The sequence below is a fragment of the Sciurus vulgaris genome (genome assembly GCF_902686455.1).
Source record: "Sciurus vulgaris genome assembly, chromosome: 10".
Classification (NCBI taxonomy): domain Eukaryota; kingdom Metazoa; phylum Chordata; class Mammalia; order Rodentia; family Sciuridae; genus Sciurus; species Sciurus vulgaris.
This window is the reverse complement of record NC_136470.1, coordinates 139,855,993-140,091,384: the sequence shown is the minus strand read 5'-3', so window position 1 is coordinate 140,091,384 and position 235,392 is coordinate 139,855,993. Positions and strand designations below refer to the sequence as shown.

The 235,392-nt window shown below is 47.1% G+C and overlaps 2 protein-coding genes and 4 long non-coding RNA genes across 8 annotated transcripts; 2 read left to right on the top strand and 4 right to left on the bottom strand.

Annotated features, from left to right (window-relative positions):
- Positions 1-46,421: 46,421 nt before the first annotated feature.
- LOC306670919 lies at positions 46,422-47,424 on the bottom strand. The gene is made up of 3 exons (XR_013766536.1): positions 47,168-47,424; positions 46,661-47,081; positions 46,422-46,540 (listed from the first exon to the last, which is right to left on the bottom strand). It is a non-coding gene; the product is annotated as an uncharacterized lncRNA (long non-coding RNA).
- A 4,882-nt stretch (positions 47,425-52,306) lies between these two features.
- On the top strand, positions 52,307-161,547 carry ARHGEF26 (Rho guanine nucleotide exchange factor 26). 3 transcript variants are annotated; one of them, XM_079100510.1, is made up of 14 exons: positions 52,310-53,826; positions 55,048-55,087; positions 58,191-58,336; positions 73,425-73,481; positions 76,634-76,794; positions 116,558-116,710; positions 119,306-119,435; positions 122,184-122,258; positions 127,965-128,054; positions 135,183-135,337; positions 147,980-148,189; positions 157,650-157,717; positions 158,969-159,073; positions 159,646-161,547. In XM_079100510.1, exons 1-14 carry the CDS (start codon positions 52,816-52,818, stop codon positions 159,786-159,788), a joined length of 2,544 nt encoding a protein of 847 aa, XP_078956636.1. In that variant the 5' UTR covers positions 52,310-52,815; the 3' UTR covers positions 159,789-161,547. The 3 variants fall into 3 exon arrangements, with proteins under 3 accessions (XP_078956638.1, XP_078956637.1, XP_078956636.1); XM_079100511.1 differs by lacking the exon at positions 147,980-148,189 and having other exon boundaries at positions 52,308-53,826; XM_079100512.1 differs by lacking the exons at positions 147,980-148,189; positions 157,650-157,717; positions 158,969-159,073; positions 159,646-161,547 and adding an exon at positions 135,480-135,846 and having other exon boundaries at positions 52,307-53,826.
- On the bottom strand, positions 148,196-152,748 carry LOC306637741. Its single transcript, XR_013757246.1, has 3 exons — positions 150,745-152,748; positions 148,417-149,249; positions 148,196-148,375 (listed from the first exon to the last, which is right to left on the bottom strand). It is a non-coding gene; the product is annotated as an uncharacterized lncRNA (long non-coding RNA).
- Positions 161,548-167,716: 6,169 nt separating the features above from the next.
- Positions 167,717-172,410, bottom strand: LOC306637740. Its single transcript, XR_013757245.1, has 3 exons — positions 172,285-172,410; positions 171,428-171,580; positions 167,717-171,073 (listed from the first exon to the last, which is right to left on the bottom strand). It is a non-coding gene; the product is annotated as an uncharacterized lncRNA (long non-coding RNA).
- Positions 172,411-176,972: 4,562 nt separating this feature from the next.
- LOC306638295 lies at positions 176,973-179,453 on the top strand. The gene is made up of 3 exons (XR_013757463.1): positions 176,973-177,151; positions 178,407-178,511; positions 179,085-179,453. It is a non-coding gene; the product is annotated as an uncharacterized lncRNA (long non-coding RNA).
- A 4,386-nt stretch (positions 179,454-183,839) lies between these two features.
- On the bottom strand, positions 183,840-227,325 carry DHX36 (DEAH-box helicase 36). The gene is made up of 25 exons (XM_079155968.1): positions 227,038-227,325; positions 222,589-222,713; positions 221,642-221,876; positions 219,126-219,164; positions 216,535-216,705; positions 214,814-214,893; positions 214,124-214,198; positions 213,820-213,986; positions 212,393-212,474; positions 208,855-208,995; positions 208,477-208,579; positions 207,652-207,739; positions 206,935-206,990; positions 205,378-205,442; positions 204,300-204,443; positions 202,322-202,439; positions 201,603-201,701; positions 197,732-197,905; positions 197,505-197,591; positions 196,662-196,745; positions 194,713-194,812; positions 194,529-194,619; positions 191,730-191,850; positions 190,870-191,022; positions 183,840-190,514 (listed from the first exon to the last, which is right to left on the bottom strand). The coding sequence occupies exons 1-25, from the start codon at positions 227,254-227,256 to the stop codon at positions 190,329-190,331; spliced, it is 3,003 nt and encodes a 1,000-aa protein (XP_079012094.1). The 5' UTR covers positions 227,257-227,325; the 3' UTR covers positions 183,840-190,328.
- Positions 227,326-235,392: the final 8,067 nt, after the last annotated feature.

The window sequence follows — 235,392 nt, the reverse complement described above, 5'->3', positions numbered from 1 at the left end:
TGCAAGAAATTTTTATTATAAATGGAGGCAAAGTAAGGCTCAAGCAAAGAGCCCTCTCAAGACAGTGGGTTGTCCCCAGCAGAGCCAAATAAAGGAATCAATGCTGTCTCCGAATCTATTGCCAATTGGTGTTTGCCTTGAACGCTGGGGTCTACCTTCTGTGCTCCTCACCTGTCAGGTGCTCAACTCCTCCTTCACCTTGAGGTGTGGAGTTTTGGACCCTAGCTGGTCCTCTTGGTGACTGTCATGGTGGCCATCCTATTCAGGGGTGTTCTTGTTGAAGTGTCCCGTGGGGAGTGTGAGGACTGGATTTGGGGCAGGATCGTTCTGCAGCACCCGGCTTCTCAGGGAGTGCTGGGAGCCGGGGACAGTAGCAGAGGGGGAGTGAGCTCTGTGGCACATGCAAACAAACAGGAGCGAACAGCAGGATTGGAAAGGCGTTCGGTCTGGTAGGTCCAGTTTGCAAATGGGTCTGGGCAAAGATCCTTGGTTAAGAAACTGCCTGTGATCTTGTGTGCAAGGTCTGTGTTCGTGAATCTCAAAGTGTCAGCCCCACAAATTCCTTAATAACTACAGAAAGAAGAATACACTCCACAATGGGGAAATCTGGCAATCGCCACCTTAAGCAGGTAGGCAAACAGCATCACCCAGAGCGGGACATTTGACATCATTTGCCTCTTAAGATAATACAATAAAAATCTCTGAAAATCACCTACATATTATTCTTGCCAAAAAATCATCTTTCTTTTATAATGGGAAAAAAAATCACGTAGACAATGAACAACGCATGTCTTTTTTTACTTAAAGTTCCACTGGTCGGTCACACCAATAGGAAGTATTCTAGTGATTTTACATATTCTCCTCCTGAAAACACATTACCATCTGAAAATATTTGCCTTCTTGTAGCTCTCTTCCTCCAAATCGTTTTACTCATCATCATCTGCATATGCACTTTGGAAAATGACACATCCAGTTGGCACTGGGCTCCTCTCTTCTACTTTAACAAATAGCATATAACCAGATAATTGATTGACATTGAACACTCATTTCAAATTTAAATATTTATTTTAGAATGTGGGATGTTCATTGCAGTTTAATTTTTTTATGATTTATTTGTTTAAAGTTCCACTCATAGCCATGACTAACAAAGTTATTTTGTATCAATCTACCCCCAGATAACTGGAAAAATCAAATATTTATGCATAAAGCTCCTGGAGTTATGTCCTGAGGTAAGGCGGGTACATCTACAGCCATTATTAATAGAAGCAATGGTATTTATCAATCTGTCTTCGTGTCCCAAGGCACCCTGTAATTTCATCCAAACTCCAGGCCTTTCCCCGATGTCATGTGGTCTTGTTAGACATGTCAAAGAGTACATGGTGAGGGTCTGCTTAACTACAAAAGACCCAGACCGGGACCTTAGATGAACCCAAGGGACCTGAGAGAGGGTGAGGTGGTCGAGGCGTAGCCCCGGGGGATTTCAGCTGTCAGGAGGCAGACAGGGAGCAATCAAGAACAGAAATGCTAGACTTGATCTTCAGACTCTTGTCCCCCGTCTGTGTGAGTGTACGTGAGTCCTCAGCCTTTCACCATTATTATTCAAAAGAAGAATTACAAGATTTATGAAACAGTATAATACATAAAAAATGAAGTCATATAGAAGAATATGGAACAAATTGGTATAAACAGTATCAAACACTTAGGGTACTGAAGTACTTGGGATTAGATTCTGTCCGATTTTGAATCTTCAGTCTGGTTTTAAACTCTGTTTCTTCCTACCTTGTGAAAACTCTCCTGCACGTCTCATTTGGGCGAGTGCACCACCCACATGATCTTGACTCTAAAATGTTTGGATAAACTCCTAAGCTTTTGCACACAGGAAGCAAGTTTACAGACCCAAACAGGAATGACCCTGGTGTTACTGTTCCAGCCCAACGAGAGATCTTTTTCAATCCAACTCCAACCACAAATTATTTCCCCATTGCAAAGTCAGTGAAATAAAGCCTCTCACATTGCTACACACATGTAGAATACAGAACCACAGACAGTGCTGCAGAAGAAGCCCAAAACTGCAACCCAGCAAGGGGGAAGAGAAGCCACTTCCAAGGGAAGAACAGAATACACAGAGGCACTTAACAGGAAGCACTGACTGGGAGCCAGCTCTTGGAAGGACCGTCGACAGTGCTACCAGACTTAGAGTGAACTCAGAGCAACAGTAGTCTTCTTAAAAACCCCTTCCTTAATAGGCAGCTAAACCCAGACTATGTTTCCTGGCACAGACAAGCACAGGACAGGATTCCCACGGATCAGTGCAGACTACTCGAAGAACGAAAAGCAGATCAGAAAGAAGTCTTTAAGTTGGCTTGTTTTAAAGAACCAGCAGTAGCTTCAAAGGGAAGATGTGGATGTTAATTTCAGGATTGGTTTATTATTCCTGTTTTAGTAACTCCAGAATATGTAGTGCTCATTTCAAAATATGGGCATAGTCATTTCAATAAATTTCAGTTTTGCTGCTCAAGCTTCTCCAATTCAGAATCCTCTAGTCACTGGTGCAGGTAGTTATTAGTGCTAAATGAACCCACTTAAATGCACTTATCAAGAGACTGCAGCCCAGAGAGGTCAACGAGGCAGGCAAGCAGGGACACACACACACACACACGTGCACACACATGCACAGTCCTGCTGTCTGTCAGGCATAACTCCTGACCTCGTCTGCCTGGGTTGAGCAGGTGTGTGTGAGACACTGTCCCAAACGCACACCAGACATTAGACCTGTGGCAAATGAACCAATTCTAACATCCACCACTCGCTACCTGGAAGTTCTTTGCTTTGAAACGCCCCCTTGAGCCCCATGCACCTCTTCTCCTGTGTGCAAAATGCTGGCAAGTTGCCGATCACAGTAAGTTGAAGAGAATGTGCAAGATGCAGAAAAGGACAAAGCAGCAGTACTCACGTGTCCCACAGACATTCTGTATGAAGGGAGATGTTGAGTCCACTCTGCTCTCCCAGGATTGGACAGTGGCTGCCTTCTTCTGCCTGACACCCCAAAAATACCTCCCAAGACTCATCACCATTCTCCTTTCTTTTCTTTCTTTCTTTTCTTGTATTTCTCATACCCTTTAACTCTTCAACTACTTACTTCAATAGAGATGCCGTAAACTTTGAGAGAACAAAGCTGCTGCTGAGCCACAGCCTAACATGGAGGCCCGGGCAATATGCGCCTTTTCTGTCGCCTTGACTGAGCAGCTTCGAGCCAGAGGCACAGAAGCCTGAGTTCACAGAAAGGCTTGGAGACCAGGGGCAGCCTAAAGAAAAGATCCGCCCTTCTAAGTTTTCTCCCTAATTGCCTGACAGTGCTTCTCAACGATGGTTACATTTTCCTCTGTTCAACCAGTTAAAGTTGGAACGCTGTGGTCTGGGTCCTGGGCCCTCTTGACCTCTCACTCCACAGTCTCAAGAGAGCTCTTCCACACTATAGGTACAACTTTTGGATCATCAGTGATTCATAATCATGTATTCAGCTTAGACCATCCTCTGAACCTGACTTCTAAATACTCAAGTGCTGCCTGGACGTCTCCAGTTAAAATAAATGTCTCAGACTCAAAACGTCCACAGCTGCCTTGATGCCCTCCTTAAACGGCACCCTCTTGCGGTGTTTCCCCTACCTGTCAATAGCGAGCAGTCAGGAAGTCCTGCAGTCCTGGACTATCTCCTTCACATTGCATGTGCAATCCCTGGCAGTGCCCAAAGGACACACCTTGGAGAACCCGTCGGATCTTTCCGCTGCTGCTCCGGATCCTCCACTGCCAAGGCCCAGGAGCCTGTGTCTGCACCAGGATCACCACCCGCAGCCTCACTCTGACCCTGACTCTCACCTGTTTTCTGCTTGGTATCCACGCTGATCCTCACAAACACGCATGTCAGGGTGCTTCCCGGCTTGCCCTAAGCCTCGATCGTTTCCTTGTCCGGGATCAGGACCCAGCTGACACCACACCCAAGGCCTGCTCCAGGCCTCTCCTCTGGCTCCCTCTCATCTGGGGTCTCATTTCAGTGCCCTTACCGTTCCTGGACACGTTGACGTGTCTGCAGAGATGCTCTTGCGTGTCCCTCTGGTGCTCTCCTGACCCCACCGCTCCGACCTGCTTGGTTCCTCCTCTTTCTGCAGATCACAGGTCAGAGGAGCTGGAGAAAGCCCTCCTGTGCCCTCCGCTCCCCAGCGTGCTCTCCCAGAGGCCTGGGTAACTTTCCTCCACACAACGTTCCTCATTTCCCATTTTTAATTTATTGGGTTCAGTTAACGAATGGCTGTCCCTCCCTCCCTGAACCATGAGAACCACAGGCACAGGCCTGCGCGGACAGTGGCTCCCTGTGGCGTGCCCTGCTCCGGGTCTGGTGGCTGGCATGTCGTGACAACACATTTGCTAGGCGGCCTTGGGGACGGATGCCTGGAGCAGGGAAGAAATGTGTCAGCGGTGCAAGCAGGGAAAGCGCTGCCCCGCTGGGAGGTCTGGGCGAGGCTGGCAGTCGGAGGAAGCTGAAATGGAATGTAGAAACCGAATTCTTAATGGTTTCAAGATTCGCGGCAATTAGTCTGCTCCCATCCCTTGGGTGGGCCGCGCCTCCGGGCAGGCGGGGCCCTCCGCACTGCCAGCAGCCACAGGGAGACCCTGGCAGCCCACAGGCCTGCTCCGGAAAACCACCCCGGCTCACGTGAACGTGGGCGCTCGGCCTGGGCGGGAGGTGAACCCGGAGCTCGGGTCCTGCAGAGAGCCGTCCTCCAGCCTTCACCAAAGTTGGCCATCGCTGGAAAGACCTTCCAGACAGACGGTGCAGCCAGAGCCTGCAGAGAAGGAAGAGGGAGAAGAACCTGGTGGCACTGCTGTCCTCACAGGCCCAGCGCTCTGGCTTCAGGTACCTGCCCTGTGCGTTGTAATAATTCCCCACCCGGATGTCAGCACGCTTTTTTCTACTTCCAAACGTTTTGGAACGGTCATATAAACCCAGTCTATCATTCAAAAGTAAGCAGCAAAAATATTTTTAGAAAGAACACACAGTTTCATCTTTTAACCTAAAGTGAATAAAAATAATTAAGAAACTTGTTTTGGAAACAGTAGAATGACTCTTCTGTACCTGAATATATTGTGCCACCAGGGCTGAGAAACAAAATGTGCCCCGGCCACTGTCCTCCCTAGACCAAACTGCTCATCCGAGGGGCTTCTGAGGAGCTGTGGAGTTGGGGATTTTTAATACGCCAGGCCAACTGGGATTGGCAACCTCAGATCACTTACACTTTATCTGCAGGAAATATCACGTCTCAGACACCCCGGCAAGTAGGATTTTGTCTAAGGGCTGTCTTGCATAACTTTTAGAGCTTTTCTTCGTTTTTTAATACCCGTTGTGTGCCCACCTTGATGCATTCTTTCCCAGTTCTTTGAGAAACCTACTGGACGCAGGCAGCCTGCATACAAAGAGTGAGAGAGAGAGAGAGAGAGAGAGAGAGAGAGAGAGAGAGAGAGAGCAGGCCCAGGAAATGCCTTCCCCCCAAGGCATGGCTGTGCCAAGGCTCAGACTTGACTTTGCAGTTTTCCAAACTTTCCTGTTTCCAATGGCAACTGTGAAACACCACCAGCAGAGGGTTTCACACTGAAACTGCTCTTGCCAGTAGGTTGCATAATTAGATTGAATGTGCTTAATCTCTCTTAGAGCTAAAACATGAAAAGATTTCGTTTAATAAAAGGGGGAAAAAAGCAGTGGAAAGTATTTGAAACCAAAGCATTTGTGGATTTCCAACATCGATACATAATGTCCTTTCCTGATTTGGTTTCAGAGGCTGCACACTGGAACCGGCCACATCTAATGCTGAGGTTTGTAGAAGAATTTGTTGTGGTTGTTTCTTATGAGCAGAGCCAGAACAAAAAAGGATTGTGTCATAGCACGGCCCATTATAGGGTTAGGGAAAGAAAACAAAGCTACCCCAGTTGACCGACATTTTACGAGGATCTGCGATGTCAAAGGATCACATTTGGCCTGATGGGGAAGAAATGAAGCGGACCAAGCCTCTGTGAGTTTGCACCGAGAAAGTAGAATTTTACACCTAAAAATAATGACTAATGCAACGGTGACTACTCTGCATGTCTTATGGCGGCCAAACAAATTTCCTTTGTGCTGAAGGATCAGAGAAGACTTCTTGGGGGAAAATGTCAGCGGCACTGAGCCCTAAAACAAATGAAGAAATCCAGAGAGGCAAGAGGCATCCATGCCACCTGCTTCGGCCCTCATCTAAAAGTTATCTGAAACAATGATAAAATATCCATTTTGAAAAAGTAGCAGCTTTTCTGAGTGTTTTAACTTCTGTTTATTTATTTTTTATTTTCAAGTGAGTTTAAATACCAGCCTTGGTATTTAAAATCTCCTAACCTAAGATTCCCGCCTTCGTGACAGAGAGACTGGTTTTATTTTTTCTAAACTTCACAGCCACCGAGGTGTTCTTCTTACCTCGGGAAGGATTCACTCGGGATCAGAAGTACTGGAGTTCCCAACTCTGCTGGTCTCTCTCCACCCAAGCCCTCAAGTGCTCCCCTGTCACCTACCTCATGGCAGAGACGGTTTCTCCCACGAGCCCTTACTCTCTCAGACCTCTCCTCCCACACGCTGCCCTCTACACACACACACACACACACACACACACACACACACACACACACACACACACACACATCGCAGCCCTGGCAGGAGGGAGAAAGCTCTGTCCCGGAGATCTCCTCGTTGTCACAGTGCTACCCCCCGAAAGCCCAGAGAGGAATGTGTTCTGATCAAGAGGAGGTGTGTGTTGGCTCCGCATCGTCACGACAGGCTGGGACTTACAAGATGACCCCTAATGACAGACTCCAAAAAAGAACCTAGAGCCAATGGATCAGAATAGACAACATGACATATTTCCAATGAGCCTTTTTGTAAGGACTAATTTATTCTGTTATTTAACAAAGGACAGTGCCCATTGTGAGCTCCTGCATTTTTATTTTAAGGTCAGATTCTCAGGGAGTGAAATCCAAGCCTCAGAATGTTGACAGTTCTCCCGGAAAGTCCAGGGTTCCACCGAGGAAAGGCCCGGGGGCGTGCACCCCACCTGCCATCTGGCCCGTTTCCACCTTCTGCCAGCAGACCCCAGCAGGGGCCAAGGCACAGAAGCCTCTTTCTTTGAAGAAATGGCTACTTCTCGCTTTTGGATCTTAAATGTCCCTGAAGGGTTCATGTTTGGGGGGCTCATTTTATAGATAGAAAACTATAATAGGTGAATTACAAAATTCATTTAATCAGAAAATGTCAGCACCCACCTGAATCCCACTTCCCTGCCACCAGGCTTAGTGCTTGGTCTGTGTATCACTCCACACTTTAGAAGCAGTGGTTTCCATGAGGATGTAAGAAAACTTAAACACATCAATGTCAAGTCATGAAATTGAAGCAGCTATCAAAAGTCATCCAACAAAGAAAATCATGGGACCAGATGGATTCTCTACCGAGTCATACCAGACTTTCAAAGAACTAACATCAATCCTCTTCAATTTATTCCATGAAATAGAAAAGGAGGCAATATTGACAAAATTCATTCTACAAAGGTAGTGTCACGCTGATACCAAAACCAGACACATCAAGGAAAGGAAATTTCAAACCATGGTGAACATGGATGCAAAAATTCTTCATAAAATATTGGCAAGCCACATATAAAACACATTAAAAATGTAGTGTACCATGATCGAGTGGGGTTCATTCTAGGGATGCAAGGTTGATTCAGTATATGGAACTTAATAAACATGATTCACAACATAGACTTAAAGACAAGAATCACGTGATTGTCTCAAAGAGGTGGAAAAAGCACTTGACAAAGTACCGCACCCATTCATGTTTAAAACCCTAGGGAAACTAGGGCTTGTAGGAACATACCCCAACATTGTAAAGGCTGTACATGACAAACCCAAGGTCAACATCATTCTGAATGGAGAAACCTCAAAGCATTTCCTTTAAAACAGGAACAAGACAAGGATGTCCACTTTCACCACTCCTATTCAACATAATCCTTGAATATCTAGCCAGAGCAATCAGGCAAGAGAAAGAAGTTAAAGGGATACAAATAGGAAAAGAAGAGCTCAAGTTATATGTCCTATAGTTAGAAGATACAAAAAACTCCACCAGAAGACTTCTAGAGCTCATAAATGAATTCAGCAAAGTAGCAGGATACAAGATCTACACTCATGAATCAATCACATTCCTATACGCCAATGATGAATCTGCTGAAAAAGAAATTAGGGAACTGTACCATTCACATAACCTAAAAAAAACAAAAATAAAACACTTGGGAATCAACAGGGTGAAAGACCTGTACAATGGAAACTATAGAACATTAAAGAAAGCAATTGAAGACGACCTGAGAAGATAGGAAGTTCCCCCATGCTCTTTGATAGGCAGAATTAACATTGTCAAAATGGACATGTTACCAAAAGCACTATACATATTCAACACCATCCCCACCAAAATTCCAATGACATTCTTCACAGAACTCGAAAAGGCAATCCTGAATTCATTTGGAAAAGAAAGTGACCCAGGATAGCCAAAGCAATTCGTGAGAAAAGCAAAGCAGGAGCCATTACAACATTGAACTTCGACTTATACTACGGAGCAAAGTAACAAAAACAGCAAAGGTCTAGACCCAAACAAGCAAGAAGGCCAGCGGAGCAGATAGAAGACAGAGGCACCCACGTAAGTGTGGTTATCAGATAATAGACAAAGGTGCCAAAAACATATCTTGGAGAAAAGACAGCCTTGTAACAAATGGTGCTAGGAAAACTGGAAATCCACACATAGTAGAATGAAACTTAATCCCACATAAAAAACAACTCAAAGTGATCAAAGACGTTGGAATTAGACCAGAAACCATACATCTTCTAGAACAAAACACGGGCCCAACACTCCACCACATCAGCTCAGGAACTCACTTCCTTCCTAAAGTACAAGAAGTAAAATAAAAAATCAATAGATGGGATGGCATCAAGTTACAGAGCTTTTTCACACAAAGAAAACAAGTAAGAGTGTGAAGAGAGCTTACAGAATGGGAGAAGATCTTTGCCACCTGCTCCTCAGATAGGGTGTTAATAGCCAGGAAATACAAAGGACTCAAACTACACCCAAAAAACAAATAACCCAGTAAATACATGAACAAAGGAACTAAACAGACACTTCTCAAAAGAAGAAATGCAATTATCAACAAATGAAAAAATGTTCAACATCTTAAGCAATTACAGAAATGCAGATTAAAACTGAATTGAGGTTTCACCTCACTCTAGTCAGAATGCCAGTTATCAAGATTACAAGTGACTATAAATATTGGTGAAGTTGTGGGGGAAAAGGTACACTTGTATATTGCTGGTGGAACTACAAATTAGTGCAACCACTCTGGAAAGCAGTATAGAGATTCCTCAAAACTCAAGGAATGGAACCACCACATGACCCAGCTATCCCACTTCTCAGTATATATACAAAGGATTTAAAACCAGTATGCTGGTTTATGTGACATAGCCACATAAATATTTATAGCAGCTCAACTCACAATAGCCAAGCTACGGAACCAACCTAGGTGCCCTTCAAAAGATGAATGGATAAAGAAATGTGGTATATATACACAATGGAATAGTACTCAGCCATAAAGAAGAATGACATTATGGTATTTATCAGTAAATAAATGGATGGAACTGGAGACTTTCATACTAAGTGAAACAAGCCAGTCCCCAAAAGTCAAAGGTCAGATGTTTTCCTTGATACGTGAAAACTAATCCAAAATGAGAGAAGGGGGTGGGTAGAATAGAAGAAAGATCGGTGGAGTAGATGAAGGGGAGTGAAAGGAAGGGAGGCAGGCTGGGATAGGGAATGACAGTAAAGTGAATCTGACCTCACTTTCCTATGCGCATGACTATACCACAGTGGATCTCAGCATCATGCACATCCACAAGATACTAATTTTTTTAAAAAAGCTATAAGTAGGTAGGAGGGGTTAGCGTTAGGGCTAGGGTTAGGTTTAGGGTTAGGGATAAGGAGGGTGGTAAGAATGGAGGAAGGAAGGACTGTATAGAGGGAAAAGAGGGGTGGGAGGGGTGGGGGGAAGGGAAAAAATAACAGAATGAATCAAACAACATTGCCCTATGTAAATTTATGATTTTTAATTAAAAAATGGGGAAAAAAAGCTATAAGTAAATAGCAGAAGGATCAGTGAGTAGAGGGAAGGGAACAGAGGGAGGGAGGAGGGGAGAGAAAGGAGAAGTACTGGGGACCAAACTATTCTAAGCTTTTATAATTACATCAAAAATGAACCTAATGTCATATATAACTAAAAAAAAACAATAAAATTAAAGCATAGAAAATAAAAATAATTAAAGGTTACATGAAAGAACTGAGACTACATTGCAAGAACAGGAGATTCCAGGCTCTTCCAACTGCCTGTTGGAACTGAGAGTCACATAAACGTGGAATTGCCAGTAGCTCAGTATATTGGTCAAGATGACTTTGGTGGCAGGCAACTAAAATACTCAAAGTAGGTTGAACCACATGGAGAATGTATTGACCCTCCAAGTGAAAACATCAGAACGAGCTGTTTTTTGAGAAGACTGATCTGGTGGTGGGTAGGATGCATCGGGATGCAGTGTTACCCTATATACCGGGATGCGAGCTCTCTTCCCAGCAGGCTTTGCCCTTGAGGTTTCTAGAAGGTCTCTAGGCTACATGTTTCCATCAGAAAGGAGAAACCTGCTTCCCACCACTGCAACCCCGGAGCACAGTCTCACTTCTCCTGATAGCACGCACTCATCTGCACCCCTGGGCCACCCTGCAGATGATCTGAAGGCTACCGAGGGCCACACAGTCCACGTGCGGCTGGAAAATGTAAAGTATTCCTAGAAAATAGGATGGAAAGAATGGATGGAGGGAGGAACCAACAGATGAACACACTCTATTAGCTGTTCTAATGCACTGCATTTGAATGTAACTGAGGAGACCAGTCAGACAATTCTAATGAGAGATCTAAACTTATGGAGTCTATTAAACACACAAATATCCATCTCAAAACAGTAATGATAGAGTTTCAGGATATGTGTATTATTGTCGCAATATTATGTATTCTTCAAATTATTTGGGAAGCAATATTCAAATGATCAGTATAAACAACATCATATTTCACATTGTATGCTGGTACGCCCCAAGTTACTTAGTTACTTTGTTCTTTTATGTAGTAAGTGGTAAATAAAAACTGCCATCTTTTTTTTTCTTATACCAGAGACTGCACCAAGGGGCATTTAACCACTGAGCCACATACCTAGCTCTTTTTTATTTTAAGATAGGGTCTTGCTGAGTTGTTTAGGGCCTCACTTAATTGCTGAGGCTGGCTTTGAACTTTTAATCCTCCTGCCTCAGCCTCCTGAGCCTCTGGGATTACAGGCCTGCACTACCATACCTAGCAAAACTGTCATCTTGTTCACAGTCTTGCCTCAAAAGTGGAACCAACTTGGTCTGTTTAGTCCTGAGTGTTGAATAACAGCAAGCAAAATATGCCATCTTTTCTTAAAATTATAATTGCACATTGGTGCATTTGGTGTAGATGCTCAGTTATTCTTCCAAATTATAAATAGTCGTGTTTTGGGTTCTATTTTTTAGTGTGTTCATTCAGTATCAAGCATTTTGCTTCCACAGGGTTCAAGTGCATCTTCCACTAACCCCAAAGACAGCATCTGCCATTTCAGCTTACTCCTGAAGCCACAGCATTCATGAAATCAGATGAATTGGTAGAAATTATCTTGTGCATATATAATAAGTCATTTTTATTCAATTTTTCCATCTTATTTCTTAGTCTTAGATAATTATGACAAGAACTTTCTCAAGTCAATGGTGTGGATTTGAGAAAAGACCATATCTTTAGCCTTTCATAATTTTTGTGAAGATCTCAGCAGTGGAAACTGTGAAGAAGACCACCTTCCTGTCCCCTCCCATCCAACCTCTTTTTTCTCATGAATTTTTTAGGAGGTCTGGCATTGTCACATCGTGACCAGCAAAGTGCCCTTTGTGTTCTTGATGGCTGGTGGGTGAGTTGGTGACCAGCTGGACGGAAGAGCACGGGAGTGCTGTCCCTTAGCGCAGTGAGGGAAGGAGCCCAGGGATGATGCCCCTTCCCTGCGGGGTGGACACCCCAGACAGTCACAAGAGCAGCCCCCACTGGGACGCAGAGTGCGGGGCAGGACTTACCACAGCCAAGTGGGCTTGATTTGGGGGTGAGGATTGGGTGTCTGGAGAGGCCAGGTGACTGTCCCCCACGACTGTTCTGCAGGCCAGTCCCCTTCCCACCTACCCACGTGGTTCTAACCAGGCTGCTCACGAGATGGTGAGACTTCTGAATATTGACCATCCCACATACAGAATGCTGACAGTTGAACCCTGGAGCCCCTCAGCGTTCCGGGCATCTGGAATTCCCGTACACAGTGGGCGGGAGTGTCGACTGGTAAACCACTTGGGTAAAGGGTCTGATCTCATGAGTTATTTGGCAGGTTGAGTCAAGTGACGGACGACGTTCACGGTTTGCTTTTCAGTCATTGGCTCTGCAGGCGACATCCTTTCAGAATGGGCGCTTGGAGCTATCGGCTCTACTCCTGTGGGCACCCAGAGAAGCAGGTCTCGCCTCTCAGAACTCAGCCGCTGGAAAGTTCGCTCAGTCTCCTGATAATTTCTTGGTAGTTCTTCAATAACAAGACACATCTTCCAGGTCCCCTGTGAGACCTGGATCTTGCCACCCATTATTCTGGGTCTAGTACAATCCCTGACCAACATAATTCACTCAAAAGCCTGGCTAATTCTGTTAAATACTATGGTTTCTCATTAAAACCTTACAAAAATCAACTTTTTATGATTTCTCCAATGACTGAATCGTTATTTTTACAGGAAAACACATTCTGGATGGTGTACACAAAAACAATCATTTGAATCTTTTTAAAAAATTTTTGACTTTGTGTCATGAAAATAGCAAATAAAAAATCAAGCAGTAAATAAACAGTTTTATAAAAGCAAATTCAGAGAAATAGAGGGATTTTCTATTTAATAAAAAAAAATGTAAAAAGCCTTGTAAAGTAGTTAACAATGCTATTGACTTATTTGCTTTTTAAACTTGTTTCTAGTCACTGAAGCAAAAAATAAAGGACAGCCCTGGGAGGGTTTATTTGGAGATGTCATTTGAAGTACTGCTTAATAATCAAGATAATAGAGACATAGTAAAATAACTTCCTTCAATGTCCAGGCGAGCACGTGGAGCCGAGCACAGCTTCTCCGGAGGGACCCTGCTGCCACCGACCCTGTTGCTTTGATGCAGGAAATGAAAGCTATGTGTGAAGCCACCTGTGTGCGCTCCAGACTCAGAGTCTTTTAAGGAGATTTTGCTCCTCTGTAGACCACACAGGATTTGTCTTTTTTTTTTTTTAATTTCACAGCAGAGATGATGATTTTCTTCCCAGCTGTTCCTTCCCCTCGGTGTAAGAGACGTGTGGTTCCTCTTAGGATTGTCAGCCCCTTAGAAAGCAATGGTTGCTTTGTGGCATATATATGGGCACACACACGTGTGTACACATAGGCAAAGGTGTATGTTAACGCTTTTTGGTTGGGAGATTCTTCAGTTAACATATACAAAGAGAAGCCCTGGGTGTGGAGGAGTACGGCAGGAAACTGCTCTCCTAAGGAGTCCAGGTAGGTTGGGGCCTTCCTGGCAAGAGTAGCCAGATCAGCTCGGGTGGGATGTGTCTTGGAGCTCTGGCCGTCTAGGACTCTCCTCCTGGCCTCGGTCCTTTCTGCAGGCCTGGCTTCCTCTCTCCTGCAGTCGATGCTTCCTCCTTGCAGCAGACAGCTTTAGGTTAATATCATTCCGGTCAATGGAACTCAGAGAAAAGAGAATCTGCTTTTTCTCCCAGTATCCATGCTGACAATCCTGGGAAGTAAGACAGCAGCCCAAAGCTCTCTATCAGCAACTGACCAGGAAGGCATCCTTGGAGATGATTTCGTTCAGCCAACAAACGGGGACGTCCCGATTGAAGAAGTGGGTAGGAAGTGACAGCCAGTTTAAAACTACAGGTGTCCCAACATGTAGTGCGGCACGTGCTCTTGGTGCCCCCTGTTGGCCCACTTGGTGTCCACCTGTGGCCGTGGTGGGTGGTGCTGGCACACTAACTGCTTCTCACCTCAAGTTCTCGCCAGTCTGTTTCTCTGTTTGAAGGCTTTCTCTCACACGTGATCACGTACCCGCAAGGTCAGGCACAGCACGCCTGTGGGTGGGTTGACCTCCAGGGATAACATCAGTCCTCTCCCAGCAGAGGGTGAGACATGGTAGGTCCATGGGTCAACCCTGAGGCACATCCAGCATGGACACCGCCCCCGGGATTGACTCCAGTTGCCTTAGAAATTTGAATTGTTCTTGCTCAGTACTTTGGGATTCCCTATGAGGTCACCTTTTACCTCAAGCACCTCAAATAACAAGGCTTTGGTCTCATTCCTGAGACTTGAGGGCCCACCAGGGTCATCTTGTCGTTCACGACCAACATCAAATGTATCAGTTGCTTTCAGTCACAAGTGACAGGAAGAGAAACCCATGGCTGCAAGTAGAAAGGAACACGTTGGTCCAGCAACCAAGGAGTCCAGGCTGACGCCTTCATGGGCGCCACTCGCGTGAGGGTTACTGGGTCCTCATCTCTACTGATTTCCAGTTCTTCCCATCTCTTGCTATCAGCTTTTCGTTCAAAATGGTTCCCTTTATGGTGTCCACACCGGCTGTGATAGTGCCCAGCAGGGAGGAGAGCAGTTCCAGCGAAGGTCCCGACGCCCACTGGGCTTGGTCCAGCTTAGGTCATGGGCCACGTGCCACTTAGTGTTAGTCACTCATGGCTCACTGTAGAAGCTGGGGCAGATCCACCCCATGATCACCGTGTGGGAGGTTCCCAGAGGAGACTAGTGAGCCAAGAGGGAGTGGAGGCTGGGAGGGGACAGTGTCCACCACACCTGCCACCCTGCTCCGCCACTCTGCGCTTCCCACCGCCATTGCATTTCCTGTCTTTTACCATCGGAATCTGCCTTCCCACCATACTGCCTAGCAGTGGCTCTACCTTGTACCCCTGTGGGGAATCGGAGTCCTGGAGTCTATTGACCAAGTTCCCGGAAGCCAGTGTTCTGGGCGTCCGACCATCAAACATCACTTGAATTTCTTTATATATATATATATATATATATATTTACTTATTATTTTATGTGGCACTGAGGATGGAACCCAGTGCCTCACGTGTGCAAGGCAAGCGCTCTGCCACTGAGCTGCAGCCCCAGCCTCTCACTTGAATTTCTAATCCTTGGCCCCACGAATCTCCCAGAAGGCCCTCGGGAGGCCTGATGCTTCCTTTCACCAAGCTGCCTTTGGTACCCTACCTGGCCCATCACCCCAAGGCCAGCTCTGTGCCCAGGCCAGGCCTCCAGTCTGGCTGCAGCTCCACATTCTCCTCCATCCCAGCTCAGTTAGTCACGTACTGTTAGGCTAGACCCAGGATCTGTTAGACTCTTTAAAAGAATTTAAAAAAAAAACCTCAAAATCTTGCATTTAGAAAAAGAAAAATCTAGTAAAAAGATTAATAGAGCTATTTAAAAATAACCTACAGATGTTATTTTGAAAAGTGCTGGTTTCAAGTCTTTTCTAGAAAGAGCAGTAGAAATCATACAGCACTTTAGGGAAGGTGATTGTATTACTTACTAATGACAACAGAAGCAAAGTATCTTCAAATAAAGATGTGTAATGCCGATGAGACCAGAATACCACTGAAGAATCTTTCAGGTTCCTTCTACGTCGAAGACTGAGAATGGCTTTAAATCATCCACCCGTGGCTCCTCTGTCTGTTTAAGTCCATACTTCTGAAGCACTCGAGAACAGCTTGTACTTTTTTATCATCTCAAACATCTCATCTGCAGACCCATTTATAACATTAGGCTGCTTTAAAATCCTTTCACCCTTTTTAAGTGATTCGAAAACAAATTTTACCCCCTGGCCCATCTGGTTATTATAAATTATGATTAGCTCAAGCCAGAATAATTAACATTTTATGGTACCAGGAACGAGCCCCGGCTGCCAGGATTCTACGGATGGCTGAGGTATCTGGGCATATTCCTTGTTTCACAGACAGTTTCTCCAGGGAGGCAAGTATTCCCTTTGAAATCATCGCTCTCTTAAAACTTGTATTCAAAGAAAAAAGGAAGCAGGGAAAGCAGAACTAAGGGGCTGGGGTGTGTTAGCTCAGTGTTAGAGCACGTGCCTCGCATGCACTAGGCTCTGCGTTCCATCCTCGGCACAAAACATAAATTAAATAAATTAAAATACCATGCTCTGCAGACTGGCTCTTTCAGACAGGATGCTGGTCTATTTCAGGTTCTCCATGGTACTGCCTCGGTGATAGATAAAGTGGTAACAAACGATTCAGCATTCTTGAGCACACATTTATTCAGCTTTCTTCTTAATGGGATCTATCTGTGTCAAGAACAAAATACTACCTTTGTCACCACAAAGGAAAGGAAAATAGAATTTCAGAGCTCAAAAAAGATCTTGAAGACCTTCACAGGCCACCAGACATCTGAAAGATGTGCAAGGGTATTTCTAAAAGATGTAATCAACTCACAGCTAAAATATGCACTTAAAAGTTCTCTATTGTCTCCTGCAGATAAAATCTGTCTTTTGCAAAAGAAAAGGCAGTTGTATTTGATCATAAAGGCCAGCCACACTTCCCAGGACTGGAAAGCAAATAAGAGAATAAATACAATGTCAAGATACCACTTAAGATTAGCTAAACAGGCCATCCTGTAACCTCAAAATCATTTTTCCTGTCCAATGCTGTGGGTTTTTTATTTTCTTTAGGAAATAAAATAGTACATTATTTGGCAAACCATCTCTGATTCCCCAAACTTTCCTCCAGAGTGGAAATATTAATGCATTTCTTGTTTTACATACCGTGAAACTGAATCGGGTACAGATTTACCACCTGTTTCTTTACATTTCAACACGTTTTAACCACCCTCAATGAGTGTTAAACACGATAAAAACGCACGCCCGCCCGTCCTCGGTCTCTTGAGTCCTGAGCAGTGCCCTCAGGTGTGGAGGCAGGCTGTGTCCTTGCTGCATTCTGACGGTGGCTTGGCCACTGCTCTGTCATTGTGCTCACAGGCTGTTCTGTTCATGTGCCTCTCTCCCGCCTGGTCCTCAGAGGGTCGCTGTGCTGCCGCCTGAGCCAGGGAGGTTCCCTGACTCCCTCGCACAGAAAAGCCAGTAAGACGTGGCCCTGCAGCTGCCACCAAGCCTCGGGATCCAGCCCCAGAGCCGCTCGCCACCCTGGACGCTCACCAGTCAGCAAGCCTGGCTCGGAAGTGGTCTCACGCGGGTTGTCTTTGGCTCCCATAATATCTTAGAACAATTTGAAACCAACATTCAAAAATGTGGGTGATTTCATACAAAGCTTGGGATTTCATTTGCTGTTCAAAAATCGGAAGGTCTGGCGGTGGTTATGCTGATTTCTTGAGGGTGTTCACTAACCGCTGCTGGGCAAGCCTTGGCCCCTCTTTACCTCAGTCCCCACTGCTCCCTACTGTCTCCCTGACACTGAGACCGGCCATTTATATTTGCACTGATTTTCTTTGAGTATGTAAATATTTTTCTATACCCATGGTTTTGTTGTTAATTATTTGCTTTTATGTTTTACAGAAGAAGAAGAAAAGAAAGAACAAAAACAAAACCAACCCAGAGAGCTTCGCAGCTTTCTAAAGTAAGCACACCTGCTTTATCTGCCTATCCTGAGCTCGTTTCCCAGACTTCTGGTTAGCACGGTTGGCACGCTCCAGGGCCTGCGCCCCTCCAGCCCCTCCAGCCTGCCTCCCCACCTCCCCGCCTCCTCTCTCTCCCCCATTTGCCTGCACCCGGTGTGACCACAGTGCCACCACCTGAGCGGTGGCAGCAGGAAGCAGTAGCGGCTACACCAGCCCCACTGAGGTCCGCTGAAGGCCAATGGTGACTAGCCGTCCACACCGCCAGTCCACGCTCTCCGCCGTTTTAACACTCAGCCCCGTCAGCCGCGGGGTCAGCGCTGTTCCGAGCAGCCCTCCACAGAGCCCCTCTGCGCGCCTGGCTCCTCCTGCCCGCCCTCCTCTCCTCTCTTGACCCGGCCTTCCTGCTGGTGCCGATACCGGTACTCCGACCACCACGTGGTGCACGCAGAGGAGAAGTCGGCCCGCAGTCCAAGCTTCCACCACTAAGACGACTCGGGCTAATCCTCCCCCAGAAGTTAGGGAAGTCCTGGCACTGACATCAGGGGGCTGCCAGACCACGGCAGGGACCACGTACCTCCTGCTGTGCACCCTCCCATCTCCTGCCTCCAGAAGCGCGCTCCCTAGTCTCAGGGCGGCGGTCCTGGGCACGCACTGGCCCTGGCTCTGCTTCTGGGAAACAGACTAGAATGTTCTACACTCCACCTTCCCTTCTTTTGCTCTACCTCACGTGCATCGCCTTCAAAGGCCACCTCATCACATCACCCAATTTTTATTTGCAAGAGATGGAAAAACTGGGACTGGGGACGTAGCTCAGTGATGGAGGTTTGCCCAGCATGCACGAGGCCCTGGTTCCATCCTAAGCACCAGAGAGAAAGGGAGAAATGGAAAAGCAAACGGGAGCTGACTTAGCTGCGGGGACTGGAAGGCTCAGGAACTCCTGTGTCAGGGAGGCGAGGGAGGCCTGGGCGGGGCGAGCCAGGAGCAGGGCCCTCCCGCCTCTCGCTCGTTCTCCTTCCAGCCGCGCTGTCCTTGGTACAGCGGTTTCGTTTCTCTGCTCTGGTCCAGTGACTTCCAAGTACCTCGAGCATGGTGGCCCAGAGGTGCCAGCACACGGTTCCCGCACTGACTGTGCCACCTTTTTTCTTCCTGGTACTGGGGACTGAAGCCAGGGATGCTTTACCACTGAGCGACACCCCAGTCCATGTTTTTCGTTTTTATCTTGAGACAGACCTTGTGCAGGTGAGCCTCCTGCCTCAGTCCCTGGGATCACAGCCCAGTTACAGGGACCAATTTTGGCCCCTAGAATTCAGTTTGAGAATTCCTGAGAGGACTCCTACTGACCGGGCTTGGGATGGGTCAGCGAGGAGGGAAGGAAGCCCCGTCCCAGCTTGGGCCTCCGGGTTCACTCCAGGGAGCAGCGCTGTAGGCCGGGACTCTGCCTGAACAGCCTCAAGGCCGAGCCCTGCGTGGCTTCCCACATGAACTCTGCAGACCCTGGAAGGCATCGTGCCCTTAAGAGGGTGAGGCTGGGGCAGACCCCACCCTGTGCCCGCAGAGCGCTGGCTCTGACTCCCTCAGCACACACCCTTCCGGAATCATCCCGGGAGAGCCGGTACTAGAGTGCCCACCGTGGAAGAGGCGGTTCCTGAAGTGGCTAGCACACAGTGGGGACTCAGCAAAGGCCACCAGCCAAAGCAGAACCTCCCGGGGACACACGCGCAGAAGCAAACCCTGGCCCCACCCTGTGGGTTCTACCATTTGTTCACTGGATCCAACAGTCCCAGGGCGGAGAGTGACTCACTTCTCTCCCTGGCCACCTGAGCCCAGGCCTGTCACCCAGCACACTGGAGCAGGAGGGAAAATATAGTTAAAAGAGTAACTTCAAGTGTCACACAATCAAGTGTCAGGTTTTCATTTGTGCCTCAGCCCTGCTTTTTGAAATGACTTTGTCTTCCTGGGATTCAAGCAACAGTAAGCCTTCCCAACGCTTTCCTGAAGGAAAATGTCTCTCTCTTGTGTAACAAGTACTGTTGGAAATAATTGAAATAGTAAGAAAAAAAACCTCTGCCTGCCCTCCAGCAGTTGAATATTAACTGGTTGATGTAGTTATTTAATTTTCAGATCCATGTTCCCATATAGTTGTTTCCACATGTTCCCCATACGCCCAAATAATAAATGTCCTTAAAGTTGGCTCCTTCCCTGCTCCGTGTTTCCTTCAGATCACACCCATGATGCAAGTGGAAACTGTCCATGTGCATTCGATTACATGAGAATGGCTCGCGTATTTCCTTCTATGAATTACAGGGACTCTAAAATTTATAAACTACTTCCTTCTCCGCCCCCCTGGCCATCTTCTCACTTTGGCTACACATCGAGATTTAGCACAACCGGAGCACAGGAATCTTTAAAATGTGTAAATAAACAGCTTTAGCCCCCCTGATTTTCGAGATTTTATGTATGAGACTTCCTATTTCTCAAAAAAAGATGTGCTTATGTGAATGATTTTTAAAGCACACATTTTAAGTAAATAACTGCAAAGTAAGTCAAACTCAAAGAAACCTTTTGCCTCTTTAAGACTTAATTTTTTTTCTTTTTGGTGTTTGGATCTTTTTAATGTGTGGTGCAGGGCAGGGCCTGGCGCACGCTGGCCGAGCACTGCAACACGGAGCTGCTTCCCCAGCTGGAAACCCATGCTGTCTTTGACTCTGGTAAGGAGGTGACCACGATTTTGCCAATCCCGTGTACTTGGAGTGCTGTGTGAGATGTGCTGTGTGCCCCCTGCTCTAGGCACCTTAAACCAGAACGTGCAGCCTGCTCAGCTAGGAATGTCACACCAATCCCTTGCTCATTATCAGGACAGCACTTTATCATCAGGGAAACAATGCAGACTTCTGGAGCTGGGTATCGCTGGCCTCCCCTGGACCTCACTTAGCTGCAGAGGACTTGCCTAGAGACCCGCACTGTGGAGCTGGAAGAGGCCAAGAAGTCCTGGGCCAACGCCGAGATGTGTTGAGGGACTTCCCACGTGTGTGTATCGGTTAGTGAGCAGCCTGCATGACAGAGAACCTGAACTGCTCTAGGAGGACCTAGTGACCTGAGAGGCAGCCATCTTGGGTTTACTACTACCTCCACCCAAATTCTGAAACGACAGAGCATACCCTGAGGCCTTGGTCCAGCTCCCTCCTGTGTCATGAAGACCCTCACTACAGCAGGACTCCAGCTACTGTGCAGAGACCCGCACTCCTTCTTTGCCATCATCGGAATACGACCCTCTTCTTGTCTGCCCAGACACGTTGGTTGAACCAATTTGTTTTGGTGGCGGCCTCAGAACTTCCACGTAAGGGTACTCAGAGGAGCCATTCTGCTGGAAGGGGGCTTGCACTGAGCGGATCTTTGTGCAGCTTCATTTACATAACAAACCCATCGCTCTTGCATAGACTGACAGAAAATGTACTCAAGGCAGCTGTCGGAACAATGATGGAGACCTGGCCAAGCCACCCTTGACATGTCAATTGATGATTGGACTTTTCGTATTTGGCCTTAGGAGTTCATCCAATGTTGTTTTTCACTTCTCACAAATTTCTGCCTTTTCGACTGTAGTCACAGTAGTCTTAACCTTCTCCTGAAATAAGAAGCAACCACCCCAGCCAGGAGTGCTGCTCTACAAACACCCCACAAAAGCAACTGTAACAGAAGTGGAGGGAGGGCCAGTCCATGCAGAGCTGGCTCAAACTTTTTCCGCTTTAAGAATTGATTAGAAAAGCAGAATTTTAATATTACGACTTACACATATTTTGCCCACTGTGGAAGGAGAGAGAAAGACTAGAGATCTGGCCTGGGCCTCCGTACTTTCCTCCTGATTCCACCGACTTGTGGCCCATAGCGTCAGGTAAATACGGCAGGGATTCTGGTGAGTGGGTGGGTCGATTGTCCCCTCTGAGCAGCAACTGTCCACCCCAGAATAGCCAAACTGTCAGTTAGCTGGGGCGAATTATGAATTCCTTGAAGCTTATACTTAAATCTCATTCAGATTATTTTCCCTCTGTCTGCTATCCAGGTACCAGCATAAAACAGGTGCTTAATAAATGATTCCTAAGTGAGAAAATGAAACAGAGTTCTGAACTTAGTTTATCAACTCTTGTGAAAGCTGATCACAGAGGCAGGTCGTTTCTCTACCCCATGTCACCTCAGCTGGCCCTCGCTATCCTTTCCATGTCTGTCTGTCTCTTATTAATTACATAATTTTATTAATTATATGATTAAAAACTTTACGATCATGTTTTAGGAAAAATATGCCAGTTTCATATTTATGCTTTCTCGTGTAATGCAAGTGCTTGAAGACTGCGTACACTTTCCATATTTTGTGAAAACATATGTTTCAGATGTCCAGTGTTAATAAACTGGCAACTTACAATCGTCTTTAGCCCTGCTCCTAGCTGTACCGCCTGGAGGCAGCCTGGATGGCTGTCTGGATGGCTGTCAGGAGGTTTGCTCCCGCCGTCTGTGGACCTGAGCTGGGGAACGCAGCAGTGCCTTGTTGGATCAACCAGCCTCGCACCCACAGCTCGGGCAGAAGGCTGCTCCTCTGGCTCTGCCACCTGTCCACCCCGCCCCGAGCTGTCACTCGGCTTCGCTCCTCCTTGAATCCTTTCATCCTTCTCGCAGCTTTTCTCACCCCTTCCTTTAACGCTTCCTCACATTGGGGTTAGGCTGGGTGTCTCCTTCAGCTCTCCAGCTGTTGGCGCCAGGGTTGCGGCAGCCGAGCGTCCTCACCCCTCTACCCAGGAGAACAGCATCTTGACCACAGTACCCTGTCATCCTCCCACGCGACTACAATTAGTCTTTCTCCAAGATTCACTGGCCTTCCTGTTGCAAATGAAGTCTAATATTTAGGAGAGACAACTCCGAAGTCAGACTGTTGGGTTCAAGTCTTGTCTCCACCACTTAGTCACCATACGACCTTGAACAAATTAGCCTCCCAGGCCTTTTGACATGGGGGTAACAGTGATAGACAGATGATAGATAGACAGATAAAAGGCAGACTGTTTTCTCTGATAAGTGGATGACGATATACAATGAGGGGTGGTGGGGGAAAGAGAAGAATAAGGGAACTTTGGATGGTGTAGAGCAAAATGGGGTGGGACGGGGTGGGGGAACGGAGACAGTAGAAGGAAACAAACAGTATTACCCCATGTACACGTATGATTACATGAATGGTGTGAATCTACACTGTGCACAACCATAGAAATGAAAAGTTGTACCCCCTTTGTGTACAAAGAATCAAAATGCAGTCTGTAAAAATAAGAAAAAAAAAGACTGATTTTAAAAAAATAATGCCTGCAAAGCACTTGGAACAATAGTGTACATGCCGTTTGACGTGGAGGTAACAATGATAGCTAGATAGATAAAAGGGTTATAATAAAGATTAAATTAATAACACCTGCAAAGTACTTGGAATGATAATGTAAAAGATAAATTTTTTTGGTACTGGGGATTGACCAGGGGCACTATACCAATGGGATGCACACTCAGTCTTTTTTTTTTTTTTTTCATTTTGAGACAAGACCTTGCTAAATGTCCAGACTGGCCTTGAACTTGCAATCCTGCCTTGGGCTCCAGAGTTGCTGAGACTATAGGAATGCACCATCATGCCCAGCCAAAGCAAGCTCTTAATAAATCTGCCCATTACCGTTTCTATGCCCCCTCTGCTTTTTAATGAAGTATACATGTGAGAATTGCAAATTCACGACTTACAAATGAAAGAAACTCAAACACTGACTAAGCCAGGCTAGAGATACTCAGACTTCCAGCTCAAGACGAGCGTGGCAGGCAGCTTTCCACTGCTGGCCTGAGATCAAGGAGGAAGGGCGTGCTGCCCACAGATCCAGAGGTCTCAGTCATGCTCACAAGGCCCGTGACTGGCCTGTGGCTGGGCAGCACCTGGTTGGCGAGCACATGGAGGAAGCCATTCAGCCCATGGTGTCTAGAAGCAGAGGAGAGAAAAGGCCAGGACTCCAATGTCCCCTCCAGGGCCCGCCTCCCCCGACAGTGACCCAACTTCCCTCCTCAGGCCTAGCCCTTACAGGCTCCACCTCCTCCTAAAAGCACCACGGAGACTCCGACACAGGGGCCTTTGGGTGACATCAAGACCCAAACTGTAGCAACCCCAGCAACATAAGTGATGAGACTGAAGCAAACCTGCGGGACGGGGCAGGAGGGAGGACAATGGCAACCTGGCCGGAGATCACCCTCGCTGCTGCTCGGAGGCCAGCTCACACCAGTCGGGAGCCAGTCCTTCCAGATACTCCAGCCTTTCAAGAGAAGACAGAAATCCAGGCTCACGGGTAATGTATAAATACTGACAGTTGCTTAAAACTCTTATAAAATGCCTTTTCATTAAAAAAAATAATAACAAAGGCGGCTGCTACTTTAGAACCTGGAATCTAATCATGTCTCACGTGAAAACTGAGAAAATGGGATTAGAAGAAAAGTGCCACTCCCAGCGACGTGCTCACGTCCCCAGAGCCCGATCCGGAGACCTGCACGCCCTTCTCTGTGGGGTTTCCCCCTCTAGATTGTCTCGGGCATCACTAAAAGCTCTTGGTCTGTATTTTCTGCTCCATTTTCATATCCGCCAATGCAACATGGTCACCTTTACCTCATATCCTCCTCTCAGGAGTTTCTCCTACGCTAATCCATCTTGTCTCTCTGCAAAGATCAAGCTGACCTTCCGAACTTTTGAGCATACCCTTGTTGAAAATCCAAATTTCTTCATCACCTGCTGCATCAGGGCCAAGTATATCAGCCTGTCATTCATTCATCTAGCTTTGACCTGATTTCCTTCTGCTTTTCTCAGCTCCCTGTAGCCAGCCTGCACCCTGGTTGCTCCATGAACAAGCCATGTCACCATGAGTGAGTAGCCACATGACCTTTGTGTTCTCCAAGGTAAGACAGGAATAATGGGAGGGTAGACTAGCAGCTCACCTGATTGTGCAACAGAGATTCCATGACTTAACAAGTGTAGGAGCGAACACACTCTAAAACGCTTGTTATCGATGCATAAGCCAGTGCTGTCTCTCCTACTGGGCACTAAGTGTCCTTAGAATAGTCTGTATAATGTACTCTTCCCCCACAAATGTTTAGCCTGTTACATATTCATTATTTGTACGCCAGAAGAGTAAATGAATACTTGTGTAAATGAAGAACTTGCATAATCAAGTGAACATGCCCACAGAGTAGAAATGGACACAAAATGAAAAGTCGTGACCATAGTCAGTGTCATAGGCTCTGGGGACAGAGGCAGGCAAGCACTGCGGTGAGTTCGACTTCTAAAGGGAAATGGTGACTTTAAATGTTTGCATGAGTGATGAATTACCCATGAAGCAGCCGGAGCCAGGCTTGCTGCCTGAATTTCTGCCATGGGTGGGGGACTCCTACGTGTCAAGGGAGAATTTAAAAAATCACCCTTCTGCTTAGGACCTCAGTTAGCAGGGACCACGACAGTGAGAAAACACAGGTGTGGTTTCATGGCCAGGAGCTGAGCCAAGCCACTGGCTTCTGTGGTGTGCCGGTCTTCTCAGGAGCACTGAGAAAGAGCCCAAATCACCAGAAAACCCAGTTCTGCAGCCAGGAGCCAGGATCCAAGCAGAGAACTGAACAGCCCTCAAGGAGAAAAAAACTGGAAAACAAACACATAATAAAACTACCCGCTCAAACTGAGCCTGTGGTTCCAAATTCCAAAATACGTGAAGAAATTCAGTGCTAAGAAGCACCAACAGCAGGATCAATAAGCAGAGCATGAATTCAATAAGATGAACTGCACAGAACTGTCTGAAAACCTGTTCAGGATTTTCAAAGCAATAAAGGAATGACATCATTTTAAGTAAACAAGAAGCTCTGAAGTAAAAGCAAGATAAATGTAGCAAGACAGGGTGACGGGAAAAGAGCAATTAGAAATATTGCCAATAAAAACATAGTCACTAAAATAAAAGCGCAATAGATTGCTTATTCTGTATGATGGTTACAGTAAAATAGAGATTGGTGAATTAAAAACTAGTACTTAAAGCATCCACCCAGAATACAATAGTGGAGGGAAGAATTTGGTTTTTTTTCTAAATACAAAGAGTAGTTAAGAGAAAGAAAAATTAGATTGAGAGCGCCCAATGTAATGGAAATTCCAGAAAGAAAGATGAGAAAGATTCATAAGCAGAAATCCTTAAAGTACATTGCCCATAACGTTTCTGGGATTGCAGAAAAACAAGAGTCCTCAGTTGGAAAAGGCTGAGTATCAAAAGACTGTAGAAACACACATGTACACCAGCACATCCATGTGTGTCAAAGATAAAGACTTAAACATGTAGAGAAAAGACAGATTACCTACAAACAGAGAAGTAATTCGATTTATCACCAACAGAAGCTAAAAAGCATGCAGTGTTATCTCAAGCACTTAGAGAAAATCTGGAATTGCACACATAGCCAAACTATTTCTCTTGCATTTCCAAGCACAGAAGAGAATGCCTTTCAGACTCACCGAAGTTCAGAGCGCCACCTTCTAAGAGAGAGGGAGGGAGGGAAGCAGAGGAGAGGGAAGGCAGGGAGGGTGTCTCAGTCAGTTTTTCCCACTGCTGTGACTAAGAGGACCTGACCAGAACAATTGTAGAGGAGGAAGAGTTCGTTTGAGGGCTCACAGTTTCAGAGGTCTCAGTCCATAGACCACAGGCTCCATTCCTCAGGGCTCGAGGTGAGGCTGAGCATCATGGTGGGAGAGTGTGGGGGAAGGAAGCAGCTCACGTGGTGACCAGGAAGCAGAGAGAGGCTCCACTCCCCAGATCCAAAATATCGGTGTAGCCAGGTGCTAGCAATTGCTGGGTCTGGCGACGTACGTGGAAGTCATTAGGCTATTTTCTCTACTTTGGGGTATGGCTGAAATGTTTTCAGAATAAAAGTTGTTTGTGCATATAAAGAACCATCCTGGGTCTGTTGTGGAGAAAAGACTGGAAGGGACCAGGGCTGGCTGTCAGGGGCAGCTGCGGTGACCGGGGATGGACGGGTTTGGACGGGTTTGGAGTAGGGTGGAGGCAGCTGAGATGGAGAGAAGGCAGAAGAGCAAACGCTGTGGGAATAGTGGCGGAAGAGCCTCAGGTTCAAGTCTGATCGCCAGGCGCCTGGCTTGAGCTGCCTGGCTAGGAGCATGGGAGCAGGCGCTCTTCTGGGGATGATGGGGGAACCTGCCACGTGGAGCTGCCTGGCATGTGACATGACGCCCAAAGCTGGGCTGGGGTGGGCATGGACCCAGCGCAGCATGGAAGTGGCACGGATGTCACCGGAAACCCCAGGAGTGGGCGAGAGAGCTTGAGGTCAAGAGAACAAGGACCCAGGACAGGCCCCAAGGAACCGAAGCATCCGTGAGTCAAGCAGAGGGGACTTTTCTTGAAGGTGGCCAAGCCACAGGATGGTCACGCCCCCAGACCTTGTTTCTAAATGCCACTCCTTCATCAGTTAATGAGGTGCAGTTGGTTCAGTCAGGAGGTAGTGTGGATCCTTAAGCTGAAGCCCTTGGTGTTCTTGCAGGAAGAGACCCAGACATGAAAGATCGTGGCCCGTGACAGCAACGGCAGGGACCAGAGGCCGAGGGCCACCAAGGATGGCTGGCAACCAGCAGAAGCAGGGGTGGGGGTAGCGAGAAAGGGCCTCCCTCACCTCAGAGAGCACAGCTGGCTCACCTTGACTTCCAACATGTAGCCCAGAGCTGGGAGAGAGCTCCGCTGTCCAAAGCCACCAAGTTTGTGGCAGTTTGCTGGGGCAGCACTGGGGACCCGACACACCATTCACTCACCAGTTCGATCATTCAGCACACACAGGAATGTTTCCGTTGCTTCTCTCCTTCCTTTCCTGAGGTCTCAGTCCTAAAGCTCTGGGGCCATCACTATTCCCTATCAGCCCCAAGCACAGGAAGCCCCCAGTGGAGCCAGGAGGGTAACCCAGCATGGGGTTACCGGCTGCTCTCAAGGACAGCTCCAGATGGAAGGAGAGTCCCACTGGGTGAAGGAGCAAGCCACCCAGGGGACCCTGCACACGGTGTCAGGGCTGGAGTGAGAGGGGGACATGCATCAGGTGACCATATGCAGAGCGTCAGACCTGGAAGGGGGCAGGGCAGGTGTGGGCAGGCAACACTTAGGCACAAACACAATTGGCCTGGCATGTCTGCAAGTTCCACATCCATGGATTTGACCAAGAGAGGATCAAAACGACTTTAAAGAAAGAAACACTTGCATCCATACCAAGCATACACAGACTTTTTACTTTGTCAATATTCCCTGAATAATATAATGTTTCACCCATTTACACAGTGTTAGTAGCAGGTATCGTGATTAACCTGAGATCATTTAAATATACTGGGAAGTGTGCACGGGACGGGTGTGACGGCAACATCGTTCTGTATGAGGACCCTGGAATCTGGTTCTGTGTGTGTATGTGTGGGAGGGTCCTGAAACCAGTCTCCTGTGGCTGGTGAGGGACAACCAGACACACAGGAAAACAAGGGCCAAGGTTCCCAATCTCAAAAAAGAGAATTAAAAAAGGAAGAGAATAAACTGCAACGGACTGGAACTGGAAGAGGTATTAGCGTGACGTCAGCCTTTGGCTATAAATGAGAAATGAATATAGATATAAATGTGCACACAGACACACACACACACACACACACACACACACTCCTCAGCGCAGTTCCCTGGGAAGGCAACAGGAATACCTAGTGCCCGGGTCTTTGTTTCTAGACACTTTTCTCTACTGAAAGGAAACAGAGACTTCTTGTGAACATGGCCAATGGCAGAACTAGGTCAGGGAAAATATGAGATGATCAATTTTTTCAAAGTACTCACTATAGAAACGTGTCAAAAGACACAGATAATCAACTTCCAGGGGCTCTGCTGTGCAAAGTGGAGAAACTTTGGACATCACAATCAATAATGCCATTAATAGATGATAGCTCACTGAATAAAACACGGGTCAAATATGAATTCAAAGAGATGGAAGTAAATGAGCACTTTGAAAAGTGAGTGAGAACAGGGTACACACAGTCTGAAAGACTTAAAGATGCTGAAGGATAAAGTCTTAATTCCCAATAAAATATTTACAAAGTTAGAAAGTGGCGGAGTAACTTTACAGTGGAGGAACTTGGCAGTCACCATCTCAACTAAAGGGTGAAAACGAAAATCCTCAGCAGCAGGCACCTTGGAATCGTGTGTCACCTGATTGGCCGCGATGAGGAGAGCATGGCTCTGTGACAAGCGAGCAGCGAAGTGTAACCATGAGGAAACAGACTAACCTGAACTGAAGAACATTCTACAAAGTAACTAGCTGGTAATCTTCAAAAATATCAAGGTGGTAAAGGTAGAAAAAAGACTGAAAAATGATCCTGCGAGGAGACTACAGCGACATGCCACTCCATGCAGCACATGAACACGCAGTTTATCTTCTAGGACAAATGACATTATTGGTAGAATTGACAGGACTATTTCGGTTCTGTTGAGTCTGAGGTTTAGGTGATAGTGATGCAGCAGTCAGGAAATGCACATTAAAATACTCAGAGGACTCAGGACTTCATATCTGAAAATCTGCTCTTAAATGATCCAGAGAAAAACCAGTTCCTTGTGCTTGGGAACTTTTCCATGAGTTTGTGATTGTTTGAAAATTGTAAACTTCCTGTATACAAGGCACATTTGAGATACAGTGTAAAAACCTAGAAGATTTGAGACCTGCACACAAGGAATTCATAACCCAGTAAAGAAGGTGAGACATGCACACATCTGTACCTGGTAGAGCAACAGACCCCAGAGCCAGATTTGACTGAAAATAACAGAGGTTTTGCCATTCCCTATATCACAGAATCATCAAGAAAGGTTAATGTCCCTTAAAAATAGTTACTCTGCCTCGATCCAACTTTTTGCAACAACGAATCTATGAAGAATTCTTTATGCTTGAATCCCATTCTCTGGTAACTGGAGTGGAATTGAAGACGTCAGTTTTACCAGTGGCTCAACAAAGTACATTTATAGAGGAATTTATAAGTGGAGAATAATGGAGTTCCATAAACAAAAATAAAGAACTATTTGTTTTACACTCACTGTGCCTGTTTGCAGAGCAGCAAGAATCCACAGTAAGCTCACTCCTAGGATAGAAACCGGGGACGTGAGTGAGGCAGGTTTCCAGGACTCCTGATAAGGTAACAGAAGGAAGCCATCACTAGAGGGCACAGCCGGGTCGTCCTCAGACATGTCCAGGGACGGAAGTGTCTTCAATTTTATATCCAAAAGGAGTCCGTGCCATTGCCTCACCCTGGAAACGCAGGAGGTAAGTGCATACACTTCCCAGAAGGGGCTGTGCCTTCTGATGCAGATTTCTGCACCCGGTGGCTGGCTGTTTACATTCCTTCTGGCTCTCAGCTCATATTGATCACACTGTAGCATTTTAAAATGGGACAGCATGAGTACTTGCTCTAAAACTTCATTTCATTAGGGTTCTCTTTATGCATAACTGCTAGCTGCACTGTAGACATTGTTCTCTTGCTGGTTTCGTTCCATTGATATTCACTTTCAACTTTTTACTGCTAATTAAACTTAAGAAATTAAAATATATATATATATATCAGTTACTCAGAGGATCACTTCTGCGCTGTGCTTTCTGCCAAACGGTGGAATTCTGACATCTCAGAACTTGCTATGCTGCAGACTTTTCTGTTTTTACTCAGGTCCTTGTTCTGTCAGCCCTGCAGGGCTGAGCAGTGTGGCCCAGGCTCCTGTGTGCTCGGCAGCCTGTGGCGGGCACTGTGCAGAACGGGCTGCAGGCTGGCCACCATCCATGTTCTGCACCCCACGCCCACCGGGGCCTCTTCACCCCACACTCCTCCCCGCTGACCCCTTCCCTTCTCAAAAATAGCCCCACCAAAAGCTCTGAACAGCACAGGGCAGGGCAGGAAAAAAGTAACACACACACACACACACACACACACACACACACACGCACACACACAGGAGGACTTCTAACCCGGTCAGGAAGACAAGCACGAATCTGGGAAACGTTGCGATCACACAGGCTCTTTAACTGGCAACAGGAGCCTGTGTTCCAAATTTCTCCAGAACAACATCAACTCAAAATATTTTGCCTTATTATCTCTCCATATACTCAAATAGTGCTTGCCTTAACCCTTCGAGGGCCCTCAAGACCCGGATCCGGATGCGTTTTGCCACCTGTGGAGTGAATTTAGGCACTAGATTCCTCATCTGTAACACAGGGTAGATCATGCCTACCATGCCAAGTTTATATGGAAATTATATTTTCTGGAACAACACACAGAAAGGATTTAGCTATAATGGACCATTACATCATAATGTGTCGGATATATGTCGTTTTCTTTTTAGAGAATTTCATGGTTGGAACTACGAATCAGTTACTGTGCTAAGTGCTGGATAAAGATGAATCAGACGTCGCTTTAAATGGGCTTCTCATCTAACACAGACGCTAACGTTAGTATTATAAATGTGCAATACGCATCCATGTGATAAACATACATCAGTATGAATAACTGAAATGCACTTAGGGGAAGTTGCCCTTAAGATTCTAGCCACCAGAAAAGTAGGATCAAAGTTTAAAGACCCTTGACAGGCACAGGGTGCAGAGCTCAGTGACAAGGATGTGTTCGGAGTCGAGTTGCTGGGAGAGTCAGCCTTGGTGAACATCTTGGAAGGTACCCAGCCTCGGAGCCCAGCTCACTATGCACTTCGGCTGTGTGACAAGCCAACATCATGTCCCCTGGTCCTTTTGACCACATCCTCATGCAGCGCAGGCCTGCATGCACTGACTAATTACCGTCTCTCATCACAAGAGTCTGCAGTGGTGGTGCAAGTGAAGCATTATGGGACCTGGAAATGCATAATAAATCTTGACAACTGAGGCAAGATTAGGGATTTACCAGTCAGGAAAATAGGGGGGAAATTTTTCAGGCAAAGATCCTGATTGTGAGCTTTGGCTAAACAGAGCCAAGCTGGAATTCTGGCCCTGTCACTTTCTAGCTGTGTGGCCTCAGTGTCCCTGTGCTGAGACTCCGCCCCAGGCTGCCTGGGATCCGTTTTTAGTTAACTGAGATGATGCTCACCAGTCAGTGCAGTGTGGCTGCCTCCTCGGACCTTCTTCCCTCGTTTCAGCACGGAGGAGCCTGACTAGATCCCTCTGCGCTCACAGGACTGGTGAAGAGGATGAGGCTGCTGTAGGTCTGACTTCTGTCGTGGTGGCTCCATGTTTGTCTGTGGCTCAGGCCTGGACTTCGGCCCCTCTGACCACTCCTGGGTGTGGGCTTCTGGTCTTTGGCTCTGGACTACCCCACGGTGGGCCTTGTGGGTTTGCACACCCACCTCTCCCTGCCCGGTCCTCAGCACTACCTGGAGCAGCATGCATGCTGCCTCTGAATCCCGTGTGGTTTCGTTCACATGGCTCTGGAGACTCTGGCCATCTCAGCAATGTATCCTTTTGCCGGAGCCAGAGGTACAGTACCATGTGAGTTGAAAACTGCCAGGTCCAAGAATTGTGCTGGAACTTGGCAGGGAGACTCTTTCTGTTAGACTTGGAGTTGCCGTTGCCAGAGGCCACAGTTAAAGAGGCATCTGCTGAGAGAGAAGCCAGTGTGGTAAAATGTAACCAAAAGCTAGTAACGAAGAATAGCTTTCTGAGGACTTTTTTGAGCACCTGGATTCAACAATCCTTGATACTTACCACCAAATCTTTCAGTCTATGAGCCCTTAGATGCTCCTTTTCCCCTTAAGCCGGCTTTGGTTTTCTATTCCCTGCAACCAAGAGTCCTAAGACCTCTGAAGCTTGTCACCCTCTCCCATCTCAGGACTAGCGGCCTCCCTCAGACAAAATTCTAGCCTTGCCACCTTCGTGCCAGGGAGTCATCATGAAGTACAAAATAAACCAGGCTGCTTTTGTAGGTGCGCTATATCCATGATAATCGTGGCAATTTTCCCTATGCTTATAAGCTACTTCCACGCTCTGGAGCACATGGTAAGAACCAAGGAAGGTGAGTTCATCACGACCCTCCCGTTTTTTAGGGGCTCTTCCCTCATCTACCTCCTCTCATCACCATCTTACTGCTATTCCTAGCACTAACTCCCAGTGACTCAGTTCTACTCCTAGCACTAACTCCCAGTGACTTAGTCCTACTGCTAGTACCAACAATGGCAGGAACAAGAGCAGAAAGTCTTTGAGCGTCTGTGGAGCAGCAGGCACTGTAGCATTCATGGGCTGTTTAGTTGGCTGCAATCCTCATTTGTTAAAAAAGAGGCTGGACTGGAACCTAATACAGTAGATTAGAATAGGGTGGAATCAAAAGAATACCGTAATGTACCTAACAGCGTAAGGATTGGTTTGCAGATTTTTATTTTCCTGGCTATGGCTTGTCTGTATATGCTCGCGAGTACTGATACGTACTCTGGAGCATGGTTCTTAATGCAGGTTGTGTTGAAAGTGACTTTTCCAAAGCAGAGATTGACAGTAAATAACAAAGCCAAGCCTGAACCCAGACACATGACTGTCAACTATTAAGGTCATAAGACACTGACAGATAAGGAAGTTCAGAGAAGTAATATGGGGAAATAGTAATGCCTAGCCCAGAGTTGTAAGGATTAATCAGAGCGTGCAATCATCAGGTGAACAGCAGAGCCTAACATAAGGTAGTCAATATTAAATCACTTTGAGAATTGTTTTCCCATGTAACAATATACCACAGAGTTCTATCCCTTTAAAAGCAAGGGCATGGTCCACGGCTGCGATGTGACCTTTGTATCTGCATTACTTCTGTGCTCACCCAGTCTTATCCCGTGAGACACTTAAGTCATTTCCATCATTTCACTATTTGTAACAGCAATTAGCAGCTTGTGCCAAAATCTACGTATAAATATTCTGGTAGGCTACACTCTGAGATGGGAACAATTGAGTCGAAGGGCATATGCATTGCGATCTTTAAGGAGTTTAAACCAATTTGCACTTTTCCCAGCAATTGCTTTAAGTCTGGCATCTATAAACATTGACTGTTATTCATCAGGACTTTAGTAAAAACTAAAAATTCCATTTGTAGGGCAAGCCACGGTAAGACCAGCAAGCAGCAAAGCTACCACGCGAACGTCACAGGCCCTCCAGAGTACCCCCCAGCTTCTTACCCACTTCCTTCCACCCTTGACTCAGTCTCTAGGGAACCCCGATTCCTGCCATCCATGGACGCCCCCTGCAGACCTCAGCCAAGCCTATGTGTGGGAGAGCAGGAATTGAGCAGGATGCTCTCCCATTTCCCTAACATAATCCGAGTGGGGTGCAGCAGTACTGGTTGCTTGATTGCTTTAACAGACTCTGGTAGGCATCATCTGAAAGTGCTCAAATAATCTCATTGCCACTCTTTTAACAGCATCCCTCTCCTGTCTCACTACTTTCCTTCAGGAAACACCCGATAACTCTGTGGTCCTAAAGGGGTGCCCATTTGGTAATGCCTGTTCTCCACGACAGGAGAGAAAAAAATCCAGTCATGACTTAATGATAGCACCATTTATTTTTGGACACAAAAACTGACCCAAGGGGCAGACAGAGGACACAAAAAGGGTCAACAGAGTGTCTCTCTGAGTCCAGTCTATCAGTGTTGTGAGTAGTCACTTCTCCCCCTGTGGTTTCTAAACTATGATTATGAAAGTTTGGGGCTGCTGGTGGTCACTTTCCCCAGCTGGGTAGAAGGGGTCATTCCCTCTAGAAGAGGAAGAGACCAATACTGCAAGAGAAGAATGAGGAGCACCTCAGGAAATCTCAATTGAACACTGCGTCCAGCAATGCTTGAAGTTGGCACCAATAAACTTCTGGAAAAAAAATTTGTTTTTAGCTAGGGAAAATTTGGTTTCTCCCTCTAGTACTTAAGAGAGTCTTGATTTACGCAGTTGTACAAGAGGCAGTACTGAAAATACATATGTCGAGTTCAGAGGAGGGAGACGTAGAGCAATGGAGTAGACGATAGAGGGCAGGAAGCAGGATGGGCTAAAAAAGCATATGGATAATAGTGATGGCAGCAGAATGATCAACACAAAATCCCACCAAGAAAGTCATTTTCTTTCAAGGCAACATAACCAGTTTAAATAAGGAGTCCGAGTAAGGAGACCTGGCTCTCATCTGCACCACCTGGATGAAAGCATTCACCTTTTTGAGTCTCCGCGTCCCCATTCCAAGGTAAGGGTCCTGCTGGTTTCATCTGAGCATCTCTGACAGTTCTAGAGACCTAGTCAGTACGGTCTGATCTGTGTGTCTAGGAAATGATGCCGGTGTTTGGCTTGACCTGGGTCACTGTCTCTAGAAGTGGGTGAGGGGGAGAGGAATGGTCCCATCCTGGTTGCTGCACCTCACGAGGGGGAGCATCAGGGATGGAGGACATGATTACAGTCATCACACAGTGACTCAGAAGGCATTTGTGTTTGTCCCCACATAACCACTGTGATGGATGTTGACACCCTTGACTACTTCACAAAATCAATCTAGATTCTGAGTGAATTAACCTGGACTTACCGCCATCCCTTCCAAGCATCTGACCCCCTCCGGAATAATTCTTAGAGCAGAGGTCACAGACTGGCAGGTCACAGATGGGTTCTGTTAGGTCCACACATTGTTGGTGCACAATTTTTTTTTTTTTTTAATTTTGACTCATTTGCCAACATTTTAAAAATTGGGAGCCTCTTCATGAAAAATCTGGCTTCCTGGCTTCTCTTGAATCAGAAGCTCCTTCTGGCAGCGCTGGGTCCACATTCTCACATGGCAATAATAGACCAGAGCCGAGGAGCAACAGACAACACATGGGCTCCAGGCTTCTGCAGGCCTCCCGGGGCCACTTGCACACACGGGTTAGCTCTGGGCCCTGCACACTCAGAAGGCTGCCACCATTATCTGAGGACATGGTCATGAACCCACCTGCCCACCAGGCTCAATGTGGTAATGATTGAGCTTACCCAGGACTGACCCTGGACTCACCAGTGCATAAAGAAAAAAAGCTGTGAATTGTGGCTAAGAAGTAACTGCTTAGTCAAGAGCAGCTTCCCAGAAACTCCCATCTGCAGGCTAATCCAAATGCTCAACGAGCACATGAAACAAACTAAGAGTGTGGAAGATTCCTCCCACCCCTTCATTAGAGACTAAAAGGTTAAATAAAACAACTTTTAATTAGCAAGTTCTCATCTTGGACTCACTAGGTCTGACTAGAAAAAACTCTGTAGTCAAATAGGAAACAAAAGTACAAATAAAAGAGATGATTCTGACGGGGCATAAGAAGCATCCAGGAAGGAAGTTGACTCCAAGAAGCGGACTTCTGTTCCCAGTCCCCGTCAGGGTGAGAGGGGCCTTGTTTCTACTAAGTGGGCGCATCCTGAGGTCAGAAAAAAGTGGAACCGCTGTCAAGTTATCTTTGTCTGTTTTTAAAGTCAAGCTCATGGAGCCGTGATTTACAGAGGGTAAATCTCCCTCTTTCTCCATGTACTGTCTTTATGAACTGGAGACCCTCCACAGTCAAAGAAAACGTGACCACCCACACGGTGCCCTCCTTCCTCCCCCACATCGACCCCTGGAAACCGTCTATCTTGTTCCTATCACTAGAGTTCTGCCTTACGGCAGTGTATTTCCATCTCTGTTTGGCTTCTTTCACTAGGTAGAATGCTTTCAAGCTTCATGGATTTTTTTGCACATATAGTCTGTTCTATTTCTTTGTGTGAATGCATGCACTATAATTTTTTTAGCCATTTACAAGTTGATGGTAACTTTTTAATCATTTCCAGTTTGGGGCTACTCTGAATAAATTTTGCATAAACATCTACTATAGTTCCAGTCTGAAATGTTGTCCAAAGGCTCATGTCTTGGTCCCCAGCAGATGACAGAAACTTTAGGAGGTGGGGTCTAGTTGGAAGAGGTGGATCACAGGGGCAGGTTGGAGGAGTGGACATGACTTTGAAGGGCATATCTTGTCCCCAGCCCCCACACCCACTCCTTCTCTCTGATTCCTGATTGCCATGAGGGGAACAGCCCCTTCTGCTTCATGCTCCTACCACCATGATGTTCTGCCTCACCTAGAGCCCAAAGCAACAAAGCTGTCCAACTTTGGACTGAAAGCCCTGAAACTGTGAACCAAAATAAATCTTTTCTCCTTTAGGTTGTTTTTCTCAGGTGTTTTATCACAGTGATTGAAAGCTGATTAACACAAAGTTCACTTCCAGTTCCTTATAGGAATGAATTTTTCATTTCTCTTGATTACTTAGGAGTGATATTGTTGGATGATAGAATAACTGTGTGCTGAACTTAATAAGAACTGCCAAACTATTCTCCAGAAACAATACGAGAGTTTCAATCATTCATAGCCTTGTTAGCACTTGATGTTATCAGATTTTGCAAGTTTAGCCATTCCAGTGGATATACAGTAATATGTCATTGTGTTTTAATTTGCATTTCCCTATGACTAATGATGTAGACTGATTTTTCTTCTGTTTCTGTACTTTTTTTAAGTACCTATTCATAGTAGTTGTTCATTTTTATGAAGTATCTTTATATACTGAGTAATCTATATATTCTGAATAAAAGTCCTTTATCAGATATGTGTTTTGCAAATATCTGTGGTACATTCAGATGGTAGAAACCGTTTTGTAGAGATTCAAAAGCAGCATCACATTTTAAAACACAGGGGGAGTAATGAAAAATCTATTGGCATCTAATAGAAAACAGAAGCAGTCATTGAAAAGGTTGTTCAAGAAACTCTCCCAGCAGAAGGCCGTGAAGTTAGGAAAAATAGAGAATAAACTTGGATTTACAATTGAGTAGGTAGGAGAAAATATCACTGAACTCAGAAAATAAGTCATTCATCAAACTGAAAGGGCATCAAACTTAAAGAGAAGTGGAAATTAAATTAATTCAAAGGCTTAAGAAAAACAGGTGGAAAAAAAGCAGTTAACTCTACTAAGGGAGGTGGGGAAAGAAAACATCTCGATTTCAGATGTATTATCTGCCATTGAAAATGCAAAACTCACTTTTAAAAGGAGCAGTTTTTACTGCTATGGTTTGGAAACACTGACCCATTAATGAGTCATAAGAACTTAGTGGGTTATTACCAACATTTACCTTAAGTCTAAAAGAACAAAATAAAATGACAATATAAAAGTACCTAGGATGTATTAAGTGTGAGTAAATTTGGTGTGTGTGTGTGTGTGTGTGCACGCGTGTGTGTACACTACAGAGTAATGAATTGAAAGGCATTTCTCACTGTGAATTGTACTCGAAAATGCTCAAGAAATTATATATGAGTGATACGTTCTGTGGTTATGACAAAATGTATCACTCATATTATTTCTGATAAAAAGCACTCAGATGAGCATGAGAGTTGATTCAGTGTCAAAAGCACAGGATCAAATATCATCAAACAGAACATAGCGAGCACTGACATCAGCCGGGCTTCCAGGTTCAACAGCAGACAGGAAGTTACTCCAACCCGGGAGATCCGAGTGTGACCAGGTCCACTGAAAGCAGATCCAGTGCTGCATGTCACCTGCTGGGCGGGTAACAGGTCACACCAACACTTGGTGATTTAAAATGGCATTCATTATCACAGGTTTACCTGAGGCACGCCTGGTGGGTCCACCGGCTCTGAGCCTCCCTCGGCTGCCATGAAGGTGTCCTCGGGGACTTAGGTCTGCTTGAGGCTCCGGTGGGTATGATGCATTTCCAGCCCCTCAGGTGGACTCCGTTCATCGTGGGCTGCTAGACCCAGGGCCTTGATTCCCATGGTTCCTGTGGCACAGGAGGCAGCATCATGCACTTCTGGGACCGTCACCTTGGCCAGTCCTGGGCTCCAGAGACTTCTACTACGTTACTTAGAAACAATGTCTAGCTGGGTGCTGTGGCCCATTGCCAGTAATCCCAGCAGCTCCGGAGGCTGAGGCCGGAGGACCAAAAGTTCAAAGCCAGCCTCGGAAACTCAGCAAAGCCCTAAGCAGCTCAGAGAGACTCTGTCTCTAAATAAAATATGAAAAGGGCTGGGGATGTGGCTCAGTGGTTAGGCAGCCCTGGGTTCAATCCCCAGTACCAAAAATAAAGAAAAAAAAAAAGAAAAAAGAAAAAGAGAAAGAGCAGTTCTTAAGAGAAAACATTCAGAAACTAAAATAATTTTATTATAATTACAAATGATAATAACCTGAAACTATCAGGAGAAATAACTTAATCTGTAAGGGGAGAATATATATGTACACACACACACAAATACATATACACATGTATATGCCATATACATACATATTTCTATTGAATTTTTATTATAAAAAAGTTCAAGCATAAACAAAAAAGAAGAATGTTATTAATCCTCAGTATCCACCATCCAACTTTGGTAATTGTCAGCTTTTTTGCCAATCCTGTGTCATCTCTACCACATACTTTACTTCTCCTGGCTAACATATTTTAAAGACTATTCCACACAATATAAATTATATTTTGTTGATGCTAAAAAACAAAAGGCATTAAGAAGGACGTGTAAAATGTTTAGGTCATCATTAAATGTATGTTTATTAAATTTCTACTATGTGACCAGCATGTAGGCAAACCGCCTGGGATAAAAGTCGGGTTGTGGACTCCCATTGAGTGTGTAAGTACTGAAAAGCATAAAAAAAACTACATGTAATAAAGTTTGTGAGGAAGAATCGTGACAGACTGCAAAAAAACAGACATTAATCTGCCTCAGTCTTCTATAGAGCATATTAACAAGTAAAACATGTATTATGTAATTTAAAAGTTAATTAGTGCACGTGTGGAGTTTCCAGCCACACAGGCATTATGTATTTCTTTAAAAATCCCTGAAGCATTTTATGGAATGTAGTAAAGGAAATCTTAATGGAGTCCAAATAGTCCAAATGGTAAAAGCATACCCCAGCTGCAGTATTGTTACAGTAAACAATTATACAGCAACAAAGCACAGATAAAGAAGAAACGAAAGTCTCCTTATTAATTAAAAATAAAACATATGCAACTATTGAGTCATAGAAAGCAAAGCATTAACAGCAGTAAGAAAAGGCAGCAGCCTGTAAGCAGCACAACACATCTGAATTTGAGAAATGCACAGAACTGTTCTCAGAAAGACATGTAGCTTTGAACGTCTGTCATTCAGTAAGAATTTATGAAAACATGTGCGCCTATTATCCATGAATTTATTCATTTACTCTCAGCTCCAAATTCACTGTTCTTTTTTTTTTTTTTTGAAACTGGGGATTGAACCCAGGGGTACTTAACCACTGAACTATATCCCCATCTCCGGCCCGTTTTTATACTTTAGAGACAGGGACTTGCTGAGTTGCTGAGGGCCTTACTAATTTGCTGAGGCTGGTTTGGAACTTGTGATCCTCCTGCCTCAGCCTCCTGAGCTGCTGGGATTACAGGTATGTGTCACTACGCCTGGTGAAATTCACCTTTTTGGTTGCTCTGTAGAAATGGACCTGGGCCCTTTGCTTCTGTCTGCACTGGAGCTTCCTCCGTGGGGAGTGCTGGAGACACTGAACTTCCCAGCTCCCTGGCTCTGGCTCTGCCATGGTGGCTGGTCTCTCCAGCCCCAGCTCCCACAGCGTCTGCAGCTCCTGGGAGACGGAGCTTCTGCAGTCCAGGGCAGGGCGGCACCAGGGGGCTGCAGCCTGCCTCCTGCTTGCGTCTTCCCCAGCTGGAGGGGAGGGCAGCTCCCTCCCTGTGGTGCCTCCTGTGCTGCCGGGCCAGGAGCCTCCTGGAATCCCCTCTGGGCAGCTGTACCGCGGTGAGACACCTACTGTGCACAACTTCCCCTGGCATCCCGGAGGATTTCCAGTGAGTTCCACGGAGTCAAGCCACAGGAGAAATTCAAGAACTGTCCTCCAGAAAAGCTTGGTTCTTGTGGTTTTATTGAGTTTTTCAGCTTTCAAAAGTCAGGTGGGTCTTATGCTACTTAAACTTTCCCAGGACAGTGAAGACTTCTCTAGGTCTCACAGTGAAGTACAGACCGCACCATCCATCGCGGTGGAAAGACCAACAGTCAACATGAAGACCACAGCTGTTCTGTGACGGCCCTGTAAGAAGGACAGGAAGGCGATGTTTGTTGAGGTGCGTGTGCTAAGTGACAAACACCACCGAGAGACGCGCCCTCCCACTGCCAGAGTCCAGAAGAAAATTTAGGAGATTCTTTTAAATAATCAGAATAGGAGAGGCCTTTCAAATATGACATAAAACAAATACCAAGACATTTGCTGTAGACCTGTATAACAAGGAGCACGTAAAGATAATCAAAAGACAACAAATTGGAAAAATATTTGCAAAATGTGTCATGAGCAGGAGGCTATTTCCCCAATTACTTAAGGAACTCACACTGAATTGAAAAAGCATCAAACACCTAAAACAAAAACATGAGAAGGATATAAACAATTAATGCATGACAAAAATGTATGTATCGTACATATAAACATGCACACATCAGAGCTTCAGCCACAAAAAAATCTCTTTTTTGTTTATTCAAATTCTATTCTTGGGGCTGGGGATATAGCTCAGTTGGGAGAGTGCCTGCCTCTCAAGAACAAGGCCCTGGGTTCAATTCCCAGCAACACACACACACACACACACACAAAAAAAAAAAAAAAAAAAAGAAAGAAAGAAAAGAAAAGAAAAAAAATTCTATATTTATCATGTTCTCAGGAAAACTTCCATGGGGATGAGAACTCCTTCAACATCCCTGGCTTGATACTCAATATCCACATCCCCTCTGTTCATGTGCAAATGCTAAAGGCTTCTTGGAGTGAGTAACATCTGCACATGGGACTGTTAATATTACCCAAAGTGATCCTGCGTGTTCTCCAGGTCAGGACTCAGGGCTATGTGCCGCCAAATCACCTGAGTGCTTTATGAAATGCAGATTCGTGGGCCCTACCCTAGGGCCCTTCAGATTTACATATAAAATATAAACACTGAGGACTGGATGGTCTAGGCAGGCACTGACCTCAAGTGCTCTGCAAATGCTTCTGAGGCAATCCAGTGTGCACTTGACTTTGGGAATCTACGTTTGTGTAGTCAGTCTATAAGGTGCGTTCCACAAGCACTTTCTACTTCATGCTCACACCCAATCTGGGAGACAACTTGAGCTGGAAGTATCTCCACTTTAAAGATAAGGCCGGGCACAGTGGCACATGCCTGTAATTCCAGCAGCTTGGGAGGCTGAGGCAGGAGGATCACAAGTTCAAAGCCAGCCTCAGCAAAAGCGAGGTGCTAAGCAACTCAGTGAGACCCTGTCTGTGAATAAAATACAAAAAAAAAAAAAAAAAAAGAGCTGGGGAGGTGACTCAGTGTTTGAATGCCCCTGAGTTCACGCCCTGGAACCAAAAAAAAAAAAAAGAAAAGAAAAGAAAAGAAAAAGAGAGAGAGAGAGAGAGAGAGAGAGGGAGAGAAAGAGAAAGGCATAAACCAGGGGCAGTGGCACATGTCTGTAATCCCGGTGGCTTGAGAGTCCAATATTAGTGGCTTGGGAGTCTGAGGCAGGAGGATCAAGGCCAGACTCAGCAACTTTATGAGGCCTTGGGCAACTCAGCGAGTTCCTGTCTCAAAATATAAAAAGGGCTGGGGATGTGGCTCTGGGTTAAAGTGCTCCTGGGTTCCATCCCTTAGTCCCCCTAAAATAAGATCATAAAATTCAGGGTGATTGAGGAACTTGCTCAGAGAATCCCCTGATAATGATGGGACTCAGTGTTATGGTTTAGATAGGAGTTGTCCCCTGAAAGCTCATGTGTGAGACCATCAAGGAAGGTTCAGAGGTGAAATGATCAGATTATGAGATTGGTAACCTACCATTTGATGGATTAATCATTTGAATGGATTCAAATTACTCAGTGGGTGGTAGCTGCAGACAGGTAGGACATGGCTAGAGGATGGAGGTCACTGGGGAGTGTCTTTGGTTGGGGCTTATCTTCTCCCTGGCTCCTTGCACTCAAGCTCTCTCTGCTTCCTGGCCGCCTGAGCCGGGCAGCTTCCCTCTGCCGTGCCCTTCCATCACGATGCTCTGCCTCACCGTGGGCCCAGAGCGAGGGGTCAGCGGACCATGGACTGAACCTCTGAAACTGTGCACCAACACGAACTTTTCCTCCCTTAAGTTGTTCTTGTCAAGTCTTTTGGTCACAGCAGTGAAAAGCTGAGTGACATACTGACACCCCCAAGTTTTGCAAAAGTTCAGGTGTGCCTCAGGAACAGCTGAGCTGAACATGCTCGCTCAGCAGCAGCAGCAAGAACGGCGACAGCGACCTCAGGCCAGACGAGGAGGCAAGTGCATCACTCAGAGCCTCTGCCTGCGCAGTTTCCTTGGCCTGAGGGACGGCCGCTCCTGCAGCTGCTTTCTATCCAGGCACTGCAGAATCCACCCACAGCCTGGCCGGGGAGTCCAGGCATGAGGACCGTAGGAGCTGTTCTGGAAGGCCCAGCTTCATGTCTGCCCTCTGCTCCCTGAGCCAGCGATGTCCTGCCAGGGTCTAAATGCTTCCCCAACCTCCCTTCCTCCGTCATCCACACCAACCTCATCCCCAGATGGAGCTGACTGTTTCCCATGGGAACTAACCCGACACTGGGAAGTTTCTGAACTGCTGAAGGTCTGTCCACTGAAATGCCCATCCCCAGGGAAACCATGACGACACCCCAGGGTGGCTGTATGTTGGTGAGATTAGCCCACTTGCCGAAAATGCTGTGTGCTCCTTGCTGCGTGGAATCACACAAGGGGCGAGAGTACCTTTTAATCCATTCTTCTGCTGGGAGAGAATTGGGTAGTTTCCAATTTGGGCATGGTACAGATGTCACTGCTATTTTAAAAAATGTCTGTTGGATACCTGAGAGAAGTATCGCTGTGCATTCAGCTTTAAGCATGCAGTCTGGGTGGTTAAACCAGTTTACTCTCACCGGCAGCATGAGAGTTGCTGTAGCTCATCCCACTGATGTTTGATTGTGAAACCCGAGCGTTTTTGCCAATCTGTTGGCTGTGGGTTCTCATTTTCACTTCTCTCGTGACTGATGAGACGCAGCTCTGTGGATATGTTTCCTGGCCATTAGCTTTCCCTGTCACGTGCACTGCGTTCAGGAGTTGGGTCAGTTTTCCTACTTGATTGCAAGGAGCACTTCACTTCCTTTAGATACTAGTCCTCTGTCCGTCATGTGTCCCACGCATTTCCTCCCACCTGTCCTTGTCCTTTCCTTTTCTATGGAGTAATTTTATTATTATTATTATTATTGATTATTTTGGTACTGAGGATTGAACTCAGGGATGATCTACCACCAAACCACATCCCCAGCCCTTTTTTAATTTTGTATTTTGAGACCGGGTCTCACTAAGTTGCTGAGGGTCTCACTAAATTGACGAGGCTGATTTTGAACTTGCAACCCTCCTGCCTCAGCCTCCCGAGCTGCTGGGATTACAGGCATGTACCACTGTGCCAGACTAATTAAAAACATATTTATTATTTTTAAAAACATATTTATAATGAAACTTTAGCTCCTAAAGAAATAAATGATTTGTTCTTTCATTTTAAGACACTAAAGTGATTATTTGGATAGAGAGATGAGGCATTATTCATTTTCTACCATATTTTTATGTAACATTTGAATTTTTACAATAGTCTCCTATTCCTTCATTTGAAAAACATTTACTAAGCACCTAATATTGCTAAGAACTGCCTGAATGTCTAGAGATTCATTAAAGGACAAAAGAGATGGAGGCTTTGATCTTATTAGAGTTTAAAAGGGAGATCAATATCACTTTTATTATAAAATATTCCTTTTATTTTAAATCGTGTGTCAGAAGGGGGGGTGACCCTTATTTGGTTTCTAGCCAACTTACATTCTGAGTTTTTGGGTGACATTTCAAAACAACATTTCTCAGAACCCAGAGTAAGCATCTAGAAGGATAAGCAGAAGGTCTCTGTCAAGGTCGCTATTGATTTGTCACTGATTTCAGAAGCAAATTTTGTAGGAAATTCATCAAATTGTCAGACCAGCATCTCTAAGATACAGTTAATATGAAACTTTATGAAAATGTTTTTACTAAAAACATCTTATTGTGACGAGCTATCCTCAAAATCAAGTAGTCTAACCCCAAGTCAAATTCTGGGCTGAATTTTTCTATCTAGACGCAATCATATAAATGTCCTTTTGAGCCAGTCACAGGCCGTAGTAAGATGGCGTAGGAACCGGTGCCTGCCCAGGGTCTGCACAGCCACACCTCTCCCTCTGCGGTTCCGCCCACACCCCCGGGCCCTGCTGGTTAAGTCAGCAAGGTGGGCTGCCGACCTGGGCTGGGGCTGGGGTGCAGACTGAAGGCAAAGTCGGGGAGCTGGACTCTGGGACGCTGGACAGGAAGGGCCTGAAGCCTCGGGATCCCAGGCCACTCCCATGCTGGCCAGGCTGGCTGAGGACCGGGCAGGAGCTGCGTGGGGTGGCGGTGCCCTCCAGCGGGTTCCAGGCTGCACCCGGCCCACCTGGCTGAGGCTTCAGGGAGGACATCTATGGAGAGACCCCCTCCCTGTGCCCCTCAGAGGTAAAACGGCTGCCGTGCCACGCCCCTTCCACTTCCTGCTGCATCGCTGAGCATCTCTGTCCTCACCACGCACGGCCCCCTAAGGGGCATCACTGTCTGGCATGCTCAGCCCCTTCCTTTGTTTGCTTCCCCTCAGTTGTGCTTTCCTCGGGGCCAGCCTTGTGGGGATTTCTTGATTTCTTGTCCCCCTCTGGTAGCTCCTGCTGGCCCCTGCTGTGGTCTCAGGCCTCAGACGACTTCACAGGCCCAACAGCCAGTGTTCCGAGAACAGTGTGCTAGCTCCACAGGTTGGTGGCCTTGAGGGGAGCCAATCAATATATCTGACACATGTATCCACAGATACTCTGCCACTCTGCACCACAAAAATCTCTCCACAGTAGGGTTGCCAGATTGAATGAATGGAAATGCAGAATGCACAGCTGAATTTGGATTTCAGAGGAACAACAAATGATTTTTTTAGTGCAGTATATCCAATGCAATCATTCATCTGTATTTAATCTGCCAACTGTACTCCAAAATCAGCTGAAGAGTTAAACAGTCCTCCTAATTTGCATATCTTTGCACTAAAACAAAGTTCTGATCCTCCTTCAATGGTGGTGGCCCATGCCCAGCACATCATCCCGCCAACTTCAACAGGGGACATTTGGAGCAGCTGTGGGCCAGGGCAGGAAGATTTCAAAGTGGTTGCTAGGGGGCAGACCTCCACTCTGGAAAGCATTTCTCACATTCTATTCCACTGCTGGTGAGACTGGCTTGGTAGTGAGCTCAAATGTACGTGATTAAGAGAACTTTCCTCTGTTACCATTTCTTTCTCTTTCAATTTAGAAATCTATGGCAAAGGTATAAATAACAAGTCTAAAAAGCTTGATCTTTTGAGCCAAATGCCAGAATGTCTAGGTAAACACAGAGCCAAGTCATCATCGGGTTTAATTTATTTCAGGTATTTTTCCCCACTGGAGTGTTGAGATAGGCGAGACTGGATTTCTTCCAAATAAATCTGGGCAGGAGAAAACTTGAAAGCACCGGCTAGTCTTGAGTGTCCCCGCATGACTCCTGATACAATTCCACCTGGAAGATGAAGTGCATGCAACAGAAGTTTTTCACCTTGAAGTTCTTTGCAAATACCAAACTTCTCACACGAAGGGAACAGCGTGGCCTCTTAGAGACTGTTTCGACCAAATTATTTACCAAATTTTACGGAACAGGAGGTGTGATTCTAATGCTGTTAGGTTCGTCCACAGAAAGAGCCGGACCCAGGAAAGGACAGAAGAGGGGAGCAGACACTGGAAAATAACCACCAAAGAACGACAGCGATGGTACCACCCAGGAGCCAGTGTGCCCAGGACCAGAACCCTGCTTAGCACATGTTCCCGTGTGTGCCTGTCCTTACATGGCACTGAAAGCCAGCTCCCCAGGAACACATCTGGGTGTCACCGGAGGTTCAACAGGTCAAGTTCAAATCGTTCTCACTGTGGTCGCTGCGAGCAAGGGCTGGGAACAAGACCCCCACACGAAAACCCAGCGCTCCTGTGGGTTCGCTTGGGTACAGCCCCCAGGAGTCCTCTGGGCCACTTGAGGGAATCACTCATTCTGGTCTTTTTTCTTTACCCTGGAGTAGGAAATAATAGAAGTTTATGCTAATTATTTGCCATCCAAGACAAGGGAAAAGTTAACTAGAAAATGTTTTGCAGTTACCTACCGGTCTCTCCACTGCTCTGCCCGCTTCCCACCTCTGGGGTCTGCTTTCCTCCGCCCACTGGACCAGTATATCTGAATCATTATAATCTGCACCGGTGCTTCCCAAACTGTGCGGGAGAGAAACAGCTGCATGTTGTGGTTGAAGAAACCCTGGTCGCAGAGATTGAATGACTTGCCCTCATTCCCACAGCAGGAAAGCAGCAAGCATACCCTGAAACCAGCTTCCTGACCTCCGGTTGAGTGTGCCCGGTCTGGAAATGAAAACCACTTATTTCTTCCCTCTCCTCCAGCCACTGCCCCATTTCCCTCCTCCCTTTTATTGTCAAATGTCCCATGCTTGCAGCTGAGGCCTGGCCTGCTTTCCAACTGCTCTCTCCACAAGCCCTGCAAGTGGACTCCAAACCCACCAGGCGTTAGTCGCAAGGTCACCGGGCAAGCAGCCTTGTTGGCATTAGACGCCATCCGGGTTGGGCTTTCCTGGCACACCATGGCAAGGGTCCTCTGTGCTTTCTTCACCTGTGCATTTAAAACCAGGCCTGGCGCCACAAGGAGCTGAACGCATTTAGGCAGCGAACAGGAGCACAGTCTCCCCCTCCAGAAACTCTTCCTTCCTTGGGCTTTGGGGGTCTCTTCTTCCTGGACGCCCCTCTGGCTTCACCTGCTTTTCCTATTGATAGATACTTCATCAGTTTCTAAGTCACCCACTGCAGAAATGGTTTGATGAACGTGCTGCTCTGCACACGTGCATTGTTTCCATAGAACTAGATCTTACAATTACTAGGCTAGAGACTTGCTTGTTTTCAAGGTTTTGGTTAAGTATCATCATCTGGCTCTCCAGAAAGTTGTAGCAATTTACATTCTTACTGTGAATAATTCATAATTCTCTTCTGCTTGCACTTTTACCAATAATGGATATTGCCTTTAAAAGAAAAAAAAAAAATTGCCAGCCAGTCTACTGAATGAAAAACTATCACCTCATTACTTTCTTTCTTTCTTTTTTTTTTTTTTTTTTTTTTTGGTACCTTGGTGATTAATCCCAGGGTCACTTACCCACTGAGCCACGTCCCCAGTCCTTTTTATATTTTATTTTGAGACAGGGTCTTGCTAAGTTGCTGAGGCTGGCCTTGAACTTATGATCCTTGTGCCTCAGCCTCCCTAATTACTGGAATCAGAGGCAGGTACCACCACACCTGGCTCATCTCATTACTTTTTGATTTTGCTCCTATTGCTGAGGATGAGTTTATTTTGACGAGTGGGCAGTTGCATCTCCTCAAAAAACATTTTTCATACTTGGCACAGTTTTTCATTGTTATCTTTGCCTGATTGATTTAAACATAAGCATTTATGTTGAGGTAACTATTAATGTATTATCTGTTATTCTAATAGCTATATAAACTTTTCTCTAATCTCTCTTTAAGAAATATTCCTCAAATTTTATGGCTTTGTGTGCTTTTGCACCTTTTTTGCACAAGGGTTATATTTTTAAAATTGTCAGATCTGTCAATCTTCCTTTTTAAAATTCCTGATACAGGTACCATCAGATTCATTTTCTAAAGAATAGCAAATCTCTTACACGAGTATCAGGTGCTATCCAGGTAGAATCCAAACCCTTTAGTCTGTGTCCTACAACACAATGGAGCCTCACCATGTCTAGCCACAGCAACTGCCCGCAGCCCCTGGATGCCACCTCTGATCTGGCAAGCTGCTTCTTGTGTGTCTCAGTGACAGGGCTCTGGAGTGTCGTACCTGAGAAGCAAGTTAGGATTCTGACTCAAGCACTGGCCAACAGTGTGAGAGGAGTCCCAGGGTCTTGGGTTCTTCATATTTAAGAGGGACCAGGACTAGTGTGGGCGTCCTCTACTGCCGGAGTCCTGAGTGCCCCAGTCACCTCCTCATGGTTTTGCTCATGTTGGGATGCCCTTCTCTTCTTTCTCCTCCTGAAATACTTTGGCTCAGTTCTATCTCTGTCACAAAGGCTCCCACAGAACAGGCAGCTTATCCCTGCATCTTATTCAAGTTGAGTCTTACGTCATTATTTTAACGTTTCAGGAATGTTTAATGAGCCACGTTATAAGCTTTAGGGATGCCATTGCTTCACATTTAAATGTACTAAGTATTTGTGGAAGGTCTGAAAAAATGAATAAAAGATGCATGAGTCATAACAGCACCAGTAGTAAGACTAACAAATTACACTTACAGTTAGCCTGACTATTGTGCTGGAGACATACAGTTGGTTCAGTAAATCCCAGTAAATGTAAGCAATACACCATGTATCATGCCCTCATATATTCTAGTAGTTAAATATCACCATAGAATACACCAATATGTTCCTAATAATTCAATATACTTGATTTCTCTAATTTTAAGAAGCATTTAGTCCCTCCATTGAATATCTCTGAATCTTATGACCATATAAATAGCCATTGGCCAGGTGACAGTGACCATAAAGCTGGCATTGCATCTGTACTTGTGAACATGACAACTCTTTGCATTGTCACCCTATCTACTAAATTCTATGCCATTTAGTACTACACACGTCAAAGACAAGAAAGGCCAGTGAGGGCTGGGGAGATAGCTCAGTTTGTCTTGCAAGCACAATGCCCTGGGTTCGATCCCCAGCACCCCCCCCCCCCAAAAAAAAAAAAAAAAAAAGGCCAGTGAAAGCAGGAGAAATTGCCACGTGTCACATTAGGTGAAAGAAAGTTCAAAGCAACGAGAGGCTGAGATAACCAGTTAAAGTACTTGTAGGGCTTCATGGTTAAGGCATGGAACTAGTTGTTTTAGGAACTTCTTCCTGGTCACAAATAGAGAGACTTCATGGCATGTAGCAATACATGATTCAGTTGAACAAGAAAACTACATTTTATTCAGTCAGGATAGGGACAGCATCAGTTTTGCAGAAGAGTTATCAGTCACTAGAAGAAAACCCCAGAGACAAGACTGAAACATCCTTTTAAGAAATGCTGTACTATTGATGATACTGTGTCAACCTGCATATACACACTCCCCATGAATGCTCGGCATGGAAAGGGATTCTAAAGAGTTAGGCTTGATGTACAGAACTACCATCAGTTTATTTTGCTTATCTTTTCCTTTTTCTATAAATGCATGCTACAAAATATCTATGTCTACGAGCTTGTAAAACACTCTTTGGGTAAATATGAAGATTCTATGTGATATCACATGGAGGCATTGTTGAATTAGCAGGACTTTCCCTTCTTGGTGGAACATACAATCAAAGATGTCTGAGATTTGAGAACATATGACAAATTGAATGGAAGTTACGAGAGGCACTGGGTTGAGTTTCTGGACATCACCTAGTGAAGGAACAGAGCTTGAGTTCAGTTGCTGTTACCGTTTAGGCGGGCATTGTGATGCCGCTCAGGAAGAGGCAGGCAGAGCCTGTGATTTCTTCACAAACATCTGTTACAACATAATCTGAATAACATAATCTGAATAGCAGTCAGTTTCTCACATCACCATTTTAAGCTTTATAACCTACATGGAAGAATGCATTCTGTTCTACTGTCCTATATACCTAATTAAAATAAATTAAAAAAATTTTTAAAAGAATGCATTCTGCATTAAACACTCCATTTGTCATTAGTTAAGCACTTTTCAAAAATAAACTTACAGTATTTTTCCAACACAAAAGTAATACGATTTGGTTTAGAAAAATCCTCTATTTAAAAAGTTTCCCCATATGAATCTCTAACCATCTACGTTTCTTCCAATAAAAACATTTAGTGAATTTCTTTTAAACATATTTTCTCCTAAACGTTGTGTTGCCATTTCCCCTAGTTTACAAAACTATCTCAGATCAAAGTAATAAATGCTCATTGTACAGTTTTGGTAAGTATGGAGAAGTAGGGATGGCTTCCGGTCGCCTCTTAGGGTTCCAGGGCAAACAAGCGGCCTGTCCCTGCACAGCGCTCGCTCCATCAGGCTGAGAGAGAACCTGGACACAGGCCCACGAGTCTTGTTAACAGAGCTGATTATACAGATCCTGTGGTTCACAGTCGCTTGTCTTCTCGAGTGTGCCCCGCTGTCCTCACACAGCAGGCCTCTGGCCAGGACACCACCAGCTCTCTACTATTCCACAACCAAGCACTGCATTCATTCTTCTTATTCCTTTGTTTAGGTATTCAACAAACACTCATGAGGCATCTACCATGTGCCTGGAACATGCAGGGGGAAACAAAAGCAGCCCTTGCCCTCTTGTGGATTACAGTGTTAAGACAGGAGAAGCGTACACACAAAAGTTAACTGATAAATTTCTGTAAGGCTAGAAAAGGAAGAGAACAGGTGGCGGGGAAGACAGTGGGGCAGCAATCTAACTCATGGAGCAATGAATCACAAGAGAAAGCGGAAGTGTAGGTGCTGAGGCTGTGAAACTTGAAAAGAACGGCGAGGGAGAAAGCGAGAAGACCAGGCGGGAGGAGTAGGCTCACTCAGGGCCTCTTACCCCATGGCGGCGATTTCAAATTTTATTCTATGTATGATTATTTTATTCCATCTATGGATTTTGAATTTTGTACTACGTATAGACAGTTGGAAACCAATGCTTTTTTGTATTTTTTAAATTACTTTTAATTTTACTTGGTAACTTTCAAGGATCGAAGCATGCAAGGCCCAAAAATTAGTCAACGCAAACTCTTCTTCAGATTTCCTGCCTCCTAGTTCTCCTGCCCACAGGTGCCAGTGTGTTCCTCCAGACATATTCTGGGTGCGAACAAGGAAACCTGTCCACTTACAAGGCATTTAAAGCTGGGGAGCGAAAGAATCAGATTTGTGTTTTAAGTCCACCCGAATGTCAAGAGGGACAGGGCTCTCCGAGCTCCAGTGTGCACGCGGGGAGGCACGCATTGCACAAATCCTGTTAAGCAGTCAGTGCTGATTCCTCTGTGAGGACCCTCCCGGACCCGCGCAGGGCTTAGTACGCTGCACCAGGGCAGGGCTCCCGCTTGTCCTCGCTCGGTGCTCCCAGCCACGACCCGCCCTCCTCCTGCAGGCACAGCCCAGGCTGCACTGAGCTCAGGTGCGCGCCTAGGCCACCCAGAGGCGGAGCGCATGCCTCCGGCGCGGGCGGGAAGACCCGGGCGGAGTCGGCAAGGCCCGGAGTGGGCGGGGACAAGTCCGGGGGCGGGGCCTGTGCCGGGGGCGGCAGGGAAGCTCTCGCCCCGACCACTGCTGCGCTCGGTCCCTGACGCGGGCCACCCACCGGGCGGTGGTCGCCGCTTGGCCCCGGTCCCGCAAGTGCCCGAAAGCGAGCCCGGGCCGCCTGGGCGCTGGGGACCCACGACGGGAGCGGGCGGCCGGATGGCGGCGGAGGGGAGCATCCCGCGGCGAGTTTCCCGAGAAGGCTAAACTCGCCCCAAGTTGCTCGTGCCTCGGTTCGATTCCGGCGAGTTGGTGGAGGCGCGTTCCGTGCGGGTGGTCCTTGGGCGCGGAGGGACGCGCAGGCGACAGGATCCATCCGCCTGGGCGGGCGCCGCTTTCGTCCGGCGGGTGGGCGCCGCGCGCCGCGCCTCCGCAGGGGCCCCGCCGGCCGGGACTGGCGCGCCCGCAAGACCTGCCGGCTGCCGCGGGCACAGCTCCGACGCTCGGGTGCTCTTGGGCCAGCCCAGCGCGGGGCCGGCCCCGCCATGGACGGCGAGAGCGAGGTGGAGCTTTCCAGCCACCGCTTGACCCCTTTGTGGCGGAGGCGCTCGACCCCTCCGCCCCAGCTGCCGGGCCGCGGCAAGCCGAGGCCCCAGTCCTACCAGAGCCCCAGCGGGCTGCTGATCACCGACTTCCCGCTGGAGGACCGCGCGGCGCCCCCCGCCCCGGCCGGCGGGACGGCGCCGCGGAGCCCGCTGCGGCCGTGCACCCCGGGCAAGGCGCGGACGGTCTCCCCGGAGCTCAGAGCAGCCTCTCCTCGACTCCGCCGACCCGGGTCGCCCCAGGTCTCCAAAGCGGCGGCGGACGGCTCCCCGAACCCCGCAGCGAACGGCCAGGCTGCCTCGCCCGCGCCGCGCACGCCCAGCGCCCCCGGCCCCGAGCGGAGCCCCGCAGGCTGGAGCGCCCGCGTGGTGCCCTCGCCCACTTCCAATGGCCCCATCCTCCAGCACGACTCCCCTGGCTGCGGCTCGCAATGCGATCCGCCAACTAACGACCCCGAACGGGGGCCCTCGAGCCTCTCTCCTGCGCCCCAGAAAAGGTCTTCGGAACAAAAGCTCCCCCTCCAGAGGCTGCCCTCCCCGGAGAACGAGCTCCCCGAGAAACCCTCGGTGGTCTTGAGCACAAACAGCCCCGCCGCCCTCAAAGTGGGCAAGCAGCAGATCATCCCCAAGAGCCTGGCTTCGGAAATCAAACTCAGTAAAAGCAGCGGGCAGCACGTGGAGCCGCACAGGAGGCTGCTCAAGGTGCGCAGCATGGTGGAGGGCCTCGGCGCGCCCCTGGGCCACGCGGCCGAGGAGAGCGAGCTGGAGAACGACGTGGACAGCCCGGGCTCCCTGCGCAGAGGCCTGCGCTCCACGTCCTACCGCAGGGCCGTGGTCAGCGGCTTCGACTTTGACAGCCCTACCAGCTCAAAGAAGAAGAACAGAATGTCCCAGCCTGTTCTGAGAGCAGTGTTGGAAGACAGGGAGAAGTTTTCCAGCCTGGGAAGGATCAAGGTAAGGGCGGCCGCGTGTCCCCTGTCATTCATCATGCCAAAAGTGAAGGTGTCAGCGGGAGGAAACCAGAAGTGGTTGTTCCTTTTAGAGTCTGTTTCTGCTGTCTTACTTGGTCACATCTTTGCCTTGCCGTTGTGTTGCTGGCCGGCACATAATGCAGTTCCATGCAGTTCTGTGCGTAGAAGTAAAGCCCAGTCACTTTTTAAGTCTGGCAAAAATTGGGGGAAGGAGAAAAAAAAATTACTGCTAATTAAGTATTGACCAAAAATTTCTGAGCACTTTTAATGCCAAATGCTCTTGCCTGTGGCCTACCTGTCTGGCATCTTTAGAGGTGTCAGTGATCACAGCCCATAAAGGAAAATGCTGATTCTTTTCTGAGAGAGTTGATTATTTTTCTTTTACTTGTTTTTGGATGGTGACCACGTACTTGACATCATTTAGTTAAAATGTGAATTTCAAAGTCAATCACTAAAACCTTGATAGACTCAGTTTGTTACCTTTTTTGTTGCTCCTTGCTCTTTGATTGCATTTTATTCCTATTTTAAGTCCATTAATCCTTGAGTGCATTTAACACATTGGTTGCCCAAAATTTGAGGTTAGGGTGCGTGGGATTACTCTCTGAGGTAGGCCTGGGAGTTGCAGCTCCTAACTGTCTCATGTGATGTCAAGACAGGGAAACTGGAGAAGGGTATTTTGGAGTTTGTGCTGCCTTCCCCCAAATAAGACCATCTCAGCAATAGGGCAAAGATTCTTTTTGGCAGCCACATTTTTTCTTGATTAATCAGAGAACTGGACCCAGTCTATATAAATGTCACATACGTAATCACGAGCAAGCCTGTTTTGTTTTACAGCCCGTGGTCTTAAAGAAAAGACATTACATAGCATTCTGAGCTTTTTTGTCCAACTGTGCAAGTGTAGCAGGGTTCTGCTGAACAGTACGGTGAATCACCAGGAGTGAAATTAAGCTGAGCTACTGGTCCTTGGGGGATTCTCCCTCTGTTTTGACGGTGGCGCGGGTGACATTGTTCATTTCTTGCACTGTATAAGTGAACTATAGTGGTCATTTGAGTAAACTGCTCTAGGGATCTTCCACTGTGTACTTTTGGAAGTCTAATGATTGTAACAAGAAAGTACTTTTACTTAAAAAGCTGTAATTTCTATTTGGCTCATTCATACATAGTTTGCTTTTCCTTTTTTTTTTTCTTCTTTCTTTTCTCTTAGAAAAAAATGCTGAAAGGACAAGGAACATTTGATGGGGAAGGTAAGCATTTAATTTTCCAGACTTTATAGCTGTTTCAATGTGGAATATCAATTATAAGTTGAAATCCAACTGCAGAAACAAAAACGCTTGAGATGAGAAAGATGTCCAGCTTCTTCCCACATTATCCAGGGCAGAGCTCTGCACCAAGCTTTAATTTTTATCTAGTAATACGGACGGTGAGCAAAATGAATGACATTTTTAATAAATGGATGACTTTTTTCAGTTAATATCTTGGGATTTTTAAATCTTCTCTAATTTGACTTCAGTCCATCTCTCTCAAAAAACGGAAATTAAGATTAAGCTCTGCTTTTTAGTTAAAAATTCTGAGGTTGGCATTGACCTCTTAAGCCATATTTCCTTAAGGTTACGTTTCCTTTGGCTTAATATTCTTTTCCCCGTATTTCCACATTTTATTTTCATTCCTGACTTCCTGTTTCCTTACCAAAGTTCTAATTTGAGAACACCTAATTCTCCTGGCTGTCAAAAATGTATTCTTAAGAATTTGTAACCCATGTAGTATTTTTTTAAGGAATTCAAAAACAAAAGCAGCTTGAGCCAGGTGTTCAAACCCTAATCAGATTAGTGGGCTTGGTGTAAATAGGTGGGTCTGATGTCAGCCAACTGGCAGGGCTTGAGCCTAGCAGGTCCAGAGTGGCCCTGGCATGGCCCGGCGGTCCTGGTGATAATGAGACCACTTACCTTGAATGCCGAGGGTGCCGAGCATCTAAGGAACATTCCTCTTACATAACTTCTTTCTGTCTTTCTTTCTTTTTTTTGTGATACTGGGGATTGAACCCAGGTGTGCTCTGCCACTGAGCTACATACTTTTCCAGCCCTCTTTACTTTTTATTTTGAGGCAGGTCCTCATTAAGTTGCCCAGGCTGGCGTGGAACTTGCCACCCTCCTTCCTCAGCCTCCCCAGCACTGGAATCATAGACATGTGCTGCTGCCTCCACCAGCCTATATAATTTCTAGAAAGTTGGGTTTGACACCGTAGCATTTAAAAACAACTAATTTATAATAACTTATTCATCGTAGCAATCTTGGGGAACAGTTGCTATGTGGAGAAGAAACCCAGGTACCGTGTTTTAGTTAGTTGGATAAGTTCATTGCCCTGATTTCATAGTTGAGGAAATTGGAGGCTCAAAGCCTTATCAGCTCGTGCCCTGTGCCATAACTGGTAGCAGCCAGGGCCAGGGAGCAGGTTGGTACCTCTTCTTGACCACTGTGGATGTGAGGTGAGCAGGGCACCTGTCTAATACCTTCCCAGGGAGCCACTTCACAACCCCTGGAATTTGATTCTGTGACCTTTGCCTCAGAGAGCTCGGTTCTTTGGAGTTTTTTAAACTCAGAGGGCAGATCTTCATCATCACCGACTTTATCTTAGGTCCTTTCACAAAGAGCTGTTTCTGGGTATCCCGTGTATCCTCCCTTGTCACTTCTCGTGGGCACGTAAAGAACGCAGGATTCTTAACAGTTAATGGCTCGCCAGCCTACAGTCAGGAAGTGGCGTGGTCCAGCCAGAACCTGTGAAACTGGGTTCCCGTCCTGCTGCTCCTGCTCCTCGGTTGACTGACACTGAATGAGAAGCTTAGCCTCAGTGTCATCTGGTGTGAAGTGTAAGCAGACTGTTGCAGCCTGAGGAGGCACGAGGACTCCTGCCAGCCACTGCGTACTTACTTGAAGACGGGGAAACCAGTTTGCATACCAGTTTCTCATGTGCAGAACTGGGAGAAACCCGTCTTGCTTAGACTCCTTAAGACCTGTGGGCTAGCCACGGTGGGTAGGACCAGAGGCAGGGGTTTGATAGGAAAAGCCTTTCAAATTCCGGGTGCCCTGAGCCAGACTCGGTCTTCCCCACTGAACTGGGATCTCTTCTGGCATGCCCGTCTCCTGCTTTCTAACTGTGGGACCTGAAGACCTAGGAACATCCCTGATGCCCCCTCTCCGTGCCCCCACATCCAGTCAGTTCTCGGCACGCAGCCCAGGTCTCCGTCGGCCTTGACACCCCTTGGGCGTCCTGGTGAGTGTCTGGGGTAGTTGGTCTGCTCTGCAGTCTGAGCAGGGCTTCCCTTCCAGCGGGTTCCCATTGTGTTCCACACAGTGTCCTTTTGTGCTCAAATCCAGCTTTCTAATGCTGCTAGAAAGCCCTGCTTGATTTGGACTGTTTGGCTGGTCTCTCTAAATCCTCCTTGTGCTGTTTGACCCCTGGGCAAGCCCCTGACCTGTTTTATTGATCCTCCTTAGTGCTTCTGAGGTGACACAGTTCCTTTTGCTTCAGAGTCTGGCCTCCCTGCTGCTCAAGCATGCAGACCTACCAAGCGGACTCACCCCAGGGCCTTTGTCCTTGCTGTTCCTCTGGTGAGATGCCCTTTCCCAGGGGCATGTGGCTTGCTTTCTCACTCTTTTATGTCTTGGCTTAAATGGCACCTTAGTTAGGCCCCCTCAGTCACCCTATTTAAGATCTGCGTCTTTTCTTCCCAGCATTTCCTATCCCTGTCTGTGTTTTATTTTTCTCCATGACAACCACTTCTGAAGTCCTGTAACAGTTACTTGCTTATGTATTGCAGACCTCTCTCACTTCAGTGTCAGCCCCACGAAGATGGGGAATTTTTAAAAAACTCTTTTATTCGTTGTTGTATACCCAGTGTCCACCTGTTGCTGGCGCCCAGTAGGCCTGCTCTAAATGCCAGCTGAATGAATAAACATGAGTGAACTTGACTGTTCCTCTCACTAAATCAGCTCACGAGGGCAGAAGAGGTGTCTTGTTTTCCATTTTACTGCCAAACCCTGGCACATGGTGGACGTACAGTGACACTTGTGGAGTAGGTGGATAAACCGTGGTGGACGTTGGAGGGGGCATAGGTCATGCCTTTGACCTGACCAGAGTGAAATGACATCAAAGACTGTCTTCTGTGAGTTGTGGACAGGGTGTAGAAAGGGCTCCCGTTGGAATGTCGTGTACTTTTCTTCAGTGACAAAGCAGCTTCTTTTTCTGTTCTTAATTAACCCGGAGACCAAATTGAGTGAAATGACGGAGGTTTGTTTAGAATGAGTGACAGTGATGGGGCAGTGAGTGACACGTAGGCTCTTTTTGTTGTAGGAAGTGCCGTCCTGTATCAGAACTACAAAGAGAAGGCCCTTGACGTGGACTCTGATGAAGAGTCAGAGCCCCGAGAACAGAAGTCAGAGGAGAGGCTGGTGATTCACCCTAAGCCGCTGAGGTCCACCTGGAGCCAGCTGTCTGCGGTGAGTGTCCACCTGCTCTCCTGTCGGGGAGGGGAAGACCGAGTTGTGGAAGTTCCGCCTCGTGGGCCTTCTCTCTGCCTGCCAGGGGTCCTGGAACTCCAAGGAGAGAGACCTTGCAGGTTGGGAAATGTCTCTGGAAACTCTGCAGGTGCTAGTAAGAACGTGAACCTTGGTACTTCTGATCAGGAAAATTAGGCCTTTCAGAGCAAGGTGCCTCAAGATTGGTGTACTGTGGCTTCTGGAAACTTCCTACTCAGTATCTTTTCTTCCCTGTTTTTATATGGTTTTCACATAGTGATGACTCAGTGCGTCCTGAACTTTGTCATTATCATGGCTATCCACGAGCATTTGCACGTATGCTTGATATATGTGTGTGTGTTACGTATGTGTATGGATGCACATATGTGAATTATCTGCAAAATAGGGTGCTTATTACAGTTCTTCCTTGGACATCTCGTTGGAAATAGAGACATCTATATTTTCTTAAAGTTGATGAATGTTCCTTTTTTTGGGGATGGGGTACTGGGATGTACCCAGGAGCACTCAGCCACTGAGCCACATACCCAGGCTTTTCTTGTATCTTATTTAGAGACAGGCCTTGCTGAGTTGCTGAGGCTGGCTTTGAACTCACAGTCCTTCTGCCTCAGCCTCCAGAGCTGCTAGGATTACAGGTGTGCCCTGCCGCACCCAGCTGAATGTTTCATCTTGTGTGTGTCTGACACTTCTTTTTGGGTTGATGAGTAAGTTTTTTCCTCTTTGCAGCAAACATCTTTGTGCCTTTTTGCCATCACTTATTTTCCTCCTGACTTATAAAATGTTGCAGTGCCATGCTCGATGGGCCTGGGTAGAGCTTTCGTGGAGACCCAATGTGCTTGCAAGTTGAAGTGGGTCCCATGACTGGCTTCGGTGGTGGGAACGTGGCATCAGAAACAAGCCTCCTCACCCCAGAGTCCCCAGGCACTGTCCTGGCAGAGGCATGGCTGCCTGACCAGGCATCTCGTGGACCTCGGGAACCCACCCGCATGGGAAGAGGACTCCTGTCTTCTACAGCGGTACAGCCAGGACCGTGGCTCTGTGTGCATGCTACTGGTGAGGCCACCTCTGGTTCCGTCCACCTTCCCTCTTCCTCCCTGTGTCGGTAGCAGGATTCTGGAAACCAAGCCCTCTTTCCCTCCCGCCTCCCCGTTTTGTTCTAGGCAGAGTCCGTTCATTTCCGGTGCCTCCAGGGTGGCAGGTGTGGTGCTGCAGCGTGGGGTCTTGGAGCCGGGGGCTGCGGTGAGCGGGCCTCCCCTAAGTCCAGCACTCCTTCCTACCTCAGCCTAGGTACGCGCTGAGCCATGTCGCCTGGTCTTCTGACCCAGAAATCCGTACTTTGACGAGTGTCTGCATTCGAGTTTTAAAGAGATGTCGTGTGAACAGCAGAATATTCGTGAGCCGGGCTTGGCCCCGTGCTAATAGTCTGCGGCGCCCGTGGTGCTTTTCTGATTTGCTTGTGGTGAGGTGGTAACACCTCTCTACAGAAATGCTGTTTAGTGACTCAGGACACATAGGTGGATGAACTGGTGACAGGGTCCACAGAGGCCCGCTGGCTGTCCATGGCTGTCTGAGTTTGTTCATTGGCTGGTGTGGACCCTCTGGTGGACAGGGCTGCTTTCTTGCTTTTCCCTGGCAGCCCTGTGTGTGTTAGCACCGACCGGCCTGTGAGTGCTCAGCAGAAGTGCAGGCTGGGCCCTGCTCTCTGGGCCGGCTTAGCTGCGGCACTGATGAGGAGGCTGCGGCTGCGTGCCTGCTGGAGTCTGGCTCTCCATCAGATGAACGGAGGTGCCTGTTCTGCAGTCTGGCTTCACACGTGGGCTTGTGTTTTCACTTGGCAAAGGGCAATCATGCTAATGTGCCTCTTCAAACAAGGGTGGTATCAAGGAATATCTCAAGGTGAAGTGTAAAATGACAAAGAGACTTTCCCTTTGGTGTGCGTGTGCCTTGGAGTCGAGTGTCCCCCGGAGGTGCCTGCCCTGTGTTTGCTGTGTTGCTCGGCATTGCATTTAATCAGAGCCGCGCGATTGGACTTTGTCACTTAGCCTTGCTGAAGCGTCTACCTGCTTTTTCTTTGTACTTTTTATGTCTCCTTTTCACATAGATCTGACTTTAATTTGTTATAGAGTATTTGAAACATACAGAGAACTAGTAAGGGGAGGTGATAGTGGCTGTACCCACCACCCAGGTCGAACACATGCTGACATTTTAACCAGTTTGTTTCGGCCTTGGGGATTTTAGACAGATCCGCTCAGCAACCCTGACTTCTCTCTCCTTTCCTCTTCTTCACCTCCCCAGAGGAAATCACCACCCCAGAGGTCTCTTCTGTCCTTCCCATATGGTTTTGCCATCCACCAGAAAGATGCAACCAGCTCTCGATGTTAGGGAAGGAGATATTTTAGTGTCCAAATGCAGCTATTCAGTAGTACGTGTGCAAGTCGCAATCAGGGCCCTAAAGAGAGGCCACTCTGCAAATGATTAACCACCCCAACTGTTCCTCACTCTCAGTCAGCGCCTCTAGCTTCCTGTCTGAGCCTGATCCCTCCTTGGAGAGGAGCTGCAGCATTGAGAGCTGGCCTCAGAAGACTTCTGTGGATATTTTCTGCATCATCCTTCCATGCCTTTTAGTACATCAAATTGGTAGTGTTAAGGTTAATCATCTTATTTATTTATTTATTTTTTTATAGCGAGGATTGAACTCAGGGCCACTTAACTACTGAGCCACATCTCCAGCCCTTATATTTTATTTAGAGACAGGGTCTTGCTAAGTTGCTTAGGGCGTGGTTAAGTAGCTGAGGCTGGTTTTGAACTCATGATCTTCCTGCCTCAGCCTCCTGAGCCGCTGGGATTACAGGCGTGTGCCACCACGCCCAGCTAGGGTTGATTATATGTGTCACTTTAACACAGAACTCTACTTTGACTAAGGCCTTGGCCCCAGAAGAGAGAGTATAGGACAGGAAGTTTCCGCACATCTCGACTTCCCACTTGGACAGGAGTGGGTGACGGCATGTGTACATCAGCCATGGTTGATTATTTTCTAAAACTCCCTTGCCTTTGTGGCAAACACCTGCCTGCCTCTTGGGATGATGAGACTGGGCTCTCAGTCAACCGTGAGAAGCGTTCACTCTGCTGGGTTCTGCTGATATGCAGCCGCATGCAGTAGTTATCTGTTACGTAAGGTCCTGAAGCCTTCCTTCTGTAGTGTAACTTAGCTGTTTGTTTATATGCCTCCTGTGGTTTCACTGGACAGTGCCAGGTGTGCCCAGCCACACAGGTGACAGACGGTTCCCATTTACAGCATTGCCCCAGGTTTAACTGTACCGTCGAGGTCACCTAGGAGGAAGGGAGGAGCAGGCTGTGTACGAGAGGCGTCTCATGGGGCCTCTGCAGATTGCTGCAGTCGATGGGCGTGAGCTCGTGGAGACTGGAAGCTGGTGTCTCTGCCAGCAGGTTCTCCAGGAAGAGGGGGATGTTCTCTTGTAGTCAGGAGTGCAGCCTGGGCTCTGAAATCTCATGGGCTGGGGACTGGCTCTCTGCACCCACACGATTCTCAGAGCGTACAGATATGATCTTGAAAGCAGGACGTCTTCCCTGCAGGGAACACAGCCCAGGCTGTGCTGCGGCCTCGGGCAGCACGGACGTGTTTGGAATCCCTTACGTGGTCATGGCTCCTGGGTTGTGGTTGGGTGGTTGTGGAAGGGATTTGAGGTTCTGAACTTAAGAAGTCATTTTTTACCTCTGATGAGGATGACTTGGCGCTGTGCCCAGGCCCAAGGAACCTGCCGCACAGGTGGATTGCTCAGTGACTCACCTAGATTGGCACATGGGGACTAAGCCAACAGTTCTTGGACCTCTGGGAAAAGCTTGTGGGTTTAAAGAAAAATATCGATTGTGTTCGTCAGGGCTGGAACACTGGGTGCCTGTTCCAGTGGTGCCAGGTGTTCAGCCAGCGGAGCCTGGCTGACGAGGGAGCCTCAGGTTTCCAGAGCCCGTCCTCGGTGGGACCCGGAAGTGCCACCTCTTCGTGTGGGTAGTTTTTGCCTGGAGACTTTTTCTTTCTTTCTGGTTTTCTTGCACCCCGCCCCCCGCACTGGGCACAGGCTGAGAAATGCCTGTTGTGAAACCATGTTTGCCGTTTCCCGGTGACAGCGCCAGAGGCAGGCGCACTCTGCCGTGCCCTGACCCCGGTTATTTGCCATGGGGCGTGTCTGTGTGATTTCTGTCACCTTGAGAGGCCAGGTACCTCTGGAGAGGGTGTCCAGGCCCCGGCCGGGCTGCGGCAGGCGCACTTTCCACACCTAATATAGTCATGCGCTCCCGCCCCTGACGTGTGGCCTCGTGCGTCTTAAATCACCTCCAGTGGCTCTTCAGCCGACTTCAGACTTTGAACTCCTCTGTCAGGGGCTGGGGTTCCTGTTTTCACAGCGTCCAGAAGCGGTGGCTAGCCTGCATGGTGGTGTCGTGCAAGATCTGAAGCAGGCACCTGGGTCTCTTGAGTGCCGGGCTCGGCTCTCCAGGCACAGCGTTTATTTACCTTTGGGAGGAACTTGCAGAACGAGAAAGGAAGATTTCAAAAATGGAAATTTTATAAATACAATTGCATGCAGCTCACAATAAAACAGACACTTTGGAGTCTTGCAGTTCAATCCAGTGGGACTTATTTTAGAATTTATACTGTGCTTACTGTGAAAGACAACAGTTTTTGCTGAAAATCAGAGCTTAACAAATGTAACTAACTTCATTATCTTTCTCTTCGCAGAAATGCTTCATGCCCTTAGAGGTCATAGGAAACTTTCATTCTTTTTTCTAAATATTCACTCTTGTCTGAATATTTACTTGCTCATTGTCTCGTTGCTTAAAATAGGAACTGCAGTAAAAATTTTCATTTACAGTCTCACAACAGCAATCTCATAAAGCTATTTTTACTTAGGTGGTGACGAATGCCTTCTACTATATCTTTTGTGTTTAGAATATAGAAAATGTTCTCGTTTTCTGTGCCTGGCCCACTCTTGGACTGGCAGGTTAAGCCGTCGGCTGCAGGCACTCGCTGGTCCACACTTCCAGGCTGGAGGTGGGACTTCCGAGTGTCTGACTTCTCAACAGCAGTGAAGCTCCGGGCCTAGATCGCAGGCCCTGACCCGAGGTCCTGTCTGGCTAAGAGGCCAAGGAAGAGGATGGCCAGCCCCAGGCCAGGCTTGGGGCCCTGTGTGGTCTTACCTTTCAGCATAATTAGATTATGATATTCTCTTACCTCTTTGAGGATTAGCTTTCTCTTATGTAAGCAAGACAGAATGTGTCCTCCATGCAGAGCAGAATTCAAGTAATTCAGGTAAGACTGAAGTCTCCTGTCATCATACCTACAGTCCCACCCTACCTCTGTCCCCATGGAGAGTGCTGTGCTCCATTTGGCAACATTCTGCTCAAAATCCACACATGGGAACTTAAGAAAAAATATAAATTGCTGTATTTACTCAAGTAACATAAAGATCAAGTATAATGTGCAACTTGATCTTTTTCCAGTACTGGGGATCGAACCCAGAATGTTCTGCCCCTGAACCTATTCACAGCCATTTTAAAGTGTGTTTTTATTTTGAGGTAGGGGCACACTGAGTTGCCCAGCCTGGCCTTAGACTTGCAGTCCTCCTGCCTCAGCTTCCTGCTTTGCAGGGATCACGGCCACCATGCCTGGCTCAGCACTTGCTTTTTCTGGTCTCCAGATGAGCTACCCGGTTGTAATTGGTGCACTTCTCTGCAGGATGGGTGTATTTAGTCGTCTTGCTTTTGGGGGTGGTTATACAGTCCTTGAGAATCCAACAGTATGAACCACGCACCTTCTCTTTAGAGACAGTGCGCACAAACACACGGGTTCGTTTATAATTTTTATTTTTCAGCTTCAGTCACAGGATATTTTTTCTTGACTTTATCTCCAGGTCCCGGGATCCCTCTGTCGGAGCTCTGTGCATTGAGTGCAGTCTCTGATGGTCATACCACCTTTAAAAGGGCTTTTTTTTGGGGGGTGGGGATGGGGGCTGTAGCTCTGTGATGAGCACCTGCTTCCCATGCCTGAGGCCCAGGTTCAACCCCTAGTACCAAAAAGAAAAGTTTTTCTTTATCCGAATCACAACAGTGTTGAATTTTACGTTTCTCTGTCTGAAAAATGTGGAGAAGTCCAGACCAGAACAACTCCAGCTGGACTCACTAGTGAAGGGTGACAGGCGCAGGGATGTCAGCAACACGTTACAGATCTTCTGCGAGCAGTGTGCGTGCCAGGCCCCCGGAGGCAGAGGCCAGAGGTGGGCACTCCCGAGAGCGGGCGGAGACCAGCTCACGGGTACTTAATTTGGTGGGCGTGGCTGCTCCACCTGACTCCTCCACCCCAGCCTCAGATGGGTGGGCTTATTTCATTGGGCAGAAAACCAGAGGGAGAGATTGACGCGTCACTTCTCCCTCTCCAAGCCTCCGTCCGGGGCCTGCTGCCCAGAGCCCTGAGCTGGGCCCTGGAGACAGCAGGCAGGCCTCACCTAGCTCTCAGGAATGGTGACTCGGACATCACCTGTCACCGGTCGAGGCAGGGCTGCCGCCGTGGGCGCCCTGTGAGGTCCTGTGGGGAGGAGCACCTGTCTGGAGAGGGGCTGTCATTGTCAAAAGAAGGACATCTGCCGCCTTTGCAGTGTCCAGATGGGGCAGTCCCAGGAGAGCTGTCACGTGCCCAGTCCTCAGGTGACAGTGGGTGGCAGGAGTTGGAGTGAGGCCCTGGAGAGCCCCCACCCGTCCTCTGATTTCTGGACGGTGGAGGGTCCCGAGCTCCGCCCTCCCTGGGTTCTGATACCTGCACTGGGCCATCTCTTCACTTGTGCCTTTCAGTATGTGCTGGCGACTTCCAGCCTCTTACTGAGAAATCGCTTGGGACTGTGGACTCAGGCTACCTAGGTTTGCCTTTTGGGCAGGTGGACAGGATACAGCAGAGGCTGACAGCAGTCAGCGTGAGTGCAGCGTGCAGATCCCACCCAGCAGGCCCGGGTGTCTGACCAGCCACGGGAAGGGCCCGAAACGCTGAGCTTCGAATCATGGCTTCCAGCTGTCGGGGCGTTTGCCCTCTTGACCTTGAAGTGCCCTCTGGCGGGCTCTCCTCCCTCAGTCCAGTGATGTGCTGCTTCTCAGGGCCAGGTGTGCACCAGGCTGGCCTCCGTCACGCTGGGAGAGCACCCATGGCTGTGAAAATTGCTGTTAGACCTTTAAATAGCGCATTAGTCCTGAAAAATTTGTTATTTGAATTTTGCGGCTTTACCTGGAAGGGTTACAGCCTGCTGATTTTCTAGGTGATGAGTCAGTACTGTTGTTAGCTCACAGGACACGTATCCCCTGTTCTGTTACTTGAGACGCAGGGAATGTGCATCGGTGGACAGTAGGAAACGTTAGTGCCTGTAGCTTGATCCCCTCAATGCAGGAGACACTGCCCTCCGCCGGCTGTGACAGCAGCCCTGGGCAGCTCCCACTCTGTGCAGCAGAGACCCTTTTTCTGGTGGTGGAGGCCAAAGGAGCAGGTCGCTGTCTGCCCAACAGAGCCATGGGGAGCCCTCTGTCCACGGGTCCAAAGCCGCGGTGTGAGCAGGCGGTGGGCTGGCTGGCGGGAGGGACGAGCCGTGGGTCCTGCAGGGGCATCGCAGGCCGACTGGCTCGCGTGTGGTTACCTGACTGACGTGGTCTTCGCAGAGGACGCATGGGAGGCTGGGGGTCATGTGTGGAGTTTTTGCAGCTTCAGGACAGTGAGCGAGACCGGTGTTGGGTCTCTCCTTTGTATGGAGGAGCTGAGACTCGGGTGGTACATATGACTGCTGTCCTGCTGTCTTAGGGACCTGGTGACCTGGAGGGGAGGCTGGACACATGTGCCTAGGGCTGGGGAAGGGCGGACACTGCGTCCCCCTCAGCCGCTCTGAGTGTTGGTTCTAGGTCTTCCTCTTGTGCTCAGCTGCCTTCCCTCTGTGCGCCTGCTCTTTCTTCCGAGGGCTCTTGTGTGCTCAATGTGGCTTTCTCCTACCTAAGTCAGACGCAAGGACAGCAAGCAGGGCCCTGCCTGTCCCCTGAGCTGTCCTTCCAGCTTTCACCTTACTCTTGAGAGGGTTACTGGCTCAGGCCATTTCCCCATGCAGGAGGTCACTAGATGTGCGGACCAGGTACCTCTCGGTCACTGTGATCTGGCCGGTGTGGCCCTCCGTGATGTGTTGTGGTGTGGGACGTGGCTGCTTCTGCAGCTGCTTTCACAGATGCTGGGAGCCAAGCAGCCTTTTTCTTGCAGAAGTCTGTGGGTCCGTGCTGAGTGACAGACGGTCTGCGTCGGCACGTCAAAGTACGGATGTTGCAACCTGCCTACCTCAGTGGCTGAGAATGAGGAATCCCTTTATCTCATGCCCCCTGCATGTGGGTCCGAGTGCGGATGTGGGCGCATGCTGTGTGTGTGTGTGTGTGTGTGTGTGTGTGTGTGTGTGTGTGTGTGTGTCTTAAACTAAAGGTCGGCCAGCAGAAGTTACCTCAGTACTTGCAAAAGCGTCGTGGTGTTTTGTGTTCGGTCTCGGCTTTCTCTTTTGCTACTTTTTAAGAGGTGATGATCAGGATCCGAGGACGACTTCTTGCCCGTGACTAAGTGGTTATAACTTGTAGTGTGGAGGATGCTAGATCTGACTTCAGACTTCGTTTGTGTCCTGTGCCTTGGGGTGAATGGGCAGGTGGACAAGCCTGAGACCAGCCTGAACTCGAGGAGCGTAGGACGTGGTTCAGGAGACAGCAGAAGCGCAGCCCCAGGGAGGGCTGGGGAAGGCTGGGACAAAGGGACAAAGTGACGGAGTGAGGGGCACAGCTCCTCGGGGACAGGGGAGGGATGTGACAGACGAGGTGGGCCAGACGGAAGAGGAGCAGGGAACCCAGGCGCCGCAAGTCCCGGGGAGCAGACAGGATGGTTCTGAGCCGCTGTCCAGCCTGTGACAGGAAGGCTGTCCCTGTCCGCGAGGCCCTTGCATGCTCGTGAGTAACGTCGGGCGCTGGCTCTTTCTCGCCTGCTTTTCTGAAACGGGTTTTGCTCATGAACCTAAGAAGGTGACTTTGGGGTCAGGGTTGCTCTGAGTGGCTGCTGTTTTGGAGTTTGTCCCTTCTGTGCACCTGCCACTCTGTGAAGTAGCAGACAAAGCCAGACCCGGGGCCGGGGCACCCTGGCGGGCCACCTTTACCCCGGTGCTCTGCGCAGGAGCAGGACCTCAGCCCGCCCCAGCCAAGCCCTCAGACTCAGGCTGCGGGATGTGCCCCCGCGACTCCTGGGCCACGTCCGCTGGGCTCTGTGGCTGCATCGCTCATCTTCAGCACGGCTTGCTGAGCCTTCGCTTGGTCTGGATCTGCAGAGTCCTCCTCTCTCGTCACCTGCCTTCGCGATCTGTGGGGGTCACCTCTCCATTCTCCAGCTTCCCTTTGGGCCACAACCAGGAAACGCAGGCGCTTGGTGGCCTCCTAACTGTCCGCAGGCTCCACGGTGCCTCCGTGTCTATTTTGTTTTTAAGAGAGGATGTTGATGCCGACATTCTTTAGTTTTTGTCATTGAAAATGACCCTTTTATTTCAAAGTTAAGACCCATTTATTATAGGAAAATCAGAAAGTACCAGAAGGAAATGAAAATGGGTTGAAATCCCTCCTTTCATCCAGTCACTGTTGACAGCTCGGTATATGACGTTTTGGATCTTTTTTTAAAATAAAATAGAGATTGTCTTTTTTTTTTTTTTTTTTTAATAATAGAGATTTCTTTAAAGCAAAAGTCCAGGAATCCAGGGCGATTCCGTCACCTGTGTATTCCTCGGCAGTGTCTCCCCTGCCCTCTGTCATCAAGCCTGCAGCCTCGTCTGTTCTTCTTGTCGCGGTGTCGTGATGACCCATGTTTCTGAACTTTCTTCCACACCTTTTTAAAACCCGTGTACCATTTCGTCAAATAAGTGGGCGCGTGGTTCTCAGGAGTTTGCACCGATGTCGCAGAGGTCGGCTGCGGTGGTCCTGAGGAGTGCAGGCCGGGCAGGCCAGGCAGGCTGGGCCTGGGTGGCCAACGTCTCCGTGTCTCTGCTCTTTACTTGTAACTGGGGACAGTGACACTCTCCCCGCAGGGTTCCGAGGCTCAGAGGCTGGGGAGGAACATGCCTGTGCACGGGAAGCCGATGGTAGAGTGGAGTGTGGGAGGTGAATCAGGCCAGCAGGAAGGCCGGCTGAGGCTTTGGCTGCAGGTGGAGCTGCTGGCTGACTGGCAGCAGATGGCGGCGTGCAGGCTTGTCGCCTGTCAGGCGCACAGTGGGGCATGTGTTCAAGTCCCCTTTCTGTTTGTGGTGTGTGCTCTCGGCTCTCATCTCCGTGGCCTCCAGGGAGCACGATCCTGCAGCGCGGCCTGCCCTGCCTGGCTCACTGTGATCTGGTGAGCCTGACGCTACCACCGCAGCCGGGTGCTCACTGTCCCTCAAAATCCAAGAACCATGGCGAGGGTTATAGAATGAAGCTTAACAGCAGACGATCAGAGATGTCAGAGTCTTGAACAAACGAACCAGGCACGTCACTGGACAGTTTTTAAATTAAGTGTGAGAGTCTGTTAAACGTGCCCGTGTCGCCTACCGTTCCTTTGTTCATTGTGTGTGTGTACATACATATACATGTAACTTCACATACTTTTTCTCTGCATTTACCCACTACTCCTCAGAAGAATGATGCTCTCACATCCTGACCCTGCCCGACCTTGTGTATACAGCTCTCTGCCCCAGCGATGTTCTCTGGGAGGACAGCTCGGGTCACATGGTGGCTGAGGATCTTTCCCTGTGGATGAAGTGGGCTGGAGAGAGGCTGTCGGGTCTGGGTACAGAGGACACTCACTCTGGACCCTGACAGATCGTCCTTTTCAGAACTTTAAGCAGACTCTCAAGTGGTCGCTGTCGCCATGTTAATCGCAGTTAAAAAAAAAAAAAAAAAAAGAATACCTCTGGGTCTCTTGTAACTCAGGGTGTGTCACGTCGGTGGAGGGACCCTCGAGGGGGTGGGTCCTGGGGCGTGATCTGACTTTGCAGCCCTTTTACCCTGAGCTCTGGCGTGAGGAGACCTCATCACGGAGCCTCAGCCAGTTCAAGTTCAGCAAGTGAGTAAGCCGGCACGTTAGAGGGCGTGGCTGGAAAGGGCATGGGGTACCGCAGGGCGTGTGGGGCCCGAGGCTCCTGCCTTATGCGCGGCTGGCGTCCTCGATAACTGGCTGTATTTTCTCAGTCTCTGGTGGTTCGGTCTGGGGGTCCTCCCACAAATGCCCTTTTACCCCGCTGGTGGGAAGACCCACACCCATCTTCCTGGGAAGCAGCGGCAAGTCACAGAGGGCCCCAGAACGTGGCACTGCCCTCCCCCCAGATCAGCCAGGACGTGCCCTTCTTCCCACTTCCCAGGGAGATCGGCTGGCCCTGCACAGGCAGGCCGGGTGCAGAAGGCTGTTGGTGCTCCGCGCGGGGCTGAGCTGGGCTTTGCTGCCTGTTCTCGCCAGGGGCCAGAGAGCGCTGAGCACTGTGGGAGCTCCTGCCCTGGTTCTCCAGAGCGACTGGCGAGTACGCTGATGGTGTCTCTGGCTGAGGCTGTCCGTCCCTTCCTGGGATGGTCATGTGCGAAACTCACGTTGGCAGGTGTCTCAGTGTGGCCTGCTGCCACAGCTGCCTTGAATTGGGTCACTCTGAACAACAGACTCTTCCTCCTGCAGCTCTGGAGGTGGAGCAATCCGGGGTCAGGCAGACGACTTGTGGCGAGGGCCTGCTTTCTGGCTCATTCACAGCCCTTTCCTGCTGTGTATTCACATGGTGGCAGGGCCAGGGGTCTCTTTGGAGCCTGCTTTCATAAAGACAGTAATTCAGCTGGTGTGATGGCATGCACCTCTAATCCCAGTGACTCAGGAGGCTGAGGTAGGAGGATTGCAAGGTCAAGGCCAGCTTCCCAACTTAGCGAGGCCCTAAGGACTTAGACCCTATCTCAAAATAAAAAGGGCTGGGATATGGCTCAATGCTAGAGCGCCCCTGGGATCAATCTCTCTGGTACAAAAACAATTTTTTTTTAAAGGCATAAAGGTGCTAATTCCACTTGCTGGGACTCCATCCTCATGACCATTTAATCACCTCCTAAAGATGGTATCTCCTGAGAACCACCACGTTGGGTCTAGGATTTAAACATGAATGCGGGAGGGATACACACATTCAGACCAAGGTATCGAGAAGGAAATTAGCATGAATTTTAGCTGAAGTGTCCAATAATTAACTTTTGGGTCTGTATTTTAGTAATGTGTTTACCCCTTCATAAATTTCATAAACCATATTTTGGGAATAACTGGATAATATCATACCAATAGAAGAAGTAGCTTACAGTGTTCTTTACCTGTAAAGTTGTTAATTTATGTCTCATTTGAATTTGCAAACTACATAGGTTACAAAGATCCTGGGTGAAAAATTTTAATACTCGTTGCAACAGTGAATGTATAATTTGTAATTAAGAATTTAGAACTTTTACATCATTAATGAGTTCTCTGCATTTACTACCTTAAAAATCCACAGATATGTCTTCCTATTTTTTAACAGATCAGATCATGATTCTAGTCTTGCAAATTCTGTTCTTTAATTTTTATTCACTTAAAATATTGAAGGTGCTGACATGTGTTCGACTTTGTCTAGAGTTTGCCATGGACAGATTTGAACAGTTTTATGGAATGACTTTATAATGCCAAAATCAAGGAACCCTAATTGAGTCCAGTTCTTAGAGCTTGGTGAACTATCTCTGCAATTCTACTTGTTGATATACTTAAATCAACTTAAACCAACAGGATTAAGAACAATCAAGTGAGGTTGCTTGGCTGGAGGCTGTTCTCATTTGTACGAAGCTGGAGCTACTGATATGATTTTTTTGTTGTTGTTTTTTTGAGATGGGTCTCAGTTTTTGACCCATGCTGGCCTCAGGTTCACAGGCATGAGTGATCCTCCCACCTCAGCCTCTAGAGTAGCTGGGCCTACAGGTGCCCACCACCTCCGCCAGCTCCAACTGGGTGTTTTAACAGTGACAGGCTTTTCCATGTGGGAGGCTTGCCGGCAGGCCCTGGACTTGTCCGGAGACCAGTTCATCGTTTAGCATGCGGTTAGGGGAAGAGTTCAGCTCTCAGCTCGGGAATAGGAGGCTTTATTTGGCCTCAAATCTGAATCCCGTTTTCTAGACGCCATCCACAAGGAAGCTCATACGGTGAGCGTCGTCACACGTGAATTTGTTAAGACTCTCCAGGTGCAAGCCCAGCACACCCATTTTAAAAAGTAATGCATGAAAAGCCGGGGCCTCAGGTGATTTTGACTCAGCTTTACGGGCGAGGTCACTGTTGCGAGTTGGAAGGTTCTAGAAGGTGGTTCTCAGGCAATCACTCTGTCCTGTTCCCTCCTTCCGTCCCTGTCTGTCTCTACCTGATGCGTTCTGCTGTGGCCGCCTCCCCCTGGCCTTCTCTGCCTTCTGCTTCTGTCCTCGAGGCCCCTTCCAGAACTCTCTTCCTCCCGGGTCCCCGCCTCCACACTCAGCCTCCAAAGGCACCTGGCCTGCGCACAGCCCGGCACCTCCGAACTCCCGCTCCAGGTGCTACTTAGTGTAGTGGAAGGAGCCTTGGGAGGGCAGAAAGAGCCTTCTTGCTGTGTCCTGTGCTCAGTGAAAGGTCTGGGCCCAGAGGGCAGACGGGGAGGGCAGGCCCGGGCAGTGTCCTGGCAGCCAGCCACGGGGACTGCTTGGTCCTAACCTCCAGATGGATTCCAGGCCCCCAGATGTGCTCCCGTCAGCCTCATTGATGTGAAAAGCTTCCCGGAGCCTTCTTTCCTATCAGGGTCGTGTGGGGTGGGCCGCAGATTTTAGGTGGGGCTGTGCGGCCGAGGGGCGGCTCATCGCTTTTCCCATTAGCTTGAAGACAGTGACGCTGGGTGTTCCAGCACTGTGCCTTCTGCAGGTGGCTTCTCCCTGAAAGACTGACCGCTTCAGCTCTGGGCCCCCTCGCTTTGGGTGGGTGATTGTGACCCCCAGCAGAGCGCTGGCGCCGGGAGGCGTCTAAGCCCGGGTGCTTTACCCTCTTCCACGAAGCATTTTGGATCCAAGATGCATCTGGACGGGGTTGACGTGGCATGGCAGTCGCTGGTGGGCGTGGTGCCCGCAGATCCCTCTGCAGGGCCGTGTGTCAGGCAGGAAGTCTGGGCAGTTCCACTGGGCGAGGGAAGGCAGCGCTGAGGGGCTTCGCTCTTCTGGCCAGACTCCTCCTACGAATGTGTGCACAAGTCCTTGCTGACAGGGTGACCCAGGGTTGGGATGGCGGGTGAGGCCGAGAACATTCCATGATACGGGTGGACGATGAAAGGGGGGTGGGAAATTGGGAAAGGAGCTGGTGTGAGAAGGGGTCTTAGTGATGAGAGCCCACCCAGGACGGGGTGCATCCTGAGAGCAGGCCCCTCGCCCACGTGGCGGCAGGCTCGGGTGCAGACCCCCGGCTCTTGTTGGCTTGGGCTCGCTCAGCTCCCAGGACAGCAGCTCGTGTTCCTTATTACCTGATTTCTTCATTTAGATTTGGGAGAGTAGAACAGAAATACTCAACCTGGAAGAACTGTGTTGTAGACACCTTCCAGCTCTTCAATGCTGAACAATGCAAATGTGTTGTTGTGATTAAATACTGAGGATTCGAGAAGCCCCCGCTCAATAGTTCGCAGTTTTTTTCATTTTGTTTCTGTTTTTTGGTACTTGAAACAAGGGATGCTTAACCACTGAGCCCCATCCCTGGGCCTTTTTAATTTTTTATTTTGAGACAAGGTCACACTGAGTTGCTTAGGGCCTCACTGAGTGGCTGAGGCTGGCTTTGAACTTGCAGTCCTCCTGCCTCAGCCTCCTGAGCCTCTGGGGTTACCCACCTGCACCACTGTGCCTGGTTGCTGAATTGACTTTCGAATGGCATCGAGTTATACCTTACCTAATAAACGAAGTAATGAGTGTGACTCTGTTTTGCTTTCTCTCCTAGGTAAAAAGAAATGGGTTGTCTCAGTCAGTCAGCCAGGAAGAAAGAAAGAGACAAGAGGTACGCTTCTGCTACACAGGTGTTTGGGCCCGGGGACTTGCACGGGGGTGGAGGCTGAGCTTCTGTGTACTTGTGCGGTGTTGTCCTCTGAAAACCTGTTTTTTTTTGTTGTTGTTGTTGTTGTTTGTAACAAAAGCAACATGTGGCTATTGTTCTAAAGCTACCCACACACAGCCCCCCGAAAAGAAAAAATTCATATATTTTAACATCATTTGCATTCAAGCAGCAAAACACCTGGTCTAAGAGTTTTAGGTCGAAGAAATATCCTGAAAAATGAAGGAGTCTAGAATTGACCAAAGCCTTTGCTGGAAACACTGGAGAGAGCCGAATGAGGAGTACACACCCATCTGTAGACAGGTGGACCCTGGTGTTGACGCCCCTGCCCAGGGGCAGCAGGCAGGGCTTACGTGAGGCTCTGAACTCCCTGCAGTCTCCGAGCTCTAAAAGGGCACCGGAATATGCAGCTCAGTCAACCCGGCGTGACCACTCGGAGTTGAGCTCAGTGCAGCTGGAGGAGCCTGCCGGTGGTGACACCGTGGCACTTTTAGGCACTCTGCCTTGGGCGTGCTGTGTGCACAGGAACAATGGGACCCAGACCCTTTCCTTATTTCACGGGGATGGAATCAAGCAGTAACAGAAAGGTGCAACGTGTTGACTATTTAAGGTTAAAGAAAGCGAACGTGGTACAAAACTTCAGGGTGCTCACCACTGAGAATTAACAAGTGTATTACATTTTAAACTTTTCTATATCTTTTTAAGAGAAAATAAAACTTTTGATAGAGTAGAAGTCCTGCATTCTCTTGCTAACCCCACTCCTCTGCTCTCCCCAGAGATAACAATTATGAATTGGTGCATAATTTTCCAACCAATCTGTGTTTTAAAATCATGTATTATGTGTACATTCATGTGCACTTGTGTTGTAAAATGTTAATCATATAATTCTGTACATATTTTTTGGTTACTTGCCCTTTACACTTGACATTTTTTTGAGAATTCTCTGTGTTAATGCATATTAATCTGAACCATTCATTCCAGCTGCTGTGTAGTATTCCATTCTGTGAATACCACCTTTCAAATTTTTATCAGTTTTCCTAATGATGGACAGTGGGTATTACAGACTTTGCCCTCTGTTGTTAACATTGTGGCATAAAGTGTTTCTCTCACCTTGTAGACAAGGTCCTAATTCCATTATAACATTTCTTGTCTTTTAATCTTATATATTTGGATTTTGTCTATTTCTATCATAATCTGAAATATTTGTTCAGATTAGTGACATAAAAAAGTAATGACAGCTGGTACGGTGGCCATGCCTGTAATCCCAGCTATTTGGGAGCCTGAGGCAGGAGGATTGCAAGTTGGAGGCCAGCCTCAGCAATTTGGTGAGACCCTGTCTCAAAATTAAAAAATAAAAAGGACTGGGGATGTAGGTCAGTGGTAGAGCACCCTGGATTAAATCCCCAGCACCACCCCCACCACCACAAGAGAAAACAGCACATAGTATGCACACACACATGCACACACATGCACACGCTCATGCAGCAATAAGAAAACTCCCAACAGTCCCGAATCTAACTTTATGGTTCCTTTCAGTTCCTATATGTTGTTATTGACTATTTCTAGCAGGTGTAGATTGATTTGCTTTTAAGTAGTTGGTGACTCTGTTGCAGGATATTTTGGCAATTATTCCATTAAACTCATTAAGTTAGTGCTTATTCCCCTTTGCTGATCTATTTTGTATAGTTGATTATTTTTGCTTCAGTCTTCGTATTTTGGATCTGACTACAAAATCCTTTGCTGTGGATGATGTCTGAAGTTGTTCCAGGTCACTCTCTTCAGCCATTGGTTTGGTCAGGAAGGAATTTTCTTTCGTTGCCTTATATTTCTAGGGGTAATTGTATTGATCGAGTGGTCACGTAGCTAGACAGGTTAAGTGAGACTCGATGTTCTTACTCCTCCGATGGTGACGTCACTCCGTTCTCCAGAGCACAACCTGGGCTCGACCAGCACACTTAAGACTAAGGCTCTAAAGCCTGGGGATGCTCAAGAGGGAGGTGAACCCCAGATTAGCCCCAGGAGCCTGATGTGCCCAATGCAGCCCCCTACAGTGGCTGGGCGTCCACCTGCCCGTGCTGCCGGCTCCCACCCACCTCCAGCCCCGTGCTCCCAGGAGTAGGGGCGCGAAGGAGGGCTGGAGGTCAGGTGGTGAGGCCTGGTCGCCGGGGCTCTCCAGGAAGGACGCGGGTCTCGGGCTTGCAGGGTGTTCACGGCCCTCCAAGGAGGACTTCTCCCTGCGTCACCGACCTTGGAGGTTCTGTGTCCGCCTCTGTCAGGGCAGCTGGATTCCTGCACAGGCGCTGGGGAGCGTGCACAGGTGGGGGTCGGCACGTCCATCACTCACACTTATCAGGAAACCACTGTGTGCCTGACACTGAGAGCTCCACAGCGGTTCTTCAGCCCTCTTGAGACAGTGACGAGAAGAGAGGGTGAGTGGCTTGTCGAACAGAGTCACTCAGGGTCCTGTGAGGTTGTACAAGAATTCCCGTGGCCGATAAGAACCTCTCCAAGGGGCTGCAGTCCTGCGGGATAGTTGCAGTTGTTATTGACTCTAAGTTAGAGGGAGAGCAAGAGCGAGGGGGGGGGGGAAGAGGGAGAGAAGGAACCTGGGAGTGCACAGAGGGATGAGAGAGAGGGAGAGAGGGAGGGACGGAGGGAGGGAGGGGGGCCTGCTAGTGCACAGAGGGATGCAAGGGAAGGTGCTCCGTATCCCCCAGTGAGGGCTGTAAATTCTTCCTGTCCCTGAAGCAGCATGCTTCGAAGGCAGGGCTGGAGGGGATGACCCCAGGTTAATTTACGTCCCACTGAGGTTTTATGATGCCTGGCTTCCTCCCCTGCATTCCAGCCTCTGCAAAGGCATGGCCTGGGGACACATGGGGACACAGTCTCTCCTGATCATGTCCCCACCGTGCAGTGGCTGTTCCTTGCTCGGAATTTGGGTGCCTGGACCTCACGTAGAGACGGGTGTGGGCCCCGCGGCTTCCCAGGCTTGTCCCTTTGTGCATTTCCCCACGTTGGGCCGTCCTCACGGCAGAAGGCAGAGCTGCGTCGAGCCCTTCGGGAGCCCCTGGTCCGACGGTCCCTTTTCCTCTCACCAGGCCATCTTCGAGGTCATCTCCTCTGAGCACTCATACCTACTCAGCTTGGAGATCTTGATCCGAATGTTTAAGAATTCTAAAGAACTGAGCGACACGATGACCAAGACCGAGAGGCACCACCTCTTCTCCAACATCACGGACGTGTGTGAGGCCAGCAAAAAGTGAGTGTGCCCCAGGCGCTGCTGCACCAGGCGCGGCCTCCTGTGGCCGCCGTGTGTCCCCTGTCAGCCCAGCGTCCCTTCCCTAGGCTTCTGTGTCCCCGGAATGAGTCTGAAGCTGTGTTTCCAGTGGCTGGGGGGAGACAGTCACAGGGCACAGCTGCCCAGGTCCCTTCATCCCCTCCCCCACACCCCTTCCTCTGCCCCTTCTGATCACATCAGCAGGTCGTGGCTCTGTGCCGTCTGTGCCACTTGTATTTTAAAATAGAGACCAGCCAATTAATTTTCAGGCTCTCGAAACTCGCATTTAACAGGTCTTGAGAGTTTTCCATATTTCCTTATCCTTTCTCTTTGCTTGAACATTTCCGTGTGTACAGAGAGTGTTTTACTTAGAACTACTTCGGTATTTAACCCCAGAACATTTTCTTGCACAGTCAGTGTTATGACGACACCCATCATTGCTCTTTTTTATCATTTATTATTCTGGGAGTTTTTGGTGCATAAATACTAGATTCACATGTTTTAAAAATCTGTCATACAAAAGGTCTTCCCATCAAAATGTTCTTCCTGGACTGCTGTTCCCTGGCCACCTGAGAGACCAGAAGAGCACACTCTTTTCTTTAGAAATCACTGAGGATCCTGTTGTGAGATGAATTTTGCCTTGTGTTTGCTGAAATCATAGCACGTTGGAAACAGTGTTCTGCTCCTTGCTTTTTTCACCTGCATCTTGGAGATCATTACGTGTCAACATAAGAATTCCTTCCTTAACTTCCACCCTCCTCCTGTCCATGTTTTGTGCTGAGGAGACCAGGCCGTGGGTCCTGCACCTCTTCCCAGGGTGTCAGATCCTCGATTCCCTAGTGGTCGCACTATTGTTAGTTAATTTATCATCTAATTCAGTGTTGGTGTTTTCTGATTTATAGCTCCTTATTCATTTACTAGCTGGAATATTTCTGTAAAGCACAATGGACTTCCGTCTACTAATGTCCACAGGGGGGACGTTCACGTCACGTATGCATTGTTGCTGGCCACTTGCATCTGAGCGATCTTGGACCGTGTTCTTGCTGCTGGGAGCTTCGGAAGCTGCAGGATCGTGTTTTACCTTCTTTCCTCTGGCTGGGACTTGGCCGACCTCCCTGGTGTCTGTTGTGAAGTGGATTTTTAAGGCCTCCGAGTGCTCAGTGCTGAGCGGTTTTCCGCTGTTTGTGCTGAGCGGAAAAATTCCCAAATTAACAAAACGAGAAGTATTCAGAGTGAATCACAGGTACCCCAGCTCACCAAAACAAATATATCAGATATGTACACATTTTTTTAATATATCAATTATACCTACACATATTCTAAAAAAAAAGAAAAAAAAAAAAGAAGGAAAGAAAAAAGAAGCCCGAGGTCCCCTCCCTGTGCCACCACCATGGGTGTTGCCTGCCTGTGTGGGTGAGAGAGGGGACCAGGGTCTGGTTTTAACATGAGCTTAGACGTTTTCCCTTCTTTCTCACCAATGAAAGCACATTCCACAAACTCTTTTCAAACTTTCTTTTTTTAAAAGACAATATATATGAGAGTTTCCCTTGTGGGGACACCGGCTCCTTCCCAGCAGACATGAGGGTTCCTCAGTGTAGTGTGGGGACAGCTGCTCCTTCCCAGCAGACGTGAGTGTTCCTCAGTGTAGTGTGGGGACAGCTGCTCCTTCCCAGCAGACGTGAGGGTTTCCCAGGTGGAGCGTGGGGACAGCTGCTCCTTCCCAGCAGACGTGAGGGTTCCTCAGTGTAGTGTGGGGACAGCTGCTCCTTCCCAGCAGACGTGAGGGTTCCCCAGGTGTAGCATGGGGACAGCTGCTCCTTCCCAGCAGACGTGAGGGTTCTCCAGGTGTAGCGTGGGGACAGCTGCTCCTTCCCAGCAGACGTGAGGGTTCCTCAGTGTAGTGTGGGGACAGCTGCTCCTTCCCAGCAGACGTGAGGGTTCTCCGGGTGGAGTGTGGGGACAGCTGCTCCTTCCCAGCAGACGTGAGGGTTCCCCAGGTGTAGCGTGGGGACAGCTGCTCCTTCCCAGCAGACGTGAGGGTTCTCCAGGTGTAGCGTGGGGATAGCTGCTCCTTCCCAGCAGACGTGAGGGTTCCTCAGTGTAGCGTGGGGACAGCTGCTCCTTCCCAGCAGACGTGAGGGTTCCCCAGGTGGAGTGTGGGGACAGCTGCTCCTTCCCAGCAGACGTGAGGGTTCCCCAGGTGGAGTGTGGGGACAGCTGCTCCTTTCTAGTAGACATGGGGGTTCCCCAGGTGGAGTGTGGGGACAGCTGCTCCTTCCTAGTAGACATGGGGGTTCCCCAGGTGGAGTGTGCGGACAGCTGCTCCTTCCCAGCAGACGTGAGGGTTCCCCAGGTGGAGTGTGGGGACAGCTGCTCCTTCCCAGCAGACGTGAGGGTTCCCCAGGTGGAGCGTGGGGACAGCTGCTCCTTCCCAGCACACGTGAGGGTTCCTCAGTGTAGTGTGGGGACAGCTGCTCCTTCCCAGCAGACGTGAGGGTTCTCCAGGTGGAGCGTGGGGACAGCTGCTCCTTCCCAGCAGACGTGAGGGTTCCCCAGGTGGAGTGTGGGGACAGCTGCTCCTTCCCAGCAGACGTGAGGGTTCCCCAGGTGGAGTGTGGGGACAGCTGCTCCTTCCCAGCACATGTGAGGGTTCCTCAGTGTAGTGTGGGGACAGCTGCTCCTTCCCAGCAGACGTGAGGGTTCCTCAGTGTAGTGTGGGGACAGCTGCTCCTTCCTAGTAGACATGGGGGTTCCCCAGGTGGAGTGTGGGGACAGCTGCTCCTTCCTAGTAGACGTGAGGGTTCCCCAGGTGGAGTGTGGGGACAGCTGCTCCTTCCCAGCAGACGTGAGGGTTCCCCAGGTGGAGCGTGGGGACCGCTGCTCCTTCCCAGCACACGTGAGGGTTCCCCAGGTGGAGCGTGCGGACAGCTGCTCCTTCCCAGCAGACGTTAGGGTTCCCCAGGTGGAGCGTGGGGACAGCTGCTCCTTCCCAGCACACGTGAGGGTTCCCCAGGTGGAGTGTGGGGACAGCTGCTCCTTCCCAGCAGACGTGAGGGTTCTCCAGGTGGAGCGTGGGGACAGCTGCTCCTTCCTAGTAGACGTGAGGGTTCCCCAGGTGGAGTGTGGGGACAGCTGCTCCTTCCCAGCACACGTGAGGGTTCCCCAGGTGGAGCGTGGGGACAGCTGCTCCTTCCCAGCAGACGTGAGGGTTCTCCAGGTGGAGCGTGGGGACAGCTGCTCCTTCCCAGCAGACGTGAGGGTTCCCCAGGTGGAGTGTGGGTACAGCTGCTCCTTCCCAGCAGACGTGAGGATTCCCCAGGTGGAGCGTGGGGACAGCTGCTCCTTCCTAGTAGATATAAATGTGACTGTTCATTTATTAGTGGGTTGGACTCTAGCCTTCCCTCCCCCTTGTCTGGGCTTAGGATATCTTAGGTCGACTGTTACGAGCAGTCCTACTGTGTGCTCATGTCATTCTGTGTGGTGCCCGTTTTGTCTCTGGGATGGTTTCCTGAACGTGGAGTTGGTAGGTAGAGGTGTGAATGCACATGTGGTTCGTTAGTCATTGCCACTGCCCGCGTCACCGTGGTGCCATATTGCAGGACTCTGGAGGGGACAAGTGCTGCTTGCCCACAGCCCCTCCAGGAGAGAATGCCAGCAGAACTTCTGGTCTCTGCCAACTAATGGGCTAGCAGAATTGAGCTTCTGTTGGTATTTCTCTTACAACCTTTTCCATGTAAATAAGAGCCATCTGAGATACATATTAGTGGTGGTGTTATTTCTCTATGATGTTGAAATTAATTAGAAGTTGAGGAAAGTACTTACATCCCCCAAAAGTGGGAAAGAAGTTTTCTCCCTGCCGAAACCCAAGAATATTTTCTGAGTCTGCTTGAGCATTGTGGATGTGCAAAGTCAGCTTAGCTAATTCCAGGGAATCTTGCTTAACAAGGAGAGGGAAACGAATTCTGCTGCTCAGAAAGGTAGAGGCCAGTACAGGCATCTTGTGCGAGAAGTTGGCAGAATCACTCAGCAAGTAGAAATGAACATAACTGACTCCGTCAGATTCCAAGGTACTCCAGTGCACGGTGGTCCTTAGCTTGGAGGGCGTGTGCCTTCGTTTTTTGGTGATGATCTGAGGTATTTGGTAGGGATGCTTACCATTCCTTGCAAGCTTTGTGTGTCAGCTCTTGGAGCAGAGTGTGCTGGTGCAGCTTGCTGGCCCCGTCTCTTGGTAAGCGGGGCTCTCGGAGTCTGGGGGGAGTAGCAGAGGTGGTGCTGTGTACTCACACGCCGCGTGGCTGTGGGTAGGTCCTGCCGCCTGGCAGTGCCGTGGGTTCGTTTGCCCCAGCATCACGCTGGAGCAGTGCGGGGCACTGAGGCTTCACTGCAGCTATGTGGCCACAAGGTGTGAGGGGTCAGCTCCCCTGTTTTCTCATGGGACCCCTCCTATGCTCAGTCCACCGGTGACTGAAGAGTCAAGCAGCACATGTCAGTGCGAGCTTGTGGGCAGTCAGCATGTGGACGCGTCACTCCCTGTGGGTAAAAGGACAGGGTAGAAAATTCTAGGACTGGGAAGTGTGCAGTAATGGTTTGAGTTACGTACATCTACATAATGAACAATTGTACAACCAACAAAAAGATTTAGAGGAATCTTAACCCATTTTATCCCATCGACCCTGATGTGGAACAGCTATAAAATCTTAAACTGAGAAACAAATATACCACGTGTTTTAGCTTTGAAATAATATTTGAATATGTTTCATGTTCACAGAATTGAAAACGTGGGACTTAGTGGGTTAATAATATGATAGAATTTTCATAGTTCAGATTACAGAGCAGGTCCAAAGAGTGGATTTTAAATCACCGTTAGATTTTAATAATGTGGAAGGTAGTCTATCAAAACAGAGAGGTTGATAGAATTGTGAATCTTTTAAATTTCTTAGTGATTTTCTGTAGTTTCAGCGTATCCAATGCACATCAAGTTCACGTAGAAAAGGAAAAATGGTAAGACGTGGGAGCCAAGGGCCAGCAGGAGGAAGCTGGGGGTCAGGGAGTGAGGGATCAGAGCGGGTCCACCGGAAGGAGTCACCTTGCTTCAACCGTAGATTAAATCGTATCTTAACGTTAATCGTTTATGAAATTCAAATCTTTCATGATTTTAATTAAAAAGCTTTCATGAATGTAGTAGCTTATAGTAAACAGCTGTGGACTGTCTGATTTTCATTTTGAAAATGAAATGCACACAATTAGAGAAGAGGAAGGGATGCGAGAGGGAGGGCGGGAGGGAGGAGGATCCGAGCTGGTCACGGGCCTGCCCCAGCGGTCACGTGGCCCCTTTGACTCTGGCTAACGTCCACTAATAAAAACTCCAGGCTTCTCGGCCTCCGTCAAAGGAGAGAGCGCAAAATACGCTCATCCTGGACAGTTTTCTTTGTTTTCTCTGGAGCCGCAGTTCCAATGGGGCAGCTGCCCCCGTGACGTGTGACTGTCCCAGGTCCCAGGCCGTCGGCTCCTGCCTGCCCCCCTGTGTCCTGGCAGCGCAGCCCTCGTCTGGTCCACCTTGAAGCGCTCCCTTCCCACGGCCTCTGCAGGTTCAGAGCCCGTCCATGCTGCTCTCCTTCTCCTGGGACCTCAGGAGTGACTCTGAGGTGACCCCTGCTTCATGAGCCACCAGGGGAGACTGTCCAGTCCCGAGGAAATGTGAAGGAAGCTCTCTCAGAAGCGTGTGGTGTCGGCGGACAGCGTGGCCGGCTTGGCAGTGCTGCCCGGCCCTCGCAGCCAGGGCTGTCCTGGTTCTGCTCTCGCCTCCTCACAGCACACCGAGTGGATGTGGAGGTCGGAACAGTGGAGGCCAGGCCAGCAGTGTGGTCTGGGCCCCTTGGTAGTGGGCCAGGCTCTTCACTGCTGCCGGTGACCAACACCACCAGGCCCTCCTGTGTGAGTCAACGTGATCTGAAGGCAGGCTGGAGGGGACAGAGCCCTCTCAGATTCCCGCTGGGTTGTTGAGCAGTGGTGTGTCCCTTGCAGGCTCTTCTCCTTATGGTCGGCACAGTGAGCCTCTTACTCCACTAGACTCCTTGGTCCCAGGGCCTGTCAGGTGGCGCCCTCTGTCCCTCAGCTGGAGGCCATCTGGGCCAGGGTGGCTGGTGGACCATCCAGGCCCGTGTGCAGAGGCACCCAGAGCAGGGCCCTTCCCCTGAAATGGGCAAGGTTGGGTCTCCCTGGAGGTCCTGGGCCAAGGCCCCTGGCGAGCATGGGGCCTTTATGTGGCCGAGGAGCTGGTCTCCAGCCTTTGCTGGGGAGCCTCAGCGTTGACAGAGTGGAGCCAGGTAGCTGTTGGAAGGGGCTGGCATGGCAGCGCTGGAGAGAGCAGCCTGGGCTTTGCCATGGAGGGGAGGATGGTGAGACTGGAGGCAGTGGCGGAGGCCGGCCAGTGAACAGGACTCCAGATTCTGAGACTGGGTCTCTTCTGCACCAGGTGGGAAAGGATGGGGGCTCAGCTCGCTCCAGGCCTCTGCCCAGTTGACCACGGTGAGGTTGTTCTGGCCAGGAGGCCAGAGGAGGTTGGGGTGTGGCAGGGGAGGTAGGAAGTCCCTGGGGCTCACCAAGCTCCAGTGACCAGAGCGAGGCACAGATGGCTGGTGAAGGGGGAACATGGGAAGAGAACTCCAGCAGGCCCCGGGGGTTGGGAGAGATCAGATGGGGCGCACTGTTGACGTGGTGGTGGTTTTTACCCCCAGGGCTGTTTGAAAATGCGCTTTTTGGTTCCCCTCCTGACTTGGGGCTCTGCTGGCTTTAGTAGGTGAGGCTGGGGTCCCAGGGTTCTCCAGTTGGTGGCAGTCGCACACAGGAGCCGTCCCCTCTTGAAGTGGGCAGGTGGAGTGGAGCGAAGGCCAGGTCAGGGTTTTGTCGTGGAAGCATCTGAGGAGGCTTGGGTTGGGACAGAAGGACAGGGCCTAGGACGAGAGGCCCTTCCTCCAGCCCCTGGGCTCAGGTGTGCCCGCCTCCCGTTCCCTGGGGCTGGGCCTGCAGCTGTTTGCGTTCTGCCCTCTGTAATAGGTGCAGGAGGCTCGGAGCCTGCTGAGCCTGCCCGCGTGCCGCTCAGGAAGGGCGCTGCTCTTGGGTGAGACGCTTTCACAGTGCATTGCAGGGTCCGCTCTGACACTCCCGCGTTCCCAGAGCAGGACGCTCCCTGGGTGCCCGCTCCCTCCCCTCCTCCCTCTCCCGTTCAGCGCTCTGCTCCCTGGTCTTCCTTCTGGTCATTGCTTTTAGTTGGTGCTTCATGGATCCACATAGGGCTGGGAGTCCCCTGGCATGTGCACGTGTACACAGCGCGGTTAGTCGGCCTCATTCCTCCGTTCCTCCCTCTCCTCTGCCTCCTGCCGCCCCTCACCCCCTTTCTCTGCCCCTCTTGTATTTTCATGGAATTCCCCCCACCCACCCTTTTTTCCTGTTTGTCTGGCTTCCGCATGTGACAGAAAACATTCGACCTTCAACTTTCCAAGTCTGGCCCACTTCACTTAGCCAGATGGTCTCCAGTTCCATCCATTTACCAACAAATGCCATGGTCTTGTTCTTTGTGGCTGAGTAGAACTCCATTGTGTGTGTCCAGCACATCGTCTTGACCCATCTGCCTGTTGAGGGGCACCTGGGCTATAAACATGGATGTGCCTGTGTCTCTGGAGTGTGCTGACTTTAGATCTTTAGGATAAACACCAACGAGCAGGTCGGCTGGGTCATTTGGTGTTCCATTCCTCGTCCTTTGAGGGCCTCCATACTGCCTTCCGGTGTGGTGCACTGGTCTGCAGTCCCACCGCAGTGCACCAGTGTGCCCTTCCCCACGTCCTCGTCGGCTTTCACTGTCACCTTGTTCTTGACGACTGCCTTTCTGACTGGAGGGAGCTGCGATCTTAGTGTGGTTTTGGCTTCCATTTCCTTGACTGCTAGGGATGTTGTGCGTGTTTTGTTTGCTTTGCTGACCATTTGTGTTTCTCTCGAGGAGCGTCTGTTCATTTCTTTTGCCCATTTACTGGTTGGTGTTTGGTGGAGATTTTGAGTTCTTCACTTATTCTGGATGTGGCCCCCCTGTCAGGCGCAGCTGGCTGGGGTCTCCCCCTGCCCTGTGGGCGCTCCCTTCACGCTCTCGATCCCTTTGCCTTGCAGAGTCTGCTCTTCCGCTTGGTGCCATCCCACTTGCTGATTCTCGGTTCTATTCGTTGAGCTCTCCTTCTCTTGGGATGCCAAAGCCAAGTCCTGTAAGTTCAGGGATTGCCAGTGCGGCTTCCGGTCAGTGCCGGGCAGAGCCGTTGACCTCCTGACCTCCTGCCTTCCTCCTGTGCCGGGCTGACTCCTGCTTCTTCAAGTTCACGAACCCGCCTCGATTCCTGATCTGCCTTTTAAGGGCCAGCGATGTCCCGAAAGGCCCCTGGAAATAGGAATGACGTGGCTCCTTCCACTTAGAAACGAGGAGACTTTCTTCCCAGCCAAACACCTCACGCAGCAGATGCTTTGCCTCTTTGCTTAGTTCCCTTTTTTGTGGAGGGTGGGTACCAGGGATTGAGCTCAGGGGCACTTAACCACTGAGCCACATCCCCAGCCCTTTTTATGTTTTATTTTGAGACTGGGTCTAAGTTGCTTAGGGCCTCGTTTCCTTGCTGAGACTGGCTTTGAACTTGGAATCCTCCTGCCTCAGCCTCCAGAGCTGCTGGGATCACAGGCGTGTGCCGCTGCACCGGCTGCTTTTCTGTGTGTGTGTGATTATTCCTTCACAAATATCCGTGTGCTCAGAATAATTTATAGATAATTGCCATATTAGCGTGAAAGACCTACAAGTGTCATTAACCTATATTATTTTGCAACAGGATTTGATCTAATTGCAGTTCTTTTAAAATTTAGGGTGTACCCCTTGTGAAAGATGAATACCATCAGGAAGAGAAACGATCTGTTGCCCAAAACTGAATATCGACTGTGCTGTTCTGTTTAGAAGCTGAGGTCTAGGTGAGGTCTCTGTGTTAGGATGTTTTCTGAGAACGAAATTTAGGTGTCTTTGATATTTTGTAAAATGTCACGTTTCTACCTTCAGTTCTGGGTTTTCATCCCTCTGTCTCAGTGAAGCCACAGTCTTTTGTGCTGTTATTTGTACCTTATAAAAATAGGCGGCTGAGGAACTTCACGAGGTTCTAGTTTTTTTTTTTAATTTTCCATTAAAAATTAAAACATGAGCTTTTCTTTGGGAAGCCACTTGAAGCTTGAATTGTGCTTGTCTTCAGTTTTTGCAGACTAAAATAAAAATATCCTTCAGTGTGCTTTTGTGTCCCGTGGAGCTGAGCTTGTTCCCAACGTGTAATGAGCCGTGGATGCCAGTTCCTGCTTTGTGTGGCAGAGTGAGTGACAGCGTCAAATGGGACCAACACCCGGCACTGCTTCTCCACAAGGTTGTTTTTGCCTGATTTTAACCAGAGTATAGTGAAACGGAAATATCACAAGACATGAAGCGCTGTTCTTAGCGTGCATGCTTTACGAAGTGACTGGATGTTACCAAAAAATGGCATTTTGTGCAAATAATGGCCCAGTGTCTCTGCGTCCTGAAAAAGGCTTTCTATTTGGTCATTAAAATTCTAAGCCTCTCAGTGCACTGACCACATACCAGCCAACCTTCAAAAGTCTTTGATAGAATTAATAAGCCTGTCATCCTTCCTTTCTCATAAAACTGAATTTTAAGAGAGAGCATTCTCCTTTCACCAGGCCAGGGAGCGTGGAGGTGAGGTTGCGGAGCCTGTTTGGGTTTTGCTTGGAGTGTGGCTGCAGACGGTGTTCCCTGGGGGCCGGGCTTGCCCTGCCCCTTCATTTAACAGGCAGACCTTATTCATTCTTCAGCTGGTAGTTCAAAGACGGTGACAGCCAGAAGCTGCTCCCAGTGACTTTCTCTAATGCCGTCTCTGTCCTGAGATGAAGGGTCACGTTCCTTGGAGACCGCTGCAGGCCTTCCACAGCAATGGCTGTCCTGGCCCCTTGCTCAGCCCTGGTCATCTGAACTGAGAGTGAAATAAATCAGTAGAGATGTGTGCCTCACTGCAAGTAGAGAAACAGGGACTGCAGATGTTGTAATAATAGATGTGGCCCCTTCACTTCAGAGGAAAGAAGAGCATTGCAGGGTCTCTGAAGTCTTTGTAAAATTGAGCAAGAGACATTGTCAGTCTGAGATGACTGATTTGAGACCTGCACTTATACGTTTGTTCCCTTTTGAAGTCCCAGGAGAAGTGACCAGAAGGTCAGTACCAAGCTCACAAGGATAAAGAAAACAAGGAGAGGAAACCGAGTGCATGCCTGTGAATGCGGGCCTTGGGAGGCCGAGGCAGGAGGAACACAAATTTGAGGCCAGACTCAGCAACTTGGACCCTGTCTCAAAATAAAATTTGAACAGGGTTGAGGAGGTAGCCCAGTGGCAGAGCACTTGCCTGGCATGTGTGAGGCCCTGCTTTTGATCCCCAACATTGCAAAAAGAAAGAAACAAACAAATAAAAAAAAAAAAAAACAAATATAGCAGCAACAGTTTTTTGGAACCTGGACTTTCAGTAACTATTCCAGGCAATTCCAAGGACATTTGAGTTAAACAGCAGTGAGGAAGACCAACAAATAAGCAGATTTAACTCCCGGAATCTCTGGAAGGCTCAGGAACGGCTGGAGTTGGGGTGAACTCTGACCAGAGGGAAAGTCTGGTGGAGAAGTCATCAGACCCCAGACCCTTCTTTGGCTCTGGGTGCCTGGGCAGCGCCCCTTTCTACCACTAGACCCAGGAACCCAGGCCCACATGGAGGTTGGCGGACCCCAGACAGGCGGCCAGGACAGAACCACGGTGAGGCCTGAGCCTTCTGCTCCTTTGGAACTCAGCTCACCCTTGTCCTCGATCCTTCAGGGGCAATCGGCACTGTATGGCATTGCGTGATTTTTATCAGTGATATTTACATTCAAATACATCGTCATTGTCACCACCATTAAGTTTTATAGACAGCGACAAGCGGAAGTTTACAACACCCTGACGTAAATCCTCAAACTTTAGCCATGTATCCATTTTATATAGAAAGAACTCAAAACACTTAACACAGACACTTTAGAGAAGAAGTAAAATCGATCAACAAATGTATGAAAAAATGTTCTACATCTCTAGCAATTAGAGAAATGCAGATCAAACTAAGATTCTGTCTCACTCCAATCAGAATAGCAGTTGTCAAGAGTACAAGCAACAATAAATGTTGGCGAGGACTTGGGAGAAAGGTTCACTCATACATTGCTGGTGGGACTGCAGATTGGTGCAGCCACTCTGGAAAGCAGTATGGAGATTGCACAGAAAACTTGGAATGGAACCACCATTTGACCCAGCTATCCTACTCATCAGTTTATACCCAAAGGACTTGAAATCAGAATACTAGAGGGATGCAGTCACATCAACGTTCATAGCAGCTCAATTCATAATAGCTAAACTATGGAACCAACCTAGGTGCCCTTCAACAGATGAATGGATAAAGAAACTGCAGTATATATAGACAATGGAATATTTCTCAGCCATAAAGAAGAATAAAATTATGGCATTTGATGGTAAATGGATGCAGCTGGAGAATATCATGCTAAATGAAATAGACCAATCCCAAAAAACCAAAGGCTCTTTCTCTGATATGCTGATGCTAATTCACAATAAGGGGTGGGCTAGGGAGGAAAATAAGTACTTTGGATCAGACAGAGGGGAGCGAAAGGAGGGGAAGAGGCCTGGGCATAGGAATGATAGTAGTGTGACTCAGACACTATGCTGTGTGCACATATGGTTATATGACTGGTATAACTACATCATGCATAGTCAGAAGAATGAGAAGTTATACTCCATTTATGTTTGATGTGTCAAAATGCATTCTACTGTCATGAATAACTAATCAGAACAAACAAAAAACACTAGTAAAAAATGTGACGTTTGGGACAAGTGCTTATTGACTAAATCTTAGCTTCTTCCTCTAAGGGGAGGATGGTCTAGCCCACCTTGCAAGGTGGTTTTGAGAGTGAAAGGAGAGACTGCAGGTCAAGTGCGAGCCCCATGCCAGGTGAGCTCTCCAAAAGCGGTGCTGGGTGCTGTTGCCGTCCTGCTGATCATCTGCGCTGACGCTGCAGTGCCTCTGGGTTTCCCGCTGGGTGACTTCGCTCTGGACACCTCTTAGCCCTGCCAGCATTGATCCAGGGCTGGGTTAGAGAACAGGTTTTCTTTTCAAAGCAGAACTTAGCACCATGGTTTGTGTGAGTTTGTTTTTAAAGGTGGCCGTGGCACAGTCTACAGCATCTTGGCCGGGTCTCTGTGTTGACAGTGGATGAAGTCAGAGCAGTGGGTTCCTGCTCCATCACGGGCAGTGTGGTTTAGTTGTACCCCAGGTGAGAGCTGAAGGCTGAGTCTTTGCTCTCTGTGCCAGCCTGGTGTTTTCCCCGAGAGAGGAGAGAAGAGAGAGAGGAGGAGGGAGAGGGAGGAGGAGGAGAAGGAGGGAGGAGGAGGGGGGAGAGAGAGGAAGATGGGGAGGGAGAGAGGAGGAGGGAGAGAGAGAGAGAGGAAGAGGGGGAGGGAGAGAGGAGGAGGGAGAGAGCGGAGGAGGGAGAGTGAGAGAGGAGGAGGGAGAGAGGAGGAGGGAGAGATAGAGGAGGAGGGAGAGAGAGGGAGAGGTGCTGTGGACAGTGCTTCAGAGCAGGCCTGGGCCTGCCCCACTGCCACCCACTCTGCTGGGTCGCCTGGTCTGTGTGGAGCTGTGGGCCCGCAGCCTGCTCTCTGCCTCTTGGCCAGCCTTGGCAAGCTGCAGGAGCTGTGGGTTCTGAGTTGCCTGGTGGGCTCTGGGCCTGAACGAGGTCCTGGCTGGGGCAGAGGGGCTGTTCCCAGGAGTGGTGCCTACTGCTCTCCGTCTTAGTCTGGAGGGAGCTCCGGGAGAGCCCGGGAGGCTGGCTTGGGCTGCACTTTGGTCTGCATTATGTTCACAGCCGTGGACTCTGAACCCTTGTGTGGATGTGGATTCTGCCAGTTGTGAGCAGAACAAGTAGGACCACACAGTTTTTCTGGCTGATGGAAAAGATCTTAATGTAAACTTTGTGATCCAGCCAAGTTAAATTCTGCACTTACTTCAGCTCACCAAGGGGTGGTTGGTGGGTTGTTCCGAGAGCAAACTGGTGAGCTTCCCTTGCTCTTGGCGCTGCTGCTTCTGCTGTGTGTACTGAGCACTGATTTCCCCAGCACCTGGCTTAATCTTTGATAGCCTGTTGTGAAGTCCCATCCTTTCCCTTTTGCTGGTCAGGGGATCGAGGCCCAAATTAATTATATGAATCTGCTTAAAGTCTTCCGCTTAAGTGGGATCGAAACTAGTGAGTGCTTTGACTCCTCAGAACACACTCATGTAGGCTACTTGTGCAAAAATACACACGTATAGTATTTTTTAAAGTTTTTAATTAATTTATTTTTTGGTGCCAGGGATCGAACCTAGGGGCACTTAACCACTTAGCCACACCCCCATCCCTTTTTATTGTTATTTTGAGACAGGGTTTCACTGTGTTGCCTAGGGCCTCCTAAGTTGCTGAGGCTGGCTTTGAACTTGTGATCCTCCTGCCTGAGCCTCCTGAGCTGCTGGTTCACAAGCGTTCATCAGGGCACCTGGCATAGGTACAGCATTTTAAGTACAGTTTGGAGTCTCGTCTGAAGAAACAGCTTCCGGGTTAGGCCTCTGCTGAGGATGACGTATCCAGAACATCTTTGGGAATTGCTCCCTTTGGTGAACCCACCCAGGGAGCTCAGCAGAGAGAGGTTAGTTTTACTTCCCACAGGAACGTCTTTGACCCCTTAGAATAGAGGGACCTTAAAAGCCAAGCACATCCGGTTTGCTGGGACAGCTCTGTGACTCCTCATGGACATCGCCACCCTGTCCTTCCCTCAGGCACTGTCCCCAACCCCCTGCAAAGGGATGTTGTGTCTCCATCTCAAGCAGCCTCTGCCCGAGCTCTAGGGGTAGACAGATGGTCCCAGAGTTGTCCTGCGGTCCACGTATCAGGATAAAACGACGTCCGAATAACTTCTGTTGAACACTTTGAGGTACTTCTAGGGTGAGCTGAGGAAGCAAAGAAATGTGCGTTTGGAAAATGCTGATTTCATTCAGAGTGTAGTTTTTCCCTTCTTGGTCTGAAAGATCTGAGGTGTCCAAAATAAACTCTTGTAGAAAAATTTTGTAAGTCCCTCTAGGAAGTAAAAGACTTCTTTATCCCTTAGTGGTGATGTAAATACTGAGCAGTCCACATCAGAATTTATTTTAACTGCTTAGAACATCAACTGTGTAAAAGCTGCGGAGATAGAATTTTCTTGATAAATTTTGAAGTCACTTGTCTCTATATTCCCCACAGTCAGGCGAATGCCGCTTTAAATATTAATTCAGTATATTTTTACATGTTCTGTGATTTTTTTAAGGATGTGGATTAAATCATTCAGCTTGTGTTTTTGGATTTTAGAGGTATATTTGTAGAAAAATGTCCCAAAGAACATGTGTACATGATGGATGGTATTTGTTAAAGAATTTAACGGATACTTTATCTGTGCCGTGTTTTCTTTGGATTTTAAAAAAGGCCTCGGGAAATGATTTGGACTTGGAAAAAAATTTGGTGGAAAAGTTCCATGGAAATGTCAAGATTGGCTGAGATTGACCTTGTCACTTGTGGGGGATTCAAACAAAGGTCCCTTTGTAACCAGAAAAGCCGGCTCTGTATCGGGAGTTCATTGGAATTTCTTCTCCAGCAGACGAGGGTGATGTGCGCCACCAGACAGGGCACAATGGCCAGGCTTGTGCTCACCGCTGGGCTTCCCTCCCTCTGTTCCCCGGCATCTCCGGTGTGTGCGATGCACGTCCCCAGGCTCTGCACGGCTGATATCCGGGTGCTGCGTAGATGTTTTCCAGAACACCCTGCTTGGCCCATTCTCGCAGGATGAGATTTTACTTGAGTCCACTCTGTTGAAAGGGGAGCAGAAGTGACGAAGCCATGAAATGACGCCCTTGGATTTTGCTAAGTAAGCATCCCGTTGAAGATCTCGAGGACTGCTGGGCACGGCCGTGCAGCCTGGTATCCCAGCAGTTCAGGAGGCCGAGGCAGGAGGATTGCAGGTTCAAGGCCAGCCTCAGCAACTTAGTGAGGCTGTAAACAACCTAGTGAGACCCTGTCTCAATTAAAAGGGGCTGGGGATGTGGCTCAATGGTTAAGCCCCTCTGGGTTTAATCCCTGGTACCAAAGAAGGAAAGATCTTTAGGAGGACTGGCTTTTAGAGTCCACCCACAGATGTAGCTGTTTTGTCTTCCATTTCTGGAGCATCTGACGCCGTTGCTCAAGTCCTCACTCTGCAGGTTTGACAGTGTGCAGCCCCAGCGAGGCCTTCGCCCGTCCCCTCCTGTTGGTGCCGTCCGCGACCCTGTGTTCAAGTGCCTCCTGGTTGGACCTTCACTCTTCCCCGTTCTCGCCTTTTCTCCCTGACTTCCTGGCCACTACCCAGTTTTCTTGCACAAAACTACTTTTGTGATCAGAATATAATTTTATTGCTTTAGAATAGCAGAATATCTGCTTACCATATATTGATGAATTTAAAAATCAAGATGCTATTTTATTAATACTTCTGAGAGCGCACAGTAGGTGGTTTTCTGTTACTCGTGAGACGTCCTTTCCAAGAGAGGGAGGAAAATGTGTGGTCACCTAGACCCAAAGCACTCTCGCCAGCACGCTGTGCTCTGGAGCAGAACAGTCCTCTGGACTCTGCAGTTGGAAATGCAGATGTTGGAGCCAGAGACTCTCCTGCTTGCCTTTGCCTGTTGATCTCAGGTGGTCTGAGCCTGTGCTGATTCCCAGCTTTGAAGACTAGTGTTCAGGGAGCGGGTTCCTCGTGCCTGAGAAAGGAACAGGAGTCTCTGTCTGTCCTCGGCAGGTCACTTCCTCTCTGCGTGTCAGCTGCTGAGCGAGTTTTCCAGCAGTGTGGAACTGATGTTCCCTGGGATCACTGAGGCGTCTAAGACAGGACCCTGGGGTCCTCACTTGCTGCAGGCCTCCACCTGCCCCAGGGAGTTGCTTCTCCCTTCCGGCCTTTTCTTCCCTCTGGAATGCGGTTCTGACCAGGGGCAGGCCTTGCAGACTACCTGAGGCTCAGAAGTCCAGCTTAAATCCAGGTCCCACAGGCGGAAGCCTCGGATGGTACGAGGATAGATAGCGGGTGTGCGCGCCGTGGGCGTTTTTATTCTTACTGAGGAAAGACTGTGTAAAGGAAGCAAATATCTAAATAACCTGTGTGTGGGGGATGCGTGTGAGCGGGGGTCGAGGAGGGACGCCCAGGCTCCAAGGCAGCTGGAGCAGGGCCTCGCCAGCCGAGCTGCTGTGTCCTTGGCACTTGCCTCAGAGGAAGTGTGGCAGAACGTCTTGCTAATTTTTGTGAATCTATTTCTCTGAAAAAGCCGGGCATTGAGTTGTGGGCACAGTATGGCGTGGCACCAGTTTGGATTGTCCAGCACGGTGCTTGGTTCATCGCAAACCCACTTTTCCTGGTGAGCTGCGTGCGCCCTGGCGGGGACAGGTCAGCGTTGTCTGCGTGCAGGATGCCGCCATGTGTCAAGATCCCAGAGGGTGGCCGATGGCGGAGAGGTCCGCCCACCCCACTTAGGGAATCCTGCCTGGGTGCGCAGTGTCCAGAGATGTCGCCTGCATGTCCAGGCTGCGTGCTGACCTGACCGTGGTCCACTGCACGTGCTGTCACTCACCACTACCTGTTTTCTCAGCAGAATTTCCATGAAGAGTACGCCGGGCACCCTCGTCTCCCTCTTCCTTTGCTCCCTCCCCGGGCAGGCCCACCCTCTCGCCATCCAGCGCCTTCTCTCTGGAACCCTCAGAATCGCTGCCGCAAAGTTTGTTTTCTTAAGGGGATGGCCAGTTTTCTGAGTATGGAATTGTTTGAACATTATATCTTATTCTTTGATAAAATATTTTAAGTTGAGTTTTGTTTATGGATCATTTATGGAGCCCCTGCTGTGTACCAGGCACAGGAAACAGAACATCAACAGGACCAGCCATGCCCCACCCTTGTGATTTGGTGGGGTAAAGTCGCGGGGCAGGCACCTCTAAAATGCAACCAGTGCCTGGTCCAGGGGCCCAGGGAAGTTGCCCTGTCATGCCCCTCACTTCCTCTTCTTTCTTTCCTCCCTTTGTAGATTAATGTGAGAAGATTAATGGCCTTAGCTCTGTTTAGAAATGCCAGGCGAGGCACACGCTGTTAGCTATTTTATATTTGCAAATAACCATTAAATGGGCAACTGGGATCTGTGGACCCCACATTCCTGTAGTACAACTAAATCGATTATCTAGGTTCACTGTGAATATTTTCATTTAAAGAAAAACAGGTCCCGAGCTGGGCACGGTGGCGCATGCCTGTAATCCCAGTGGCTAGGGAGGCTGAGGCAGGAGGATTTCGAGTTCAAAGCCAGCCTCAGCAAAAATGAAGCACTAAGCAACTCAGAGAGACCCTGTCTCTAAATAAAATACCAAATAGGGCTGGAGACGTGACCCAGTGCCCCTGAGTTCAATCCCTGGGACCCGCCCAACTCTGCAAAAAAAGAAAGAAAAGCAGGTCCTGGATTATGTCACAACATGCCTCTGGTTCGAAGGCATTATTCTTCAGTTTCCTTGCTGTGCACAGGTTATGCTCTGGAGCATTTGGTACAGGCGATTCATCTAGCTTGAGGAAGAGTCCGATGGCTGCTTAGGTTCACTAGAATCTCCAGGACATCAAGTCCGCAGGTAGCCTTCAGGTTGTCGGACTTTCTGCAGCTCGTGCTTGCTGTTCTGCTTCACACCCTCCAGCTCCCTGATGGAAAGAGGAAGTGGAAGTTCTAAGGCCCGCCAGCTGTGGGTCCCCTCCATCTTTGGCTGGACTCGATAGCACCCCTGCTGTTCACACGTCCCTGCAGGGTTCTGGTGTGCCTGAGCCGCTGCTCCTGGCTCTGATTCACGTCCCAGGTCCCAGGTCCCAGGTCCCAGCGAGCGGAGGCAGCTCCCGCGCCTGCCCTGCCGCTCCCCACTCATGCTGCAAGCAGGCGTCCTCTTCACGACCATCGAGTGCCACGCTTTCTGTGCTTTGCGTTTCGGTGGAGATTCTGCCCTTTAGAGTGGTCCCCCAGCACCGGGCTGAGGTGCTGTGGAGTCTCCCAGGTGCAGGAAGGTTGGGCGGTGCTGCACAGAGGGAGTACAGGTGCCAGCCGCCCACGGTGCTATCCTGGGTGGTAGTTCCAAGGCTGAGGTGCCGTGCTCACGAGGACTGTCTCACAGCATCAAGATGACATGTCTGTGACAGGGTGTGGCACGTTGACCCGTTGATGGGAATGCTGTTGGAGGCCCCTGGGAGCCCAGCCCTGGGTTTCCAGCAGGAGAGAGGTGCTGTCCAGGGTCCCCCAGCTGGCATGTGCCCACGTTCACAGCACCTGGCTACCATGGATGATGAATATCAGCATCACACATGGTCGGGACTCGGCCCCGTGCTACCTCCAGGCCGCTCTGTTTCTCTGTTATGCCCTAAGGTGCAGCAGGAAGATTTAGTTTAGATGTAAGGACAAAATGACCTTGTAATGAAGTCACTACAGCTGGGAAAACCCGTAGTTACACTTGAATTGTACATCGAGTGTCGCCAAGATAGGGGCTTGTAGGACTTGCTGGGAGGGGCTTTGCTGACAGTGGAGGGTGGTCACTGAGGGTCACCCATCTCTGCTGTCCCCACCGCATGTGACCTGGGCGAGCTCATCTTGCTGCCCTAGGGCCCCAGGGTGCAAAGGGAGAGGGGTCGGACCTGCTTCTATGGGCCTTGGTGGAGGTGAAGCTGGTTGGCACGGGTGGTTAGGAGCCCGTCCGCGCCAGGTTTCACACCCGTGGGCAGACGAGCGTCTGAGTAGCTAAGGCTTTCCTGCAGCTCGCTGCCAGGGTGGCGCGTCAGCCAGCGCCATCAGCACGTGACCATACCTCCAGAGGTCCATCAGGGACGCTCCCCGCAGCCCCCTTCCTGCCCCTGCAGATCCCCCGGTCACCCCCTTGGACTTTGCCAGCTTGGTTTCAGTAATAGGACTTAGCTGCTGATATGGATAATTGTGGCTCAGATCATGAATATAAATCTACAAGATTCCTTTGCTGATTGTAATTCACCAAGACCACACTGAGAATTTGAGGAGATGGCTGGGCATGATTTTTCTTCCCCTTACTCCTTCTGTAACTGAACCATAAAAGTTTCTGATTAATTTACAGTTCTTAGGAGATATCAGTTCTTGCAATTTGCAAACTCTAAAGCCTTTATAATCAAAGACAAACATTTCACAGCCACACATTTGTCAAAATTTGATGGTAATTGCAGCCATTCATTTTTCCTCACAGTTCAAATACTATTTTGCAGGTTAACAAAACTTTACATTCTGTGGCTTCTCTTTCCATATTAACATGATACGTTTCAGAGTGTGGGACAGATTGATTGATGTGCATATGAAACTACTTCAGATAAACAGTGACTTGCCTTTCTTAGCAACTGACTGAAAACCAGAGGTTATAGAGGGTCCCCTGCACACACACACGGGCTTGTAGGTTTCTGACAAGAAAAAGCAACTTGAATCCATCCCTAACACTCAGTTGCTTCTACGTAAAATGTAAATTTGGGGGGTTGAAATAGATTTCAGTACCATTTTGGGCTGCAGTGGGATTTGTCTCAGGTGACCCTTAAGCGCCTTGTGATTTGATGATGATAATAAAGCAACACCCACCACCACGTATCTGACCGGTGTGCCAGACAGCGCACCAGGTGGGTCAGTGCTTTGCTGTTTGATCCCTGCCCCAGTGTATGCAAGAGATGGCCTTTCGTTTTAGCAGACGAGAAGGAGGTTAAGTAAGCTGTACCCAGGTGCCGAGTTCTCCGATGCCTGGTGGTAAGCCAGACCTCAGTGGCAGATCTGACTCCAGAGCCTTCTGCAGGAGACACTCAGTGGGGGTCCTGTGGCCTGGGGGTGGGATGGGCGTGGGTCCTTGTGAATGTTGGCCACTAGGCACTGTGGTGAGAGGCAGGTCCAGCCACTTTGGCCGTAGTGGTGCAAGTGAAAACTCAGTATTGCCAGATCTTCTGAGTTTGGGGAAAACTTGGGGGGCCTGGACACGTGGGGTGCTCTCACTTTTTAAATGTTGGGAACTGACTCAGATTTTAAACGCGGCACGTCTGCCGCATTAGCCCCTTTGCGTGCTCAGCCACCTGTGAGAGAGCCCGGCCACAGCTGCGGGTTGGTCATTTGGTTTGAATTAGCCTGATTGGGTGGGCGTGGCCTGTGCCTGGGAACAAGGTCACGCTCCACGTTCCCTGGGACCCCTCTACAAACAAGTTGAGCCAGGCTTGGAATGAAGAAAGGAAAATATGTCTTCATATATTAGGGTAAATGCTGTCACCAGATTTTAGGGGAAATTCAGCGAAAAGCTTTCACATACGCCTATCTGTGATAACGCGTAATTGGAGGCATTAACCAAACACAGTTGTACAGCTTTCAGAAATGCAGCCTGCTTAGCTATCCTTCACCCCCCCCATGTTAAAATTAGATGGGCAACTAGTCGAATATTCCTTCTTAGATTTTTTTATATTGGAACAACTAAGGGATCAGATATATTTATCTGTCCACATGAATATTTATATATACTCGATTTTTCTCCTGACTTAAAGGGGTTAAGAAATTTAAGTAGCTCTGGCAAGAAGGTAAGGTAACCACAGAAAACACTGAGAAATGCTTAACGTTAGAAGATCCTTGTAGGAGAGGAACATGCCTGTGTACACACAGGAAAGAAAGGGCAGAGGGGACCATCCCGTGTTGATACTGAAGTGTGCCCTGGGCACCTAGTATGGTTTCCCAGGGGAGGGTCTCCTCTGTCTCTTGTTTTTAGCCTCTACTTTGTTAAAAAATCAAATTTACCACTGTGTTTTAAGAGTAGGAGAGTAGCCAGGCATGGTTACTCTCCCAGCGGCTAGGGAGGCTGAGGCAGGAGGATCAGGAGTTCAAAGCCAGCCTCAGCCACTTAGTGAGCCCTAAGCAACTCAATGAGACCCTGTCTCTAAATAAAATATATAAAAGGGCTGGAGATGTGGCTCAGAGGTTGAATGCCCCCGAGTTCAATCCCCAGTACCCAAAAAAAGTAGAGCGTAAAGGTCAGGCTTTGAACTTCGGAGAAGAAGGGGCATTGCTTGATGTTTTTCGAGGATTCTGTAAGTCCTCATGGTTAGACTTCAGACCCCGTCTCTGCACCTGCAGCTCGCTGTGAGTCACCGCGTCGAAGGACTTACCTACACCGGCAGCTCACAGTGCAGAGCATGGTACGGGGGACTCTCCCCTGTGCCTCCTGACCGGCAGCTGTCATCGACTCCCCAGGGGAGGGCACCTTTCCTTTCCTTTTCTCCCGCTAACCTTCAAGTGAGCCTCCAGAAACAAAGTTCTACGAGGAGTTCGGGTACGGAAACCTGGAGATTCGTAAAAGAAAAGCAGACCTTTATGAACTTCTTTTTTCAAAAATCCTGAGTTCTCTTACAATTCCTATAGTGAGTTCTCTAAAGAGGAATTCTGCATCCCTTTCCCTGAGGGTGACTGACTGCCTCTGGTTGAGGGCTGTGCCACTGGAAAAAACAAGAGGACTGATGGATCTGTGAATGGCTTTGTTCAGATACTGCTTCCCCGGGGCAGTTCTCTGGAGCTGAGCTAGGGTTTTGAGTCCCTCAATCCACCAAAGGAAACTGCACTGTGTTTTGTTTTAGCAAGAAGCCAGACGTTATGGTTGGGTATGAGGTGTCCCCCAGAAGCTTAAGAGTGAGACAGTGCAAGAAGGTTTGGAAGAGAATGATTGGGCTGTAGACGTGACCTAGTCTGCGAATTAGTCCTTGATGGGATTCGCCCAGAGGGAACTGGAGGCGGGTGTGGCTGGAGGAGGCGGGCATTGGGCCTGGCTGTGGGGATGTATCTAGAATGGAGTCAGCTTCCTGATCACTACGTGAGCTGCTTCCCTCCACCACCCTCTCCTGCCATGATGTTCTGCCTCGCCTCGAGGATGGAGCTGGCCTTCTGTCGGCCTCTGAAGCCGTGAGCCCTGAACAAACCTTTCCTGCTCTACAGTTGCTCTGGTCGGGTCCTGAGTCACGGCAGCGAGGGTCTGTTGGGTATCTGTGTTGACCCTGAGGAAGGCACTTGGAAATGGAACTTGGTGCACTGGGAAGGTGGGTGAACCACATGGAGATGCACCGCGCTGCAGAAGGCGTGGTCCAGCCCCGGGTGTCCCAGCAGGTGCAGCTGCTGTCCCCTGCAGCCATCCACACTGGCTTTGTTAGCATAGGTTCCTGGGCACTTTCTGTCTCCTGCTCTAGAGGAACAAGCATAGCTGCGGACGGCTGGTGCCCCCACGTCCGGGCAGGGACTGGCTCACACGCCAGCTGTCCAGCAGCATTGCCGCCCTCCCCAGGGAAATGGCAGACGCGGTCTCCTTCATCTTCCTCCAGCTCCCGCAGCTAGCTGGGAGCCGGCTCTGTTCTTGTGGCGGACGGTGAGGCTGGGAAGTGTGGTTGGAGTTCCTCTTGGAGAAGTGACCCAGTACGCACGTGTGTGTGCATACGCGCTGTACGCGTCACCCACTTCCTCTCCAAGGAAAGGACACTAGAGTTGACGAACTCCCTGCAACTCAAAGGGTTCGCCTGTCCACGAACAGGCACAGTGTGTCCTGGTGAGTGACAGTCATGGAGATGTGGCCTCAGCATCCTCAGCAAGAGGTGAAGGAAGGTCCAAATGTGGATTGAGGCAGCAAAGAAACGGGCGGGAGACTGTGAACAGCCTGATGCAGAAGCTGTGTGCTTTGGGGCCGGGGCTGTAGCAGAGAAGTGAGGGAGGAGAGAGGGTGTGTGAACAGAAGGCAGAGGCTGGCGGAGAGGCTGCGTGTGGCCTGTGAGTCACGACAGGCACAGGACGGACAGGTGGAGGAGTACACATGCCATAGAAACTTCTCTAACGGGACAGGTGGCGTTCATGATTCTGAATTCACCATTCCTAAAGAAAGTTAAAGGCTCAGGGTAGGTAAGACTGGGGGCGATGGAAGAGGTTTTCTGATCACTTTTACCCTTCCAGAGTAAATCGCCCTCCGTGGGGCCTCGCGGGGGCCGTGGGAGGGGTGGAGACTGGAACTTGCTCAGCTTCTGAAAGTGACCTGCATGCCTTTGTGGTGGTGTCTTGTGACTGCGGAAGGACGCAGTCGTGACCTGTGCAGGGCTGTGAGGGGCCAGGCTGGCTTGCTGAGGACGTGCTGGATCTAGCCTCCTGTGTGACCCGGGGCATTTTGGCTGGCCGCCCGACACTGGCCCCACAGAGAGGCTTAGCATTCCCACGTCTCTGCGCTGTGGGCTCATAGACTGGCGGCAGGTCTCGTCCGTGGCCAGAGCGCTTTTGTGTCTGCCAGTTTGGGTGTCAGGAGGCCAGACAGCTGGGCCCCAGACCCTGGACCCTGCCTCAGGCAGCTCTAAGCTCACGTGTGAGACCGCGCGAGAGGGTTCAGAATGGAGGTGGCTGGGTTGTGAGAGCCCCTCCCAATCAGTGAATCAGGCCCTGATGGGACTTAACTGAGTGGAAGCTGGAGGACCTGGGTCACGGGCGTGTGGCAGATGGAGACCTCCCTCTCTGCTTCCTGGTCACCATATGAGCTGCTTCCCTCCACCACACTCTACCGCCGTGAAGTTCAGCCTTTCCTCTGGCTCTGCAGCGCGGAGCCAGCTTCTATGGACTGAGACCTTTGAAACCACGAGCCCCCAAATAAACCTTTCCTCCTCTGCCATTGCTCTGGTCAGGTCTTTAAATCACAGCAGTGAAACACCTGATTAAAACAGCAGCTCTGCTTGATTGCTTGTTGGGACTTTTTAAGGCACTTGAAAATCGATGAGGCACATACTAAAGGTGCTGTCCAGAGAGACAGGAAAAGAGACAGAAAGAGTGAGCTGACGAGCTTGCCTCCTTCCATTTCCCTGCGGCTGACCTCCTAGTACCTGGGTGCTGTGGCTGTGGCTGATCTCCCACTTCCTGGCCCTGTGGCTGTAGCTGGCCTCCCAGTGCCTGTCCCTGTGGCTGTGGCTGACCTCCCACTTCCTGGCCCTGTGGCTGTAGCTGGCCTCCCAGGGCCTGTCTCTGTGGCTGTGGCTGACCTCCCACTTCCTGGCCCCGTGTCTGTGGCTGGCCTCCAGTGCCTGGCCCTGTGGCTGTGCCTGGCCTCCCAGTGCCTGGCCCTGTGGCTGCAGCTGTACCTGGGTGCTGTTACTGTGACTGGCCTCCCAGTGCCTGTTCCTGTGGCTGCAGCTGGCCTTCTGGTACCTGGGTGCTGTGGCCGTGTCTGGCCTCCCAGTGCTGGTCCTGTGGCCCTGTGGCCTCCATACTCTCCTCTGCACCTCCCGCCACCCCCAGCCCTGCTTCCTGCCCCTTCCCTGCTGTGCCAGGTCGCCTGGGTGGAACACCAGAGACCTCCGTGGTCCTGGCACTGAGCAGAGGCACTGCAGCTGCTGAGCCTGACTCACTGAGATTGCGGCGCAGGCCAGGCTGCCTTGGATCCCGTCCGCGGTGACCTCCCGCTGTCCCGCTTCAGAGCCGCGTTGGGTTGCACAGGCCAGTGCTGCTTCAGCTTTGTGTCATGGACCTCAGTGAGAATCTTCCCAAAGTCGCTGATTTCTTCCTTCCTGTTCTGGGGTCAGCAGTCTGAGCGCGGTCTCACTGGGCCTCAGTGGAGGTGACCTCTGCGGGCGGGTGGGGACGTGCTTCCCCTGGTGGCTGGTCCCTTGCTTCCCTGGCTTATGACTTGTCTTCAGAGCCAGGCATCCCTCTTCTGTCCTCTTGGATCCCTGCCTGCCTCCTGCCTCCCTCCTGGTGGACTTCCGTGACTACTTTGTGACCGCTTGGATGATCCAGGGGGACTTCCCATCTCAGTGTCCCTTGCCGCGTAAGGTAACGTGTTCACAGGAGGCGGACACTCTGAGGGCCATGGTGGAGACTGCCACAGGAGGTCGGGAGAGAAACGGGGCAGGCCTGTCCCTGGGGGGCCTGGCCTAGGGCTCTTAGTTGGGACAGGACTGCTTCCTCCCAGTGATCAGGAGGCCGGGACCAAGAGCAGGTTCACGCCTGAAGACTTGCGCTCCTTTTCCCTGGGGTTGCTCTCCTGCCTGTGACTCACCGGGGAGGTGCCAACACAGGACCTCGAGGGCCAAGCTGGACCCTCCTGATCCCGTCCAGACTAAGCACCCGCTTTGTCTCTGAAAGCCGGTGAGAGTGAACCTGGGATTTTGAGTGATCACGGGGTCGCATCGAGTGGTTTCTGCCCAGACTTCCTGGGGAGACCAGGCTGCTGTCCTGGGCCTGAGAGGATGAAAGGCCAGCGGGAGGTGGTTCACGTGGGGAGGCGTCTGGTCTCGTCTGCATACCTCGGCCAGGCCGTCCTGAGTGCTTGCCGTGTTCAGACTCACTTCATCATCGTGAGCCTCCGTTCACCCCGTCGTCCCCATGCCGTAAGTGAGGCTGTGGTGGAGACCTCGAGTGAGTGGCCAGGGGCGCTGGGCTGACCCAGGCAGCCCGTCCAGAGCTGCACCCGGGACACACATTTTCCCAAGATGCTCTGGACGTGGTGCCTGGTCGGCCCTACAGGGAGTACGGGGTGGTGAGCCGGGGAACAGACTTTTCCAGAAGCGTAGCCACTTGTGGTGACTTGAGGGTCCCCTTCGCTCACCAGTGTTGGAGGGAAAGGAGGCGTGGGGTGGGGGCACAGCGGGAAGCCTGGTCCCAGGCCCAGGAGGAGGATGGGGGCTCGGTCAGTCCTCGCGCTTCCCGTGTCGCTGCTCCCTGGCCGGCCGCAGTCCCAGGGTCTTCCTCTCTCTCCTCAGTGTCCACTCCTCGCCTGGCTGCAGTGGTCTTTCTGGAGCTGACCACCCCTGTGGGGAGACCGAAGGTGGGTGCTGCCCTCTGCACTCCGTCTGCTTCAATACACGAAGCAACGGGTTCGTCGTTTTCCCAGGTCACTGCAGGAAGCTGCTCAGCCGAGGTCCTGTCCTTGTGCTCTGCTGCCCAGTGCCCACAGTGTCCCTGAAGTCCTTGGTGAACGCTGGAGGGGGGCTGGGAAGGGGCTCGCAGACCCACCGCTGCAGAGGGCGGGGCAGGCGGAAGCGCACAGGACGTGGAGCTGGCGCCCCGTGGGCCCAGGGCCTGGTGCCGGCGGCAGCGCTGCTCTTGGCGGTGCTGGAGGAACCCGGCCGACGGCTTGTCCGGCTCCGGGTCTGGGTTCCTTTCCCTTAGTGAAGCGCCTTTCTTTCTTCAGGACCACTTTTGAGGAGATGTTTAAAGGAAATCTGAGTGAGCGCAGATTTGGGGCTTTTGCCTGTTGACCAGACTCTGACTTGAAATGTCGTGGCACTCCCCGAGAAGGTTCTGGAAACAGTGCCCAAGAGAAACGCCTGCTGTCCTGCACTGGTTTTTATCCCAGGGGCCTGGTGCACGGTGGGAGAGGGGCTCTGGCCTGGAAAGGCTTCTCTGTTGAACTTGACTTTGTTCCAGGACTCTCTGAATTCACTCTTAGTGCTGTTTCCAAGCAGCAAGCGAGAATCTACATTTTCCTAGTCTGTCTTTTTTTTTTTTTTTTTTAATTTTAATTTTTAAAATTATTTTTATTTAGCTTTTAATTTTTTACTGACTGCATTTTGATTCCTAGTCTGGCTTTAATTTATACCCCAACTGTGTCTCCAAAGGTTCAACGCGACTTTGAAAAAAAGAAGTGGGCACAGTGAGGCCAGCTGGGTGGGGCTGAGGGCATGTGTGGCTAGTGAGGGTGGAACGCGTGGGGCCCTCGGGCCGCGCACGCGCAGGGCCACCTGGAAAGGAAGCCGTCCCTCAGAAGCCACCGCCTGGGCCATCTCGGGTGCTCCAGGGAGCTTTGCCAGGCAGTGGGGGCACCTCCTGAGGCTGGCGTCACAGACGCTGGGAGAAGGAACCTGCACGGCGTTCCGCATCCCTGCAGGGCCCAGCTGGACCCCAGTGGTGACATGGTCACACCTGGTAGATGCTGCCCTCGGCCCCACCATCCTTCAAGGTGGCACTTGGACAATGGGGAGAGGGGGAACAATGGGGACCTGGCACTGATCGGCTCGACGCACTCACCGAGTGCCCGTTCCTGGCTCCCGGCCATCCAGCAGGAAGCAGGCTTGCCTGGTGGGCGTCTTCATGGCCACATATGAAATTCCCAGGTTTTCCCGTGAGGTGGAAGTCAGCACACGCAGTTCTGAATCGTCAGAGCTGCTCACGGGGCCCCGGGCCAGCAGGCTGCTGCACATAGACTTCCCTGTCTCCCGAGGACTCCCACGAGTGTGCCCTTAGGGCCCTTTGTCTTTCTTACAGACTCTCTCGTTTCTGGGAGAAATTAAAGCGTGATGACTGCGTATGAGTGACATGAAGCAGAGAATCCGGTGTGCAGGGGTTTCCATGGGGACGGGCTCCTTTGCTTCTCGTCTTTATTTCTGTGAAGCAGCTTCAGGTGATAAATATTTTGAATTCTCACTGCCAAGCAAAAACTCAGCCTGATGGCATTAAAATGTCAAGGACGTTCAGCGCCCATCTCCTGCGTTCCTACAGTCCTGCCTGTGTCCTCCTAGCAGGCTCATCGTTGTGAGAGGGACCCAGTGAGTAGAGTCTGGCCTCAGGGCAGGGGCAGGAGGGGCCGTCGGTTCCAGCCCCCGATGCCCTCAGCTGGCCTTCCTGCTTTGGGCCCTGCTAGGTGCCTGTGTGGCTCTGACTGAAACCTAAACTTCTTGAGTTTTTATGGACCAGAAAAGCCTTCGAATCCCCGTCCTGGAAATAGCCTTAGCCTATTGGCTGTTTCACCTCAGTCTCTTCTGCCTTGTACTCAGGCAGATTTTTGAAGGTTTTAACAGAATGGTAACTATTTTTAACACCAATCATCTGAGAGATTTTAAAAAGCAAAATAGGAACATGAGCTACACTTTCATTTAGAACTGTTTTTCTTATATCTTAAACCACTTTTAATTTCACCTGTCCTTTTATCATCAACCCAGAGAGCTAATTTCAGAAGGACAGGCTGACATTGGAGGTGAGAAGACAGTTTGCCCAGAAAGAAACCCCTCGCGACCTTTCCCAGATCAGGGTGCGGGGTGTTCTGGCTGAGAAGAAACTGCTGCGTTTTTATGGAATCGACACATTTCTCACTGGTGTTAGTCTAGCGAAGGACTCCTGGGCGCGCTCCATCCTGTTCATCATTGGGTTTGACTGATGGATCTGGCTTCCTGGGTGCAGATCCTGCCCAGAGCAGCGTTTCTCAGTCAGTTCACAGGCCCGTGTGGGTTAGTTAGTGGTGGTGGTCTTGCCTGTGTTTGCTACCCCTGATCCCGTGCCAGAAATACCCTGATGCTGACCAAAGTCAGCATGACCACCAGGGAACCCCAAACAAGCCCCCAGTCTGACTTACCCGCTGCAGAACGTGGGTGGTTTGGCAGCATGGTGAGCGTTCTGCTGGGCAGCATTGCCAGCAGCACTTTCCTGGGGACGTCTGTGCTAGGTACTGTGATGTAAAGGGCAGCGCCGGCCTGTGGCACCTGCTGGGAGCCTGTGTGTCCAGCCTGTGTGTCTGGCAGGTCCTGCAGCCGTCGCGGTTCACGGACGGCCTTGGGTGAGCACCGGGTCCAGGAGGGCTGTCTGCTGTGGTGACGGGGCTCCTTTCAGTGGCCCTGGGTGTGCAGGGGGGCTCGTGTCCTCATTGGTCGCCGCGTCTGGGTAGCTCTGTGAGCCCAACTCGTGGCCAGTAATAGCCGCTGACTTGTGGCCGCCAGGGAGAGCCCCGCGGGAGGGCTGTGTGTGAGCGTGGCATCCTTGGCGGTCACGGTGGGGCAGCGCCCTGTGAGCAGGCTTCGTCCTCGGGCTGTTCTGTTTAAAGCGGCAGATCTGGTTTATCCTCTTAGGCTTTTACCTGCCGGGCGTCGGCTTTGTCCTGCACGCCAGGCACTGTGCCCAGGTCCCGGGCGAGCAGCAGACACAGGGCTGCGGAGACACAGCAGAACTCCTCAGGACTTAGTTGTGATCACAGGAGGGACACCGAAGAGTCGAGGGCGGGGCGTCTGGACACAGGAAAGGAGGAGCCAGCCCGTCCCGGAAAGGTCCACGAAGGCTTCTGGAGGGGAGGAGATGGGCCTCCGACTTGGAGGAGAAGCGGGGCTTCACTAGGCCCAGGGGAGGCGGCGGGGCCGAGGATGGGTCACAGGAGCTCCTGGGGCACCGCGTGCCGACCTCCCTGCTGTCACGCCGAGTCAGCTGGGCCCAGTGCACCTTGCGGGCCACGGCGCTCCTGCCGTCTCACCAGGAGGCTGTGTCCCACGTGGCAGCGGCCGACTCTGCTCTGGCGTGACCCGCCTGTGCAGGTCCCCGGGTGCTTCGTGTGACCTCCTTGCTGGCGTGGCTCAGCAGGTGGCCCTACTGTGGGCTGCAGCTCTTACCCTTCTTGCTGTAGTCCAGGTGGCGGTTTGGTTTGGCCTGGTGACAGGTGGGCAGGGTGGGCTCCCCAGAGCCAGGGCAGCAGGCGGCGCGCGGGCCCGGGCTCGGGAGGCTGCCCTGGGCCTCTGCGGAGGCTCGCCCTGGTTTTCTGACTGGTGAAGTGGGTGCAGTGGCCATCTCGTGAGTGAGCTGGAGGACGGGCGGAGGAGCCACGCCTGGGAAGCAGGTGCAGGGGTGCTCGTCCCATGAGAGCTCCCTGGCGCCCGGAAGCCCTCGCCCCTGTGGGCACGCGGGAGGAGACCCTGTGGGCGGCTCGTTGAGCCTGTTTTGTCTGCGTTGTGTTTTCATCGACGGGCGGCTGGCTGCACCTGTGGAACACGCACGCGGGTTCCGGTGGCCGCGGTTGTCAGGAAGGCGCTCAGCACGTGTCCCGGCCGCAGGTGCTTCCCCCACCGCCCAGGGTGGAAGTGAGCTGCCATCAGAAGCGGCCTCGCTGGCCACTTGGTGTTGCCCTCAGAAGTGCAGCGCCACACTTGGTGGGGGGGGGGACTTGCCTTTCTTCCTGGGGTGCTTGAGCTGAGTCCTCCTGAAGCCTTGCCTCCGGGTGGTGCTGCCCTGGAGTGCCTGGTGCTCTGCCTGGGCACCTGCAGCCCTGCCGGGCACCCCCTGACGTGTGGGAGCGGGCATGCGGGCTGCAGTGGTGGGCCAGCCGGGACAGGTGCTGGGGACACGGTGTTTCCAGGCAGCCCTTTCTGGCCCTCGGGCGCCTCTCAAAGTCCAGACGTCAGCGGTGAGGTCAGAACTTGGGTAGGAAAAGAGAGAGTGCATGGTGGTCCTGAGCCCCCTCGGTGGTGCTACAGGGAGGAGAAAAGGAAGGCACTGTTCCAGAAGAGCCCCAAAATGCCTGCTTCCCTTAGACGTGGTCCCCGCCTCCTGGACTCACCGGAGTCCACAGTCCAGCCTGCTGGGCCCTTGAAATAACAATGCCTCAGCTTCACCTTCCGGCTCCCTTAGGGAAGTATGCAAATTCGCCAAAATAACCAGGAGATCCTGTGAGGTAGACAGCCCTCAGTAAGTCTTAATTATGCTAATGTCAAAATCAGGTAGGGGGCTCGCCCAGCCGGGGCAGCAGAAGCTGGCGTCCCTGCCCTGCTTTCACGCAGCACTCTGGCAAACCCTGGAGGGTGATAAATGAAATTTTCCTTTTGGTTGGAAAAAGCCAAGTGGCTGTTGTTCTTGGTCACGGAGTTGCGTTCCTGAGCACCGTTAGCAGCAGGCTGAAGGCCAGGCTGCAAAGATGTCTGCCTCCAAGACCTTTGTTTCCCGGAATTACATAACAGTGACCTGATGGTTTCTTCTTCTCTCCGTTTTCTTTGAACAATTTTCTAAAATTTGCATTTAGGAAACCAACTGAAATTAAAATAAGTTTCAAATGTTTTGCATTTTTACAAAAACCCAGCTAACAGGAACTAGTTCTGGGAACTAGTCCTGGTTACCAGTCCCTAGAACGCCCGTGCGGACTTGTCACAGATGTGTTTTCAGCTGTCCATTTCAGTTGTTCGTCCAGGCAAACTGCTTCCTTCCTGTTCCTCCCTGCCCCTCGTCCCGCCTCAGGAGTGGCTCAGCGGCCACCTGCTGCCCGGGGGGCCTTGACCAGCCCCAGGACCCTCCTTGACTTCCTATGGAGTGAAGTTCTGTTGACGTCACCTCTAAATTGTTGTCCAGTTCGCATTCTCTCTCCTTCATCTCCTGCTGGGGGCTTCCTTGTCACTGTCCCAGATCAGCCACCCCATGGGCCTGCCTCCTGTATGTCTCCCTGGTCCTGTTTTCTCTGTCTGGTGGGAATTTCTTGACTCCATGCCTCCAGAGTTTCTCCTTGTCACACAGCAAAATCTCTAAAGCCTAGCTGTTGCCTGCATTTCAGGCTTCTCCTGTGCCGGTCCCTCCTGTAGTCTACACCTCAGCCTCACTGAAGTACTCCAATCCCAGAGGAGATCCTGCTTGTGCCACATGCTCCCTGTCTGCTCTGCTCTGCTCCCATTGCTCCGTCCCCGTCGCTGGGACCGAGACCCGGGCATGCTGCTGTCCTGTGCTCACTGCTGGGAGCTCTGGAGTCTCCTTTTAGCCTCTGGAGCTGCTTCTCCTCACCACGCTTTGGACACCTCAGGCCAGCGCCTCCTCCAGCTCCTGTGCCCAGTGTCCTTCAGTCCCCTGTTCTGGTGCTAGGTGCCCAGGCGGGCAGACTCCACGGGTGCCAGGGCCTCGCCCACAGACCACCCTCCCTCCAGACATCAGCTGCAGGCCCTGGGTTCCCAGGTCGCCCAGGGGTCTGTCCTGCCTCTGCTCAAAGTCAGACTCCAGCCCACCTCCCCCGCAGGACCTGCTGGAAGTGTTCCCAGGAAGCAGGAGGGCATTTTGCCAGCTGTTGCTGCTGGGTCATGAAGGCTGCAACTCGGCACAGATGGCCAGGGGAGCGCTGGGTGGCCCTGGGCCAGGAGGCGGAGCACCTGCCCTCTCTGGCTGCCACCCTACCAGCACCTCAGTGGGCCCCACCCTCCGGAGCGCATCCTTGAGGGGTCTTCATGAGACGCCATTGACCCAGTAACTGAAGGCAGAGTAACTGAAGGCAGCCCGCAGACCTCTCCCCTCCTTGGGGTGAGGAGGCGGCCCAGGAGTCCACCAAGCAGTGAGGGCCTGTCTTCTAGCGCCTCCCTCATCCGAAGCTGCCCGGCCGACAGCTCCTTCTCATACAAGACGCCTCCGCATTCCTGACGTCCCTAGGGTTTTAGGAACTGTGTTCCAAAGCCCGAGGGGGAGGGACAACATTTGCTGAGATTGCTGTGCTACATCTCAGTGACACTCCTGAGCTGTAAATGGCTCCAGGCCTCCCTGCAGCTGCCCGGCCTCTGCCATTGCTCCCGCCCTTCCACCTGGGGCACGCATAGGTCCCCTGTGCTGGCCTGTGGGCTCGCTGTCGTCTCCTGATGTGCACCCTGCTGGCGGCATGCTGGGCGCAGGAGCAGCTGGGCTCAGGAGCAGCGCCCTCTCTAGCATCTGCCCCAGAGACCTGGAGACCAACGGACAGGTGGTCACCGGAGGAAGTTCACAGCGCAGCAGCTCCATGCACAGTAGCCCGTGGTGCCATCCTGTGCCCGTCCAGGTGCTCAGTGGCTGCCTCTGTGGTCTGCACCGTGTGTGGGACACACTGACTCTGGGGGCCTGGATTGCTGTCTTTACACCGAATGTCATCACCTGCCTTTCAGTCTAAATAGATGGTGAGGACATCTGAATGCCGTGCACATTATTGGATTCATTTTATTGTTTTTAATTGGTTCTTTCTAGATATACACAACAGTAGGGTGTGTTTTGACATATTATACCTACGTGGAATAAGTGTAACTGCTTCCGATTAGGATCCCATTATCGTGGCCGCGTGACGTGCAGCTGCCTTGGTCGAGTGCTCGTGTACAAGGACAGGAAAGCAGTCCAGTTCATCCACTGTCTTTCCTATTCCTGTCCCCGCTCCTTCCCTCCGTCCCATGTCTGGTCTTCCCCTCCCTTCTTGTGGGTTAGCACCCATATCTTTTTAAAAAGATGATTTCATTTACTCTGAGGTAACGGACACATGAATCAAGCTTATTTCAGACTGTTTTTTTTATTATTCATTTTTATTGTAAACAAATGGGATACATCTCGTTTCTCTGTTTGTGAATGAAGTAGAGGCGTACTGTTTTTGTAATCATACATTTACCTAGGGTAATAATTTTTGATTCATTCTGTTATTTTCCCCCTACCCCTCCTACCCCTCTTATCCCTCTGTATAGTCCCTCCTTCCTCCATTCTTGCCCCCTCCCATTATGTGTCATCATCCACTTATTAGCAAGATCATTCGTCCTTTAGGTTTTTTTGAGATTGGCTTATCTCACTTAGCATGATATTCTCCAATTTCATCCATTTGCCTGCAAATGCCATAATTTTATTATTTTTTTATGGCTGATTAATATTCCATTGTATATATATACCACAGTTTCTTTACCCATTCATCAATTAAAGGGCATCTAGGTTGGTTCCGCAATCTGGCTATTATGAATTGAGCCGCTATGAACATTGATGTGGCTGTATCTCTGTAGTATGCTGATTTTAAGTCCTTTGGGTATAGGCCGAGGAGTGGGATAGCTGGGTCAAATGGTGGTTCCATTCCAAGCTTTCTGAGGAATCTCCATACTGCTTTCCAGAGTGGCTGCACTAATTTGCAGCCCCACCAACAATGTATGAGTGTACCTTTTTCCCCACATCCTCGCCAACACCTATTGTTGCTTGTGTTCTTTATAATCGCCATTCTAATTGGGGTGAGATGGAATCTTAGGGTAGTTTTGATTTGCATTTCTCTTATAGAGAAGTTGAACATTTTTTCATATGTTTGTTGATTGCTTGTAGATCATCTTCTGTGAAGTGTCTGTTCATTTCCTTAGCCCATTTGTTGATTGGATTATTTGTATTCTTGGTGTAGAGTTTTTTGAGTTCTTTATAGATTCTGGAGATTAGTGCTCTATCTGAAGTATGAGTGGCAAAGATTTTCTCCCACTCTGTAGGCTTTTTCTTCACATTGCTGATAGTTTCCTTTGCTGAGAGAAAGGATAGTTTGAATCTATCCCAGTTATTGATTCTGGCTTTTATTTCTTGTGCTATGGGAGTCCTGTTAAGGCAGTCTGATCCTAAGCTGACATGTTGAGGATTTGGACCTACTTTTTCTTCTATAAGATGCAGGGTCTCTGGTCTGATTCCGAGGTCTTTGATCCATTGTGAGTTGAGTTTTGTGCAGGGTGAGAGATAGGGGTTTAGTTTCATTCTGTTGCATATGGATTTCCAGTTTTCCCAGCACCATTTGTTGAAGAGGCTATCTTTTCTCCATTGCACATTTTTGGCACCTTTGTCTAATATGAGAAAATTGTATTTATTTGGGTTTGTGTCCGTGTCCTCTATTCTGTACTGTTGATCCACCTGTCTATTTTGGTGCCAATTACCATGCTGTTTTTGTTACTATGACTTTGTAGTATAGTTGAAGATCTGGTATTGTGAAACCCCCTGTTTCATTCTTCCTGCTAAGGATTGCTTTAGCTATTCTGGGTTTCTTATTCTTTCAGGTGAATTTCATAATTGCTTGCTCTATTTCTGTAAGGTACATCATTGGGATTTTAATTGGAATTGCATTGAATCTATATAGCACTTTTGGTAGTATGGCCATTTTGACAATATTAATTCTGCCTATCCAAGAACATGGGAGATCTTTCCATATTCTAAGGTTTTCTTTAATTTCTTTCTTTAGTGTTCTGTAGTTCTCATTGTAGAGGTCTTTCACCTCTTTTGTTAGATTGATTCCTAAGTATTTTATTTTTTTTTCAAGCTATTGTGAATGGGGTAGTTTTCCTAACTTCTCTTTCTGAAGGTTCATCACTTATATATAAAAATGCATTGGATTCATGAGCATTGATCTTATAACCTGCTACTTTACTAATTCACTTATGAGTTCTAAAAGTTTTCTGGTAGAATTTCCTGGTTCCTCTAAATATATAATCATGGCATCAGCAAAGAGAGATAATTTGAGTTCTTCTTATCCTGTTTGTATCCCTTTTATTTCCTTGGTCTGTGTAATTGCTCTGGCCAGAGTCTCAAGAACAATGTTGAATAGAAGTGTTGAAAGAGGGCATCCCTGCTTTGTTCCAGTTTTTAGGGGGAATGCTTTCAGTTTTTTACCATTTAGAATGATATTAGCCATGGGCTTAGCATAGATGGCCTTTACAATGTTAAGGAATGTTCCCACTATCCCTATTTTTTCTAGTGTTTTGAGCATGAAGGGATGCTGTATTTTATCAAATGCTTTTTCTGCATCTATTGAAATAATTTTGTGATTCTTGACTTTAAGTCTGTTAATATGATGAATTACATTTATTGATTTCCGAATGTTGAACCAACCTTGCATTCCTGGGAGAAAACCCACTTGATCGTGGTGCACTATCTTTTTAACATATTTTTGTATGCGATTTGCTGAGATTTTGTTAAGAATTTTTGCATCAATGTTCATTTAAGGTTATTGGTTTGAAATTTTCTTTCCTCGATGTGTCTCTTTCTGGTTTATGTATGAGGGTGATATTGGCTTCATAGAATGAGTTTGGGAGGGTTCCCTCCTCTTCTATTTCATGGAATACTTTGAGAAGTATTGGAATGAGCTCTTCTTTACAGGTTTTGTAGAACTCGGCTAAGAACCCATCTGGTCCTGGACTTTTCTTTGTTGGTAGGCTTTTGATGACCTCTTCTATTTCATTACTTGAAATTGATCTATTTAAATTGTGTATGTCTTCCTGGTTCAGTTAGGTAGATCATATGTCTCTAGAAACCTGTTGATGTCTTCAAGATTTTCTATTTTGTTGGAGTATAGATTTTCAAAATAGCTTCTAATTTTGTTTTGTATTTCAGTCGTGTCTTGTGATATTTCCTTGTTGATTCTGAATTTTAGTAATTTGGGTTTTCTCCTTCTCTTTGTTAGTGTGGCTAAGTGTTTATCAATTTTGTTTATTTTTTCAAAGAACCAACTTTTTATTTTGCCGATTTTTTTGATTGTTTCTTTTGTTTCAATTTCATTGATTTCAGCTGTGATTTTAAATATTTCATGTCTTCTACTACTTTTGGTGTTGTTCTGTTCTTCTTTTTCTAGGGCTTTGAGCTGTAGTGTTAGGTCATTTATTGGTTGATTTTTTTTCTTCTTTTATTGAATGCAGTCCATAAAATAAATTTTCCTCTAAGTACTGCTTTCATAGTGTCCCAGAGATTTTGATATGTTTCTTTGTTCTCATTTACCTCTAAGAATTTTTTAATTTCCTTCCTGATGTCTTCTGTTATCCATTCATCATACAATAGCATATTATATAAGCTCCAGGTGTTGGAGTAGTTTCTGTTTTTTATTCTGTCATTTATTTCTAATTTAAGTTCATTATGATTTGATAGAATACAAGGTAGTATCTCTATATTTTTGCATTGCCTAAGAGTAGCTTTGTGGCATAAAATATGGTCTATTTTAGAGAAGGATCCATGTGCTGCTGAGGAGAAAGTGTATTCACTCTTTGGTGGACGGTATATTCTATAAATGTCCGTTAAGTCTAAATTGTTGATTGTGTTATTGAGATCTGTGGTTTCTTTGTTCAATTTTTGTTTGGAGGATCTGTCCAGTGGTGAGAGAGATGTGTTAAAATCACCTAGTATTATTGTGTTGTGGTCTATTTGATTTCTGGAATTGAGAAGGATTTGTTTGACTTATATAGATGAACCAATGTTCGGGGCATTGACATTTTTGATTTGTTAAGTCTTGCTGATTTATGCTTCCCTTAAGCAGTATGAAATTTCCTTCTTTATCCCTTCTGACTAACTTTGGCTTGAAGTCCACATTATCTGATATGAGGATGGATACTCTGGGTTTTTTGCTGAGTCCATGTGCATGGTATGTTTTTTCCCATCCTTTCACCTTTAGTCTGTGGGTATCTCTTCCTATGAGATGAGTCTTTTGCAGGCATAATATTGTTGGATCTTTCTTTTTAATCCAATCTGCCAGTCTATGTCTTTTGATTGATGAGTTCAGGCCATTAACATTCAGCATTGTTATTGAGATATGATTTGGATTCCCGGTCATTTGGCTCATTTATTTTTTTTTTGACATGACTTTGTTTCTTCTTTATTTGGCTGTTCCTTTAGGGTACTTCCTCCCTTTGCTGATTTACATCATTGTGTTTCATCTCTTCCTCATGGAATATTTTGCTGAGAATGTTCCGTAATACTGGCTTTGTTTTTGTAAATTCCTTTAGCTTTTGTTTATTATGGAAGGATCTTATTTCATCATCAAATCTGAAGGTAAGTTTTGCTGGGTATAAGATTTTCTTTCAGGGCTTGGTAAATGTTGTTCTAGGCCCTTCTAGCTTTTAGGGTCTGGATTGAAAAATCTGCTGATATCCGTATTGGTTTCCCCCTGAATGTAATTTGATTCTTTTCTCTCACAGCCTTTAAAATTCTGTCTTTATTTTGTATGTTAGGTATTTTCATTATAATGTGCCTTGGTGTGGGTCTGTTGTAATTTTGTATATTTGGAGTCCTATAAGCCTCTTGTACTTGGTTTTCCATTTCATTCTTCAGATTTAGGAAATTTTCTGATATTATTTCATTGAATATATTGTTCATTCCTTTGGTTTGTTTCTCTGTGCCTTCCTCAATCCCAATATTTCTTAAATTTGGCCTTTTCATGATACCCCATAATTCTTGTAGATTCTGTTCATGATTTCTTACCATCTTCTCTGTTTGGTCAACTTTGTTTTCAAGATTACATATTTTGTCTTCAATGTCTGAGGTTCTGTCTTCCAGGTGTTCTATCCTATTAGTTATGCTGTCTATGGAGTTTTTAATTTGGTTTATTATTTCCTTCATTTCAAGGATTTCTGTTTGTTTGTTTTTTTCAGTATCTCTAACTCTTTATTGAAATGATCTATTGCTTCCGTATTTGGTCTTTTGTCGATTGGTGTGATCATTTAATGCCTGTATTTGCTCTTTCATCTCCTCCTTTGCTTCCCTGATGGTTTTAATTATGTACATTCTGAACTCCCTTTCTCACATTTCTGCTGCTGTGCTGTCATTGGATTTTATTGCTATACCATCTAGGTTTGTTTGGGACATTTTCTTCTCTTGTTTTCTGATATTGCTCAGGTATCTACCCCTCTAGTAGTGAAACTCTGGGATATTACAGATTTCCTCTATTGACTAATATTGTCTCTGTAGATTTCCAATAACTCACCTCTTAGCCTTCAGTAGCCTGAAGTCTTGGAGGAACTTGATAACGCGGTGCTCCTCTAGGAAGCTGTCCCACTAGGGTTGGCGGCCTTCAGGTGGCCTGTCAGTGGGCAGAGGTGCCTCCACTTGTTGACTGATGGTCAGTAAAAGGGGTCTAGACTGCAGACTGAGGCACGTCTGGTCTGGGCCCGTGACTCTGGTTCTACTCTCCTGGTGGGAAAGCCTTGCCCAGCGGGGAAGACTTACCTGGTGGAGAAATTTCTCTGGGCAGCTCTCCTCCGAGAAGTTCCCTTAGATCCAGAACTGCCACCTGGACTGGGAAGCCCTCCTCTGTGATGTTCCCAGGGGTCCTGACCTACCCTGGGCTGGGGGGCCTGGCCCTGTGAGGGACTCCCTCGCTGAGCGGCCCTCCTCTGCTATGTTCCCTGGGGACCGGAACTACCGCTTGGGCCTGGACCCTCATTCCGCATCCAAGCCTCTGGCTCTGTGGCCCTCCTCTGCAATGCTCTGGTTGACTGGGTTCTCGGCTCCAGTGGGGGAGTCTCACTGAGCCACTCTACTCCTCGAAGTTCCCTGTGTTTTGGGACTACTGCCCCATCTGGGGAGCCTGACCAGTGGGAGAGACTCACCTGGCGGTCTGAGTTGGTCCCGAGTCTCTCAATACCTCCTCTTCTCGACTCCTGGGTCTTATCAGAGGTCCTCCTGCCTCCTGTAGCTGCCTCAGGAAGGGAGCCACCTTCCAGTGATGATGGCCACGCCCTCAGGAGTCATTCCAAATGCCTGCACCTGCCTGGAAAGCAGCCTCTGGCTGCTCCGCAATGGCGACAGACCTTGGTGTGGTGGTCAGGCAGGGTTGCTCAGTGATGGTGTCTGTGCTTGGCCTGCTAGCTGGGCGGGCTGGGTGCCCCCCTGGTACCTCCACGATGCAGGTGGCCTGACTCACCCGGCAGCTCACTCCACGACCTTGGACTGTTTTTAAGGCATTTATCTTGGTGTTTTGTTGATGTGCATTTCAGGATAATAAAATAGAAGCATGAACTCCCTCCTCTGATTCCTGGTGGATTCTTGAAAAATGGTGACATCCGCAATTCCAAAGTGTACCTGAAAGCACGGAAATGCTGGGATTATCTGTGTTTTAAAGCCAAGTATTTGGAGCAGTAGAGCCTTTGTAGGATACATTTGCATTGAAACAAAATAGTCACGTGGTGTTTGTTCTTCCTTTTGGCACTTTCTGAGGTGGTTCTCGTACTGTGGGTGTTTTACATCACGCGCTACGTGAGGTGGCCTGCTCCCTGTTACAGAAAGCACGTGAAAGAGGGATGAACGCTTTTGTTTTTCAGATTCTTTACAGAGTTGGAAGCGAGACATCAGAATAACATCTTCATCGACGACATAAGCGACATTGTGGAGAAGCACACGGCGTCCACCTTCGACCCCTACGTGAAGTACTGCACCAACGAGGTCTACCAGCAGCGGACGCTGCAGAAGCTGCTGTAAGCCCCGTTGCAGCCGTGGGTCGCCTTGCTCATCAGAGCAGAGTGACCTGGTCCCTGAGCGCCACTTAGAAACGCCTCCAGGGAGACTGTGAGAGGGCGACCTGGAGGCCTGGTCTGGTCTGTGGGCGCTTTCTCTCCAGAGCACTTAGGATTTCATAGTTGGCCACTGCCCTTGGGCTGTCCTTGGGTTCGGTGTGTGTTTGTTTTCCTTAGTTGTTACAAGGCAAAGCTTGGGTCACCCCCTAGTTCTCTAAGGGTAACCCGCAATGCCTGGCTTGCCTGGGGCCTGGATCTGGTTCTTAAGCGGGTGGGACAGAGGCTGGGCCTGGGGGGCTGCCCTTCAGGGGCTCTGTTCCCAGACAGCTGGAGTAAGTGCTTTATAGGAGCCCGTGACTCCCTTCCACCCTCGTCCAGGTACTGGAGGCTGAGGAGGCAGGGAGGCTGTGAAGGAAGGAAGTAGAAAAGGTGTTCTTGTAGACCACAAGCTTGCTGGAGGAAGGGCCGGACCTCACCTGCCTGCCACGCCTCCTTTCTGTCCTTCCAGCTGCCCTGGCTTTGCTGTCAGAGGGCTGCCCTGGAGTCCGGCAGCGTCCTGGGTTTTACTTCCAGGGCAGTGTTTGATCGGCAGCAGCTGTGCGTGATAAGGGCGCACGCTCCTCGCTGTAGCCCAGCGCGGGCCTCCTGGATGGTGCAGTCCTGTCTGCTCCGGGGTCGTGACCAGCCCAGAGCCCTGCCAGCTCTGTGGGGGTGTGGGGTCTCCCTGCGGGGAGATCTCACTGCAGGGCTGCGTGGAGCAGTAGCCAGAGGCCCTGTGTTGGTGAGAAGGACTGATCGTGCCCTGTCCCCTCACCGCGCTGAGACGCTCACAGGGCAGGGTGCACGGCGAGCAGCTGCAGATGGGGTCTGTGGTACAAAGAGGGGTTTGACAGTGGAACTGGGGCTGTAAGTCCTTGTCCTGGGGCTGTCCTGTGCGCTGCAGCATGTTCAGCAGCATCCCTGGCCTCTGCCCAGCAGATGCACAAATGTCCCCAGACCTGGTGGGAGGTCCCCTGGGGGACGGACACACGCTCCTCTGGTTGCCCTACAACTACGGAATGCACATTCACGTTGAGAGCAAAGCCCTGAGCTCGGGCTGACTTCAGCGTGCCTTTGGTTTTGCAGGATTTAAGACCTGTGGTCAGTTCCTGCTCTACGTTCGGTGACTCCGTATAAGGATCCTGTCCAATCTGACTGCTGCCCCGTGGGGTGCCCACGAGGCTGTGTTTTCAGGGGCTCCGTTGTAGTTGGTGTGCATGGAGGTTAGAGCTTCACTGGCACACGAGACACACCTGGAACCTCTGAAACCAAGCACACCAGGCCTGGTCCCTCTCGGACCATTCAGTGGGACCCCTGGAGCATTGGGGAGGGACAGAGACCTGGGGGAGGGTTTGCTTTTAGCTTCCCGAATCTCTTAAAAAACTCCTCACCTCCAGGAAAGAGAAAACATTTCTGTGTAATTTAATTTGTCATTCTAGGCATTTCCCAGTTTATTTTAGTAGCCTTGATCTGAATCACCTGATTTTCAAACCTTTTTATTTTTATTTTTTTCATTTTTGGTACAGAGGATTGAACCCGGGGCACTTAACCACTGAGCCACATCCCCAGCCCTTCTTATTTAGTATTTTGAGACAGGGCCTCGCTAAGCTGCTGGGTGGCTTTGGACTTGGGATCCTCCTGCCTCAATGTCCTGAGCACTGGGATCACCGGCGTGGTTCTTTTTATTTATTCGGAATCATTGCCCCATCCTGCTTTCTGGCTCCTCTTCTTTCATTCAGAGCATGACTGTAGGGAGTCCAGTTGTGCTTCCCCACCTGCTGCCCCTCCCCTGGGAAAGGCAGGTGGCACTGGAGGCTGTGGACCTCCACAGGGGCACGAGGGGCAGGAGGGGCGCACAAGAGCCCTGGCTGAGTCAGCAAACCTGGGTTTGACTCCGCTCCTGCTCGGCCCAGGTCTCTTAGGCTTGGGAGAGACACCCTCTGAGCTCCCTTCTCTCCCTGGGTTCCCTTCTGGCCTATAAAAGCCAGCTGGGCGGGTCTTCGAGGTGGTGTCTGGGAGCAGCTTGCCAAGTCTATAAAACCCTGTTCTTCAGCAGAGGAAGAGGGGTGTGTAGCTCCGGGGGCCCGGTTTTCTGTATTAGAAAGAGGACCTTAGGAAAGGGCCGGATTCCAGCCCGACCAGTTCATCCTCCTAGTGGTGGTCTAGGGCCAGAGGAGTGGCTTCAGGGGATCAAGCAGGACAGCTGTTCTGGGTACGAATTTATATTTGACGCGTTCGCTGTCACACTGCTGTGCCCGCCTCATCTCTGTTCCAGTTCTGTGAACAGCATTAACAGTGTTGTTGACAGTGTCACCTGACACCACCGCTGATACTCAGCCATGAACTATGAGGAGCAGAGGAGCCGTTCTGTGGGCCTGTGTGCTGTGTTCATGCTGTTCTCGTGCACTTCAGTCACTGGGAACGTGCGGCCGTCCTGGTATTTTGTGATACGTGTTCACTCGCTCCCCGCTGGATAAGGCGAGGTTTTGAAGTTTGTCTTTGTCTGTTTCCTCTCAGAGCCACCAACCCGTCCTTCAAGGAAGTGCTGTCGCGGATCGAGTCCCACGAAGACTGCAGGAACTTGCCCATGATCTCTTTCCTCATCCTCCCCATGCAGAGGGTGACCCGCCTTCCCCTGCTGATGGACGTAAGACCTGATTTGTGGCCTGTCCCCTGGAGAGCTGTGCTGCTGTAAACCTGATTAAGGAGATTAGCTTTATTGCACTTAAATTGAGGTGTATTCCTCTGTAAAACCCCTAATCCCACGAGAAAGTGCTCTTGTTGGAATGGCTCGTGTTTGTTTCTCTGGACGTTATCTTTAGTTTATTCCTGTGCCATCACCTGGTGCAGTTTGCTTCCATTACCCACCTTCCCAATGCTTTTGAAGTGGGGACAGTATTGGCTTTTTGAAGTCCAGAGACCTAGTTTCTGTTTCTGGCTGAGCTGAGCGTGGGACCTTGGGCAAGTCACTCGCTCTGTTTGGGCCTCAGTTTCCTCAGCTTGATCACTGAGGCCCCTCCCATCTGGATGTTCCAGGTGCCCTAGGTCTCCCACGAGGCATAAACATGCCCCTGCCTTGCGTGGCACGGCAGGTCTGGAAGCTCAGCCTCCGGGCGTGTCAGGCAAGAGTTCCTCTGGGAGCGAAGCTGGGCATGCTGGTAGTGAGCACCAGCTGCAGTGGGCCAGGGCAGAGGCCTGCACACTGGGGCAGGTGGGCGGTGGACAACAGCCAGCTCAACACAGGCCCCACCTGACCAGTGGGCCAGGAAGTGTCTTATTCTAAGTAGAACAGGTTGTCAGAAATCTTTAAAATTGGGTCATCGTGTTGATATGATACCCATGTTTACATATTTGTAAACCCACTGACAAAAATACAGCAAAAAAATGATTCGAGTAAGGTTATGAAGCAGATTGCATCTTCTCTATTCCCTGTAAATTCTGCGATGTTCCAAAGGAACGTGTGACCTTGAAAGGTGTGGAAGAGTGTGAGCCGGGTCACCTGCTGACTCTTGTGGGTCTGGGAGGCTTTGTCAGTTCAGAATCCACGCGCCTTCTTTTCTGGGTTCAGCTCCCTCTGCACTTTGCACCCCTCCCTGTGGCCCATCAGTTGGGCTTAGGACCTTGCCTCCCGCACACACAGCCGTGCGCTGCTTAATGATGGGGCGGCATTGTGAGAGGCAGGTGGGGCGCAGATTCAGTTGCAGTCTGCACCCCGAGCCGACCACAGCATCGCTGGATGGTGCGCCTTCTAGGACCACTGTCTCACTGGGGTCCTGTCTACCCAGGGCATTACGTAGCCTGTGACTGAGCTGCAAAACCTGAAGTTTTGAAAACCACGTTGATTGTTTTTAGATCAGCATTTTTTATGTGTAAGGACAGAACATAAACTGGGTTATCAAAACCAAACTTCAAGACGATTGCTTGCCTAGAATGGAACTCCAGAATGAAACAAACCATTTTTGTACAGTGCTGGGTATTTCTGCCATGATTGCCTGGTGGGTCTCAGCTTTTTGGGGTCACGGACCCCTTTGGGGTTCTGAGTAAAACTATAGTTTTCCTTCCCAGAAATTTCCTATCTGTACAGATTTTTATATGAAACTTGCGTGTTTGGGCTCCACCACAGGCACACACACCAGGATGTTTCATCTTGTTTTGTAGCCACTAGTAGGCCATGAAATGGATTTTCAAATCACAAGCCGTGTTTGAAAAAAGAGGCAGAATGGAATATGAGGTTCAGGATGTGCACACAGCTCAGAATGTGGTCAAATATTGTTTCATCCAAAAACCTTGTTCCACGCATGTGCACCTGTGTGCTGGTCCCAGGGCAGATTTACTTCTTACGGGGGTCGTGGTGAAACAGTACAAGACCTTCACGTAAACCCAGTCGGTGCTTCTCCCATGGAACAGTCTGACACCTGACTTTCTGACTTCCGTGCCTGGCGCTCATATTTCAGGTCCTGAGGGCTTGTAAGTTACCACACTTTCCACCCTGCCCAGTGCTGCAGACCTCTTCTGTCCGCCATGTGCAAGAATCAGGCGAGGTGACTTGGGCAGATTCTAGACATACTTAAAACATCATCTCTTTGATTTTACTTCGTTTGGAAATTTAATTAAACTTGTTAACCGAGTGGAACATTTCCCTCAGTTAACATGGTTCCCTGGACTTTGATTATGTATCGTTTCAAAAGTTAGAAGTACAGGGTGACTATCTCCTATCCAAAATTTCTTGGGATGAGACGTTTCAGATACTGGATATTTTTGGATTTTGGAACAGTTGCATGTGTACCCTGAGGTTACGGGGTGTCTATTCATGCTTCCTGCACACCTTCTGCACCCAGACTGAAGATGGGTCCATACAGTATTTTAAAAAACGTCACACATGGAACAGTTTCATGTTGTGGACTCTTCCATCCTGGCAGCGTATGTTTGTGTATGTTGGAGCGTTTAGGATTGCAGTTTTTCAGGTTAGGCTTCTCAATTCGTATTTCAGTTTACTTTGAATCGACCCTCCTCACATTTAGTTTCACCTCTGAACTAACTTGTACTGTATGCAGGCGCTTAAACGGGAACTTTCCATGAGTTTTCATTCAACCCTTGCTGCAACCTGGAGACGTAACGGACGTCACTCCAGCTTGACAGGAAGAGACTGCGGCTCATGCCGACTAACTGGCACAGGGCTGGCCCAGAGTGTGACACCAGGCTGTCTCCTGTGTGGCCATTCCCTGGGCTTACCTGGATCCTGTGCATTTAGAGTTCCTTGGCTTCTTAATTGGGTTCTCATGTCACCCTTGTCCATGGTGCTGTGGGCGGGCTGAGCGTCCCGTGAGCAGAGGGTGGAGCGCTGGTTTGCTTTCCTCAGTAGATCAGGCGGTTGTCTGTTTCTTCTTCCTCGCAGACCATCTGCCAGAAAACCCCGAAGGACTCCCCCAAGTACGAGGCCTGCAAGAGAGCCCTGAAGGAAGTCAGCAAGGTGAGCACTCGGTGCCTGAGGAGCAGCGTGTCGGCCACAGGCTGGTCCCTTCACTGCCCTCTACCTGGCCTTCTTGGCCTGGTTGGCAAACAGGACTGTCCGCTGTGCTCCTGCGAAACTGGCTCTCGCTGCCCAGATGGTCCTGGTCGGGGCGAGCCGTCTACTTCCTGGTGGTAATGGCCATTGAGCCGTTCTCTTCCTCAGCAAATATTTACTGAGTATCAATGACTGTGCCGGGCACGATGCCAGCTGCTGAAAACATGGCGATGAGTGGCATGGATGTGGCGGCTTGGCTGGCATGTGTGCAGTGTGTAGAGGAGGATGGGCAGGACAGGCCGTGGCCAGTGTCGGGCAGGCAGGCGCCGGCTGAGGTGAGCCCACAGCCTGCCGCCAGCCAGGGCTTGGGAGGGGCGACCCAGGGCCAGCAGGTGATGCAGGGCTGAAAACCCAGGCCAGGGAGAGCCATGGAGCAGGTGGTACAGGGCTGGCACCGTGTCACCTCGAGGACCCGGTGCCCAGAGGATGTGGGAGCCAGAGTCGTGCGTGTCAAGGTGACTGGGGACAGGACCAGGAGAACCCAGTGTGGCTTTGGCTGTCCTAGATTAGGCAGGAGGTGGGTGCAGGTGGCTGGGACCACCTGCAGGTGGGCACGGGTGGGGTCAGAGGTCGGGGCAGCCGGTCTCTGGCTGGGCAGCTCACTCGCCCTCCAGCAGAACGGAGGCCAGAGCTGATGAGTTCCACGTCGCATGTGTTGTGATTGAGATTCCATAAAACACACAAGTTGGGTTAAGGAGCAGGGCGGGACTTGAGAGGAGGGGCCCAGACTGGACGTGGGTTTAGGGGTCGTCAGCGCCTGGGCAGGTTGGGATGTCGGGAGATGGGGGGTTGCCCCGTGGGTGGGTCGGGGAGCTGAGCCCTGGAGCACCCTGTTCACAGTCCTGGGAGGGGAGGGAGCCAGCAGAGGGCAGGGAGGGCTCGCAGCCTGGCCGGTGGCAGGTGGCTAGATGGTTACCCCCCTGAATCTCCTGGAAGATGCGTGAGGCGAAGAAGCGTTCCCTGGGCTGTCACCAGGTGGGCCGCGTCCCTGGGTGGGTGGGGAACCAGGCTGGAGTGTGTTGAGCCCTGTGTGGGAGCTCGCCGTGGCCGCCGGCCAGCAGGGGTGGGCTGCTCTTTGAGTCAGGGCTGCAGTGAGTGAGAGCTGCGGCCGAAAGGGAGTTGAGGACTTGTTTTTCTTTATTCCTTTTCTTTTTCTTTTATAATACTGAGGATTGGACTCGGGCCCTCGACCACTGAGCCACATCCCCAGCCCTATTTTGTATTTTATTTAGAGACAGGGTCTCACTGAGTTGGTTAGGGCCTCACTAATTTACTGAGGCTGGCTTTGAACTCATGATCCTCCTGCCTCAGCCTCCGGAGCCACTGGGATTATAGGCGTGCGCCACCGCGCCCGGCTTGCTTGTTTGTTTAACAAATCATAAAGCGCAGGTACTGTTCGCTGCCCCTGGGAACGTGCAGCAGAGGGGAGGCAAGGGAGCGTGCAGTGTGCCCTACCAGCTGGTCCTGGAGGGCAGAGCGTGGGCAGTGTCCCCAGCTCCTCCAGCCAGGTGCCTGGCCCGAGCTGCCACTTTGCTGTGAAGTCCTGCCTGTCAGCTTTAAACAGACTCAGTGTTCTACTTATCCAACTCCTTTTAATTATGCTCATAAAATTGTGGGCCATTTTTCTAGCATATCAGTTTTATATGGAAATCTATGGGCCGCTGAACTTCCTCTCCTGTGCTACCATGTCTTACCCACTCCTGGGGACAGGAAGCTCAGCCTGACGCTCCTTACCAGGTCCCACATCTGGCAGGGCTCTGTCGGGACCCCCGAATCTTCTGTGCCCTAGAGCAGTGGGGGCTGGGGTCTCCGGAAGCTATAGGCAGAGTGACAGACTCTGCTTGGTTGTCACTGAGAGGTTGAGAGAGAAACCCACGCAGAAGAGACAGGAAGGCAGCCAGAGCTGCCTGTTGAATTGAGTAGCAAGGTTTCATTTTTCTCAAGATTTACGTGGAGTTTTGGAGCCTGTTCCTTAGGCCCCTGGCTCGCTCGGCTTGGTCCTGGTACTTTTAAGAAACCCTGGCATATGGTGTCGGCCTGCAGGTTGCCAGAGCACGGTTCCTCGAGTGTCTGGGAGGGTGTCCGGCGGAGGCTGGCCTGGAGATGGCCTTCTTCCTAGGGCAGCGTCTCTGAGCGTGAGTCAGCACTGTCAGCTCTACACCCGTCTCCTGGCAATGAACGGGCCTCCTTAGCACTGCCAGCCTGAGACTTGATTCACTTTACACATGAGGGTTTTATGGGCCCTGGATAAACAACACCAGGAGTTTCAACAGGAAGAGTGGATATCTGGAACATTTGTGGGTCTAAATTAAAATGTAGGCGTTGTTTGCTTTCCTGGATATCAAAGAAATTGGAGATTTCCAATATTGCCGTTTAGAGAGTTCATTTTGGGATGGTGAGGCCCAAGTTTTTAGAACCAGACTGTACTTAAATCCCTGAGGTAGGTCTCTGTGGGCAGTTATTCATTTTTTGAGGGGGGGTTGCCTTTTTGGTATTTAACATACCGATGCCTTAATCTGCATGGAGTAAAACCTCGGTGGGCATGCCCACGCGTGCCACTGAGTTGGCTGTCTTGGGAAGACTCACTGACCTCCTCAGACAGCTCAAAACCAAGAAAGATGTTTCCATCCAGTGGAAATGTGCTTCCTGCCAGTTTTCTGTTTGCATCCTGGGGTGCTCAGGGCTCCCCGGGGATCTGATCTGATGGTCCCGCTGGCCCTGGGCGCCGTGCTGTGCAGGGTGGTCTTTCTGTGGCACCGAGTCTCCTGGAGAGTTACTCGCTCCCAGGAAGAACGGCTATGGGAGGAGCTGGGCTGTGGCTCGGTGGCAGAGCGCTTGCCTGGCACGTGCGAGGCCCTGGGCTACGTCCTCAGCACTGCTGTCAATAAATTAATGACACAAAGGTCCATTTGCTAAAAAAACATTTTTTAAAAAGGAGTATCTGCTCCGATTCTCATCTTTCCAAAATTCCGCCCACGTTCGTGGTGGCTTTGTTCTGGGCCCAGCGTCAGGCAGGCGCTCTGATCTGCTGCTGGCACGTTGCTTCAGCCGCTCACAGAAGGTGAGTTGTGTCCTGAGCTCCGGGTGCCTGGGCTGTGCTGCCCGGCAGGTGAACGAAGACGCTCAGCCGAGAAATGGTGGATGGCAGCCGGATCTCCCGTGTCCCGGACCTGGGAGCGTCCCCTCGTGCGGGAGTGCTGCAGAGTCGCCCGCGCCGGATGCCAGTCATGCCGGCTCGGGAGGCAGGGGAGTGTCCCTGAGGACCCGAGGGCTTTTCTTTTCCGCTCTTCAGTGCTGCTTCCAGGAACAGGTTTCATGTTTAAAAAGCGAGTGGAGTCGTCAGCGCGTTCTGGGAAATTTGGAGAATTTAAGAGCCAGAAAGTGAGAAGCACCAGCAGTGGCGGTTCTGAGGTGGCCGTTGCCATCCCGCCGTGCGGCCTCCTGCTGGGTGGACTGGGGAGCCGTGGACGGTGTCGCGGGCGCTGGAGGATGGGCTCATCCTGCGCGGCGCTGGCCCAACGCCATCCGGTCGCTGGCTGCGCTGGCTGTGCCCACCTCACCTCGTCAGTGCCGAGGGTGGCCCTCTGGGGAGGAGGACATGAGACTTCCTTATTTATCTTATTTACTTTGCGGTACTGGCCCGGGACCCAGGGCTGCTCACCACCCAGCCCTCTCTCTCATGTTGAGGCCGTCCCGCTCGGTTGCCCAGGCTGGCCTGGAAACTGCATCCTCTCGCTTCTGCCTCCTGAGCTCTTGGATGACCACCAGGATTTCGAGGCCTCCGCGGGATGCCCGGAGCCTGGTGGAGAGGCCTTTGCCCACCACGCCCGAATCTGAAGGGGTCGGCGCTGCTCTGCTGCACACGTGCCACCACAAACATGCTCCGTGCGAATTCGATGAAGTTTTTGTTTTAATTTCTTTACTTGCGGTGCCGAGTGTTTTTCTTTTCCGTGCATTAAACCTAAAACAAAAAAATGGAGTGAAGCAGATTGAATAGCAGCTTGGCAGGTGCTGAAGGGAGGTCTGGCTTTGATACACTGAGGCGGATCTTAATGAAAACGGCAGGACGCGTGTGTCCAAATCAGCACTTGTCCCTTCCAGGGGCACCCTCCCAACGCCATCCGTGACCTCATTGCTTAGGACGCCTGGGAGCTTTCCTTTTCTAACCGCCCCCAGGCTACCTGCTTCCTCAGGGTCCCCCTAGTGGGGACAGCTTCATCTTCTGCTGGTGGATTTGCTGTTTGGAAGTTTGAGGACTAAGATGGTGACCCACACTTAATTGTGTCATTTTCTTACATTTACAAAGTGTTGCCAGATGCGGTGGCCCTCACCTGTAATCCCAGTGGCTTAGGAGGCTGAGGAAGGAGGATCACAAGTTCAAGGCCAGGCTCAGCAACTTAGTGAGAGTCTTTCTCAAAATAAAAAGGACTGGGGATGTGGCTCAGTGCTAGAGCACCCATTCCGTGTGATTGGTGTGCGTCGTGCACCTTCCAGGAAGTTAGGAATCCTGTACAGGATGTGCTAAATGAACTGCTCTTTTTCAATGAATGATGCACTTATCAGGGGAACTGTTTCTGTGTTCGTTGGGGCTGCTATGACAGAAGGCCCCTCCCTGGGTTCTCTTTCATTTAGTTCTGTATTATTAGTATTTTATTTTTTATAATGTGCCCATATTATTTACCCAGCAAATCAGTAGCATTAAAAATAAAATTCGCAACCTTTATTATTAACAGTCACATGGATCTTCATGGCCAGGGACCCTTATATGGACCATTTTTTCAGATTTTCCAGTTAATAAAGAGTTAGGAATGAGAAGTTTGCTTTGATGTGGACTAGAGAATCAGTACGCATCAGGTCCTTGCAGAGCCCCGTGGTGGAGGTTCAGGGCTGCAGCTAAACTCACTTCCTTCGCCCGGCCGTCCTTGGCGGCCTTGGCCATGAGGCCCCTGAGGCCTCCCTCCTCACCCCTTTCTTCAGCCCACTCTGCACACAGCCTAGATTGATTCCCCTCTGAAGCTGGTGGTCTGGTTCCTGCTGCTCTGGTCTGGCAGTGGGTAGGGGTGCCGCATGGGGAGGTTGGGTGGAGTCAGGTGGGGTTCCCAGCATAGAGATGGGGAGGAGGGGACCTGGAAGGGTGGGATGTGTGGAGACCAGAGTGTGTAGGGACACCTGAGTGGAGCAAGTGTGCGGCAGCAGAGGCTGTGTACACCTGACATTTTTCAGGACTTTTTGGTTTTTTTTGGTGGTATTTGGGATTGAACCCAGAGCTCTACCACAGACCTCCAACCCCAGCCTTTTTATTTTTTGTTTTTTTAGAGAGGTGTGACTGAGTTGTCCTGGTCTTGAACCGGCCATCCTCCTATCTGGGCCTCCTGAGTAGTTAGGATTCCATGGTGCCCCACCGCGCCTGCCAGGGGCCTTCTTCTCCTCCTGTCCTCTGTCCTGGCCACACTACTTCCGACTTAGAAGTGCGTCTTTACTGTGTGCGGCTGTGAGTTCTGTACCCATGGGAGGGCGTCCTGGCCTTCCCAGGGGCTCATCTGCTCCTGGGAGATCTGCATCGGAAGTCAGCTTCTGCCTGGACCTCCTAACCCCCTGGTTCTGTTCCAGCTGGTTCGACTGTGCAACGAAGGAGCCCGGAAGATGGAGCGGACGGAGATGATGTACACAATTAACTCCCAGCTGGAATTTAAGATTAAGGTACCTTCGCCATGTTAATTACTGTTTTTGCTTTTATCTTATCAAAAGAGGGACAGTTGAGGGCAGCCAAGGGAATAGGAGTTTGCTTTTCAAAGAAGGGCCGTATATTCGTAGGAGAGGCTGGTGCAGGGACCAGCCTCGGCAGTGCTCCTGCGTCTCCAGACAGAGCGTCTTGTAAGGGGCGCCCCGTCCCAGGTGCCACACCTGGGGGAGGGGTAGTTGAAACAGTGGAATTCTAGAGTTGAAATTAGATCTGTCTAATATTCTCAAAGTGTCCTGCGCAACAGTGGTGCCCCACAAGCTGGGTCACTATTTATTTTTAAGTTCATTTTTCTTCCATAGCTTGTTTTGGACCTGTGCTGCTGTCCTAGCCTGTCCGATGCTGCTCTTGAAGGGATGAGCGATGAACAGAGAAGAGAGTGACAGTTGATGGCAGATCTGGGTCAGGGCCCTTCTCTGTCGGCTCACAGGGGGGTTCTTAATGGAGGAGAGGGCTCGCAATTCCTAATTAAGCAACCGACCTTGACTGGCCAGGTGTTTTCCTAGAGAGTTTCTAACTCAGGCAGTGGAATATAGCCATCAGAGCTTCATGGGGCTCTGCAGAAAGCAGGCTCTCTGCCACGTCAGTTTTAGGACCTCTGATTATTGCAGTTACACCTTTTTTATTTTATCAATGAGGACAGTGAAGCCGGAGAGTAATTAATCATCACCAGAGTCACTAGGCTAAGGATGGTAAAATCAGGGCTAGGGTCCAGCGTCCAGGCACCCTGCGTTGCAAGGTGGAGTGAATTCTTCTGCTGTAACCCCGACGGCAAAGACATAGGGGCGGAAATACGGCGCAGTAAAGGAGACGATGGGTTAACTCAGACCCCTTGGAAACGCTGCAAAGTACTAATTAGAAATATAGCATCTTAGGACCTTGTCACCCAGGACAACAGAGCCATTGCTCTTGAGTTCATTTTCAACATAATAGAGAGGTTCCCAGAGGCCAGGTGATTTGCCCACATCCTCACAGCAGATTTCCTGAGCAGCAGGAGCGGGTAGGGCCACTCGGGAGCCACGGGAGCGTTCTCATCAGGGAAGGGACCAGCAGACGTAGTTCAGAGGGACAGCCCAGGGTCCTGGGACAGGCCTGTCCAGCCCACTCCAAATCCAGAGGTCATTAAAAGAGAAGATGCTCATTTCATCTATCTGAAAATTAACACAATTTCTCTGTAAAGGAAAAAATAAAGAGCATAAAAGGTAGAAAGGTAAGTAGCAAACTGGGAAAAAAATAGTTGTAACTCGCAAATGAAAGACATCGTATCTCCATTATATAAGATCTGTGTGATAAGCAGAAGATTAGAAAATTGCAAGTTAGAACGAATGAAAAGATACTTTACTTCACTCAGGAGAAAAATCACCAGTTGAAATTAGGCTAATGAATTCCAGCTTTTAGATTTATACATGATCCAAAACTTAAGAATATGTGTTATTGGTAAGGTTATAGAAAAGGCCAGTTTTGCATGTTGCTGGGGGAAAAGATTGTCACAACCCCTGTGGTGAGCAGTTCGGAAAATACCATAAAAATTACAGATGCAAGTTACTACCACCCAAAAGTTGTACTTCTAAGAAATTATTCTGTACTCACGTATTTTTACAATTAAGTATACAGTTATTGTAGTGTTTGTAACAGCCAGAAGGTTGGACACATTCCCAATATCTATCAAAGAGGAATGAATCAATAAATTATAGCACACCGAGATAGTGTAATATAACTTGACTTTCAAAGAGAGAAATGAATGGGGGTACCCATATGGAAAACTATCTTTACACATTATTATTACGTCTTATACACACACACACAAACACATGTGCGCGCGCGCACACACACACACACACACACACAGCGAAAAAAATAAGATTTAGATGTTGAAAAAAAATAAATTTATAGTGCCTAAGAAATATTTGGAAAGGTCCAGAAGGAAGTAGGATCAGTCATTAGCAGTGGAGCAAAGGTCAGTTGGGGGGTGGGCAGGTGGATAAAAAAGGGGAAGGAGGATTTTCACTAATACTTATGGTACCAGACTTTTATTTATTTTTTTAAATGGACATATTGAAAGCCATTGTCAATTTTAGGAGTTTTGGTGGAAATATGGTTTTCCCTACTGGAATATGATGTGTCCTTAAAGATCAGTTAGTTCTTAAATATCAGCTAATTGATAGAGCTCAGTTGGTAGAGTGCCTTCCTTGCATGCACAGAGACCTGGGTTCAAGCCCCAGCACTCCCCACACACAAAAATCTAAACCTCCTTAGGTGTGGTGGTGCATGCCTGTAATCCCAGCAGCTCTGGAGGCTGAGACAGGAGGATCGAGAGTTCAAAGCCAGCCTCAGCAACTCAGTGACGCCCTGTCTCTTAATAAAATATTTTAAAAGGGCTGGGATGTGGCTCAGTGGGCAAGCGCCCTTGGGTTCAATCCCTGGTACAAAAAACAAACAAAAAACCCTCTTTCTTTCCCATCCCTCAACTGAGAGCAACCTAGGGGCCATGTGCACTGAACTGCTGCCCTTGGTCCATCTGTAGGTGAGGTACACCTGCAGGGCCCTCTGTCCCCAAGAGTGGCAGCCCCTTGACAGACTAACCTGCTGTGACCTCCCCTCCTTGGGTGCTGGTGTTGGCTAAGCACTTGCAGGAGCGAGCTCTCCCGCTTCCTCCCTTCTGCCCTCTCTTCCTCCATCCCTCCCTGTGTCTCTCTCCCTGTGTCTCTCTCTCCCCCTCATCTCTTCCTCCATTCCCCCCGTGTCTCTCTCCCTGTCTCTCTCTCTCTCTCCCCCTCATCTCTTCCTCCATCCCCCCTGTGTCTCTCTTCCTGTCTCTCTTTATCTCTCTCCCCCTCATCTCTTCCTCCATCCCTCCCTGTGTCTCTCTCCCTGTCTCTCTCTCTTTCTCTCTCCCCCTCATCTCTTCCTCCATCCTTCCCTGTGTCTCTCTCCCTGTCTCTCTCTCTTTCTCTCTCCCCCTCATCTCTTCCTCCATCCCTCCCTGTGTCTCTCTCCCTGTCTCTCTTTATCTCTCTCCCCCTCATCTCTTCCTCCATCCCCCCGTGTCTCTCTTCCTGTCTCTCTTTATCTCTCTCCCCCTCATCTCTTCCTCCATCCCTCCCTGTGTCTCTCTCCCTGTCTCTCTTTATCTCTCTCCCCCTCATCTCTTCCTCCATCCCTCCCTGTGTCTCTCTCCCTGTCTCTCTTTATCTCTCTCCCCCTCATCTCTTCCTCCATCCCCCGCGTGTCTCTCTTCCTGTCTCTCTTTCTCTCTCTCCCTCATCTCTTCCTCCATCCCCCCCTGTGTCTCTCTTCCTGTCTCTCTCTCTTTCTCTCTCCCCCTCATCTCTTCCTCCATCCCCCCCTGTGTCTCTCTCCCTGTCTCTCTTTATCTCTCCCCCCTCATCTCTTCCTCCATCCCCCCGTGTCTCTCTTCCTGTCTCTCTTTATCTCTCTCCCCCTCATCTCTTCCTCCATCCCTCCCTGTGTCTCTCTCCCTGTCTCTCTCTCTTTCTCTCTCCCCCTCATCTCTTCCTCCATCCCTCCCTGTGTCTCTCTCCCTGTCTCTCTCTCTTTCTCTCTCCCCCTCATCTCTTCCTCCATCCCCCCCTGTGTCTCTCTCCCTGTCTCTCTTTATCTCTCTCCCCCTCATCTCTTCCTCCATCCCCCCCTGTGTCTCTCTTTATCTCTCTCCCCCTCATCTCTTCCTCCATCCCTCCCTGTGTCTCTCTCCCGTCTCTCTCTCTTTCTCTCTCCCCCTCATCTCTTCCTCCATCCCTCCCTGTGTCTCTCTCCCTGTCTCTCTCTCTTTCTCTCTCCCCCTCATCTCTTCCTCCATCCCCCCGTGTCTCTCTTCCTGTCTCTCTTTATCTCTCTCCCCCCTCATCTCTTCCTCCATCCCTCCCTGTGTCTCTCTCCCTGTCTCTCTCTCTTTCTCTCTCCCCCTCATCTCTTCCTCCATCCCCCCCTGTGTCTCTCTTCCTGTCTCTCTTTATCTCTCTCCCCCTCATCTCTTCCTCCATCCCCCCCTGTGTCTCTCTCCCTGTCTCTCTCTCTTTCTCTCTCCCCCTCATCTCTTCCTCCATCCCCCCCGTGTCTCTCTTCCTGTCTCTCTTTATCTCTCTCCCCCTCATCTCTTCCTCCATCCCTCCCTGTGTCTCTCTCCCTGTCTCTCTCTCTTCTCTCTCCCCCTCATCTCTTCCTCCATCCCCCCGTGTCTCTCTTCCTGTCTCTCTTTATCTCTCTCCCCCTCATCTCTTCCTCCATCCCTCCCTGTGTCTCTCTCTCTGTCTCTCTCTCTTTCTCTCTCCCCCTCATCTCTTCCTCCATCCCCCCGTGTCTCTCTCCCTGTCTCTCTTTATCTCTCTCCCCCTCATCTCTTCCTCCATCCCCCCCGTGTCTCTCTCCCTGTCTCTCTTTATCTCTCTCCCCCTCATCTCTTCCTCCATCCCTCCCTGTGTCTCTCTCCCTGTCTCTCTCTCTTTCTCTCTCCCCCTCATCTCTTCCTCCATCCCTCCCTGTGTCTCTCTACCTGTCTCTCTCTTTATCTCTCTCCCCCTCATCTCTTCCTCCATCCCCCTGTGTCTCTCTTCCTGTCTCTCTTTATCTCTCTCCCCCTCATCTCTTCCTCCATCCTCCCTGTGTCTCTCTACCTGTCTCTCTCTTTATCTCTCTCCCCCTCATCTCTTCCTCCATCCCCCCCGTGTCTCTCTCCCTGTCTCTCTCTCTCTCTCCCCCTCATCTCTTCCTCCATCCCCCCCCTGTGTCTCTCTCCCTGTCTCTCTCTCTTTCTCTCTCTCCCCCTCATCTCTTCCTCCATCCCTCCCTATGTCTCTCTCCCTGTCTCTCTCTCTCTCTCCCCCTCATCTCTTCCTCCATCCCCCCCTGTGTCTCTCTCCCTGTCTCTCTCTCTTTCTCTCTCCCCCTCATCTCTTCCTCCATCCCCCCCTGTGTCTCTCTCCCTGTCTCTCTTTATCTCTCTCCCCCCTCATCTCTTCCTCCATCCCCCCGTGTCTCTCTTCCTGTCTCTCTTTATCTCTCTCCCCCTCATCTCTTCCTCCATCCCTCCCTGTGTCTCTCTCCCTGTCTCTCTCTCTCTCTCTCCCCTCATCTCTTCCTCCATCCCCCCCTGTGTCTCTCTCCCTGTCTCTCTCTCTTTCTCTCTCCCCCTCATCTCTTCCTCCATCCCCCCCGTGTCTCTCTCCCTGTCTCTCTCTTTATCTCTCTCCCCCTCATCTCTTCCTCCATCCCCCCGTGTCTCTCTTCCTGTCTCTCTTTATCTCTCTCCCCCCTCATCTCTTCCTCCATCCCTCCCTGTGTCTCTCTCCCTGTCTCTCTCTCTTTCTCTCTCCCCCCTCATCTCTTCCTCCATCCCTCCCTGTGTCTCTCTCCCTGTCTCCTCTCTCTTCTCTCTCTCCCCCTCATCTCTTCCTCCATCCCTCCCTGTGTCTCTCTCCCTGTCTCTCTTTCTCTCTCCCCCTCATCTCTTCCTCCATCCCCCCGTGTCTCTCTTCCTGTCTCTCTTTATCTCTCTCCCCCTCATCTCTTCCTCCATCCCTCCCTGTGTCTCTCTCCCTGTCTCTCTCTCTTTCTCTCTCCCCCTCATCTCTTCCTCCATCCCCCCGTGTCTCTCTTCCTGTCTCTCTTTATCTCTCTCCCCCTCATCTCTTCCTCCATCCCCCCCGTGTCTCTCTCCCTGTCTCTCTCTCTCTCTCCCCCTCATCTCTTCCTCCATCCCCCCGTGTCTCTCTTCCTGTCTCTCTTTATCTCTCTCCCCCCTCATCTCTTCCTCCATCCCTCCCTGTGTCTCTCTCCCTGTCTCTCTCTCTTTCTCTCTCCCCCTCATCTCTTCCTCCATCCCTCCCTGTGTCTCTCTCCCTGTCTCTCTCTCTTTCTCTCTCCCCCTCATCTCTTCCTCCATCCCCCCGTGTCTCTCTCCCTGTCTCTCTTTATCTCTCTCCCCCTCATCTCTTCCTCCATCCCCCCGTGTCTCTCTTCCTGTCTCTCTTTATCTCTCTCCCCCTCATCTCTTCCTCCATCCCTCCCGTGCCCCCGCAGTATCTCTCTTTCTCCCTCCTCCGTCTCTTCTTTCAGCCGCTCCCCCAGCCCCTGCCTTTAAGTTCTCCTGTGTTCCTGAGGACGGTTGTCCGAGTCAGGAGTTGGGGGCTGCAGAAGCCATGAACGTCCTTAGCGCGGTTGGAGAATGGGGTCACCACAGCCTTCCCTCTTGCTTGCCGACCCTGTGTGTAACCAGGGAGCAACCTTCCTGTGAAAGCCCTTTGTCAGGTTTTTAAACTGTGGAATCCTTTCTGAGCCCCCTCATTTCCTCCCTAATATCCCAATTTCCTTTAGCTATTTTTAATCACATTCCCTGAAAAGGAAGACCTTTCGTTTTGCCAACAGCTGCGTGTTTTTCTGTTCTAGAACTTTTGCTTATTTTATGGCTCTAGGGTTATTTTTTTTTTAAATCAGATTTTTGGTAGCGGGTATTTCTGATGACTTAAAAACAGCCACCATGAAGAGCTCCAGGAGTTCCTCTGTGGCTTGAGAGTCTACAGCTGGCTTGTGCAGGGCCTCCTGCAGAGGAGGGCAGTGCGGTTCCTTGTCCAGCCTTTCCGATGAGATGATGACGGAATATTCTAGAAGTTCATGAACGTGACTTGGTGCTTTCAGGGACGAACTTAATTCAGGAAAAAGATCATTAGCTCGAAATACTGTCGAGAGTGTGGCCAGGCAGACCATCGGCAGACAGAACCGAGTCCGTGGGCTTCTCTGTCTCTTGGGAAGGTCTTTTAAATTCATAAGCTGAATAGAGACTCATGGCTGTCCTTGGTGACCAGTTACCTTTGTTTTTCTGTATGTTCAGGATTTTTTAAAAAGCCTGCAGTTTTATATTCGTGACCTGGTTCTAAGTGACTTTCCCCGAGCCCTTGGTTATGATCCACCGGATGGGGTGACGGGGCTTCATGCCAGGGCCTGAGCGGGCGGGATTCCTCGCGTCTCGGTGGGGTTCGCGGTGCGCACTGGGGGCAGCTCCCGCGGCTGGACGGCCCTTCCTGTGTTCCGCGGGGCCACCTGTGACTGACGGCGCTGCCCTCTCTCCGCAGCCCTTTCCCTTGGTGTCCTCCTCGCGCTGGCTGGTGAAGCGGGGGGAGCTGACGGCCTTCGTGGAGGACACGGTGCTCTTCTCCAGGAGGACCTCCAGGCAGCAGGTCTACTTCTTCCTCTTCAACGACGTGCTCATCATCACCAAGAAGAAGAGGTGAGCGGGGCACACTGCTGCCGCGGTCCGGCCCGGGGTCCCCTCACTCGCGTGCCTGCCTGGTGATCCCGCTTGCAGGCCTGGGGAGGGGAGGCGAGACTGCAAGTCGGTCGTGGTGGCCTCCGCGCGTCCTTCCCCTCAGATGGCCTCTGGCTGCGACGTGACGTCTAGTCCACCTCTGAGCTTCCGTGGGGCGCTGGCCACCATCCTGAGCATCTCACCCTCGGCAGCCGCCGGTCCTCTGCATCCCTGGGAGTGTACGCTCCTCGTTCCCGTTCGGGGTCGTTGAAACTCCTGTGGTGGAACTTGGTGTAGGACAGATCACAGGACGGGTCAGACAGGCTGGGGACGGCGCCGTGCTCCTGGTGACCGCTGGTCCACAGGCTGGCCCGCTGGAGGGGTGAGCTGTGCTCCTTCGGGAGGGCACAGAGCCCTCCAGTGTGTGGCCCCCCACCTCTGCGGGTGTGCCCGGGAGGTGGCCAGGAGGAGTGTCCCTAAGCCTCTGCAGTACGGTCGCGCCAGACTGCCCCCCGACACGCACAGGCACGCACCCGCGCCCTCCTCGGCTGGGGAGCGTGTACACACGCAGCCAGTGCCATGTGTGCCTGCTGATTCTCCACCAGCCTTTCATCCTCCCTAGAATGTGGACTGAGATTTCACAGAAATGGGACTCGGTGGTGTGTTTCCATATATGAAGGGAAGAAGGCTGGTGTGAACTGTGGCATGTGACCGGCGAGGGGCTCTCAGGGCCCGATCTCGGCAGCATGGGCAGCGACAGAAACAACCCTGTGAAACACAAAATAAGTCCAAATTCATCGTGAAATCTCTGTATCAGCGCTGCTTCTGAGTTCGCTCACTTTGTAGCTTGATGATTTGAACTAAACTGAAACACAGATTGAGGTTTACTCCTTCTTTGAGGGATGGGTATCAGGGATTGGGGATTGAACCTGGGGGCACTTAACCACCGAGCCACATCCCTGGCCCTTTTTTAAAATTTTGAGACAGAGTTTTGCTGAGTTGCTTAGGGCCTCACTCAGTGGCTGAGGCTGGCTTTGGGCTTGCAGTCTTCCTGCCTCAGCCTCCTGAGCCTCTGGGATTTCAGGTGTGCACCACCACGCCTGGAGAGCTTTTCTCCTTTATCAGACCATATCGTGAGTTATTCTGCTCTTTGGCTGAATAGGCAAAGGACAGCTCTGTATAGTTTACTCTGAAAAGCCATTCTATGAGTAAATGTGTTAAGATTCTAGTTTTTATACTTTGGAAAACGGTGTTCCTTATCTGCAAGGAGAAGTTATTTCTCTTATTTGAGGTAGTCTAAATGCTTCTAGTAGCTAAGTAAATTCCATAAGTAAAGGCTGGACAGAAATCGTAATTTTTGTGTTCTTCTTTGGTACTGCTTTCCCGTGGGATAGCATGTTTCCTTGGCTTTCTATCAGATGTTTTTAGGGGAGAATGATTGTACGTGTCTCTCCTTGACTTTGAACATCTTCCATTTGTTTAACTATTCGTTCCACCTCAATGGATCAAAAACTTTAATTAATCTTTTGACTTAAATGATACAATGTGCATTGATGGTATGGAGCCAGTCTTGAATGGTAGTGCCATTTTGATTATGCTGACTTCAGTAGCTCGAGGAAAACCTCCAGGGTGTTTGAAACAGTGTTGTGCAAGTCTTGCACTTGCACAGATTAGAAAACACTCACTTCTGGAGGTTACAGCTCAGGTCTGCCTGTCCCCTTGGCCCACTGCACCCACATGGGTGGTTCAGCGATTGTATTTCGCATTACTGCCCAAACTGGCCCACTGTCGTTTGCTCAGGGCTGTTTGGACTTGGATTCTTAATGACAGAGGGAGCAAGACACTCAGCTCCGCTGGAGAGGGTGTCCTGAGGACCCGACTGCTGCACCCTCGCTGGGCCCCTTGCTTTACCGTGTGCTCGGCACAGCTCTAGGGTGCTCTTACCGAGGGAAGAGCGTCGGAGGCCCCACTTGCTTGTGGCCTGAGATGTGGTAAAAGGTGACAAGCAGACCAGACTCTTGATGAACAGACTGGTTAAAAATGTGCAGTATGCACAGCCGACTTTACACAGTGGCTTCCAGGAGGTAACTCCAAGTGCTTTGCATGCCGGAGACGGCGGCAGCGGCGATACAGCGGCTTTGAGGAAGGCAGTCAGTGAGACGTGGCCGCAAGCTGCAGATAAGGAGCTGCTACCTGTGCCGGCAGAGGCTGGTCCACCCACCGCTGCTAACTGCACTACTGCAGCCCCAGTGCAGTCCAGGGGCTTAGCTGCGGGGCCTCCAGTGGCTTCCAGCTGCAAGGAAGGGACTAGCTACCGGGTGTGGCTCCTTATAGGACATTTCCCTTCCTCCTCCCACACAGACTGGCTGGTGGTTTATGCTGAGGGCATTCAGAGATGCCCAGGGGTGTGGCCCTTGGCTTTGAGGACATGCCTTACTGTTGGTGCTTGCAGAGTGGGGCTTGGTTAGCAGACATGGGGTGTCTTCAGGGGCAGGAATTTTCGCTTCTTTGGAATACTAGAAGAAAGTTGAAAGTTTCCACTAGCTCGGGGATGATTTCACTTTATTAGTAGTGCAGTTTACCAAATTTCTAGAGTGCAAGTTTAGTTTGCCTGCTGTTCATGAGGAGGTGGATTCTTTGGCATTTGCATCTATGACTGGCAGCTGCCTGGGCACCACCAGGGCAGATGGTTCAGCTCGACACATTGACGTTTGGGCCCATCGGTGCTCTGTTTGGGATGTCCTGTGCCCCAGAGAACGTCTGAGCAGCATGCCTGGCTCTGCTCACTGCTGACTGGGTGAACCTACCTCCGCTGTGACAGCTGAGAACATCGCCTGGAACCGCTTTGAGAGCAGCAGCACACTAAAGCAGCTTCTCCTTGGGGTGGCGAGGGTGGCCAGGCCCAGCTCTGCAGTGACAGGGATGCCGTACCATAGAAGCACAGACTGTAGTAGATGCATAATGACTAGCTTAGTCTGCAGTCCAGTTTGTGCCTAAGAACTTAACCATAGCAACCGCAGGACAGACGGCCAGGTGTGCAGCCTCTTAGGTTAAATACTCCTGTCCCTACTGTGCAATGAAACCTGCGTCCGAGACCTCGAGAGGTTGCTGCTCCTGGCAGGTGAGTTTTGCTGGGCAGTTGATTGGCTTATCACCTTTCTATCAGTGCCTGAGAGCTGGCTGTGGTCTTCCCTCCCAGTTTTGTCTGATGCCAAAAGCAAACATTTTGTCCCCGGGCTTGTTAGTTTCCTGTAGCTGCTCTTTCAAAGAACCGCAAAGTGGAGTTTAAAATAAAAAGAGTTTAGCACCTCCCAGTTCAGTAGGCCAGAAGCCCAGATGGCGGTGTCGGCAGTGTCCCCACCCCCCAGAAGGCCCGGAGAAGAGCCGGGTATGGAGGCGCCTGCTGCCCCCTGGCCTGCAGACCCTGACTCTGCTCTCTGCCCACGTCCCCTGTGGCCTTCGTCTCTCCTGTGCCTCTTAATCTGCCTCCTCTTCTGAGGACACTGGTTATTTCCATGGTGTAGGCCCACTGTATCAGGCTGCCCTTAGCTCGATGACCGTGTCTGCACAGGTGGCCTGCGAGGCCCTGGGGGTCTGGACTTCATCCTACTCTTTGAAAAGTTCAACCCGCCGCCATCTCCAGCCCTTCTTCACTTCCTCCCTTAACACCTCATTAAGAAACGGCCGCCCCAGGGTCGACCCCAGCCCCACAAACAGGAGAGAAGAGAAAGAAAACACTGAACCAAGCGGTGCGGTCAGGCCTCAAGCTGGTTCTGGAGCACGCTGAGTGTCGTCCTGCTCGCGGGACAGGAACACCTCAAGCCGAGGCCTCAGATTTCTTTCCTGTCCACGTCTCCATCAAATCCGTTCCTTCTCTGGGGTTTATTTGCTCTGAAGTGAAAGGCATCTCCATCCACTCCGTTGCTCCACGGTTGACCTGGAAGATGGCCTGACCCTGCCCTGTCACTGTGTCCCCTTGTCCCCGGAATTGCTTCTCTCCACGCCAGCCCTTGAACTCTTCCTCTGAGACACGTCTGACTGAGTTCACAGTGCCCCTCATTCATTTTACGTTCCATGGCCAGAGAACCACATGGGAAGACAAATCTAGCTGGGTGGTCGAGGTGGCGCACGCCCAGAATCTCGAGGCTTGGGAGGCTGAGGCAGGAAGATCAAGAGTTTGAGGCCAGCCTCGAACAAGATCCTTCTCACAATAAACTCCAAAGGGCTGAGGTGTACGTTGCTCGGTGGTGGAGTGCTTGCCTCGCGCGTGAAGGCCCTGGGTCGACTCTCCAGCACTGCAAAGTAATTAATTTAAAAATACAGATCTGCTCGTCTGTCCCTGGTGAGACCTCTGGCAGTCTCAGCTGGCCCTTCGTAGAAAAGCCTCAGGTGCCCTCTGCCCTGGGCAGCTCCTCACCGCCAGTGGGACCCGCCCGTGTTCCTCTCTGCTGGACCGCACTCCGTCTACCCCTCTGCCTGCTCTGAAGGGTGCGCCCACTGCCCTTGGCCGCTGGCTCTGTGGACTGCAGCGGGAGGACGGGCACGGGGATGCAAACCTGCGGCCTTGCTGTGTCCTCGGCAGTGAGCCCTGCCTCCCTGTTCGCGCTGTTGCTCCGAGAGCTCATACTGCTTCCTAGGCTGCTCATGGCAGGGCCTGAGCCCAAGGCTGGACTCTTAGGATCTGTCCAGCTGCCACCCTGTCCTGCTCCTTGCCCTCAAACCCACGTGCCCAGCCCCAGCGTGCGTCCCCACTGAACGTGGCTCTCCTGCTGCTCCCTTGCTTTCCTTGCCTGCCTTGCGATGAGAAGTCTGGTGACCCGAGCAGCAACAGGAGGCACGAACAGAAGGCACGAGAGGTCTCCTGAGGACCCTGGCAAGCTGGCCTCTGCTGATGGAGAAAAGCCACTTGACGTTGGCTCCTCTGCTGCTCACCCCTGGTCCCTTCCACGTCCTGATGCTGTGCCCAGGGCCAGAGTCAGCACAGAACAGAACAGCTGCTGAGCAGAAAGGTGCTGGGTCCCGGGAGGCTGCTGAGCCTTCAGGGCTGGGAGAAGAGGGACCGTCTCCCAGTGAGAGCTGCCCTTGCCTGAGAAGTCTTCCCAACCCTCAGATGGTCCAGTAGCACCTCTCCCATTGCGGAAGAGTGTGTGTAGTGCTTCCCAGACTCGCTGGACTTGCTGCCCTTGTTTTTTGGTTGTGTGTGAGAGAGAGGGAGATAATCCAGCATTTTTATTGCTTAGACCTTTTGTGTAGAGAACACCTGCTGCCTAAAGGTTAGTTGATACGGTAATACACGCCAAAAGCAAGCAAAGGAGCTTCCTCTGAGGAGCGGTTTTGCAAATCCAGCCTAACCCACTCTTCACCTTGAGGTTGTGTTGTTTCTGGAGAAGTACGTGGGTCACACGTCAGTGACGTGAGGAGCCACCTGATTAATAAGCTTCAGGTTTGTTCTGGCTGAAGCTAAGTAACCGAAAGTGTTCATCAACCATTTCGTGAAGATGTCTCCAGAAGGGAAGAAGGCCCGCCTCCCCCACAGCTGGAGCCCCAGCAAAGGCTCCGAACTGCAGGATGGTGACGAAAGGTGTCTGCAGACACCATGAGAAGACACACCTCCCACCTTCTGGGGGCTGCACACCTGGACGCCGCCTGCCACCCTTGTGTCCTCGGATGAGAGTCCCCAGAAGAAAGAAGCCAGAGGACCATGCCTTCCCCACGCTCGCCGGACCACTGAGTGCGAGACTGCAGGCCGTCCAGGGCAGCAAGCAGCAGACCACACAGGCTCCGACGATGCCCTGGACATCCATGTGGCCAAGGCCAGTGCGCTGCTCAGGCCCCTGGGAGAGGAAGGCACAGCTCAGCTGGCTCCTGATGAGAGGCTGCGGGCGTCACCAGCAGACACAGAGTCACCCGACGGGGAGCTTGGCCAGCTGACAGTAAACGTACAAAAACACCCTTTACTTAAAAGTGAGTATAGAACAAGAGAAGAGAAGTAGAATACAGAGGCCATGTGTGTCCTCTGCAGCTACAAGAGAAACGAAGGAGATCTCAGCGAGGGGCGGAAGGGGGCCTCTGCCCACCCAGTGACGCCTGCATTCCAACAGCCGGCACGTGGGCCTCCGCCCGGCCGGCTTCCACCAGTGTTTGCTGGGTGGTCATCACGCGCTGGGTGCTTTGCTGCACACCGAGGCAGTGAAGGTCAGTGCAGCAGACGTGGACACACAGTTGACACCAGGCGTTACGGAAGGGGAGACCACGGTTTTACAGGACCACAGGGCAGCGGCCTCGACCCCTTCTGGAGAGATGGACGGACGCCCCTGGTGGGGATGCCAGTCTATCAATCTGAGACCTGAAGGATGAAGAGGACTCTGCTGAGAAAGGCGTAAGGGAGGCTGGGCTCTAGGCGCAGACCGCAGGAGGCCAGACTCGGGGAGCCGCATTCCCTGCCCAGCCCTCTGCCCCCAGATGATCCAGCCACGATGTTCTCAGGCACTGCTGCCCCTCACTGCAGTCGTCACAGCGACGGCGTGTGCCTCATGCCCTGCACGGTGCTCAGAGCATGTGCCCAGCAAGGCTGGGTCATCACGGTGACCTGGGCTGTTCCCACGCCACAGGTGAGGGCTCGGGGCAGGTTGGGCGGAGCATCTGATGCGAGACCCTGAAATCAGCAGTGCGCCACGATCCGGCCGTCTCAGGTGCTGACCGGTGGAAAAGTTCACACCAGGACACTGCATTTCAGGCACAAAAAAAATTAGAAGTGTCCTGTGAAATTACCTTCAGGCTTGTGAATGAACCTCGGGCTTAGACTTGGCTCCTTCCTCCAGATTCGTCATCGCGTATGTGCAGATACTGCCAAACCTAAAAATATAGGAAACCAGAACGCCTGTGGTCCCCGGCATTTTGAAGAATGGCACTCCAGGTGTCTCAGCAGAGCCAGGATTCTCATTCAAATCTCGATTCTTTGTGTTCATTGCTGCTTGGTTTTATTTTTCTGGAGCATTTCCCCTCATTCCATAATATTGGGAAAAATGCCTAGAAACTTTCACTTTGTTTGAGAAACGCCATTTTTGATGCAGGTTTTGGTATTGCGTGGTTCCGCTGGTTGAGAAGACGGGAAGCAGCACCGACCCGTGCTCGCTGGTTTCCCTCTCCTTTGGCTGGTCTAGCGTGGGTGTCTGGGGGAGGTCTCCTTTGCATCACCTCCGGACAGGTGACTTCCCCTCCTGGAGCCTGGTTCATCTTCAGGGCCTGTGTCTAGAGCTTGAGCACCATCTGTGACACGTTGCCAGTCCTCAGGTTTAATAAGAGGCTTTTCCGTCGCAGCGCCACCAGGGACGTGAGGCGGGGCTCGCGTTCTGAGGAGCTCCGATGCAGGGCGGCTGACAGCCTGTGGCCTCGCTGCAAGGGGGCGACCTGGTCTGGTTCCGCTTGAGGTTTCCCATGGAAGCGTTCTTTCCCGTCCTAGAAAACCGAAGTCCCTGGAGTTGCCCGGCGTCCTCTGCAGAATAGACTGCGTCCTTGGGGAGCGAGGAGCGTCCTGGATCAAGGAAAAGCAGCACATGCTGCTGGAACATCAGGCGGCGCTGTTTCTGTCGCGGCGTTGGGTCTTGCACCTCCTGGTGAGACGCAGGTGGAGGAGGGTCTCCTTTCCTCCCTCTTCATTCCTTCACCGCCCGGCACTCTGGAGGCCTCTGACGAGCACAGCTGTCACCAGAGGCATCACCGCAGGTAGTTGTGAGGTCACCACCATCAGACTCCTGCGGACGTCCGGAGGCGTGGTGGCCCCCGGGGCATGGACGTGGTGGAGCAGCATGCAAGTGGAAGCCGGAGGGAGGTGCCGTAGTGGCCTCCTCCCAGCTCCTGGGAGGATCTTCTTGAGGACGGGCGTGCGCCTGGTTAGGCAGCCTGCGGCCAGGAGCCTCCCGGTGGTGGGCAGAGGGCGCCTGTCTGGAGGAGATGGCTGCCAGATCAGTCTCCTTTGGCTCGTCTCTGCAGCGTCTTTTCCTTTCAGTTTGTAAAAGGAGGAGTGTGGGCTTGGGTCTCCCTCTGTCACACGGGCCATCAGCGCGCGCCCGGGCGTGTGTGCGACCTGCCCCGGGACTGAGAGCCGCGGAGGCTGGCCTCACTCTGCGCCAGCCTCCAGCCCCGCCTTCCTGCCACCCTCCTGGGTCCACCTGGTCACCAGGCCTTTCAGCTTTCTCGCTCACCCTCACGACATGGCCAGCAAGCCTTAGGCGGGCCCTCCCTGGGGGCATGCATGTTGAAAGGCCCGTCCAGCCACAGGGCAGGACGGCCCGTCACCTGCTGGCCTCCGACTCCCCCACTCTGGGATGTGAGCCAAGAAAATGCCTGAAGAGGGGTCCAGTTTACCTTCAGAGGTGCCCCAGCCTCCCAGGATCGCCTGCTGAGTGACTGAGTTCCCCGTGGATTGGGAGAGCCACCTGTGTCCGTGGGTGAGCCCTCGTCCCCTCGTCAGTCCGCCCAGCGGCCCTTGCGTTAGTGTGTTGATACATCGTGGGGCCAATTCATTCCCATTTCCCCTCCTTCCGGCTGTTTCTTCATGTCTGTTTTCCCATTCTTTTAAAATCAGCTCAGTTATCCCCCTCCCTGTCGCCTGCCCCCAAATTAGAATTGTGTTAGAATTATAGATTGATTTAAGAATGAACACCTGCATCACACTGAATACCGCTTCTCCGTCCACATAGCAGGAACCCGTTCAGTTTGATCCTGAATGTTTTGTGGGTGTTTTTTAGTGAGACGGCATCGCTCTTGTATGGGAAAGCCCTCCTTTGGGTCACCCACCGGCTCCCCGCTCCAAGCTCACCTCTCTGTGGATGGCAGCCAGTGGGACAGAGAGGACCTTCCCTCACCTGGGAGGCCTTCCGCTGCTCCTGGGGCATCCGCAGACAACTGAGTGACAGCGGCTTTCATGTCTGTGCCTCTGTGATCTCGAAGTCTTTTGCTTGTGGAATAGTTCAGGCCGGCAGGAAATCATCAGCCGCCAAGATCTCTGTCCAGATTTGACAGATACTAAATTTGTTTTTGCCTTGGTGATGTCAGATTCCCCTCTTCAAAACAGCAGACTGGATACAGGATACTGTCGATGACCCGGAATCCCTCCGCCCGCCTCCCTCGCCCTCCTCCCCAGGGTGACCACCGTGCTGTAGATGGCCTCTGCCCTGTGATCACACTGCACATACCCACGTGGGCAGGTGTTTCCAAAGTGCACTATGTTACGTGCTGTCTTGGAATGTTTTCCAGGTTTAAAGGTAATAAATACACACCTGGTGGGAAAATTCCTCTGGAGGTTTTTGGGACTGAAAGTTCACGTGCTCTGCAGCACTCTGCCTGAGGAAGCAGCGGTTTACACGAGGGCCGTCTCGCTTCCGTTGTGTGTAACGGAAGCACGCCTCCTCCGAGCTGCCTGACAGTCCCTCCCTGGGACGTACTTGGAGAGGCGAGCTTAGGGTACACCGCTCTCCACCCGTAGTGCTCCATTCTGTTAAAAAGGAAAGAGGAAACCGTAACACACCACCCCGTCTGCGCCCAGAGCCGCAGGCTTCTGTGGGTGGGCTGCCTGCGCACCTGATGGGGACAGCCGCCAGCCCCAGGCACGCAGCCTGGAGGAGCAGCTGCGAGCCGGGAGCCCAGATCAGACAATGAAAGGAAGCCTGGGGCGCAAGGAAAGGCGGTTTTTCCATTTGATTTTTTCCCCAGTAATTTGACTTCCTAATTCCATGGTCCAAATTGTTTGAGAGACTATGTAAACCATAGGTTTGTTCAGGGACAGTGACAAAGGTGTGGAAGTCTGATTAGCATTGACTTCCCCAAGGAAAAGGGCTTCTCTCCCAGCCCAGCACAGGCTGCCTGGCACCTTCTGGGCCCGAGTAAGCGGGAGGAAGAGGTGTTGCGCGGTGCCATCTGGCGGTGGCCCCGCACCGCCGCCTAGGGCTCCTGTCTCAGCACAGTCGTTGCACTGAGCAGAGGAGTGGCGGGTGCCGGCTGGCCGCAGGAGAGTGCACTCCATGCCTTGGGAGGCTCCGTGTGAGCCTGGCGCGAGAACACGCGGGAGCTGGCCGGAGCCAGTGCTGTCCACCCTTTGATCCATAGGATTCCACTGGATGGTGGCAGACCAGGAAGAATAACCCATCTGCTACTTCTGAGTGGAGTCAAGAGTTTATTTCTACATTAAACTCATTAAACAGGTAGCAAAGGACGTGCAAAGCCCTCCATGATTTTTCACACAGTGCAGACTGGCCTAGTAAGATGACGGTACTGGGCGATTGGTGGTACACCAGTTGGGCAGCCAGGCAGGCCTGTTTCTTGCATCCTGTTTTGCATCCAGAAGCCAACGGTGGACTCAGCTCTGCAGATGGGAGGGAAGCCGCGCTCCGTGCTGGGCGGCCACCGTCCGCCATCTGGACCAGACGTCTGAGAGCAGCAAGGCAGAGGCGGTCTGCATCAGGGGCATCGCCCTGGTCACTGCTTAGAAGGACAGTTAGGAGACAGTTTTTAAGGTTCACCCATGGTGGCCGCCCCTCGAGGCCCAGGCTCCCCGGCTTGAGGAGTAGACCAGCTGGGTCTGCGCAGCGGCCTGGGGAGCGTGGGGGCTCCGAGAGCCCGGGGGGCGCCAGGCTGCCCACCTGGTTTCTGAGGCTCCCCGGTTCCCCGTCTTCCCCTCGGCTGGAGGTCGTTTCGTGCTGAGCCCTTGGGGACTCTGGTCATCTCGAAGGGCAGCACTGCGTTTCCTTGATCTTATTTCTTTGGAAGTACTTGGGATAGCCCTGCAGTTATGTCCAGGGCCTATTTAGATGCCCCACGTCACAGTTTTAGGTCCTCAGTCGCTCTGTCTGAAGGGCTCTTTTTAACAGGAAATAGACACTTTTGACTAATAGGACCTCTTTTAATTTGTGAATTGGAGCAGAAGCCTGGCCAGGAGGTCAGTGAGATCCTGGAGAGACGTCGCCCTGCTTCTCCTGAAGCCCCGCCTTCTGGGTGTGGGAAGCGCGTGCGGTGTGAGCAGCCTGAGGGCGGCTCTGGACAGGAGCACACCGTGAGAAGTTCCCACTATGTCGATCGTTACCCGAGCAACAGATCGGCTTCATCAGAAGGCAGTGTTTTGCTTTTATAGACGATGACTGCATTTGCTGTTGTGTGAGAGGATAATTGAAATTTTAGAAAAGATGCTGATGTAGTTCAAGGAGAGTTGCAGGGAGTGGTTGGTAGGCAGACGTCCACCACGGTAGAAAAGAAATTCGAAACCCCTTGAACAGAGTGGCTTGTTCTGAAACTCCCAGTATATTTGACCAGACACAAGGCATCTTATTTTCCCTCAGCTTCCCTGAGCTCATGTCCTCGCATTCTTTATTAGGCAGGGTAGTTATTCAGTGTGCTTGCAACAGGTCAGAAGTTTTTGCGTGGCAGTTGTCCATTGAGCTGTCCCTCATCCAGCTGTAAGGGTGCAGAATGGAAGGGAGCTGCGTGCAACCAGGATTTACCAGGCACACACAGCCGTGGAGGTGATCACGGCTGGGTTCCAGGAACTCGGTTCCTGTGCTGGATCCGAGGACACGGGGGAGCCCAGGAGGGGACAGTGGCAGGCCCAGCGTTTAGGAGCTGGGGTTAGGACTGGAGGAGGTGAGTGGAGGACTGTGCTGGGTGGAATGTGGGGCATCAGCCTCCCAGGTTGTGGTTGGCCGTTGGCAGAGAACTAGGTCGTCAGGTCACCAAGATGAGGTCACGGAACTGAGACCAGGCAGAAGGCCCTCTGCCTGGGAGCTCGCGGATGAGGCAGTTGGCGTAGGAGGGAGACCGGGAGCAGTACCACACGCTTCCGCAGGGACTCGGGTCTGCGGTGTGGCAGGAGCACCAGAGCGGAGGCCTTCTCGGGAGGAGGAGCCGTCGCCATCTAGGAGCCAGGAGGGAAGCAGCTGCACAGTCTTGGGGTGCGGGGCCCTGCAGAGAGCTGCAGGTAGCAGGTGGAGGGGCGTCCAGAGCAGAGGCCGAGGGAGAGCTGCAGATAGCAGGGGAAGGGGCGTCCAGAGCAGAGGCTGAGGAGTCAGGAGCTCGAACCAGATTCCTCAAGGAAGGGTGCTCCCAGGGGACACCGCGGGCAGTGCTGGAGGAAGTGGGGGCTGGACCAGGCACCGTCACCGTGGACTGGAAGAGTCCAGGAACGGCGGACGCTGGGGTGCTGGGGTGGGCAGGGGCAGGGCATGGCAGGGTGAATCCCAGTGGCTGCGGAGCAGGTGCCCGGGCCGGGAGTGTGGGAGAGGAGGGCTGGGCGTTGGGCCAGGGGCGGGCAGCCTCTGGGGCTCCTTTTCATCCTGGGTAGGGGACACTGTGGAGCATGACCAGGAGGCTTGCCGGTCTCATTCCCAGGCTGGCCTCCAATGACACCCAGCAGGTTAGTGACTCCAGACAGAGGCCACGCGTCTGTTCTCACTGTAACGACAGCTTAACTGAGGCACCACCTTGATTCACTGTCAGGAACGTAATGGAGATTCCGACTCGTATTGTGAAGCAGGTCGTTCTCTCCCTCTCCTCCTCCGGAAATGTGACTCGGAAGCTGAGGTGTCACTGCCGCCTCCAGGGCTGACGGACAGCTGTGGTCCTGTTTCCTTGCAGTGAGGAGAGTTACAACGTCAACGATTACTCCTTGAGAGACCAGCTCTCGGTGGAATGCTGCGACAGCGAAGAGCTCGCTTCCTCCCCGGGCAAGAGCAGCTCCACGGTGCTCCACTCCCGGCAGAGTGCCGCCTGTCACCTCTTCACCCTGACAGTCCTGAGCAACCACGCCAACGAGAAGGTGGAGATGCTGCTGGGCGCCGAGACGCAGTGAGTGCCGGGGGAGCGGGGAGCTCCCGTTCTGTTGTCGCGGAGTACCTACTGTGTGAGTGCAGGCATGTGTTGCATTGTCAAACACCTACTGCGTGCAAGCAGGACACCCGTCATGTTGTTGAGAACCTACTGTGTGCAAGCACGCATCTGTTGTCTAATTCCTACTGTGTGTGAGCAGGGCACCTATTACTTTGTTCAGTACCTACTGTGTGTGAGCACACCACCCATTATGTTGTTGAGTTCCCACTGTGTGTGAGCAGGGCACCTGTTACTTTGTTGAGTACCTACTGTGGGCAAGCAGGACATGGATTATGTTGTTGAGCACCTACTGTGAGTACAGCACTCATGTTGTTGAGTTCCTACTGTGTGTGAGCATGGCCCCTATTGTGTCATGGAGAACCTACTGTGTGCGAGTGTGGTGTGGGGTGATCTTGCCTTTGTGATCCTCTCGGTGCTTTGCCCCCGTAATCCTGAAGGACACACTGTGGGTCATTGGTGTGGTCTCTGCCTGCAGAGTGGTGTCGAGGTCATTCAGTGATGACAGCATGATCCGTCGGGCATGGGGGCACTGGTCAGTGGTAGTTTAGTCCGGACGGCAAGTCTTCTCAGAGAGCGGAGTTGGAGTCTGTTCTCCGTCCCCTGGTGCTGGTCCACAGAGGGCCCACCGCTGTCGGGAGAGGCCCGGGTGGGAAGGCCCTGGGACCCTCATGGAGAGGCAGCACGGGCGTTCCGTCCCAGCAGGTCACCATGTGGTCCTCCAGGCCTGGGTGAGGGCGGGTGAGCTTCCTTTCACGTCCCCCTGGTGACTTGGTCCCTTGAGAGACGCCGACCCGTTCATTGCTTAGAGTGGAGGCCCCCTTGGAGACTCCCCCGCAGGCGTCAGGGTGTGGCAGTGGAGGGAAAGGCATCCCCTCACCTTGTCCTCGCAGGTTCCGCGTCTCCACCAGGGGCCAGGTGGCATGGGGAGAGTGGAGGGAGTTTAGATGACAGCCTCCGACTCGCAGACCAGGGGGTCTCAGAGAGAGCTCCGCCTCTGAAGAGTGGTCGTAGCAGGTTCCTGAGCGTTAAGGAGACGTGAGAGGAACGTGAAACCACAGGCGTCCACACAGACGTTACCGGTCACTGCCTTACCACGGGCAGCAGAAGCGACTCGTTCAGGTTGAGGTAAAGCTGTAGGAGACCCCCATGTGCTCGAGGAGGCAGGACCAAGGCAGCCTCACCTGGCACCTTGATCTCCGTGTACTGAGGAGGCAGGACCAGGGCAGCCTCACCTGGCACCTTGATCCCCGTGTGTGTGAGGAGGCAGGACCAGGGCAGCCTCACCTGGCACCTTGATCCCCGTGTACTGAGGAGGCAGGACCAGGGCAGCCTCACCTGGCACCTTGATCCCCGTGTACTGAGGAGGCAGGACCAGGGCAGCCTCACCTGGCACCTTGATCCCCGTGTGTGTGAGGAGGCAGGACCAGGGCAGCCTCACCTGGCACCTTGATCTCCGTGTACTGAGGAGGCAGGACCAGGGCAGCCTCACCTGGCACCTTGATCCCCGTGTGTGTGAGGAGGCAGGACCAGGGCAGCCTCACCTGGCACCTTGATCTCCGTGTACTGAGGAGGCAGGACCAGGGCAGCCTCACCTGGCACCTTGATCCCCGTGTACTGAGGAGGCAGGACCAGGGCAGCCTCACCTGGCACCTTGATCTCTGTGTACTGAGGAGGCAGGACCAGGGCAGCCTCATCTGGCACCTTGATCTCCGTGTACTGAGGAGGCAGGACCAGGGCAGCCTCACCTGGCACCTTGATCTCCGTGTACTGAGGAGGCAGGACCAAGGCAGCCTCACCTGGCACCTTGATCCCCGTGTACTGAGGAGGCAGGACCAGGGCAGCCTCACCTGGCACCTTGATCCCCGTGTACTGAGGAGGCAGGACCAGGGCAGCCTCACCTGGCACCTTGATCTCTGTGTACTGAGGAGGCAGGACCAGGGCAGCCTCACCTGGCACCTTGATCCCCGTGTACTGAGGAGGCAGGACCAGGGCAGCCTCACCTGGCACCTTGATCCCTGTGTACTGAGGAGGCAGGACCAGGGCAGCCTCACCTGGCACCTTGATCTCCGTGTACTGAGGAGGCAGGACCAGGGCAGCCTCACCTGGCACCTTGATCCCCGTGTACTGAGGAGGCAGGACCAGGGCAGCCTCACCTGGCACCTTGATCCCCGTGTGTGTGAGGAGGCAGGACCAGGGCAGCCTCACTTGGCACCTTGATCCCCGTGTACTGAGGAGGCAGGACCAGGGCAGCCTCACCTGGCACCTCGATCCCCGTGTGTGTGAGGAGGCAGGACCAGGGCAGCCTCACCCGGCACCTCCATCCCCATGTGTGTGAGGAGGCAGGACCAGGGCAGCCTCACCTGGCACCTTGATCTCTGTGTACTGAGGAGGCAGGACCAGGGCAGCCTCACCTGGCACCTTGATCTCCGTGTACTGAGGAGGCAGGACCAGGGCAGCCTCACCTGGCATCTTGATCTCCATGTACTGAGGAGGCAGGACCAGGGCAGCTTCACCTGGCTCCTGGGCATGGAGCACGCAGGTCTTTCTCGAGCTCCCCGGCTCTTCCATGGAGCCGCAAGAGTCTCCCCGCTCCCTGGGGCAGAGGCTCCTGGTCCTCAGGTGACCCACGTGGGACTTGCCAGGCAGCTGTTCGTCTCCACTAGTGACCGCAGTCCTTGGCCAGGAGGGACAGAGCGAGGCTTCCTCTGGGGGATCTCTTTTGACCCTGGAGTTGATCCACCTGAGCTTTGGGATCGTGTGTGAGGAGGCCTCCCGACCCTGGGGATGAGGACTGGGTGGGCTTCTGGAGGAGTCTCGGAAGCCAGCCACACCCCTCTTCCTGCCTGCTTGGTGGGGTGGAAGTTGCTGGGTCTGTGTTCATTCAGGCCCTGCCGACCTGGGCAGAACGCCTCCCGGCTGTCCCGTTCGTAATAACCCAGGAAGTCACCGCTTGTTTCTTGAATTGCTCAGCCCGGAGGTGACCGGCGTGTCCTCTCCTTTCCACGCCAGCCTGGCTTCTTTCCTGGTACGCTTTAGCAACCTCTGGCTTTCGAGTGGTTGTTCATTTCCTTAATCAGACATGTTCTCAGAATATTTAGCTTGTCCTCTATGAGCCCAGGGGTGTGACTCATATCTGTAGTTCTTTAACTAATAGGAGGAGAACATTCCAGAAGGGGCAGAGGTCTCCCTGGGTACAGAGGAGTGGAGCTGTCCTTCTCCTCCCGCCTCCCCCTCCTCTGCCCTCAGTGACAGTTCAGAAACAAACAGCCACGGTAATGCACGGTATTGAAGGGAAATATATTAGGGCCAAGATGTGCTTTTCTTTTAAAAAAAAAAAAAGGCTGTTTAAAAGCATAGGAAATGGTTCGTTGTGAGTGGACATCTGCAGGCTAGTTCTGTGTCTTTGTTATTTTTAACTAATAACATGAAAACATAAGCATTGTTCATGCTCATGGAGTGCCACGTGGTGCTCAATATATGCATATATTGCAAAATGTGTCAACCAAAGTAAGCGTGTTTACCTCCTCAGACATTTCCGTGTCTGTGGTCTGGGCTGCCTGGTTTTGCGCAGTCAGCATGGCCTGGGTAGAGAGTGCTCTGTGGCCCACTTGTGAGGTGGAAGGTGCTTTGTGCGTGTGTAGGGTCTCTGCCTCTGCGTCCGTCTTGATTGACAGGACCGGCGGCAGCCTGGTGGAGAGGGCAAGGTCCACAGTGCCCTGCTGGCTGGAGTGACTGCCGAACTCCAGAGGGGGCGTGTTTACCCTCTGGCCTGAGAAAGAATGGGGCGCACTCCTACGTGTCTGCCCTTTGAAAGCCTGTCCCTGGGGGCCCCCTGGACTCAGCGGGAGCACGGAGTCAGCAGCCCTTGGCGCAGCTGTTCACACTGGACCCCTGAGTGAGGGCCGGCTGTGGGGCAGCAGGGCAGTGGCTCTGCTCTCGTGAGCAATGATGACCTGCTCGCCAGGATGTGGCCCGTACTTGGCAAGCATGGGGGTGTGCCAGGCGCCTCCTGGCAGCCCGGGTCCTTCGAGTAGCGCATTTGGTCTTACTGAGAAGCTGCCAGCCAGCAGACGCTTCCACCCCCGCACCCGGGCTTCCCCTCCTCAGCTTCTTATCTGCACTCTGGTGGCTTACCTCCCGGTCTGCACCCACCCCTTTCCTCTCTCCTCTCCAGAAATACAGCCAGGTACAGTGGTGCACTCCAGTAATCCTGGTAGCTTAGGAGACTGAGGCAGGAGGATCATAAGTTCAAGACCAGCCTCGGCAACTTAGTGAGACCTTGACTCAAAATGAAAAACAAGAAGGGCTGAGTATGTTGCTCAGTGGCAGAGCACTTGCCTAGTACGTGTGAGACCCTGGGTTTGATCCCCAACACTGCCCAAAGTACCCCCTTAACAAAATAACCCATCCCAATTCTATTCCTTAACACACATACTTCTGTAAATGTACCATTGTGTGTTGGTTAGCTTTCCGTTACTGTGACAAAACAACTGAGAAAAACAACCTAGAGGAGGAAAGATGTGCATGCCAGGTGCCAACGGGTGGAGCAATTGCCCACCTCACGGTGGCCAGAGAGAAAAAGAGCGAGGGGAGAGATGCAGTGAACCTTCTAAGGCACACCCCTGGCCAGGGCTTCTTCCTGCTGGGCCCCACCTCCCAACAGCACCCCCAGGGCCACCACCCTGTCCACGGGAGCCTCTGGGGTGCAGTCCTGCTCCATGGTTACACGTTGGCCCTGCTCTCGGCTCTCCAGTCTGGAGACCCAGCGCCATTTTTGATGCTTCTGTGAATAGTCCACTTCTGCCAGCCCTTCCCGCCCGGGGCTCTGCCGTGTCTTCCGCTTCTGCCCACCGCCCCCTCCCGGAACGGAGCCTGCTGAGCACCGTCCTCCTCCAGTCGGGCCGCTCTGTCCCCAGTCTGGCCTCCATTCTGCTACCCCCCCTTTTTGGTTTGTGCGTAGCAGGTTCCCAGTTAATATTTCTGGGATTGACCCCAAATTAGTGCACTTGTCTTTTCTGCATCCAGGACAGGGAGACAGTGGCCACCGTGGGCAGGACAGCCTCCCTTCAGCCCGTGTGCCCTTTCTGCTGTTGCTGAGCGTGTCTTCCCCTGATGCCCAGCCGGGCGGTGCCGTGTGCGTCTGAGCCCTGCACGGCGTGACGCCCGGCTGTCCCAGATCTCAGGTTGTCCTGCTGCTCATGGGACAGTAGCTGGGAAGAAGAAAAAACTCGCCTGTCCTAGAGGGACAAAGGGAGCCTGTCCGTGCTGCCCGCTTTCCCCGGGCTCTTCGGGAGGAATGTGGGGGCGGGAGCCCCTTGTCTGCCCCCAGTGGGCTGCTGCAGTGGCGGGGGAGATGGCGTGGCGAGACGTCCTTGGCGTCCTGCGTTGGCAGTGGAAGCGAGGTGTCGCTTGGGTTCCCCAAGCGTTCAGGGCGGGTCCCCACCTCCCTCAGCAGTGTCCTCGCCTTAGCCCCGATCAGAGCCGCTGCCTCCCCGCCTCTTTCACAGGGCGCCTGGGGAGGTGGCCGTGCCGCCCAGACCCCAGTTCCCGCCTGCTGACCAAGGGGCATTGTTTGCAGGGAGTCTGGTCCGCTTCCTGCTTCTGCTAAGGACTCATTAGCGACAGGAAGCAAGCGGCTGGATGAACTGTCAGTGGCATCTCCGACTCCATCGGATCCTTCCGTCCTTGAGAACACAGCGTGGAGAAGGTCGTTTGTGGAAAACCTGCTTCTTCCGGGTTGTGGTGTGGTCCTCGTTCCGCCTCGGGCCAGGGCCCGGTGGCCTTTTCCGCCTGATGGAGGGAGCGAGGTTCTGCATCATCACCAGCAGGAAGTGGACCCGGCGGAGCCGACTGCCCGGGCTGCGGGCCGGGGAGCAGGCGGCAGGAGTGTTCGCATCCCCGTCTCAGCGCCTCGGTGGCCGGGGCATTGGTCCGCTCGGGCTGGAGTGTCCAGATGCGGTGAGGGAGCGGGCATCAGGGTTCGCGGTGACGTGTTCACCGGGGTGTTCCTCCCAGGTCCGTCCGTGGCGGGTCTGCTTGTGTTGGCGCATGAAGAGTGGAAGGAGCCACCTTCACGGTCTCCGCGTGCTCCAGAGGGCATGTTCCCAGAGGCCTCTGGTGTAGACGTGTCAAAGGAAACCACAGATAAACCACAGGCTGTGAGGACGGATGCAAGCAACAGTCGGTCCAGGGCCACTGTAGGAGGGCGAAAGGGGGCCGCCACCTGCCCTGTGTCCTCCTCGCCTCCTCTGCAGTCCTGCCTCTGTCACTTGAGAAGCCCTTCTGCCTCCTCAGTGGGCCTCCCCTAGCAGAGGCTGGGTCTGCAGTGAGGCCTTGGACCCACCCCTCCTGCCTCTGTGCAGTTGTTTGAACCTGCGGGGCTCTTGGTCTGGCAGAGCAGGGCAGGGTGCCCACACGGTCACTCTGGAGTGGGAAGCTGGAGACACCACTTCACGCCGTGCGCGGGGCCCCGGGCTGGCAGCATGGCGGCCGCCCATCCTTCATGAAGGCCTCGCCACTTGGTCTCTCTGGCCGGCACACATGCTTGGGCAGAGTGCTCTGTGGCGCACGTGGCGGGCGGGGCGGGCGTCCACACGAGTTTGGTTTTGCTCCCTGTGGAGGGCTGTCACCAGCAGGAGACCGCTTGTTCCCCTCGCGGCCCCAGCCTGGTTGGTGGCGGGAAGGAAGCGTGGGGGGCCGAGCGTGGCGGCGGCCGTTCCTGGTGGTGCCCCACTCTCATCCTCCCGTGGAGAGCCTGAACTGGACACGCGCTGGACGCAGCTCCCCGGAGCAAGCCTCAGTGTCCCGGGGAAGCAGGGCTGTGAGCCAGCCAGGGACGCGACACCCAGACTGCCGAGGACGTCTGCGTCCCACTCCTCCGTCCTGGAGGTCATCTTCCGAGGAGTGCGTGTCGTCATCCCTGGGATGCGGTGCTGTCCTGCGTGGGGACAGCCCCCACCCCCAAGTGCTGCGGTTTTGACGGCCTCTGGGGGGAGGCTGACTCCTGGAGCCCTTTCCAGAAGCTGCGGCTTTCAGAATGAGGAGCGCCTTGTCCGCCCTGGGAGCCCTGGGGGCCGCTGGGCCCAGGAGACGCTGTCAGCGTGCAGGCCCCAGGCACTCGGCAGAGGTTCCCTCTGGCCCGCTGGGCCCACGGAAGCTGAGGCCGCTGGCTGTAGGGCCGGCCTGGGCGAGATTGGCCCCAGGTCGCTCGCAGGTTCCTGTGGGCCAGGTGGAGGCTGAGTCCTCTGGGGGAGGCAGCCCATCCGGGGATGGACCAGGGAGGTGTCTCCTGGCGAGCAGCCCTTCCATCCGTGACAGATGGCCTGGTTTTCCGTGGGCTTGTACTGGGAAATTCTGGCCGAGCCTGAGTGTGGACTAGGTCTTGTCCCAGCAGAGAGGGCGCAGGTGTCTGCTCGGGATCGTCCTAAAGCAAGCCGGGCTTCACTTGTTCCTCGTAAAGCCACTGGGGAGCCCTTTGCCCGCGGAGGCGAAGCTTCTCAGAGCTGGGCAGCGTCCTCGTTTTCTGAGGAATGCGTGCGTGGTGCTGCTTGACACGCCAACTTGGCCAGGGCCAGCTTGTTTCTTTGAGCTGAGAGTCGTGCAGTGTGCGCTGGGGCCGCTGTCCTTACCCGCCCTGCTGTTTGATCGGCTCTCGGAGCCCAGACCTCTGCAGACGTGCTCTAAGAGCGGAGCACACAGTGGTGATGTTCGGACGAAGCCAGAGGCGACGTGCAGATCTCGTAGGGCTGTGCCCAGCACACACATGCTCCCCAAGACTTTCTAGAACAAGTCTAACTCCTGGCCTGTCAGAGTTGATGGGCAGCAGGCAGGTGGACAGGGGCGGGGTTCAGGGAGTGGGGGCAGTCAGGAGCGGAGGCTCTGGAGGTGGCGGGGGCCACAGGGATGGAATGCCTGGATCTTGGTGTGGCCGGGGTGTGACAGAGCTGTGCAGCAGGGCCTCAGGGCTGCAGGCAGGAAGGGGACGGAGCCCGCGTGCCCCGGAAGCGGCTCCCGCGGGCAGTGCGGCTCTGCCTCCCACACTGTGCAGACAGGGCATCCGAGCCAGAGCCATCCAGCAGCCGGACACCAGGCGGACAGCAGCCAGCATGGTGCCCAGTACTTCCTGAGTCCATCCGTGGTGCGGGATCAGGTGGAGGTCACCCCTGGAGGGAGGCCTGGCCTGGTGGTTGGTCTGGCCGTGCGTGTGCCTGGTGGATGGCTGTGCGCCTCAGGGCCGACGTCCTGACAGCGGCTCCAGGCGCGGTGCCTCCAGTGACTGGCGCACAGTAAGGCGGAGACAAGGCGCTGGTGACGGGGGCTGGGGTGCTCTGGGTGACGTGCTTGCCTGGGACTGCGGAGGGATGCCTGGGGCGCGTGAGGATGGGTGACGGTGACAGGAGGCCTAGGGGCAGGTGCAGCGGGAGAAGACGCCTTTCCACGCACGGGGTAGGAGGTAATTGACCGCGTGGTCCCTTCTGAGCAGTAGGAATGTCCCCCGGGAGTTGGCATGGTTGGAGTTCCTGGCCTCAGAACCTCTGCCTGGCCACCGCCTCCTCCTACCAGATCGGGAGGGTGTAGGGAGCGCTGGATGTCCCCTCTGCTGGGATGTCCCCGGGTTGCTCGCAGGGACACACTGGTTTGCTGCGCGATTCTTAAGAGAGTTGGAGTGTGTGTGTGTGTGTGTGTGTGTGTGTGTGTGGCTTGATCAGTTGCAGTCCTAAGGTTTCTTTTCTTTGTGGTGCTGGGGATTGAGTCCCCGGCCCCTAAGGTTCAGTTTTTCAAGATACAAAGCCGATGCCTGTGTGTGGAGCCGTCCTCTCTTCTCTGAGCGTTTGGTCTCTCGTTCATTATTCCGTGTCATGTATTCATAACTCATCTTGTATTTTTAGAGTCTCGCTTTTGTTTCTTGCTGTTTTTCTTTTTCTGCTCTGCTCATGAAATCGTTTTAAAGCATGGAAGAACAGTCTAAATATAGCCACAGGATTGCTGTCCCAGTAAGGCTCATGTGTAGCAGTTAGCTGTCCAGGGGACAGGCAGGTAAGTACGCGTGCGAGACAGGAGGGGACGTCATGGAGCAGACTTGACTTGGACTTGTGGAAAGTGGGATCAAACGTGGGTTTGCGAGGGTGTGTGGTACCTGTGACCGGGTCTTGGTGTGATCGGCCCTTCACTAAATGTCGCAGTCACGTGAGAAACTCCACTTAGCCATCAGCCAGCCAAACCATGGAGAGTCCTTTGCGGTGGCGATTTGTCCTCTGCCCGGTTTGGAGTGCTCAGATTCTTGCTGGACGTTACTTGTGAAGGCCTTCCCCCCGGCCCCGCCCCCGGAGCGTTTTCCGGGAGGGCTCGGCTGGGTGCTGGCACACTCATCTTCCTGAGCACCCTGACCCTCCGCTGTCCACTATCTGCCCCTGTTTAGGAGCGAGCGGGCCCGCTGGATCACCGCCCTGGGACACAGCAGCGGGAAGCAGCCTCCTGACCGAACCTGTAAGTGCCAGCGATGGCCGCAGCCTGCTGGGAGCGTGGCGGGCTGCCCCCTGCCGGATGCTGGGCCTGGTCTCCTCCTCCCAGCTCTGGCTTCATGGCTTCCCGGGGTGTCCCTCCGGAGCCTGCTCAGTCATCTGCATGTCACCAACATCTTTTACATGCACACGGGAGGACAGCCCAGGTGTGAACACTCTGCCTGAGCTAGGAGGCTCTGAAGTTCCTAGCTGGAGTTAACGGGCAGTGGTTCCGAGTTTAGGTCATCTCCATAGCAACAGTAGAAACGTCCAATCTGGACGTTTCCAACCTAAAGATTCCTTTTGATCTTCTCTATCACGTGGTCAAGTTAAGAACATGTATCCAGGCACGGTGGCGCATGCCTGTAATCCCAGCCACTCAGGAGGTTGAGGCAGGAGGATCTCGAGTTCAAAGCCAGCCTCAGCCAAAGCGAGGCACTAAGCAACTCAGGGAGACCCTGTCTCTAAATAAAATACAAAATAGGGCTGGGGCGTGTCTCAGTGGTCGAGTACCCCAAGTTCAAGCCCTGGTATCAAAAGAGTTAAGAACGTGTGCCCTGTTCCTTCCAGAGGACTGGGGGCCACTGCGGTAAAGGAGGGTGTCCTGTGCTTATTCTTAGCTCCTTAACTTTGGCATTATGGGTGATTGTTTGAAAGAAGATCGAATCCAAAGATTTAGGGCCCCAAAACAGGTCAGCCTGGAGCACTAAAAAAACGATAGCTTTTGACAGATTCAAGCTGAATGGGTCGGCCTGCAGTTGGATTTTGTTAGCCAGTGGCTGCAGTAGCCCTGTGGCCCAGCACCCCGTCGCTGGGGTGGTTCCACGTGTTGCTTCAGCATTTGGGGAATCTGGGCGTCCCCTGCGCCTTTGGTGCGCTGCTCCTGGTGGGGCGGGGACTCCCTGGTTGAGCCAGGGCATGGGGCCTGCCGCTCCACCCTCAGTTGCGGCGCTGTGGCGTGTCACACGCTCTTGCCTCAGTTTACCCAGGCACAGGGCCGTTCTCTGCATGTGTGTGAGGGACCAGCGACTCCCGAGCAAGGGTTATTGAGTTCTCAGGCAGCGGAGGCAGCTCTGGGGCCTGGGCGTCTGCAGGGTGAAGCCGTCAGAGCTGCTGCCCCCCAGCGGAAGCCTCTCCGTCCGGGCCACGGGGTTGTGTGGAGCTGGGGAAGCAGGCGCCTGCCGGGGGCCCGCCTGCTGGGCGTAGCCATGGCAAGCTCCGTGTGTCCTGTCCCCAGCGCTGACCCAGGTGGAAGTCATCAGGTCCTTCACAGCCAAGCAGCCGGACGAGCTCTCCCTGCAGGTGGGGGACGTGGCGCTCATCTATCAGCGTGTGGGCGACGGTGAGTGATGTGTCCCGTGCTCAGGACCCAGGGCCCCCTGTGTGTTCCTGCTGCCCTTCCCTGATCCCCTTCCTTCTCTCTCCTGAGATCTCACTTCCCAAACTGGAGGCTTCTCGGAGCCCTAAAGATGACTCGGGTGTTTTGGGGACTCGGGTGCATTTGAAAACCTTTACCCAGGCTGCCGGTCCCTTCTGTGCCACTTCCCTGGGGCCTCTTGATCCTCTGTGGCTCCTGTCTACCTTTGGTCAGCCGTCTGCACCTTTGCCTTCGACCTGGTCGAGTCTCGTGGTTTGTTATCCGTCCCCCAGCAACCTAGCTCTCCTCTCCAGAGGTTCTTCCTGCCTTTCCAAGGAAACCTGCCCCTGCTGTCCCTTCCCAAAGCACCCGCTTCCCGGCTCAGCCCGCGTACCTCAGCTTCTGCTCCTGCCCCGTCCTCTCCCTCTCTCGCCTCCGCCCTCACCCTGTGTCACCCGGGTGCCCAGCCCGCGGCCGGACGCTGCTCACATGACCGCCCCTCTCCTCCTGGGACCCGGGTGCGTCTTGCCGGGTGCAGACTCCGTGCTCCCTTGCAGGCTGGTATGAGGGGGAGCGGCTTCGAGATGGAGAAAGAGGCTGGTTCCCCATGGAATGTGCCAAGGAGATAACGTGCCAGACGACCATCGACGAGAACGTGGAGAGGATGGGCCGTCTGCTGGGCCTGGAGACCAACGTGTAGCCCGTGGTGCCCGTGGCCGCGAGGTCTGCAGGACCGGGTGGCGGCCGGTCGGTGCCGCCTGGTTTTGCGTTGGTTCCATCGCAGCCTGTTTGGTTGAAGGGATGAGAACACTCGCCCTTGAGCTCGCCCACGTCCTGCCCTCAGGAGGACAGTTGGTTCAGGGAGCTCCGTGTCTGCCTATGGGACCCGTCCCCCGGGGCCCCGGCGGCCTCCGCTCTGGCGCCACCGCATTCTGGCAGGAAGGAAGAAGACAGCGGCGCGACGCGGGGCCTGGCACTGTGGCCCAGGAGCGCCCCCGGCTCCCGCCAGCAGCACCTCGTCCCTAAGGAACGTCTTTCCCTGCCTCCAGTTCACTTCGGAAAGAACCAGTGGGTCTCAGAAAGCAAGCTGTCCTGTTGTTCTAAACCTTTTCCTCCAGAAAAGGGGGTGACGTGTGAAGTTGTGCCGCCATTTCCTCGCTAGGAGGAAAATGAGGAACTGTGTGGGGTTTCTTAAGGCCTCTCGTTGGGTGTTGGCCCTGGGAAAGTGCAGTTCAGCAAAGCCCAGTCCCTTTAAGTAGCACAGGACTCAGATGGGCACGTAGGGGAGGCATCGTGGGTGCGGGGCAGGGATCCCGCTTGTCTCCATGTTTTCAGCAGAGCTGATAACCTGACCTGAGGCTGCCTGGCCTTCAATGACGCGTGGCTCTTGACCGTCCCACTTGTTTCCCAGTAGGAGATTGACTGGAACGTGCCTTCGCAGCCTCCAGGAAGGGACAGTCAGCCTCGGTGTCCGGAAGCCAGTGTGACACCTGCTTGAACGGTTCCGACCTTTGCACCAGCAGCCTTGCTCGCTGGGTTTGCAGTCTCTCTGAACTCGTGCAAGGAGAGACAAAAGTCACTTAAATAGCAGCAAGTTTTGTAAAGACTTAACGAGGGTCTGGAAAACTGGGAGGGGAGAAGTGATTCTTACTGGCAGCTGTGTTTCTTTTTCTGTTCCATTGCCTTTAACAAAGGGGAAAACGTGGCAGAGTAGATATTACTAGAAGACTAAGATCTGTGTCTGAAGTGTCCCGGCTCCTATCTGCCGAGCAGTCACTCAAACTGCAAGGCCCCAGGTGAGTGTGTGTGGCTCCCAGGACCTGCACACTCCAGCCTGGGCAGGTACGGACACCCTCGAGTTGCTGTCTGTCACCTGTGCATGCCTTCTGTTGCAAAGACATTCCAGGCCCCAGTTCCATGAGGCCTAAGCAAGTTTGTGAATGAGGCAGGAGCAGCCCAGGCTCACAGAGGCCTGGCGCCTCTTCAGTGACACCACGGAGAGAGAATGAACAGAGTTACCTAGTGTCATGCTTTATTTAGGAAGGAAGGTAATTCCGTTGCTTACAAAGGGGTCATTTTGCATTATTTTTGCTAATACTCAGTTGAAGCTAAAAAGCCAACTGCATGAATCCTGTGAATTAATTTATAAGTGGAAATGAACAGTTTTGGAAATGTGTGCATTTTATAAATCATAGAGGGCAGATCAGGACTTTGTTAGGGAAGGGGCAGCAGTGCAGCAGATACATGACGCGTTCACAGGGTTTCCTTTCAACCGTGAATTGTTTTTAACATGACATGGTATTTCTTTTCCCAAACCTGGTTCACTTTTCTTTGAATACCTTCTCTGAATTGTGCAGTGACTGTTCATGGAAAACAAACATGCTGTTTTTGTTCCAGCAAGTTGAGACTGCTTGTACACTTTCAACAGAGTTTGTGAGTTTATAAAGATTTTGGATAGACTTGTCCTCTCGTGCAGTGTGGTTTAATTTGGTTCTGGTGCTAAGCTTACGGTTTTCTATAGCCAGCGTCGCGGGGACTCATCTTTTCCCACGGGCACTTCCTGGCATCAGCTGCCCTGGAATACGGGAGCATCTTTTCGGGTTGGGCCATGCTGCTGCTTCTCACAGTGGACCCAAACTGCAGGACCGAACAGCTCATCTCACAGGCACCCGGTCCCTGCCTCTGGAGCACATCCTGACCTTCATCTTGGCCACCCAGCCTCTGACCCTTTATCTTCCATCCTGTACAGCTTGTTGAAGGCAAATTGAACCCTTCATTCTCATCGCCACATAATGGATCACAACGATGTCAGTCCCTTAAAGCAACCTGCCTTGGCATCTTGCAGTCCTGTGGTCAGAAACCCAGAACCACAGTGCCTCTGAGTTCCCAGAGTCTCCCAAGGGGAGGGGGAGAGGAGCGCCTTGGGAGGGGCTGCGACTCTGACCAGGCTCGGGATGCAGGCTGTCCTAGGCAGGGGTGGCCTGGGCTGAGGTGGAGCCCGCTAGCCGAGGACAGTTCCTGCAGAGGCTGAGGGCTGAAGGCGGTCAGCTGGCAGCACTCCCTGCAGTCCTGGAGGGAATCGGCGTGGACATCACAGCACTTGGCACGTGGCTCTGTCCGTATGGGGGGGGGGAAGAGATCTTTAAGATAAAAGGCGTGACGAGGGGTAAAGAGCCCACCCATTGGCCAAGGTTTTGTTTAATGAAGATGTTATCAATAATTCTGGACAGATATGCTCCCAAAATATATGAAGCAGAAGTTGGTGAAATATACGAAGTCCAAAATGATAGCATGGAACAATTCATTAAATCTCTCAATAGCTGATAGGAAAAGTAGAAAAGAATCAGTAAACATGTAGAAAATTTTAATGACAATAGTTTAATATATATTAAACTTGGCAACAATTTCAGCATGCATCTTCTTTTCAATCACAGAAGATATTTACACTAGGCTATTTCCTGGGCCATAAGGCAAGCTTCGGCAATTTTTAAAGGACTAATGTTATAGAGAGTTCTTTGATTGCAATGTGTTAGAAATCAGCAATGAAAATAAATATATGCCAGTCACCTGGAAATTTAGACCTAGATGTAAAATGCAAGACCATAAATCCCTAAAAGATGAGACAGGAAAAAACCTAAGTGACCTTGGGTTTTGGGGATGCATAGCCCCACCAAAAGCACAATACAAGAAGGAAAGAGCTGATAAACTGAGCTTTATTAGCCTTGAAAGTCAATTCTGTAAAAGATGTTAAGGGAATGAAAAGATGAGCCACAGAGAGGGAGAAGATCTTTGTAAATCATAACTGATAAAGGTTTCCATCTAAAACATAGGAACTCTTGAAACTCAACAACTAGAAATCAACTAGATTTAAGTAATGGGAAAATAACTACATCATCAGATATACCGGTAGCAAATATGCATATGGACAGAAGCACACCACCACATGAGGGAACAGAGACACCTTCTCACTTTCTTCTCTCTGTACTGGGGATTGAACCCGGGTCTCCTGCTGCTCTACCACTGAGCTATACTACACCCCCCCCCCCCGCCCATTTGTTTGTTTGTTTTTACATTTTATTTTGAGACAGTGTCTTGCTAAGTTGCCTGCACAACCTAGCCATTCTGCCTTAGCCTCTTGAGTAGCTGGGATTCTAGGGGTGCACCACCCTAACTAGAATTAGTGAGGATATGAAGTAGCAGCAATTCTTATTCATTGCTGGTTGGAACACAAAAGCCACTTGGAAAGACAGTTGAGCAGTTTCCTATAGAGTCAGACACTCTACCATATGACGCAACAATCACACTCTGGTATTCATCCAATTGCCCAAACTTGTAAGCAACCAAGGACTTAAATAATGAATAGATAAGCTGCTACCTCCATATGGTGGAGTATTTATCAGCAGTAAAAGGAATCATGCCTAAAAAAATAGGAAGAAACCTTAAATACAGATTGCTAAGTGAGAGAAGTCTATCAGAAAAGGCTCCACACTGTGATTCCAAATACAGGGCATTCTGGAAAAGGCAAACTGCAGGCCATGCTTGCTGGTCTCAGGGAAGGAACAAAGGCATCGCCATAGCAATGGCAGACACAAGCCAGTGTACATTTTTCAAAATGCACAACAAATGATGAACTCTGAACTGTAGACTTTAATAATAAAGTATCAATATTGGCTCATCAATTGTAAAATACTGCATAAATATGCAAGATGTCAACAGGGAAAGTGAGAGGTGAAGGCTTATGTGGAAACTAGATACTAAATACTTCCTAGTTTTTCTGTAAACCTAAAACTGCTGTAATAAACAAGTATTAGTTCTAAATAAAATTTTTGAAGGAGTTTTTCAAACAAATAACAAAATTTGGAACATCAGGAATAAAGAACCACAAAGGATAAACATTTGGGGAAACAGACTACATGGCTTAAAGTGAAATCATCTCTCTGACATGGTTCTCAACGTACGTAAAGGAAATATTCAAGAAAACTAATTTATAAAACAAAAGGTAAGTGTGCCTAAGTGGTGGTAAGGTTCTCAGACCTCACTTGAAGCGGCAAGATGTTGATACAGTGGGCTACAGCTTCCATCTGTACACTGCAAACCATACAGCACAGCGACAAAACTCCAGCACACGGAAAAGCACCAGCACGGAGAAATGGAATAGTACATTTACAGGTAGACCACAGGAAGGTGGGAAATGGGAAACAGGAATGAAAAGGGGGCAAATACGAAATGCAAGTCTGCCATGCATCAATGAACACAGAATTTATGTTGTCTAAATTCTTGGCAGATAGTGACTGAGATTTTTAAAATAGCCTACTAAACTATATGCTACCTGAAACATTTAAATATGATTACATAGGTAAATTTAAAGTAAATGAATGGAAAAATATATCTAGCAAATACCAATTTAAAAGAAAAGGCTTGAAGTGGTATTACTGTTAGATGAACTTCAACATTCCAGGGACATATGAACACTGCTTAATAATAAAGGGGCAATATGCCAAAAGGATACAAGAATCTTAAATGTGCATGTACCTGGTAAGAGATGTAAAATACATGAAGTAAAAACTAATAGAACTAAAAGAAAAATACACATGCAGAACTCCTAGGAACAGTACACTCTACCCAGCAACAGATTACTCATTCTTTGCCTGTAGTGATGGAACATTACTGAGCTATGTCATATTCTGGACCACAGAACATTGAAAGGAATGGAAATCACATGCAGAATGTTCTTTGACCACAATGGAACCAAGCTTCAAGTTAACAACAGAAAGACAAAAGGAAAATTCCCAAACTGGAACTTAAAAACAGTGCATCTCTAAATAATCTCTTGATCAAAGATGACAGGAAAAAAAAAATACATTGAATAATATGAAAATACAACATTTCAAAACATGTAGGGTGCAGCTAAAGCAGTGCTTACAGTATAACACAAAATACTTACAGTAGCAAATAAGAAACAAACTCCATCTCAAGAAACAAGAAATAAAGGGCCAAGTGCAGAAATCGACTAAATTGAAGACAGAAAACCAGTTAAAATAAATGAACCAGATTTTTTTTGAAAAGATTTTGATAGGCAGCAAGACTGACAGAAAAGACAGAAAACTAATTACTAAGGTAGAGAATGAAAAATCCTTACAAGCATTAAAAGGACAAAAAGGAATATTACAACTTCACACCAGTTCAACAAAGTAAATACATGGACCAATTCATTAAAAACCACTGATGTAGTTTAATTGCTAAATAAATTTAATGAGTGGATGTAGAATTTCCTAAAAAGAAATCTCCAGGTGCAAATGGTTGTTTTGTACTAAAACACGGTAAAGAATGGTTAACACCAATTCTACATAATCTCTTCCAGATAATGCAAGAGAAAGGTGACTTTCTACTTCAGTTTAGACCAGCTCTGTCCTACGTGGAAAAACTTTAGACTGGTAGCTCTCATGAACCAGAAGTAATATATAATATCACCAGATAACATTCAGAAACGTGTGTAAACAATTAACACCACAACCAAGTGGGCTTATTCTGGGAACGCAAGGCCCCCTCAATATCTGGAGAGCCACCATATATTGATAGGTTAAAAAAAAAACAAACTGATGAAGAAAAAAATGTATTTAGAAAAGTCAAAATACATGAAAAAACTCAGCAAACCAAGGCTTGAGCCTTTCAAAGTCATCTTTTTAATTATTTTTGATTCATTGTACACAAATGGGGCACAACTTTCATTCCCTGACTGTACATCAAAATCATCTTTGATACTTAATTTTATGCTGTTTATTTGATTATCATGAATGCAGGTGTGTTAAGAGAGGACAGACATATTCAAGTTTATTAAACGGATTTAAAATTTAAAAATACTTTAAGTTGGCCTCCACTTGTATTCAGTTCAGATACCACAAAAACATTAGGTCTATTCCATCTTTGCCTTAAAATTAACAGGAAGAAACGGGCTTCCGAATATCCAACAGCTACTTGCTTCTCTCCACAAATGGCTGTTGAAAGAAAATGGGTGAATGTAAGTCATGGAAAAGACCAAGCACTGAAATAATGGAAGGAATATACAGCTGATCCTTGAACAGGGTGGTGGGGTCAGCTAACCCAGTCAAAGATTTGACTCTTCCAGCACTTATCATAGCCTACTGTTGACTGGAGGCCTCAGCGATAACATGAAGTTAAATCAACACGTATTTGTATGTTATATGCATCATATATGGTGCAAAATGGAACTCTAAGATCACGTGTGACTGTGATATGCAGTTTACGGAAGACTTGCTGCTTCCCTGGAGATGTGTCTATCACCACATGGTGGCTCAAGTGGATACTGAAAGGCGTTCATGGGGACAGCAATGGTTTGCAGTATTCCAGTGTGCTGTGCCAGTGCAGAGGATGAGCTGATGGAGATTCAGTGCTGCATGTTGACATTCCCTTGGCCGTGAGCAGATGAATTTGAACTTTCAGAACAGATCTGTATATATTTTCTGCATTAATGGCATTTCTCTCGCACTTTTCAATGTCTAGGCTACACCATTCACCTGCAACGTTTTAAAAGTGTTACAAATCTCCCCGCAAAAGTACATACAGAAGTGGATCCACGAAGCTCTTTACATGTTGTTCAAGGGTTAACAAGAGAGCCAGATGCCAAGACAGAAAAGTCACCAAGGGTTCTTCACCGAAGCTTTGCTAAAACAAGTTCGTTATTCCTACCCAACTTGTCTTCATTGTGAGAAGGTACACAATCTACTCTGTAAGGACTCAGAAATATACCACTTACATTGTCCTGAAAAGCTACTTGATAATTCATACCAGACCTAAAGAACTCGAAAAAGAGAAAGTCAGGACACACAAGACTTCCTAGCTCAGCAGGACTGGGAGACTCCCTCAGCTATGGTGGACTGGCTGAGGCGCTTCACCGCTTCCTCTTCTCTCCCTGGCCTTTTTCAATACCTGGAATGTTTCTTCCCAAGCCCCACCCTTCACCTGGTAGTGAATATGTAACATCTTGCCATCACAGTTACCAAAAACTGGTACTACTTTCCTCTGACACTTCGTTTCGATAGCTTAACTCTGAGCTGTAGCAGCCAACTTTAGAGTAGGACAACTGGACATTTTCAATGTCAAGCAACATAACTTTCTGGGTATCTAAACCAAATAAACTTCTCCTCCCCCGGATATACTGTTCAACCTCCTATCATGTAACATGAGGTAGAAAACCAAAATACACAGGATATAAGACAGTTAACCAAAGCAACAAGCTCATGAAAAGATGCCCATCATTGATCATAAAAGTAAAAATGAAAATCAAAATGAAATAGGACTACATATCCACTAAAGGTGAATGTTAAACAATCAAAAACTAAAAATCCAAAGTACTGAAAAGGATGTGAAACACCTGGAACCCCACGCATTGTTGTTGGGAATGCAAGACAGGCATATAATTCATTAATTGTGGAAAAAGCTCTAGATAGGCTGATATCAGTTAATTATAAGTTATTCTCTATATTTACTGCGTTTTTCAAAATAGCCACTTCCAAAAAAACTCAGCTCTTATGAACACACTTACCATACGACACTGCAATCTTAATCCTAGGTGTTTCACCAAAAGAAAACATAACCACACAGACTGTATGCATACATTCATAGCAGCTTTATTCACAATAGCAGAAACACGGAAAACAAGCCAAATGTCCACAACTGGTAAATGAGTGAACTGTCATAATGACACAGTGCAATACTAAACAATAAAAAAGAACTAATACATGCACCAACACGACTTATCTCAAGCTCTGTGTTGTTAAGAGAAAGAGGCTGGACATAAAGACTGTACATGATTCCATTTATTGGGAATTCTAGAAAAGGCAGAACTAATGACAAAAAGCACATGAATGGTGATCAAGGACAAGAGGTGGGAAGGGGAACTGCCTGCAGAGAATGAGGGAAATACTGAGGTGATGGGAATGTAATTACATTCTTTATATAGGTGCCAAATTCACTGACATACACTTAAATTGGTTCATTTCATTGTATATAATACCTTACAGTTTAAAAAAAGTATGGAAATATATCAAAACAAATAGTAACATGATTTGCTTTTTATGTTGAATTTCCAAAGATTCTTTCATGAGGATGTTTTGTTTTAAAATCAGAATAAAAATACCATTTAAAAACAATTAACATTATCACAAATACATACTATACATGATCAGAGTTGTTTAAAATAAATACAAACTCAGAGGCTAAGACTAGAAGGAAATCTACCACAATTGATTTACTCTGAATGAGAGGGTACTAAAATGCATTCTAAAGTTTTTCTACCATTAATAACTAGTAGGGGTGTTCTTCATTTTAAAAATGCAGTAAAAAGAGGATAACTTGTAATTAACTGGTATCAACTCATCTAAAGCTTTTGCCATAATTAATGAATTAGGTAGTATTATATGCTGTTTTTATATACTTTTTAAACCTTACCTAGTGGTTTATTTCTTCCATGTTTTCCCTGTAAGTTGCTATTTCACTGCTGTTTTTCAAGTTATTCTCTATTGCTCAGAGTGACTTCTTAATTTAACGTCTTTGTTCTTTAAAATTTCTAGGTAACAGACACAGAACTTATTTTCCACTAAGCAATGCCCTATTCTGTAAACAAAAGAAACACAACAAATGAATAGCACCTTTGATTAAGATTTCTGTCTGCATCAGCTGTAGAAACACGACATAAACTGGAGGTAACAGTAACTGCTTTAAGTTCTGTGAATCCCTCACCTACTAATTCTTCAGGATTAGTTCTCCCATTCATATAAAGATTAAATACCAGTTTGCCAAGATGGAACCAACTAATCATTTTTTTCTTAAACAGAATCTTTAAATCCTTTCTTCCAAGACCATTTTTGTCAACTGAATAAGTATTTAAACTGGCTAACAAGAGGGGGGAAAAAAAAACCACAAAAATTAAACACTCCTTTAGAGCCAACAGGTCACCTTGACTTTATGGGTAAAACTAATATGCTACAATATTGTGACATGACTCATTCCAAAACCTCACTCTGGGAGGCCAGCCAAGAGAATGGACTGAGGACACACAGTACATTCAAGCCCTTGGTAGGCAACGATGAGGGACACACATTCCCAGAAATGGGAGCAGTGCCAGAAGCAGCACTGTGATAGAACAGCATCATCAATACATTCAGCCACTGAGGATACACTTATTCCTTTGGTTTCCTTGCAATTTATTGGAAGGCACAATAAAATTTGCACTCTTTAGAATACAGCAGGATGCTTTTGCTGTGTTTTTTAATACCTTCAGACATAAGGGTCAAAACTGTTACATCACAATGCAGGAGGCCACAGTTCAGTGACAGTGTTTCAGTTAATATACTCAAAGTATATTAAGTTAAAAATACCTTACACTAAACAGGTTTTAAAAAATGAAGGATGTATTCTATTAACATCAATCCACAAGTAGGCAGTTTTAAGAGTCAGTCAGTGCTGTAGCTCACCCTGCATCAAGGACTTTGGCCAAGTGTCACCTTTCCACCCTGAGCCAACCTCAGAATATGGCTGTGTCCCTTTCTGATCCTAAGTTGGATACAGCAGTTCCCAGTATCAGATTCTGACAAGACACTATCTAAAGAAGAGAGCAGAGTTTTCTCTTTTAAATCCATTAGCACAAAAAATCTTTCTCAGACATCCCCTGGCTTGCCGTTGCCACAGGCAAACTCACATATGCAGGCCTCACTTAGGACTTAAGAAAGGAGTAAGACCACACGTGACTGGCTCAGAACCACCTAACTCACCCTTGGGGACGAGTTCTACATGTTAGAGCCCAGTTGACAAGCGAAAGCAAGAAGGGAGAGACAAAATGGCTGTTGGAAAACAACCCACAGTTTTTGTCATAATCTGATAGGGCCGAGAAAATACGTTACCTGTCCTCATACTAACTTCCACTAGCTAAGAAGGTAAAACAAGTGTTGGGGGAAAAAAAAAAAAAGGAGACGATACATTTAAAAAATATTTCACGGATAACAACAGACTCAGTGAGGACACTGTGTGTACCAGGCACTATTCTATGTGTTTTACATATATTAACATATTTAGGCCTCACAATTTTTATCTGTATTTAAGAAAACAGAAAAGCCAAGTAACTTGCTCAAGACATCTAGATGACAGGTGAGACTGGAACTTAGGCTCCAGACTCATGCTCTCTAACGCTGCTACATTATGCTGTACTAGGCATAAAAAAGGGGAATGTATATTAGAAAAAGTATGAACATCAAGTAAACCATGTGAGAGTGGAGATGCAGAAACCAAGCCAAGAAGTTAACTAAGATTTTACACATTGTACATTTTATTAGATACCGGGCTTTAGTACAACAAATTTACTTCTGATAGAAGTTTCATTTTTAAAAAATGTTGCGATTTCCAAATTCTTACCTGACCCTACTTTCTGGCTAACCTTTCATTTTTGGTTCTGCACTTCATTTTGAACAGAAAATTAATTTTCTGTAACAGAACAAAGGAATTTCTTATGGTATAAGACTCAATATGTTTAAGAGGAATACTCCCAAAGAGTGGGCATGACCACAACAGACTGTGACCAGAGAACATATTGCTTTTTATGGCATATTTATAATAGCTACAGATAACATCATCAAGTCATGCACATTAAATCTTTACTACCTACTAAAGGATTCTACCTTACAAATGAAAATTGGTCATGTCCCAGGGTTTGGCATTTAGCCAGAAGTTAAACCATGAGGAAGATGGTTTGTCAAACTGGCTTTTCAGATCAACACAGAAAAGTTGTCAGCTGTAATATCCATCCTGGAATCGTGGTGGAAAGTTCCTGGGAGTTGCCTTTTCTTGTGTTTTGATTAAGTCTGTAATAGCTGATAGGACAGCACAGTCTCTGGATTTTGTGTCCTTCCAGTCCACAGGATGAGGACTTTCAATCTTCTCTTGTAGAAGGATATCTAGTTCCTTTCTTAATTCCTAAGGTTGAAAAAATTATATGTGTTCAACAAAGGCAGGTGTGTTATCCAGCAATATAATAGATAAAAGTGACTTTAGTTGGTACAGAGATTCACAAGTTATTACACACAAAAAACCTGAAATATTCAGTGAGGAACAAAAAAAGTTTGGCTAAACAATTCAAAATTTTATCTGAGCCCTTTTGAAGTTGATCTGTTACGACCCCAAAAACAACTTGGAAAAACTATGGATCAATTTCTCAATACCATGAGCTCTTATGAAATAGAGCAAAAATCATTACTGTGTAATATCTGAAACAAGACCACCTGCTGACATGCATGGACATCTAAAGATAATCAGGTAGAGATCAGTCACCTTAACAAGATGGGCAATTCTTGCTGGAGACTGAAACACGATCCATTCGTCTACAGCAATGGTTTCCTGGTCATTATCCTTCTGGATGGAAATATCACCTCCAAAGAACAAGAGACAGTATGGGGAAACTTCTGTGCAGTCATACAAGTATATCTACAATGAGAATGGAAGTAAATGAGTGCATTTAGGAGTCAGAAAGGATCATTATCAGGCTAATTCAATAATATCACCAGAATTGATCTTATTAGTGGCTTTCTTCTAAAGTATTTACTTATTGGCGGTGTTGGGCTTCAACACCAGGAAAGCGTCCACCTCCGTATGTCAGGCAAATGGTATCCCACTGAGTCATACACCTACCTCCAAGAAACAATTTTAAATGAAACCACCTTTGTCAATTCAGAGAACACAGATTTTATATTTTGTTTTATAATTTAAAATACACTACTCTTTGAACAAAATATTTTGTGTCAAAACCAAAACACTAATGTAACTGAAGTTATTTTTATTTATATTCAGCATTTTAAAAGTCCTCTAATAAATAAACAGAATCCACTTAATATTCTGACCACTACTTATAAGGTATACTGCTGTGCCAACAAAATTGTGCCCACAGTATAACCTCCCATACACCATAAAATTCAAGGATCTTTTGAAAGGTTCTGAAAAATCACACAAACCAAATAACTATCCTATTTCATGAACACACAAAGTTCCATCATGACAGACCTGTAAGTTGAAAGCATAGGTTATAGGAATACAGCTGCAATTTATGTGAAAAGGAAAATTATTATTTTGAAAACTATACAAAGAGATAAGACTGATAATTGAGATCCATAATTATCCACATGTTCACTTACACTACTTGTTCTCATCTTTAGGTGATAGATAAGCCAGTTGTAGTGAAAATCTGTTTGTTCCACATTAACAGATTTAGGATGAAGAGCAACCAGGCCATCAGTTTTGGTGTAAACTTTCACCCTTTAAAAAAGTTAAAATGCAGTTTGTTAAAAATATTTTTAGAGGATTCTTTTTATTGCAAAATCCCAAACATACCCCAGAAAGTAATTCCACAGGTGAGCTGTTTATTTCTGCAATATGTAAATATAAAAGTTAACATTTGAGGAAAGAAAGATTTTCTTAATGATAGATGGGAAAATATCAGCTAAGTAGGAATACTCGAAACCATATAACTAACTCTTGCAGGTGTAATTACTCAACATATTACAAAAAGCTGACAGAATACTCCTTTATGTTAAATATATACTATACTGCTAAGGATGAAGAAGAACAACAAAAACTCTGAAATAAATGACCAAGTAAAAAATTTCACAGGGTGTGTACCCAGAATATAAACTAAAAACAGAATTGTGTTGAAAGTGAGCTTTTCCTAAAATTGATTTAAAAGAATCTAATTTAAAATATGTTTTCAATGGTCTCAGTCACTCAAACCCGTTTCAAAATAGGAATATCTGGAATACATGTACTTTGACAGTTTAGTTTAGTATCTCAATTCCTAGGGGGTGTCTTTAATAAGTTTTATCACAATTTATAAGAAATTTTAGTATTAGTTTATTTTTAAATAGCAACATTAATTTCTTGTATTCCATAAGAATATGAAGCTATAATCCATAAATTCTTCCCAACTTTTAAGAGTATTTTTTTTAAGTTCTAGGAATACACTTACATCAAAATCATGAATCAGTTATGATTCACTATTCAGAATAAAATCAGAAATTATTTTTTTTTGACCCAACAGTCAATTTAACTAATGCATTCTGCAACTGTTGGCAAATTTCCATACAGCATCAGACTCTACAACTTTGGTCAAAACAACCCAACTGTGCTAGCACAGCAGGAAGACAGACATAACATGTAAATGGGCGTGGCTGTGCCCCAATAACTACTAAGAAAAGTTTTGGCCTTTAAGCCAAAATTTACTGACCCACTATTCTAAACCGAAACAAAGCCAATCCAAAGAGAACTTTTTTCATAAATTCCTCCCAGAATGACACAGAAAGATAACATATTTGTTTTCAAAGAGTCTCTCTGATAACCTACCTATAAAGTTAGATATAAAGAAAAGAATCTTGCAAAGTACTGACATCAGAATTGTAGTTGGATGACTTAAAATATAGATACTCCAACGGTAATGATGAAAAGTCTCCTGTTTACCCGTGATCTTATACCTTAAAATAGGGTTTCTTGACCTCAGCACTATTGACTTTGAACTGGGTGACACTTAACTGTGAGAAGTTGTTCTGTATATCATGGGATGTTTAGCAGTATAGCTGGCCTCTTATCTCGTAAGACTTTTGCCAACCATAAATGTCTCTACACATTGCCCATAGTTCTCTGGGGGGACAGATCACCCTCACTGAAAACCACTCCCTCAGAACAGTGTTTGCATGTTCTATGTTTTTTGCAAATATATTTGCAGTCTACATTTTTCAAGTTATTAATCACAAGGTATCCAACTTTGTGTGTGTGATATTGGGGACTGAACCCAGAGCTCTGCTCATACCACACACTTTACCTGAGCTACATCCCTAGGCCCTGCCTCTTCTTTTATTTTGATGCAGTCTCACTAAGTTGCCCAGGCTGGCTTTAAACTTGGCAATTCTCTTGCCTTGGCCTCACAAGTGTGTGGGATTATCCAGGCTTGGCAAGGTACCAAACATTTTCATTTATCAGTTTACTACCGGTTCCTACAAAATGACTGTTTTATATGTTTACCTACAGAAATAACAGGATCATAAAACTATTAATTACTACTATATAGGATCATAAAACTATTAATTTCCCCATGGTACTAGATGTGTATGTTGTTTGCAATACCACTGGTAAATTAAAATGCACAGTTATCAATGCACTGAGTCAATGACTATTTAATGACTCTTGATTATAATTAAAATCTACACTGCCCTCCAGATGTGTGGCAACAATTCACATACCACTAGTCATTGGTGACTTTTAGCTTCTCTGTACTTACTGAATTTACTTACTGAACAGAAGTATGCCTCAGAGTTGTCCCCAATTACTACTGCAGCTATTTGTGTGTGTGTATGTCTGTGTGTCTATACTAGTTATAGTATTTCTTAAAACAGTGAAATAACCACAAACTTATTTAAAGAGTTGTTTTCCATTTTGCAAGAAGACGGGGAAAAAAAAAAAAATCACTGAAACAAACACTAATCTAACCGATTTCTGTATAACCAATTTCATTTTTAAAAGGTGACTGGTTTTCAAATATTTTCACTGGTATCATGTTTTACTAATATTCTTTGTAATTAATGTGTGACCAGACAGGTGATTCTTGGGATGTGTTGGGAGTTTGCTGGACGCTGTCAGCGTGCAGGCCCCAGGCACTCGGCAGAGGTTCCCTCTGGCCCGCTGGGCCCACGGAAGCTGAGGCCGCTGGCTGTAGGGCCGGCCTGGGCGAGATTGGCCCCAGGTCGCTCGCAGGTTCCTGTGGGCCAGGTGGAGGCTGAGTCCTCTGGGGGAGGCAGCCCATCCGGGGATGGACCAGGGAGGTGTCTCCTGGCGAGCAGCCCTTCCATCCGTGACAGATGGCCTGGTTTTCCGTGGGCTTGTACTGGGAAATTCTGGCCGAGCCTGAATGTGGACTAGGTCTTGTCCCAGCAGAGAGAGCGCAGGTGTCTGCTCGGGATCGTCCTAAAGCAAGCCGGGCTTCACTTGTTCCTCGTAAAGCCACTGGGGAGGCCTTTGCCCGCGGAGGCGAAGCTTCTCAGAGCTGGGCAGCGTCCTCGTTTTCTGAGGAATGCGTGCGTGGTGCTGCTTGACACGCCAGCTTGTTTCTTTGAGCTGAGAGTCGTGCAGTGTGCGCTGGGGCCGCTGTCCTTACCCGCCCTGCTGTTTGATCGGCTCTCGGAGCCCAGACCTCTGCAGACGTGCTCTAAGAGCGGAGCACACAGTGGTGACGTTCGTTCGGACGAAGCCAGAGGCGACGTGCAGATCTCGTAGGGCTGTGCCCAGCACACACATGCTCCCCAAGACTTTCTAGAACAAGTCTAACTCCTGGCCTGTCAGAGTTGATGGGCAGCAGGCAGGTGGACAGGGGCGGGGTTCAGGGAGTGGGGGCAGTCAGGAGTGGAGGCTCTGGAGGTGGCGGGGGCCACAGGGATGGAATGCCTGGATCTTGGTGTGGCCGGGGTGTGACAGAGCTGTGGCAGCAGGGCCCTCAGGGCTGCAGGCAGGAAGGGGGACGAGCCCGCGTGCCCCGGAAGCGGCTCCCGCGGGCGGTGTGGCTCTGCCTCCCACACTGTGCAGACAGGGCATCCGAGCCAGAGCCATCCAGCAGCCGGACACCAGGCGGACAGCAGCCAGCATGGTGCCCAGTACTTTCCTGAGTCCATCCGTGGTGCGGGATCAGGTGGAGGTCACCCCTGGAGGGAGGCCTGGCCTGGTGGTTGGTCTGGCCGTGCGTGTGCCTGGTGGATGGCTGTGCGCCTCAGGGCCGACGTCCTGACAGCGGCTCCAGGCGCGGTGCCTCCAGTGACTGGCGCACAGTAAGGCGGAGACAAGGCGCTGGTGACGGGGGCTGGGGTGCTCTGGGTGACGTGCTTGCCTGGGACTGCGGAGGGATGCCTGGGGCGCGTGAGGATGGGTGACGGTGACAGGAGGCCTAGGCGCAGGTGCAGCGGGAGAAGACGCCTTTCCACGCATGGGGTAGGAGATAATTGACCGCGTGGTCCCTTCTGAGCAGGAGGAATGTCCCCCGGGAGTTGGCATGGTTGGAGTTCCTGGCCTCAGAACCTCTGCCTGGCCACCGCCTCCTCCTACCATCGGGAGGGTGTAGGGAGCGCTGGATGTCCCCTCTGCTGGGATGTCCCCGGGTTGCTCGCAGGGACACACTGGTTTGCTGCGCGATTCTTAAGAGAGTTGGAGTGTGTGTGTGTGTGTGTGTGTGTGGCTTGATCAGTTGCAGTCCTAAGGTTTCTTTTCTTTGTGGTGCTGGGGATTGAGTCCCCGGCCCCTAAGGTTCAGTTTTTCAAGATACAAAGCCGATGCCTGTGTGTGGAGCCGTCCTCGTCTTCTCTGAGCGTTTGGTCTCTCGTTCATTATTCCGTGTCATGTATTCATAACTCATCTTGTATTTTTAGGAGTCTCGCTTTTGTTTCTTGTTGTTTTTCTTTTTCTGCTCTGCTCATGAAATCGTTTTAAGCATGGAAGAACAGTCTAAATATAGCCACAGGATTGCTGTCCCAGTAAGGCTCATGTGTAAGCAGTTAGCTTGTCCAGGGGACAGGCAGGTAAGTACGCGTGCGAGACAGGAGGGGGACGTCATGGAGCAGACTTGACTTGGACTTGTGGAAAGTGGGATCAAACGTGGGTTTGCGAGGGTGTGTGGTACCTGTGACCGGGTCTTGGTGTGATCGGCCCTTCACTAAATGTCGCAGTCACGTGAGAAACTCCACTTAGCCATCAGCCAGCCGAACCATGGAGAGTCCTTTGCGGTGGCGATTTGTCCTCTGCCCGGTTTGGAGTGCTCAGATTCTTGCTGGACGACGTTACTTGTGAAGGCCTTCCCCCCGGCCCCGCCCCCGGAGCGTTTTCCGGGAGGGCTCGGCTGGGTGCTGGCACACTCATCTTCCTGAGCACCCTGACCCTCCGCTGTCCACTATCTGCCCCTGTTTAGGAGCGAGCGGGCCCGCTGGATCACCGCCCTGGGACACAGCAGCGGGAAGCAGCCTCCTGACCGAACCTGTAAGTGCCTGCGGTGGCCGCAGCCTGCTTTGAGCGTGGCGGGCTGCCCCCTGCCGGATGCTGGGCCTGGTCTCCTCCTCCCAGCTCTGGCTTCATGGCTTCCCGGGGTGTCCCTCCGGAGCCTGCTCAGTCATCTGCATGTCACCAACATCTTTTGCATGCACACGGGAGGACAGCCCAGGTGTGAACGCTCTGCCTGAGCTAGGAGGCTCTGAAGTTCCTAGCTGGAGTTAACGGGCAGTGGTTCCGAGTTTAGGTCATCTCCATAGCAACAGTAGAAACGTCCAATCTGGACGTTTCCAACCTAAAGATTCCTTTTGATCTTCTCTATCACGTGGTCAAGTTAAGAACATGTATCCAGGCATGGTGGCGCATGCCTGTAATCCCAGCCACTCAGGAGGTTGAGGCAGGAGGATCTCGAGTTCAAAGCCAGCCTCAGCCAAAGCGAGGCACTAAGCAACTCAGGGAGACCCTGTCTCTAAATAAAATACAAAATAGGGCTGGGGGCGTGTCTCAGTGGGTCGAGTACCCCAAGTTCAAGCCCTGGTATCAAAAGAGTTAAGAACGTGTGCCCTGTTCCTTCCAGAGGACTGGGGGCCACTGCGGTAAAGGAGGGTGTCCTGTGCTTATTCTTAGCTCCTTAACTTTGGCATTATGGGTGATTGTTGAAAGAAGATCGAATCCAAAGATTTAGGGCCCCAAAACAGGTCAGCCTGGAGCACTAAAAAAACGATAGCTTTTGACAGATTCAAGCTGAATGGGTCGGCCTGCAGTTGGATTTTGTTAGCCAGTGGCTGCAGTAGCCCTGTGGCCCAGCACCCCGTCGCTGGGGGTGGTTCCACGTGTTGCTTCAGCATTTGGGGAATCTGGGCGTCCCCTGCGCCTTTGGTTGCGCTGCTCCTGGTGGGGCGGGGACTCCCTGGTTGAGCCAGGGCATGGGCCTGCCGCTCCACCCTCAGTTGCGGCGCTGTGGCGTGTCACACGCTCTGCCTCAGTTTATACCCCAGGCACAGGGCCGTTCTCTGCATTGGTGTGGAGGGACCAGCGACTCCCGAGCCAGGGTTATTGAGTTCTCAGGCAGCGGAGGCAGCTCTGGGGCCTGGGCGTCTGCAGGGTGAAGCCGTCAGAGCTGCTGCCCCCAGCGGAAGCCTCTCCATCCGGGCCACGGGGTTGTGTGGAGCTGGGGAGGCAGGCGCCTGCCGGGGGCCCGCCTGCTGGGCGTAGCCATGGCAAGCTCCGTGTGTCCTGTCCCCAGCGCTGACCCAGGTGGAAGTCATCAGGTCCTTCACAGCCAAGCAGCCGGACGAGCTCTCCCTGCAGGTGGGGGACGTGGCGCTCATCTATCAGCGTGTGGGCGACGGTGAGTGATGTGTCCCGTGCTCGGGACCCAGGGCCCCCTGTGTGTTCCTGCTGCCCTTCCCTGATCCCACTTCCTTCTCTCTCCTGAGATCTCACTTCCCAAACTGGAGGCTTCTCGGAGCCCTAAAGATGACTCGGGTGTTTTGGGGACTCGGGTGCATTTGAAAACCTTTACCCAGGCTGCCGGTCCCTTCTGTGCCACTTCCCTGGGGCCTCTTGATCCTCTGTGGCTCCTGTCTACCTTTGGTCAGCCGTCTGCACCTTTGCCTTCGACCTGGTCGAGTCTCGTGGTTTGTTATCCGTCCCCCAGCAACCTAGCTCTCCTCTCCAGAGGTTCTTCCTGCCTTTCCAAGGAAACCTGCCCCTGCTGTCCCTTCCCAAAGCACCTGCTTCCCGGCTCAGCCCGCGTACCTCAGCTTCTGCTCCTGCCCCGTCCTCTCCCTCTCTCGCCTCCGCCCTCACCCTGTGTCACCCGGGTGCCCAGCCCGCGGCCGGACGCTGCTCACATGACCGCCCCTCTCCTCCTGGGACCCGGGTGCGTCTTGCCGGGTGCAGACTCCGTGCTCCCTTGCAGGCTGGTATGAGGGGGAGCGGCTTCGGAGATGGAGAAAGAGGCTGGTTCCCCATGGAATGTGCCAAGGAGATAACGTGCCCAGACGACCATCGACGAGAACGTGGAGAGGATGGGCCGTCTGCTGGGCCTGGAGACCAACGTGTAGCCGTGGTGCCCGTGGCCGCGAGGTCTGGCAGGACCGGGGTGGCGGCCGGTCGGTGCCGCCTGGTTTGCGTTGGTTCCATCGCAGCCTGTTTGGTTGAAGGGATGAGAACACTCGCCCTTGAGCTCGCCCACGTCCTGCCTCAGGGAGGACAGTTGGTTCAGGGAGCTCCGTGTCTGCCTATGGGACCCGTCCCCCGGGGCCCCGGCGGCCTCCGCTCTGGCGCCACCGCACATTTCTGGCAGGAAAGGAAGAAGACAGCGGCGCGACGCGGGGCCTGGCACTGTGGCCCAGGAGCGCCCCCGGCTCCCGCCAGCAGCACCTCGTCCTAAGGAACGTCTTTCCCTGCCTCCAGTTCTCACTTCGGAAAGAACCAGTGGGTCTCAGAAAGCAAGCTGTCCTGTTGTTCTAAACCTTTTCCTCCAGAAAAGGGGGGTGACGTGTGAAGTGTGCCGCCATTTCCTCGCTAGGAGGAAAATGAGGAACGTGTGGGGTTTCTTAAGGCCTCTCGTTGGGTGTTGGCCCTGGGAAGTGCAGTTCAGCAAAGCCCCAGTCCCTTAAGTAGCACAGGACTCAGATGGGCACGTAGGGGATGCATCGTGGGTGCGGGGCAGGGATCCCGCTTGTCTCCATGTTTTCAGCAGAGCTGATAACCTGACCTGAGGCTGCCTGGCCTTCAATGACGCGTGGCTCTTGACCGTCCCACTTGTTTTCCCATTAGGAGATTGACTGGAACGTGCCTTCGCAGCCTCCAGGAAGGGACAGTCAGCCTCGGTGTCCGGAAGCCAGTGTGACACCTGCTTGAACGGTTTCCGACCTTTGCACCAGCAGCCCTTGCTCGCTGGGTTTGCAGTCTCTCTGAACTCGTGCAAGGAGAGACAAAGTCACTTAAATAGCAGCAAGTTTTGTAAAGACTTAACGAGGGTCTGGAAAACTGGGAGGGGAGAAGTGATTCTTACTGGCAGCTTGTGTTTCTTTTTCTGTTCCATTGCCTTTAACAAAGGGGAAAACGTGGCAGAGTAGATATTACTAGAAGACTAAGATCTGTGTCTGAAGTGTCCCGGCTCCTATCTGCCGAGCAGTCACTCAAACTGCAGGCCCCAGGTGAGTGTGTGTGGCTCCCAGGACCTGCACACTCCAGCCTGGGCAGGTACGGACACCCTCGAGTTGCTGTCTGTCACCTGTGCATGCCTTCTGTTGCAAAGACATTCCAGGCCCCAGTTCCATGAGGCCTAAGCAAGTTTGTGAATGAGGCAGGAGCAGCCCAGGCTCACAGAGGCCTGGCGCCTCTTCAGTGACACCACGGAGAGAGAATGAACAGAGTTACCTAGTGTCATGCTTTATTTAGGAAGGAAGGTAATCCGTTGCTTACAAAGGGGTCATTTTGCATTATTTTTGCTAATACTCAGTTGAAGCTAAAAGCCAACTGCATGAATCCTGTGAATTAATTTATAAGTGGAAATGAACAGTTTTGGAAATGTGTGCATTTTATAAATCATAGAGGGCAGATCAGGACTTTGTTAGGGAAGGGGCAGCAGTGCAGCAGATACATGACGCGTTCACAGGGTTTCCTTTCAACCGTGAATTGTTTTTTAACATGACATGGTATTTCTTTTCCCAAACCTGGTTCACTTTTCTTTGAATACCTTCTCTGAATTGTGCAGTGACTGTTCATGGAAAACAAACATGCTGTTTTTGTTCCAGCAAGTTGAGACTGCTTGTACACTTTCAACAGAGTTTGTGAGTTTATAAAGATTTTGGATAGACTTGTCCTCTCGTGCAGTGTGGTTTAATTTGGTTCTGGTGCTAAGCTTACGGTTTTCTATAGCCAGCGTCGCGGGGGACTCATCTTTTCCCACGGGCACTTCCTGGCATCAGCTGCCCTGGAATACGGGAGCATCTTTTCGGGTTGGGCCATGCTGCTGCTTCTCATAGTGGACCCAAACTGCAGGACCGAACAGCTCATCTCACAGGCACCCGGTCCCTGCCTCTGGAGCACATCCTGACCTTCATCTTGGCCACCCAGCCTCTGACCCTTTATCTTCCATCCTGTACAGCTTGTTGAAGGCAAATTGAACCCTTCATTCTCATCGCCACATAATGGATCACAACGATGTCAGTCCCTTAAAGCAACCTGCCTTGGCATCTTGCAGTCCTGTGGTCAGAAACCCAGAACCACAGTGCCTCTGAGTTCCCAGAGTCTCCCAAGGGGAGGGGGAGAGGAGCGCCTTGGGAGGGGCTGCGACTCTGACCAGGCTCGGGATGCAGGCTGTCCTAGGCAGGGGTGGCCTGGGCTGAGGTGGAGCCCGCTAGCCGAGGACAGTTCCTGCAGAGGCTGAGGGCTGAAGGTGGTCAGCTGGCAGCACTCCCTGCAGTCCTGGAGGGAATCGGCGTGGACATCACAGCACTGGCACGTGGCTCTGTCCGTATGGGGGGGGGAAGAGATCTTTAAGATAAAAGGCGTGACGAGGGGTAAAGAGCCCACCCATTGGCCAAGGTTTTGTTTAATGAAGATGTTATCAATAATTCTGGACAGATATGCTCCCAAAATATATGAAGCAGAAGTTGGTGAAATATACGAAGTCCAAAATGATAGCACGGAACAATTCATTAAATCTCTCAATAGCTGATAGGAAAAGTAGAAAAGAATCAGTAAACATGTAGAAAATTTTAATGACAATAATTTAATATATATTAAACTTGGCAACAATTTCAGCATGCATCTTCTTTTCAATCACAGAAGATATTTACACTAGGCTATTTCCTGGGCCATAAGGCAAGCTTCGGCAATTTTTAAAGGACTAATGTTATAGAGAGTTCTTTGATTGCAATGTGTTAGAAATCAGCAATGAAAATAAATATATGCCAGTCACCTGGAAATTTAGACCTAGATGTAAAATGCAAGACCATAAATCCCTAAAAGATGAGACAGGAAAAAACCTAAGTGACCTTGGGTTTTGGGGATGCCCCACCAAAAGCACAATACAAGAAGGAAAGAGCTGATAAACTGAGCTTCATTAGCCTTGAAAGTCAATTCTGTAAAAGATGTTAAGGGAATGAAAAGATGAGCCACAGAGAGGGAGAAGATCTTGTAAATCATAACTGATAAAGGTTTCCATCTAAAACATAGGAACTCTTGAAACTCAACAACTAGAAATCAACTAGATTTAAGTAATGGGAAAATAACTACATCATCAGATATACCGGTAGCAAATATGCATATGGACAGAAGCACACCACCACATGAGGGAACAGAGACACCTTCTCACTTTCTTCTCTCTGTACTGGGGATTGAACCCGGGTCTCCTGCTGCTCTACCACTGAGCTATACTACAACCCCCCCCCCCGCCCATTTGTTTGTTTGTTTTTACATTTTATTTGAGACAGTGTCTTGCTAAGTTGCCTGCACAACCTAGCCATTCTGCCTTAGCCTCTTGAGTAGCTGGGATTCTAGGGGTGCACCACCCTAACTAGAATTAGTGAGGATATGAAGTAGCAGCAATTCTTATTCATTGCTGGTTGGAACACAAAAGCCACTTGGAAAGACAGTTGAGCAGTTTCCTATAGAGTCAGACACTCTACCATATGACGCAACAATCACACTCTGGTATTCATCCAATTGCCCAAACTTGTAAGCAACCAAGGACTTAAATAATGAATAGATAAGCTGCTACCTCCATATGGTGGAGTATTTATCAGCAGTAAAAGGAATCATGCCTAAAAAATAGGAAGAAACCTTAAATACAGATTGCTAAGTGAGAGAAGTCTATCAGAAAAGGCTCCACACTGTGATTCCAAATACAGGGCATTCTGGAAAAGGCAAACTGCAGGCCATGCTTGCTGGTCTCAGGGAAGGAACAAAGGCATCGCCATAGCAATGGCAGACACAAGCCAGTGTACATTTTTCAAAATGCACAACAAATGATGAACTCTGAACTGTAGACTTTAATAATAAAGTATCAATATTGGCTCATCAATTGTAAAATACTGCATAAATATGCAAGATGTCAACAGGGAAAGTGAGAGGTGAAGGCTTATGTGGAAACTAGATACTAAATACTTCCTAGTTTTTCTGTAAACCTAAAACTGCTGTAATAAACAAGTATTAGTTCTAAATAAAATTTTTGAAGGAGTTTTTCAAACAAATAACAAAATTTGGAACATCAGGAATAAAGAACCACAAAGGATAAACATTTGGGGAAACAGACTACATGGCTTAAAGTGAAATCATCTCTCTGACATGGTTCTCAACGTACGTAAAGGAAATATTCAAGAAAACTAATTTATAAAACAAAAGGTAAGTGTGCCTAAGTGGTGGTAAGGTTCTCAGACCTCACTTGAAGCGGCAAGATGTTGATACAGTGGGCTACAGCTTCCATCTGTACACTGCAAACCATACAGCACAGCGACAAAACTCCAGCACACGGAAAAGCACCAGCACGGAGAAATGGAATAGTACATTTACAGGTAGACCACAGGAAGGTGGGAATGGGAAACAGGAATGAAAAGGGGGCAAATACGAAATGCAAGTCTGCCATGCATCAATGAACACAGAATTTATGTTGTCTAAATTCTTGGCAGATAGTGACTGAGATTTTTAAAATAGCCTACTAAACTATATGCTACCTGAAACATTTAAATATGATTACATAGGTAAATTTAAAGTAAATGAATGGAAAAATATATCTAGCAAATACCAATTTAAAAGAAAAGGCTTGAAGTGGTATTACTGTTAGATGAACTTCAACATTCCAGGGACATATGAACACTGCTTAATAATAAAGGGGCAATATGCCAAAAGGATACAAGAATCTTAAATGTGCATGTACCTGGTAAGAGATGTAAAATACATGAAGTAAAAACTAATAGAACTAAAAGAAAAATACACATGCAGAACTCCTAGGAACAGTACACTCTACCCAGCAACAGATTACTCATTCTTTGCCTGTAGTGATGGAACATTACTGAGCTATGTCATATTCTGGACCACAGAACATTGAAAGGAATGGAAATCACATGCAGAATGTTCTTTGACCACAATGGAACCAAGCTTCAAGTTAACAACAGAAAGACAAAAGGAAAATTCCCAAACTGGAACTTAAAAACAGTGCATCTCTAAATAATCTCTTGATCAAAGATGACAGGAAAAAAAAAATACATTGAATAATATGAAAATACAACATTTCAAAACATGTAGGGTGCAGCTAAAGCAGTGCTTACAGTATAACACAAAATACTTACAGTAGCAAATAAGAAACAAACTCCATCTCAAGAAACGAGAAATAAAGGGCCAAGTGCAGAAATCGACTAAATTGAAGACAGAAAACCAGTTAAAATAAATGAACCAGATTTTTTTTGAAAAGATTTTGATAGGCAGCAAGACTGACAAGAAAGACAGAAAACTAATTACTAAGGTAGAGAATGAAAAATCCTTACAAGCATTAAAAGGACAAAAAGGAATATTACACTTCACACCAGTTCAACAAAGTAAATACATGGACCAATTCATTAAAAACCACTGATGTAGTTTAATTGCTAAATAAATTTAATGAGTGGATGTAGAATTTCCTAAAAGAAATCTCCAGGTGCAAATGGTGTTTTGTACTAAAACACGGTAAAGAATGGTTAACACCAATTCTACATAATCTCTTCCAGATAATGCAAGAGAAAGGTGACTTTCTACTTCAGTTTAGACCAGCTCTGTCCTACGTGGAAAAACTTTAGACTGGTAGCTCTCATGAACCAGAAGTAATATATAATATCACCAGATAACATTCAGAAACGTGTGTAAACAATTAACACCACAACCAAGTGGGCTTATTCTGGGAACGCAAGGCCCCCTCAATATCTGGAGAGCCACCATATATTGATAGGTTAAAAAAAAAACAACTGATGAAGAAAAAAATGTATTTAGAAAAGTCAAAATACATGAAAAAACTCAGCAAACCAAGGCTTGAGCCTTTCAAAGTCATCTTTTTAATTATTTTTGATTCATTGTACACAAATGGGGCACAACTTTCATTCCCTGACTGTACATCAAAATCATCTTTGATACTTAATTTTATGCTGTTTATTTGATTATCATGAATGCAGGTGTGTTAAGAGAGGACAGACATATTCAAGTTTATTAAACGGATTTAAAATTTAAAAATACTTTAAGTTGGCCTCCACTTGTATTCAGTTCAGATACCACAAAAACATTAGGTCTATTCCATCTTTGCCTTAAAATTAACAGGAAGAAACGGGCTTCCGAAATATCCAACAGCTACTTGCTTCTCTCCACAAATGGCTGTTGAAAGAAAATGGGTGAATGTAAGTCATGGAAAAGACCAAGCACTGAAATAATGGAAGGAATATACAGCTGATCCTTGAACAGGGTGGTGGGGTCAGCTAACCCAGTCAAAGATTTGACTCTTCCAGCACTTATCATAGCCTACTGTTGACTGGAGGCCTCAGCGATAACATGAAGTTAAATCAACACGTATTTTGTATGTTATATGCATCATATATGGTGCAAAATGGAACTCTAAGATCACGTGTGACTGTGATATGCAGTTTACGGAAGACTTGCTGCTTCCCTGGAGATGTGTCTATCACCACATGGTGGCTCAAGTGGATACTGAAAGGCGTTCATGGGGACAGCAATGGTTGCAGTATTCCAGTGTGCTGTGCCAGTGCAGAGGATGAGCTGATGGAGATTCAGTGCTGCATGTTGACATTCCCTTGGCCGTGAGCAGATGAATTTGAACTTTCAGAACAGATCTGTATATATTTTCTGCATTAATGGCATTTCTCTCGCACTTTTCAATGTCTAGGCTACACCATTCACCTGCAACGTTTTAAAAGTGTTACAAATCTCCCCGCAAAAGTACATACAGAAGTGGATCCACGAAGCTCTTTACATGTTGTTCAAGGGTTAACAAGAGAGCCAGATGCCAAGACAGAAAAGTCACCAAGGGTTCTTCACCGAAGCTTTGCTAAAACAAGTTCGTTATTCCTACCCAACTTGTCTTCATTGTGAGAAGGTACACAATCTACTCTGTAAGGACTCAGAAATATACCACTTACATTGTCCTGAAAAGCTTACTTGATAATTCATACCAGACCTAAAGAACTCGAAAAAGAGAAAGTCAGGACACACAAGACTTCCTAGCTCAGCAGGACTGGGAGACTCCCTCAGCTATGGTGGACTGGCTGAGGCGCTTCACCGCTTCCTCTTCTCTCCCTGGCCTTTTTCAATACCTGGAATGTTTCTTCCCAAGCCCCACCCTTCACCTGGTAGTGAATATGTAACATCTTGCCATCACAGTTACCAAAAACTGGTACTACTTTCCTCTGACACTTCGTTTCGATAGCTTAACTCTGAGCTGTAGCAGCCAACTTTAGAGTAGGACAACTGGACATTTTCAATGTCAAGCAACATAACTTTCTGGGTATCTAAACCAAATAAACTTCTCTCCCCCGGATATACTGTTCAACCTCCTATCATGTAACATGAGGTAGAAAACCAAAATACACAGGATATAAGACAGTTAACCAAAGCAACAAGCTCATGAAAAGATGCCCATCATTGATCATAAAAGTAAAAATGAAAATCAAAATGAAATAGGACTACATATCCACTAAAGGTGAATGTTAAACAATCAAAAACTAAAAATCCAAAGTACTGAAAAGGATGTGAAACACCTGGAACCCCACGCATTGTTGTTGGGAATGCAAGACAGGCATATAATTCATTAATTGTGGAAAAAGCTCTAGATAGGCTGATATCAGTTAATTATAAGTTATTCTCTATATTTACTGCGTTTTTCAAAATAGCCACTTCCAAAAAAACTCAGCTCTTATGAACACACTTACCATACGACACTGCAATCTTAATCCTAGGTGTTTCACCAAAAGAAAACATAACCACACAGACTGTATGCATACATTCATAGCAGCTTTATTCACAATAGCAGAAACACGGAAAACAAGCCAAATGTCCACAACTGGTAAATGAGTGAACTGTCATAATGACACAGTGCAATACTAAACAATAAAAAGAACTAATACATGCACCAACACGACTTATCTCAAGCTCTGTGTTGTTAAGAGAAAGAGGCTGGACATAAAGACTGTACATGATTCCATTTATTGGGAATTCTAGAAAAGGCAGAACTAATGACAAAAAGCACATGAATGGTGATCAAGGACAAGAGGTGGGAAGGGGAACTGCCTGCAGAGAATGAGGGAAATACTGAGGTGATGGGAATGTAATTACATAACTTTATATAGGTGCCAAATTCACTGACATACACTTAAATTGGTTCATTTCATTGTATATAAATACCTTACAGTTTAAAAAAAGTATGGAAATATATCAAAACAAATAGTAACATGATTTGCTTTTTATGTTGAATTTCCAAAGATTCTTTCATGAGGATGTTTTGTTTTAAAATCAGAATAAAAATACCATTTAAAAACAATTAACATTATCACAAATACATACTATACATGATCAGAGTTGTTTAAAAATAAATACAAACTCAGAGCTAAGACTAGAAGGAAATCTACCACAATTGATTTACTCTGAATGAGAGGGTACTAAAATGCATTCTAAAGTTTTTCTACCATTAATAACTAGTAGGGGTGTTCTTCATTTTAAAAATGCAGTAAAAATAGAGGATAACTTGTAATTAACTGGTATCAACTCATCTAAAGCTTTTGCCATAATTAATGAATTAGGTAGTATTATATGCTGTTTTTATATACTTTTTAAACCTTACCTAGTGGTTTATTTCTTCCATGTTTTCCCTGTAAGTTGCTATTTCACTGCTGTTTTTTCAAGTTATTCTCTATTGCTCAGAGTGACTTCTTAATTTAACGTCTTTGTTCTTTAAAATTTCTAGGTAACAGACACAGAACTTATTTTCCACTAAGCAATGCCCTATTCTGTAAACAAAAGAAACACAACAAATGAATAGCACCTTTGATTAAGATTTCTGTCTGCATCAGCTGTAGAAACACGACATAAACTGGAGGTAACAGTAACTGCTTTAAGTTCTGTGAATCCCTCACCTACTAATTCTTCAGGATTAGTTCTCCCATTCATATAAAGATTAAATACCAGTTTGCCAAGATGGAACCAACTAATCATTTTTTTCTTAAACAGAATCTTTAAATCCTTTCTTCCAAGACCATTTTTGTCAACTGAATAAGTATTTAAACTGGCTAACAAGAGGGGGGAAAAAAAAAACCACAAAAATTAAACACTCCTTTAGAGCCAACAGGTCACCTTGACTTTATGGGTAAAACTAATATGCTACAATATTGTGACATGACTCATTCCAAAACCTCACTCTGGGAGGCCAGCCAAGAGAATGGACTGAGGACACACAGTACATTCAAGCCCTTGGTAGGCAACGATGAGGGACACACATTCCCAGAAATGGGAGCAGTGCCAGAAGCAGCACTGTGATAGAACAGCATCATCAATACATTCAGCCACTGAGGATACACTTATTCCTTTGGTTTCCTTGCAATTTATTGGAAGGCACAATAAAATTTGCACTCTTTAGAATACAGCAGGATGCTTTTGCTGTGTTTTTTAATACCTTCAGACATAAGGGTCAAAACTGTTACATCACAATGCAGGAGGCCACAGTTCAGTGACAGTGTTTCAGTTAATATACTCAAAGTATATTAAGTTAAAAATACCTTACACTAAACAGGTTTTAAAAAATGAAGGATGTATTCTATTAACATCAATCCACAAGTAGGCAGTTTTAAGAGTCAGTCAGTGCTGTAGCTCACCCTGCATCAAGGACTTTGGCCAAGTGTCACCTTTCCACCCTGAGCCAACCTCAGAATATGGCTGTGTCCCTTTCTGATCCTAAGTTGGATACAGCAGTTCCCAGTATCAGATTCTGACAAGACACTATCTAAAGAAGAGAGCAGAGTTTTCTCTTTTAAATCCATTAGCACAAAAAATCTTTCTCAGACATCCCCTGGCTTGCCGTTGCCACAGGCAAACTCACATATGCAGGCCTCACTTAGGACTTAAGAAAGGAGTAAGACCACACGTGACTGGCTCAGAACCACCTAACTCACCCTTGGGGACGAGTTCTACATGTTAGAGCCCAGTTGACAAGCGAAAGCAAGAAGGGAGAGACAAAATGGCTGTTGGAAAACAACCCACAGTTTTTGTCATAATCTGATAGGGCCGAGAAAATACGTTACCTGTCCTCATACTAACTTCCACTAGCTAAGAAGGTAAAACAAGTGTTGGGGGAAAAAAAAAAAAAAGGAGACGATACATTTAAAAAATATTTCACGGATAACAACAGACTCAGTGAGGACACTGTGTGTACCAGGCACTATTCTATGTGTTTTACATATATTAACATATTTAGGCCTCACAATTTTTATCTGTATTTAAGAAAACAGAAAAGCCAAGTAACTTGCTCAAGACATCTAGATGACAGGTGAGACTGGAACTTAGGCTCCAGACTCATGCTCTCTAACGCTGCTACATTATGCTGTACTAGGCATAAAAAAGGGGAATGTATATTAGAAAAAGTATGAACATCAAGTAAACCATGTGAGAGTGGAGATGCAGAAACCAAGCCAAGAAGTTAACTAAGATTTTACACATTGTACATTTTATTAGATACCGGGCTTTAGTACAACAAATTTACTTCTGATAGAAGTTTCATTTTTAAAAAATGTTGCGATTTCCAAATTCTTACCTGACCCTACTTTCTGGCTAACCTTTCATTTTTACTGGTTCTGCACTTCATTTTGAACAGAAAATTAATTTTCTGTAACAGAACAAAGGAATTTCTTATGGTATAAGACTCAATATGTTTAAGAGGAATACTCCCAAAGAGTGGGCATGACCACAACAGACTGTGACCAGAGAACATATTGCTTTTTATGGCATATTTATAATAGCTACAGATAACATCATCAAGTCATGCACATTAAATCTTTACTACCTACTAAAGGATTCTACCTTACAAATGAAAATTGGTCATGTCCCAGGGTTTGGCATTTAGCCAGAAGTTAAACCATGAGGAAGATGGTTTGTCAAACTGGCTTTTCAGATCAACACAGAAAAGTTGTCAGCTGTAATATCCATCCTGGAATCGTGGTGGAAAGTTCCTGGGAGTTGCCTTTTCTTGTGTTTTGATTAAGTCTGTAATAGCTGATAGGACAGCACAGTCTCTGGATTTTGTGTCCTTCCAGTCCACAGGATGAGGACTTTCAATCTTCTCTTGTAGAAGGATATCTAGTTCCTTTCTTAATTCCTAAGGTTGAAAAAATTATATGTGTTCAACAAAGGCAGGTGTGTTATCCAGCAATATAATAGATAAAAGTGACTTTAGTTGGTACAGAGATTCACAAGTTATTACACACAAAAAACCTGAAATATTCAGTGAGGAACAAAATAAAGTTTGGCTAAACAATTCAAAATTTTATCTGAGCCCTTTTGAAGTTGATCTGTTACGACCCCAAAAACAACTTGGAAAAACTATGGATCAATTTCTCAATACCATGAGCTCTTATGAAATAGAGCAAAAATCATTACTGTGTAATATCTGAAACAAGACCACCTGCTGACATGCATGGACATCTAAAGATAATCAGGTAGAGATCAGTCACCTTAACAAGATGGGCAATTCTTGCTGGAGACTGAAACACGATCCATTCGTCTACAGCAATGGTTTCCTGGTCATTATCCTTCTGGATGGAAATATCACCTCCAAAGAACAAGAGACAGTATGGGGAAACTTCTGTGCAGTCATACAAGTATATCTACAATGAGAATGGAAGTAAATGAGTGCATTTAGGAGTCAGAAAGGATCATTATCAGGCTAATTCAATAATATCACCAGAATTGATCTTATTAGTGGCTTTCTTCTAAAGTATTTACTTATTGGCGGTGTTGGGCTTCAACACCAGGAAAGCGTCCACCTCCGTATGTCAGGCAAATGGTATCCCACTGAGTCATACACCTACCTCCAAGAAACAATTTTAAATGAAACCACCTTTGTCAATTCAGAGAACACAGATTTTATATTTTTGTTTTATAATTTAAAATACACTACTCTTTGAACAAAATATTTTGTGTCAAAACCAAAACACTAATGTAACTGAAGTTATTTTTATTTATATATTCAGCATTTTAAAAGTCCTCTAATAAATAAACAGAATCCACTTAATATTCTGACCACTACTTATAAGGTATACTGCTGTGCCAACAAAATTGTGCCCACAGTATAACCTCCCATACACCATAAAATTCAAGGATCTTTTGAAAGGTTCTGAAAAATCACACAAACCAAATAACTATCCTATTTCATGAACACACAAAGTTCCATCATGACAGACCTGTAAGTTGAAAGCATAGGTTATAGGAATACAGCTGCAATTTATGTGAAAAGGAAAATTATTATTTTGAAAACTATACAAAGAGATAAGACTGATAATTGAGATCCATAATTATCCACATGTTCACTTACACTACTTGTTCTCATCTTTAGGTGATAGATAAGCCAGTCGTAGTGAAAATCTGTTTGTTCCACATTAACAGATTTAGGATGAAGAGCAACCAGGCCATCAGTTTTGGTGTAAACTTTCACCCTTTAAAAAAGTTAAAATGCAGTTTGTTAAAAAATATTTTTAGAGGATTCTTTTTATTGCAAAATCCCAAACATACCCCAGAAAGTAATTCCACAGGTGAGCTGTTTATTTCTGCAATATGTAAATATAAAAGTTAACATTTGAGGAAAGAAAGATTTTCTTAATGATAGATGGGAAAATATCAGCTAAGTAGGAATACTCGAAACCATATAACTAACTCTTGCAGGTGTAATTACTCAACATATTACAAAAAGCTGACAGAATACTCCTTTATGTTAAATATATACTATACTGCTAAGGATGAAGAAGAACAACAAAAACTCTGAAATAAATGACCAAGTAAAAAATTTCACAGGGTGTGTACCCAGAATATAAACTAAAAACAGAATTGTGTTGAAAAGTGAGCTTTTCCTAAAATTGATTTAAAAGAATCTAATTTAAAATATGTTTTCAATGGTCTCAGTCACTCAAACCCGTTTCAAAATAGGAATATCTGGAATACATGTACTTTGACAGTTTAGTTTAGTATCTCAATTCCTAGGGGGTGTCTTTAATAAGTTTTATCACAATTTATAAGAAATTTTAGTATTAGTTTATTTTTAAATAGCAACATTAATTTCTTGTATTCCATAAGAATATGAAGCTATAATCCATAAATTCTTCCCAACTTTTAAGAGTATTTTTTTTAAGTTCTAGGAATACACTTACATCAAAATCATGAATCAGTTATGATTCACTATTCAGAATAAAATCAGAAATTATTTTTTTTTTGACCCAACAGTCAATTTAACTAATGCATTCTGCAACTGTTGGCAAATTTCCATACAGCATCAGACTCTACAACTTTGGTCAAAACAACCCAACTGTGCTAGCACAGCAGGAAGACAGACATAACATGTAAATGGGCGTGGCTGTGCCCCAATAACTACTAAGAAAAGTTTTGGCCTTTAAGCCAAAATTTACTGACCCACTATTCTAAACCGAAACAAAGCCAATCCAAAGAGAACTTTTTTCATAAATTCCTCCCAGAATGACACAGAAAGATAACATATTTGTTTTCAAAGAGTCTCTCTGATAACCTACCTATAAAGTTAGATATAAAGAAAAGAATCTTGCAAAGTACTGACATCAGAATTGTAGTTGGATGACTTAAAATATAGATACTCCAACGGTAATGATGAAAAGTCTCCTGTTTACCCGTGATCTTATACCTTAAAATAGGGTTTCTTGACCTCAGCACTATTGACTTTGAACTGGGTGACACTTAACTGTGAGAAGTTGTTCTGTATATCATGGGATGTTTAGCAGTATAGCTGGCCTCTTATCTCGTAAGACTTTTGCCAACCATAAATGTCTCTACACATTGCCCATAGTTCTCTGGGGGGACAGATCACCCTCACTGAAAACCACTCCCTCAGAACAGTGTTTGCATGTTCTATGTTTTTTGCAAATATATTTGCAGTCTACATTTTTCAAGTTATTAATCACAAGGTATCCAACTTTGTGTGTGTGTGATATTGGGGACTGAACCCAGAGCTCTGCTCATACCACACACTTTACCTGAGCTACATCCCTAGGCCCTGCCTCTTCTTTTTATTTTGATGCAGTCTCACTAAGTTGCCCAGGCTGGCTTTAAACTTGGCAATTCTCTTGCCTTGGCCTCACAAGTGTGTGGGATTATCCAGGCTTGGCAAGGTACCAAACATTTTCATTTATCAGTTTAATACTACCGGTTCCTACAAAATGACTGTTTTATATGTTTACCTACAGAAATAACAGGATCATAAAACTATTAATTACTACTATATATAGGATCATAAAACTATTAATTTCCCCATGGTACTAGATGTGTATGTTGTTTGCAATACCACTGGTAAATTAAAATGCACAGTTATCAATGCACTGAGTCAATGACTATTTAATGACTCTTGATATATAATTAAAATCTACACTGCCCTCCAGATGTGTGGCAACAATTCACATACCACTAGTCATTGGTGACTTTTAGCTTCTCTGTACTTACTGAATTTACTTACTGAACAGAAGTATGCCTCAGAGTTGTCCCCAATTACTACTGCAGCTATTTGTGTGTGTGTATGTCTGTGTGTCTATACTAGTTATAGTATTTCTTAAAACAGTGAAATAACCACAAACTTATTTAAAGAGTTGTTTTCCATTTTGCAAGAAGACGGGGAAAAAAAAAAAAAATCACTGAAACAAACACTAATCTAACCGATTTCTGTATAACCAATTTCATTTTTAAAAGGTGACTGGTTTTCAAATATTTTCACTGGTATCATGTTTTACTAATATTCTTTGTAATTAATGTGTGACCAGACAGGTGATTCTTGGGATGTGTTGGGAGTTTGCTGCCTTCTAAGTGATCAAAATAATGGTGAAGCTAGGTATGGTGGTGCACACCTATAATCCCAGTAGCTTGGGAGGTTGAGGCCAGAGAAGCACAATTTCAAAGCCAGCCTCAGCAACTTAGTGAGGTCCTAAGCAATCTAGCAAGAGATTCTGTCTCCAAAAAATAAAAAATAAAAAGATGAAAATAAAGATGAAGAATATGGCCCAAATATTGTAAGAATAATCTTCATTAAAAGCCCTGTTAAACTAGAGAACTTCAAAAGTTTAAGGAAGAGAACTGCAAGTAATTCTTAATCTTCAATGCTTACATTTTTCTTTTTTTACCCAAATTTAGTCGGATTTTAGCAACTTTGGGATATAAACCAGCACAGATGACAGCTTTTATTATCTTCTCATTATCTAGGGGAGTGGAAAGGTAGAGGAGGAAAAAGTAAAATACCAAGACAATGGACAACAATGGCAAGTTATTTTACACTCTGTTTTCTGCTTTACCTGAATTTATATTAGATTCCGGGTCTTTAGGATTTCTACTGCTTACAAATCCAGCTCCAAGAAGATGTTCAGCAAACTGTCCTTTCATGTTATGCAGCATCTAGGGAGCAATGGTAACAAGCAGAACCAGAACACTGTTCACACACTGGGGGTATAAAGCATATATATTCAAAAGTAAATTTAATTATAAACTGTCTTTGCTTTATGAGAACACTTTTACAAAAATATTTTAAAGAAGGTGTTGGCAAACCATAAAAACTTGGTTTTGTCAATAGCATGCTATTGGAACACAGCCACGTTATTTCACCTACATATTGTCTATGGCTGCTTTTGTATTGCAATTATAAAGATGAATGGTTTTAACATAGACTATATGGCCTGAAAGCCTGAAGTACAATCTAGCCTTTCACAGATAAAAGTTTGCATGGTATAAGGAATAAAATCACTGATATTTAAGGACTACTTTATTTTGCAAAGAATGCATGAGTAGAATTTTAACAAACTACTCTTCACACCTTAATTTTTGTCTGTGGGGAAGACCAAACCAACAACATCCATATTTTTATTACTAAGAATTAACTACTGTTAATGCATAGGCACCTAAACTTTAAGAAAAATTATGATGAGTTGAGTACAAATAGTGCAAGGCTCAGTAAAAGCATTAAAAAAAAATAAAGTATTAATGAAGAAACTTCCCTCATCTCAACTGTCTTCAGATGTGATAATTATTAAGTACACAAGACTGCAGACATTTATTATGCAGAGATGTTAACAAAAGAATTATATCCTAATGTGATCACAGTTTTAAAAACAATAGTTATTTTTACAAAACTGTTTTAACTCCAGTTCAATTTGAAGTTACACACAAGAAAAGATTTTCTACAGAATTCCTTTAAGCTTAGGAGATTACAAGGTATGACTTTCACTTCCCCATCTACTGTACCCTGTTAACTGACTTTGTCAGTCACCTCCTGGTTCTTATTACCATTACACCGTTCAGGATAATGATCTTTACATTCTGTTCTGTATGTGTAACTCCCATCACGCTTTTGTGTAAGTTATCTATTATTTCAATATAAAGTACACTATCAGCTGACTTAGCATGTGTTCTCCATCCTTAAATCTTCATTTTGATTCAAATCTTAATAAGAAGGCTTTCACTATCAAATAATTTTTCAAAATCTCACAGGTGAAGTATCTCTGGAGTGCTTTCTTGAATGCTTACCCTTTGTCGTGACAGTTGTATTAGTATCTTCACTGGACATGATATTCTCAAATAACACTTGGATAAGCCATCTTTTCATACTTCTGGTTCACTTCACTTTTTCCATTTCAGGGGAATGGTCTTTTACATGTCTCTGAATAAATATTCATTTACACATGATTTCTATATAGAGATATCTACTGTCCTCATGATGTATAAGTCCTGTCTAAAAACTTTTTACTATTTAACTGCTTTAATTTTTGTCTTTGTGAGCTAAATCCATAAACTGTGACCACCTCAAACCTTTCCTCCACGGCAATAACTGCTTTCAAGGGTGTCTACCATTTTGTACTTTGTGATTTTCTTTTGGTCTTCAATTTAAGCTCTGAGCTCAGCAGTCTTTTTATTCACTCTACAGCCTTACTTTTTATCTTTGTTTTACTGAATGCATATTCATATTAAATTATTTCATATTATAAAATGGTTAAGTTTCTTCTGCTGAAAGGTGCTAGGTTCCATTCATTTTTTTCTTTAGCCTCAATATCTTTCAGAGTCGTCAGGTCACTTTTCAGTTTGCTAATGATTGATGAGCATATTTTTATTAGATAGGCTGAACTCTTAATTCATTTCTAGTACAAGTATATACACTCTGTTTATGCCATATCTTACTACATATATATTTACACAGAATGGATACAGACATACACCAATCTATGTGGTAATTACAGCAAACATTCATCATTACCTGCAGTGTGTTTGAGGACAGAAAATATTCCCAGCAGTAGTCCTTCTCATATCTGAAACCACGCCGCCTAGCTTCTTCCCAGCCCTATGGGGCAAATAAATGAAGAAATCTACTTATGTTATTCCCTGAAGCAAAGATTACTTACTAGTTTCCACTTTTATTTAATAACAGTTTGATCTTTCACTGATATTTTGTTTTCTTTGTAAAAATTCAAAGAATTTTGAAATTTATAAACTAAAAGTCAAACTCATGATGCTGGTCCCTAAGAAATTTGTCACTCAAGTTCCAGATTTTTATATGATTTTTATACAAGTTAAAAAATAATAGATTGTGTATTATACACAAATGGCATCATACTGTACATAATTAGACTAAATGACACTTAAATTTTATAAAGAAGAGTATTAAACATTTCCTTCAAGTAAGCCTGACTTATAAAAGTAGAAAACACCTTCCTAATCTGAACCATGTACATGGTTATGATATTCTCTCAAAACATTAAATCTGAATACAAGAGTGATTAATAAAAAAAGAAGACTGTCACACAGGTCAGTTAAGACAAAGATATAGAAGAATGATACCAAATATAAAAATGAGACATTTTTCCAAAAGGGAAAAATGTAACAATCTATTACAAAACTGAAAATAATTCCATTTTTCAAATGTTCAGCTAATTTCAAAGATTCTTAGCATTTCCCCCCTGAATCTATAATATAGATTTTTAAAAGGTAAATATGCTACTGTTCTATTGTCAGCTTTTCACTTAAATGATTTATCACAGTCCAGAACCAGATAGATAGATAGATAGATTTATTTATTTATCTATCTATTTATTTATTTTACCTCAAATGCATTCACAACAGTCAGGTGATCACTTCTAGTTTCTTTTGCCAATTCTTTTCTTCTTGCATCTGCAATCTTTTCTTTACCCTATTAAACACAAAAAGTCAATTTAAATTGTTCTGACACTAATAAAGAATATTCTAGTAAAAAGGTAATGAAAAAAATTATGTAATCAACAGCAATTTTCAGTATCTAAACATGCACAGTCTTTATTCTGTCTTTCTTACCAATGGAATGACAAAAGGATCTTTGAAGCTGAGACTAGCAGCAATAGTGAGGACTGGGTCTAAGCAGCAGAACAGAGCTCCAAAAAGAATCATTTTCCCAATATGTGGCTCAACTGGTAACCGGGCTAAGTGGACTCCAAGAGGTGTCAGTTCTTCTAGTTTATCCAGAGCATTCTGTAAAGAAAGTTTATTTTAAAAATAGACATGGTGAAGCTATTTTAGTTTTTTTCTTAAAAAAGATAACTTAATGCCCCAATATTGTTCTGCTTCAGTTTTCTTCAACAAAATACAAATTATGGTGTCATTAAAGGTTAGAAAGTTATCTAAACAATAACAGAATTAATACACAACTTGGCTTTATTGGGAATGGTAAGAAATAACAAACTAGCAAACTTTCAGTCAAATAAAGAAAAATCACCCAATAAAACACAAGAGTGGTGGGAAAAACAAAAACACCATTATATATTTGGATGAAGTGCAGAGCCCCTAGATTCTTCCAGTTTAGGTGCTGTAAGAGAGCAAGGCAGAAGATAAAGGACACATCTAGAACCCTGGGAAATGGGAATGACTTCTGCTGATTTCCTAGGCTCTTTCCTACCATACCTGTGGACAGCTAACATGATTTGATAAAACCAAGAAGCTAAGAAAAGAACTATAAGAATTACAAGTCTAAAATATGGATTCAAGGAGGTCAGCTCAGAAGTTAAGATTCTTTTCCTGGGAGAAGCAACATAAATGCTCTCTGGAAAAAAGTTATTCAGACTTTAAATTTTAATCTACAAATAATTTTATAAACGGAATTTCCAATATATGTTAAAATAACTAGATATAGATACAAACAAAAAAAATTTTTAAAGAAATCCATTGGACACACATTTCGAAACAGGGAGGTTATACCATTGATCTTACTTAATAAGAAAGCTCTCCCAGGCAGTAAAATCATAATATCCCTAGAACTTAAACCTACTGTAATCTTAACACCTAACTCTGACAGAGTATATTTGAGCAAAGAATAACTACTAAATAATTCTACACAAGAAAAATAAAAGCCAAAATACTGTAATGGCAAATGAATCCTAGCAAATGATTTCAGAAATGAAAACTGGTTTAACATTTGAAACATCAATGTAATTCAACACAATAACAGCAAAAACTCACAAGCAGAAAAATTATGTAGTTACTAGTATTAAATAAATTTTACAGAATTAATAAATACAAATAAGGCCAATGTTCAAAAATGAATTTCATTTCTATCAGGTTTACAAGAAAAGATAAAACGTAAAAGTTAGTGTAGAATCCAAACGTACCACTAACCTAGAAATAAATCTTTAAAGACACACAGTAAAACCCTAAAATAAGGAAACTTTAAATATAAATAAAAGATGACAAATCATGTTCTTATTTGTAATACATTATAAAATATGTCATTTCTCCCCAAATTGCTAAGGCAGTGTAGCCCCAGATGAGGATAGAAATATAATCAATAGATTGAACAAGCCTAGAAAGAAATCTTTAAACACTTGACTGATGACAAAGGCTACAGAATAAAGATGGATAAATATTTCCATAAAGGGTGTTTGATCAATTAGTGACATATATGTAAAAGCTTATGTCTCCTCTATCACCATACAAATTCAGACAGATTACATATGTGAATCTGAAAGACAAAACACAGTTAAAAAAAATCTTCATGATGAAGTAAGAAAACATACTATGGGGCAAAAAGCAATAATCTTTTAAGACTGATACATTTGACTGGATTAAAAGTAGGCACTGGTTTATCAAGACCCTATTTAAAAGCACAGGAGACAAAACAGACATGTGCAATACACATGACAAAGGTGCAGACCGAAGACCCGAGAAGTGTGTATGATCTGTGACCCAGCACGAAAACAGGGACCGACAGTTTGCAGAAGGACTTTCCAATGGACAACAAACATGAAAAACTGCTCATAAATTCATGGAAATGAGAATTAAACCACAAACTAAAACATCTGCATACCTACCAGTATGATTAGAGTAAGACTGGTAATGTCCAGGGTCAGAGAAGCTACAGAGCTAAGAGACTTCTCCACGGGCAGAAGTGCAAGTGCTCTGGATGACTGCAGGGCACTATCTACCAAACTTCATCATACACAAGCCTTGTGATCCAGGGGATTCACAACTCAGTATATACACGTGAACATGCTCCCCAGGAAACACCGACTACTGAATGTTCATACCAGTGCTGCATATAACAGCCCAAAGTAGGATACTGCAATATATGCCGAATAAATGAAAATGAGCAACAGCTAAAAGCAACATTACACATGAATCAAATAAAGTTAAAGAAACCATAACTCCGTTTGTCCAACGGAAAAGAAAAACAAACTCTACGTCTTATGTGAGTTTATGTAAAGTTCACAGAACTTCCAAAATTAAGCTGAATTCTTTACAGGAATGCACATTTGTATGAAAAGTCACCAAAGAAAAAAAGGCAAAGGATTACTGTTAGTTATGATAGAGGTTAGCTTTAGAATTAAGGGACCCGAGCAACTGAGAGCGAGCAGGAAGGGAACTTGCAGCAAACTACTGACGCTCACTCATCTTGACATGCGCATTACCCCATGCTTGCTTTGTGATGAATCCTTAAGCCGCATGATCTAAGTTTGCTCGCTTTCCTAGGTGTGCATGCTGTATTTCATAATAAAGCTTTTTAAAACTGTGGGCCACAGTCCCTCCCAAATAGCTACAAGTGGCTCTTTTATTCAGTCAGGAGACAGGAAGTCATCTCATTCAGGATTCAGAGTCCAGCTGACTTCTCTGGTTGTCTACTGATTCTCTGATCACCACCTAGGTCTCCACAACCTACTCCCAGTAACCTCACTAAATTTAATCCAAATTCTAAGAGATGGTTAAGTCGTTTACAATGCTTTTTCATTTAAACAGCATATTATGTTAAGTGCTATTCTAATATTCCAATTATTTGAATTACCAAATGTTATTCACATAAATGGACCCCTGCAAACCTGTGAAATATGTAAAACAAGTCTTTCCCAGCTTCTAACCCATCACTAACCATCAGAATTTACATCAAAGACAGAAATGGCCTATCTCTTCACTGTCCAGATTGATAGCTGTATGTGCTACTAAGATTTGAAATATGTCAGTGGAACTGAGATATAAACTTTCTAATTTAATACATAAATTCAAGTGGCACAGATGGCTGTATGTAGAGTGGACAGCTCAGCTCTAGCCCTGTGTGCCTCCTGCCCAGGCTGGGCATTAACTTGCAGCCACTCTGGAGCCTCCCTGGCTATGGTCCTCTGCGAGCGTCTGCCCACTCAGTGGTCAATCAACTGAACCTGGTGTCTTAAAACGCTAATCTCAGAAAAGGGAACTAATGAAATCAGAAAGAGCAATAGTAAAATGACAGGTTGTTAGCATTTTGGAGAAAGACTACTTGTAAAATGACCATACTATCATTACATTACTTGGACATAATAAAAAAAAAAAAAATTATAGTAATCAGAAAAAATAGAATAAACCAACAAGGTTTATTTCAAGAATATACAAAAGGATCACTACTTGAAAAATTTCAAAATGTCATGAATTTTAAATCAGGCCTCCAGTGGGGTTGGGGTGGGGAGTGTAGAAAGTGCACAGTATTATAGGAACATGACAAAAGTATCATTTTATAACTTTCCAATGCATATCTTGTATACTAAACTGAGAACCACGTAATGAGTCGAAGTCAACACTGCACATTTCACCAGTCTACTCTGCACTAATGAATTTTATAATGAGTTGGCTTGCCTGCCATAACACTGAATCAGTTAGAATTAAAGGGGAAAAAAAAGAACAAACAAACAAACAAAAAAACCCAACTTACCAGTTCCATCAAGTGTTTTATGGACAGCAACACTGCCTCATTTGACGGTGGATCCATTAACCTACTCAGAAAATAAGCAATTCCACCTAGTCTTAAAATCTGGGGAAGAAAATAAAATTAAACATGTCATACATCAACATAATTATTTAGTCCTACCTATATCAATCTCTCAAACAAAACACCAATCTTTAAATTTTCAAGCTAGTTATTTTACCAAAATAAATTATTTATGATTCTATTAGAACTTGTTTAAAGGCCTACATACTGCTTTCTACCAGCAACTTAATTAGTGAGAAAAGTAGCCTGTTAAAATCTCAATGCATTTACTATTATTTTTAAAATAAGGTTAATTATATCAAAATATTTAAGATGCTAAAAAAGATAAGTAGCTTTTAACAAGGGAAAGATATAGTAAGAACAGTTAACATTTACTGAGTTAACATTTTCAATGTGCCAGAAAATGTTCTAAGAATTTCATGGTAATAAAATGAACTTTTCAGAGAGCAAGAGGGATCCAGAAAGAGGCAGCCAGGCTCCAGAGCAATACACGATTTAAAACTGTTTAGTACACAACTGAAAGAAGTTTGGTGACACAAGCAAAACCAAGTGTATAGTAATAATTACTTCCTGTAGATTAATATAGTACCTTCTTCTAAACAAGATATTGAAAATTAGAAGACTACCCTCCACTTTGTTCCTTAATTCTCCCACTAGTTTACCTTTATCTGCAAACAAAGTTCTTCCAAAGGTGTTCTCAAAATCTCTGGTAGTTGATAATCATCCAAAAGACTTGCTCGAAGGCCATTATACAGATGGTAACAATGCCCAGGTTGAACTCTTTAAAAAAAAAAAAAAAAAGTTATTAATTACTTAGAAATCCAGAGAAGTGCAGGAAGGAAAGCAGCCAAGATCCACTTCTCATAAAGCACATAATAATTTCACATGATTACTATTTTAATTCTGTGAGTCCCATTTTCCTTCCTCCCATCTCTTGGAATAAAATCCTCCATCCTCTATCCCAGCATCGCGAATTGTTGGTCCCTGCCTTTTGCTTCTGTCTCCGAATCGACACGTGGTGACTGTGGACATTTTTGGGACACAGTCCATTGAGACTGAGCAAGCCAGACAACTGGCATTTCCACGTTGTCATCAGGGCAAGCGTGGAGCCTCTCAGAGTCCCTCTTCCACCTCTTCAGGAACCACCTGACAAGTCTGGGAGCTGTGGTCACCGCACTGTGCTGCTGGACACTAGGACTCATACATCCTAGCTGTATTTTAGTACCTACCACATCCCAGTCTAAGAAAAAAATCGAGGCTCCCTTCCCTATTCCAATACGTGGTTCTCTATTTCTGACAGATTCTAGACTACCATGCTTAGTAATAGGAGTCTCCTTAGGTCAAGGCCAAGAGTTACAGTCTCAAATATGCCTTGAAAGTACACTTTTTAACAAACACTGGAATTATGTTAACCTGTATTATTTTAAAAGATTTGAAGTATATTTTATTTAGTGACGACTCGGAGGGACACTGGAATTTTTTGTTTTTTATTTGTAACTAGTGCCATGAATGCTATCATTTTTTGGACAATGATGAGGACAGATGTGAACAGGTGGCAGTAACTCATACATTTTCAGGCAGAATAAGTATTTCTATAGGTTCTTCCTGCTACAAGAATAAAAATAAAATCTAAAAATCTTAGTCATTTTCATCAGGTCCTTCTAGACCCACCGTTATGTAACATATCTGAATAAGAATCTAGTCTGAACTGAGAGTAGGTCCACTGAGGACTGCACAGTTTAGCTGCTTCTGGCCTCCAAAACCTATCTAAATTGCGCTTTGCTGGCTCACCAGCATCAACTGCATAATCTTTTAATTAACAGTCTAGAAATCAAATTCTACTGAGAAAACCCATGAAGATTACAACAGGTGAGTCAAAACTTTACAGGTACAGTATAAATTTAAAACAAAGGGATAACACAATGGCCAGTACGGTTTTATTTCAACTCTCCTTTTCTTTAATAGGTTCATATCTAAAGATTAAAGAAAATCTTTTCTTACTATAAGAGGAAAAAGAAAAATTCTCTTTTCCAACTCCAGAAATGATTCTATTACTCCTGAATGAGTGTGAAACTATTGTGGAATACACATTTCTAAGTCCGATTATTTCTAAAGTACTTTCCTTGTTTTTCAGCTGGTAAATAATGGTGAAAAATCAGTGCTGTTTAAAGTGACGAGATGTCCAGACTGTAGGAGCCAGAGTGCCTAGAATTCAAATACTGGTTCTGCTACTCACAAAGCTGTGTGACTTTGGACACATTATTTCTTTGTATCTTAATTTCCTTACTCTTAAAATGGCACCTATTACCATGGCACTGTGGTGAGGATTAAGCAAAGTCAATACATATAAAATATTTAGAAGATGACCTAAGTAAGTAATGTACACTTTAAAAAAGGGAATGGAAACAAGATTATAAGAAATGATATTGATTTTAATTAGAGGTAAAATATTCAAAGTAGAAAACATGGCAGATACTCTTCCAATAAACTATAAATAACACAATTTTCTCACTTAAAAATGTCGTAGTAAGTTTGAAATAATATGAAAGGTGACTTTTCTAATAAATATTTTAAATCACAGAAACAATTTGCTACACAAAAACTGTACGTTCTAAAGACTTTGGATGAAGTCCACCTTACCTTCCAGCTCGGCCTTTCCTCTGTTTGGCATTAGCTTTACTAACCCACTCGGCAGACATCGTGCTAATGTTGTTCTGAGTGTCAAAGTGTGTCTCTTTAATTTTTCCCCCGTCTATCACATAAACTACATCATCTATGGTAATGCTGTTTGGAAAATAAACAGACAAAATATCAGACATATCAAATGCACTATTAATCTATAAAAGAGCTACAATTTTATTTTTGGTACCAGGGATTAAATAGGAATGCTTAATCACTGAGCCACATCCTCAGTCCTTTTTTTATTTTGAGACAGAGTCTAAGTTAAGGCCTTGCTAAGTAGTTGTGGCTGGCTTTGAACTTTAAATCCTCCTGCCTCAGACTTCCCCCTACCCCTAGCTGCTAGAATTACAGGCATGTGCCACTGCACCCTACCAAATAAGTTTTTTAGAGCATTTATTTAGATCAAGTTGTATTTTGCAGCTCTGGATTTCCACCAATCTTCCCGAACTTACCAACACTACAAGATCAAGCACCTAATGGTTGGCAGTAAGAGTCTCTACAATGGCAACACAGTGCCAATTCTGCAGATCGCACACTCAATTCTTATTTGCCCGCAGCCACACGTCATAGCTTTTCTGATGTCTTTTCATACCTAGCTCTATGGGCCCCAAGGGTCAAGGCTTAGTATCAATTTCCATGAAGTAAACTGCTCCAGCAGCTAAACTGTACATTAGTACCTCCAAGGAAACAGGAGAAATTTTAAAGTTTGTATGTAATAAACCTAATACCAAATAATACCACCCTCTCACCAACGAGGTAAAAAGGCCTCTAAAATAACCTCAAAGCATGAGAGATTTGTTAGAAAAACTAAAAAAGAAACCACTCAAAAGTCTACTTTGATGAAGAGGGCTAACAAAGGATATGTATTAAAAACAAAACAAAGTTATGCTACCACTACGACTAAAAAAAAAAAAAAAAAAAGATTTTTAAGTAATTACAAAAATCTGGTAGGGAAAACAAGACAAGGTTTATTAATAATTTAATGAGGTCCAAAACTTATATCATCATCAACAGTGATATTTAAAACTCTTTTTACCTAGTCTCTGCAATGTTGGTAGCAATCACTATTTTCCGAACACCTGGAGGAGTTCTTTTAAATACCTGTAAAAATAAATACATCAAAATCCCCAAAGTATACCATTTTATAATACACTAATTTGGCTATTAGTTATTATTTTAGATACTGTTCACTGTTAACCCTGTGTTTATGATGACATGTATTTATATAAAGCATGCTTCATTTTCAATACTATGAAATTCTTAGTAAATCAGTTCCCATAGATGTAATTTTAACTAAAAGTATTGCAAATAAATTATATATATATATACATATATATATGTATGTATGTATGTATGTATGTATGTAAAACACATCTTTGTTTTTCTGGGCATAAAAGAGTATGATTTATTTAAGTGAGAAGGGACAGAGTCCCCACAGGTTGAGAGGGAGACCAATAGGAGATTTCCTATTAGCACTTCTTTTAACAAAGTTGGAGGTGTGAAGCAGAGGAAGAGAAGTATAGTTAAGGATAAGAACTAAAAGATAAACAATTGTAAGGACAATGAACCATGAGAAAGATGCCTAACCCACCAGACTGGATGTCAGCTGGCTATAACACCATATATGTTTGAGAGTGGACTGGAATAAAAACTCTTCAAACACTGACTTATACAAATAATACTGTCCCCCTTGACAATACTACCAATGGAGAAGACGGCCAGGAGTCAAGTAATACCAGCTGCAGTGCACACACTTATGTAGTAATCAACACAGGAAACGCTGTTTCTTAGTCTGGTCACATATACTCCAGCAAAGAAATACATTCTTTACTACATTAGGGGGGTCAAAGAAGTAGAGCCATACTGGGTATGCTTCCATCCAGTCTTTGATATCAGGAGTTAATTCTTCCACTTCTCTTCCCTCATCCATGTACTCTGTATCTAATTCAGCTAGCTGAATCTTTATCAGGACTAAGGTGCCAACAGAGTATTTAAAGAGTCTTAATATTTTCCTACAAAAAGATGAATGGAAAAACCAGAGGTGAAAAAGGCAGATTTTCTGATCTTTCTATCATGGCCTGAAACACTATAATCCAGAAAATCACCTTTTTTCTGAGAATGAAGCATTCATTCTAATTAGGGAAATCTTTGCATCTGACAGAGCTAAGATTCATCATACATTACTGACAAAACAGGAAATCTCATGCCTGCTAATATACTAATTGTGTTAAATGGAAATTTAAAACACCATGCTGTAGTATGTCAGATAATTAATTTCTATGTATTTTAGTGGTATTCACATACCTTTTTCATTTATTCAGGAAACCCAAACAAGTTACTGATGAAACCAATTCTTTAAACTTTTGCCTAATGTTGACAAAACTAATGTGATTTCTGGATTACCCTGTTATTCAATTTTTTTGTGCAATCATCCCCTGAAAACTCATTTGCAAAGGTTCTCAAGGAAGAATTGTTATATGGATTACTATTTGAAAATATTCCTTAAAAAAAGAGAGAGAAAAGAAAATACACAATAAGCAGTTCTTAAAGCTTGTGTAGTTGGAAAGATAAATAAATTAATTTAACAACATACCTGTGTCTGGTTTACTGTAGGCATCAGTGAATGTAAAGGTATAATAATAAACTTATCTGAAAATTAAAAAGTAAATTAACTTTATGATAAAGAAATTTAAAAAAAGATCCATAATATATGGACCAATGAATTCAGATACTGAATTCCATAATTCTTAAGTTATATTTATACATAATAATCAGACTACTTAAGTTTTCTAATATTTTTTGCTTTCTTAAAAGCAAGATCCAGTTGACATTTTGTTAATTTACTTGTATTGATAAGCATTTTCCCAAAATTCTTAAAGAATGCTCAAAAGCTGGAGTGGTTCTTTCAGATTTCACCAGTAAATGCCATTAACTCTAATTATCCCCCCCCCCCCGCCCCCGCCATTATTCAAACTTGTACTGGGTGAAAAAAATAAAAAATACCAATAACAACATTTTAACTCATTTAAGGGCTCAATTTTATTAGATATATTTAGAAGAGATAAAATGTTCTCTCCATAATGCTAGATAAAGACCTTACTACATACCCAGAACCTTCATTTGTGATTCAGATCTTTTAGAGAAGACCCCATTTCTTTGTTTAAAAAAAAACAAAATGGTAATAATGTGGGTTTAGATCATCAAGTTCCTTCACTGAGATAGCTAAAGAAGCAATACTTCTTTAAGTTAAAGGGAAAAAAATTCATGTTTCAAATATCACTGTTCAATAAAACATATTGTGACATAGTACCTGATTTAAACATCACTTGCGACATCAAGAGATCATGTAACGTGCTGATATTGTCCCAGCCTGGTAGGAAGACCAGTATCGCACCATCCTAAGTGGAAGGGAAACAACCATTGCAAAGGATCACCATCAACAAGACACGCCACACAGTAAAACTCGGTATGTACTTAAAAATTATACTAGCTCTGAATAATTTTATTAATATAAAAGAATACAAGATCTTGTATGGATTGATTGATTGTTAGTGGGGACTGAACCCAGGGGTGCTCTGCCACTAAGTCACATCCCCAGCCCTTTCATATTTTTATTCTGAGACAATCTTTAACTGGCCCAGGCTGCCTCCTGCCTAGCCTCCCAAACTGAGGGGATTACAGGTATACACCACCATGTCCAGCTACAAAATCACTTTTAGAAATACAATTTATAATCCAAAGATTTCATTTGTTTAAGTCTTTTTTCTTTAGATGGGTCAAATGCCCAAATCCTTTGCTATTTTGAGATTACTTCTAGTGTCAAAAACAATTTAAACAAATCTATTACTTTTATTGGGAAAAAATTTAGTTAGATACACATGGGTTATTGGTTTTTTTTCTTTTAATGGTGCATTATAATTTATAATGTAGAATAATGGAATTATGTCATTTTCATATATGCACATAATTTGATCAATTTCATTCTCTAGTACCTTTCCTTTCCCTCATCCCTTCCCTGATCCATTGCTTCTACTAATCTGTTTTTTTAAAACCATTTTAGAGAATTATTTTTTTCATGGTCTTAATGATAATAAAATTAAAATGGTGCTACTTGAAGAAAAATAACAAAACTAACCTCTTCTTCCAAAACAATGTATCGAATAAGGGCAGCAATCAAATTCAGATCAACTTTATCATCATCCATCATTTCTATAACATCTACGGTACTTGCAGAATACCTATCAAAGTTAAAAAGAGTGTCATGTAATATCTGACGAGTTTCCTGTGGTTTAATTTGCTATAAAAATTAAAATTAATCTATAAACAAATAAATATAATCAACAGAAAAATGCTGGGGCAATAAAGAGCATTTAAAAGTCAAACTGGCATTGTTTAGCTGGAATGAGATGGACAAAACTTTCCCTTCAAGTAGGTGTAAAATCAAGACAGCAACCTGACACTTTGTTCAGGGGTTCAGCCGCTGTGTTCTCACCTTCAGATAACACAGACTCACCGTCTCCGCAGTTCCCTGATGTAATCTGGCCAGCGCTCTTGATAGACGGCTTCCTTTTCTTCTTTTTCTTGTCTATTTATGTGCCCTTGCATGAAACCCCTCTTAAACTGGGATCTGTGTTCTTTTTGTTCTGGAACATATCTGAAATAAAAAGAATCTTCAATATTTCCTCATTTATGAAAGACTTTGGTTTTACCTAACATCTGAAACTTTTTACATTGAGGATTTACAAAAGAATTCTAAAGAAAATCTTACCATACTTTCCATAAAAAACATAAATATCGACTTTTTTAAGTGTTCATTAATAAAACTTGACAAGTAAGATAATAATCACTCTTCTCTACTGAAGCATATAAACCTCCAAACCAACCTTCAGTAGTCAAAATAATAAATACTACTAAAGTGACCTTCAATCTTAAGTTTGTTCTAAAATAAAAGTAAACTTTAATATATGCTGAAAGTAACAGTTAATGACTGTCAGGTAGAAAGACTCAGATTTTAAAAACAAAAGCTTTCCAAACTGAATTGTACATAAGTATCCCCTAAGGAGCTCATAAAATACAGTTTACCATGCCCACTCCATTTTCATTCCACTTTAGGTCTGTTAATCTAAGAATCTTAATTAGTGACCCCAGGAAACTCAGCATATCAACAGGTCTATAAACCCATACTAGACAACTATGTAATTCTGCTCAGCTGTAGTTATAGCAAATGGCAGATCCAGAATCTGCATTCAAGTCTCCCTTGTGTCAATCTAGTAATACGATGACTCCAACATGCTATAGTGACTGCTGAAAACAGGGCAAATCTGTGTAAAAATCTAAGCATAGAGGATAGAGAGACAAAGAAAAAAGAACCTATACTTTAACCCCCAAACCTCTCAGAGTTTACCTAACAGACAGCACCTAAGATGGAATGGGGAGGAGGGGTGAAGCATGGGCTTTGGAGTCACACAAAACTGATGCTGTGGCCCAGCCTCTGATTAGTTGTGTGGCCTCACACAATGTTATTAATCTTCTGGCCCTTCATCTTATTTGAGTGATTGATACTTTTATAGAAAAAATGGCATAATAGTAAAAATAAAAAGGATAAAGTACAGTGCCTGATATATAACAGACACCATAAAGTATTAAGCCCCTTCACTATCCAGCACCTGTAACCCAAAGTCCCCTAAATCTTCAATACATATAAAGGCACTGACTAGATTATTGATCCTCCAAATGTTGTTTTTGTACTGTCAACCTATTCCTATTATTCTCTTACACATAAATCACTAAATGTGCCAGCATGGGAAGTAGGGTACACTGCAGAAAGTGGAACTGAGGAACAAGTACTCACAAATGTGGAACTGAGGAAGAAATTTATGGCCACCAATGAGAAAAACACAGAATGGAAGACCAAACATCCATCTCTCTCATTTGCTAACCAGTTCCCCACTCTGAAGTATCTACTTCCTTCCTTTCTACTCTGTGTTGTTTCTCAGACTTTCCCAGTCTATCCTTGATGTAAGACCTTGTTTCCAAAACACACTTTACTTTCCCCAGATTCTACCTAACGGCTCACAGAGCTGTCTGCCTAGATATAGATCTTAAGGATGTATACTAAGTTTTCCCTTGGTCTACACTTAAAATCTGACATGGTGCAAGGCACAGAGTGAAACTTAACTGTTAAATAAGTATCCAGTCAAAATCCAGCTGACTTTCCCCATGTAAATAAGTGGTCAATCTTTATGGTCATCATCCCATTATCACCTTCTGGTTTTCTCATGTAATGGTGAGCTGAATCATATATCTATCATTTATATATTCAGAGCTTTATTATAGGTCAGGCACTGTGCTATACACTGTTTACTAAGATGACACAATTTCTGACGTTGAGAGCATGGAATCTAGTGCAAGAGGCAAATACAGAGCTGGACTACATGGAAATGACCTAAGTGTCAACAGGAGAATCAAATGCTACTGGAAATGAAGATGGAACTTTTCTTAGTCAATAGTTTTCAGATGAAAGGAAGGAAAAGGCAGCAAAGGGAAATCTAAATGAAGAAAAGAATATGCAGCAAAGCACAAAGTCATGAACCACAGGGCAGGGCCTGGCACATTAGGGAAGGGTGCACTCAGCACTGATGGGATGCATGAGAGAAAATAATGCTGAGGAAGAGGATGCAGCAGACAGCAAGGGCTTTGGGATGACCTACTAAGGAATTTGGGGACTGGGCTTTCCCCTTCTTTTTCGTACAAAGGAATACAAATATAATTTTATACAGGTTGCTGGGAAAAGTTGCTAGTATCTAAAAGCCAGTGTCCAGAGTACTGAGGGGATCAATAACTTGGACCAATCAGGTGAGATTTTTTTGCTAGAGGCCATCTTAAAAAAGGCTGAGTTTTTCAAAGAGACAATTCAAGTCAAGGAGCTTGTTCAGGTACAACAGTCAAGTCCATAATACCAAAAAAAAAAAAGAAAAGAATTATTATATTAGCACAGGACAAATAAAAACCTCTGGGAAGAATGAGAAAGGACATTCAAAAGTAAGGCTCTTGAAGTTTCAGTGGGCTGGAGAATGAATAAGTACAAGATGATCGGGAGTAAACTGATTACTCAGCATATAAAGTAGTAGCACACTTTGGTACATAAATGCTTGAAAAGTATTTGCTCTTTTGATTTACAGTATAAAAAACTGGTTGGAAGAGAGTACTATCAACCATTTTAGGATTACTTGCCAAGACTCATTGTTTTGTTGCTGTTTTTACTCGTGAGAGAGAGGTGGGGGATCAAATATAAGACAAGGACTTGGACTTGAAAAATATGAAATTCAAGGTGTCTGTGGTGCTGCATACTGCTGAGTAGAAAACAATTTCGGCATTCAAAAAATGCTTTTCAGTCCTGAAGCTGCAGTGTTGAAAGTTGTGGAAATACTGAACGATGGTCATGTAAATAGAACTGCATAAAGTTCAAGGCCAGGCTCAGCAATACAGAAGCTCAGTAACTTAAGAGAGACAGTGTCTCAAAATTTAAAAATAAGGCTGATGATGTGGCTCATTGGTAAAGTGCCTGTGGGTTCAATATTCAGTACCAGGGGGAAAAAAAAAGAAAAAAAATCCTGGTTACCAACCCAAACTTTGTAATGTAATGAAACAGACATCTGGGTTTTTAAAATCTCCAGGTAATTTCAATGTGCAGATTAAGTCTGAAAATCCCTGATACACGGAGAAATAATTAGAAGGAAGTGGTCAATGCTGAGTATAAAGCTAAATGAAGGCTGATATGAGAAAGGTGATCTGTTAGTAGTTATGGATTTCTTCTATTCCTCATGTTTTGTTTGTTTTTGGCACTGGGGATTGAACTCAGGGGCACTTGACCACTGAGCCACATCCCCAGCCCTATTTTGAATTTTATTTAGAGACAGGGTCTCACTGAGTTGCTGAGCACCTTGCTTTTGCTGAGGTTGGCACTGGACTCAATCCTCCTGCCTGAGCCTCCCAAGTCACTGGGATTACAGGTGCGTGCCATCAGGACCAGGCTTCTAATGTTTACTTACCTTATTTTTTCAATAATATCTTCCAAAAGATATTCTACAACTGGAAAAGTAAAACCAGGTATATGTATCATTGGACAGTTACCTATTGAGACAGACAAAAATAAAAATAAATTTGTACTTGAATGTATATAAATAAAAAAAAGAAAACACACCATAAAGACAATATTCTGAACTTTTAGAAAATGTTCCTGTAATATAGTTCTACTCTATTTTCCCATATCTAGTTTAATAAAAAGCAGTTTATTATTCAATATTTTACTTTGACTTTACTGTATACAGACCTCACAGTTCTACAAAATAACATAAGATTTAACAGAACACAGCCATTTTAAGTTGAACTCAGAAATCTACTAGAAGTCTACATTCTCTTCATCATAAGCCAAGACAGTATCAGAGAAGGAGGCATGTTTTACTATAACCCAGGTAAGCAGTCTTACTCCTGGTGGCACCCAGAATTATAGAGGGAAAAAGTAGTCAAAACAAGACCTACTTCAATGTTATGTAGTTACTATTTCAAAATCACTGATTTAAAAAAATCATCATAGTACTGTTATTAAAATGCTTTTCACAGCAAGCAAAACAAGCAGCACACACAAATTCCAAGATGGCATCAGAGACTGAAATATCCAAGCCACAATTACTGCTCTGTCTCTATCCTGTATCAAGTTGAGCCAAGTCTTCAATGCTAGTTCTAGACATCTATTAAAAAAGGAGAAAAGAAAAAAAATACCTGCTTCAACTAATCTCATAATACTTTAAAGATTAATTGGCATGTATTTTAAAGAACTTCTTAAAAGCCAAAAGTAAGAACATTAAATACTGTCACCTATACCAATTCTTTCCCTTTTCCCTGTCTCCCACCACAATTTTAAGCTGGAAGGACAGTGAACCTGATTTTAAAAGAATGTACTTTATAGCCAGTTGAATCTAAGTTCAGATTCTTGTCCTTTCATTAATTATGCAACCATGAATAAGCTACTTTAACTGTTCTGAGGCTGCCTTCTCTTTTGTAAAACTGTGATAATAGTACCTAGGATACAAGGTATTACTCAGGTTAACGAAGACAAAGAGTCAAACACACAACCTGACACACTCAGTATTCCCTAAGTGATCATCAGTGTAATTAGCCAACTATCAACACAGTGTAAGAATCACAAACATATGTTTATAACCGAATCAAGTCTGTGGTTTGCTTCAAAGATGCCACCCAAACTGTCTGGTGGTAGCACCAGGGCGTAACCTGCTGTCACTGAGAGCAGAAATGCTACCATCATTTAAAAAGATTATTCCTCTAATCCATGAAACTGGAAGGAAGGTTAAGATAATATTAAAATGCAACAAATTACATAACATTTATGTACCAATTCCGTATTTTTTAAAAACTTAAATTTAGTTTTCTAGTACCTTTTCTAATAAAGTTTACTCACCAAAATATTCTGAAAATTTCTCAGCATTCAGTGTTGCACTCATCAATATTACTTTTAGGTCAGATCGAAACTGAAGAAGATCTTTAATCACAGTCATTAAAACATCCGACTGTAGATTCCGTTCATGGATTTCATCAAGTACAATATGACTAACACTTGACAGATGTCTACAACAGAAGTGTGAAGCATGTAGTTCAGCATAAAACTTGAAAACAACCATTTTTCTTTAACACTCAGCAACATTCAATTTAAATGATCACATCTTTTGACAATATTTACAATTCCTTAGTTGAAACATACTCACGGGTCTGACTGGAGCCACTGGAGGATGATTCCTGTTGTACAGTATAAGATAGAACCCTGTTTCCTTGGTAGCCGACTGTGGATGAAAGACACAGTTAATGGTTCCAGGGTTCCTTTTCTAATCATTTACTAAATACAAGTATAACAGAAAATCTTCATATTTCATTGTTTAGTTATAACAACACCTACTACAATGGGGATTAATGAGAAAAACTGTCATAACCACAGAGAGAATAACAGAGATTTATATGCCCTAAATTTCTGGTTCAGTGATTGAAAAGTCTAATCACTTAAATAGGTAAAAGGAATCTGAAGCTCCAGAAAAGAAATGAAAAGTTTAGTGGGGAGACGGGGGAGGGGTGCAGGGTAAGAATACCAAAATCAATTAAAAAAGGTCAGTCAGGAGTGGAAAAGAGGTACCAAACATATAGGACACAAACTCCTTTGAGAAGTGATGATACACAACTAAAACGTTATTTTCTTGTCAATACGTAATGTAAAATCACATTTTAAGATGGCAATTTGGGAGTTAAAAGATGAGTTTGCAGCAGCAAGCCAGTTATGCTGCAGTGGTATTAAATGTTAATTCTAACAGTAATGACAAGAATAAAAATGAGGAAATCCCCTTTCTTTTCAATCTCCAGTTTCAAAGCTTCACTATATCTGTACACAAGAAGTAAACACTCTTTACCTCTGGAGACGAATTTGGTATCCAGTACTATTTCCATTGCCACAAGATTCTGCCCTTTCTGCAGCCACTCTCTCTGCAACCTTTAATTGAAATAAAACACAGTTACAAAGAAAATACCATTTCCTTTGGGAGAAATATCCTAAACATCCATGAAAATCTAAGATTGATGGAAACTAATTCTTTAGATTTTCAGATGAATTTCTAAAAAGAGATATTTATTAAAATATGAGATAGCTAAACTGTGCATGCCTTTCTTAAAAGCCAAAGACTACCTGATTCTTATATATTGGTTTTGTCTGTCTGTTTTTTCTTTTGGTGGAGACTAGTACAATTGAATTCCGTTTTTTACATATACTTTGAAAGGCTGCCAAATACAAACTCTGGACAAATATTATAATCCAATACTGATATATGTAACTAAAAGTACCAATAGTCACCTTGCGACAGAACAGTGATAATTTGAGGTTAGAAACAAAAAAAGACAATCACTATAATATTTCAGAAGTAAAACTTTTCAACCACTATATCCAAAATACATTGTCTTAGACCACATTAACCTGCACAAATTCCAACAGATCTTTGAAAAAGAAAAAAAATATCCAGTTAGCATTTCTTCCTACTGTCAATATATACATATAACTGTCATATATTATTGAAAATGATATTTAAGTCCAGCTATATAACTCTTAGGATTTTTCACCACTGCGTGATCTTAGGAATTTGCAGGAAAATGCCCCCTGCCCAAACAGGGTGAAGATTACTGCTCTATTTAAAAGGTACACTGCACATAGCTTAAATGTATATTATTTATCCACAGTATTGCTATATTAACTGCTAATGAGTTCCAAATCAGAGACTCTTATTAAATTACTTAGAAAATGTAATAACATTATCATAAAACTAAAAACAACCACAAATCTTTATAATTTAAATTTATACATAGAATTACATTATATAACATGAAAATAAACTCACATACTCATTGTATATTATAACAAACCCCAAATGCCTTTTGCTTTGGTACTGGGGACTGAACCGTGGGCCTCTACATCCCCAAGCCACCACAAATCTGTAAAGGATACATAATTCAAACAAGGCTATCTAAAACAACTACAGAAAGAACATTAAACCCCCCCCAAACACCCCAATGTTATTTGTAAAAACATGTACTTACAACTATTACTTGTGCTTCTTGAAACTTTGGTATTACAGAAACTACGTACCCTAGATCACTTAAACAAGATCAACCTGAAACATTCACAAACTTCCTCTTAAGCAGTTGAATTTGAAAATCACTAAGTTCAGAAATATACCTTCAAAAAAAAAAGGCTTTCCACCTTCACCATTATTCAATATACTTATATACTGAAAAAAGGAAATTATAAATTTCAAGCATCTAATGTTGAAGATTATTTGGAGGGTGTCATCAATCTCACAAATCTTTTATTTAGTTTTCATTCTTGTGGATTTACACTGAAATTTTCCTGCATTAATAATTTATCTTGAATTCATAAATACCTATTATCTATGAGATAGATGTTACTCAACTTTTTTTGGCCTTTACTACCAAATATTTGTCAAGCAAATTATTTTCATAGCAACAAATTCTAAGCCTAATTAAGAATCACTCCAAACCTTAAAAATCAGTAAGTTCTTACAAAATTACTTATAGGAAAACAGGAGTTAAAAGAGGGAATTTTAAAAGATGAGAAATGACTTACTGAAATGGCACTGATTCTTCTTGGCTGAGTACAAACTATCCTGCAAGTGGATCCTTTTCCTCTTTCAATGTAGTTATCCAAAATGAACTGAGTAACTTGAGTGGTTTTTCCACAACCAGTTTCACCACTTATTACTGTTACTTGATGATTATCAATTAAATTTACCAACTCCTATTTCAAAAGGTAAAATAAGGAATGTTGAGTAAATCCGAAAAGATACTCATCAAAATCTTATTCAACTGAAAGTAAACACTGTAGCAAACATATTAATGCTTTTAAAATTTTGTCATATGCAATGCTGACAGTTTGGATATCCAGATCTACCAAGTTTCAAGAAATCAGCAGCACCAAGCTATAAAGCAGAGACAAGACACTGCCAAAGAAAACATCCCAACAAGAACAGGAAGAGACAAGTCATAAATTCCAAGCATAAGTGTTAACTTTAAACTAGAAGCAAACCCCTGGCCTGAGTACTACTGAGGACATCAGGAGTTATAGCATGATTCATAAATATGGCTTGAACTATTAGGCAAATTTTATACATTGTTTTAGGAACAAGAAATAGTAAGTTATTTTCTAACTTTTTCTTTTCAAATAATAAAAAATAAAAATAAATGTTTAAATACCTAAATTAAATGGGTAAACTTTAGGTGTCTACAAAACCTCATCTTTAGGAAGACCTTTTTTCTTAAAAATTTCTGATGTACTAGCATTTGAATGTTAATATTCACTATATTAACAAAACCATCCTACTACTTCAAAAAAGGGTATCATGGATTGTGTTTTCCAACTACAAAATAATGTAACTTGAAAATCCATGTTTTAAAAATTTCTCGTCTAAACTAACCTATTTGGTAAATTGGAAAACACTTCAAGTGTGAACACTAAAAACAGAGTTGGTAAACATAGCCAGTCCTCCATATCCATTAGTTTTTTATCTGTGGATTCAACCAACTGCGTATGGAAACTATTTGAAAAACTAACAGCATCTAGCTGAACATTTTTTGTCATTATTCCCTAAATAATATAGTACCAACAACTTATAAAAGCATTTAAACTGCATTAGGAATTATAAGTAATCTGGAAATGATTTAAAGTATACAAGGGGATGTGTGTAGGTTATATGCAAATACTACCGCATGTTATATAAAGGGACTTGCATACTTGTGGATTTTGGTATCCACCAAGAATCCTGGGACCAATCTGCATGATTCCAAGAGATTACTGTTCTGAGAGTGGAATGTAATTCATCCACTCATTCAATAAATATTTATTGGATGTCAATATAATGCCAGGAATTGTTTGGAGTCAAGAAATACAGAATGAACAAAACAGACCCTGTCCTGAAGAACTTACATTGGACTAGGAGGGGAAGATACACAGATGTCAGGCAGTAATAAGTGCTATGAAAAGTAAAAGAAAAAAAAAATAATAATAAGGTTGGGAGGACAGAGGAGGATGGGGTACTATATCACTCTATGTAGGGTAATTGTGTAATGAAGCATAACAAATTAAAGCACTATATTTAAGTAGTGCCTCCATTTTAATTAAAGTGCATGGTCTTGCATTAAGAATAAGGTATTTCACCCTAAGATTTCATCTCACCCCAATTAAAATGGCTATTATCAAGAACACAATAATAGGTGTTGGCGTGGATGCGGGAAAAAAGGCACACTCACACATTACTGATGGAGTTGCAAATTGGTGCAGCCACTCTGGAAAGCAGTATGGTGATTCCTCAGAAAACTTGGAATGGAACCACCATTTGACCCAGCTATCCCACTCCTTGGTTTATACCCAAAGGACTTAAAATCAGCGTACTACAGTAAGGTGGCCACATCCATCCATGTTTATAGCACCTCAATTCACAATAGCTAGATTGTGGAACCAACCCAGATGTGCTTCAATAGATGAATGGATAAAGAAACTGTGGTATATATACACAGTGGAATATTATTCAGTCATAAAGAAAAATAAAATTATGGCATTTGCAGGTAAATGGATGGAGTTGAAGAATATCATGCTAAGTGAGATAAGTCAATCCCCAAAAACCAAAGGCTGAATGTTTTCTCTGATAAACAGATGCTGATACATAACAGGGGCAGGGCGGGTCGGGTGGCATAAAAGAAGAATGGAGGAACTCTGGATTGTGTAGAGTGGGGAGGGGGTGGGAGAAGGAAAGATAGTGAAATGAGATAGAAATCATTACCCTATGTACATGTATGATTACATGAGTGGTGTGAATCTACATCAGGTAAAACCAGAAAATTGAAAAGTTGTACCCCATTTGTGTACAATGAATCAAAATGCAGTCTATAAAAATAAAATTTAAAAAAAGGGCAGGGTATTTATCCAAAGTAAATTATACACCAAAATTCTATTTTTTAAATTCCAAATATTTCAACTATGGATATAAATGAGAAAATTTCTAGAAAACTATTTCATGACCATTTTTTCTTTTAATCCTTCAAAAACTCAAAAAAAATAAAAAATAAACATCCCTTTAGAAGGTCATTAACATATTTTTCAACACATAGTTATTTAAAAACTTTGTGCTCATTATGCAAATCAAATAGTATAAAGTATTTTACCTTTTGCATTCCATATGAAGGCAGCTTTTCCCTGAAATGCTGAAATTGTAAAATAGTAATTTTTACAAAAGCAATGTATTCAAATTGGAACCACAGTTAATAAAAACAAATCATAATTAAATACTTAAGTATTTTTATTATAACTTATGTGAAATATTATAACTTATTTAGTTCTTAAGAAAAAAATTTACCAATCCCAGTTACATTTTAAACATTCAAACACAGAATTCTATTATGGCTAATAGAGGTAATTCTTTAAATTTAGAGGAAGTAAAATAAATCAGATCTATCATCTAATAGTATTTTAACAATCTCTAAATAACCTTTGCCATTGTCTCTATTTCTGATTTACCTATTGATCTTAGATTTGACTTCAACATCACATTCTTTTCCCACTCATCAGTATGCTGTTCACTAACGCAGGAGGTTGTGGATGTGATTTCCAAGATTATTTTAAGGTAAATGCCTCAGAGTATAAAAGAAAACTTAAAAACAAGTAAGATACAGAGTTATTTCAGAACTGTGATATTAGTTCAAACCCAGAGCATGAATGCCTCAAAGGTTTTATTTTATAGGGTTGCCACATCTCCATGGGAAACCTCTATATTAAAAAACTCAAACAGCAATCTGACACAATAAGATACTCAACAAATTTGCAATTTGTTGGATTATAACTAAAATACTAAAAAGGAAGTAACTGATTCTTTCCTACATTTTCTTTCATTCATGAGACAATTTCCTGCTAATTCTGAAAATTTTTATGGAATCTTATACCCTATTACATAAAAACACTAAGTAGTCTTAAGATTCACATTTAACCAGGTACAACATATGATATGAAGCTCCAGTGGCATAAAACTAAGTTTTAACACTCTCTTAACAAAGGAAACTTGATTTTAAAAATATTAAAAGTAAATAAAATCAAAATTAAAATTGTCATAGGTAATCTGGTGTATTATTACCACAATTGTTATAGTCAGTAATCCTCCCAGTACCCTAAAAGTGACAATGTGGTGACTTAAAATGACTTCTAGTGTTTGAAATAATAAGTGACCACACTTTTCTTACTTCTGTTGTAATAATTTTTAAATTAAAAAAACATTTCTTAAGAACATCTAAAAGTATTAATACCCATGTCATCAAATGTAACCATCTTAATATGTAAGTATGTCCAAGTTATCCCACCACACCCCAAACGAGAAATGTCCACATTTGCTTCCTGTGTACGCAAATGCTGCTAAAATAAGAGACCTATAGCCCAATAGTCTTTTCCCCAAGGCCACCAAATCTTGTGTCTTAATTTCTGGCTACAGCCAAGATGTGAGATGTGATTATAAGCAGTGTAAAGACAGACAATGACTTATTACTCGTCAGAAAATAAACCTAATTGGCCATATAGTAAGCAGAAAGTTAATACTACTTATGTAAGCAATAATATAAAGAAAATATTGCATATTACCAAGAAGTATTTAAAAACTGAGATAAGAGTCCTTAATTTTTTGAATACATTAAGGATTTACAACAGTGCCTGGGAAATAAAGACAAACTTTTTATGTTTTATGCATTTCTTCTTTCTGTTCCAGATCAATCATCAATCTTCAGGAATACTTGAGTTCTGTTCACCATACAAAGGAGAGAGAGATAATAACCAAATCTCCTTGTTCCTAAATCTATAAAAGCAGCTAGCCCCTTAGCAACAATATTCTGAATTAATTGATCTCAAAATCTTCTCCAACTCCTTATATCATATTTTTATCTCACAGGCATCAAAGAGTTACATAATTTGGCTCCTGGACAATCACATCTCAGGAAACCCAATTTTCATCAGTGATAATCAATGGATTGATACTACCTCTCTTATGGAGAGGAGATAGTGCCTTTCTCAAAATATGGCAGGGTGTGTTTGCATAAAGATATGTCCTTCAAAATTCCCTCAATGTTACATATATATTTTATATATATGTATACACACATATACATACATTTTATCACATCCATCTCTAGAATACACACAAAGCATACCATTTTATAACTGAAAGAGACCTTAAAATGTCCTGCCTAACATGGAAAGAAAGTAATAGAACCACTCGGGGAGAATGTCAGTTCTTGTCACAGTGCAATATTTAAAACGTTGGGGAACGTACACGCACCACGAAACTTTTGTTTACAGAAGGAAGGAAATGGATTAAATGATTTGAAAATGTTATAATTGTAATCACCTTCACTCTTATGGACACCTCATTAACCTGGCCTAGGAAGAGTGATTTTTGTTTTCAATGGCATTACCCTTTCTCAAACATTTCTTCTTACCACACAAGCTTCTATGGACGAGATAGGACACTGAAGTTTTATTTTCAATATTTCTATTTACTAGTCAAAAAGAAAAAAACTTCCTAGAGAATGGTCTGCTGAGGAATCTCACATATCTATACTATGCAGTTACTTTTAACCATTTCTCTCAAGTCTACAAAGAGGTCTACAAGTAAAACTTCTTTGCATATCTTGCTTTCCATTACCTGCATTTCAATATACCGAAGATCAGTTTTTTTCTTTTGTAAATCTTCCAGTAACTTTTGGTCTAAGGTTCCATCTGGTTCATTTTCTTGTAAGAGATACTCAGAGTCTCGGTCAATATATGATTTGTCTCTGATCCTAAATGTCTTTTTTTCTTGGTTTTTCACTTTCTTTTCCTGGCTGTCAAGTTTCTTCACTGAGCTTGGTTTTGTCCCATCGGAAACTTCAGTACCATATCTATTTTGACAAAATGAAAAATAAAAACAGGTCAAATGAAGAGATACTCAAGTCCTGGAACAAAACAAAATAACATGCTATTTCAAAATCATCAAAACTGAAAGCTTGTATTTTTGCTCTATGAAGTAGTTATGAAATATACTTATATTCTTATATAAATTTAGATTTTCTCTTTTTAAAACAGATATTGCCAGATGAGTTATTCCTCCTGGTAATTAAAAAAAATCCAAACAAGTCATTCCTCCATAGCAATTTTTTTCTCTGATTTTCTTGGATTCACTGTACTTCACAACTTCATTTTTTTCCTTTCTGAGCTATAAATGGGATACATTATATAGTCCCTGAAATACTTACAGGTTTTCCTCTAAATGATGTAGTTTTTGCAACCTTCCTAAAACAGCAACAATTTAACTTTATGCAGACCTCCCCTACAGAAGAATTTTGAAAATACAAAGGTCATGCACAGGAAATACAAATACATCTCATATCCATGTAGACTATTCATTCCCACCAACAGGTTTCCTGTGGGAATAAGCTATCTAATTTTTTCCCCTCCAAATCTAATTTACATAAGAAAAATGAATTACTTTAAGACTAAATTCTACTTATTGAAGAGCCTAATGATGTTCTTTATTATCACTGTTTTCAAGCTTACACTATAAAAGAAATGTCACACTTTGCCTTTTCTTTAAAAGAATACTTTTTGTTTTACCCATGATCCTCAGGTGCAAACCAGGATATCTCTGCTTCTGAATCTTTTTCATTCTTAGCTTGGACAGAATTTAGCAGCTGCACAATTTGCTCTTCTCGTCGTTCATCCATGTGTACGACAGCTCTCTATTTTGTACAATGGAAAAAGTGCCTTTATCAATATAAGAAAGCATGTGCTAAATGATTTGATAACTAAAAAGGAAAATAAAGGCAAAGTAACATATGTTCAACAAACACATTAAAAAAAGTTATTCACATCTGCCTTCTAACCCAACCCTACTTCCTAGACTTAATTAAGGTTAACATTTTTTAATATATCTTTATGGACTGTTTCCTACCATCTATAGAAGTAGCTCTAAATGTAACTGGTAAAGAACGCATATTTATATCTCTTCCTCTCATGTATATATCACAAATGTCTTCTTATCTTAAATTTAAAATTATTAAAACCCAAACATTTTGTTAAAAAAAAAAAAAAAGGCTGAACACTGGGAAATAACGGTTCATTTGGTTGTAATGAGCATTTGAAAGTCCTCACACTACAACAAACGTAACTGGGAAGTAAGAAGGCTGAGCTCTAAGAAGGAGTAAATAAAACTGGTCAGTACTCACAAAGGACAAATGCAGTTGTTTCAGAAAATTAAATAGAAACTCTAACAAAGATAAGGTCCTTGGTGAGCCAGGAAAACGTTTAGAAGCCTTAAATATGCATCTAACAAATTACAGGCTGAGGAAAATGAATGAATGACAAACCCAATTCTTTGGTGGAGGTCAAAGGACAAACTAAGTTTGAATTTTAAGCAATTAAGAGCAGACAATTTTAGACAGCAAAATTTCCTAACTAGTAATTATTAGGCAGATGGAAATATGAAACTTGATCTCTGGAGAGATTTTATGGTTTTAAAGTTATAAAATAGATTTCAGAGTACTCAGCGAAAGGCCAGGAACTGAAATTACATGGATATAGGAATTTTCTTAGGAAAAAGCACTACCTCCACAGAGGTAAGGCAGAACTTGACAAAGTCTGGCACTGGCGGGTGGCCAGAGCAGAAAAACAAATCAGTACCTGAACATCACCAAATTGCTTAAAAAACAAACAAAAAACCCTCTCCTGAATCCTTCCACCCCAAGGCCACTGCACTATTTTGCCTCCAACAGTAAGACTGTTGGGAAACAGTGCACTTCTCTTCTTTCTTTCTCTGGCCCCACTGTAATCGGGCTTCGCTCCCACCACTCAGTCACCAATGACCCTGTTAAGCAGTCTAAGACATCCTCAACTCTCACCTCACCTATGCAGTGCGTGCCACTCTTCTCTCCAACATCCCTCCTCATCTCTTCACTTCTGACTGCTCTATCCTCCATCCTTTGCACCCTTCTTCCTAGGCCCAGCTCCTGAGTATCTGTGTTCTCTATTTTACAGCCTGTGTGCTGGGAGTCGGTCAGGAAAGCACGAGCTCTGCCTCTACACCCGTCACACCAGTCCTGCATTTTAACAGGGTGCCAAGTAGTTCCTCTGCACACTGAAGCTGGAGAAGCCAACTGTTTACAGAATTCAGGCTTGGGTCCATTCCACTCCTCGATCTTCACTTTATCCCTTCAACTACCATAAGTGGGCCCATGAACCATCAAATGCTTACCTCTGGTCTAGAATATTCTCTACCATTGGATACATTCTGAAATCCTCTTTTTTATGCCCCAAACAATATCCAACTCACAGTGTCCTGAGCTGAGCCCATCATCTTGCTCCAATAAGCCTCATCTCTATATAGTCATAAAAGTGTCATCCATTAATACTGCTATCTTCATTCTTCCAGATTTAAAAAAAAAAATACAAAGTCATTGACCATACCTGCTAAATCATTTCAAAATGTTCATTTCCTCCAACTCACTACCAAATATTCTAATTCCAGCTGCCAATCCTTACCTTAATTACTACAAGGTCTACTTAACTGGTCTCCCAGCTCCAGGATTACCTCTCTTCAATCCTACACTGCTGAGTGATTTTAAAAAATAAAAAAATCTAATCATTTCACTTTTTGTCTCATACTTCAATGCACTTCCCAGGTTCTTAGGAAAAGTCATGTTTTTCTAGTCCGGAACTTTTCAAAGTGTTGTTTGTGAAGTTTTATTAAAGGACATGATTTGCATTAATGTGTTAATTTTAAAAATGCAGAAAAGTGCAAACTCAACAACAAAATACCCAGAGCAATGCACAGAAAATTAATTCATGAAATTTTTGGTTTAATTATTTTCTGGATTTTAAATTATAACATATTCCTTTTCATGTAAAGTGGCACCCAAATTTGAAATCCACTGTTCTACTCTCTTTCCACCAAACTCCATGTTCCAGGTTCTTACCTTTCAATTCCTTGAACACGCTTCTCCTAACCTCTATTCATGTTGTGGCACATATACTTCTGCCTCAGACCAAAAATCCTTTCTAAACTCCAGAACCCCAAACACACAGAGACAAATACTCTTTGTTCAGGTGTCAACTTAAGGATTACTGCTTCTCCAAAATCTTCTAAAATCTCTTTGAGTCGAGAGATAGCCCATATTCTCCAATACTTTAACACTGCACTTTGTCCACACCTCCTGACACACAATATCTCTGGTAAAGTATGTTCTACACCTATCTTAACAACACCGGGTATAAGACAATGTCTCAAATTAAATCCTCCAAATATATTTGTTGAAAGAACTATAAGACTGTATCAGTAGAATGCTTTCACCTTGTAATCACAATGGTTATTTTAAAAGTAAAAGTTATAGGAACTCTAATGGAACTCTAATCATACCAGGTTGAAGGCAGTCAAAGGAAGAGTTAGAATACACCAACTGAAAAGTATTCAATTTAAATAAGATAGAAAGACTCACTTTAGATGCAGAATGGTATGACACTATAGTAAGCAAAAATAAAGTATTTTAGAAAGGCTTTAATTACATCAGATTGGAGACATGGGCTCAGAAAGATAAGCAGAGAGAGGAAAACCTGGTATGTTAAAGCCAGATCACTAAGATTCCCAGAAAACATGATAAGATGCATCAAAATATACTAGAATTAGACAGAAGTGACTTAGCTTCAAATCTCAACGTGCAATCAAGGAAATGAAATGATCTAATTTTTCCTTTAAAAAGATCACAAGGGTGGTTCTATGTAGGTCAGATTTAAAAGGGTGCAGGACTACAAGCTATAAGACTAGTTAGGAGTCTACGAACAGAAAACAAAAGTGGTTTGATCTATGGTAATTGTTATAGAGATAAGTGGATATATTGGATCTGGGATGTATTAAGGTGGCAGGACAGACAGATTTGCTAGAATTAGTAGAATGAAGAATATATGCCTTTTGATCATAAGTGAATAAACTCTAATGACATTATAATGGAGGTTTGAGGATGAGGCTTAATATCTAGAGTTCCATTCATAACATCTTCACGTGGAAATAATAATCAACATATTTTCCTTACTATTCATCTGTTTAGGTCTTTTCTTTCCAACTAGACTGTAAAATCCTTGAATATCATTATTTATTCAGATCCCCATAGCAACATTTATAAAACCTTGTTTGAAAAGGGGTCAATAAAAGACAATTTTTATTGTTACTATGTATTTATTAATTATTTAAGTTACTGTGTACATCATTTTAATTATGACTCAATCCAATTATTCTTCCAATTTCAATATGGCTTAGATGTGTTTCTCTGGATTTTCAAACTAGTTTATTCAATAAACAATCTAGGGCTGTCAAGAAATAGTGTTTCCTTTTTTTAATTTAAGAATGTGATAAGTTGTGAAGATAAAGCACAAAAATAATTTCAATGAAAATGACAAAAATAAATAGTTCTAAAGTGTGAGCCTAAAAATGATTTAATTATGGTTTGTATCTAATATAAAAGATGCTTTCCATCAAGCCACTAAAAGCTGCTTGAACTAAGCCAACTTTCGTTTAATGATAAAATCATGTTTTCATTAGAATGGTCACTCAGGAAGTTTGTAATGTCCTATACTGCTGATCTTCAAAATACAAATCAATCTCTTAAAGACCAAGGCGAATCAAGTCCTACTTTCTTTCACTTCGAGACTCCTAAGTTTCCTTCTTAAGGAGGAGCTCCTAATCAGAAATTTCCCCACCCCAACATAAGAGCAAAACCCCTGGGTTTGTGGCTAATTTTTAAGCTGACAACAGCGGGACAATTTCCCTGAACCACCTACATTCAAGACAGTGCCTGACAGTTCCGCCAAGCGCAAACCGAGCTTCAGGGCTCAAGGTCCAGGTCCCGACTGCGCCAGGAAAGACCCCAGCCACAGTGCAAAGCGCGCTTCCCGCGGGGAACCCGCGCGCACGTGCTCGAGCCAGGCCCCGCCCACCCGCCGCCGCGGCCGACGTCACGCCGCCGCACGGCCCAGCCAGCCCGGCGCGCCGCGAGGCCGCCCACCGGGTCTGTGTACCTCCTGCCTCTCGGCATCCTTGTTCTTCTGCGTCTGCTTTTTCGCATACCACAGGCCAATCTCGCGGCCCTTCAGGTGCCCGGGATGCCGGCCGCGGCCGCCCCGCCCTCCCCCGCTGCCGCCGGGGCCTCGGTTCCCTCCGCGGCCCCCGCCGTAGCCCCCGCCGGAGCTTCGGGATCCCCCGTCGCGGCCCCAGTTCTGATGGGAGTCATAGCTCATTGTCCCGGCGGGCCGCCACCGGTGAAGAGCCGCAACCGCTGGAAATGGCGTCCAGGCCCGGAAGCGGATGTGCGTCCACTTCCGCTCTTCCACTGGCGCCGGCGCGAGGGGGCGGGCCGCCTACGTCACAGGCAGGCGTTTCCGGCGACGCCACGCGGCCGGCGGCTGGTCCGCGTAGCGCCTCCGAGCTGGGTGTGCGGGGTCCCCGGCCGGCTCTGGGGAGTTCTTGCGAGTCTCTTCCAACCCAGGGTGAAGCAGAAGACCTGAGGCTCGTGCGTGGTGCTGAAAGGAAAGGAATGAGTTCGTCCCCGGTCGTGAACAGCCTGCACCGCGTTTATCTTCATAAACTTGAAGATAACTTGACGCTTCATCGAGGCCTCGCCGTCGTTGGCCACCTTTGTCCAGTAGCTAAAAGCAGCGTGTCCCCCCAGCTTCAGTGCAGGGCACCTAGGAAACGTGAATGGACAGCTCTTTAATATCCGAACGTTCGTTTGACATGTTACCAACCAGGACACTGGGGATTGGTGCGGGCGGTTCTGGATTAACAGATTGGGCCACGTGGGCTTTGTGCTCGCTGGAAGATACCCAGTTCATTTTAAGTTCAGCTGATCCAGAGGTGCTGGAGATACCCACTGAACACGACAGGTGTGATGAGCTTTCATTTGCTTAGTCTTGAGTGGAAGGTATGAGCAGAAACCTGTGCCCTGAATCAAAGGGAGATGAAGAAGGCCAGGTCATTCTGCTGTGGACTGAAAGTTACTTGAATGGGTGATATTTGAATTCCTGAAATCTTATCTACCCCAAAATTGGGTCTCTCAGAAGCACTCAAGAGAATTCAGTTGTTGTAAATCCTTTTCTTAGGAAGGGAAACAGGAAAGATTTAGTCTCGTTGTTATAGAGCTGGGGCCTTCTGAGAAACTGAGGCAACATGAAGATCTCTTCAAACCCGTAATCTTATGATCAAGTCAAAAACAGTTCAGACGTGTTGCTCAGAGTAACAGGCATGAGTTTATTGAAGAGGTAGGAAAAGGGAAAGGGGACACTCTCAAGGGAGGTAGTGGGTCCTCTCAGAGAGGAGGACAGTGTGCCCTTCCTGCACTTCAGTTTTATTGGGGATCTCAGAGACGTTTCCAGAGAGTCCTGCCCAGGTCCACCTCTTGACTTCTGATATCAGATTTTCAGGTACCCACTGCCATGGCAACTCTAGGTCCTCTTGGCCTATGCTGACCGGTTCTAATTGGAATCTTAACCGTACATTCTTACAGATTTTATTGTTAGGAGAAATTACCCCTAGCTCCAGAGTTTCAGGATCTGGTCACAAGAGTCTCCTGGGTTTCTCCCATTGGTGTTATCTCAGGCCTGCACTTCCTCCTGCAGATTAGTTTGCTGAAGAATGTGGCATGTCCTGTCTACTTAAGGCCAAGCAGGGCTCTCAGTAAAGTTCTTCTTGGAAGAGAAAGCATATGGGGATCTGCACAGCGGGCTTAGTCTATAGAAATACTCTCTTAACCTCAGTGTTCCCACCATTTACCTCTGTCTGCCCCCTAACATCACTAGAGACTAGGAGTCAACCCTGTCTAAGCAGACAAAACTGTGGTAGCTCCCATCTAGCCCCTTGACCCTTTCATCCTTCTTTTTCCCTAAAGTGCCCTTCTGCCCTTCCTTAGAAGATGGGACAAAATGGCCCACCCCATGCATGGTTTCACTTTCTGTGCTTTCAGTTACCTGTGGTCAACTGTAGTCCAAAAATATTAAGGAGAAAATTCCAGATAGACAATTCTTGAGTTTTAAATTGTATGGTTTTCTGGCCAACATTCTGGAATCATTCCAACATTCTGGAATCTCTTGTTGGTCTACTCTGCCCTGCTGGGGACATGAATCAGCCTTTTGGTGTATCCACATTGTACTCGGTTAGTCAGATCTCCAGTGTGGTTGTATTGGAGTGCTGTGTTAATGTGACCATTTTTTTTAACTTAATAACTTGCTCCCAAAGTGCAAGAGCAGTACTTCTGGCAATTCAGATATGCCAAAAAAAGAAGCAGTAAAGTGCTTCCTATAAGTGAAAAGATGAAAGTTCTCAACTTGATAAGAGAACAAAAAAAAAAAAATACATTATGCTGAGGTTGCTGAGCTCTATGGTAAGAACAAATCTCTAAAATTGTGAAAGAGAAAAAGAAACATGCTGATTTTGCTGTTGCAACTCATATTACAGAAATTATAGTCACAGTACAAGGTATGTGCTTAGGATGGAAAAATGGTTGCATTTTAGGTAAAAGACATGCATAGAAAAATTGTTCCTATTGACAGCAACGGTTTGCACCAGAAAGCACTGAGCCTGGCTTCAGCTCAGTGTGGGAGTGTCTCAGCTCAGCATCATTAGAGTGGTGAGTTCAGAACAATGAGATATGTTGGGAGAGGAAAGAAGGAGATGAAGAAAAATACCATTCATATCACTTTTATTACAGTATATTTTCGTAATTGTTCTGTTTTATTAGTAATTGATGTTAATAACTTACCGTGCCTAATTTAGGAATTAAATTTATCATAAATATGTATGGACAGGCAAAACATTCTTTATCTTGACATGGTGACACATCTCTCATGTCTTCTTGGGCCCAATATTTATGAAGGCTTGGGAGTGCGTTTATTGTTCCTTTTAGAAGATGAAACCCTTATTTGACTCCCACCTCCACCTGGAGGTGGGGATGGTTGAAGGACATGGTGATAAACATGACCCTAGCTCTGTGTAGATTATAAAAGTGTGGCTGCTCATGGGGAAGGGAAAAGAGGGCAAAATGGAGAAAATGTTTCTGCCTCACATCAGGAAAAATATGGAAAGACTTTTTAAATAAATTAGTAGAGAATCTTACCATGTGCAATTTTGGAACAGATTGGGCATTTTAATTACCTTGAGAATGAATTAGTAGAGAACAGATCTTCCTAACTATAACTAATACTAAAATCATAACTTAAACTCAGATGGGCAAAGAAAATGACTAGTCTAAAAAGTATTATTGTTGTTACTAATTTAATATCCAAGTTCCCTCCTTGTTAGGCAACAAGGGAATAGTGGAAACCTCTTAAAATTGCCAGCCAGTGTTTCCGGGTTTCTACAAGATAAGACAGTCTTTGTGTTGTTTTTGGTTTTGTTTTGGTTTTTTGTTTGTTTGTTTTGTTTTGTTGCACTGGGGATTGAATCCAAGGCTGCCTTACCACTGAACTACTTTTTATTTTTCGTTTTGAGATATGGTCTTGCTAAGTTGCTGGGGCTAGCTTTGAACTTGCAATCCTCCTGCCTCAGCCTCTGGAGCCTCTGGGATTACAGGCGTGCACCTCCGTGCCCAGCTCCTTCAAGACAATCTTATTTGATGTAGTTCTGAAGTTCCACTTCCTATTAGGCTTTTCTCTCTCTTTTTCCCTTTCTCTAAGATGGGGCATGATTGAGCTGTCTGGCAAAGCCGTATTTTACTGCAGATGGCATCCCTCATACTTTCATTGGCTGCTCTTCTGAGGCTGCCGGTCTGAGCTGGTGCTTGGGCCTGTGTTCACTAATAGTCTGTGGTAATGAGCTCATGACCCTCAGAGCCTGGAGGTGGGCCCTGGCTACTTCAGTCCCACTTCAGGAGTTTGTCTGGTGGCTGTCACTTCCAGGTGATTTAGTGGCAGGCCATCCCCTGGAACCTTCAGCTGCAGGCTCACTTTGCTTCATCTCAGCAGTCCCTCTGGCAGAAATGCTAGCTAGATCATCACCTGTCTCCTCCTCTCTTGAGCAATAAGTGGCAGCTTCTGCATCTTCTGAGCTACATGTGGGCCAAAGAACATTCTAAAGTGCACTTACAAGTATTATTTTTGTACAGTGAGCCACCTAAAAACTCACTGTAAAAACAACCATTATATCTATATAGTAAATGGGTCAGGAATTTGGACAGGGCAGAGAGAAGAGTTTTGCCTTGCTGCAAGATGGGTGGTATCTCTTCTGGAAGGCTTACTAGCTTTAGAGTTGTCTGGAGGCATCTTCCCAGGAACATCATCTGGCTGCTGCAGGCTTTGACTGGAACTTCTGTTGGTTACGGGCTAGCAGGCCTCCACATAGCCTCTCCCTTGGCTTCCCTGTGTGACCTCCTTTGAGCCTCTCAGGATGACACCTGGTTTCCAAGAGCAAGTGTCACAGAGCAGGGAGGAAGTGTTCAGCATTAACTAAGCTCAGAAGTCACACAGCATCACTTCCACAGCGTTTACTAGTTGAGACAGTTACAGATGACCACCTGAGACCCATCTGGAATAAGACCCAAGGTCCATACCTAACCTACAGGCACTACTGAGTGACCTGCCTTTCCCAGCCTCACCAGTCTGTCTTCATCTGCCACCACTTCCTCCCTCCCTCTTTCTCTAGGTTCCTGTTGACCTGGATGGTTCCACAGCATACACAATCCCTCCTGCTTCTGGAAACTTGTGGGTCCCTTTGCTGAGCTAGGATTTCCCTAGAAAATCTCAGTATGTGTCCTACTTTGAGTCTCTTATTCATGAGCCTTTCATGACTGAATTATTAGAAAATGCACTCAATATTTTCCCTTTATTCCAATTTTCTCCTCAGCACTTACTGCTTCTGGCCCTGTGTTTTGTCAGTATACTCAGTGCTTAACACCTTCTCTACTTATGATAGTGTCACATCCAAATAAATTCATCATCGATTTCAAACATCCAAAGTAGAAATGTATTTAATGCACCTAACTTGCTGAACACAGCTTAGCAAGCTGTGTTCCAAGTTGTCTGCCCTGGTAGTCCTTGTGGCTAACTGGGCACTCCACCAGCTTTGCAAGAGTATGCTGCCACGTATCACTAGCCTGGGGAAAGGTCAGAATCATAAATTGCAAGCATAGTTTCTGCTGAGTGTATATTGATTTTGCATATTTTTCGTAAAGTCAAAAAATTTCAAGTGGGATCATCATAAGTTGGGGGCCATTTATCTATGTTTTATTGGTAAAGAAACTGATCTTATCCAGAGAAGTGTAATCTCCAAGACCATGCAGTGTTACGCTTAACTGAGGTGTCTTTGAGGGCCTTAGCCCAGCCATATGGTAATGATGGGATTAATAGCAGGAGTTTGGGGCCACTTTTTGTCTGCTTGACTTCTCAAGAGGCTGGAAACTAGCATCAGTCAGGTGATCAGTCCATCATACGTACCTCTGCCCCTACTGTGACGGAGCCCAGTAAAGACTCTGGACTCAGGTTCAGGTGGCTTTCCTGGTTGGCAGTATCCTGTGCACGTTTCACACACTGATGCCAGGGAAGTATTGCTGTCCATGACTCCATGGGAAAAGTGCAACACAAATCCCACACTTAGAACTGTTTTCCTGGAACCTACTCTGTGTATTTCTAGCCCAGATTTTAATTTGTATATTTTCCCCTAAACCATAACCATGAAGGTACAGTTTTCCATGAGTTCTATGGCTCTGTCAAGTGAATCACGGAAACAGAACTCTGAACTTGTGGTTGTGTCAGGAGCGAGGCAGTCTTATGTGGTCTGTGTTCACCAACTGCAGTTTGCTCAAACTCACAATGTGTATATTTACACGTTTGTTTTTCTTCCCAGTTATAATTCCAAGTAACTAGAATAATTTTTAATGTATAATAGTCATCTATTGTAATGAAGATACAATGGAATTAACTGAAAAGTATAGACATTAAGAGGAAATCTGAAATCTAACCCTGTAGGACCATGTGAGAGAGCTTCCAAATGATGCATAACCTTTATTGTATTCCAAGTGATTCTATGGTGTCTACTGCCTTCAGAATGAGTTGCCTCTGTCAGTCATAACTTTTGGAAGTTGGGGGGATTATGTGTTTGTATCATTAGGGAGTTGTAGGAATTTTGTTTGCAGTTTATAAGAGTCACCACCAGATGGTGACATTTTTATTAGGAAGTTATATCAATTTATGGAGAAAAGAGATAAGCTATCCAAACCACAGTACCTACTAATAAGAAGAACTATGCGATCATATCAAACAAGAGTAAGAGATTTGAATATACCTATCACAGGATTTCAGTAAGCGTAGTAGTTCCTGTGTCAGGAACCCGTTTCTGTCTTCAGAGTCACTGTGAAGAGTAAACAAGCCTGAGTGGACTGTAGCGAACTTTCCCCTCTCCATGCAGGTCTGAGGACCCACGCGTGCTTGCTCACGGCCCTGCCTGGTCTTGCAGCTCCAGCTGCTGTTGGCTTGGGGGTCGAGGTGTTCCAGCTTAGCAGTGTGCTGCTCTGGCGCCTCTGGCAGGATGTCTTTGGGCTATGTCATCCCAGTACTGCTGAGTACAGCAGGACTTTGAAATGGGCCTCTTGTGTAGTCCAACACCAGGGGCTGTTGGAGGGGATACACTAGTGGGGTCTGCTTCTCAGTCCCCAGCCTGTGCTCTTCTCCAGTGACAAGCACATAGAGGAGGGCCCAGAAGTGGTGGCACTGTCTTCTGGCCCAGTTCCTCTGCTCTTTAGGCCTGATTCTCATCCTCTTTCCATTTGGTGTGCCCTGTGGTTAAAAGGGGTTTGTTTGCATTCTTTACTCATTTCTTCAGTTTTATTATGATCCTGTTTCTAATTTCCTTGTTGCCCAAAATTGCATTTTTAAGAAGCAGTATCATGTACCTGTCTCTTCTTTAGAAAATGATGTGTCTAAATTTATCAGTCTTTTATAAAGCATTATGGTAATATTCAATTAATTTTTTCTTTGTTAAAGGCATTTGGTATTAATGATTGATAACAGACTGATTTGACCATTTGTCATTGTGTTAAAATTTGAATTTATAAGCATGCATTTTTTCAGACTTATTTGCAAACATTACTAATGGTATTACATTTGCTTCCCAAATTTAGATAATGAGATATTGATTGGTTATATAAAACATGGAGGAAGTCTGTTGAGATCATTATTTTGAAAATGATTTTCCTTGGTGGCAAAAATGCCCTCTGAAAATAAAGTAGTCTGAGAACCCATGTAAAGCAATTTGGGATTTCAGTTTTGTATGATTAAATCACCCAAACAAACTATTCTAGAAAACAACTCAGTCAATCTGTAAGTAAATAATGAATGAGGTGTGTGAGTGAGGAGGGGCCAGGGAAGGTTGAGACCTAGAACGTGGTTTCCGTGACTTTGGGAATAAGCATTTAATATATGCATGCAGAAAGAGAAGAATAAAGCAGTTTGAGGAAAAATCACTTCATAATGTTTGAAATATACATTAGAATAGTCTGACAAAGGTGGTTTTTGCAATGTAATGTATTTTGAAATTCATCTTGAAACGGCTACCTTACAATTATTTAATAGAACAGATTTTGAATCACTTCTTTGAGATAACATATATCTTTGGGAAAGAAAGAAAAAGTTGCTTCAACTCAAAGTAATATTTGAAATAAAACTTTTTGTGCTTCAAGAATGGCTAAGTTATCCACCCAACCGGCAGCTTAGGGACACTTTTGTTTTAGATCTAGAGGGTTTCTCTCTGCTTTATCCAGAAGTGTGTGACTCTTAATTGGATGCACCTCTCAAGACTTAATCTGGAAGTATTTTCCCCCAGTTTCCATTCAAATAAGCTAGACAGTTCCAGGATGAAGTGTACAATTACAACCTTGCTGTAGCTTGGATCTTCAAGATTCAAGTGGTGTGGGGAGTTGTCCCCAGGAAAGTGCTGTTGGGAGGAGAGGGTCTCTCTAGGAGGGTCTGGTGGAAGTCCTTAGGTGGCTGGGGCGTGTAGAACGGATCCTCTGTCCCTTGCTCCCTGGCTCACCATGAGCTGAGTGGGCTTTACCACATGCTCCTGCCATGATGTGCTGCCCCACAGAGCTGCAAAAGCTGCTGGGCCACCCAGTCCATGGACTGGAGTCTCTGAGACTGTGAGCCAAATAGACCTTTTCTCTTTGTAAGCTGATTCTGTCAGGTGTGTATTATAGTGAGGGAAAGCTAACACAAACTTTTCCAATAATATTTGAATTAGAGACTACTTAGAATTCCACCTGAAACATACAATATATTTGTTTTAAGGGCCATCTTTGCACACGGAAAAGATGAAAACATTGCTGTTACATTTAAGAGAGAGAAAAAAATAAGAGCCATCATGAAACTATGTGTATTTTATAGAAATGAAGG

Coding starts and splice junctions, on each gene's coding strand:
- ARHGEF26 (XM_079100510.1), top strand. CDS start 52,816: ATGGACGGCGAGAGCGAGGTGGAGCTTTCCAGCCACCGCTTGACCCCT. Junction 53,827..55,047: donor CCAGCCTGGGAAGGATCAAG/GTAAGGGCGGCC, acceptor CTTTTCTCTTAG/AAAAAAATGCTGAAAGGACA. Junction 119,436..122,183: donor GCCTTCCCCTGCTGATGGAC/GTAAGACCTGAT, acceptor TCTTCCTCGCAG/ACCATCTGCCAGAAAACCCC.
- DHX36 (XM_079155968.1), bottom strand. CDS start 227,256: ATGAGCTATGACTCCCATCAGAACTGGGGCCGCGACGGGGGATCCCGA. Junction 221,877..222,588: donor TTTGCACCTGAGGATCATGG/GTAAAACAAAAA, acceptor TTGTCAAAATAG/ATATGGTACTGAAGTTTCCG. Junction 197,592..197,731: donor ATCCTTTTGTCATTCCATTG/GTAAGAAAGACA, acceptor TGTGTTTAATAG/GGTAAAGAAAAGATTGCAGA.